The sequence below is a fragment of the Peromyscus californicus genome, unplaced genomic scaffold, assembly GCF_007827085.1.
Source record: "Peromyscus californicus insignis strain IS unplaced genomic scaffold, ASM782708v3 Scaffold_15__1_contigs__length_86483966, whole genome shotgun sequence".
In the NCBI taxonomy this organism is placed as follows: Eukaryota; Metazoa; Chordata; class Mammalia; order Rodentia; family Cricetidae; genus Peromyscus; species Peromyscus californicus.
This window is the reverse complement of record NW_026294447.1, coordinates 37,210,436-37,444,262: the sequence shown is the minus strand read 5'-3', so window position 1 is coordinate 37,444,262 and position 233,827 is coordinate 37,210,436. Positions and strand designations below refer to the sequence as shown.

At 47.7% G+C, this 233,827-nt stretch overlaps 6 protein-coding genes across 11 annotated transcripts; 3 read left to right on the top strand and 3 right to left on the bottom strand.

Annotated features, from left to right (window-relative positions):
* Nucleotides 1–7,127: 7,127 nt before the first annotated feature.
* Samd15 (sterile alpha motif domain containing 15) lies at nt 7,128–17,772 on the bottom strand. Its single transcript, XM_052738615.1, has 3 exons — nt 16,005–17,772; nt 14,941–15,039; nt 7,128–8,520 (listed from the first exon to the last, which is right to left on the bottom strand). The coding sequence occupies exons 1-3, from the start codon at nt 17,769–17,771 to the stop codon at nt 8,248–8,250; spliced, it is 2,139 nt and encodes a 712-aa protein (XP_052594575.1). The 5' UTR covers nt 17,772; the 3' UTR covers nt 7,128–8,247.
* A 111-nt stretch (nt 17,773–17,883) lies between these two features.
* Tmed8 (transmembrane p24 trafficking protein family member 8) lies at nt 17,884–49,212 on the top strand. 4 transcript variants are annotated; one of them, XM_052738617.1, is made up of 6 exons: nt 17,884–18,265; nt 37,321–37,402; nt 43,276–43,393; nt 45,784–45,910; nt 46,115–46,420; nt 48,157–49,212. In XM_052738617.1, exons 1-6 carry the CDS (start codon nt 18,148–18,150, stop codon nt 48,372–48,374), a joined length of 969 nt encoding a protein of 322 aa, XP_052594577.1. In that variant the 5' UTR covers nt 17,884–18,147; the 3' UTR covers nt 48,375–49,212. The 4 variants fall into 4 exon arrangements, with proteins under 4 accessions (XP_052594577.1, XP_052594576.1, XP_052594579.1 ...); XM_052738616.1 differs by having other exon boundaries at nt 43,276–43,405; XM_052738619.1 differs by lacking the exon at nt 17,884–18,265 and having other exon boundaries at nt 43,274–43,405.
* An 8,582-nt stretch (nt 49,213–57,794) lies between these two features.
* On the bottom strand, nt 57,795–68,440 carry Gstz1 (glutathione S-transferase zeta 1). 2 transcript variants are annotated; one of them, XM_052738620.1, is made up of 9 exons: nt 68,306–68,440; nt 64,578–64,629; nt 63,354–63,421; nt 62,634–62,714; nt 62,202–62,327; nt 60,773–60,851; nt 60,199–60,251; nt 59,204–59,253; nt 57,795–58,527 (listed from the first exon to the last, which is right to left on the bottom strand). In XM_052738620.1, the coding sequence occupies exons 1-9, from the start codon at nt 68,318–68,320 to the stop codon at nt 58,401–58,403; spliced, it is 651 nt and encodes a 216-aa protein (XP_052594580.1). In that variant the 5' UTR covers nt 68,321–68,440; the 3' UTR covers nt 57,795–58,400. The 2 variants fall into 2 exon arrangements, with proteins under 2 accessions (XP_052594580.1, XP_052594581.1); XM_052738621.1 differs by lacking the exon at nt 62,202–62,327.
* Nucleotides 68,441–68,457: 17 nt separating this feature from the next.
* Nucleotides 68,458–112,820, top strand: Pomt2 (protein O-mannosyltransferase 2). The gene is given in 22 exon segments (XM_052738622.1): nt 68,458–69,004; nt 75,407–75,491; nt 76,993–77,097; nt 79,083–79,191; nt 81,368–81,476; nt 83,099–83,258; nt 84,511–84,617; nt 85,460–85,542; nt 87,128–87,237; nt 91,457–91,523; nt 93,393–93,462; nt 96,287–96,365; nt 100,089–100,240; nt 100,683–100,774; nt 101,676–101,752; nt 107,828–107,899; nt 108,199–108,258; nt 108,346–108,451; nt 109,323–109,414; nt 109,416–109,455; nt 109,612–109,726; nt 110,419–112,820. Coding segments are annotated over 22 exon segments (2,454 nt in total). The 5' UTR covers nt 68,458–68,546; the 3' UTR covers nt 110,525–112,820.
* A 3,624-nt stretch (nt 112,821–116,444) lies between these two features.
* Nucleotides 116,445–121,538, top strand: Ngb (neuroglobin). 2 transcript variants are annotated; one of them, XM_052738192.1, is made up of 4 exons: nt 116,445–116,648; nt 117,983–118,094; nt 118,705–118,824; nt 120,489–121,538. In XM_052738192.1, exons 1-4 carry the CDS (start codon nt 116,560–116,562, stop codon nt 120,594–120,596), a joined length of 429 nt encoding a protein of 142 aa, XP_052594152.1. In that variant the 5' UTR covers nt 116,445–116,559; the 3' UTR covers nt 120,597–121,538. The 2 variants fall into 2 exon arrangements, with proteins under 2 accessions (XP_052594152.1, XP_052594151.1); XM_052738191.1 differs by having other exon boundaries at nt 116,447–116,648; nt 120,485–121,538.
* Nucleotides 121,539–126,850: 5,312 nt separating this feature from the next.
* On the bottom strand, nt 126,851–203,971 carry Tmem63c (transmembrane protein 63C). Its single transcript, XM_052738614.1, has 24 exons — nt 203,666–203,971; nt 192,062–192,210; nt 168,153–168,362; nt 167,560–167,639; nt 167,033–167,114; nt 162,824–162,861; nt 154,581–154,723; nt 153,267–153,315; nt 150,225–150,333; nt 148,063–148,136; nt 147,346–147,426; nt 147,101–147,224; nt 146,312–146,445; nt 143,892–144,014; nt 143,288–143,441; nt 141,965–142,071; nt 140,729–140,815; nt 140,082–140,147; nt 136,852–137,014; nt 136,501–136,606; nt 135,929–136,096; nt 134,216–134,322; nt 132,490–132,558; nt 126,851–129,511 (listed from the first exon to the last, which is right to left on the bottom strand). Exons 3-24 carry the CDS (start codon nt 168,294–168,296, stop codon nt 129,317–129,319), a joined length of 2,403 nt encoding a protein of 800 aa, XP_052594574.1. The 5' UTR covers nt 168,297–168,362; nt 192,062–192,210; nt 203,666–203,971; the 3' UTR covers nt 126,851–129,316.
* Nucleotides 203,972–233,827: the final 29,856 nt, after the last annotated feature.

Sequence of the window (233,827 nt, the reverse complement as noted above, 5' to 3'; positions counted from 1 at the left end):
TAGAGAAATAAATGTTGGGTGAGCAGTCTTAGTTGAATTATGATTAATTCATGCTTGTTTTAGTTATACTTGACTATTCTAGGATGGCTATTTAAAGCTGTTCTCATTTAAACCATTTAAATCCATAAAACCATAAACATATTACCGGTGAAGATGTAGCTCAGCGGGGGGGAGGGGTGCTTGCCTGGGATGCAAGAACTATGTGCTCGGTCATAAGCACCCCATAAATTGGGTGAGGTGGCACCTGCTTGCAGTCCTAGCACTTAGGAGGCGGAGGGAGGGGGATAGGACATTGGAGGTTGTTCTTGGCTACATAGTGAATTGGGTCTAGCCTAGGGTACAGGAGACCATGTCCTTAAAACACCCTACAACAAACCCAAAACAACCAACCAGCACCACCACCACTAACAATAAAAAACAAAACAAAGCCGGGTAATGGTGGTGGTAGTGGTGCACGCCTTCAGTCCTTGAACTCAGGAGGCAGAGGTGAGTTCAAGGCCAGCCTGGTTCCAAAAATATCGAGTTCCAGGACAGTTAAGGCTGTTGCACAGAGAAACCCTGCCTTGAAAAACCCAACCCAACAATGAAAGCAAAACCAAACCAAAACCAAAACCAAAACAACAAAACAAACAAGCAAAAACAAACAGAGTGATGCAGAGTGATGGCACATATCTATAATCCTGGTGTCAGGAGTCTGCAGCAGGAAGTTGGCCAGTCTTGGGCCACAGGTGAGACCCTGTCTCAAAACAGACAGATACAAACAAAAAAAGCACACTCAAACCTGGCACTTACACTGAATCCTTAGGAAAGCTTTGCAAAAGATTGATGTTATTTCTAGGATGTACATTTGCTTCATGTTTTACAAAATTTTTTTGTCAATTATAGTAGGGCTGAGAACAAAGCAGTGCCCCTCCCCCTCCTCCCAGCTAGGAAATGAAGTTCCCAGCTTCGTCACTGGATAGAGCCATGTTGGTCGAATGCTCAGGGGCTTTTGAGCAAAACCATTCGCAATACATGGAAATCACTGTGGTCTTATAGTAACCATTTACATTTTGCTGTTTTGCATAATCATTCGCTAAGTAAAGTCAATGGTTCCAGAATGTTTTCCATTTATTCATTTATTTATGACGGTTTCTGATACAACTTCCTAGTCTAATTTGGAGGGAAAGTTGGTTTGTCATCAAATACAGATATGTAGCACAAATATTAACTTGTCCCAATCAGGTGTGTAGTTAGAGAAGGTCCATCATTCTCTAGTCTCACCATAGCGGATTTTAGGATTAGGAAATGAGATCAAGGCACTGAGGAGCTACCTCAGTGGATAACGTGCTTGCTGCACAAAAAAGATGTGCAGAATGGATCCTCAGAATCCGAGTAAAGCTGAGCTAGTGGGTGTGGTGGTTGTGTATACTCCAAGAGGTGAGCTGGAGACAGGAAATCCCTCAGGGGGCAAGCTGGCTACCCAGACTAGCCAAGTCAACGCGCTCTGAGAGTCCCTGCCTCTGTAAATAATTGGACCGTGATGATGGGGAGGATACCTGACAGCAAACGTACCCACACATGTGTGCCCCCCTCATAACAGGTACAAACATACACATACACATAAAGAACACACACACACACACACACACACACACACACACACACACACGCACGCACACGCACACACGCACGCACAAAATGGCTCAGTAGGTAATGGTGATTGCTACCCCACCATACAAGCCAGACGTCCTGGGTTTGTTACCCAGAATCCATGTAAATAAAGGTGGAAGGAGAGAACCAATTCCACAAAGTCATCCTCTTACCTCCACATGTGTTTGTAGTGGGTAGGGTAGCCATTCCAGCTTTGATCTGGAAGTTCCAACCCCCATTGAGGCTTCGGTAACTGTCACGCCTACAAGGCAGAGCCGAGAGAGGACCTTGAAGACCCGAGATCCGGATGCGCTGGCTCTCTTGGTTCCTGGACCCTGGACGCTGGAGGTAGACCGAGCAGACTTCTCCAGAGAACACCGCCGGACTGCGCTACACCTTTCCCAGACCCTGTTACCCATCCTTTCACTTGTGAGTTACCCCACAAAATAAACCTCCCTTTTAACTACGTGGAGTGGCCTTAATAATTTCACCAGTATGTGTTGATGACATGTAAACCCACACAATTATATACTCAAGTTTTAAAAAATTTAAAAGCGGTGGGGCCAAGAGAGAAAGGACGCAGCTAAGCCTGTACAGCTTGAGAGGAAGCAGCCAGGTGTGGGAGGTGGAGGCAGGAGAATTCAAAGTCTTCCTTTTCTACACAGCAAGTTCCAGCCAGTCTGGGCTACATCAGACTCTGTCACAAACCAAACAAATCAAAATAAGATGGAAACGTGAGTTATTTAAGCAAAAAGAAGTACTTCACTTTTTTTTTTCTTCAAAAATTTCAAGCCTGAGTTGACTTCAGTTTAAATGTTGTAGTCTGCGAGTTTTTACATCCGAGTCCTCCCCATCTCTGCCTGTCTCTTTCTCCTCTGATGCCTAAAAGAAAACATTTCCCCTCTTTTCACTTCAAACAATTCCTTAGAAAACATCCTGGGGATATAGCTCAGCCAGTAAAGTGCCTCTATGTGACCCGCTGATCTTGTCAACTCGATGGGATTTACAGTCACCATGGAAACAAGCCTCTAGGGCAGCCTATGGGGGGGCGTTAGATTAGGTTAATGGAAGGTTGATTTGGAGTAATAGAGATCCCCCACAGGTGGGCAGCACCACGCTATGGACTGGGGTTCAGGACGGAGTAAAAAGAAAGGGATCCAGCAACAGCGTTCCTCTCTCTACCTCCTCATTGCAGCCACAATGAGACCAGCCGCCATGGCTTCTCTGCCGCGACAGACTGTACCACTGAATTATGAGCCAAAAATGAACCCTTCCTTCAAGTGGCTTTTGTCGTATTTTGCCCCAGCAACCAAAAAAGTAATTTATGGTACAATCACAGGGACCTGAGTTCAATCCCCAGAACCCATGTAAAATCCCAACCATGGTGGGGCGCACTTATCATCCCGGTGTGGGAGTTACAGAAACAGACTGATCCTTGAGAGTCTCTGACCAGCCAGCTTAAGCCTACTTGGTGAGCCCTGGTCCAGTGAGAAACCCTGTCCTCAAAAATAAGGTGCACATGAAGCTGAAGAGATGGCTCAGCAGTTAAGGACACTTGCTGCTTTTGCGGTGGACCTGGGTTTAGTTTCCAGTGCCCACACGGTGGTTTGCAGTCCTTTGTAATTCCAGTTCCAGAGAATCTGACGCCCTCTTCTGGACTTCCTGGGCACTGCACTCATGTAGAACTCAATCACACACATATGAAACACCCATATACATAAAATAACAGTATTAAAAATGAGAAACACCACCAGAGGCTGACCCCTTGCCTAAACACACACACACACACACACACACACACACACACACACACACACACACACACACACACACACACACACACACACTTTAGATCTTTAGTTTTGAAGACATATAAGTGAATCAGCCTCTTGCCAACTTAGTAACTCAGGACAGTCTTTTTCAGAGCCTTGGGGCCATCGTCTGAAGTGTGAGCAAAGAGGTGGCCAGTCACATTGCACCTGCAATGAGGAGGTGGAGAGAGGAACCCTACTGCTGGCTCCCTTATTTTTTTCATTCCGTCCTGAACCCCAGTCCATAGCTCACCTGTGCTGCTCACCTGTGGGGGACCTCCAAATCTCCCTTCCATTACCCTAATCTAGAAACCTCCCATAGGCTGTCCCAGAGGCTTGTTTCCATGGTGACTGTAAATCCCACAGAGCTGACAAGATCAGCCAGCCATAGAGGCACGTTACTTACTTTCCCTCTCTGTAGGAAGTAAGTCAAGGCAGCATTTCTCAATCTGTGGGTCACGACCCCTTGTGTGTGTGTGTGGGGGGGTCTAACAACTCTTTCATAGGGGTCGCCTATGACCATGGGAAAACACATAGCTCTACCTTATGATTCATAACAGTAGCAAAATTACAGTTCTGAAGCAGCAATGAAAATGATTTTATGGTTGGCGGTCATCACAGCATGATGACCTACCTGTATTAAAGGGCTGCAGCATTAGGAAGGGTGAGAACCACTGGCCTAGGAGCTTGGTGCCAAGTAGTAACTTACCAAGAACTTTCCCTCTATTTATAAAAAAAAAAAAAATTCCCTCCATTTGGATACAGATAATTCACCTGTATGTAAAAGATTGTACCTGCCTACTTTAAAGAGTAGGTCTCTGTCTTTGCAAGTTCTTTCGCGGCCTACCTGTGCTCTGCTGCCACAGTTTCATGCTTATTTAAGAATAAGACAGCTCGGGGTTGGGGATTTAGCTCAGTGGTAGAGCGCTTGCCTAGCAAGCACAAGGCCCTGGGTTCGGTCCTCAGCTCTGACAAAATAAAATAAAATAAAAAAAAAATGAAAGACAGCTCTTTTTTCTTTAGTGAACTAATGAAGTTTAATTAGGATTGCTTACAAAGGCATGGGCGAGGGGCTACTTACAGAACACGAGCAGCTTATTAGTGGCTGTACCACTGAAGGAAATGTCCCTCCTTCCCCAGTAAATTTTAATGCCTGTGGACCCTGGGGGTGGGAGGGATGGGGTTGTCAGGGCAGCCTCCCCAACAATCATATAGACTTATGAATCCTCAGGGAGTAATGGGGTCTTCCCCTCACCACATGATGGAAAGCTGACAGCCATCTGCTCCTCTGACTGATGGAGTTTAGTTTCTCCATGGCCAGGCTTGATGTAACACGTTACTACATTGCTATAACCTCATCTTGCTGTCCTTAATCGGTCACCTAGATGCATTTCTGACATTCTGTCACCACATGGCTATCTGGCATCTTCTAATTCAGGCTTCCCGTGTTTATAAACACTGCAAATGTCATGGGATGGTTTCTGGCACAAGGCCTGCATTGGTTTTGTTTCTTGGTAAGTGTAGAAATGTTGTCTTTTTCCTTCCAAGTGGGTAAGCCTTTTGGCTCACAAGACTTAGGTATGTCTTACACAAATTTCCATGTGGTAGCATTTTGGATCCTATTGTTTCTCTATCTATCTATCTATCTATCTATCTATCTATCTATCTATCTATCTATCATCTATCTATCTATCTATCATCTATCTATCTATCTATCTATCTATCTATCTATCTATCTATAACTATCTCATCTATCTATAACTATCTCTATCTATCTATCTACCTACCTAATTTTATGTTCATTCTTGTTTTGCTATGGGTGTCAGGTCTCCTGGGACTGGAATTACAGACAATTGTGAGCTGCCATGTGGGTGGTGGGAATTGAACCCAGGTCCTCTAGAAGAGCAGTCAGTGCTCTTAAACCGCTCAGCCATCTCCCCAGTCCCCTGTTGTTTCTCATTTACCGATCAAATGCTTGTGCATCTTTCAACTGTATCTGCTTCTAAGGTTGTTACTTTTTTTTAACTTTATTCAAGAAATTCCCTTCAAATACGTTTAAAGCATATTTGCTTTAATTGCCCACTTTCTGCTTTGTTACTTTCTAAGCCTACATTACTTTCTCTTAAACAAACCTTAGAAGGGGAACGGCACACGCCTTCCTGGAACCACAAGCTTTCCCAAAAGACGCTTTCAAAACTGGGTTCTTTTCCAGGAAAGGCCCACAGTAGCCCCGACAGGCACTGCACAGGCATCTTTCTCCTCACAACTTGTCAAATTAGGAGGCACTTAAAAAAGAGATGTGTGTGCAAGCATATGTGTGCAAGCATATGCCGCATGTGTGCAGGTGCCTGTGGAGGCCAAATGAGAGCATCAGATCCCTTGGAGACAGAGTTGGGCTCAGTGAGGCATCTCTCTAGCTCCTGAAGGTATTTTTTACATGAATCTTTTTTATATGTATGAGTGGTTTGCCTTCCTGTATGTGCGAATGTGCCTGGTGCCCAAGGCAGACAGAAGAGGGGTCGGGTTCCCTGGAATTGGAGTTAGAGGTGGTTGTGAGCCACGATGTGGGTGCTGGGAACTGAACCCAGGCCCTCTGATGAGCAGCTCTGAATCGCCAAGTCATCTCTCCAGCCCAGGAAGGTACTTGCTCTGAGTGCTCTGCCTTTGGTGTTACAGTGAGTCTTCCTTGGAACAAACAGCAGTTTGGGGTTTTTGTTTTTTTGAGAATTTTTATGAACACTCTAATTTCTGACAGGTTTGTCATATTTAACATTTCCTCAGCTTTTGCAAAAACAGATGTCCTGAATGAATGCATCTTTTCTCACAGATATTTTTAAAATTAGTGTGTGTGTGTGTGTGTGTGTGTGTATGTGTGTGTGTGTGTGTGTGTGTGTGTGTGTGTGTATGCACGTGCATGTGTGGTGATATGTATGTATGCACACAGATGTCAGTGCTAACTTTAGGGACTTGGCTCTTTCCTTCTGCCATGGGCTCTAGGGATACGACTCGGGTCATCAGGCTTACACTGCACGAGTTTTTACCCACCAGGCCTTATTGACAGGCCTGTATGTACCCCCTCTGTCACATCGCTTATTCATTGCTGGTTCTCCAGCTGTTTCTTACAGATGTGAAAATGGAGGATTGATTCCCCTAGCCCAAGTCTCAGTGGCCTTTTCTGTCAGAGCGCGTGAATAAGCCGTTTGCGCTTGTCCTCCTGTCTCTTCTAAACCTGGTTCTGCTGATTTGAATGTTGGCACGTCTTTGATTCTTGCCACCTGGTTTGGAAAGGGCTCTTTCTGCGAGCGAGCCTGCAATGAAGATGTTTCTCTGGCTCTTCTGCCACTTGTCTGTTTACTGGTACTAGTTCTTCAGGTCCGGTGTAAACAAACGGAAGACTGCAGGGACGCTCAGACAGCCAAGGTCATTCTCATCTTCTTTTCCGGCTCTGAACACGCAGGACTTTCCCAGACCCTGGCTCTCTTCTTCCTTCCTGAAGCTGCTTATTCTCACTGTCACTACGCTGTCCATTCTTTTACTGACGTCACTAGTCACCTGGTTCATGTTTCTGGCTCCACTGCTTCTTCCTTTGGGGGCAGATGGTAAACCGGGGAGACAAAAAACACCCTGGAAATTGACTGATATTTGGGGACTGTTTTAAGCTTCTTTTTTGTTTGTTTTTTGTTCTTTGGTTTTTTTTTTTTTTTTTTTTTTTTTTTTTTTTTTTTTTTTTTTTTTTGAGCTGAGGATCAAACCCAGGGCCTTGTGCTTGCTAGGCAAGCGCTCTACCACTGAGCTAAATCCCCAACCCTTTAAGCTCCTTTTTAAATAAATAAATGAATAAAAAGTCTAGCTGGGCAGTGGTGGCACACACCCTTAATCCCAGCACTCGGGAAGCAGAGGCAGGTGGATCTCTGTGAGTTCGAGGCCAGCCTGGTCTACAGAGTGAGATCCAAGGACAGCCAGAGCTACACAGAGAAACCCTGTCTCGAAAAACCAAATTTAAAAAAAGGTCTTATTTACTATGTAAGCATGCTCGCCCGCATGAGCTTGTGAGCACCACAGTTGTCAGATGCTCATGGACACCAGGAGTGCGCCTTGAATCCTCTGGTAGTGGAGTTCCAGGTGGCTGAACTGATGCTGGCAACTGAGCCAGGGTCCTTCCACAGCCACAGTCCGCACTCTGAACGGGAGAGCCGGCTCTCCAGCCCCTCTGTCTTCATTTTTATTCTCAGACTAAGACACATCACAGTTTCTATCTTAGCATCACAACTATAGTTGTTGTCATCTGATGTAGGCCAGGGATCATCAGGCCCAGACTGCTCAACATACAGGAGCGTGGGGGACCCCAAGTCATCAGCAGCACTGCAAAGCCCTACCTCAGCTTATAAGGAGCATTATAGAATCCCTGCAAGAGATCTTTAGAAACCATTTTATTTATGAGGCTGGCCCTCAGACTCATGATCCTCCTGGCTTTCATGTGCCTCGTTCTAGGATTCGAGCTATGTACTATGCCTTGATGAGACATTTTTTTTTTCAATTATAATTTCCCTATAAATCTTAGCACTAGGTGTATTTGAATTCAACACAAATTCTAAAAAGTATGTAGGAAGATAAATACTGCGAGCTTTAACAGACAGAAGAGGCTGTGACTCGGGAAGATTTAAGACTGGAGCCAGCCATCCTAACTGTCCTCAATGTAAAGGAGAAAACCGGAAAAGACCACGCTGCCTGCCCCAACTACTTTCCTTTGACCTTTCAAGCTCAGTGAAATGGTTTTCTCTCCTGCTGCTTGTCCAGCAGGGCCTCACGCTTCCCCCATGCCATTATCTTGCAGTAATGCCTCATTTTCTTCTGGGCATTGTTCTTCCGGGTTCTCCATTGCTTCTATCTGCGGACCGTACTCCTGCAATCCTGACGCCTCAACAAATTCAGAAAAGGTCAGGGAGTCAGACTTCACTCCACTGTGACCCTTTTGCTCTAAGAATAAGCCGATATTGTCCCTGTAGGGAAGGCTGATACTGCGGCTGAACAGTGGCTCTTCGATTCCTAGAAGCTCTCGAGTATGACGAGATATTGTCTGAAATGAAAGCATAATATTTTTAGTGGGACTAACTTGGAAATACAAAGCTTTATTCAGTGTTTCCATGTCTCTTGAATACTAATTATTTAAATTATTTCAGTGAGAGAACAGAGTGATGAAAAGTCAGCAGCAGGCTTACTAAACTGGCCTAATAAAACTATTTTTTTTTCAAGACAGGGTTTGCTGTGCAGCCCTGGCTGTCCTGGAACTCGATCTGTAGACCAGGCTGGTCTCAAACTCAGATCCTCCTGCCTCTGCCTGCTGTGGGCTGGGATTAAAGATGCCCAGCTAAAACTAAATTCTTAAGTGCCGAATCCTCTCAAGTGTTGGAATTGCATGTGTGAGCCACACGCAGCCTTCCATTTATGAAATGTTTTGGAAAAGACAGAATTAACAGGGACAAAGAGATGATTGTCAAGAATCAGGGTATAAAGATGTGCCGACAGTGATGGGGATCCAGAAGAAGTCTGAATTCAAGGGAACTGTTCTATATGGTTCTCTAAGCATTTGTTAACATCCACAGACTTGCACACAACAAAGAATGACCTTACTGTATCAAACTTTGAAAAGTCAAAGTGTTGGGTGAATAGGATGAAATATGGGTGAGGGCAATTACAAACTTTAGGTATAATTACTCTGAAGTGGGTAGGAAGGCAAGAGGCTAATATAAGTTATTTTAACTTTGGAGAACAGTGCTTTGTATAGATACTGTGTCTTTTTAATTATTTATTTATTTGTTTTATATATATGAGTGCTCTATCTGCATGTACAATTTTATGTGAGAAGAGGGCACCAGATCCCATTATAGATCATTGTGAGCCATCATGTGGTTGCTGGGAATTGAACTCAGGTCCTCTGGAGGAGCAGCCAGTGCTCTTAACTGCTGAGCCATATCTCCAGCCCAATACTGTAAGTCTTAAAGACAAAAATAAATGTACACAAACATTGCACTTTATTTGGTAAAGTTGTCTTTTAAAGGGACACATGCTTATACATGGAAAGAGCCAGGCTTCTCACTGTCATAAAAAGTTAAAAATAAGCAACAGGGCTTGGAGCTATGAAGGCAGGAAAGGCTAGAACAAACCTACACCATAAAGAGTCAGAGAGGTCAGTATGTGTATATTATCTCAAATATAGGTAGATATCAAAATAGACGTCTGTGTAATGGGTCTGAGGCTACTTGGGAGAATGACACTTCAGTAGCAGCATGCACAACCAGTGCCCACACTAAATATTCTCTGATAAAAATAACCAGGGCTTTGTGGAGACATGGTTAATGCTAGGGCAGCAAGAAGGGAAATGCAAAATGAGCCTGAAGCTTCCTGTAGTCCTAAAAAGTAAGGAGACACTTAATGGGGGAGGAGAGAACATGTCAAAAGAAGACAAGACTCAGTCTAAACACGCACCCAGTTATCAAAGATGGGAATTTTTTGAGCAACAAAGCAAATAACGATAGCACTGAGTTGTTATCCAAACAATAACTGACCATGAATCCAAACTGATATAGATGATGAGATGGATTTTTTAAGTGAGGGAAAAGGAACTGTAGGAGACTTTCCTATGGAAGAATTCCAACCAAACACAGAAGGAATGAAGGAAAGAAAAATCATCATTAAAATAACATGGTAATAACTGTGCAGGCAGCATCTTATGATGAGGTCTACCTACCTATTTCTATTTCTCAGAAAGTCTACAAAGTGGCAGCTCCTCCCCCGGAGCTGCTCAAGACAGCGTCTACAGGGGGTTTAAGCTCCGGTTCCCAGACCTGCCTTGAGATGTCTCCTCTTCCTCTCCCTTCTCACTTCTGGGGGGCTTGAGAGTCACCCGAGAGTGCTTGGCTCCTTAAACCTAGACTTTTGATTTGGCTTTATCTGGGTTATTGTGTTGGCAGAGAAACCCATACAAAAATACTTACCAATAACCTTCAAAAGCTTCAAGGTTATGAAAAATAGATCAGAAAAATATCTCATACTGGATGAGACCAGCTTAAGTACAACATACTAAAGCGAAAGTACATAAAGTACATCAAGATTAGATCTTAAAAGAGGAAAATTAGTGTGAACAACTGCAGAATTTGAATAAGATCAGTTATTTAATAAACACACACCATGATTGCATAAGATGTTGGCATCAGAAGCTGGTTTAGGCGTATGTGCAGCTGGAAAGATGAGTCGGCAGTTACAGAATCAGAGCTGAGTTTCCAGCAGCCACATCAGAGGCTCAGGCCGGGCCTGTAACTCTAGCTCTGGGGACCCAAAGCCTCTGGCCCCTACGGGCGCACACACTTGTGTGTGCACATACTTATAAATAAAACAAAATCCTTTCAAAAATGAGTATAAGAAGGAAAGGGCCGAGGAAATGAGGCAGCAGCCTTGCTGCTCCTCCAGCACCTATGTGGGGTGCCTCACCCCACCTGTAATTCCAGCTCCAGGAGATCTGGTGCTTCCTTCTGACCTTCACAGGCAAATCCCACACAGACACAGACACAGACACACAGACACACACAGACACACAGACACACACACACAGACACACACAGACACACACACAGACACACACACACAGACACACACAGACACACACACACAGACACACAGACACACACACACACAGACACACAGACACACACACAGACACACACACACACACACACACACACACACACACACACACGCATGATACTACCAAACTCTTTTGTAAAACCAAGTGTACAAATTAAAAATTCTTTTAAAATGAAAAAAGTGTTTGTCTAGTGACAGTTACTGGTATGTTTCTGTGAGTCTGTGCGACATAACTGGTTGGCTGCTGAGACAGTATGACGACAGCATGACGTTTATAAGGCTCTGTTTTGACTGACTGATTGTCATGACACAGGGTCTCCTTATAAGAGCCAATCTTAGTTTAAACTCTGTGCATCCCAGGGTGGCCTCGAACTCATCAACAGCCTGCCTTACTTAGACTCCCCAGTGCGGGAATTACAGGCATGAACTACCATGCCTGATTATAGCCATTTACAATTCCTGGTTCAAGGCTACACTTTAGAATCATAAATAATTCATTCTAAATAAGCAATTCACTTATATTATTCTCCAAATATTCATCACAGAGTTCATATATTTTGAGATTCTTTTTTTCTTACTGTCAATACTGGGGATTGAACCCAGGGCTCCACAGATGTTCTACTGTACACTTCCCTTTTAATTTTGTTTTGAGGCAGGGTCTCACTAAGTCACCCGGGCTGCCTTTGAGCACGAGATCCTCCTGCCTCAGCCTTCTGAGCAGCTGGGAAGGTATGTCCCACCACATCTTTCTTGGGGAATCATTTTCCAAGAGAGAGGACAGAAGCAAGTGAGCTGTTCTTTTGTCTAACCTATCCTCAGACTAAACAAGACTGACTGCTGTAAGCGCTGCGCTGAGGGAAACCGTGGATGTATTAGTTGCTGTAATCACAGTAGTGGAATTCCAAGTGCTTCATGTTAGGGCTGGAAGTGTAGCTTAGCGGTAGGTGATTGCTTAGCATGCCCAAGGCCTGGAGTCCATATTCCCAGCCCTGCAAAACCAAACCAACCAAGCAAGAAAAAGCAGGTCTGTCTGTTAGTAAGGAGGTTGGCTATAGCTGACCATTCATGCCGGCTGTGGTAGACAATGCTTAGAACCCTAACACTTGTGAAAGGAAGGCAGAGGATTACTGTGAGTTACAGGATAGCCTGGGCTACACAGTGAGTCCCAGGCCAGCCCAGACACTGTCTCAGAAAAGGAAAACTCTTCAAAAAAAATTAATGTATGGGTTCCTAGGAAGTTAATGTGTGTCTTAGTCTGAGGTTGTGGCTCCTTGGTGTATTCCCAAGTGTCAAGTAAACTTTATGCAACTACTGAATGACTTGAGTTTTATGTTACTCTAGTAACCTCAAGGAGAAGCCACCTTTTCCTGATGACTTACATAAGTATGCCAAAGGTGGCTTATTAAAACTTCTTCAGATATAAGGGTTCCCAGCAGGTTCATCATTTACTTTTGAGGATTTCATTAGATTTTTAAGACCTCTTGTTTCTTACACAGCCGAAAAACTATGATCAGGATTTTGACTATACCCCATGGTATTATTCCTTTGGAATTAGAATGTCAAGTGAGTAACCTGACTTTGGTGGACTCTTAAAAATGTTTTCTCATGATGAAGAGCTGAAATTCTTGGTACTTAATGTTGTAGGGCTTTGGTTACCAGTAAAGCCTCAGGAGTCAGATGCTGGGGTGAAAGGCTGCCAGCTCAGAGAGGCAGAGAAAGCGCCCGGCTGACCTTCCTCCTCTGCCGATGTCCCAGAAAGAGATCTTTCTTCTACACCATCTCAAACGAAACTCCTCAAACTGAATGTCCCTCCCGTCTACTTCATGTGCATCTGTTTTTCTGTCCTCCTGACTCCCTCTTACTTTCTATGTTTTTTTTTTTTTTTCCTGTCAACTGGTTGCTTGCTCTGCCTCTTAACCTCTGGTTGACTTTATTTAATCCTGTTCACAATATTCAAGCAGAAAGCTCTTGGATTAAAGGTGTGTGCTAGGGCTGAACCACACCACAACTAGAAACAGGCTTTTTCCAGTAAATAACACAATCTCGGGGTTCACAGTGTGATCAAATACCCTGCAACAGAATTCAGTACACTTTAAGTAGATGCTGGCATCTTTTACCACAAAAAGAGCAGGAGTTTGATCTTGGCAGCTATGTGCAGGCATGTGCAGGCATGGTTAGAAATGCCATATATGTTAAATGAGCTTGTCTGTGTTATGTACATGGAAGTTTGTGGCAATTAGAATACACATTCAGAGAAGCAGAAAATGAATCCCAGAAGCATTTACATTCTGATCGTAAGCTTATCTGAATGGTCTTTTGCAAGCTGCTTTACCTCTGTGGGACTCACTTTTCTCTTCTGAGGATTAGATAAATCCATGTGTATCGTGCTTACTATACAGTAAGTACTAAGTAAATCCATGTGTATAGTGCTTACTATACAGTAAGTACTAAGTAAATCCATGTGTATCGTGCTTACTATCCAGTAAGTACTAAGCAAAGTACAACAATTAGCTGAATGAATTAGTGTAATGTTCAGTTCGGATTCCATGTTTTAATTGTTCAGGCTTTCTAATTAGAAAGACTTGACTATTAACAAGTGTACTTTTCTGATTTACAGAATAATATGGTTCTAAGACTTTATAAAGAATTGTAGGGGACATATTCCAGAATCTTTCATTTTTAATTAACTAAAAAATCTGGAGAGTTGTTTTAGTCACTGTTCTATTCCTGTGAAGAGACACCAAGACCACAGCAACTCTTATAAAAGAAAACATTTAGCCGGGCGGTGATGGTGCACATCTTTAGTCCCAGCACTCAGGAGGCAGAGGTAGGCCTGAGTGTGAGGCCAGCCTGGTCTACAGAGTGAGTTCCAGGACAAGTCAGGGCTACACAGAGAAACCCTATTTCAAAAACTCAAAACAAAGCAAAACAAAAAGAAAGCATTTAATTAGGGGCTTGCTTACAGTTCAGAGGTTTAGTCTATTATGGTCATGGTGGGAAGCATGGCAGCATGCAGGGAGAGATGATGCTGGAGAGGTAGCTGAGAGTTCCACACCCAGATCTACAGGCATCAGGCAGAGAGACAGACACTGGGTTTGGCTTGAGCTTTTGAAACCTCAAAGCCCATCCCCAGTGATACACTTCCTCTTACAAGGCCACACCACCTAATCCTTCCCAAATAATACCACTCCCTAATGACTAAGTATTCAAATATATGAGCCTATAGGGGCCACTATTATTCAAGCCATACAATAGTGGAGACTAGGAACTTATCTTTAAAAAAAAAAAAAACTGAATCTGAGCTGGGTGGTGGTGTCGCACACCTTTAATCCCAGCACTTGGAAGGCAGAGGTAGATGGACCTCTGACGTTAGAGGTAGGAGATTTCTGAAGTTCAAAGCCAGTCTGATCTACAGAGCAAGTTCCAGGACAGCCAGGGCTATGTGGAGAAACCCTGTCTTGAAAAACAAAATAAACGTATGAAACCTAAGAAATTATTCTGTTCCAAATATATAGTCTTCATTTCAAAAGACCCCTTTAAAAAGTCAAATCTAATTCTGAAGACCATTTTTTGAAGCTACTGCAGAAGAACATTTACGGGCTTCCTATACCAAACAGACTCTGGAGTCTGGAGAGCGAGGATGAAGAAAACCAGACAGCGTAAACGACACAGGAGCAAGTGACAATTCTTACCTTTGTTGGGGTCAAAACAGAGGGAGGAAGCAGCCTCTGTAAGCCTGAGGGACGAGAGCATGACCACACCATGGACCAAAACGGGGTAAGGAGAATGGTCTGGGGCAGATGGTAGGTAGCACGGTCCTAGTACTCCCCAAAAGGAACCCTAATAAACAGCTCACCTTCATGTCTTCAAAATCAGTTATCCCCATCTGAGGCAGGTTGCAGCAGTTGACGTGGATGAGTTTCTGACCATTGATGAAGTTGGCAGTAAAACACTCCTGTCAATGCAAGAAGAACAGTACTTAAACATGTACTACTGCAGCTGGAGGAAAAGAGGGGCAAGACCACATCTTCAAAAAAAACCATACAAGTGTCGGGTGACATTTCATGCTGTGGCTTCAATCTGCCTTCGCATGTTGTGACTAATTTTTCTTCCTGTGACATTTTTTTTTTTTGGGGGGGGGGGCAGGGCTAAGGAAAGGTATCGCTCTCCAGCCCAGGCTGACCTGGAACTCAGTTGATAACCCAGGCTGGCCTCCAACCCATGGTGATCTGCCTGTCTCTTGTCTCCTGAGTGCTAGGATGACAGACCTGAGTCAACCATGCTCAGTCTCAAGGGCATTTTTAGGTACAAAAGGCTTCAGATCCTGTGTTTTGTGGCAACCTAATGCCATAGTTGGCATTAATAAGTTAAGAAGCATACACTATTTTTGATAAAACCAATTTGGGCTGATAGCTAACATGCATTAATACTCTTAAGCGCTCATGGTACATATGACATATTTGGGCAGATAGGATTAACAGTACAAACTTGGGGTAAGGGAGTTGCCACTGAGACATCTTGACAAAAGTGCAGAAAGGCCTGGTTTTGCCTAAATGTATTAAAAAATATAGATTTCTATGAAAAGAGGATTACACATTTTTTACCTTTATTCAAGGAATGAAGAGAATTGAGATGAATAGGAAAATCAAATATAACCTTTTCTTCAGAAATACTATATACGTATATCTATCAGTTATAGGCTAAACATGCACGTTTAATATGTGCTAATGAACTGGGTTCAGTCTTCACCACTATACAAACAAGACAGAAAAAGACACACACACATACTCCAAATTTACTTCTCCCACAGTCCAGGACATCTCTGCATTTGTAGTGAAAAAGAGGCAAGAGAACATGTCAGTATAGAGGGAAAAGATGGGACTGGAGGATGTGCCTTCAAAAAGCATTGTTTTTGTGTACCTTATATTGAGGGAAGCCTAGCTCACTAATCCACTCTGCAACCCTCTCTGGGCTCCACTTAAGGTGTTCAAATTTTAGGCTAATATTTTTGTTGATCTTGGGCTCTTTAAGTCCCATTTTCTCCAACCCCTGGGAGAATTCAACTTTCTTTTCACTAGCTGAATCTCTCAGTTCCATCCGAGACTCTGAAGCAGGAATGGTTGGAAATGGTTCACTGGTATCAGCCTGAGGCTCTTTGAGGCGTTCATGAGATTCATCATCTGTACCAGCTGATTCGACACTTTCTCTGGGAGATCCTATCATATACTCATTTTTAGCCTTGTTAGTTTCTTTTTCTGACATCTTTTTGTGATGTTCAGAGAATATTAGCTCATCCTTGCCTACAGGATACCTAAGTTTGCTTGGTTCTGGCTGTGACTTCTCTTGAACTTCTGGTTTGGTCTTCTGTGGTGGCACTTGACCTGTGTCCTCAGTTGATTTTATTAGTTTCTCCTTTGGAAATTCTGCTTCAGTCTGTTCTTGTAGTACTGGGCCCTTTTCCTTTCTTGACTCTACTGATGTTCTCTTTGATTGAGACTTCTGACTTGATTTTCTCGGCTTTTCCTTCTGACCTGTTGGTTCCCTCTCCTCTGATGGCTCTTGAATTTTCTCCTCAATTGACTTCTCTTGTGTCTCCCCTTGAACATCTGGTTTTACCTCTTCTGATGTTGCTTCATCAACTGGAGTTTCAGAAAGCTCAAGTTTGATTTCTTCCAGTAGGTCTGGAGTCTTTTCCTCAACAGATATTCTTCGTGTTTTCTTTGGAACTTCTGGCGTTGCCTTTTCTGGTCGTTCTAGACTTGCTTCATCAACTGGAGTTTCAGAAAGGCCCAGTGTGAGTTCTTCCAATGGCTCTGGAAGAACTTTCTCTTCAATTGACTGTCTTGGTTTCTCGTCTGGGGATTTTGGCTCAACTTGCTCAGGCTGCTCTGTGCCTATCTGCTCTGTGGACTTTATTGGAATCTCTTCTGGAGGCCGAATATCTGCTTCCTCAGTAGATGGTCTTAGCGTCTGGTCTGGAAACTCTGGTTTAGTCACCTCAGGTGGCTCTGACTTTTCTTGTATCTGCTCTGTAATCTCTGAGTTGGTGATCTTTGGTGGAGGAAGGTCTTCCTCTTCAACTGATTTTCTTGGTTTTTCACTTGGAAAGTCTGGTGTGTTCTGCCCGGGACCTCTTTCTTTGTCTCCCTCCCTAAGCAACTGCTCTGGAACGTTCTGCTGCCCAGTGTCTTCTGATAACTCACTGCTCGCTGCCTCTGGAACCTTGGTTTCTCCTGGTAGCTGTGTATCTGTTTCTGTAGGCGATTCTGTGGGTACATCTACTGAAACCTCTGGTGGTTGTAGGTCTGGCTCCTCGTGTTTTTCACCCATGGGAACCTCCAAATCCTCTCCTGCTCCCCACGATGTCTCTAACTTCAACACTTGAGTTGTCTCTGGTTCAGCTTGGCTAGGTAGGTCCATGTTGGTCTCCTTGGGAATTTCTTCTTCGGGCGTCCTGTCTGGCTCTAGCGGTACGTTTTCTGTATGGCCTGGCTTCCTCTCTTCAAAGTCATCTTCCTTAGTCTTTACTTCCCTTGGCTCTTGGTCTACCTCCGGGAGCAGCTCAGGGTTTACCCCTGCCGCGGTGTCCGATTTAGCATTATGTACTTCATGAGATTTAGTTCTTTTAGGCTGCAGCTTCAGACTTTCATCTGGGCCAGAATCATAATCTTCTGGGACTTCAGCCATTACGCAGTCAGTTGAAGCGCCCAAGGCCTCCTAGCAACCTCAACTTCCGACAGCGTCTCTATGGATACCACGATTTCCGGCTTTGGGTGTTCCTGAATCTTCCCGAGATTTTTGTCGAGCCTTGCAAGGACTGGCCGTGAAAAACCAGGCGATCCAAAGCACGTAGTAATCCCCCCTCCGTCCCCCCTGCGCGTCCACGTCGCCAGCTTCCACTGGCCAGAGCTCGGGCAGCTCCCCGACGCAGCCTGGCCGTTCCTTCCGGCCCCGGGCTCGGCTCGGCTCCGCTCGGCTCTCGGCTGCCGCGCTCGCTTCGCCTTCGGCTGTTTCCGGAGCCGCAAGCGGCTAGCTGCGGAGAAGCTCCCCGCGCGGGCTGCAGATGTCGGACAGGCAGGCGGCTGAAGGGCCGGCCTTCTGGAGCCCCGCGGCTCGTCGCGGGTCGGCGGGCGGCGTCGGGGACCGACGGGGAGTGGAGGGGAGCCAGGCGGCCTCTTCAGGTACGCGAAGGCCGGGGCGCTGGAAGGGTGGGTACCGCTGGGCTCGGCGGCCGCGCACCTCGGGTGACCCGTATCCCCACCGCCACGGGGATCGCGGCTGTGCTCGAGGTCATTTTCTACCCCGTTTCGCAATGTCTTGGTTCCCGTCCCGCTTCCTTTCTCAGACCAGCCGGCTTGGCAGTCCCGCTCCTTCCGCTGCATCTCCTCGTCGGCGTCAGTCGGGGTCCATGTCCCAACCTCGGTTCGCACCGCGCTCGCCTCCCGCCCCTGCCTTTGGCTCCCCTCGCGACCCCGCCTCTGTCCCCCGGCTTAGCCTCTCCGCGTGCTCCTGCCGGCGTCTTCCTGGGCGCCTGCCTTCCTCTGTCAGAGCCCCGCTTTGCCCTAGCCTCGGAGGCGCGTAGGCCCCCCCGTGCCCAGCCGCCGTCCCCTGCATCCTTCAGAGTGGGAGAGATGGAGAGCAGCCAGACTTGGGAGGCTCTGAGTTCTCGAAGGAACATCATAGTCAAAGCAAAGGCAGGAAGCAAAGGCTGCAGTAGCAATTTTGGAGATCTCTCTCATTCTCCGAGACCCGCCCTCCTGTTGGGCCAGTGTCTCCCATTTCAGGCCACACAAGTTCCTTCGTGTGAATTTAGAGTCGTCTACACGCTGTCACCTTTCAGCCTTGTGATCATCACAGGGGCGTGTAACTAAAAGGATACCCTGGAGGGAGAGAGATCTGATCTCACTAAGTAGCAAGTAACTGGTTTTCGAGATCTCAAAGTAGACATCATAAAGTACAGCAGTGACTGAGGCATCGCTTGTGGATCCTGGGTGCTTGGTTGGAGTGTGGAATCTCACTTTTAGTGACCTTGGACAAGTGGCTTAACTTCTCTAAACATGCCTAAGTTTCTTCTTTTGTACAGTGTGGGTACTCAAAGTACCTGTGTGCCACAGCGCTGGTGGGAGGAGTATATGAGCCACTGTGACTAAAGTGCTTGATGTGAAACCCAAGATGCCCGCTGTGCAAAGCAGCTGCCTAGGATGAATGAGATTAAAGTCTGGTTTTGCTCAGCTCAATTACCAGAGCTGTCGCAGAGATGTTCCTGGATGTATCTTTCAGCATAGTGGCTTTTCTACATGTATCCTAAATATCTCCTATCGCGTGGTGTTGCCACATGCGCACATTGTTATTTCATATTATGGTAATATATTTGATACTTTGATACTTCGGTAATAGAAATTCTAATCGGGGTGGGCTGTATCTCAGTGGTAGAGTTCATAAGTGAGGTCCTGGGTTAGACCCTACCACCACCAAAAGAAGGAAAGGGAAAGAAAATTCTAAGCATACTTTTCTGAAAGATTATAAAGGTTAAGCAAAAAGACCCTTATGGAGATATGAGGTATATCTCTCATAAACACCTGTCCCCTGTATATGCCAATATTTATAAATTACAAACTTCTCTTTTATTTCCTCATGGGTTTGTGGTGAACATACCCAAGTGTCTTTTTTTTTTTTTTTTAAATTAATCGGACCTGTTTTCTAACATATTCCTGGAATACTCTTAACTAACCTTGTATTTGAAATGTTGGTCGGGCTGGGAGTTCTGCAAATACTGGCTGAAATCTGTAGGTGAAGGTCTCATTACAAGGATTTGACTGAACATCCAATAATACCCAAGGTAACCAAGGATACTCCTTGGGTTAAAGTGTTGAAGCTCAACCAGGAGCAGTTTGGTACCCCAGGGGACATCTGTCAATATCTGGAAACATTTTTGGTTATCGGAATGGGAGGCAACGATTGCTGGCAGCTGCAGGCCAGACATGCTGCTGAAGTGTCCTGCAGTGCACAGGCTAGCCCTTGCCATGGAAGTCTGCTTCAGACGTCAGAAGTACTGCTTTTGAGGGAAACTCCGGCCTGGCCTTAAGCTGTGCCTCCAAAGCTCAGTGGGAATGCTGCTTGGACCAGAGTTTTATAGACCTGGGAGTAAAATCTTAAAACGGCTCAAAATTGGGAGTTTGTTCCCCCTTTCCAGTAGAAAATGAGCCAAATTAGCAGTAGAGGTTCTAAGAAAGAATATAAGGGAAATTGTGTTTTTGTCATCTCCTCTGAGAAAACAGCAGGGGAAAAGAATAGCTGTTCACTTGTTACTGAATTGAGGGTTTGAGTATTTCAGTGTACGTTAGTCCTTCAAGAGCTCATCAGCATCCAGAATAATGAGAACTTTTTTTTTTCAAACATGTAGCGTTTGTATTTTTTGCTGAGGTTTTGGTAAAAGGAAGGGTTTATGTATAAGCAAAAGTCTCTAGTGGTTGTGGTGTTCTTAGTGTCTTAGGGACTGTGATTGTTTTTAATAGTTTTTTTTTTTTTTTTTTTTTTTTTTTTAATTCGGAGGCACCTGGGTCTTTCAGTTCCCCAGAGGAGGGAGGAATCATTCCTTTTATCATGAAACTCTCTGAGGAATACATATTACATCATTTAAAGGCAGGTCATTTTTTTTTTTTTTTAAGTCTACAGAGCTCTGGGGAAAATTAAGGGCAGTGTTTATTATGAGCTCAGTAGGAACTTAGTTTGATGCATATGACCAAGTATTTGATGTTGAGGACTGGAAATGGTCAGGTGAACTTGTTTATGGTTCTACTGTGGGACTATTACGAGCAGCGCAGTAGGTCACAGTGACGGAAGTGTCCCATATCTGAGATTGTTTCACGTTAAGTTAATTAGGATTTGAAATTTGGTAACTCCCTGTTGGATGGTAGAGTGGTGGAAGTTTATACTAAAAACACTTTTTGTCTTTATTTTTTTAATTTCCTATTCTGATTTTTACATCAACATGCTGATAATTGGTTTGCCTGTGGCTTTTAAAAAAATAACTTTTGGGGCTGGAGAGATGGCTCATTGGTTAAGAACACTGACTGTTCTTCCAGAGGTCCTGAGTTCAATTCCCAGCAACCACATGGTGGCTCACAACCATCTGTAATGAGATCTGGCACCCTCTTCTGGCCTGCAGGTATACATGCAGACAGAATACTGTATACATAATAAATAGATAAATCTTTAAAAAAAAAAAAATAACTTTTGTGTTTTTACAATGTTGATAGTTGGTTATCACGCCGTACTTTAGTTCATGCAGGATAATACGCATGTGTGTTATCTGAATGATCACTGAGGAGCCGCTCAGCCCCCCCCCACTCTTCAGTGCTGAAGAGAAACTGGGCCTTACGGTCACTGGATTTGACTGAAACATAACTGAGTTAATGTGTTTTCCTTTCAGCCTCTCAAATCTTAACCACATCACCTACTTTTGGGTCCTCTACTCTAGAAAAAAAAAAAAAAGCCGAGCTAATTATATCTGCAGCAATTTAGTGAAGGGGCCGTCTTATGAGCTCTAGAGAAACCTTGACCTAATAGTCAAATACTTTGCGGAAAACCTGCTTTTTGGCTTTCCTGTAAAGAAAACACCAACATACACAGTACGCTCAGATCTTTAGCTTGATCAGGATGTCTGAGCCACACTCAGGAACCTGAAAAGAAAATCAAATTTTGAAAATGGTCAAGAGCCGTATGTGGTGGCGCACGCCTTTAATCCCAGCACTCGGGAGGCAGAGGTAGGTGGATCTCTGTGAGTTCAAGGCCAGCCTGGGCTACAGGGCTACATAGAGAAACCCTATCTAAAAACGAAAACAAAAACAAAAAACAAAATCAAACCAAAAACAAAAACAAAATCAAACCAAACCAAATCAAAACAAGAAAAACAAAGAAAGGAAATGGTCAAGTATAAATTATTTGAAGAAGGCGTCTGCTTTGTGCCTCGCTGTCGTCGAGGCCATCCGTGATAAACTGTTACCTGCAGCTTCCAGTCTCCCTCCTCCACGCGTTGTTTCCAAGACTGTGACCCGTTAGGAACCATGGCAATAATCCTGTCCCATTGAAGAATACCTAATTTCACTGTTGCTAGGTTACCCTTTTAAATTTGTATTTCGGTCCTAAAGTTATACATGATATCACTGGCTTGATAGATTACATTTTTATGGTCATACTAAGATAAGCAAATATGTATTCATTAAAATCTGTCTTGATTTCTCTAGAAACACATGGAGAATTAGCTTATATTTGACTGGCCAGTTAAAGTCTGCACTATTGAAAAATTGGCTTTTCCTTCTTCATAGTGTTTAAATTTCAGAAACCTCGAGGGATCTGTTTATACTTGTTTTTTTCCTGTCTCTCAAACAACATTCCATCTTCCCACACTATACTTCTGGAAATAAACTTGTGTTTTTCTTACCCCTTTTTACTTCCTGCCTATCTGAATCCACTTGGAAGTTGTTTTACCAAGCAGTTCTTGCATAGTTTAGGGCATTCCTTTAAAAAAAAAATCTCATTTTTTTTCCCCTGCATACATCAAGCTGCTTGAAAAAAGACGCTCTGAGAAGTGACTCTTAATATACGAGATTTGCATAGCCTGACTGATAAGGAGAAGAGGAAATGACTCACTGTGTTGGCACAGGTGCACAAAACACGTTCAAGCCCCGCTCTACAGCAGTGGTCCTCAACCTTCCTAATGCGCAGACCCTTTAAACACAGTTCCTCATGCTGTGGTGACCCCCAACCATAACATTATTCTGTTGCCACTTCATAGTTGTAATTTTGCTACTGTTACGGATCATAATGTTAACATCTGATATGCAGGATATCTGATATACATTCCTTGTGGAAAGGTCATTCACCACCCCCCCATGGGGTCATGACCCATAGGTTGAGAACCACTGCTCACCAACGTCCATCACAGTTAAGACATTTTCCATTGACCCACTTCTTTGCACAGTCTATTCTCCAGGTTTATTCCTGTTTAAGGATGTAGGCACAACCAGGCGGTGGTGGCGCACGCCTTTAATCCCAGCACTCGGGAGGCAGAGGCAGGTGGATCTCTGTGAGTTCAAGGCCAGCCTGGCTTGCAAAGTGAGTTCCAGGAGAGCCAAGACTGTTTAAAAAAAGAAAAGAAAGAACAGAAAAAAAAAAGAATGTAGACACAAGGTTATTATAGCATCTTTTAGAGTGATAAAAGATTTGGGGAAAAAAGGTGTTTATCCATGGAGAACTCCTAAATTAATGACTTGTTTTTTATCAAATGAAATATTTGCTATAGAGAAGAATTTGAAAGATTTTTGTGAACAGCTGTGGAAGATATCTGAGGTGTAACTGGAAAAAATAAAATGTGCGGTGTTGTTCTTTTGTCCTGGTTTGTGTAGGAAATGTGAAATTCATGTGTATGTGTTTGTTATATCCTTCACTATACTCACACAAACATACACATTACCTTTACATGCATAAATTCTCTGGAAGACTACAGAAAACCCAATAATGTCAATTCCCTTTGGAGAGGGAGGCTAATATAGAAGGAAGCTTTCATGGTATGCCTTTGCCAGTTTTGAATTTTGAATAACAAGAATATGTCACCTATTCAGAAAAAAATCATATACAAATGTGTGCCGGCAGGTTCTTCACTGTGGTTTTTTTCTTTCTAAAATTGGAGTCTTTCTGCATATCAGGGGCAGATCTTTTTTTAAAACTCAGATTTTTTTATGAAATAGAGGTTATCAGTATCTTTCCGTATTAACTTTATGTTATAGTTTACATTTTATTGTTTTAAACCAATTCATTGTTAATTTAAAACTATATTAGGATTTGTTTGTTTGTTTGGTTTTGGCTTTGGTTTTTTTCAAGACAGGATTTCACTATGTAGCTCTGACTGTCCTAGAACTTACTATATAGACCAGGCTGGACTTTAGCTTCACCTGCCTCTGCCTCCAGAGGGCTGGGATTAAAGGCATGTGCCACTACACCTAGCTAAGATTTCTTTTAAAAATAAAAAGACCAATTATCTACTTTCATAATGTACCATTGCCAACAAAATCATTCCATTAGTAATTATTTTGTTAGTACACTTAATGATTTCATTAATTTAATTTTATTTTGAGATAGAGTCTCACTATGTAGCCCTGGCTGGTGTGGAACTTGCTATATAGACAGGACAGGCCCCAAACTTAAAAAGATCTGACTGCCTCTGCCTCCCTAGTTCTGGGATCAAAGGTGTACACCACATGCCCAGCAAAGATTTATTTATTTATTTATTTATTTATTTATTTATTTATTTACTTACTTACTTATTTATTTATTTATATTTTGCTTTTTTGAATCAGAGTTTCTCTGTGTAGCTGTAACTGTTCCAGAACTCACTATGTAGACCAGGCTGGCCTCAAATTCATTGAGATACACCTGCCTCTGCCTCCAGAGTGCTGAGATTAAAGTTGTGTGCCACCATTGCCTGGCTTATTTTTATTTTTAATTATGTGTATGTGTGGGTGTGAATTTGTATTTGTACACGTGTATGCCTGCAGAGGTGAAGAGTGTGTGAGATGCCCTAGAACTGGAGTTATAGGCAGTTTTGAGCTCCCTACCCCAACATGGGAACTCAGGCCTTCTGTAAGAGCCATTATGCTCTTTTAACTGTTGAGCTGTCTTTCTCTAGCACCTTACGTTTCATAATTTTTATTTACTTAAAAGTGTCGTGTGAGTGCCTGCATGTATATCTGCACCACGTGTGTGCCTGGTGCCCACAGAAGCCAGAAGAGGGTGTCAGCCCCCTGGAACTGGAGTCGCAGATGGTTGTGAGCCACTGTGTGGGTGCTGGGACCCACCCTGGATCCCTAGAAGAGCAGCAAGTGCTCTTAACTGCTGAGCCATCCCTCCAGATCCACGTGTTCCATGTTAGTGATTTTTATTAATTTTAGAGTTCTTTACTCTTCATATTTGCTCTGCACTCTTCCTCACTGCTCTTCTCCCGCTCTTGCTGCTCTCTCTCCCTCCAAAATAGTCTCCGTTCTGTGCGTGTGTGTGTGTGCGCGTGTGCGTGTGCGTGTGCGTGTGTGTGTGTGTGTGTGTGTGTGTGTGTGTGTGTCTACAGATACAGATTCCATATACGAGAGAAAGTGTGATGTTTTGTCTTTCTTACCCCTCGCTCCTCTCTTTACCCCTCCCCATAGACTCCTTCCTCTTCTCACATAGTTCCTCTTTCATGACATACGTATTTTTTTTTTTTTTTTTGAGACAGGGTTTCTCTGTGTAGCTTTGCGCCGTTCCTGGATCTCACTCTGTAGACCAGGCTGGCCTCGAACTCACAAAGATCCGCCTGCCTCTGCCTCCCGAGTGCTGGGATTAAAGGCGTGCGCCACCACCGCCCGGCGACATACGTATTTGTATACCCGCACACAAACGAACATCACACACATACCAAACAACAACCACAGCCTGTCAGCTGCATGGCCGGGCTGTCTTTCAGTTGAGTGTGTAGACCTTTGTCTTTCCTACAGTGTTTGTGGTGCTGTGCCTCATGTCTGTGATATTTCACATCACTTTCTTGGGGCGCGGGGGCCTCTGTTGGTTACTTTTTAACTTTTTACCTTGTGGAACAGTCAGGTTCTGTCACCCTCCTGAGAATCCCCGCTTGATGTCCCCTGGAGTGACTAATGTTCCAGGAGGGAATTTCCTCCCGTGTGCATTAGGACTTGCGGAAGCACACACAGTATGGCGGTCTTTATAAGAGGACTGGTCTCCCTACTTCCTAAACCCACTAAGTATTCATACCACGTTGGAGGGGTGTGGTTGTCAATTTCTCATAGTCCATCGGAGCCCCAGAATTCTTATCTCTATAGCAGCGAACCTCATAGCAAATGTTTAGTGTCAGAGTTTGACATCCCCCACCCCCAAAACTCAGGCTCAAGGTTATTCAGCTCCAGTCTTTTTCAGGTGATGAGGTTAGACCCTAGCCATTGCCTTCACCACCACCACCCCAAAATACAAAATAGAGAATTTAGCTGTGTGGTTGGTCGGAGCCTCCTTCTGCTTGTTCTTGGCTTGTGAGCATCTGACCCTCATTCCTGCTCTCCAGGACGGGCTGCCTCCCTCAGCTGTCTCTTAGTCTAGAACCTTGTCTTCCTGCCTGGTTATTGTTCCCTGTACCCCTAGGGTAGCCGAGTTTTAAATAATAGGTTTCCTCTCTGATCAGACACTCAGCCATAGCACACTGAGGCACAGTAAGGGACAAAAAGGAAGTCCTTTCTACTGCTGACCCATCCCACCGGAGGACTCGCTGGGTCCCCACAACCCACGGCCAGATTTGAGGCTCATGAGGACTGTAGGCTTCTTCTGTGGGTGGGACTGCCTGCCTTCACCTGGACCGCCTCACTTATCTTTTGGCTGGGGCTCTGTTTCCCTTCCCCAGATTCTAGCTGTGCCCCTGAGCTGTGTGCACATTTCTCCTTTTGACTATTTCTCTGCCCTTTTCAGTGGTCCTGCCATTCATTCTCTTTGTGGACTAGAAGTTGCCCCTGTGTGATGTGGGGGAAAAAAAGAAAACAACAAAAACCAAAGCACATACCTCCCCAAATCTACGGCCCTCCCTCCAGGCCCCACCTCTTAAAAGTCCACTCATTTTCCAATGTCTTCACTCTGGAGCCCAGGTTCCTTATGCATGAACCTTTACACAGACATAAACCGTATTCAAACCACAGCAGTTACCATAGAGCGACTAGCTCAGACACCTATACAAAACCTCTTGTAGATCCATCATATATGTTATTGAGAGAAAATAAAGGGTGTCTAAATAAATAGAAGGCCTTGCCTGTCCAGTATGTTTGAGGCCAGCCTGGCTAGAGGAGTCAGTCTCTCTTGCTCTCTCATATGTCAGTAAGTAAATGGAAGCATCCTTTGTGTTTGTAGAGTGGAAAACCAAGATTACAAAGATGTTGTTTATTCCCAGGTTGGTTCTGTAGAAAATGCAATGTCAGGAGTAATCCCAGGAGAGTTTTGGAGTTTTCTTGGGGGGCAGTTCTAGAGTGTACATATAAATGAAAGGCTGAAGAGGCTCTAAAATACGCCAAGAGAAAGGCTTGCTTTGCAGAACAGCTGGGTCCTAAACAGTGTAAAAAAGCTTACCTTATTTTATTATGCTCCACTTTATTACACTTCATAGGTAATGGCATCTTATGAATTGAAATCTTGATCATCCTATACTGAGCAAATATCTTCAGCAAGTATGTTTTTTTAATAGTGTGTTCTCACTTCTTATCGTGGTTATAGTCTGGTAATTCTCACAATATTTCAAGCATTCGTTGTTATATATGTTAGTGGTGATCTGTGATCAGTGGTCATTGATGTTAATATGGAACTTGCTTTGGGGGCACCACAAATGACTCTCATGTCGTTTGGCAGCCTTATAAACAGAGGTCATAAATGAGGCCAGGAGTGGTTGATGTCTGCAGGTGGCTTAGAAAGCAGCAATTGTCAGGTCTTTTCTAGAACAGTAAGGATGATCAGAATGAGGACAAGATGCACTAGATGCTTTTAAGTTTAAATTCTGAATGCAGACATATCCAGTGTAGGGGTTTTTGTTAGGTTTCTTGTTGCAAGCAACAGAGGCTAATTCTAATAGCCTTAAGCAGAAAGAGGATTTATTAGAGGGATAAGGAGGACTCACCAAATCACTGTAAAGCAAGAGTGAGACTCCAGAGGCCAAACAAGAACAGTTTGAATGCTTTGGCTGCTGCTGGAATTCCGCTCATATGCCAATCCTGTTTCAGGTCCCAGGCAGGGACATTAGATCATGTGCCTGTCCCCTGACTTTCTGGGACTAGGAATTGAAGGTCTTTTATTTCATTCTTTACTGTGTATGAAACAGCAGGGAGATGGCTGGATGTTTAAAAGCCAAAAGGTTGGCAAATGACTACTGCATCTGCCGTCCTGAGGGACCTGCAGATACAATTTATATCACCACTGAGGGTTGTTAAGGGTCAGAAGTAGACATACCTACCAGTTATTCTACAATGGAGGGCAGTGGACTTCAGATCTATACCATTAAACTAGATATAAATTCTCAGCAAGGCTTTAGGATATGTCACAGGTAATATTTTAGCCCATAGGAAAGAAAATAAAAGGTGTTAGAAGCCAGCATCAGTGTACCAAAACCAAATTTGGCCACCTAGTTATTGTATAATTGTGTCCTCTCTAGTCTGTCTCAACTCTCTTTACCAGTTAGTGTTGGTGGGTGTTTTTTTCCCCACCCTCCAGTTCCCAAATAACTGACATAGAGACTTAATATTAATTACAAATGCTCGGCCAATAGCTCAGGCTTGTTACCAGCTAACTCTTACATTTTTAATGAACCCATTTCCATTCCTTTACTTGCTGTCACATGGCTCATGGCTTGTTACTCATTTTGTACATGTCCTGCTTCCTCTGTGTCTGGCTGGCGACTCCTCTAACTCTGCCCTCCTTCTTCCCAGCCTTCTCTGTGTCTGGCTGTTCCTCCTATACTTCCTGCCCAACTATAGATCAGCCAGTTCTTTAGTAACCAATGAGAGTGATACATTTTCACAGTGTACAGAAGGATTATTCCACAGCAAGTTAGATCCTCAGTCCTCTGTGGACTTTTTCAGAAGCCTTTTATCTGATCTGGTGTCTACTCCTACTGATGGCTGCCACAAAATTGTACCCAGGGCCTGATACATGCTAGACAAATGCTCTGCTGCTGAATTTTACCCCCAATCCTGTGTCTCAGTTATCTGCTTGTACCTTTGCTGTGGCTTCCAGCCATACTAAACTGCAGCAATAGTAAGTGTGTGTGTGTGTGTGTGTGTGTGTGTGTGTGTGTGTGTGTGTGTGTGCGCACGCGCGCGCGCGTGCACGCATACGCTCATGAAACACTTTTGCTTATTCAGTTTCCTTGGCCCGCAGTGTCCTTTCCATCTGACTCGGCAGGGTCCTACATACTCATTAAGACAGTGTAATTATCGTCTCTTTCAGGAAGCCTTTGATACCTGTCCACTTTGTTAATTGTTTCCGTGATAATTCAGCTAATAATTCTAGCTAAACAGTATCATGTATTTACAGTTTTAAATGTGAGTCCTGTGTGTTACACAAAATGTTTGGCAGAGTGGTATATGAAGGACAGATTCTATGCTCTGTTCTAAGTGGATGAAAGGTGAGGGCTAGGAAGATCACTTAGTAAAGTGCTTGCTGAGTTCAGGTCCCTAATGCCATGTAAAAAGCCAAGCATGACATCATGCAACTGTAATCCCAGTGCTGAGGGAGCAGAGGCAGGAGGACCCCTGGGTTTGCTGGCCAGCCAGATGAGCCAATTGGTGGACTCCAGTAAGAGCCTATCTCAAAAAGTAAGATAGAAGGCAGAGAGATGGCTCAGTGGGTAAAATCACTTGCACTGAATCCCTAGCATGTGGTGGCACACATCTGATATCCCAGCGCTTCTCTGGTGGCAGAGATGGGAGGATTGCCCGGGAGTTCAAGTACCAGTTAGCCTGAGTGCACAGTACAGCAGCAAGGAACAGCAAGGGAGACCCCACCTCAAAACAAGGTGGAGGGCAAGAGCTGACTCCCGAAAGATTTCCTCTGATCTCCACACTTAATCTGTGGCATACATATCAGTACTTAATGTCACACACACACACACACACACACACACACACACACACACACACACACACAACCACACACACACACATATAAATTAAAAATATATGGATAGAGGGCTGAGTGTGGGAGTGGACATCTTTAATCCCAGCATTCCAGAGGCAAAGCAGGCAGACCTCTGTTAATTCGAGGCCAGATTGGTCTACATAACAAGTTCCAGGCCAACCAGTAGTGCTTAATGTGACCCTATCTCAATAAAATAAAATAAAAAAGGCCTCCACTCTCACATGCACATGTATCTGTACACATCCATTTGCACACATTTGAACACCTACACATATGCTGCACATATACACAAAAGGGTCATTACTGAGTGAAAATGTAGGCTAATGGTATACATGCATGGTATGAGCTTTTTAAAGAAAGAAAGGGAAAATATTTTATATGCATTAAAGTTTTTGTTTGTTTGTTTGTTTGTTATCTTAGGGTTTCTATTCCTGTGAAGAGACCCCAGGACCACAGCAATTCTTATATAGGAAAACATTTTTTTCAAAGTTTTTTTTAAAATATATTTTATTTTATTTTTATATGCATTTGTGTTTTTGCCATGGGTGTCAGGGTTCAGACAGTTACAGTTACAGACAGTTGTGAGCTTCCATGTGGGTGCTTGGAATTGAAGTCAGGTCCTCTGGAAGAACAGTCAGTGCTCTTAACCCCTGAGCCATCTCTCCAGCCCCAGGAAAACATTTTTTAATTGGAGTGGCTTACATTTTCAGAGGTTTAGTCCATTATCATCATGACAGGACATGGTGGCATGCAAGCAGACATGGTGCTGGAGAAGGAGCTGAGAGCCCTGTATCTTAATTTGCAGTCAATAGGAAGTGAACTGAGCTAAGTGTAGCTTGAGCGTAGGAGACCTCAAAGCCTGCCCTCACAGTAACACACTTCCGCCAACAAGGCCACACCTACTTCAACAAGACCACACCTCCTAATAGTGCCACTCCCTATGAGCTTATGGGGGCCGCCAATTACATTCAGACTACCACAGTGTTTTTGGTTTTTTGAGACAGGGTTTCTCTGTGTAGCCCTGACTGTCCTGGAACTCACTCTGTAGACCAGGCTGGCCTCCATCCACCTGCCTCTGCCTCCAGAGTGCTGGAATTAAAAGCATGTGCCCCTCCCACCATCCAGCTAAGGGTTTGTTTTGATGATATAAATTATCAAAAAATGTTAAATTAAAATAGTAGTGTGTGATTATGATCTATCTGATTGGGAAAGATTATGTGTCCATTAAGATGTGGAAAATGGTCACATTTATTTACTGCTAGCAGAAGTGAAACTTGGAGAGAAATTGGATAGTGGGTATGAAAGTCTTGATGGGCAGACCCTGTGACAAGGAATTTCATTTCTGGGGATTTCTTATAAGGAAGCAAAATAAAAGATATATAGATATATGCATATATATGTGCTCTAACTTAATAAAAATAAACACAAATTAAAAGTAATATATTAATTACTTATCTTGTTGCTATGACAAAATACCCTGATAAAAGCAACTTAAGGGAGAGTTTATTTTTGCCCACAGTTCAAGAGTACACTCCATCATGGTGAGTTTCTTAGTACTTTTCTATTGCTGTGGAGAGACACCATGACCAAGGCAACCTATAAAAGGAAACATTTAATTGGGGGCTTGCTTACAGTTTTAGAGGGTGAGTCCATGACTATCATGCTGTGGAGCATGGCAACAGGCATGGCACTGGAGTAGTGGCTGAGAGTTTACACCTGACCCATAAGCAAGAGATAAAGAAAGAGAGGGGTGTGTGTAGATAACTGGGAATGGCGTACATCTTTTGAAACATAAAAGCCCACCCGCAGTGACATACTTCCTCCAACAAGGCCACACCTCCTAATCCTTCCCAAACAGTTCCACCAGCTAGGGAGGAAATATTCAAGCACATGCATCCGTGGGGCCATTCTCATTCAAATCACATGAGGAGGAAGTTGTGGTGGTAGGAGCTTAAGGTGCCAGTCAAGTGGTCAAGTTGCATCCAGAGACAGGAGATGGGATGGTGAGGGCTCAGCTAGCTTCCTCCTCTTTCTGCGGTCTGTGACTCAAGCCCAGGGGATGGTGCCGCCTATTTTCAGAGTGGATTCTCTCACTCCAGTTAACACAGCCGAGACAGTCCTTCCCAGGCAAGCCCAGAGACTAACCTATCCTAGGTAGTTCCTCATTGGCACGCACACAGCTTCTAGCTCACTTTTATCTGATACAAATATATTAACGCATCAAGTTCACAGTCGGCATTAACTATCACAGATGCCAAGTTGGGTGTGGTGCATTCAAATGCAGTCCTGGCAATTCAGGAAGCCAAGGTCAAATAAATACTTGAGCCCAGAGAAGTTCAAGACCAGCCTGGGCAACATAGTGAGACCCTGTCTCAGAGAAAGAAAACTAAAGTAACGTTCGTCACATGTTGAATTCTGTCAATTTCCTCAGTGGTTCACAAATTTTATTCCGATGTTGAATTGTGGGAAAACAGGCATTCACTTATTGCTGGTATGAAAGCAAAATGATAGATGGTCCCTGCCAAAGATGACTGTCTGGCAAAAATGTGAAATACACATAAGGCGCTATAGCACAATTTGTAATATTAATGGAATGAAAAACTGGAAATAACACCGATACCCACCATTAGGGATGAGAATGTGGTATCCATGCCCATCATCAACTATTTCATTTTAAAACACACATGAAATAATTTTAGGCTCCTGAAATTGTTACTTGTTTTGTTTTTGTGGCTTTGTGAGACCGGGTCACCCTATGAAGCTTAAACTAGCCTCAAACTCCTGATTCTCCTGCCTCAGCCTTCTGAGTTAGTATGCACTCTTGAATGATTGACCCCTTGTCAATTAAATAGTAGCCTTGGTTGTCTTTTGTGACACCTTTTGGCTTGATACATATATGCGTGTGTGTGTGTGTGTGTGTGTGTGTGTGTGTGTGTGTGTGTGTGTGTGTTTGATTGATTTTTAGTTTTATAAGGTCTTGTGGTTTTTTGAGACAAGGTCTGTCTTGTTGTTGTGACCCAGGCTGGTGCTGAATTTACAACAGTCCTCAGCCTCCCAAATGTCGGGGTTCAGGAGTGCACCACTGTGTTCAGCTTGAATCCATTTTATCTGATACAAGTATAGCCATCTGTGTTTTCTCGGTTACCATTTCTCACCCTTCAGCCTATATGGTCCATACATCTGAGGTGCAGCTCTTGTAGACAGCATGATGTGTATGTCTGCATGTGTATCTTAGTTCATTTTGTGCTGCTGTAATAAGACTGGCTGATTTATACTCTTTATTTTTTTCAGCATTCAGAATTGAATCTAGTTCAGGCATATGAGGCAAGGTCTCCACCGTCGCTCTGCATCCTCAGCCCCTCCCCGCTTGCAATGCTAGGGACCTTGTTCATGCTAGGCAAACACTCTGCCCTTCTCAGCCCAAGATTAGATACTCCATAGTGAACAAAGCTTTATTTCCCATAGTTCTGGAGGCTGGGAAATCCAAGGTCACATCCAGCAAGGGCCTTCTTGCTCATGGCCACAGACTGAAGGACAAAAGGACAGATGATAGCGAAGTTGGGGAGGGGGAACTAACCCATCCTTTGACCAGCAGTGCACTCCTGTGCTGATGCAGTCATCTCCTTCCTGAGCATCCCGTGAAAAAGTACCGGTACTCCTGAGAGCAGTAGCTGGCTCTAGGTCTGAGCAGGGCATTGGTAAGATGAGCCTGGAGCTTAAGCTAGGAAAATGGGAAACAGAAATATGTTAAAGTGTGTGCCTTAATGATACTTAATCATCATTGTTCACCTGTGTTTCTAATTATTTTGCCAGTTGGTATAGTTAACCCTTGACCTGCCTTTGATTTCTGTTCTTTTTCTCTCCCTTTGGTTATTTTTACCATTCTTTCTGTGACAAGGTCTCACTGTGTAGCTCAGGCTGGCCTTGAGTTCAAGATCCTTAGCCTACTGGATGTGTTGGTTGGCACATCTAGCTCTGCCCTCTTTTTCCAAGGCTCCTAAGGTAGCCATGTAATGCATGGGGGAATCTTTTTCTGGTAGAAGAATTAATTCCCACTAATATACATACGAAGTGCTAGAATTGGAAAAAGCATTTTCTAGTTTCTAATGGATTTAGACACTTTCAGACACTGATCATGGATACTTGCTGAAGCCATTAGATAAATGATACATACATTTAAAACAATGATATATCACCCTTCTTCTTTTCTTTTTGCTTTTTTGAGACAGGGTTTCTCTGTGTAACAGCTCTGGCTGTCCTGGAACCTGCTCTGTAGACCAGGCTGGCCTCGAACTCACAGAGATCCGCCTGGCTCTGTCTCCCGAGTGCTGGGATTAAAGGCATGCGCCCCCACCGCCCAACTATATCCCTTTTTTTAAATCAACTGCAAAACAAGTTCATGAAAATGTTGATTAACATTTCATGCATGCCTTTTAGGAATAGATACATAAATGTGCACATACAGACATATATAGCAAATACACACAAACCTGCTTATTTGTGTGAATACATTTCTGAAATGATATCCATCAAATCGTTAACAGTAGTTGTCATGGTTTAGTAGATTTATGCTTAATTTGTTGCTTTGTGATTAGTTTGCTGATGGGTTTTGACTTTTCTGAAGTATATTAAAAAGTTTTAAAGAAAATAAACTGTATAAAGGTGAATGGAATTTTTATCTTTATTTTATTTATTCTACAATAAAGAGTTCTGAGTGCAATTTTAAAAAGTTAATTTGGAATAATAATAGGAATGTGGAAAGTCTGGATTTAAGTTTAAAATTCTGTTATTTTCCAAAAGTCTGTCTCAAAAACCGAGCATAAGAGGGAGTAGGTTAGAAAAGGTTTATATTTAGAAGCTAAGGGAAGCCTGATTGATGTATTTAGACCAACACGGTAAGTTTGCAGTTAAAAAAAAAAATCTAGTGTCTGGATAGTGTTATTCTCAGAAATGTTGGGCTGTTTGTGTAGTCCACAAAGATGAGGAGACATGGTTCGGCGAGGTGTTTTAGCCCCTTCCTTTGAGTGAAGCAGTGGAAACCAGGCCCACACGATCAGAGACCACCTGAGGTAGAGCTGCCAGCCTGGGGGAGGGACGGAGGGGCAGTGCGGCCATTTGAGCAGGTTCTGGGTGACAAGAGCAGGATGCCTGAGGAAGCAGCCTCCTGAGTCAACACAGGGGAAACTTCCTAATCGTGTTCTCTCAGCGGAATGGCCTCTGCACAGAGCTGCAGATGGGAGCGTCCAATGAGGTCATGCATCAGCTCCTCTATTGGGAGCAAGGTGGGGTGACATGGTGCTACAGTCTTTCTACAGGTGAGGTTGTGAGTCGACATTCAGAATAATAGATCTGCGGGGCGTGATGCTGCTCTTGGGAAGCAGAGGCAGGCGGATCTCTGTGAGTTCGAGGCCAACCTGGTCTACAGAGTGAGTTCCAGGACAGGCAGGACTGTTATATAGAGAACCCCGGTCTTGAAAATCCAAAACAAAAAACAAACTCCACACACACGCATGTGCTCATACAAGTAAATAATACAGATACATCCATATATGAACACCACACATACATACTCATGAAAAAAGAAAAATGAATTGTATGTATATGTATGTATCATGTTTTCTTTATTTATCTTTGTTAGCATTCAGGCATTTACACTGGCCTGCTCTCAGGGACCTAGCATGACACGTCATCAGCAGCAGCCAAGATGTGACGCTGTAGCTACTCTAGCAACCAAGTAGAGCACTCTCTCTATGTGCATTCGCTGTATCCCCTTATAAAAGGCAAGCCCTTCTCTCCCCCATCTTTCTCTTTCCTTCTGCTAAGCCTCCCACGTGAGCTCTGTTGCCTGGTGTGACTTTGTGGTGCCCCTTGGCTCCAACCCGCCAAGATCGCCTTCCACCATTAAACTATTATAATCTGATTGGTATCTCGTTATATATAACTTGGCTAGTTTTGCAATGAATGTGTGTGCAGGTATCCCTAAAATGTGCTGACTTAGATTCTTGTGGGTCGGTTACCCGGTAGTGGATATATCCAGATCATCCGGTAGTTCTGTTTTTAGTTTATGTGTGTCTTTATGTGTCTGTATATGCTCTCATGCATGTGAAGGGAGGCCAGAAGAGGGCAGTAGGTGTTCTCTATTATGCTTTGCCTATTCTTTTGAGTTCGGATCTCTCCCTGAACCTGGGGCTCTCATTGTCTTGGCTAGACTGAAGGCCAGCAAGCCCCAGCAATGCTCCTGTCTCCATCCCCATCTCCAGGGTTACAGGTGGACCTAGGATGCCTGGCCTGTTGTTGGGGAGCTGAGGTCCAAACTCCAGTCCTTCTGAGTTGGCAGCAAGTGCTCTTAACCACTCCAGCCCTTCTGTTTAGTTGTTTGAAGACTCAGGCTGAGGCTCCATAGTGGCCTCACTGCTTTATAATCCCGCCAGCAATACATAAGCCTCTACCCCTCCTTGATGATAGCAATTCCCACCCGGAAGAAATCAAATCAAATCTCACTCCAGTCTTAATTTACATTTTTCTGATGGCAAAGGGTGTTGAGCATTTTTTTTTTTTTTTTTTTTGCCTACTTATTGGCCATGTGTACTGCCTGTTTTGAGAACTATCTGTTCATTTGCCCATGTACTATTTAGATTGTTTGGGCGTATGTGTTTGTATATTCTTGACATTGACCCCCTCTCGGCAGACTGTCTCTTTACTCTGAGACTGTTTCTTTTGCTGTGTCGAAGCTTTTTAATTCCTTGCAGCTCCCTTTGTTAAATCTTGCTCTTGTTTCCTTGGCTGTTGGGTCCTTTGAGAAAACGGTTGCCGTGACTATGTCTTGAGCCGTTCTCCCTGCGCTTCCTCCAGCAATTTCAAATTCTTCAGCCCCATCCTAAGATCTTTGAACTATTTCTAATTTACTTCTTCTTCTTCTTCTTTTTTTTCCCCCCCCCCCCCCGAGACAGGGTTTCTCTGTGTAGTTTTGGTGCCTGTCCTGGATCTCGCTCTGTAGACCAGGCTGGCCTCGAACTCACAGAGATCCGCCTGGCTCTCCCTCCCGAGTGCTGGGATTAAAGGCATGCGCCACCACTGCCCAGCCTCTAATTTACTTCTTAAAAAGATTTTGTTTTTGTCTTATGTGTATCAGTGCCCATGTGTGTATAAGTGCACCTCATGTGTCCCCAGAGGCAAGGAGAAGACATTGGATGTCCTGGAACTGGAGTTACAGACATTGGTGACCTGCCATTTGTGTGTTGGCAACCAAACTCAGGTGCTCTGGAAGAGCAGCAAGTGCTGTTAACCTGTGAGCTATCTCTCCAGCCCCCTGAATTGACTTTTATATAGGACAAGACATGATTTACACAATGACTTTTTTTTTTTATTTAGACAGGACCTCAGGTAACCCAGGCTGGTCTCAAACTCTTTATGTAGCTAAGGCTGGCCTTGAACTCCTGATCATCCTGCCTCAGCCTCCCAAGAACTGGATTGCAGGTGTGTGTTAGTGTTTCCCCTCAAATAACAAATTCTTTCCATGATTTTCTAGAGAAAGAAGATCTAGAAAACACTAAGGTCAACTCTCCACTGGCTTCTGCGTCTGATCCAGAGCCCCAGTCCTCACCCTACAGGTAGGGGCAAGCAACTGCTTTGGATAAATGCTTCTGGAAGTTCTGTCCTCTGAGAATAAAGGAACTGGCGAGCAAAGTAGGCAGTGACTTAAGGGGTAAGGCAGATTGCAGTTTTTATGTGATATTTCAGGTTAAACCATTATGATAACCTTTGTCATTCTTTTTTCTGTATTATCTTTTTATTTTTATTTTGTGTGTATATGTGAGTGCCTTCATGTATGTATGTGTACCATGTGCATGTTTCGTGCCTATAGGAACCAGAAGAGGGACTCACATCCCTGGAGCTAGAGTTGTAGGTAGTTGTGAGCTGCCAGACCTGGGTGCTGGCAACCAAACTGAGTTCCTATAAAAGAGCAACAAATGTCTTAACTGCTGAACCATCTCTCCAGCCCGTAGGCTGTCGTTCTTAAATTTCATCTACCCACTTTCACTAGTACATATAGAGCAGAAAGGAAGGATTATACCGAGTCTTAGCGTGAGAGGAAGCCATCAATCACTAGTGGGACACAGAAGTCTGTCCTCAGTGTCATACTCGAGTTACACCGTTCCTGTACTGTACTGTCTGGTAGAACCTGTGGTCTGCATGCCCCACGTAAACCGTGGCTGGGAATAAAAAGGGGTGTTAAGGTATTTTTAAACATCTCATACTTGTTGAGCTGTACTCAGTTCTTTCTTCTTTTGCATATGAAATAATTTATAATGTAGTTGGTGATATAATAAATAATCATGCTTTATTTGAATGTTTTTCAATAATAGACAAAATGATGTTTTATTGAATAGTTCTGTTTGCTAAATACTGTGGTTTAAAATGTATTCCCTTCAATCCTTATAACCTCAATGAAATAGGTACCCTCCCCTGCTGTTAAAATGAGGAAAGTGAAAGAGTAGAGTCTACACTCGGTGCAGATTCCCATAGCTGTAGCTTATTGTCACAACTGATAGTAGAGGGTTTAAGTTCTGTGCTTAGAAAGGCTATGTTATATACAGAAATCTTCCTCAAGGTTTTCTCCCCCTTTTTCTTTTATGTATATGAGTGTTTTGCCTGCATGTATATCTGGGCACCATAAGCATGCTTGATGCTCAAAGAGGCAAGAAGAGGGTATTGGAGTCCCTGGAACTGGAGTTACAGTTACAGGTGTGAGCCGCCATGTGAGTTCTGGAAATCAAACCTGGGTCCTCTGTAAGAGCAGCCAATGCTCTTAGCCTCTGAGCCATCTCTCCAGCCCCTCAAGGTTTTGATGACACTTAATTCATGCTCTTGACATTCCTAAGGTGAGGGACTTTTCATCTTCCTGTCACCATCTCTTTGTGCAATACTGGTCTAAAGGGTCTTTGAAGGATGAGTCTACAGCACAGAATGGTTTTATCCTCCTAAAAGTAAGTTTCTTGAGTAAGACACAGAACATTCTTAGACAAAATGATTTTTTTTTTTTTTTTTGGTTTTTTCGAGACAGGGTTTCTCTGTGTAGCTTTGCACCTTTCCTGAAACTCTCTGTAGCCCAGGCTGGCCTCGAACTCACAGAGATCCGCCTGGCTCTGCCTCCCGAGTGCTGGGATTAAAGGCGTGTGCCACCACTGCCCAGCAGACAAAATGATTTAATTACCATATTTGCATACAGTAAATATAAAGTTTTGTTTATAAATTTAGTGAGTGAAGAAGCTCCAGTGCACATGGTCCCAGAAGCCTAGCGCCTGATTTGTGTCTGTTGGAAATTGAAACAACACAGATTTCTAGCTTTTCCAGTGAGGCTGGCTGTGTGGCCAGGTCCTCCCATCCTTCAGGCTAGTCTCGCTGCTCTGGGGCAGCATAAGCCAGAAGACTTAATTGACTTAGAAGTTTATGTTTGTTTTTGACATGGCCTATCACTGGCATCAACTGATTGGCAACTTCTCTTTCCAAAAATACCTTTTGCTAATTCTCTAGAGCATAAAATGCTAATGTGAATATTAAATTCATGTGGCCAATACAAGCCTCCTTAAAAATATTTTTAATTGGTACTAGAAAGACAGCTTAGTGGTTAAGAGCACTTGCTTGCTCTATAATCAAGAGGACCAGAGTTCAGATCCCAGCACTCACATAACAGTCTGGGTGTTTCTGCAAATACCTGTAACCCTAGCTCCAGGGGAAGCCACGATAGTTCCTGCTGGGGCTTGCTGGCTTTCAGCCTAGCTGAAATGTGAGTTCCAGCTTCAGGGAGAGACTCTGCTTCAAAGGAATAGGCAGAGAGTGACGGTGGAGGTCATCTGACACTCCCTGGCCTCTGCACACACACAAGTATGTGCACATGCACAACACATGCATATGCACTTACATAGACCACACACACACACACACACACACACACACACACACACACACACACACAAACGAACACATACATACGTACAACAGAAGCTTAAAGTATTTTATAGGCAAAACCGTTTATTCCAAGTCACATACACAAAGGCAAAGAAGAGGCTTGTTAGTTTTAGATGCCACATATAGTAACATTGGGTTAGTAGTTCTGATGAACTCTGATAGTCTCAGCTTTCCCAATATTACAGCTGATAGTGTGATCCCAATGACTGTTGTTTTCAAACAGGAACTAATATGCCTTTTAATACTTCAACAAAGAATCTGGAGATGGCTACTATTTATTCATTCAGTAGACATTTGTTGAACACCTATTATACACCTGGGATACTTCTAGGTACCAAAAATACTGAAGGTGAACATAGTATTCCAGGGTACTGTGGTAATGGATCTCATACCCTGGTGAGGATGGCAGGCAGAGAACAAGTGTGTGACATGTCTCATCAGTGGCCTTCACCTGTGAAACTCGTATTATTATTAATACAGACAGAGGCTGCGGCAGCTGCAAGACTCCCAGGCAGGAGTGTGCTTGAGGGGCTGAGGTGTAGTAAAGATCCAAGCAGTCACTGCTGGCGAGAGCCTTGGGCAAAGTGGAAATCTGGGCTGTAAGGTCAGAGTTCAGAGAGCCTGAGAGTTCCATATTCAGGGTTGGTTCGAGGTGCCAGGCACACAGTCAGACTAGTTCCCAGCATACAGCTTGCCTTCTGGAGAAGGGACGACAGGAAACAAAAATGGACGGAAGTTTCTGGGTTTCTAAGAGTTAAAGTCATTCACCATTTCCCATGTACACTGGATGGCTTAAGCAAACCTGATTCTGACACATTACCTTTCTCAGTTGCTCTGAGGTGGTCTGGCATGACTTGGGTCTTTTAAAAGACAATTTTGTTTATTTGAAGAAGAGATCATCTATAAATTAACAATGAATTTTCTTTTTTATGCTGCCAAGGAAAACAGTGATAATGATAGCCTAAAAGCAGGGGCGTTCAGATATTTGCACTTTGAATAATTAGTGAAGACCTCAAGAATTTTTTATTCACTGTATTGGAGCTGAGTGTGGTGGCTCACACCTGCCGTCCTAGCATTCAGGAGGCCGAGGCAGTAGGATCACTACAAGTTTGAGGTCAGTGTGGGCTACAGAGTAGAACATTGTCTTAAAAGACCTCCAGATTTTTAAAAATCATATTAGAAATTAAGGCTGAGGCTGGGCGGTGGTGACCCATGCCTTTAATCCCAGCACTCGGGAGGCAGAGCCAAGTGGATCTCTGTGAGTTTGAGGCCAGCCTGGTCTACAGAGCGAGTACCAGGAAAGGCACCAAAACTACACAGAGAAACCCTGTCTCAGAAAAAAAAAAAAAAGAAAAGAAATTAAGGCTGAAAATGATAATGTAGTTATCTTACTCATTTGAAAACAATAGTTAACTTACTACATATTACTTTAATGAAAATCAATCACCTTGTAAAGCAAAGATAGCACAGTAAGACAGTATAAATCCCTTTAATGTCTGGTTTAATAAAAGACAATTGAATTTCTACCTCTGCTTCTTGATTCACTCTGCTGTATTGTCATGTGTCATGGAGTCTCTGGGAAATCCCACTGCCTACTTCAGAAAATGCAGAAAAGAAAATGGTATTTTAGTTTTAATGTGTCAGACTCCCCTAAAGGGTCCTAAACACTACAGGGGTCCCTAGACTGTGCTTTTATAACTCCTGCTTTAAACATAAAATTCACATCACCTTTTATTGGGAATAGATTTTCAGAAGGTCTGGGGGATTGTGCTACTGCCCTGGCTCTTTCCTCGTTTTCTAGTCTCTCTGAAGCCAGGGGAAGTGGAAGGTGGCATAACTCATCCCCTGTCCCATGAACTTTTCCTAGGGAGACATGAGCAAACGCAGCTGCTCACCCCAGGGAGGGTACCAAGGACACAGTCACTTCTACCCAAGTGTAGCTTGGTGAGCCACCGTGTTTCACTGGAACATGGACCATAGGCAACTTATGGATGGATGCATCCCTGGAGAAAAAGTCTCTCCCTCCCAGCAGTTGTTAACTATCTGCATATCCTTGTGATTAATCAGTGGATACTTTCTGTTCAGTGGTCAGTCTCTGGCTTAGGCAGCCTGTTGTCGTGTGACTTGTATAGAACCAACTGGGGGTCCAAACTGTCTATTGAAATTCTGGTTGGAACAAATAGTGAGAGAGGAATAAAACCCGACTCACAGAAGAAGAGAGCAGCCGGCCTGCAGAAGTGGCCCAGTGGTTAAGAGTGTTTGCTGCACAGTCATGGGGACTGGAGTTTGGTGCCCAGCACTGGCGTAACAAACCAGGCATCCTACAGATGCTTTAATTTCTGCTCTCAGGGATCTGATGCCCTCTTCTGGTCTCCATATGAGCACAGGTGCCCCCGTGCACACATTTCTCTCTCTCTCTCGTAGACAAAATTCTAAACGGTCTTATTAAATAAGAAACACAAAGCCAAATACAGAGTTAAAAACCCAAGAGATCAGAGCAGTAGTGAATAGCCTGTAGCTTACCACTCGCTGCCATCCTTCCCCTGAGAGAGAGACCTTCTCCTGTGTGACCTGTCTTTTTATTGCCTTTCTGTTCTACCTTCTCATTGGCTCTAAACCCAACCACATGATTTCCTCGTCACTGCCTGTCTATACAGACCTCCAGGTCTCTATGGTTCAAACTGGGATTAAAGGTTAGGGTCACTGCTTGGCTGTGTCCTTGAACACACAGAGACTCTGCCTGCCATGTGATCGAATTAAGGGCGTATGCCACCACTGTTGGACTTCTGCTAAATGGTTTGCTTTTAGCTCTGATCCCCAGGCAACTTTATTAACATACAAATAAAATTACATTTCAGCACAAATAAAGTATCACCATATTCTCTCTCTTTCTCTCTCTCTCTCTCTCTCTCTCTCTCTCTCTCTCACACACACACACACACACACACACACACACACACACATGTTTTAAAAGGAGAGTGCAGAATGATGAGTACCAGGAGTTGGCACACAGTGCAGTGGGAGATGTTGGCACAATAAGGTCTCTATTAGCATGGTAACTAGACTTAATAATAATACATTTACACCCAAAACTACAAGCAGCAAATTAAGAATGTATTTATAATACAGCAACTAAGTATATGAAGTGATGAATATGTTAATTAGCCTCATTTGATCATTTTACATATATATATATATCATACATAGCATCATACTTTATGCCAATTAGTATATAAATAAAACACAGCAACAAAGAAATCAGAGCCTGAGTCCGTCTGATGACTGAACTCTGTTTACTGTGGCCGAAAAGCCTGGGGACTGGCTTTGTCTGTTCCTGTGCCCTTACTGTGAGCCAGTCAGCTCTGGGCAGTGGTCAGCTGAAGTGACATGGACCTAAATGCAGAGATCAGGAGGGGTGGGGTGTCTTTTGAATGTTGTTTTATTTCAGAATTCCTCCGGAGTGACTATGCCTCCTCATGATCCCTTGAACTGACATGTTTTCTTCTTCTGAGAGGCCACAGATGGTATCTCCAGTGAGTAAGGATAACACGGAAGATCTACAGAAAGCAGCTGGTGCTTCAGAGGTCCAGGCTCCGGGCGAGCAGGAATTGCTGCCAGCAGGCCAGGCGCAGGTACACAGTGAGGTAGGGAGTAGTCAGGCTCTCTCTTAGGGAAAGGGGAGCTTCGGGTACCCAACTTAAGCACATAGTGGAAGGGTTGGAAATAGCAGTGCGGAGATGGTGGATCCCAGAATTCTCTGTCACTCCCAGCAGGTATGTCTAACCTTTGGACATAGTGACATGTCATCATCTCTAAAGTTCACACCTGAGAACTGCATTATTGAGTTACAGAATTTTTTTTTTTTTTTTGAAACCTCAATTTTTTTTTTTCGAGACAGGGTTTCTCTATGTAGTTTTGGTGCCTGTCCTGGATCTCACTCTGTAGATCAAGCTGGCCTTGAACTCACAGAGATCCACCTGGCTCTGCCTCCTGAGTGCTGGGACTAAAGGCGTGTGCCACCACTGCCCGGCTGAAACCTCAATGTTTTAAGCAACTTTTGGCTTCATGCATTCCAGGGGACATGGGTTGGACACTCCTGTGAGGCATCTCAATTCTAATTATTTGGAGAATTCATTATCTGTAGCTAGAGTTTTCCTGCCTGGCCCACAGTCAGGACAAATCTCTCTCACCCGCCAGTCCCACAGCCGCTCAGACCCAACCAAGTAAACACAGAGACTTATATTGCTTACAAACTGTATGGCCGTGGCAGGCTTCTTGCTAACTGTTCTTATATCTTAAACTAATCCATTTCTATAAATCTATACCTTGCCACGTGGCTCGTGGCTTACCGGCATCTTCACATGCTGCTTGTCCTGGTGGTGGCTGGCAGTGTCTCCCTCTGCCTTCCTGTTCTCTCAGTTCTCCTCTCTGTTAGTCCCGCCTATACTTCCTGCCTGGCTACTGGCCAATCAGTGTTTTATTTATTGACCAATCAGCAACACATTTGACATACAGACCATCCCACAGCAATTATCTGTCTCTCTCACACAGCCTGTCATTGCGTTAGCAGGCAAAAAAGGAAGTGTCAGAACGGATGTCTCATGTTCCCTAAAACCTTGATGCCAGCAGCCCAAAGTCCTAATTAAGTTGCCAGTTAAATCCACCGTGTCAAAGAAAGGGTTTCCTATCAACTCACTAGCCAAGGTCTGCTTCCATTTACTCAGCTGTGTGGCTGGAATGGAAGGGCTTGGTCTCTGAAACAGATCTTGTGAGAACGCAGCCTGGGAGGATTACAGGTTTGACTTACTTGCACAAGGACAGTTCCAGCCTCTTAACTGGCTTGCTGACTCACTGACGTGCTCTCCCCTGTGGGCATTAGGAATGGGTTTCTCGTTGAGTTGCCTACCAGCTGGGGAAGGAGAAGGAAGTGAAGGCCTGACAACATGAAACAGGCAACACAGGGTAGTGATGTGGAGGGAACTCCCTCTGGAGTGATTGCAGGCTTCTGTGTGGGTTAGTGAGGGCTGTTTGTATCAAATGCCATTTGTATCCTTTTATGCAAGTCGGATATCTGTTCAAATAGAAGTCCTGTGGCTGGTTTAAAATGAAATTGTAATTATTAAAAGATCATTGCAGGGCTAGAGAGATGGTTCCCTGGTTCAGCCCTTAAGAGCTCTTGCTGCTTTTCCAGAGGACCTGAGTTTGGTTCCCAGCACTCATATCAGGTGGCTCCCAACTGCCTGTGACTCTAGCTCCAAGATATCCAATGTCCTCTCTGTCCTCTGCAGATACCCATTATACAGGACAACACACACACATACACACACACACACACACACACACACACACACACACACACACACACACACTCTTAAAGAACACTGCTAGTGAAATACAGGAGAGACAACTTAGAGCTTGAGGTGTGAATAAGGGAAAGGTAGGAAAAGGATACAGAGGAACAGAATGAACGTGTAAGGAAGAGAGGAAAATTAGAAACCACGCACAAGCTGCGATGCTTTTGGTGAATTTGGTGGCTCCCAGGGATATAAAAGTGACCCTTGAGTGGGGCAGCCTTTACTATGGAAGCGATCTTTGTAGCTGGGAACGTGTTGCAGGCAGAGGGGAGTAGAGCTAACTCCAGATGGGAGTATTTGAGAGGAGCCACTGGAAGGTACAGTGAAGGCTGAGACAAGACAAGGCGTGACCCAGAAACCCTTTGATGTAGGCCCGTAGCAAGCTGTGAGGATATTTGTGGGGAAGAGTCTGCAGAGGTTCTGGAGGCGGGACAAAAACTTTTCTAAAGTTGCAAGAGAGAGGGAAGAAAAGAATCTTCAGGGGGACATTTTGGTGATGTTAAGAAGTAGAGTTTAGGGGTAACTTGTACTTGGTAGAAAGAAAGAATGTTCATTAGCACATTAACGTTTGGGTTGTGGTCTCGGGGAAGAGGGGGCATCCTGCATTTGGAAAGAGGCTGATCGCAATCCGCCACCATAAGTCCTTTAACCAGAATTCTGTTGTGCAGATGGCCAAGTACCAAGCTCCACAACGATCCGGAGACATGGTCATGATCCAGTCTGAGCACACTGGAGCTGTAGATGTCCTTTCAGCGGATTTGGAATCTACAGATCTTCTGGGGGACCACAGGAAAGGTGAGACCTTTGGAATCATAGAAGATAGTTTTTCATTTCCAATAGATGCTTGAAGGACAGAAGACAGATGGAAGGACAGACTAAGTTGTGAAAGGAAGTGATGGAAGCTGCTAGAAAGAACGTCGTCTATTAACCTTCCTAGCAAAAAACCAGGTCCAGGAGTGTTTCCCCCGCTTCTCAGTAGTAAGCTGTCTCTCCTTTCAGTCTCTCCACCTCTGATGGCCCCTCCGTGCATCTGGACCTTTGCCAAAGTAAAGGAATTCAAAAGCAAGCTGGGCAAAGAGAAGAACAGCCGTCTGGTGGTGAAGCGGGGGGAAGTAGTCACCATCCGGGTCCCTACCCATCCCGAGGGAAAGCGTGTCTGCTGGGAGTTCGCAACTGATGACTATGATATTGGCTTTGGAGTTTATTTTGACTGGACCCCAGTCACCAGCACTGATATAACTGTGCAGGTCAGTGATTCGAGCGAGGATGAGGATGAAGAAGAGGAAGAGGAGGAAGAGCTCGAAGGTAAATTTAATTTCAATTCAGTTTGCTCAACCTGATTGCTAATGGCTGCTCTGTGGATCGTAGCATTTCTCCTCCCCATCAGAACCCGGCGTTGCAGGCTGCTGGGGTTGCTGGTGATGCTTTGCTGGAAAGCCCCTCCCAGCATCTCCCCTTCCTACTCTTCCTTCCTCTCTCCCTTTTAACCAGGACCTGGTTATTTCCCCATTCTCTTTGTGTGTATGGGCATCAGGGTTTTCCAGATCATGTTGGAACCTGACATTATGTTTTTTCCTCTCTTTGTTTTGGGATATTTATTCTTGACTTCAAGCTACACTCAGTGGTTACAATAAGCTAAAAGTACCCCTCCTATCTTTCCTCCATACTGCCATTGCTGGCAGAATACAAATTCTTTGCTTCATGTTAAGAGTAGTGGTCTCTGCTCCATTCTTTTTAAAAAGTTTTGTCTTTGTTTTTCAAAACATGTTTTCTCTGTGTAGCGTTGGCTGTTCTGGAACTCACTCTGTAGACCAGGCTGGCCTTGAACTCAGATATTCACTGAGTGCTGGGATTAAAGGTGTGTATCACCAGCACCTGTAGCTAGAGTTTTCCTGCCTGGCCCACAGTCAGGACAAATCTCTGTCACTCACCAGTCCCACAGCCGCTCAGATCCAAACAAGTAAACACAGAGACTTATATTGCTTACAAACTGTATGGCCGTGGCAGGCTTCTTGTTAACTGTTCTTATATCTTAATTAATCCATTTCTATAAATCTATACCTTGCGACATGGCTCGTGGCTCACCGGCATCTTCACATGCTGCTCGTCATGGTAGCGGCTGGCAGTGTCTCTGACTCAGCCTTCCACTTCCCAGAATTCTCCTCCTTGTCCTGCCTACACTTCCTCCTTCCTGACTACTGGCCAATCAGTGTTTTATTTACTAACCAATCAGAGCAATTTGACATACAGACCATCCCACAGCAAGCACCCGGCTTTAACAATTTTTTGTTATTATTACATTTTATGTGCATATTTTGCCTGCTGTGTGTTTGTGCCTGGTGCTACGTGGAGGCCAGAAGAGAGAGTCAGATCCCCTGGAAGTGGAGTTACAGATGGTTGTGAACCCCAGTGTGGTGCTGGGGATAGAACCTGGGTCCTCTGGAAGAGCAGCCAGTGTTCTTATCCACTGAGCCATTGCTCCAGCCCCTCTCTGCTCCATTCTTGTTATTTGTCGTGTCTCTTCATGATGGGACATATAGGGAGGAATCTGGAAGTAAGTTATATAAGCGTTTGTAGTAGCCCATGGCTTTCATGTATGACTACAAATCATTCTCTTCACTTGCTTTTTCATGTCTACCAGGAAATCTGCGTGTATTTAAGAAAGAGGAAGACCTGTTTATCTTACTGCATTTTTCAGATGCCAAGTGGAAGTCACTCTGTACAATGTGTTTATCTATATTTCCTATTTCTGTTAGCTAATCCTTTCATGTACTGTAAGGATTTCCAGGCTTTGCTCTCTAAATATCTTTTCCCCACTGGAAACCAGATATGTCTAAGGTTATCAGGCTGGATCATGGGTTCTCAGAGGAAGCCTCACTGTTTACTGAGACTCTCGGACTCTGGGCTACTGAATGCCAGTTTGATTCTGCTGCCTGTGGGAGGACAGCAGAGTCGCCGTTTGAGAAGCAGTGGCTCCCCTTCAGGCAGGACGTACTCAGGCTCCAAAGTCTTGTCTAAACTCTGTCCTTTTGCTCCTGCAGAACCCGTCCCTGTGGGAGATGTGGAGAGAGGCTCCAGAAGTTCTCTACGGGTTCGCTACGGGGAGGTCATGCCTGTGTACCGGAGGGACAGCCACCGAGATGTGCAAGCCGGCAGCCATGACTACCCTGGCGAGGGCATCTACCTGCTCAAGTTCGACAACTCGTACTCGCTGCTGCGCAACAAGACTCTGTACTTCCACATCTACTACACTAGCTGAAGGACGCGAGGCTGGGGCAGGCTGTGTTTGCTGGCTGAAGCAGGCTGCCAGCTGGAGCCTCTTGTCTATAAGCAAGAGCCTCAAGTTCTGTGTGAGGCTCCTAAGCCTCGTGCCCTGCCTGGCATGCCTGACTGCTGACCCCATGTAGCTTTCCCCCTTTCTTGGCTTCTGCAGGTGGTGGTGTAGTGCTTCTGTTCTGTGGCTCCTGACTCACACTCTTGTTTCAGACTCCAGCAAAACCCCTCTCAGACGGCCCCTGCAAGGCAAAAGGCTGAAATGAAGTAGAAGGGTGTCTTTTAAAAATTGATTCACGCTGGTAAAGCTTATCATTCAGGTTGCCGCTCACTCTTCTCCAGAGCCCGCAGTGCCGATGTACTTAGCAGCGCCGACCCTCTCACATTTCGAGGTGCCAGAAGAGGGACAAGCACACTGTCTATGAAAGAGCCCAATACTTTGGATGGAGACTGCTCCCTCCGTCCAGCCCCTCAGCACTGCCATATTCCTGCCTGCTGGGTATCCTTAGTCTCTAGCTCAGGCTGGGAGCCCTCACTGCCTCAGATGGATATGATTATTCCTGATGGGTAGACCTTCCTCCTCTCTCTGTACCGCGTCTCTGTTTCTGCCGTGTAGCAAGAACTTCCGAGCAATTGTGATCAGTGTCCTAGGATCTACTGAGAAGAAAAGTGGCCTCCATCCCTTCCTGTCTCCGGCGCTATCTCCCTTACTAAGGGTGCTGGTAGTTGATGAAGAAAAGGTGGAAAGCAGGCACTGAATCAGTTCAGAAGCTGCCCTTTGGAAGTCAAGTACTAGTCGTCCCGAGTGCCCCCCCCCCCCCCCCCCCCCCCCCGCCCCCAACCTCCATCTTTAGGCTACGGTGTTATTTAGAGTTTGCTTTGGAACCAAATACAGTGAAACCCACTCAGGTTTGCAGTGATTCTGGGTTTGTGTTTTTTACAGAGGATGTAAACTTACGGTGTTCACAGTCCTTAGGGAAAGCAATCATGGAGTTTTGCTGTTGCTGCCGACTGTGTGTGCTCCTTACCGGACCAAAGCCTGCAGGGACAGCCTCTCACTCTGTTCCCCCTGAGGCTCTGGAGCCACAGAATGTAGTCGTGTTGCTGCGGGTGGCCACAGAGCACCAGGTGCTAAGGCCTCGGGGAGAAGGCAAACGATGAGGCGTGGACCTCCGAAGTGAAGTCATCTGCAACTCTTTGTTTCTTACTCTGGGTTGTCTGTCATGCTTCTGAATTTTGAATAATTAGGTTTATTTATTACTTTATTTATGCTTTTTTTTTTTTTTTTTGGTTTTTCGAGACAGGGTTTCTCTGTGTAGCTTTGCGCCTTTCCTGGGACTCACTTGGTAGCCCAGGCTGGCCTCGAACTCACAGAGATCCGCCTGGCTCTGCCTCCCGAGTGCTGGGATTAAAGGCGTGCGCCACCACCGCCCGGCCTATTTATGCTTTTTAAAGCACATTTCAGTTTGCCTTTGAAACAGTTCTCTGTTCCCCATGAGGCTTCCCATCTGCTCTGAGCCATTAGGCCACCTCTTTCATGGCGTTAAAGACGGTTTTAGGGTTTGGAAAATGATTGTGTATGTCGTTCCTACATGCCAGCCCCGTGATGCTTTGGGAAGAGTCTGCCCTTTCAGAGAAGGCTGCCTCCAGCCTCGTCCGTGTGTAGGTACATCTCAGCCCTCCCAGTGAGGAATGCGTGTGATGGACACCCCTGCACTGGAGATTGACTACCACCATTATCGGATGTCAAAGTCCTCTTCCTCCTCTGACGCTCTCTTCATGATGTTTCCTTTGGCACATTTCTCTATTGTGTGGTTGCCTCGCACCAAGCCCCTGCCCTACAGGAGGGATCACCCCAAGAGCAGGGTCTTGCCAGTAGTGTCTTGCCAGTAGGTCTGTGGTCAGGAACAAAGGGAATGCATCCTGCACCTCTGTTAACCTGAAAGCCAAGTGCAGGATGATGGACTGCCATAGCCTCTGGGTCGCCAATCAGCATCCGTACCTCCATTACTTCATCGTTGCCGATGTGTTTCCATACTGGCAAGAATCCATCTGAGAGAAATTAGCAAAGTATCTGGCCAGTGAAACAAGCTTGCTGGTCATCATGGCATCAGACAGCAGAGTTGAAGTTGAATCATGCTTTCACTGGTTGAGTGTAATCTTTGTAGAAAAAACAGCCTCTGGAGCTCTTTTCCCATCAGCGGCCCGGCTTACGTTTCCTGTTATCAACTCCTAGCCTGCTCTCAGAATGGCGCTGGCAGGCCCCGGTAGCAAGGCCCCAGGCCTTCCCACAGTACTTAGGCTTTGCTCTGTCTAGTCTTTTGTTCTTATCATGAAGCCATGGTGGCTTATTTTCTTGGAGCCCCAGTTCTCTCGTACCAGGGGAGTCCGTGGACTTCTCATCCCTCTAACGTGCCTATCACTGGCTGGCCATTCTGCAACATTTATTTCTTACTGGTTTTTCCTCAGCAGGGTTTCTTTGTCTCATGAACGTAAAATAGCTAAAAGAAGACATGTCCACTGTATGATGACTATTCTACACTAAATTTTTACAATTAAGAGAACTTGAGAGACAAAGTATTATTTCACAGAGAACACATACGTGAGAACACACATACCTCGCAGGTAGTTTCATTTCCTTGGTCCCTCCTGTTCAACTTGCAACAAGCAAACAATGAAATAACTTGTCTGCTTTTATCCTGCCCTGCTCTCCTCATAGAGCACAAGGAAGTACTATGCAGTTGAAAGAGAGGATTTTGTAAGAAGGCAGATTGAGAGTCTTTACACAGAGTGGCTGCGCTTCTTAAATTTCTTCAATGTTTCTAATTTTGCTACTTTGTTAAGAAACAGGACTTTTAAAAAAGACATACCCTAAAGTGCTATTTTTTCCAACATCTTATGAAAAATTTCAGCAAACAAAAAAGCGTACACTTACATCCCACATGTATTTTTAAATTACAAACTGCCGGTTTTTAAACAAAGATTGTACCTTTTGGTTCCCTCTGACAAGTATCCAGTTAGAGGATGTTCCCTTCACAGTGAGTCAGCTCTGGCAGAGCCTCTGCTCAGGCAGATCTCTTTCATTCAACGTGGGCTGCCACAGGAATGGCGGTTGGCCTCCGACTTTCAGAACGCTAGCTGTATGTCCCTTACTTCCGACTGTAACCTCAGTGGCTTTCCTCTCTAACTGCATGTCGCTGTGAAGGTGACTGTGTAGCTGCATCGAAGGCTTTCCTTCTCATCCCTCGCTCTCTTGACATATCCTCAGACGCTCACATGCAAATGCACTCTTCAGACACCACGTGGAAATAGGTAGCAGCTTGAAAGTAGACTATTCTTAGTTAGTTTTCTTATGGATGGATCAATGCACTTTAAAAAATATTTTATTTGCTATCTAAGAAAAATGGACTTTGAAAGAAGTGTATATTGTCTGTCCTATTATATGAATACAGACAAGTTAATCTGTAAATGTTTTATATTCATGGAATTAGATATTGTTGTGGACCTTATAATATATATATTTTGATTTTGATGAGTCCTACTCAGTTCCTTCTGTGAGAGAATTGGGCAAAACCCCAACCCTAAAGTTTATGATTGTATATTTATGGTTAAGGAGCACTCTGCAAAATGTTGCCTTTGACGTCAGAGTCTGTGGTTCTAACGTGTGGAATTGAGTGATCCTATTATTTACGTAGAAGACTTTTCTAGTAGATAAGGGTGGGGCACAAATTCAACAACTTTGTGCTGCTTCAGAACTGCCTCTTAAATGGACAGCAAAGGGTGAAAATGGGGTCGAACAGAGGAGGGGAGAGCGAACACACTGTCAGGTATGTCCCGGAATTCATTTAGTGCTTTGGTGGCGCTTTGTTCACTGGAACTGTTTTGTAAGCCAGAAGCCTTACCGGTTCTCCTTGTGCTCAGCGGAGAATCCTCCAGCCCACTTTGCCATCTGGCAGCAGAGTCGGCCAGATGCATTTTTGAGTAGGTCTCCTCTGCTAAATGTAACCATGACCTGAGGATTGATTTCCTGTCTCCATCCTTTGGGGTTTAAGAGGGACAACAGGATGAGAGAAGGCCAAGAGTCAGTTCACTTGTGGTGCTGAAGCCACACTTGTGAATGTGTCCCTGCAGGCATAATTCAGATGCATTTTGTCCACCACCACAAAACCGACAGCCATGTGAGTGCTGGGGTAGCAAGCAGGCCTCCTGTAGGCTGACAGCATCACCACCTTGAGCCACACAGAGCAAACCACACACAGTTTTCTCTATTAGAGCTTCTATTTGGAGTTTCTCCTGATGCTAAGCATCCACACTGACCCCTGTCCCTAGTTTTTTCCATATAACGCCTACACTCTGAGAACAGGGCAGCATGGGTCCCTTCAGAGTCTCACTGTTTGAAAAGGTGAGCTTCCATCTGAAGAAGGGAATTGGTGTCATTGCTGCTGTGCGGTACGTCGTTAAGGGATGTGTTCTGGAAAAAGGAAGTCACTGTATTCATTGTGTGCATGTGCTCAGGGGCCTGTCACACTCCTTCGGGGTATCAATGAGTATCAAAACCCAGTCGTAAGCTGGGTATCTGATTTCCAGTGACCTAAGCAAGCACTCTTTGTTCCTGGTGGTGTTTGCAGGGACACTCAGCCAAGAACTCCTTGGATCTGTGTGTATCTGATGCTGGTGGGTGACAGCCTTTTGCTTTGTATAACTCATGTAGCACCCGTGACATTCCCAAAGAACACCCAGTTTTCTAAGGTGAATTGTGATCCAAAGTGTAGGGAAACATTGTAAGTATTGTGTGGCCAGATTGCAGTCACTGTTCCCTCTAGATGTAGTATTGCTTTCTTGGACCAAGAAGGCTAACCAGAGCCTCTGTTTGAACCACTGTCTCAAAGCTAAGAAAATACAATCAATGATATAAAGCCTGATAGGATACTGATAATTTGGCTCCCTTACAAATAGTCATTCCTCACGAACAAAGTATAGACAGGACACTGGCTGTGAAATTGTAGGGCTGGTCCCTGGTTTGAATCCATGATGTGATTTTTAGCTTGTGGAACATAGACAGCTCTTCATTCTAAGATGCACTAAAATGGTGCCCCGGAGACCTAGAAATACATGCTGCTTTATGAAATTTCAGTTTCCTGTCATTTTAATCAGGTAGCTTTTTGATTTATCTGGAGGTAAAATTGTGTATCTGAAATGACTTATGGGAACAGAGTTTATTTTCTAAAGTTCTGACAGGATTATGAAAGATTCTGAAGTTTGGAGTTGCAATGATGTATAGTATTCCTGAAGAGCCCTTAATTCACTGTCAGTTGAAGGAGGGCCTCCTAAACTCTTCCTCACTCAGGGTTGAAATGCCTCGTCTGTAATGTCTCCTTGATATTGTCATTGTTCATTCTTAGGTTCAGGCCAGGACTCATCTAGAAAACATTATCTTAATTTCTTCTCTCATATCCTGAGAGTACATTTTATTAAGACATTTTATGTTAAAAATACATCTTGTGTCCGGTTATGAGATAATTGTCCCCTAAGTGCATTAGCTTTCATTTAATCAGTCTGACTTATTTCCACTTAGCCATGTTAAAGAACAAGCCAGTCTGGAAAAAGCAATCCCGTGATGCATGACTTTGGTATATCCATGTTCCCTTAATAATGGGAAGTGTTTTGAAACTCACAGAAGAAATGTTTGATGCTTTGTAATAAAACGTCACTTGTAAATGCTTTGTAACAAAGTGATAGATTCTAGAGAGCAGAGTGGATAAGCAAAATGGGAAGGCAGAGAGATGCCTGGAGATTTCCTAACCACGATGCCATTTGCTTATACATCCAAAGGTGGGAGCCATCATCATCATCCAGACAGGTTTGTGTTTTCTTTCCTTACTGTTGTGTATCATATGCTGCTGCCATGGTTACCAAAGGCCTGGGAGGGAAACTATATCACAGTCTTGTCTTTTTTCTTCAAAATACAAACCAATCCAAACCAATTGGCTATTAGAGTTAACTTGTTTTACAAGTCACCCTGTCATGAGAAATGCTGTCAACATGTACGGTTTTCACATTAAGAACTCTGTACCAATTGTTACTTAGTTCTTCTGTCCTCCTGAGTGGTTTTTCTTCCGTCATACTGTGTATTTGCACCTCGTGGCATTGAATGTGTTGCTGTGATACCCGGATGGATGCTGAGCCATGGTTAAACAGCTGAGTTCTGGTGTTTTTATATTATGTGACAGTTTTGTGAAATGCTTTTGTGCATTTTTTGTCTTCTTTTCCAAGTTTTAAAATCTGTCATAAATAAACTTTTTCACTGTGCACCTAAAATATTTGAGTTCTATATTAATAAGCCCGGCTGATACCCATTTGAAATTTTGTCTTTTCTCTTCAGCTTAAGAGGAAAAGTATTCAGCGGACTCGTGTGAATTCTTCTATCATCTACTAAGATTATAAAATTTAAGAAAAACTGAGACTAAGATGAATGTCTGCATGTAAATTCCTGTCAGAAGGGATGATGGAGAGATGGCTCAGACATCAAGAAAGAGCACTTGCTGCTCTTGTAGAGGACCCAGGTTCGGTTTCTAGGACCTCCTGGTAGCTCACAGCCATCTGTAACTCCAGTTCCAGAGGATATACTCTTTTCTGGCCTCCAGTGGCATTGTATGCACATGGTACACAGACATACATGCAACCAAAACACCCATGCACATAAAATAAAAATAAATTTAAAAATCTTTGGGGTTGAGAGATGTCCAAGTAGTAGCTTGGACAAGCACTAGTTGTCTCACAGAGCACCTGGGTTTGGTTTCCAGCACAGCATGGTTATTCCTGCTCTAAGGGACCCCATGTCTTCCTCTGACCTCTTCAGGCACCAGGCATGCACACGCTGCACATACATATATGCAGACAAAACACTCATAAAATTTAAAAAGTGTAAAAATAAGTCATCGGCAGCTCACAAATTGCAGCACTTGGCATTCAACAGTAATCTTAGAGTATTCACAAATCAGAATGGTGCCTGACCTCGGAACCAAGAGCTAGGTGTTATGTTGCAATATAATGAGTATCTTATGAACATGTGTATCCACCTGCTTACTCAACACATTTACCTCTTCCTATAATGGATACATAAACTTTTTTGGGGAAAAATTCTGCTTTTTTGTTTTACACTCCACGCCTAGTACTAGGTAGGGATTGAATTATTGTTCGGTTTATTCTTCAACTTTTTCCTGCCTGCTTTACTCCTTCTGAAGTATTTCCTGAGATTCATTGCTCCCATGGGATTGGGACATCTTTCTCATGTAACCCAGTGTTGGAACCACTCAGATATATTCTTCCTCTACTGTGGCCACTCTGGCCCCAGGAACTGAATCAGAGCCTTCTGTGGCCCAGGCACACCAGAACCAAGTGCTGATTTTTACAAACCCAATAAATAAGATGGAAACGAAGGACTTTGAGCACTCAGCGTTTTGAGGGAAGTCCCTATTGAGAAATGCCCCTTACAAAGGTGATGGTCATTGATGTGGTTTAATGTTTAGGACAATTCCAAAATTCACAGAGACGTAATCCCCAATGCAATAGTATTGAGAGGTGAGGCCTTTAGGAGATGATTAGGCATTAAGGCTCTGCCTTAGTAAATAGGGTTTTAGTGTTTTATTAAGCAAACAGGAAGGAACTACTTTGGATCTTTTTTGTTCCTTGCCCCTCTCTCCCTTTTACTACAGGGATACTGCATCAATGGCACTATCCAGGAATCAGCAGCCTTCATCTGGCAGAGAACCACCTTCATTTTGGACTTCCTGTCCTCCAGAATTGAGAGAAAATAAATGTCTATTCTTTATAAATTGTCCAGTCTCCGGTATGTTGTTATAGAGGTACAAACAGACAAAGACAGCGTTGGGTTGGGTGATACATCTCGCCCCTGAATATAAGAATTTATTTTATGACGTGAATTGGAAGAGTAGGTAGTTTTTAAAACTCTGTTTCGAAGCATAACTATTACTAAGCATTGTAGCCATCTGGTCTGGCTGCTGGAGAAAGTGTACACATCTAGGGGAAATATTTGCTCTTTGAGGATCTTCTAGGGCCCCCAAAGATGAATTACAGGGCAAAGGGGAAGGACATCTTCCAACTTAGCATACGCATAGGGGGCAAGGCCAGGCTCAGGGCTTGATTAAAAATGAGCAATCCACGGTTTCTGGTTCAGATTAGTGTTTGGCCATGTAAGTTTCTTATGGAGAGACCAAGTAAGTCTCATCCATCCAGATCTAGACTCATTTAGGAAAAGGTTCCACATGGTAGAAGGGCAGGCCAGGTATGCCACTGATCTCCCTTATTGCCATATCTACCTTCCTTTACTTCTCTGGCTTTGTCGAGACAAATGCTGCCTTGGGAGAAAGAGTGGCCATCCCAGAGCTCAGAGCCTAGAGCAGCTAAGAGGTGAGGCAACAAAGGGGGCCAGAAAAAAGAAGGAAGCACCCCGGGATTGAGCTGCAGAAAAGTTGAGAACAATGCTTCTACTCAAACAAGACACACAGACCTCAGTTCCCTGTTTAACCTCAGCAGCGCAGGAGAAATTAAATACCAGATTTGGATCACAAAAGGTCACTTTGTTTTCCACCGCAGACACACCACCTCAATCTTCAACACTGCCAAGTTCTGGGACTTGCCCTTCCTAGGGTAGCAAGTGATGAACTGTCACCCAGGTCATCTGAGCTGGAACTGGTCATGCACCTTCCCTTGCATGCAATCTTCCTTTGCCTTTGAGCGTCAGAAGCCAAGCTTGCCATAGGAAGAGCAAAAGGCTGTAGCCGGAAGGTTTCTCTGGTCCCGCCCGGCCCCATGATCCTGCAGCCACTTATAAAATAATCAGAGGCTTAATATTAATTATAAATTGCTCAGCCATTAGCTCAGGCTTATTACTAACTAGCTCTTACATTTAAATTAACCCATAATTCTTATCTATGTTTAGCCATGTGGCTTGGTACCTTTTCTCAGTTCTGCCTTGTCATCTTGTTTCCTCTGTTTCCTTACTCTTCCCTCTTTCCAGCATTCTCCTAGTCTGCTGGCCCTGCCTATACTTCCTGCCCAGCTAACAAGACTTACTAACTGCTGAGTCCAGACATGGTTTCCAGCTAGCGGGGAAGTTCATCATCTGGGACCCAGCTCAGTCTTACCGGAACAAGTTGGAGGCCTGCCTTCAACTAATGACTAAACTCAGTGTAAATGTTTTCTGGAGTCAAGTTCAGTAAGAGGAGATGAAGAGGAGTTCAGGCTTCCCTATGGCACTTTGGTAAACCTGCCAGGCATTTTTAACCAGCATCTTTGTGTCATCTTCATGGCTGCCCCATGACAGATGGCAGGGGTCTTGGTTTCGTCTCTGTTGCTCTGAGAGAATACCCTGACAAAGGCAACATAAAGGAAAAAAGGTTTATTTTAGCTCATGGTTTCAGGTTACAGTCCATAATGGCAGGGAAGTCAAGGCATCAGTGGGAGCAGCTGATCATACTGCATCCACAGTCAGGAGAAGACAGCAGTGAATGCATACACACTAGTGCTCAGCTCTCTCTCTCTTCTCACAGGCTCCAGGATCCTCCGCCTAGGGGGTCCTCTACCATCCATGATGGGCGAGTTTTCCCACCTCAACATTATCAATCTACCCCCCCACCCCCACAGACATTCTCCCAGGTGACTCTAGGTGTTTTTTCAAGTTGACAGCATTAGCCATTACAGCTGGTCATGTCTCTGCCCACGCCCACTCCTAACATGACAGATGAGAGGATTAAGGCAGGATCAAGTTGAAGGGGAGATATAGTCTACTAATTTCAATTCTCTAGAGAAAACTCTAATACTGGGGGCCTCAAAGAAATGTCATGGACTCCCCCAAGAGTTTCTGCTGCTTCCTGAGGAAGAGGTCAAGTTCAAGTCTTCTTCTACAACTCATTCACTTCTGAGGCTGTTTGGCTTACCCAGCATCAGAGCCCTATTCCCCTCCCTGTACCGACGAGGCATGGTTTGGGAGCTAGGCCCTCAGCTCAGCAGGCGTATCTGGCTGTCGACAGGGGTGAGACACTTGGAAAGCCTCTAAGGCCAGCAGGGCCTTGTTGATGCGACTGATGGTAGGGTAGGGGCTGAGGTCCACCTTGAACCTGTGACAGAGAAGCACTTGTAAGCCAAGGTTTTCAGGGACACTGCTGTGGGCAGTGGGCAAAGCAGAGGCAGAGCTGGGTGAGGCCCAGGGGTTGTGGTGTACGGCCGGAAAGCAGCCCTGCCACATGGGGCACCTCATTCACTGGGAAGCTCTGGGTAGCTCTGGCATCATCTGGCATCATTCACCTTCTGCTCTTCTCTAAGTAATGACTGCTTGTGAATTCCAGTGTCAGGCATTTGTGCAGACTGTCCCATCACCCACGTTACTAGCTTCTTAGGGGAGGGAACGCACCCTGCACGTCCCTATCCCAAAGGGCAAGCACAAGGGCTGCCAGCAGGCCGATGGAGGGAACTCGAAGAGCTCACGTCTAAGCAGACACTCCACATCCAGGTACAGCAAGCAGGTATTCTTGGGCGTGATTCCCTTAGACAAGCCACCTCCTCTTAGGAGCGAGGGCTGTCTATACAGGACCACCCAGGCTACAATGGGCACGGTAGGGACATTTTAATGATTTCTGCCATGTCTGTGCTAAGCCAGGGAGGGCAGTTGGTGTGGCCTTGGTGCAGGGAGTCCTTGGCAGCTAAAAAGGGTTGAATGAGCCGTTATCTCAGTAGCAGATGTGGAGGCCCTGGCTGGAGGGGAACATGAAGGAAGGTGACAGAGCTGTCGCTTACCTTTCAGCGTTTGCCACCTGGGGCGCCAGGCACACATCAGCCATGGTCACCTAAAAGAAGGCCAGGGGAGTTTGCACAATAATAACCACCCCAGACTCACGGGCAAGGCTAGCTGCGTCCACTGCTGACGGTACCAGGGCTGCCAACCCAACTTCCTGTCTGCTTCCGCTTTTCCCACCATCCCCATCACCCCCCCATGGTCCCCTGTGGAACTGCCCCCCCCCCCCAAGCTGCAGCACTTTTCCCATGCCCTGCTCTGGTTTCCCTGACAACCAGCCCTGCGGTGGCCAGAGAAGGCCTGACTGCGTTGGCTGGCGGTGGCCAATTTGCTTGCTGAAGTCACCACCACTAGGGACTTAGTGAGGACTCACAGCAGAGAAGGAACCCGGGGAACCAGATGGCCACAGGCCCAATGCCTCAGTCTGCATGCGCCAAGGGCTCCTTAATCCTACAGTCTCCAGGTTGCGAAGGAAGGGAGACATTTGGTCTAACCCTTCAGCGGATGCCCAGACCACTTCACCGTCTCAGAAGTGTGCTCTTCTGGCCTAGACACCTCATACTACATCTAGAGCAGTGGATCTCGACCTTCCCAATGCTGTGACCCTTTAATATAGTTCCTCATGTTGTGGTGACCCCCAACCATAACATTATTTCATTGCTACACCATAACTGTGATTTTGCTACTGTTCTGAATCATAATGTAAATATCTGATCTGCAGGATGTGTGATATGGGACCACTGTGAAAAGGTTGTTTGACACCCCCGCAAAGGGTCACTACCCACATATTGAGAAGCACTGCTCTTGAGGCAGCGTAGGAGTGAGCTGAGGTGTTTCCACAAACTAACTGCCCAGAGCAGAGGTTTGTATCAAGAGGCTGGTCCCAGGTCCCCCTTCAGGCATCTCCTTAGGATAAGGAGATGACTGGGTCTAAGTGGGAGAATGACAGCCTGAGGTCAGCACGAAGGTCACAGTGGGCAGGTCTGGGGACACTTACCTCATCTCCTACACAGTACTTCCCTGCCGTGCTCTGCAGAATCTGCTCCAGAGCTGTGGGGAAGCCACATGGACAATATTTACATCAGCCTCTCCAGGGCGTGGCCTCCATAGCTATGAAATAGGTGGATATTTCAGTGACAGGCTGGGGCCTGGGGCAGAGTCTGGTGTAGGGAATCCAGGACTAAGAATAATGTCTCCCACAGCTTCTCTGTCTATCTCAGAACAGACAAGACTTGCAGCTGACCAAGGCAACAGCTCTCACAGGCAGCCTAGCATTCTGAGAGCAGGAGGCACTCTTGACTGGGGTGCTCAGTGAGATAGAGGTTGGGCCATCAACAAACTCTGTGCGACCACAGGCCCCCAGGTCTGGGGTTCACAGAGTTCTGGTGCTTAAAGCCATCCTTGAGCACCTGCCCAGCCCACCAACTTCCTGTCCACAGTCCTCTCATCCATCCCACTGTCAAGATCAAAGCAGGCTGGGAAGCTGGTTCAGATGCCCGCAGCCGTGTATGTGTGTGAGGATCAGTTCTCTGAGAAGTCACTCTGGACAGCTGAGAAGAGTAAGGACTCACCATTAAAGCCAGAGGTAATAACCTTCTGGGCCCAAGGCAACTGGTTCTCCTGTCCCACTTGCTTCAGGACAGACAGGTTCTGCACAGTTCAAGAGAAAAAAAAAAGAAATCTGATTGCTCTAGGAGCCAGCTTGGGTCTGTCCCTCTGTCAGGCCTCTGCATTGAAGCTCAGTGTCCATCTGCTCCAGCTGTTAACCTGTCCCCCTCGCCTCTGGGCTACACAGGACCTTCCTTCCATCAGGTCTCTCAAGTTGGAAGTAGCCACCTTCTTGGGCTGCCCCAGGTGTCCCCACTGATTTTGGTAGCAATATGCAAGAAGAGGGACACAGGATGCTGGCAGGATTGGCAGATGCAGCCACAAGCCAAAGTCTTGTTCTCTCACACCCAACACTCTCCCCGACTTGGTCTCTTGAAAAGGGGCTGTGTGATACCAGATGAGGGATTGACAGGGGACCACTGAGGACTGGGGTGAGGCAGGTGTGTAGGTGTGCTGGGACTGGCTTCTAGTGACTGTGACTAAGGTGCGATCCCCACTGTTAAAAACAGCAAGATGTCACGTGAGTCGTGGCACAGGCGCACAAGGATCTGAGTTTGGTCCTTGCTCTGGGACTACTTAGCTGCGTCACCCTGCAAAGTTACTGCTCCTTTTTAGAGTCATTACCTTACAAAGTAGAAGTTGGCACCCATACGTGGTTTGAATACTTGCCTTTCTACTTCACAGGTAAAAGCTTATTTTAAAAACCAAACAAACACCTTGTAAGAATCCCAGTATTAGCAGCCTGTGGAGTGAGTCAGGGGTCTAGGTCCAGACTAGGGAAAACAGAAGATATGGCAACGAAGCAATTCACGTGGAGTTTCTTAGCTTCTCAGTGGTTACGAAAAGTTCTGTTTACACTATGCTGATCTACTGAGTGTAGAGAGTCACTATGTCTGAAAATGTATGTGTCTTAATTTTAAAATACTGTATTTCTGAATTACACTAATGATGAAAAATCATTAGAAAAATGACACTAATAGACCTGTTCAATAAAGGGCTGCCATAACCCTTTAGCTTGTGACAAACTAAATAAAAACCTAAAACGCCATTATCTATGAAGCACAGTAAAGAAAGTGTGGTAAAGCAAGGCACAGAGAAGATGGGCAGGAGCTGCCCAGGATGGAGCTGGAGGCTGTACCTAGGCTACCCTGCCTCTTTCCCTGCCTCAAACATGTCTATGCTCCTAAGCCTAGAAGCAGACTTGGAGCCTCATACTGATGGAGGACTTCTGGGATTCCTGCCCGCTTCTGCCATGTGGGCTAGGCCAAGGCCCCCGAGAGTTTTTCTTTGCTCCCCTCCTTCCCCCACCCACAAGCTGCCCCCACCCTCCTCACAGTGAGTGTGAAGGATGAGCGAGAGGCGTACAAGAGAGCAAATGTAAGAGTGCCTAACCTGAAGGGGCTGGATGCCACTAGCGATGAGGTCGGAAATCATGCGCACAATGGCTTTTTTCTGTGGGTCCTGAGGCAGGAGACGCGGGGTGGGCCGAGTCTCTTCCAGGTACTCAATGATGGCCAGCTGTCCAGAGGGAACATTGAGGCAGGGAGGGAGAGGGCTTGGGATCCCTGGATCAGAGGGCAGAGGCCAGCAAACTACCTCTTCCCCTTGGAACCACCACTACCTCTCCACCCTCCTCAACTGAAGCACTGTAAAGGTCCTTGGGGGACCTTGAACTTGGTTCTCCACAGTCCAGCCTCCTCTCTCTTCCCTCTGCTGTATACTCAGTGAGTACCTATTATGCTCGGTGTCTAGCCACTTGTGCGTTAGGAAGAGCTGTCAGGTCCTCTCATTCAGAACTCGGCCACTCCCAAGCCCTCTACTCACTGACTGGCCAATGACGATTCCATCAATCTTCAGGGCTGGCACTTGCTTCATGGGATTCAGGGTCTGAAATTCCTCAGAGAACTGTGGAGACAAGGCCATGGTGGACTAGGTGTCCTAGCTTGAGTTGTCTAAAGCAGAACCAAGCAAGTAGGAAAACAGTAGGCCTACCACCAATCCCTATTTCTCGTCCTCGGAGAAGGACTTGGTTCCTAAGGCCAGGCTAACCTCTGGGGATCCATGCAGTATCCTAGACCCCTAAAGTGCAAGTTTTACCCCAGTGGTCTGGCTTTATGGTTTTACCTGTTAAACTAGTTCCTCACCCCATTTCTTTTTTGAGACATGGTTTCTCTGTGTAACCCTGGCTGTCCTGGAACTCAGAGATCCAACTGCCTCAGCCTCCCAAGTGCTGGGATTAAAGGCATGTGCCACCACCGCCCGGCTTCTTCCTGTACCCGTCAATGTGGCTACCAAGTCAGCTCCTACCTCAGACATCCATTGAGCGGGTCTAGTACAGGGCAAGGTCCCATTACCACCTGCCCTCATAAAGTCAGGCACTGATCCCAGTCCCAAGGTTCCCACTGCTGCCCAGGAGAGCCAGCAGCAGCCTCCCCAGTTACAGGAACCAGGAAACGCAGGCTTCCCTCCAGGGCACAGCCATGCTCCATCTTGTACCTCTTCTAGGTCCGATTCTCATATGTGGGTCTGGGACAGCTTCCTTACCTGTTGCCCCCCATCCTTTATGAGGTTGATGGGCACCATCTCATAGTCGATGCCTTTCAGTGCCAGAACTAGGAGAGACCAGAGCGGAGTTAGGGGATGCCTTCTGGCTAGACTCTCAAAGACAGCCCTCCCAGGGCAATGCCAAGAGCCTCCTCCCTGCTGGTTAGCTCTATGCTGGAGTGAAGGTAATTTAGGCTTGAGAGAGAGGCAGAGAGGTCAAAGCATGTATGCTTTACAAAGGCAGCACTCACGCTGCTGTGGCTTCCGGCTCAGTCAAGGTAGAGCCTCTGGGGTCCAGGAAAGGACTGTGGACAGGCGAGAGCCACCAGTGAAGGCTCAGCAGGTAGGGCAAGACTGGAGATCAGCTGCTTGGGTGCGAGCCCTACCACATTCAATTGTTAGGTGTATGGCCTCGGAAATAACTTAATGAGTTTCTCTGCCTCCGTTTCCCCGGTGTGACAGGCAGCACTGTATAGTAGTTGCAAGAGTGGGATTGGCTAGGGGCTGAGCTTACTAAAAGGATATGATATGAGCTTAGCATGGTCCAATTGCTGGTGCCAAGTCGAAGCAAATGGACATGGACTTGAGCCAGACTGCATGGTTCACACTGCAGGTTTTCCTCTTAGCAGCATGATTGAGGGCAAAATGGTTAACCTTCTGTGCCTTAGTTGTCTCGTCTGTACAATGGGGACACTAAGAGTCTCTCCCTCCTATGATCACGCAGGTGGAAAGGGAGTCACGCCCACAGAAACTCCGGGCACAGAGCTCTCTGGTACACAGTGCTGTGATGGTGACCTTTGCCAACAGCTGTGCTCACTGGAGGAGGGAAGGGTCAGACCCGGCCTAAGGCAGAAGGCTCTATCTAGTTCCTGCTTTCCCCAAGTCTGTGGCCAGCTCCAAACAGTTCTGTTTGATTAGCCAGATCAAATAAAAACAGAGGGCGGCCAGCTGCTCCCCTGCCAGTTACCGGGGACCTCTGGATCTTGTGAACCTACTCTGGGCGTGGTTGCTAAGGGGCTCTGGAGTGCGGTGTGACAGAAGCAGCACTCCTGAGGGGATAGACAACCCCTCCTCCCACTGCCTCTGTCTTCGTGTTGGACTTTCTGGGTGGAAGTGCCATTCAGAGACAGAGAACAGGAATGCTGGCCGCTGGGAGGTGGAGGGGATGAAGTCTTCTGTCCCGTCCCACCCCCCATCCCACCCCTCCAGAAGCTGAGCTCTTACCGATTCGAACTCTCCATGAACAGGAGCTTCGGAAAAAGGAGTAGAGAACCGGCTGAGGAGAGAGAGGATGAGGGTGGACATTAACTTAGGCTTGGGTTTCCGGCTGCAGGGGCCTGCTGGAAGCAGGCACCAGGCCCCAGGCAAGTTTCCTGCACCGGGACTCCTTACTGGGGCATGCACCTCGGCAACTCAGGCTTGTCTTGGGTCCTAGTTATACTATGCGTTCCTGAGGTACAAGTGTCGCTCCAGAGGAAGCAGCTTTCAAGTGCTAGCCTTCCTTACCTTGCCAGTCATAGTGCGGTTGCCTCCCAAGGAATGTCTTCTCTCAGAGAGCTGTGAGGCACAGGGAGGAACCCAAAGGGGTGGGCCCCAGGAGCCAATGGGAAAGCAGGCTAAACAGGCCCCAGAGGATCCTGGACTCTGGTCAGAAAGGGCATCTTTTCATCTTGTGGGAGGTTTCTTTTGTTCTTGGTTGGGGCAAGTTTGGCAATCAGGCATACAACGTAGCCTGGCTCTGAGATAAAACGGTCTATGGTGAAATGAGCTCAAAGTGGACAGACTCAGAGTCCAGACCTGGGCCAGGAAGCAGCAGTGTGTGACTGAGACAAATCCCCGCTTTCTCTGTTCTTCAGCTCCTCTGTTTATAAAACAAAAGGCCACCCTAAAATGATGACAGAAGTTCCTTTCACCCCTGGTAGAGACCAGGCTTCTTATTTATTGATGCTCTGCTGTCTGTCACCTTGAAGCTCCATTCTCAGATGGCCTCATAAGAGTAAATGGCAGATAAACCCATTTGTCCAAAGGCGAGGCTGCAAGCTGGAGGCTCACAAGGCCCTGTCTGCTTTCACAGTACCAATGGCCCCTCCCTTATCAGTGTTCTACTTAATTTTTCGACCTTACAATGATGAGAAAGTGATACGTATTTGGTTTAGAAACTTCTCTTTAAATTGTGAGTTTTGGGCAGTGGCATTTAGCTACAGCTTGGTGATCGTGGGCTGGTTATCAGGGTTACTGTGAGACATTGACCATGAGAGAGTGGCAAATATGATCAGAATCGCTGAAGAATGCCTTCTGTAATGTGTGTTATACACTGACTGTACCAAGGGTGACCAGAGTCATGGTAACCACTACTGCTCTCCCTATGGTCCTTAAGGAGGAAACCAAGTATCTTAGGCAATTTCTGTTCTTATCTAGTGGTAACTATACACCATAGTCTTAAACTTCAGGTTATGCCTTCAAAGACTTCCAGCGGATGCCTGAAACCATGTACTACCCAAACCCCATATCTAGTATTTTTTTCTTATAAATCACCGTAGTTTCTTTTCCTGTTGCTATGATAAAATACCCCGACAAAGGTAGCCGAACGAAAAATGGTTTATTTTGGCTTATAATTCAAGATACAGTCCATGGGTGAGTGGGGCGGGTGTGTGTGTTGTGTGTGTCAGTCAAGACAGTAGCCTGAAACAGCTGGTACTACCATATCCATAGCAGAAAAACAGAACAGTGAATGTGTATTGCTGCTCAGCTAACTTCCCCCTTTTTCTGGGCCCAGACCCAACCCAGTGTGTCACCCTCCCACGTCAATTAATCTGATAAAGATAATCCTTTACAGATATGGCCGGCGGTTAGCCTAATTTAGAAACTCTCTTAAAAGTGTGTCTGCTTTGCTCTACAAAAGCTTCTCAGTTTCAAGAGGTCCCATTGATTGATTGTTTCTCTCAGTGTGTGTGCTACTGGTGAGGGAACTGGATGCAGAGATCCACAGCTAGGCCCCAGGTGAAGCTCCAGGAGTCCAATTATCGAGAAAGAGGAGGGTTTATATGAGCAAGAATTGTTGAGACCAAGGTTGGATAAAGCACAGGGACAAATAGCCAAACGAATGGAAATGCATGAACTATGGACCAATGGCTGAGGGGTCACCAACTGGATCAGGCCCTCTGAATGGGTGAGACAGTTGATTGGCTTGATCTGTTTGGGAGGCATCCAGGCAGTGGGACCGGGTCCTATGCTCACTGCATGAGTTGGCTGTTTGAAACCTGGGGCTTATGCAGGGTCGTTTGGCTCGGCCTGGGAGGAGGGGACTGGACCTGCCTGACCTGAGTCTACCAGGTTGATCTCAGTCCTCAGGGGAGGCTTTGCCCTGGAGGAGGTGGGAATGGGGGGTAGGCTGGGGGGAAGGGGAGGGGAGTGGGAGGGGGGAGAACAAGGGAATCTGTGGCTGATATGCAGAACTGAATTGTATTGTAAAATAAAATAAAATTAAATTTAAAAAAAAAGTGTGTCTGGAGGCTGGTCTCCTATGTGAGCCTAGATCCTTTCAAACTGACACCAACCATCGCATACATACAAACATACATACCTAAGGTTTAATTTATAAATTAGACATGATAAGAGATTGCCAATAATAATGATAGAGAATAGTTTTAATAATTTACTATGACTTACTATAATAAGATTGCTGAGATTACTACTTGAGTCTTGAGGCCAACAGTATGTAAGACAAGGGTTACTCACACAGGCACTGTATAATCTGGGCAGCCTAACCACTAAAGCATCTATTAAGTGGCTAATAGGTGGGTAGTGTACATAGCATGGATATACTAGACAGAGGGGCAATTCACTGCCCTCTGCTGTGTGAGATTTCACCACACCACTCAGAAAGGCTTGCCATTCAAAACTTTGTCTCTGAAAATTTCCAGGTAAACCAAGGTTGGCCACAGAAAAGGAAATCATGGGAAGAAAAATAACAGCTAAGCACCAACTGCAGACCATCCGGTGATGTTTACATTTGCACAGTTACATTTTACTATCAAGTAGAATGTCCATTTAATCAGCGCACCTGGAAGAACTGTGTTTCCAACTCAAATATGCATTTTGATTATTCTGGCAATTTTAAATTATTTGCAGTTTTGCAGTTGTGGGAGACTCAACCCATGCTAGGCGCCACTTCAGAGCTACACACACCCCTAGCTGTTTTTATACCATTTCTTGCATGATTAAAATTCCGAAAATCACATCTGTATGTGGAAAATCTACACAGTATTAACCTGATGCAGTGTCCGTTGTATCTAATGTACCACCTTCCCGCACAACGGGCCTCAAACTTTATGCATGAAACTCAACAGTCCCTTATAAAACAGATTCTCAACCCTATTCCACCAATGGCTTAAATACACTGGACTAGAGAAGTACGATTTAAACCAGGGAGGCGCCTAATGCGACTTGGAAGGCGAAGGCAGGAGAGTCAGTTCAAAGTCAGGTTGGACTACATAACAAGACCTTGTTTCTTAAAACCAAACCAACAAAACAAAGACAAAATTAAAGACCTGGGAAGCCACCCCAAGTGATAAATGTTAACGACGGAAAGTGTCACATCTAGCCTTTGGTGCATGCCTGGACCCACAGGCCGGCCGGCCGAGAGGTGCACGCAGGGCACGGCGGAACTGCAAACGTTTGAAAGTCCTACAAGAGGTCTCTACACACGAAGTAGGGAAGGGCCCTCCCTTACTGGACGCCACGCAGCTTAGCCTTCCCGACTCAAATCAGAAGGACTCCTTAGCGCTCGGCGGCCAGCGCGCAGGTGCAGAGCGGCCCGGCGCACAGCATGCCGGGAGTCGTTGTGGGGCCGTGCGGCGAGGCGCGCTCCCCGCACCCCACCCCCCCACCCCCCGCAGCTGTTCTCCGTGTTTCTAAGTAGCGATCCTTAACCCCGGAGGCGCGGCACAGACCTTCCCGGCTTGCATCTCGCACGTCGGCCAGCCAAGAAAGTCAGCTCTCGGGACTAGAAGATGACTGAGGCCTAGCGGCGTCCAGAGAGCGAGGGTCGGACTAGATGGGGTTCCCTCCGTCGTGTGGGCCCCGCCCCCGTCCCCGCCCCCGCCCCCGTCCCCGCCCCCGGCGCTGCTGGGAGTTGTAGTTCGTGAGCCGTCCCGGGTCTCTTGGTCCTTCAGCGTCCCTCCGCCTCCCGCAATGCTCTACTCCTCAGGCCGCTTCTTAGCGGTCCGGGCGGCCGCTACAATTCACGCCCCGCCCAGAGCCCGGGGCCTGGCGCTCCGCGGTAAGCGGAGGGAACTACAAATCCCAGGGCACCTCGAGCCGCCCTCCTATGACTCCTTGACGGGGCTGCGGACAAGACCCAGCGCGCCTCCGGTCCGGAGGGCAATCCTCAGAAAGGGGAGGATGCCGCCTGCCATAGGCGGCGGCCTAGCGGGTTCCGAGCTGCGTCCCCGGAGGGGCCGCTGCGCGCCGCAGGCTGTCAGGGCCGCGGGCCGGGACACGGTCCCCCCGGTTGCAGCACGGAGGCTCAAACGGCCTGCTTGGAGCTCGCGGCACGTCGAGGCGGCAGGCCGGTGGGCCACGCTGGCTGTGGTGACGCTGCTGTCCTTCGCCACCCGCTTTCACCGGCTGGACCAGCCGGCGCACATCTGGTAAGTGGCGGAAGGGACTTGGCGGGCACCATGGCAACTGAGAGGGAGGGATGCCTCCCTCTGATTGGCCTGAGGGCACGAAGGGGGCGGGATTCACTGGAGGCGAGGCGTGACAAGTCTGTGATAGTCCCTGAGGGTTTTGGTGGGGTGGGGTGGGGTGGGATGGGGGTGGAGGTGGGTTGGAGGTGAGGGGCCACTTCTCTGTAAGTCCAGTCTCTGAGAAGAATAGGTTTGCTCTGATGGGTCTCAGGGTTTGCAGAAGAGGGTCTCACGTCTTCTAGGCTACCTGGCTTTCGAATGGTGGCACCCAGAGGTGCTTTGAACTTTCCTCAGAAAATAATAAATTCATAGTACATAATTTCCCAAGGCCTGGTTTTCAAAGGAAAAAAAAAACAACAACTTAGGGTCTTTAATCCTATAAAGACAATTTGGGTATCAAGGGATGGTCGCACAGATTCCAGGCAGCAGGTCTGGTATGGTCCTGTGAGAATAGAATTAATTTCTAGAAGGCTTTATTTTGTATGATACAGATGCTGGCTTGAGGCTGAGTTAAAGCTAAGGCTAAGTCCATAGATTAACTTGATCTTTAGCTAAAAGGAATGTTCTATATTCTCTGTCTTACCAAAGAGAAACAGTGTAGAAGGTGTCACAAATGGAACTTACTGAACAAAAAGAAACCAAGCAAACACACTCTCAGGGCCACTCTTCCTGGAAATTAATAAGTTAGCTGCGAAACACTGCTGTTTCGTGGCTGCTGGGAAATGTCACTGCTGGGTTAGAAGACTCAGAAGACTATTGCAGGAAGGGAACTAGGTGTCAGCAACCTTGGAGTTAGGTTCCCTCACCCCCTGCCGAGTCCCACTGGATGACGGGCCATGCCCGAAGAGATGACTGCACCTGCAGTGGGTTGCATAAGGTCCGAGGAATGACAAGTTTGGGAAATCTGTTTGATCACAAGCAGTAAGTAGCCCTGTTCTAGCGGGAGACATCGCCATCCATCTCGGGTTTGCTTGTTGCAAGCACAGCCCTAAGAAGTGGCCCAGGTAAAATGCAGTCAGGGCCTTCTAGGCGCATTCTTGGCCCACGTGTGGATATATAAGACATTGAGGGAGGACTTTCTCTCCTAGCAGGCTTTATTACCCCTCAGTCACAAACTGCCTTGACTTCTAGCACATGTTTCATGTCAATATACAACTCTGTTAGCTACTCCAATTAGCATGGCTGACAGAGGCAGAGACCAAATCTGTTCAGTTTGTCTCATACAGTATTCAACTGTGGCTACTGTCAGTGAGACTCCAAGCAGCAGGATGATGCCAGCCTTTGGTATTCACCTCAGCTATGTCCTACAGGGTCCTGGATTCAGCCTCCTATGAGTTAGTCCTGATGAGGGATGAGTAAGTCTTATTTCAGACAGCATGAATGTGGTCTAAGGGCAATAAACTACCCATTAAGACCTGTACATAGCTGTTTAGATTGATTCTGATCTTTGGTATCATTGCCAATAATTCCAACACTTCATTAAAACGGTGCACCTCCCATGTCTAACGGAGAGACATTCAGTGGCCTCGTCCTTATATACTAACACGATACCTAAAGAGATGCAGGGCATTTAGTTTCAGTTTTATTTGGATCATCATTTAATTGGATTAGGCAGTATCATTGAGTAGTTGAAGCCCAGTGACTGTATGGGCATAACTAAGGTCCCTAGTACTTTAGAGAAGAGTGCATGTTGCACTTTATAGAGTGAGATAAACAGAAAATTGTGCCTTCTGTGCATTAGCACACATACCAGGGAGCTGCTTTTTGGGGAGTTGGTACTGATGTCATCAGCCACATGAGAGCAGCTCAAGACTGTCCATGTCCATCCAGTCCATCCACGTGAGTTTTTCTGTTTCCAGCTACAGGTTGAGTTACTGTTATCAGCAGCCACTTAATGTAAGTGGCCCATCTGAATGTTGCCAGGCTCCGGTGTTTGACTTAGGGGACAAAGAGAGAATTAATGTTTCCATTCTCTGTACATCTCCAGAACTCTAATGTCTTTCTTCCTCAGGTGTTGAGGTTGTTTCTGTTCATAACTCTGCCCATGATGGTAGTGTGTCCAATGCCAGTTTCTATTTGCCTTGTAATCTGTTTATATCTAGACCTTATTACCACAGGCATTGTTAGAAAATTCACCAAGACCTATTGTGTCTTCTCTCTGACACAGGTAGGCATTGTGGGGAGACTTGTACTCAACTAAGTGTCATTGTGTTTATGTTCTAGGCCATTTAGCTCCAGTTAGACAATCCAGGAAACGAAACTAGAATTAAATTTGAGTATTGTCACCTTTCCTTACCCTTCTCTGCTGATCTAGAGTGTCTGTAAGAAGAAAGACATACCGTGGTACGGAAACCCCAGTTTTCCTAAGCAGCTTTGTATAGCTCCACTCCTTTTTTTCTGATAGTTGATAGTTAAGAGGAGATGAATTTTTGTGGGGATGAGTGCATAAGGACCAGACTGTTGTCTAAAGTGTGTAGGCCAGGAGGAGGTGATGGGGGTCGAGTCAAACCTTTTTAGTTGGCTTCTGAGGAAACTGTCCAATACTTGACAGCATCAGTTGTTTGTGGATGATGGGAGCATGGGTGGTCTGTTATTACCTTGACTGTTGGCCCATTGTTAGATGACCATGTGACAAAAAGGTGTAGCACCGTCGGACTAGATGGTTTGGAAAGCTGGTAAAATGACATTGATTGTAAGGACCACAGTGGTTTATCCAGAGTCCCTGAGCCAGAGCTGCAGCTGTTCTGTAACTTGAGAAGGTGACAGCAGCAATAAGTACCGATGAGGACAGCAGTGGACTCTTGACACAGTGTCTTAGGAGCAGGCAGTCATTGCCCAGTGGAGGATTCCTTACTACTCAAAGCAAGTAGGCCAGCTTTTGGCAGGAACCTGGTGCAGCAAGCTTTCTTGTCAGACTATCTTTGGACCGCCAACCCACAAATAATGACCTGGAGACTTACTGTTAATTATGAAAGCTTAGCCTTAGCTTAGGCTTTTTCCCAACTAGCTCTTTCTTATAACTTAACTAACACTTATTTTTTTAATTTATGTTGCGCCATATGGCATGGTTACCTCTTAGTGTGGTACATCCAACTTGTTCTGAGTCTGCTGGTGAAATCGCATGCCTAGATTCCTCCTCCCAATTTCTCTCTCTTTGCTTGGAAGTCCTGCCTATTCTCTCCTGACTAGCTATTAAATATTAATTTAACTATTAAACCAGTCAGAAAATGCCTTAGGCAGATACACATCTTTACAGTGTAGACAAATATTCCACAACAGCCTGGGATACCGTGGTGGCTTCTGCTTCAGAGACCTGTGGTCCTTTAAAACTTGGTGCTCCTGGCTGTTCTTCCAAAGGTCCTGAGTTCAGTTCCTAGCAACCACATGGTGGTTGAAAACCATCTGTAGTGAGATCTGGTGCCCTCTTTGGGCCTGCAGGGATACATGCAGACAGAACACTGTCTACATAATAAATAAATAAATCTTAAAAACAAACAGTGCTCAATCAGTTCATGATACCACACGTGTTTTCACGCCCTGTGCAATACAGGCAGGGCTGGATGGTGTAGACTTGATGAGGAGCTTGAGTGTAGCTATTCATATCAGACTACATCCTGTATGATGGGTGTGTCATAAGTAAGCAGGACGATTCTATCAGTAGGCCGACAGTTTCCAGCTTCTTGGAGAGTGTCTTGAGTCTCTCAGTACATAATCTCCCAAGTGGTATGTCAGACCTTTCAACTTTGACTGTAGTCAGGCAGCCAGAGTTATTGTCTTAGGGTTACTATTGCTGTGATAAACACCATGACCACACTAACTTGAGGAGGAGAGGGTTTATTTGGCTTACCTGTCCACATCACTGTTCATCATCAAAGGAAGTCAGGACAGGAACTCAAGCAGGGCAGAAACCTGGAGGTAGGAGCTGGTGCAGAGGCCATGGAGGGGTGCTGCTTACTGGCTTGCTCCCAATGGCTTGCTTAGCAGCTTTCTTATAGAACCCAGGACTACCAAGCCCAGGGATGGCACCACTCACAATGGGCTTGGCCCTTCCCCATCAATCATTAGTTAAGAAATATCCTACAGGCTTGCCTAGAGCCTGATTTTATGGAGGCATTTTCTTAATTGACGTTCCCTCCTCTCGGATGATTTTAGTTTGTGTCAAGTTGAAATGAAACTATTGAGCACAGTTGTCTTTAGGGCAAGATGGCTGCCACCCAGTGGGTATCATCAGCTTTTTACTTAGCCTAACCCTCAGAGAACCAGGTATGGGCACTGTAAAGAAGCTCAGTGAGTCATGGGCCCCACTGAACTAGTGGCTGTGCTTCAGAGTGGAATAGGAAGTCATTTCTCCCAAAGGGGGCACCTGCTGCTTTATGTAGAACTGAGCATCCTCCTGGGCCAGGTTGACTGTCTCCTTGACTACACCCACTTGTTGAGTCCTCCTTTTGTTAGTTGTAAACTCCAAGATAACCTATTCCAAAGTGGAAATGGAGGGCCAGAGAGCCCTCTGAGGCTTTTGTGGCTAAGGCAGCCTTTCAGTAAGAGGTTAGTAATTGGCCTTTTAGTACCTGTGTTCAGCAGGTGGCACTGTTACGATGGTGACTAGTTTCATAGTATTCTAGCAGTCCTTAATGGGTGTGTGTGCATCTATGGGCTTGTGTGTGTGCATGTGTATGCCTGGGGGGGTGGGGACTGTACACTTGCATGTATGTGGGGGGCTATGCACTTGCATTTGTGTATGTGCAGTACATATAGAAGTTGATATTGAATGTCTTCCTTTGTCTACACCTTATTTTTTAGAGAGGGGCTGGCTCTCTCTGCACTTGGAGCTGGCTGGCCTACTCAGTTCTCGGATAATGGGCACTCTACCACACCTATTTTTTACACGGTTGCTGGGAACCCATGCTCAGGTCCTCCTGTTCACAAAACTCCTTGCTATCTCCCTAGCTCTGTCTTTAAAGCTGAATTCTCTTTCCTTTTCAGGGATTTATTTCTCCTGGACCACTAGGAGGGAACAGGGCTACCTCTCTGTACACAATAATCCTTGAATGAGATAATCTCCTTTGATACTTTTTGAGGTCAATACAAGCTGTACATTTAGCAGTGGGTACCCACAACAACCCATGACTCCTACCTGCAAGGTACTTTAAGTACAATGAACTTGGCTCAGACAAATTAGTTAAACTTGGCCTCTTTCCCGCCTTGAACTAATGAGTTTAATATATCCAGTACCACCCAGAGAACATGCCATTTCATGGGCTGTGGGAATACTGACCAGAGAGGTAGAAAACTTTTCTCACTTACCTCCTCACTGACTTGGCCACTCCTTCCCCAGTGTTCTTCCATCTGTCCAGGGAGCCCCTGGACTTAGAGGTGCTTTGTCTTTTAGCTCTGTACACACTGCAGTCCTTAGTGCCTTTGGTAATCCCGGTATCCCCCTCTGTGCGGCCCCCATGGGTCTGGGCAGGAGGAGATAGGGGCCTTTATGCAGGAGAGCTCTGAGTTTAGGTCCCATTCCTCCCTGGAGTTCTCTAGCATACTAAGATGAATGTGTGTGGTCTTCAGTCTGCTTGGGGACATGTGACCTTCCTCTTTAAAGTGGCTGAAGATAATAGCAGAGAGGGAGGGGTCAAGGAATTTAGGGCTCTGAGCCAGCGCACCAGGTACATGTACTTTTTGCCTTGAGCACATAGCTTACCCAAGGATCTTTCAGTGGTTTTTATTTGTTTGATTTTGTTTTGCTTTTTGAGATAAGGTCTTGCTGTATAGACCAGATTGGCCTCAAAGTTTTAGCCATCCTCTTGTCTTAGCCTCCTGAGTGCGGATCGTAACAATGTATTAATTAATTTCTTCGGTGCTGTGACCAGATGCCTGACAGGAGCATTTTCTGTTAAGACTAACAGAAACTGTTGGGACAGTTTAGCAGGTTGGTGGATAGCATCTGGCTCTTCTGTGATAGTCTTGTGTTAAAAGCTCTAGAACCAGTAGCCTGACAGTGTAGCAACGTGCATTCGAAGACCAAATGGCATCAGAGTGAGAAGTTACCAGGCTGGGAAGAAACTCCTTTACAAAACCCTTTCCATGTTACAGGAAACACTGCTGCTTTAGAATAAATTGATAGGAACTCAAAATATAGAAGAAGACTATATTTAATTTAAATGTATGGTAACTGCTAGGTAAATGTTAACTTTTCTTATTATCAAGATCTAGGTTGATAGCCAGCTTAAAAGTTTTCCTCAAATCACTATGTCAAAAGTTTTTTTTTTAAAGCCAACCTGCATATTATATGCTTGAAACTCATGACCCTTGGTTTTAATTGTAACTTTAACTATGGTTTATTAAATTTTTATGTTTTTCCTTTAGTTGGGATGAGACTCATTTTGGAAAAATGGGAAGTTACTATATTAACCGCACCTTTTTCTTTGATGTACACCCACCTCTGGGAAAGGTAAGCAGTGTGGTAATTAACCATCTTTTATCTGGGCAGATGGCATCTAAGAACTGGAGCCAAGTGTTAGGTTTGGACTTAATTCTTAGAGTTCAGAATTCCATGACCAGGTACTTTGATAGAAAATCTTTGGTGTTTTTAGGGATTCTCTGGACTCAGAAATGGAGAAGAGCATCCATCAACTGATGGATGGATAAACAAATGTGGTATATTCTTACAGCGGAATATTATTCACCCATATAAAAGAATAATGTTCTGATACAAGGAGATTTCTTCTCAGGATGATGAAATGTCCTAGAATAACATAGTAGTAATGATTATACAACCTTGTAGCTACATTTAAAACTACTTTTAAATTCATTTTATAGAAGTATAATATACTACATAAAGGAAATATAACTTAGAGGAGCTTAATCTATAAAAAAATTAAACTTTTTCCTTCTCTTGATTCCCATATTGACCTGTTCCCTAATGTTTACAGTTAAAAATTCTACCAATTAAATTTTGTTTTACTCTTTTAAAAACAACTTCCTCTGAGAAGACAAATGGATTAGAAAAAGCCTCTCTTCCTAACTGTAGACTCAGATCTTTAGATCCCGGGGTAATGGTCTGTCAGGTTGAACCAAAGAAGCCTGAGCACCTAGGCTAGGTTGGGGACAAAACTCCTCCAGGGAAGGATGTGTAGAGAGGTAGGTCTTGTAGCCCAATGTAGAGTTAGTTCTGAGCCGAGAAAAGCCTTGCCTCTTCCTGTCTGCTTTTAACAACAGAGACAAGCAGTTGTGCCTGGACCTGGACCTGGGAAGCTCAGAGCAGCTGGGTAGAGCAGTTACTATGGGACCTCTGTGTTGCAGAAGGGGAATTAATCAATCTCAATCTCTCTCTCTCTCTCTCTCTCTCTCTCTCTCTCTCTCTCTCTCTCTCTCTCTCTCTCACTCTCTCTCACTTTCTCTCTCACTCTCACTCAATCGCCCTCCCTCCCTCCCTCCCTGTCTGGGGAAATGCCTCTGTTTTGCATTCTCTTTCTCACTCCTGCCCCTTACTCGTCCTGTGCAGCTCCTTGGCCACTGTCCTCCCTCTCCATTGTGACTGGAACCTCTTCTCTTTCCGTGGAAGGCCAGTCTCCCAGGAGTGAGAATGCCCAGGACCTTCCTTCCCCGAGAGCTGTCATGTTTCATCTCACAGCAAATGAAAGAAAGAAAGCTGCATGTGTGGCCCTCACTGACCCTGCCCTTCAAGTTAGGGCGTGCTTTCCTCCCTCAAGTCTCAGTCTGCACTAGTCCCAGGAACTGAGCTGTGGCACAAGGGAGGGTTTGTTTCCAGCAGCAAGCTCTTTAGACAAGAGATTTTTTACTCTGCAGCAGCTGCAAGACAAAAGGTCACACTGGCACTTCTCTGGCCTGTTGTCAAGGGAAACTGCAGGCTATGCATGCAGCTGGAGAGAGCGGGACAGAGGAGTCTTTTTCTAAACATTTCATCTTTTTGTTCATTCCTCTCTCCTCAGATGCTGATCGGTCTTGCCGGCTACCTGAGTGGATACGATGGTACTTTTTTGTTCGAGAAGCCTGGGGACAGCTACAAGCACCACAGCTACATGGGAATGAGAGGAGTAAGGCTTCCTGCTTTATGTAGACTGGGGCCACACCCACCCTGGGGCCACACCCACCCTGGGGCCACACCCACTCAGAAATGGCATAGTTGGAAGCGGCAGGTGTAGATGAAGGGACTTCTGGGGAGTGGGGAGAGGAATATGATTGAGCCCTCCCCTAAAGTAGAAATCTGGAAGTGAGTTTGGAAGGAAGGAAGAAAGGGAGGCCACAGATAGCACCAAGGTTGCTTAGGAGCCATGAACGCTACAGCCTGTCAGCCCATGCTTGGGTTGCATGCCTCTGCCAGCCTCCCCTTCACATTATGGCATCTTCACACTGTCTCCAAAGGAAGTCAGGCACTTAGAAGTCTCACTCTCAGGGAGGCTGCATGCCCATTCCAGTCCCTCTACTCCCTGATTCTCAGCATCAGCTTAATGGAACATGGCAGAGCCTAAACCCTCAACTCCCTGGGAGCAACCTAATGAGAACCTGAGGAAGCTGGCCTCCAGCCTGGAGTTCTCAGAGCACTTTGCTTTCACAAATTAGATGAGGTGACTGTGTGCTTCCTGGGGCTAGTCACTGGATGGTCTGTGTAGTCCTGCATGCCATGTTAAACAGGGAATGCCCTGCCCCTCAAGTGATACTTTTGTTTCTTTTTATTTTTGTTTGTTTCTTGAGACAGGGACTCACTATGCAGCCCTGGCTATCCTAGAACTCACTATGTAGTCTAGTCTGGCTTGGAACTCACAGAGATCTGCCTGCTTCTGCCACTGAAGTGTTGGAATTAAAGGCATGCACCACCACACCCAGATCTGTTGAGAAATTCTTTTCTTCCTAATGACCCTTGAACACCACAGAGTATACACAATATTCACCATGGACTTGTGGAAATTGGGAAGGACAAATAGCTTCATCCATTCTCTTCTGTTTACAAAAGTGATGGCCCAAAGGGAAGAGTTTCTCATTACCCTGGCCTTGTCTGTTTACTACTGATGGGCAGACTAAGGAGATGGAAGAGGACTGTTTATTAATAAAAAGAACCAAAGCCCCAAATTCTTCAGCTTTTGAAGTGTCAAGTAGTCATTTTTCCCAAATCAAAATGCACCCTGTAGATTAAGAGCAATTTCTGGTATCCTCAGAGCAAAGCACCAGGGGAAATATTACAGGAATATCAGTAGAAGTCTCAAAAATATTAAGATGCTTCAAATAAGTCTGCTTCAACTTACACCATAGCTTTGTGCTAGACACTAATGTTGGTGAAGTACTTTCTGTGTTAGTAAGCCTTGCCCTCAGTACTCCTCAGCCTGAGCCTGTGAGGTCAGAGCCCTGGCTTTCCTATTGAAATGATAGGAGGCTAAGATAGGAGACAGGGGCTGTGATGGGCAGCCCTGCTTCTTCCTGTAAATGCTCACTGATTTCATGTCAGTACATGTGCCAAGGTTCTGAGGGGCATACCCACTGCCTCATGTGGTTCTTTGATATGACACTACTGGTATTATTCCTAGCCACTTCTGGAGTCACATGACTGCGCATACGCGGTCAGTAGTCAGGCAAAATGCTTAGTCACTCCAGGGCCTTCCATCCTATGTAATCTGTGTGCAGCGTGGTCACGTAATGTATGCGCATTCGTGGCGTAGCTACGTAAGCCCATATACTCATGTGCAAGGTGACCTATAAAAACAGGCTCTACCTGCTCCTGGCTGTCTCTCCCTCTTGCCAGAGGTAGCTTACACACCCCCATCCCACCCCCCCAAACCTTTCTTTTCGGTAGGCCTACCCACCTCCACCTCTTCCCTTCCCTAATAAAAACTCGTGTAGTGGGTTCCATTGTACCTTGTGTTTTCTCACTCCTGGTAAATAATGCTGACAAATAAATGACAGCTACTCTTGCACACCCCATGTGATTTGAGATCATCTCGACCATGCTTTTGTCAGGGTCCTCCATCTTAGACATTAATGTACCAGGTCAGCTGGTTATTTGACAGCTTCTGTCTTCCTTCCGTAGTTCTGTGCTTTCCTGGGTTCCTGGCTGATCCCCTTTGCCTACCTCACTGTCCTGGATCTGTCCAAGTCCTTTCCAGCAGCACTGCTCACTGCTGCCCTTCTCACCTTCGGTAAGTTGTCTGGACCTGTGTGTTTGGGGATGGACTGTCACACCATGTGGGTGGGAGGAAATCAGTACATTCAGGGGTCACATCTCTGCATCCATTTCTGTTTGTTTGTTTGTTTGTTTGTTTGTTTGTTTGAGAGAGGGTTTCTCCATGTTGCCGTGGATGTTCTGGTACTCATTCTGTGGACCAGGCTGGCCTAGAACTCTCAGAGCTCCGCCTGCCTCTGCCTCCTGAGTGATGGGATTAAAGGCGTGCGCCACCACCGACCGACCCAGTTCTTAATAATTTAAGGATTGGGTAAAATATAGTGTTACTAGTAACACTTAAGTATATAATTACATCTGTGAGGTGCGTATGTGTGTGTGTGTGTGTGTGTGTGTGTGTGTGTGTGTGTGGTGTTCATGAGTGTGTGTATTTGCATGGGTGGGTGTCTATGTGGGTGTTTGTTTGAAGCATGAAGTTGACAGTTGTCTTCCTAAGTTGCTCTCTACTGAAGCAGAACCAGAGCTCACCATTTCCAATGAGTCCTGTTAACCACCTTTCCCTGAGGCTCCCATTCTATCTCCTGTGTGCTGGGATTACATGTGGCCACCATGCCTGCCCAGCTTTCATGTGGGTTCTGGGGATCCGACCTCCAGTCTTCATGTTTCACGACAAGTGTTTTTCCAGTAAGCTATCTCCCCAGTCCCTAAAAGGCAGATGCCCAGAAGTAGCAGTGAAGCAGAAAATAACAGTAGAACTTAGGTGTTTTCTCTGGATTTCATCTGGATAAACAAGGGCTAACTGCAGGAGTCAGTCCTGATGCTAGCTGTATTCTTCTTAAAGTAAATTCATGACCTTGTGGTGCTTTACATGTAGAGAAGTCCAGACCACTTTAGGTGGGTGTTGTGGGACTTGTTCAGAGAGATGTGCTGCTGTTTTTGTGGATATAGGGCAAAGTTATAGGAGTCCCTGTAGTGAACTAGTGGCTTTTCCCTTGTGTGTATTTTTCCTTTAGTTATTCATAATCATTTTTTTCATTTTCCATTTGATACCTGTTTTCTAGGCACCCTGTCCTGGCCACCTTTTAAGGCCATAGAAAATACACTAAGGAGAGGCTGTTCTCATGGAACATACCCTGTAAACGGGCAGACAAATAAGCCAGTACATTATTAAGTCTGTGATAAAGCCTGGTACTTTTAACATTTGAAGTATTTACTCTGTGTGTGATGGGGGAGGCGTATGCACACTTGCCATGGCATACCTATGCGAGTCAGAGGACAACTTACGGGACTTGATCCTCTCCTTCTGTCATGTGGGTCCCAGGGACCACACTCAGGTCAGTAGGTATGGTGGCAAGCACCCCATCCTGCTGAGCCATCTCACTGGCCTTGTAGTGGAGCATCTTAAGCAATTTGTGCCAGGTTAGACATGAAGCAGAGTGAGGATAGATTAATGGGGATTGATACTATTTGAGATAGGATAAGCAGTAAAGAACTCCCCAAGAAGGTAGTGTCTAGCAGAGGCCTGAGTGAAACAGGGTCAGCCTTCAGAGTTCTGAGAGAAGAATATTAAGGCCGGGAGAACAGTCTGTGTAGTAGTCCTGATACAGTGCTTAATAGAGTTGAGTAACAACAGGAGATTGGCACAGTGAGAGTGCAGTGAGTTTAGATAGATATGGAGACCATACAGGGTTTGGGGACTGTCCTGAGAAATGTTTAGCCTGAGTGAGGTAAGAAGACATTGGAGGGTTTAAGCAGGAATATGATATAACTTAAGCTTTTTTAAATTTTTTAAATCAGTCTGTACATATGTAGGGAGTCAACCTTCAATAAAGATGTCATATAAAATAAACTCTCCTATACAGTTGTAGTTTTCACCTGTATCAGCTTGTGGATTGTTTTTATGGTAGAAATGAGGAAGTGGCCTCAGGGCTGCTCTGAGTGAATCACATGCACCTCTGAGATAGAAGGCCTACAGGTAGCATTGGTCCTGCTTCTTATCACTGGACTCTGCTGGGCCCCAAGCTGAGTCCTCCTTTTTGCTGATAATCCAGTGGTGATCAGTGGCCACCTAGTCATTGACTGCCGGATGCTTACTTGCCGGGCAGAGAGAGAGACCTTTTCCTGCTGTTAGAGTGTTTGGTTTTCAGAGATCGCTCATCACTCTGTGTTTTGACCAACAAACTCCTGTTTTTCAGACACAGGGTGCCTCACTCTGTCCCAGTACATCCTCCTGGACCCTATTCTGATGTTCTTCATCATGGCTGCCATGCTGAGCATGGTCAAGTACAACTCCTGTGCGGACAGGTCAGAAATACCATCTCAAGTGGGGGTGGGGGTGGGGTCAGAAGCCATGGCAGCCCACAAGTTTGATTGTGGCAGGGCTGGGTGGATACTTACAGGACTAGCATTAAAGCTTAGTTTAAAAGGAGCATACTTTAGACAATGAAAAATAAGTTTTAAAGTGTTTCCTCTGATAGATGCTTTTAGTTTTGCTTTTCACAAGATGAGAAATTGTCAATTGTCAAGAGGTGTTTGGATGTTTAAAGTTGGTATACAGTTGGGGAGGAGCTTATGGGTATTATGGAGGAGTGCTGATGTTGCCTCTTCACTATGCCTTATAAGCTGTCCCTCGGCACCAGTGTTGGTTTGAGGAGCTCTGGGACATCTTATCCTTCACGTTCTCCATCCTGGAGGGGAGGACACCAGTGTGGATGCTGCCTCAGAGGTGCTTGTCTCCCTACCTCAAGGCTTGCATCCAATGCTGACCTCATGATGAATTTTCCACACAAGCCAAGAGGATCTTTCTAGGCCCTGGTCAGTTCTAAAGCTAATCTGGATTTTGGCCTACTTCCAGAACTCTCCTATTTCTCTGGATCCTTTTCCTGCCTCCAAGGGAATAGAGTGGGTCATTCCATGTGTTCAAAATACTGTGTTCAAAGTTCAAAAGAGCTGGTATATCCTAGGCTGTCCTAGAAAGCAATATGTTTTTACCCATATGCTAGTCCACTCTCCCTCCCCAGCCAGTGAGTACCAGCCAGCCTACTCTGGTTTTGGGTTATCTTCTGCTTTTTATACATCCATTTCCGTCTACCTTTTTTTTTTTTTTTAAGGAAAAAAAAAAGTGGTATCAAAGTTTGAGCCTTGGGCCTCATATGTTTGGCAAGCCTCCACCACTGGAGCTTTATCTCCAGACCACCTCCCATGTTTTGAATACATAGCGTGTGCCAGGTACCATACCAGGAGAGAGAGGCAGAGGAACAAAGATGTTGCCTTTAAGAAGTATTCATTCTGGTAGGGGAAGTGCCGATCCTCAGGAAATCGGCTGTGGTGTACTGGGTGTTGTTAGGAACATCAACGTTATAGCTGATTACCTGGCTTGAACTGCCCTCTATCACTTGCTCGCTACATTGCGTGGCCTATCTGTGCCTCAGTTTCCTTATGTGTAAACAGAGGATAATGAGCTCTAGCTTAAGGGCTGTGATGAAGATGAGAACGATAGGATACAATATTTGGAATGCTGTCTGACTGGGTAATGGACAGTTAATAACTGCCGGCTTTGGCAGGCCCAGAGGTGACATGAAGGATAAGTCTGACTTGAGTCCAGAGAACTTTTCTGGGTTTTTCCTTTTATGTCTTCCTGACTTGTCGATAGTGAAGAGTAAGTCTCTATGTAAGAGGCCCCATACCTAGCCAGGAACAGCATGGAGCCTTCCCAAAACAACACGCTACTTTCTTTCACACTGACTCGCCTGTAGTTTGAGGCCTTCACAGAGCGCAGCCTCCTTGGAGCCATGCCATGGTTCCCCGGGGTTAAGAACCCTCCAGCTTAGGGTCCAGCATAGACCTCTGGGGACTGTCCTGCTGCTGCTCTTGATTTCCGATGTAGTTCTCGCTACCAAACTGAACTGTATGTTATTGGTTTCCAGGCCTTTCTCTGCCCCCTGGTGGTTCTGGCTCAGCCTGACTGGCATTAGTCTGGCTGGTGCTTTAGGGGTCAAGTTTGTTGGCCTCTTTATCATCCTGCAAGTGGGACTGAACACCATTTCCGACCTTTGGCACCTGTTTGGAGACCTCAGTCTTTCACTGGTGAGAACTCAAGTGCTGTGGATGGCTTTGTTCCACAGTGCTCTCCCTATCGGCCTTTCTCTGCTTCTGCTGGGGGTGGAGGGAGCGGCTGGGCCCTGTGCTCTGTGTTGTGGGCCACGGCCAGACTAGACAGGCCCAGCTTTCCTCTGTAGACAGCAGGATACCAGGCAGTGGGCCTGGCTGAGGGGCTGGAGTGGTGTAAAGAGAGTACATGGAGTAACCACCTTGCAATTCTCTTATTGTTGCCCCTTCCCACCTCCCTTAATTTCAGCTATCAAGTCCACCAAGGGTATAAGAGCTTAGGTCAAATGAGTGGGACGAGGCTGAACTTCTGAATTCACAATTTCTTTTCCTGACCCAGGGTTTCCATATTTGGAAGCCCGTTAAACGCTGTTAGGATATGACATTAGTAATCAAGGGCTGATTCAGTGCCAGGCACTGTACAAAAATGGTTTGCTTTCATTAGCTCATCACTAAAGTCCTAGGTGGTGGGTGGTCATTACCACTCACTGATTTTACAAATGAAGAATTTGAAACCTAGAGAGGGAACTTTCCCGAGGTCCTACAGGTATTAGGGGTAGTAAGAGGGCAGTCTGTGACTCAAGCTTGGGTTAGGCAAGCTCCAGGGCTCAACTACCAAATTTCCAACATGTTTATTCATTCAGAAAATAGATAGAGACCATTTACTAAATACAGAATGTTGGGAATGTGCTGGTGACTACAACATGATCCCTGCCCTCTGGAACCTATGGGGGGTGTTGGGGGAGAGGAGGAGAGGGCCTATTACAGTTCTCCTTTGACAGCAGAGGGGAGGCCTCAAAGCTTGGGTGCTCCAGGGAGGCCTGTGAGGAAGTTGAGGCCTAAGGTTAAGACCAGCAACAGTTGGCCAAGTGGTAAGGGGCTGGCATAGTCAGTACAAGGAGCCTTGGGAAACTTCAGGGAGTTCAGTGGGCTGGAGGTGACTGTTGAACAACAGTCTCACCTTGTCATGGTCATGGGTGTAGTGCCTGGAAGGGCATCAGAGAGCTGGCCCATGTTATCCTCCTGCAGTGTGTGTGTGTGTGTGTGTGTGTGTGTGTGTGTGTGTGTGTGTGTGTGTGTGTGTGTGTGTGTGCGCGCGCGCGCATGTGCATGGTGTAGGGTAATATAGAAAGGCCTAGGGTTTCCACCCATTATTCTTTCCAGTGTGACTCTTAGTATACGTACAATGAAGTTTCTTATGCCCACCACCTGTGGTGGCTTCTGTTTACAGGTGACTGTGGGGAAGCACCTGACTGCTCGAATCCTGTGCCTCATAGTGCTGCCTTTGGTGCTCTATGTGACCATTTTTGCTGTTCATGTCATGGTGCTGAATAAAAGGTACAGCCAGAGCCTTTCCAGCCTCTTGTTTCTGGTCTTTCTCTGGCACCTAAGCCCATGTGTGGGCTGTGTGAGGTTAGGATGAGGGGAGGAACTTTTTCCTGCCCCTTGTGTTCTCTCTTCTGCATATCCCAAGGCTCAGAAAACCCAGCACCCAGCCTTGAAAGAGGCGGAGAGTTCCCCGATAGCCTAAATGCCCCATCTCTGTCAGAGGCCTTTCACTTTAGTGAGGATGGATACCAGGGTTGCAGTGGGACTAGAGGTACTGATAACCAAGACACGAACAACAGTGTCTCATTTAACAAGTAGCTTCTAAGTGCCGAGAACTGGGTTTAGCATTATGCATAATCTCATCTAGCTATCATTATTGGTGAGTTCTTTTTTAAAAAATTTATTTATTATTCTTTTATATACATCAGTGTTTTGCCTGCATGTATGTCTGTGTGAGGGTGTCAGATCTTGGAGTTACAGACAGTTGTTAGCTGCCAGGTGGGTACTGGGAATTGAACTCAGGACCTCTGGAAGAGCAATTGGTGCTCTTAACTGCTGAGCCATCTCTCCAGCCCCCTGGTGAGTTCTTTTGGCTTTTTAAAAACCTCCTATTTATAAATGAAGAACTAAGGCTAAATAAGGTTAGAGACATTGCCCATGTTAACCAGGTAGTAAGTGTCAGAAGTGAAATTTGGATTGTCTTCTCTCCAACTCCATCATCCATGTTTGTCTCATGAGACCAGCCTGCCGTCCAGATTCTCAAATCTCCTTTTAATTTACTAAGGGCTTTTGGGAAATGGCAGCTTTTATTCTCTCAGCTTGACTCTCTTCTGCTTCTCCTTTGCCCACAGTGGTCCTGGTGATGGCTTCTTCAGTTCTGCCTTTCAAGCCCGGCTTTCAGGGAACAGCCTTCACAATGCTTCTATCCCCGAACGTGAGTGTGCTAGGCAGAAGCGTTTCCTGGGAGTTGAATTGGAAAAAGCAAGTCTGAAGCTTGGGGTTTTTTAGCCTATGTATAGCAGACTGGGAGAAAGCCCAGCATTACAGTATCAGTACTCAAGAGTCAGTTACTATAGTACTCAAAATAACATCTCCTTTGTAGCTATCAAAGCTAGCTCCGTAAGAAGGCCATTTCAAGAGAATCTGGTCACAGAGAAAGTCCTCTAAGGGTAGTTATAGGCTGTCACAGTGTTCTGTACTTATTCACAGGTAGTAATTAGCAGGTATTCACCCTCCAGAGATAGTCTGACGTGAAGGACCTCCATGTGTTAAGTACATAAAAGGGAAATACAGAACCTGGCATAGTGGCACATACCTTTGATTGCAGCAGAGGCAAGCATTGCTTCATGAGTTTGAGGCCAGGCTGGTCTATATAGCGAGTTCCAGGACAGCTAGAGCTACATAGACCCTATCTCTAATAATAAAATAAAATGAAAAAAAGAGATAAATATGAGGGGTGGAATACAGTCCTGGGAGTGAAGCACATGCTGAGTCAGCGCTGGGAAGCCATTCAAGGGGATCCCATATACATGCACACAAAGGTCTGCCTTGGAGTTGGCCCTGGCAGGACGAGGAGACTTCAGTAGGCACTGAAGAGCAAGAGGTCATTTTAGGCAAGAAGGGATGGCAGGATCAAAGCCAAGGGCAGGGTAAAACGTAAGGCACAGGTTATATATATTCAGAGTCTGGAATCTTAAGTTAGAAAAGAGAGTTGGGACCTAGCTGATGAGGGGTTGAGATGGGTAAGTAAGCTATCAGAGACCACATGGAGGTTTCTGAGCAGGCAGGCAGCTAGGAATGCTGTGTGGTGTGGAGTTAGCATGGCTGGAAGAAAGAATAAGATGTCTAGGAGGTTAGGGGCATCCACTGGGAAGTCATTGCAGACCTGTACCCAAGGATCCCTAAGGAGCAGGGACAGCCAAGAGCATACCCAAGGGGGACCAGGCAAGGGAAAAAAAGGTGTCACTGAGGCCCTGAGTGCAGGAAGGCCATTTGCTCTTTTAGTGTATCTAGTGCCAGGAACACAGTGGGCTCCACAGACTGTGAAAGGAATGAGAACTAGGAAAGCAAGAGAAGGCACTGGTTCAGAGGGCAGTCATGTGGAGGTAGTCCTTAGAGAGGGGCTTTGGCCTGAGATCTGTGCAGTGGAGCTTAGGAGCTTACACTTCAGAGGTAAGATGACTGATGCTGTGCTAGTGACTGCATGAGAACTGGAAAGGGGCAGAACAGGTTACTGGAGACTGCAAGAGAAAGGAATGAGAAGAGCTGAGGAGGAGCAGCAGTCTGAGGGGTGTGGAGTCTGAAGCGAAGAAGTCAGTGGTGGGAATGTAGGGAGCGCCCTCTTGAGGTGCTTCCATTGGCACGAGAAGGCAACAGGACTCCAGCTGTAGGCAGGCCTGGGCCCCATGATCTCTAGGAGGATTTGTGAGGCTTGTGGCTTGCAGCCACCCCCCCCCCCCCCACACACACACCCAAGGCAGGGGCAGCCTGTCATCTGTCCAATGCCTCTTTTCCTCCAGACCTGGCTTATGGCTCTGTAATCACTGTGAAGAATCTCCGGATGGCCATTGGCTACCTGCACTCCCATAGGCACCTCTACCCCGAGGGCATTGGTGCTCGCCAGCAGCAGGTGGGTAAGCTTTGTACTTGGTTGCAGCCACACTGAACTGTTCTCTTGTGACGGAACCTGACATTCACTTTCTTGCTTGTCATCCTGATTCACCTGTTTTCTCTTGATTGAAACATCCTCCTTGCTCCTCTTCCATTCCTTCCTTTGGCTAACCTTAGCTTCTTTAGGTTTCAGCTCAGGGGTTCCTCTCTGTCCATCTCATGATCCCCCGAAAAATTGATGCCCTCCCTCCTTTCCCAGAGGCTTTCCTGGCATTCTGCCTGCCTCTGGGGAACCCATTTTATAAAGAATTGTGGAGTGTGCTTCTCCTGTCCTTTTGCCTGATCCTGGAAGTCTCGCATGCTTAGCACAGTTCATCACCCTGGGAAATGAGAAAAGATAATAGTTATGATGACAGACCTGGGAACTAGACTAGATTCCTTGGGTTTGACTTTGTACAAATGTCTTAATCATTCTGTGGCTTAATCTCCTGATCATAGGGGAAATAAATAATGTTCCTGTCCACTAGAGGTTGTTAAGAAGATAGAATGAGATAACATATGTAAAGGCACATTTGGAGGGTGTCCATGTTAGGGAGTAACTGTGAGGAAGATGCCTGAGAGGGAGAACAGGCTAGTGGAGAGGTTTGGTGGGGCCAGACTGAACTTGGTGAGAGTGCATTTGACTCTGTTCTTGGGAGGCAGGAAAGTGATTAAGTGATGAAGTATGCTTAGTGTAAGTTTAAAAAGTGACACTAGCAGGAATGGGATGGATTACAAAGAACCAGTTACAAGGCAGGGACAATTTGGAACTGAGTCAGGCAACACTTCCCAGGTGTCGTAGGAGAGCCTGGTACTGGATGGGAGGTCCGGAAGAGCTGTGTGTGGCTCTGTAGTCAAGATGTCAACGCATATGTGTGATAATGTTATTTAATCATGATCCAATGGGGAGGAATGGCTTTGGAGGTGGGAGGAGACTTTTTCTTGTGTGTTAGGTTTAGGGCTTGTCTCAGGAGAGAGACCTGAGAGTAACATGGAAGTGTTAGCACAAAGTGGGTGCTGATATTGCCCAAGAAGACTGCAGGGAGAAAGGGCCAGCGAGGGAACCCTACATTTAAGGGAGTGTCAGGGCTGCTCAGGTGGAAGTAAAGAGACTGAGAATGATGGAGTGACTGGGCGCGGGGGTGGGGTAGGGTGGGGATAGGGATTGGAGGAGACATGGAGGAGTGGGGAGTGAGGTCTCTGAAAGGAGGAGGAAGGCAGCAGTTCAGTAGGCCTGTGACTGACACTCTGGTTTTGATGGAGAGGGAAGGTCAGCAGTCTCAGATGCAGCCATGTGAAGGTGAATGGAGCAGTAAGGAGGTGGAAGCTGTGGGCCAGGCTTCCCCCTTGGAAGAAGGTTCGTTTAAGATGCTCCCAAGTGAGGTTTCTCTTACAGAAGGTTTCTCTCTGGCTGAGAGCTTCATTTTGCCAAATTTCACTTCTTCAAATGCTTTAGCATCATTTCCTTGTTGTTACACTGGAAAGTTGGCCTGGGTACTGGATTGGCAGCACCGCTTTCTCACGTTGGGTTTTCACGTATCTCTGGCCCAGTATTTCTCAGTCCTGGCTGCACTTTAGAATTAAGTGACCTGTAGACTCTTCTTCAGAGATTCTGATTTAATCTATAGAGGGTGGGTCCCAAGGACTGTCCCCTTTTGCTTTGGTTTAAATTCTTTAGATCGTGCTAATATATAGCCAGGACAGAAAAGCACAAGTGCCCGTTCCATGAGGATGTCTTGCTGCAGGTGTCATGTGGAGGATAGTAAAGTGACAGATCTGTGGCTGCACTGTGCAAAAGGAGAGGAAGGTGAAGTTCTGGAAGACGCTGTTCAGCTGGCACTGTGTGCCTGGAGCCCATGGGTGCAGGTGTGAGGCTGATGGTGGGCCTGTGTGGACAGCACGCTGGGTCAAGGGGCAGAGTGTCAGGCTCCGACTCTCAGGCTGTCTCCTCAGCTGTAAACTGAAGTGATTGCACTAAATGTTTTCTGGTCATCCTCTGCCCTGCAGCTTAGTGCCTTAGAGTCCCTAGGTCTCAGTTTTAACATCTATAAAATAAAATTGAGAAGTTTAGAAAAGTATAAAAAAAGGAAACCAAAGCTACCTGTAATCTCCAAAGATCTGCATTTATCAGATATTTTGAAAAGTAGCATTCTACTATAATTAGGTACTTGAGTTCCTAGGAGACCGGTATAAAAACTCCACCTTGGAAACCAGTGTTTCTGTGGGAATGGGCCAGAGGCTACACATGATAAAGAAACAATTTTCCTGGGAGACTGTTGATAATGGCTCTTCTAAAAACAGAAGCCATTCCCTCCATATATGCACAGGACCCCAACATCTGTGAACAAGTCCCAGGTAGATAGATAGACTGGATCTAGCTTTGTTTCATGAGTATGAACCAAAATGTTTTAGTCTTTTGTGTATTCTTAATATCATTTTTTTTTCCTGAGAAACGAAGAAAAACCACTCAAATAACTCAAATATAGCCATAGTACTTGCAGAGTGATTTTCCCCCATAAATGGTAATTCCAACTTTTTTTTTTCAAGTAAATTAGTCATGTTGTGTCCAATTGAAGTTATGAGAACTCAGAAGAAAAGTATGTATTTCTGTTGTTTTGATACGTGTTTACATGTCTGGCAAAGGTGTATGTTTTATTTTTAGTCTTTCCTCCGATTGCTTCCCAAACCATTAGTTGTGTCTTCTTGAGCAAATGATCCAGCCTGTTTCTTTGTACTATTGGGGGGAACAGCACCTACAGCACAGAGCTGTGCGAGCGACTGAGCAGGGTGAGACTTGCCCAGTGCTCAGAATAGTGCCTGCTAGTCACTGTGAATGGGAGCATTTCCTGAGCCTTTTTGCATGCTGCTTTAAAAAAAAATGCTCCCCAACATTTTTACTGGTGTACAATATTCTATTCCATGTGTACAGTATCAAGACACTGTTTCTCTCAGTAGTCCTGACCGTCCTGAAACTCACTTTCTAGACCAGGCTGGCCTCAAACTTGGAGCTCCTCCTGCCTCAGCCTCCTGAGTGCTGGGATTAAAGGTGTGCACCACCACTGCCGGGCTTTAACTGGTCCTCTTTTTTTTTTTCCAGAGCTGAGGACCGAACCCAGGGTCTTGCACTTGCTAGGCAAGTGCTCTACCACTGAGCCAAGTCCCCAACCCCTTAACTAGATGTTCATACTGTGTCTAGGTTTTTACTGTTAGAGCAATCACTGCATTTTAGACATTCACATGAATGTACACATAATTTTTTAAAAAAATCAGTTTATGACTATGGGTTGAAACCCTAAGATAAGATATTTATGGAGCATTTTAGTGTCACTTACCCACATATTAAGAACAGATAATAGCTTTTTTGTAAGTGTGCATGGATATGGGTACACAGGTGTGCGTGTGTATGTGGCGGCCAGAGATCAGTGTCAGGTGCCTTCCATAACCACTTCCCACCTTATTTTTTGAGAAAATCTCTCTCACTGGACCTGGGCTCACTGGGTTAGTTATACCGGCTGGCCAGCAAGGTGCAAGTATTGTCCTGTCTCCTCTTCCCCAGTGATAGGATTCTGAGCACACCTGCTTTTTCTTACTTGTTTTGGGGATCAAACTCAGGTCTTCAGGACTGTGCAGCAAGCACCTTACCGACTGAGGCGTCTCCCCAGCCCAGCCCATTGCTTTTTTTTTTTAATGATTTGTTTTTATTTTATGTGCATTGGTGTTTTGTCTGCATGTGTGTCTGTGTAAGGGTGTTGGATCCCCTGGAGCTGGAGTTACAGATAATTGTGAACTGCCATGTGGGTGCTGGGAATTGAACCGGGGTCCTCTGGAAGAGCAGCCAGTGCTCTTAACTGCTGAGCCATCTCTCCAGCCCCCAGGCATTGTCTTAATCACTTTTAAAATATGCTAAATCTACTGCTTCTGTGTCTGAGTCTGTTAAGACACACAGTATAATGGTCCTCCCTCAAGACAGCTGAAATTTTATTGACAAGATGCAGAAAGAAAGAGATAAATGAAAAAGTTCTTGAGGGGTAGGCCCTCCAAATTCTGAAAAATGGAGAGCTGCTTCTAAGCTTCCTTGGGAAATGTGGCCTCCTGAGTTGGTGGCTGGGGATCCTGAAAGCGGTGTCAGTTTGCCGGGGATGGTGCCTGGACAGCTGTGCTAATAATCATAATGGTTCCCCCTTCTGCCCTCTGCTTAGGTTACCACCTATTTGCATAAGGACTACAACAACCTGTGGATTATCAAGAAACATAATACAAACACAGGTAATGTGGCAGAGACTGAGAGCCCTTCACTTTTCTCCTGACACTGGGCTTCTGAACACCTTTGACATCTTTACTCATCGCAGGGATCCTTTTGAACACTGTTGAGCTGCTGTTGTGTTCCAAGCACAGTTGAAAGCATAGAGGAAGAGCAGTGAGTGAAACAGCTGGGCCAGGGCTCAGATTTCATCCAGGAAGAGGTCATGTAAGCTCATCCCAGGGGCTGCTAGGTAGACCTAACCGAGGGTACCTGGGAGTCGCTTTCATTTCCAAACCCTCCATACCCCACCTGTAGTCCTGACATGATAGAGTGCTGTCCTTTTCTGTCCCTGAGCTGGCTGAGTTACTTGATAATCCAAGTGTCTGCCAGCCCTGTGCCCGGGTTTAGGCTGTAACAAACATGAGCGTGCATGAGTGCGCACACACACACACACACACACACACACACACACACATATACACACACGCTAACTAGCTGGGATCTCTGGTTTTAGGACTAAGCAAGAGATACTTTAGGATCTTCCTTTCTTTGGAAGGCAACTAGCTACCTGTGGACAGCTTTCTGTTAGCGGTAAGAGAGCAGTTATCACCTGAGCCCATCCTCACTGGTGATATCCTGAACCCCAGGCATTTCCTGTGACTGTTCAGCAAATAGCACCTGCCTGAGCTGACAGCAGCCAGCTGCTCCACATCTGGAGAAGCGGACAGCTGTTCATCTAGACCCCCTTATTTCCCCTGGCATCTCCTCCCGTTGTTGCTTTAGGCTGGAACCATACACCTGGCAGCTGTCTCCCCTGCTGCCTTGTTTGCCTGCTCAGTACTGTAAATTAGCCCCTTGCGTGAGTCTGTGTTGCTACTGTTGACTGTGCTTTTGATACAACAGGCCAGACTAAGTGGTCTGTCATAATGAAGTTTGAGGGAGACTGGGGGTACTTCTAAGTCATTTGAACTTGCCTGGTTTCCACTGTGGCTTCTAAGCTGAGATGGTTGCATTTCACCTAAGCAGCTGAGGGTTTTCTGGGAACTTTGAAATCTAAGATCTTAGTGTTCTTGTTGGCTGTAAAGGCCCCTCACCCTAATCCATACCAAATAAAACTTCCTTCTCTGCTTATAAGGCAGGATAGCAACGGGTGTCTGCAGGTGAATCTCATGGCCAGTCATTTGTGTTAGCAAATTTAGCTTCCTGACCTTGACTGTTTACAGAGTCTTGGCATCTCACTGCTGGTGACAGACTTTTACAAGGATGCCTTCTGCCTTCTGTGATGGCTGTCAGCTACTTTTCTATGCAGCAGCCTTTCCAGATCATGACCAGCTTTAACTTCTAGATGCCCAGAAAGTCCTTTTCTTTCAGTATTTCATTGTTTCATCTCATGCTTAGGAAGTCTACTTACAGATCAAATTTGATTTTGAAAAGCACTGGACAGTTGGGTGGACTTAATTTTGTAAAGACTGTATCACTCACTAAGGAAAGTTTCATTGTTACGTCCCCCAGCCGAGGCTCCAGCAGAGCTTCAGTACTTGTCAAAGGTCATATTGCCAGCCTTGCACAGTGGCCAGTCTCGCTCCACTTGTTCACACGGTCGTTTGTTCCCACATCTTTATGTACACAGACTCTTTGCTGCGTGGATTACTCTTTGTATGTGTTCCTTTATCTTGCTTGTTCACTTGACAGAATTCCCTGCTCCTTGAGAGTCTTCGAGCATTATTTCTGGGATGCTCTTTCCGATCCTCTGAGGTGACTGGAGAACCTAACCCTTTAGGACTGTCAGCACATATCACACAACACTGTAACTGTTTCCAACAGGCCTTCGTTGTCTCTGGTTTAGTATGTGAGTGACTCACTCGCTATCCACACTTGTTTCTTTTTGGCAGATCCCCTAGATCCTTCCTTCCCAGTGGAGTTTGTCAGACATGGCGACATCATCCGACTGGAACACAAAGAGTAAGTGACCCTGCTGTCACTGGAACCGAGTGGTAGCACAGGGGGCTGAGGCCCAGGCAGTGGACCTCTGTGCGGAGTAAGGAATCCGTGCATGGTATAAGGGTGAGCAGTGAGCTAGCCTTGGCCTGCTGATTTTGGCTTTGAGGACATGACCTTTAAGGATACCTTTCAGTGTCCCTTCTCCTGTTAACTCCCTTGGGTGAGAATAAGGTCACTCCCACAATTTTTGAGCCAAATTTGAAGCAAACTTTATTAAATATTGGCCAAGACGATAGACAGTGAGTGGCCAGGTCCATACCTGGGATTCCCAGAGAATGGCCGCAAAGTATGTTAGTCTGGTGCCTATAAAGGCAAAATCCATAAGGCTATGTACTTCATGCCTTCGTCCAATCCAGGGCAAGCATACATCCAGATGTACTTCCTGCCTATGTACCTCCCTCATATGTGTGATCAAACACATTCTGTGCAGTTGGGGCAACCAAGCTTGTTTGCAGAAGTGAAACATGTGGCTTGTTATCTTTACATGAACAACAGCCCCCAGCATTCCAGGAAGTTTATCTTTCCTTTGGCAAGTGGGGCTGACAGGGTAGAGACGTTTTTGTTTTAGAGATCTCTTTAAAACGCAGTAATTTAAACTTAAAATATAACTTTAGCTCTTTCCCCTCCTCCTCAAAAGAAAGGATAGTTTGATAGCCCAAAGCTGCGTTTCGGGTAGATACTTTTAGGACATGTAAGTGTCTGTTTCTGAGACTGACACACTAGTCTGTCTCACTGTTTGTTCATTGGAATGAATGGAAACACCAATATGATACAAAAACTGCTTAAAAGTATGAAGAAGCTGACAAGATATTAGAACTACTAGACCAAAATCCAAGTGAAAGAATTCAGAGAAAAGTGAAGCCTTGAGGCCACGTTTCCCCTCCTCCTGTTATAGAAATACTATGTTTTGCCAGTGAGAAATCACTCCACACATCTGGAGATTAATGAAGGAAAAGCTCTTTAATAGCATTTGTCCGGCTCTGGCTCATCCTCAAAGAGGAGGCAGCCTTGAATAGAAGATTTTACTTACTTTGTACACCCTAGGCTTATGCATTCCAAATACACTGTCATCCTTAAATCTGTTAGGTCTTAACCCCAGGTTACTCTTTGAACAATTTAAACAGAGATGAAAGTCAGTTTTACTGCTTCAAGTTTCTTCTTTCTTCTTTTGTTTGTTTGTTTGGGTTTTGTTGTTGTTGTTTTGGTTTTGGTTTTTTGAGACAGGGTTTCTCTGTGTAGCCCTGACTGTCCTGAACTCATCTGTAGACCAGGTTGGCCTTGAACTCAGAGATCTGCCTGCCTTGGCTTCCCAAGTTCTGGGATTACAGGTGTGTGCCACTACCATCAGGCCTTGAGGTTTGATGTTTTGTTCTGACTACCTCATTAGAGAAGGTTCTTTTAAAAAAATTACATTTATTTATTTTTGTTTTGTGTGTGTGTGTACATGAGCCACAGTGTGTGGGGAGGTCAGAGGACAGCTTGCAGGAGTCACGTCTCTCTTTCAACCATGTAAGTGGGCCCAGGCATCAAGCTTAAGTTCTGGGGCTTGGCAGCAGGCACCTTTACTGAGTGAGGCACCTCACTTGCCCAAGAGCAGTTTTTAAGTCAAAGTTTTAGGTTCCTCCAAAGTGGCAAGTTTGTATTAAGAGATCCTTCTCCAAGACTTGGAACCCAGGAGATTGTAGGTTACGTGTGTGTCTGCTCCCCCCACTCTACCACAGGAACGTGACTTTGTAGGAGTAGATTGTTGGTGGTTGTGCAGGGAACCCCAGTTCCCAAGAAGTAACTTCCAACTGATCCTCACCTGGGTCTGCGGCTCACATCCATGTCACCTTGGTGGGCTTTGCATCTTTAAGCCATGACTTAAATAAACCTGAGCATAGACTGATAACATCTCCTCTGTACCTGGCTAAAAGCAAGAGTTAATCCTACTTTTGGAAAGACATTGGAATCCATTCCTATAAATAGTTTTTCAACAACAGTAAACAATGCACAAAGATGTATTACTCAAGGAAAAGGCACAATGACCAAAACCAGACAAAAGCAGTCATTAGCAGAAATATCCTCCAAAGGTTTATATACTGGAATTACCAAATAAGAGATTTTGAAATACTAAGAAAAACAGAGGGGGGGGGGCTGGTATGTTTTTCTAATTAGTTGGATTTTAGATACTTTAGATTCCTAATATTAAATAAATCTGATTTTGTCCCTAATAAATAAATAGAATCATATTTAATTTTTTGCAAATCCCCCATAATTGTGTCATGAACATTTATTACTTATGAATAAAACCAAGAGTTGTTATAAAAAAGCTAAGTACATCAAAACTAAATTACCCCCCTCCCCGCCCCATTCCTTGCAAATCCCCACTTTTAAAAAAAAGTTGGTGAGAATAGAAAGTAAATGTTAAATGGGGAAGTTTACCTGACTTAATTATATCCACTTCAATTGCTCGTTTCTTCTCCCCCAACCTGCCTCCTTAGTCAGCCAGGAAAAGCTACTAAAGGTGTGAAGGTTGCCTGATGCTCCACCCTGGCCTCCATGACACATAGTACTCTGCACACCATCCCTCCCTCTGTCTTTCTCACTGTGATTTCCTCTCTTCTCCAGTCCTCAGAATACTTCTTACAAGTGGATAGACACCGCGTTTCCTGCTATGTGGGGATTAATAGTTCAGATTCTAATTTTTTCTAATTCTAGCAGATGACTGCATATTCTTAATAGAAGAAGCAGCACACACATCTCTTTTCTTCAGATAATGGCTTTTCTCTTCTCCAACTTCTAGAACAACTCGGAACCTGCACAGTCACTATCATGAGGCCCCCCTGACCCGGAAGCACTATCAGGTCACTGGCTATGGCATAGTAAGTAAGAAACTGGGGTGTGAGCAGGGTGCATATAAAAAGTTGTGGGGCTTGGTCCAGGGCCGTGGAGTAGCACACATCCTCCCCAGAATTCTAGAATGTTCTGAGAATTTGGAGACTGCATATAGATGAGTCTCTTTTTTTTTGTTGTTGTTTTGTTTTTTGAGACATTGTCTCACTATATAGCCTTGGCTGGCCTGTAAATTGCTGTGTAGACCAGGCTGGCTTCAAACTCACAGAGATCCATCTGCCTCTGCCTTCTGAGTGCTGGGATTAAGGCTGTATGCTATCATGGCTGGCCAGCACAGACTGCTTTAACATGCTATAACTGTTCAGCTCAGTTTGCTATGAGAAAAGCAGCCTATGAATTCTATTTTGTCTCTATCCCTCTTCTTGCAAAGTGATTATGAACTTTATATAGTCTATACCTAATAGATGTCAGATAGGAATACCATGTGATCTCTTAAATATCACGCTGGAAGACTGGAAGGCTGGCAGTGTGGCCCAATGGGTAAAGGCACTTGCCATGCAAGCTTGTTGACCTGAGTTCAGTCTCTGGAACCCACGTAAAGGTGGGAGAGAGAACTGACTCCACAAAATTGCCCTTTGGTGTCCACATGTGTACCATGGCATACTCCTCCCCTTCCTGGTCACGCACATATATACACAACGATAGTACACTAAAAAAGAAAAAAGAAGCCAAAAACCCGGGAGAACTTTTGTTTTGTTTTGGTTTTTGGTTTTTTCGAGACAGGGTTTCTCCGTGTAGTTTTGGAGCCTTTCCTGGATCTTGCTCTGTAGACCAGGCTGGCCTTGAACTCACAGAGATCGGCCTGGCTCTGCCTCCCAAGTGCTGTCCAAAATAATGGACACAAATGGCCCATATCTTCTTGTTGGCTTTGAGTGAGGTTTTGATTATGATTTATGGGCAAAATCAGCTGTCTAGAACTTAACACTCTGGTCCTATAAAGTTAGCATTTAGACTTCTCACTTCTAGATTCATCCCCTGTGTGTGTGTATATATATTTGTGTGTGTGTGTGTGTGTGTGTGTGTGTGTGTGTGTGTGAACTTTATGTACAAAATCATTTGATTTCAAATAAACATTTAATGTAAAAACGAATTTTTTAAACTAAATTTTTTTTACATCTATTGTACCATTCAAATGTTTTCATCATCTTACATGATTTCTTCAAAATCGATTATCAAGGGTACATATAGAAAAGCTTTTTTTTTTCAATAAATAGAAACACAGGGATTTTTCAGCTTTATTATAAGATAAAAAGTTTACTTAGCAGAAGTAATTTCATTACTGTTCAGGGGAGGGAGATCAATTTTTTTGTACAATTAATACTAGTTTTTTAGCATACGAGCATACCTGCCTAAGAAATGACATGAGCAGTGCTTCTCCATCTTCCCTAAAATAGTCTTTGTTTACATATGTGCACAGCTTTAGCCAATCAAAGCCCAGGAGAAGTGCTCAGAACCCAGAGGCCGGACGAGAGCTCAGTGAAGGCAGGAGGAGAGCTTCCCAGACAGGGCGTCTCCAGCGAACACTGCAGTTCCCCTCTTCCCTATATTTTAAACACAGAAACTAGTAACTAAGAACTTAATACTGGCCGGGCGGTGGTGGCGCACGCCTTTAATCCCAGCACTCGGGAGGCAGAGCCAGGCGGATCTCTGTGAGTTCGAGGCCAGCCTGGGCTACCAAGTGAGTCCCAGGAAAGGCGCAAAGCTACACAGAGAAACCCTGTCTCGAAAAACCAAAAAAAAAAAAAAAAAAAAAAGAACTTAATACTGGATGACAAACCACATCCACACTATTTAAATAGCCTCACAGCTAAACACATCATAAAGACCAGCCAATCAGTATTCACATTTATAAGTCTCTGAAGACACCATGAGAAAGCTTGTGTCCCTTCACTAAACAAAACAGGGAACTGCATCTGATAGTGGTGGCATGAGATTCCAGCATTAAAAATACCAGTATTTACAGCAGCATTGATCCCTTATAAATAAAGAATATGAAAATGCAGTATCTTTAAAGGATAATAAAAAATTGAGGTGATGTTATTCAACCACAGTGCTTGGAATTAGAATAAAAACCTATTGGTGCTTATTTATACACCAGTAGTGAAACCGCTTTCTGTTGGAGAAAATCTAACCCAAATATGTATATAAAACACATGTGTGTAAAACACATAACACGGGAAATCGGTCAAAATAATTCAAGTCTGCTTGTCTGCATTGGATAGTCTAATCATAAAGTGCATCACAAGGAAACAAGATGCAGCATCTTCTGGTTCATTCTCAGGGACAACTCCTCACCTCCCCGCAAAGTGGCATCTTATAAAATCTCCAACTATTTCTCTTGCTTTACAATCCTAATGTAAAGATGTGCACAGGAGAACTTTCATTGGGATTACCTAACTGAAAAAGAAAAACTAAAAACATGTTCAAGTCAAAAAATATATTGGGTAAGCGAGCACTAAAATTACCCACTTGAAAACAGATGGTAACTTTGTCAATGCACTTGACACCGCCTGGTCTACCTGGACAGTTAACATCTCCAACAGGCAGATCAGTAGGCACTACTTTAAAATTACGGCATGACCTGATGCAGAACTTGCATTGTAACTTTCCATTCCAAATGTAAGTGATTTCAGAATCAAGAGTCAGTGTTTAGGGGAAGGTGACAGTGTAACAATTTCACAAAATCCTCCATCTCTAAGAGGGAATGACATCCTAACCTTCCCTCCTCAGAAAATGTCTCATAATTACAAAGCAGAAAAAGAGCCAGTCACAAATGTAAAAGACATTATAATTTAGGTGTGAAATTTCTAGATTAACCCAATGTATTTCATAAGATGACTGTTGCAGTTAAAAGAAATCCTTGAAGTACTGCATTTCAGGCTTAAACCAGATTGTAATGCCATCGCTAAAGCTGAGGAGCACGTGAGGAGATGAGCTGAAGCTAACCCCAGAACTCTGTGCTCAAATCACTGACTTCATCTAACACAGCCTGTTCCAAATCCATTATTAAAAACCAAAAACCTAAAACCACACCTCTTTCTAGAGGCTGAAGTCCCTAGGAGCAGTTTCACTGTTTGTCCACAACACGGGGTTCGAGCTCAGAGTTTTTGTTTCTTGCTCTGTTTTGGAACCCCTGAGACTCATGTGCTTCCAAAGTCTCTTGTCTTGAGTGAGTTTCATTGACTCCATTGCTGTCCCATTTTGTTCCTCAGTAATTTCTTCATTTGCAGGGCTGCACATTCTCCTTTGCTAGTTTTTGCTGCATTTCCCATTGTTTGCTAACAGCTTTATCCACTGACATTACACTAATAAGATCAAAGTCACGCTTGGTGACTAGATGAAGCGCGAAAGTTTCGACACAAATTCTTCTTAATTATTTTCTGTCCATAATGTTCCGCAAACAGCATACAGGATGACTCATTTGATTGTCAGCAGTAAACCCATGCTTTGTGACATGGAGATTCCACAGTTTCATTACTTCTTTCTCTCCTGACTTTTGTAATAGGGAGTTCCCGGGGAATGTTACTCTTGGGATACTTCTTGGCCTCCTCATTCCCTTTCCTACATTGGTCATTGAGGTCAATTTAACCTTTGAAACACAGTGGCCTTTGAAAGGGTGACCATTTTCCTTTTTAACACTGTCTCTAACATCATCTGACTTTTGTAAAGTTTTTTCTTGGTTTATGTGGCAGAATGGGACAGGGGACTCAAATGATTTCTGGCGGATTGAAGTTGTGAACAGAAAATTTGGGAACCGGATCAAGGTACTGAGAAGTCGCATTCGCCTCATCCATTTAGTCACAGGTTGCGTCCTGGGATCTTCAGGAAAGATCCTGCCCAAGTGGTAAGTCTCTGGGATCCTGATATTCTAATCTAGCTTACCCTGTTCACACTACAAGGGGTACACCAGAAGCTTCGATCACCCTATGGTTGGTGCTCACTTCACTTTTGCTTTTTCTTGGTAGTAGATGGAAGAAGAAAAGGCATCAGGGATGCTGTGGTGCAGAGAACTTCAGTATAGCTTTGTATTTTATGTGCTTTGATAGTTGGACATTTGTATGCCTGCCTTCAGGTTAGAACTCCAGGGCTCTGTCTCTTTGTAAAGTGGAAATAATGTGTGCCAAGCTACTGTTAGGATAGTTGTGGTAATAAAAAGTGTGAGGTTGAAAGAATCATGGCCATTGACTTGTAAACAGAGAGGTTCCACAGATGTAAGAGCATTGGACATTGCTACACTTGGGGGCATTCCAAGTCTTCTGGGACATTTGTGACTATTTTTCTGGCAGGGGCTGGGAGCAGTTGGAAGTTACTTGCACTCCGTACCTGAAAGAAACGGCTAACTCCATCTGGAACATAGAAGACCATATCAATCCCAAATGTGAGTCAAGACCCTGGCTGACTCTGAAGGAGGAAATACGCTAAACTCTTTGCTTAGGAGCACAAACCATCATAGACTCTGACTTTATTTTATTGTCACTTTTCCTTTCTTCCCCCCATTCCTGTCTTTGTAAGTGTTGTCTCTGGACACATAGTTCCTTTTTCTTCTTGTCTATTTCCTCTTTAAATTCCTTCGTCTCAAGTGACCTCCTCCAAGGCCATTTCAGCCCCCCAGCTTCTGTTTCTGCACCGTGGGAGACTCCAGGCCTCCGATGCTTATTACAGATTGGTCCAGTTGCCTTGTGCCAAGCACTTCCTCTCCCTACAACCAACCAGGCCCTTCACAGAAGGCGATAGCCATAGTGATCCCAAATTTCTGCTTCCAGGCACCTTTGACATCCCCACTTCAATGTCAGCTTCATCTGAAAAGTCTTTGGATTCAGCTTCCTCACCCCGCTCCAGACTGTGCTTGATCTCTCCATACTTGCTATTCCATTCTTCTTAGTACCTGATCTAGACAAACAGTGGGTTAACTGGTTGGATAATTCCTTATTAAGTATGTCAGGAATCACATGGGTCTCATGGATGTATTAGTGAATGAGACAGATTTGGGTCCTAGTCTCATCCTAACAGGAGGCCAGCTTCTGGGTCAGTGCCACAGTGATGGGTGCTGGGGTCAAGAGCTGTCAGAACACCAAGAAGGAGGTCTTGTCTCTTTCCTCCCAAGTCCTGAGATTAGCTAGTGCATGCTTAACATAAGCTCAGTAAGTGACCCTCTGCCCTGCTCCCTGTCTCAGCTTCCTAGGAAGACTACACGTAGGCTCTGGCAAGGGTGTGGGTACTGAGGACAGACTGTGAGGACAGTGTGTGACAAAGCCTTTCTCTTGTCATTTCCCCCATAGTGCCAAACATCAGCTTGGACGTGCTGCAGCCCAGTTTTTCTGAGATCTTGCTGGAGTCCCACATGGTTATGATCCGGGTACTGTGAGCCCTTCTCCTTCCTTCTAGATCTCTTAGAGAAGCTCTTGGGCACCCACAGATTTAGAACACAGAGCAATAGCCGTGCTATAGCTCCCTGAGCCCTTGTGGAAGATGTTGGAAGCGTTTGACCCACTGGTTTGCTAGACCTTCATGGGCATTTCTGGTATCGGGCTGAGGTGGTGACTTGATGAGGATGATGACAGCCATTCCTGTTGTTGTGGTTTCATTTCTATTCTGTGACGAACACCCTGGTAAAACCTCTGTCTTAGTTAGGTTTTATTGCTGTGAAGAGACACCATGACCATGGCAGCTCTTATGAAGAAAACATTTGTTTTCCTGGCTTACAGGTTCATAGGTTTAGTCCATTATCATTATGGCAGCATGCAGGCAGACATGGTGCTGAAGAAGGAGCCAAGAGTTCTGTATCTAGATTGGCAGACAGCAGGAAGAACGAGAGACACTGGGCCTGGCTTGAGCATCTGAAACCTCAAAGCCCACCCCCAGTGACACACTTCATCCAACAAGGCCACACCTACTCCAAATAGGCCGGCCACACCTCCTAATACCGCCACTCCCTATGAGCCTAAGGGGGCCATTTTCTCTTCTTCCTTTCCTTTTTTTTGTTTTTGTTTTTGTTTTTGTTTTGTTTTTTCGAGACAGGGTTTCTCTGTGTAGTTTTGGTGCCTTTCCTGGATCTCGCTCTGTAGACCAGGCTGGCCTTGAGCTCACAGAAATCTGCCTGGTTCTGCCTCCCAAGTGCTGGGATTAAAGGCATGCACCACCACCGCCTGGCTAAGGGGGCTATTTTCATTCAAACCACCACAAGCAACTTAGGGGAGGGGAGGATTTATTTGGCTTACAGTTCTCTAGGTTACAGTGCATCATTGAGAGAAGTCAAGGGGCAGAAACTTGAAAGGCAGACCTACTTGCTATTTCACACAGCATTACTTCTGACCATGGAGTGCATTTCACAGCCAGAGTACAGGAGGAACCATAGAGCCTAGCTGGTTCACAGGCCAGTGTATACTCAGCTTTCTTAGATAGTTGAGGACCACTTGCCTAGGAATGGCACCACCCATGGTAAACTGATCCTTCTTACATCAATTAATAATCAAAATAATTTCCTACAGATATGCCCACAGACCAACAAGAGCTAGATTATTGGATTGAGGCTCTCTTCCAAGGTGATTATGGGATGTAGGGAGTTGACAGCTAAAGCTAGCCAGCATACCAGTGAACATCTATACAGCTCCCACTACTGTGAGCACTGTATGTATATAACTGTCTAATATTATTACAACCCTGTGAAGATTATTGTCATTCCAGTTTAGAGGAAAGGAACTGAAGCACAGAGATATTCAGGAACCTTTTCAGGGGCACACAGCTCTATGTAAAGCAGATCCAGGCTTCAAAGGTAGGCGAATAGGCTTTCAGGGTCAGTGTCAGTTACCATGACACTCCTACCTCTGAGTGGCCGTGCTCCTGAAAGCCACACATTACATTTCATGAACTTAGAGCCAGTTGGAATGAGAAGCTGCTTTGGTTAAGTTTATATGCATCATACAACCCTAACCATGAGCCCTTAACCATTCCTCTTCCTGGGCTGAAGCTGCTTAGCATGGCTGATTCTTGTTTAAGGATTCCTGAGACTCACTGTTTGCCCTGTTGTTAGTAGCTGGCAGCAGTCATAGCATCAAAAGTCTAAAGTAAATGGAGAGAGCAAATCTTCAAATGGAGAAGATTTTTGTCCATGGATGAAATTTGCCTGTGTAAGTGGGAGAGACATTGCTACAGTTGATGTCTGGTGGAAGACCCCCTTGCTCTTGAGATGGGAACGTGAGTCCTACAGGAACAATGTTCAGAACCACGGTGTCTCAGCCACCCACAGAGCTGCAAGGAGCTGTGGCAGTTGTTACTGTTCCTCTCTGAGCCCCTGTCAAGTAGACTTACCTGGAAGTGATTATATAAGCAGTCCTTAGAAAACATAGTTGACTATTTCATCAGATTAAACTTTTAAAATCCAGATTTTTGTCAGTTTTCCACATTGGAAGGTGATAAGTTGACAGTAAACAATCTCTGGGTCACTTCTTCTCTGACTCTGTGCTGTAGCTGTCACTGTGGCCTGATGACATAGCTCTTTTGAATATGTGTCTGTCTCTCAGAGTGTCAGTCTGGGTCTAAGTAGAATTTTAAGACTGCAGTGAGGGAGTGTAGAATTTCATTCCTTGTTTCACTAAGAGGTAGAGACAAAGAAAAGGGTGTGTAAGAGCTCTCAGTCTACCAGAATTAGAGAAGCGAGAGACAGTGAATCCAGACTGTAGACATGCACATATTGGTGTGTATGTTGTGTCTGTCTGTCTGTGAGTTGAGACCTGAGTGGAGAAAGCTCATGGCCTGGCAAAATGAGGTAGAACAAACCGTCTAGATTTAGTTTACACACACATATCCTGTTGGGTAAGGATCTGCCTCCTTTCATCTCTTGCATTGTAGAGATGCTGGATTTGTCTGAGTTGGATGTAATGAATAAGATTTCTATGACCTGCTAAGGCCTCATTTTGGGCTAAATTGGACTGGTTTTAAGGGATTAGTTTCCCTCATCAATTACTCCTAGGACTCTTTGGATAGCAAAGTGATTGTAGTGGTTTGAATAAGAATGGCCCCCACAAACTCATATATTTGAATGCTTAGTCACCAGAGAGTGGCACTAGTTGAAAGGATTAGAAGGATTAGGAGGATTAGAAGGCCATGTTGGAAGAAGTATGTTACTGGAGGTAGATTTGAGGCTTTATTTATTTTCAAGGCAGGGTTTCTCTGCATAGCCCTGGCTGTCCTCAAACTCACTCTATAGACCAAGCTGGCCCTGAACTCAGAGATTCAACTGCCTCTGCCTCCCAAATGCTTGGATTAAAGGCATGCACCACAACCACCCTGCTTGAGAGATTTGAGATTTTAAAAGCCCATGCAGGCCCAAGTGTGCTCCTTCCCTCCTCTTTCTGTCCGTCTCTCTGTCTGACTTGTCTCTGTCTCTGCCTGTGGATCAAGATGTAGCTCTCTGCTACTGCTCCAGCACCATGCATGCTGCCATGCTTCCCGCCATGATGATAATGGACTAAATCCCTGAAACTGTAAGCAAGCCCAATTAAATGCTTTCTTTTGTAAGAGTTGCCTTGGTCATAGTGTCTCTTCACAGCAACAGAACTGTGACTGAGCTATACAAGTCAGTACCAGGGAGTGGGTGTTGCTGTAACAAGCCTGACCATGCTGCTTGTTGGTGGAATGTGAGCTTTAGGACTTTGCATTAGGAAAGCAGTTGAACCCTTCAAGTGGGACTTCATGTGCCATACTAGTAGGAGAATGGAAGACAGCTGAGAGCAATGTATAAAGTATAACAGCCCAACTCAGTTAATTTCAGAGGGGAAAATTATTAGTAAGTGGCCTAGAGACCTTTCTTGAGATATTTTAGTGAGGAATGTGTCTGCTTTTTGCCTTTGTCCTAAAAATCTGCCTGAGGATAAATTGAAGAGTTTTGGATTGGCTTTGGAAGAGATTTCAAGATAGCTTAGTATTGACTCTGTTGTGTAGTTATTAGTAATCACTATTATGCAGATCTATAATAAAAGGAAGGAGCAAACTGGACAAAGAGAAACACACAAGGTAAGTTTGAGGAGAAAAGGAGCACCAGGAAGTGTAATGGAGCTAAGTTCAGTGTTCAAGGAGATAAAAGTTTAAAGAAAAGCCTATTGCTAAATAAAAGGAAGGGGGTGGTAACTTCAGAGCAGAATCCCACCCAGCTAAGCCTTCTACTTGTGAAAAGGAGTTAAAGGAAAGCTTAAGCCATGAAGGAAATGTCAACAACAGAAAGCTGATGTAAATGTAGTTAAACAAGGGGCCAGCTTCCAGTCCCAGCAAACAGAACTTGGCAGCTTCAGCTATGTGGTTCTGGCTTTAGAGTCAAGGACACAAGAAAGGAGATGTAGACTATCCCTTCACGGCTAAGGAAAGCCACCAAAGCCAGGCATGTGTTAGGGGTGTGCCAGCATAGAAGTACAGAAAGGCCATTGTGTGAAGATGAAGCCTAGATTGACTTGGAGACCCCAAGATGTTAGACCCATGATGCCAGAGTCATGGGATACCTGCCAAGCAAAGCTGCAGATCAGGCCTGGAACCAGCCCAAGAAAGAGAAGTGTGTTGCAGTCAACAAAGCTGAAAGGTGTTGAAGATCTGGAGAGTGCTTTAACATTAGACATGTAGTTGCAGATTTTGAAGTTTGCCATGTCGGTTTAGGTCTTGCTTTGGTCTGGTATTTCCTCACTATGCCATTTCCTCCCCATTGGAATGGTACTGTTTATTCTGTGACATCGTATGTTGGAAGTATGTGATCTGCTGTTTGATTTTGATTTTATAGAGGATTACAGTTAAGAGATTGCCAGATTGCGATGAGTCTCAGAAGAGACTTTGAACTTTGGACTTCTAAAGTGTTGAGACTGTGATAGACTATGGGGACTTTTGAAGTTGGACTGAATGCATTTTTGTATTATGATATGGCTACAAGCCTCTGGGGGCCAGAGAATCGAATGTGGTAGTTTGAATAAGAATGGTCCCCATAGGCTCATATATTTGAATGCTTAGTCACTAGGGAATGGCACTATTTAAAAGGATTAGGGGGTATGGCCTTGTTTGAGGAAGTGTGTCACTGAGGGTGGGCTTTGAGGTTTCAAAAGTGTATGCCAGGCCCAGGTGGGCTCCAGCTCCACACCCCCCCCCCCCAAACACACCTAAAGATCAGGCCATACTCCCTGCCATGATGATAATGGACTGAGTCCCTGAAACGGTCAGCAAGCCCCCAGTTAAATGTTTTCTTTTATAAGAGTTACTGTGGTCATAGTGTCTTTTCACGAACAGTGACTAGGACAGTGATTCAGGGGATAAGCAGCTGATCCTTTTGGGACACACACACACACACATACACACACACACACACACACACACACACACACACACACACACACACACACACACACCTACCTCTTAATAGCACTTTTTAAGACCAACTCATTGCCATACTGAGACTTACAAACTAAACTATACTCAAGCCCTCACATTGTTGAATTAGTCAGGCTTCTTGGTAGCAGGTCACTAAATATGACCTTCTAGATCTTTCTTGGATAAACAAGTAGCTCTCAGTTGAGGGTAGTTTTGCCTCTCTGGTGATCTAGTGATCTCTGAAGACATTTTTGGGTAGCAGAGCTGAAGAATGGGGCATGGGGACTCTTTTGGCCTTCCAGTGAGTAGATGCCAGGTGCTAAACACAGGACAGCCCCACAACAAAGTTGATGAGCCCAAAATGTCAGTCGTGGCAAGGCTGTGAAAGCTTGCCTACTCAGCAGCTGACTCCTCTCCCTAGTTTGTGTTGGTGACAGGGATGGCTCAGGCCTGGGAGCTAGTGTCTGGGATCCTAGCTCTGTTCCTTCCTGTTTTAGCTAAGGCCTGGTTTTGCCATGTGAGACAAGTCACTGGGTAGTCTTGGCTTTGTTCAAGTTCTTCAGACTAAACTGAGTACTGGAAATGATTTCTCTCCCCAAAGAGAATATTCTTGGAGGGAAAAAAAAGTCTTACCTCTCACAGGTATTCATATAGTCCATAAACAGCTATATAATGTGGCTATCCTATTAAAATATTACAGAGGGCATTTAGAAAAATAATAACCTGAAAGGCTCCTGGTGAAGGGCAGTAAAGAAAAGCCACTGAGACACTAAGCTAAAACAATCTTTTCTGAGTCTCCGTTGTGTTGGAATCCAGTACTGATTTTATTCTCCTCCGCACACCCTCTGGGCACTGCTCTTACCCATGTGGGCTGTCGTTGGTGGGATGGGGGCTTGTTTGAAGAGTTAAGCAGTTACTCCAAGCAGTGGACAATGGCTGCCAGTGGGATCCTGGTTGCTCTGTGCCGGGGAGGGGGCATCACTGGAGCTTCTCTTGTCACTTGGCTGGATATCAGATCACTGTGCCTCATGCCTGTGTCCACTAGTTAGATCTCTTTCTTGACTAGCTTTTCTTTGCTGCCTTCTTACAGGGAAACAACGGCCTCAAACCCAAGGACCATGAGTTCACATCCAAACCCTGGCACTGGCCTATCAATTATCAGGTAGGGCCCAAGACTGGAGCTCCTACAGGAAACAGAACCAAGGAAGAGACCATTGCATCTGTGGAGCTGGAGTATTGGTGGCAAGGGGAAGCCTCAGCTGGGGGACTGGCCAGGAAAGGGGCTCTGTTTGCTGCTTGACTCCGACTCCCACTTCCCAGAGAGGTCATGTAGAGTGCATCTGAGCCTCCTGTTTGCTTGTCTGTGAAAGATGTGTCGTCTGTATAACCTTCTTCCCCTTGGGTGAGGGTGGCTGGGGATGAGCGAAGCCTTGGATCAGCTGGGTGTCCTTTGCTCCACAGGGCCTGCGCTTCTCAGGGGCCAATGACACAGACTTCCGAGTCTATCTGCTTGGCAACCCTGTGAGTATTCCAGTTCTGAATGCTTAGGCCCACGGATCTGCCTGTAGAAGCTGGTGCCCTTTCATCCCCAGCTCTTCTTCTGTACAGGTGGTCTGGTGGCTGAATCTGGTGAGCATTGTCCTCTACCTCCTCTCGGGGAGCACCGTTGTCATCGCTATGCAGAGAGGGGTACAGCTGCCTGCAGAGTTGGAAGGTCAGGGCCCCAGCTTTCCCTGCTCTGTCTTTCAGCTGGCTTGGGCTTGCACTCTGGGGAGGGTCTGCCTGCTGTGGGGCTCCCCTCTCCTCCCCACTGCACACACTTCCTCTCCTTTGCTTTGAAAGCCCCCCAGTCGAGTGGTACCTTACACTGGGCTCAGCATTTTGCATCTTCCCAGAGGCCTGTAGCAGAGTGCCATCACCCTCTCCGTGTGTTAGGAAACTAGGCCCAGTGAGACCGAGAGCTTGTCATAGGACGTGGAGCCAGTGGAGGTGGCAGTGAGGCTCAGACCCCCAGCAGTTGGCCTTCAGAACTTCACTTTCGTACTGGAGCCAGACAAGCCCCCTCTTTCCTCGTCTGCCCCTTTGGTCCATGGCCCTGTCCTCTAGTGGGGAGAGAGAGGTAGCTCCAGGCCACTGCAATGGCTGCCCTCTTGGTTACTTTACTGCTGGGCACGGGTGACATCTAGACACCCCACAGACCAGTCTGTCCTTGCCAGCTCCATGTCTGGACAGTCCCAGCCCCAGACACTCCCCCCACCCAGCCTCCTTTCTGCCCTCGCTGCTGGGGGAATGTCTCTGACAACCAAGAGGTGGGGAGTAGAGACAGGGAAGGCAGCTGTCTGGGGGCGTGTGTCTCCTGCCAGATGCCCCACATCCGGCCCTGTGGGCACCCCCTGCCAAGCTGGGTACTGACCAGGGACTCTTTGTAGTTGCCGTGGGATTGGGGTAGTCCATGTGAGGAAAGGAAGGCCTAGTGAGATGATGTGACCTGTTCAGGGACACACACCAAGACAGGGGGAAAGCTGGGCTGAGCCCAGGCTCTGCCTCCTCATCGTGCTGATTGGGGCTGCACAGGGGCTGACCAGAGTGCTGCTTGCGCGGAGGTGGCCAGCTGCTGCTGGGCTGGATGCTCCATTACTTCCCTTTCTTCCTGATGGGCCGGATCCTCTACTTCCACCCACTACTTCCCAGCCATGCTCTTTTCTAGCATGTTGACAGGTCAGCACTGCCCTGGGGAGAGAAGGCAGTGGGAGGCCAGAAAGGAGGGTGCGGCCACCCTGAGAAACTGAGAGGAGACCTAGTGTGGTGCCTCCTTCCTGTGGGATTCCCAGGGCTTGTCCTGATGGGCTGGTACAGGTCTCCTGCTCTCCACAGGTATCCTGTGGGATACCCTGCTGCGGCTCTGTGCCTGGGCCTTGGCCTCTTCCCCCATGGGTAGCAGAATACATGCGATGGGAATCCTAAGCCTGCTTCTGGCAACTGCCTACAGGTATGTGTCCCCTTATATTACCCTTCAGCCTGAGCTCTAGGTCCATTTGAGAATCCCTGGGGTGCTTTTAAGGTCTTCCCATGGCTGGGTCATGTCCCTAGGGGTTCTGAATCTGTTGGACCCAAGTGATCCTAATGTGTAGTTGGGTAGGAACAACAAGGGCCTTACTCCACCTTCTCCTTGCTAGTGGTTCTTAGTTTTGACAGCACCCTAGGATACCCCTTTCTAGTCCCAGTAGCTCCTTGCTAAAACATCAGATAGTGGGATGAGAGGGAGGATGGGACGCAGAGGCTGGGGGTATAGGAGTGTGACTCAGAAGCCCTGTAAAGAGACCATATTTGTAAAGGCCTCCTTTCTCTGCCTTCTTGGAAGTCTCAGAGCCCCTGTCAAGAGTCCTGGGCCATTGTAGTGTGGCCTGCGGAAGAGTAATTTACACATTGGCAAGCACTCTGAGTCACGCATTCCATGGCCAGACCCTAAAAGGTTACCTCTGTTAGGCCTGCTGGGGAAAGCCCTTTCCTTCCTGGTCATTCAGCTGTTATTGTCACAGTGGACTTGGATGGAGAGAGATGGACGGATGGAAGGATGGACTGGGTTATTTATGCTGTGTGATGGGCCCCAGCAGCGGGGTTGCAGTTAGAGCTTCTTGGTGAAGTTATGGGATGCTGACCACCTTTCTCTCACTCTCACAGCTTCTACCTCTTCCACCCCCTGGCTTATGGGATGGTTGGTCCCCTGGCCCAGGAACCCGAGAGTCCAATGGCAGGACTAAGGTGGCTGGAATCATGGGAATTTTGAGGCCACTGCCAGGACCCCAGCCTGATCCAGGTATTATCCAGGGACACTCAGCTGTGAAGCCAGATCCTGGACCTTTCCAGCTTCAGGGGAGCTGCCTGATGAGCCTAAAGCATTCTGCTACCCCCAGGACCAAACTGGGAAAGAGACCTGGATTTAACTCAGCACTATCTGGAGCCGCAGCCCTGTCTGCAGGCCCCCACACAGGACACTTGACCTCCAGCACCCTTGGTACCAGTTCCCTCTCCTGTGCAACACAAGGAGAGCAGGTGGGAGCATGGGAGGGTCCGTGTGTCCAGTCCCCTTGGAGTGTAGACCACGGAACTGGAGTCAAGTGTCATAAATTCCAAGAAGTGCTCCAAGGTTAACAGGATATTCTCTGGTATCTTTTCACATTGGATTTGGTTCATTTAGGTTTCTAAGGTCCATAAGAAATTCCTTGGTCTCCAGGAGGACTGAGAGTGCTGCCCCGCCCCTCATGGTGTTATACCGGCACAGCAGGTGGGGGCATCCAGAGTCTCCTACCCTTCTTCCCACATGCTTCCAGTGAGGCTAGCAGAGCACCCCCACACTGCAGGGCCCGGCTGCTGCCCGCAGTGTCTTCTGTGGTTACCGTCCTGCCTCTAGTGTGTACAGAGCTCTGGGTTTCAGGGCACAAGCTGGCAGAGAAGTTGCCAGTCTATGATTGGCCTTCCTTAGATGTTTGGTTCCCTGTTCTCTGAACTGGGTGGGTGGAACCCACATCTTGGCTGCTGTGTGCCCAGAGTCTGTTTCTCACTGACCATCCCTTTTGCTCTGCATCTGCCTGGCTCTGAGGACCAAGCCCTGCTGACTGATGGAGCCAGAAACTGAGTCAGAGCAGAGATCTGGGGGCTGAGCATTTACTGGGGTGTGGGAATAAGGGACACTCAGCCGATGTTTCTGTTCCTGCATGGCATTCCTGTTTTCACACTCCCAGCCCTCCCCGATAAGACCGTCTTTTGCTTCCTTGTCATTTCCTTCCTTTCTGACACTGCCTTGTCTTTCCCAAAAGACCCAGAGCACCTGCAAACACATGACAGCTTCTCCTGTCACCACCTGAAGCTCAGAGCTGGCCCTCCGTTTCCTTGCTCAAAGGGAGTGAGAAAATTGGTCAGAACTAAACCAACTCCAGAGCAGCCCTTCAGTCTGCCTTCTTCCTTTCAGTTCAGAACAGACTAATTATTTGATCCCAGAAGATTTTGATATTTCAAGTTTAATAATGAATTTGCCACACTCCATCTTCCCTCCACTGTAGCTTCCAACGACTCTGACAGGGTCAGAGCTCTTTAAAGCATCTTCAGGAGGTGGTTGCCATGGAGACTGGGAATTGGTCTCAGGGACAGGCTGTGCTACCTAGAGTGGTAGAGAGGGAAGCTTCTGGGCCTTGCTTGGACATTCAGCTAGAGCATCATTAAGGTTAATAGAGGAAATGCAGCCCTGTCAAGAGCAAGGCAAGGTAGCTAATTAGACCATCCTCTCTCTTGGCTGCAGCCCTTTTTGACTCCCCTCTTCCCCTCAAGCAGAAGTGTGGCTTATGTGTGGAGGCTGAACTGCCTGCTTAATTGTATTTCTGGCAGGGACTGGGGAGCTCCGCTCCCATTGCCCTCCCCAACCTTTGCCTGCAGGCTCAGGCAGGGCTGGTTTCTTCGAGCCCAGTGGGGGTAACGTTTGGGTAGATTCTCCTGAGAGGGGATGCAGGAATTTGCTTGGTTCAAAACAAGGTGACCCATGGGGCATCTAACAGGTGGCTGATTTTTCTTGTGCCTTATATCTGGAGGCACTTGTTAGAGGGAAGGAACCCTGAAATAACCAGGGGGTAGGTAGCCTTTGAGAGCCAGAGTAGATGGGAGAGTCAGTGGGCTCCGACACGCCCCTCCCCCTAATGTCCCACTGAGGACAGAAGGGGTCTCTTGTTTCCAATATGGGAAGAAGGGTGCTCCCCACCTACTCCCTCTTCTTCCATACCCAAACTGGCAGGTACGTCTACGAGGAAAAGGCCACTTAGTGACATCACTAAATGTTTGGGTTCTGTTTGGAAGACGGAGGGCAGTGGGCTCTAGGATGCTGCTTTGCATGTGGGCTGCAGCCCTCAGGAATGGACAGAGGTGTGGTATGTCTCAGACTGCTGGCAAGGAGGAGGATGTACCAAGCAGCCCACCCCAGCCAGTGTCTTGACTCGCCACGTTTTGTTTTCTTTCTTTTTTTCTTTTTTTTTAAGTTTCCAGAGATAACCTGAGACCATTACTTTTGTAATAAATAGCTCTTGTTTTCGACACTACATTGTTCTTGTGCTTAATTGGATCTGACTTGCCCTTGAGAAAAATGTTTAGATGGCAAGAACCAACATGGTACCTCATGGCTGGGGCCATTCTCATTCCAGCTGAGATGCTGGCTTAATACCAGGGGATTGTGGGCCTTCCTGAGTACTTGCTTACATGAGAGATAGTGACTGTTTCCATTCCTTAAGCTAAAACCAGTAAGAAGCTGAGCCTACTTTTTTCTTGTTTAACTTTCCCAGATAGTATAGAAAGAAACAAGGGAACCATTTTCCCCCTAATTCTGAGATAGCTGTGAGGCCCAGTGTGATAGCAAATTCCTATCCTATCAGCAGAGGGCCCCATCCTGACATGGTCTTCTGTCCAGAGTGCCAGCTGTAAAGGATCCACCCTGTTCTGCAGGGCATGGTACTGAACACCTGACTGGGATGATGCAGAAAGGAGGAAGTAACAGATACACATGCAGAAAAGCTGGGACATGTGAGTTATGATGGAGATGCACCAGCTACGTGCCTGGAGCCTCAGTGTGTTTATTATACACAGCATGGGGAGGGGTTAGCTAGTCTCAGTCGGAGGTCTCCTAAGGGGCAGTCTCTGCCTGCTGGAGAGACATCCTGAAGGAAGAAGCTGGGGTCCATCCCTTCTGTACACTTTATCAACATTCCCACAGGCACCAGAGGAAAGCTTTGCCAATCCCCATGGGTCTGAGGCATTGAGGACCTTTTCAATAATACGCATTCTCTCGGGACTTCGTCTGCTCCTTACTTTCATTCAGGGCTTCCTCTACTCCCCGTAGAATACACAGAAGGTGACAGCTGACAGCATTGGATTGAAGGTCAAGGTCGAAGGGATTAGTGCCTCTGTGAAACTGGGAGTCTTCTGGACTACCTCTTAGCCTCCCTAGGGACCATATGGCAGGAGGCAGCCTGGGGAGGAAGATAGGTCATTCCTACCACTCTGGAGGTGGCATCAGGAAGATGCCAGGCACAGGCAAATCAGAAAGGGACCAAACGGTCTGTGAATGGCAATAGCTTAGAACACATCTGGTTTTTTGTTTTGTTTTGTTTTCTGAGACAGGGTTTCTCTGTGTAACCCTGGTTGTCTTGGAACTCATTCTGTAGACAAGGCTGACCTCAGATTTAGAGATCAGCCTGCCTCAGCCTCCCGAGTACTGGGATTAAAGACGTGTGCCACCCTGCCAGCCAGTTAACATCATTTTAATACACGTAACATTGAGTCCTAAGGCCCAGGGAAGCCACTGCTCTTGTCTCCATTGTACCCATGAGAGATTATATTACTTACCTAATGATCCACAATTAGAAAATCATGAGGCGGGACTTGGTGCAAAAGGAGTCTTTGGAGCTTCTCCAGCCCCGCCCAGTTCTGGACTGGAAGCACCTGCCTGGGGTACCCTTGAAGCCCTGGACACTGAGAGAGGCTAGGCACAGCTGGGGTGTAGTTCAGCCTGATGCTTTGTATAAAGTTCTGCATAATGTACAGCTAAGACCCAGGCTTTCCGGGCTCCCCCAAGGGTACTCAGACCAGTGGAGGTAAATATTTTATAACAGATTTCCTATGGGGGCAAAACTATGCCCTGGTTTATAGCATTTGCCATTTTCCATGGTGCAGACACTTCCTCTGTGGCCATTTCAAGGCACTGACTTGATGTCCATGAATGAGAAGTTGGGAAGAGTGCACAGTCAGCTGTAAGGCTGTATGAACTAGCCAGCACACTCTCACTCAGACCCAGTAACCTTGGCTCAGTCTGAGTTATGGGCGTGGCTTTTGGTTGTGGTCTATTAATTTGAGGGAGGCAGTGGAGAGAATAAGTCAGATGATCAGAACTGAGGTTAAGCTCTGGCCCCTCCATTTTGTTAACTGTGCGACTGGGCCAGCTAGCCTCCTTGCCTCCCATTTCCTTAACTGTAAGGTCAGAGTATAATAAATAACATCTCCTTCACAGGGCTGTTGGGACACAGCTAATGGGCAGAGTGTCTGGACACATGCCCAATCTGCTGACTCTTTAAAGACATCAAGGACACATTGACAGCCCTGACTAGAGAACACTTCAACTGTCCTAGATTGTGACCTCCTGTGTGAATATCCCACAGGAAGTAGAGATCCCCTCTAGCCCCTCAAAGCAGAATTCAGACCATCTGTGGTGGGGATACTTCTCCCTGACTGCTTAGGCTACACCAGATCCTGGGGCCTCTCCCCAAGGGGAGCAGAGATTAGAGCACACTTAGTTTTTCTGTCACCCCCAAGGGGAGCAGAGATTGGAACACACAGTCCTGTCACTCCTGACTTCGGGAAGACAGGAGCTGCGGATTTGGGTGCTGGTTCCTCCGTGGAAGGCATGAGTCCATTGCTCTCATGAACTCCTCAGACCTCTGATGGAGAGAAGAGGCAACAAGGGTCTTGAGTGAGGACTTCCAGGAAGTAAAAACTGGGTGGAGTGGAAGATGCAGACCGGCCAGATGGATTGCAGAAAGTTCCCTCCCTTTGTGTCCTTGCCTGGGGTCTCCCGAAGTTGTTAGGATGTGGGCTTTTTGCCAGGCTGCCCTTGGCTCTCCTGCTCCAGTCGAGGGATCCAAAGATAAACAGAGAGATGGAGAAGAGTGGAATAGGTTGTTCCGGAACATCAATCTTAGGAGCTTGGTTGGAACAGGATAGAAAGGCGCCCCTAGAAAGTTCTAGAAGGCATGGGACTGAGCACATCCAGCACCGGGCTGCCCATGGAACTACAGGCTCTTCATAACTAAAGACCAAGGACACTGATTTGCATCCATGCAACAAAAGACTCTAGAGACCTTACCACTCACACCCTTACATCTGAGGCTGCAGAAGAGAGGAGAGAGGTTAGAGCGTCCACAGTGAAAGATGAATAGCGTGCTCTCCAATGCCTGAGCCGATGGAACTGCGCTGGGACCAAAGAACTTGGATGCTTGAAAGAGAACAACAGTGCTAAGTGACAGGCTGCAGACGCGGAATGGCAAGCACAGGACTTACCTGAGCCACTTTTAGAAAATAGTATTAATTTATGTGTCTTTCTCAGGCACTCCAACTAATTGAGATAATCTCTCACTGAACCTGGAACTCGCTGAACTAGCTAGCTAGGCCCAGAAAACCTACAGCCCTTTTATTTTGAGACAGTGTCTCTCCACAAAGCTCTGACGGCCCTAAAACTCACGATGTAGACCAGGCTGGTCTCGAACTCACAGAGATCCACCTGCCTCTGCCTCCCCAGTGGTGGGATTAAAGGCATGCGCCACCACTCACGGTCTTTTGTTTGTTTGTTTTTGAGTGCATTGCTAGTTTTCGAGAGTGAAGCAAACCCGGAGGCTCAGCGATTTCTGTTAGGCTCTGAAGCCTGGACATTTCCCAGGCCTCGGGTCGTCCCTGCTTGAGGCGGGTGCCGAGGGAGCACACAAGCCTCCCTAGGCCGGAGGGGGTGGGAACCTCCGTAGCTTTAAAGGGCGGTTCTCTGGGAGCTTCGGGGCACAGGGCGCCGCTGCCCGAGCGGGGTCCCCGGAAGCGCAAGCGGGTACGCATCCTCTCCGCTGGACCAGCGAAGGCGCAGTTGCTGGGCCCCGCCCAACTAAGGCGCTGGGCCTGGACCCCCCCCTCCCCACCCCACCCCATCCCCCCCACGTCGCCGCGGACATGGCGCTGCACGTGCAGTGACTGCACCCAAGCCCCGAGGGGTCCCATCCCTGCCTCCCGCATCTCTCCGGGGAGAGCATGGAGCGCCCAGAGTCGGAGCTGATCCGGCAGAGCTGGCGGACGGTGAGCCGCAGCCCTCTGGAACATGGCACTGTCCTGTTCTCCAGGTGAGCGCTGCCGGGCCCCGGGATGCAAGTGGAGGGGTGCCCAGCAGCAGTGGGTTTCAGATTGCTGGGCTTGTCACCAGAGGAGGAGAAACGGGCTCCCTCCGCTTGCAGTGGTGCTCCGGAGAGAGGGGTGTGCGCGCAGCGACAGGTGGTGTTGTCCCGTCTGCTCTTCCCAGATAGCGACTCCCACCTGAACTGACGGGGGGGGGGGGGGGGGGGGGGGGCGCTGGGTTCCCTTACCCGCACCACCCCACCCACCCCCGAGCAGGCAGGTGGATGCAGTGCCCTCTGCCCTACCCTGTGATGTCTCAATGGGTAGTGACTGCAGGGCCGCCCACAGGGGCCGGGCTGGGAGGAGGAGATGAGTGACCCGAAGGCCCGCTGGGGCGTGGGACGGGCTCCTGCTCCCCCCCACCCACCCTGGAGTGGAAAGAGGCCACGTCGTCGCGGCTGGGGAGAGCTCACACCCAGTCCCCAGCCAGATGAACTCATCCGAGGAAAACACGGGCTTAAGACCAGAGAAGCTCCAGGAGAGGGGCGACAGGCGTCCAGTCTCACCACCGGGAAGAGAGAGAGAAGGAGCAAGCAGGCCCCACGGGAGAAGGTCGGCCGGTTTACAGCCTCACCTCAGGCTCTGCCATCACCAAAAGCCCACACTCCTCTCTCACTGCAGATCCCTAGGCCAATCCAAAACTTCGGAAAAGGACTTTGCAAAACCGCTCCCAGATGGAAAGGGAATACATTTAGTTACACAAAAGAGTGACACACAAGGGCAAGCTCTCCCCAGCGAGGCTGACATTTTCTGTTTGTGCCAACTGTATTTTTTTTTTCAAACTCCTCCCCCTCTACTCTGGCGCCCACTGTGACTTTACTGTGTTACTTAAAGCAGCTTGCTTAGTCTTTGGGCTTCCGTTGCCTCCTCTGAACTCACAGCTTAAAAGTATGAGGGGTACACAACTATAGTTAATGGATAAAAATTGCTGAGTGCTCAGTAGTACAAGGCGTGTGTTCCTGATGTCATCACCCAGCCTCCTCAGATATGAGAACATTGGCAAGTTTGGATCCCAAAAGGAAATTTCCCCTAGATTTTGGGTTGAAATTCCTGCTTGTCTCAAACTCAAGTCACCTCAGTTATTTGAGGAGGAGCTACGGTCTGCCAGGTAATGTCAGAGGCTGGGGACTCAGTGTCCTCTGGAGGGTGCCCAAAGAAGGGATGAGGGCACGTTGACTAAGCTGGCAGTACCCCGTTAGGAAGGTCCTGTGGCTTTCTTCTGAGCAGCCAGGGTCTGCTGGGTTGCCGCTCACTGCTGATGATCGCTGCTCCCAACCCACAGGCTCTTTACCCTGGAACCCAGCCTGCTGCCTCTCTTCCAGTACAACGGCCGCCAGTTCTCCAGCCCTGAGGATTGTCTCTCCTCCCCAGAATTCCTGGACCACATTAGGAAGGTGAGGGAGGCAGAGCCATGAGGTCTCAGACCTGCAGAACATTGTCTTGGTAGGGAAGAAGGGACTTGGGATATGGAAGACAGCACACGTGCGCGCACGCACACACATGCACACACACACACACACACACACACACACACACACACACACACACGCACACGCACACACACCCTTCCCATCGCTCTGGATTGGACCCAGCCTCCTCCCCCACCCTGTCCTCAAGCCAGCTGGACCCAGCCTGGTACGGTGTTCTCAGTCTTGTCCTCTGGCTCCCATGGATTGTATCGGTGGATCTTGGCCACTTGGAGCTACCTGCTTATGAAAACTAGGCTGGGCTCACGCTCTTTACAACACCTCAGTTTACCCTTGTCCCATGCGGGCAGTATTGTTCTACAGGTACGTCACAGGTTTTGAAATCCTCAAAAGAGAAGGGCTTGCTTCATGGGTGGAAATTTGGTAGCTGAGCACCTACTGTATACAGACACTGGCTGCCTGCCACCACTGACCCTGGACAACGGCATTCTAAAAGCCTCGTTGGTTGAGAAGTTTGGGTGTTAGGTTGTGGTGGTAAGCAGCTAGGATTGGCCTGGACCCTCTGTGTCCTTGACAGGTGATGCTGGTAATTGAAACTGCAGCGACCCATGCGGAGGACCTTTCTTCACTGGAGGAGTACCTGGCCGGCTTGGGCAGGAAGCACCGGGCTGTGGGAGTGAGGCTCAGCTCCTTCTCGGTGGGTAGTGGGGTACTTTCTTACTCCAGAGCTGCAGCCGCCACTCTTTCCCAGCACCGCCCCCCCCCCCCCCACAAAGTCCATTGGCCTTCCTCCACATTCCCAGTTTCTCGATGACCAGAGATAAAGACCTACTCTAGTTACTTGCCTGCATGTGCCCGATACTGACCGGACCTCTCAGAGCCTCAGAGTTCTCTTTAATGAGGCTTCTTTAAGAACCGTTGCCGGGCGGTGGTGGCACACACCTTTAATCCCAGCACTCGGGAGGCAGAGCCAGGCGGATCTCTGTGAGTTCGAGGCCAGCCTGGACTACCAAGTGAGTTCCAGGAAAGGCGCAAAGCTACACAGAGAAACCCTGTCTCGAAAAACCAAAAAAAAAAAAAAAAAAAAAACCGTGAAGGCTGGCCGGGCGGTGGTGGCGCATGTCTTTAATCTCAGCACTCGGGATGCAGGGTCAGGTGGATCTCTGTGAATTCGAGGCCAGCCTGGTCTACAGAGCGAGATCCAGGACAGGCACCAAAACTACACAGAGAAACCCTGTCTCGAAACAAACAGACAAACAAAAAGAACCATGAAGGCTTAGTGACCCTGGCATCAGTTGATTTGAACACCTTTCTGTAGGTGTCAGACCACCTCAAAAGTCCTCCCTTAGAGCAATTTCTGAGTTCTTGTGGCTAGACTTAATTCTTTCCCCGGAGTCTGATTGGAGTCATCTATATATTGAGTGTACCTCCACTGGGGCTAGGATGTCTAAGGCGACCCGTGAGCTTTTAAACCTTCCTCAGGCTAGCTAAGTCTCAGCAAGGAAGGACTGCTACAAGCCCCAGTGGGCAAGAGCTTATACTAATGTCCTGCTGGCCAGAACCAGTCACAAGGGATGGCCTTGACTGCCGTCTCCATCTGGGCATTTTCACAGCACCTGGTCCTTTGGGGATATTCAGTAATACATGTGGGATAAATAAACCTACTTTTACTTGATGAATGATAAGGTATCCTGTGTGCAGCTGCTGTGCCAAGGGCTTTTTACAGAACCTGGGTTTTTGTTCTCCGTCTTACTCATGAAGCAGCTGAGGCTTGGAGGGTAGGGCAAACTGCGCCAGGTCATCTAGGCTGTGAGTGTTGGTCGGAATCTGAACTCATGCCTCCCTGGCTGCACGAGATAGGCTTTTTAATCTCACTGCTACCTTGCAGGTGGCAAAAGTGCAATCCGCAGGCACTTGACGTGGTTGGTCTGAGCGGACAGTCCCCAGGCAATGCATAGGCCCCTCTCATGAGGTGGTTGTAAAGATAGAAGAGGAAATGCTCTGTGTTGTTTTGGAGCCTGTCCTGGATCTCTCTCTGTAGCCCAGGCTGGCCTCGAACTCACAGAGATCCGCCTGTTTCTGCCTCCCGAGTGCTGGGATCAAAGGCGTGCACAGCCATCACCGCCCGGCGAGATGAAATGCTCTTTATCCACTGTAATCCTCACATCTAGAGGGAAAGGTGGGCACAGGGTGACGCTCCAGGTTACACTCAGGGCCTGCTTAAGAAGCATGAGCCTGTGAGGGAGAGAGGAAAAGCCTATGTACCCTTACTGGCCCAGGGCCTCAGCTTTCTCACCTGTAAATGGAGTGATGCCTTCCTGCCTTCAGATGACTAAGTACCGCTTGCCTCTCTGCAGACAGTGGGTGAGTCCCTGCTCTACATGCTGGAGAGGTGCCTCGGTCCTGACTTCACACCAGCCACAAGGGACGCCTGGAGCCAACTCTACGGAGCTGTGGTGCAAGCCATGAGCCGAGGCTGGGATGAGGAGTAAGAGAAGAGCCAGTGCCCTCACCTGTCTCGGTCTGTCCATCTGTCTATAGTAGCCTCAGCCCCTCCCCCAGGGCTCCTCTGCACCTTGGCCCTCATCCCCTTGGCCATCCCAGAGAGGTGGTGGAAGAGGGCTCTGTCTCAGCTCCTGGTCAGCTGCAGAGGGGTGGTTTTTCCTTCCAGAGGAGCCTTTGGGCTCCTCTCATCCCCACAGATGATGCACCCCTGCATGCCTGGTTAGCTCTCCCCATGAGGCAAAATAGAGTTTGGTCAGCGAGGTGGCGTGGGGGCTCTTCTCAGAGAAGCCTCAGCCAAGGTGAGGGTAAAGTGACTAGGTTTCTAGAACCTTCCATCTCGTCTGCTCAGTGTCTGATGCTTTCCTGCCAGGCTGCTTACCTTCCAAAAATGAAGAGAAGGAGCATCTTTAGTGTTTCTGGGGAGCTCAGAGAAGGGGAACAGGGAGAATGGTGTTCTTCAGTGGCAGTGAGCACCCAAGGTCTCAAAGCTCAGATGCCCTATACAAAATTTCCTATGTTCTTGGTTCAGCATTTCTGGTAGAAGTTCCCCAGGATTCTTTTTGGGGTGGGGAACCAAGCTGGCCAGCTGGAACAGAGAGGCTACTAAGGGCGAGGAGGAGTGACCTCATCCCACATGGCCCTGGATTCCAAGGCTCTTCCTGCTGCTCTAGTCTAGCAGGGCTGAATCTTGTCTCCCCACCCTCTTCTGCTCACTGGCCACCCTCCAGCTGCGGGCTCCTAACTCTGTGTTTAACCCTTGAGGGGGAACTGTGCCTGGGCAGATGAGCGGGAAAGAATACAGTGGGAAAGGCCCTTGTCCCCACCCCCAGCCACCCACACGTTCTTGCTCTGTGTTGTGAATCTATACGCTCACTCACAAGAAATAAACATGTTCTGTGTGCTGAACCTCCATGGCTGGTCTTTTTGTGGGCCTTGACCTGTGCCAGATAAAGCTACAGAGTACCGAGGCTCAGAGCAGGATCGGGGGGGGGGGGGGGGGATAGGATCAGCAGGCCCAAGGCCTGAGTGGGTGGAAAGGAAGAGGTCCAGAAGGGAAGGCCCGAGGCAAAGGTGGTGGAGGAGTTGTAGGTCTTGAGTTAAGACTGGCTGTGAGGCCACCAAATCCAGTTCTTTTCTCGCGGCACACGTGGATCAACCAGTTTCCAGGCGGGACAGGGGACAGTTCTAACAGTAGTCTGTGTGGATATGGGGAGCACTTCCACACACGCCATGCCCAGCTCCAACGTCCACACGTCCCTCATGCTCGGTCATTCTCTAGTTTAAAGCAGAGTTCATGGTGACCTTGGAGGTCATGTACTGGACACAGGAGTGAAAGAGCCCTGTCCCTACGTTGCTGCGTAGAGAAGGCACCCTGTCCCCAGCATTGCCCATTTAGAACTTAGTTTGAAAGTGATAGAACCTTCTCTTGTATTTGTGCTTGGGGATGGTCAGTGCCATGGTCTGAATCTGAGTGGGATAGTTTTGACTGCTTGTGGCCTAGTTTGTGGCAACTATCTTGAGGGCCGTGGGACCTTTAGAAGGTGAGATCTGGTTGATCAAAGTGGGTACTAAGGAAGCTTTGAAGGTGGGCGCCTGATCCCTGGTTCTGGTCCCACCCTTCTTGGTCCACCAGGATATGAAGATGCACCATCATCATCATCCATACCTACTGCCGTGAACTCTGCCATGTCCTCCTGCTGGGGTGGTCTGAGATCCTCTGGAGTCATGAGATGGAATAAATATTTCCTCCTATGTTGTGTCTGTCAAGCACACAATGATACCTAGTAGTCACATATGACACGCAGCACACTTATTCCCCAAGGGAAGTAGTCCATGGGTCTAGGGTGTGGGACCCCACAGGCAAGTGGCCATAAAGACAGCTTGGAACATGATGGAAGAGCACAGCATGAAAAGTGACCATCACGTGAGCAGGTGGATTAGTTCCCCCATAGGCTCCAGGGCTCCGGGAATGGGCCTGCAGTTGCCTGGGAACAGACTGTCTTGAGGCAGCTGCCCTGTCTTGGGGCTGCTTCTTCACAGTACAGATAGGGGGCAGCCGGTGCCAGCTGGATTTTCATGCTGTCAGCTGGGCAGTTTTTTTCTGTTCAGCTCCGATGGCAGGGCTTGGTGGGGAGGGGGGCTGCAGACGTTGATCAGTAGCCTTCCGGAAATGCTGTTCCCGCTGTTGCTCAGAAAGCATTTTCTCCAGTCCAGCAAGGCTGCAGTGGAACAGGATCTTGTCCCCTCCCAACCTGCCCTCCCTCGTGTGACCTAATGACAGTTATAACTCAGTTATCCAAACTTTATGAGAATGGGAACCTACCACTGCCAGATTTTGTCTCCACTCTCTGATCGAAGGCACCAGTGACTTCCATCTTGCCCAATTCAGGGGTCCTTTCTCAGCCTTTCGCTGGCTGTTCTGCTCAGCAGCACTTAGAGTTGATCACACTTTATGGAAAAACGCTACCCGCTGCAAAAATCCAGGGAGTACGGAGTCCACATGGACCCCATCTAGCATCACCTTAAGGCTGGCCCTTCCCTGTTCTCTCTGTGCTAGAGAGTTTCTCAGCCAGGCTCCGTGTTCTTTGCCTTTTCATCTTCCTTATGTGTCCATAGATATTCTCTTCACATTTGAGCTCATGAATCCCACAGCATCACTTCATCCCTGTCCGGATTCCAGCTCCCCTAATATCTCAGAACCCTCTTTCTGCATCTGGTCCGTGCTTTGCATTTGGTGAAGTCTTTCAAGTCTTTCCATCTACACCAGCTCCTCCCCCTCCCCCTTTTCCTTTTCCATTGTCTCATGGGAGAAACCAGGTTGATGGTTGACAGTATGACCAGCATCCTCTACTTGGCTGATGTTTCCTGGTTCTCTGGCATAGTTCTGTCATGAGCGGTGAGCCCTGAGGCTCCCCGCTTCCTCCCTGAGCCCCTCCTGGTTCCTCGGATCCTCCTTATAGATCCTTCTAATTGCCTTGCGGAGTCTCTTCTCCTTCTGTGTTGGCTCAGCCTCCGGGCTTCCTCCTCACCCATGCTTGCTCCCTTTACAGTCTTGGCCAGTGCCTTGCTTAAACCTCATCCTCACTGACCCTGGGTTTAAAGCACACCACACACACACACACACACACACACACACACACACACACACCCGCCTCAAGCCTAACTTCCTTATCCAGCCAGTAGTGTCTCTAATGTAGCGTGACCAGATGCAACATGCCCCAGGCCTTCCCTTCCCATCCTTCTTTGCCTCCTGTATTACTACCGTTATCCTGGCTTCTGGACTTCTCTCTGGCCCACCTCTCTCCACACGGGACTCCTGGCCCTTGTGACGACATATCACGCCACTGCTGTCTTCTTCATTTTCTGCTCCATCCTAATTAACCTATCCCCTCTCACAGAGTCCCAGTTGGAATGTCTGCTCCCCGCTGGCCACAGCGTTCGCCTCACTATACGAGGGTGTCCTTGGTTCCTGGGGCTGAGGGCGAGGAAAGAAGGTCTATTCTGTGGGTACAGAGGCCCCGACTTGTGAGATGAAAAGTTGCCAAGGTGGCTGGGAGTGATGACTGTACTTTATAACAAATATTTACCAGTGCTTAACTGTATACTTAAAAGTGATTGAGATAGCAGGGTATGGTGGCACACACCTGTAATCCTAGAGCTCAGAAGACTGAAGAGTTGGTGAAACCACCTGGGCTATAAAAGCCAGACTCAATTTAAAAAAAAAAAAGTGTTCACTTTATAATCTGAAAAAATAAATGAAGATTACATCAAACAATCATGTCACCCTCCTGCTAGGAATGCCCTGGTAGCTCCCCACATCACCAGAGGAAAGTCTGGAGTCCTGACGGAGTCCCACAAGGCCCTGCTGCTGTCTCAGAACTTGCCTTGGCCCTTTCCTGGCTCGCTCTGCTTCGGACCTTCTAGCTTCCTTGCTACTGAGTCCTGTACTTACTCTTATAGACCCTCCACTCTTCCCACACCCCATCGCCAGGAGCTCGTCCTGAGTCGTGGAGGACAGAAATGCCCTCCCGCCTACAGCCATTCCCTTCCCTCCTCTTGTTCTGTTCTTTCTTCAAAGCACTTATCCCTGCCTGACATCCCATTATGTAACGGGCTTGTTTATTGCGCTTGGAACCTTCTCTTGCCTAGGAATGGGCAGGCTGTCATGAAAACCACTCTGGGCTATGTTTAGAGAAGAGAGAAGAGGCGATTCCTTAAACAGTTGCTGAAGTTGACAAAGTAGAAGGGGCCCCGAGGCCCAGGATGTGGCTCTCAGGACCAAATAATGGTCATATTTATTGGAGAGTAAGATCCGTATGACGGGATTTGTGCCCATCGCTCATTCTAGCCTGGGCTGATGACAGCGAGGTCTGCAAGAGTGTGTGGTGCCTGAGGAGGGATTGTTCTCCTCTGTGTCTGCTATACTCAGCTGGGCATTTCTGTAACAGAGGTCACCAGGTACCACCTCGGAAACTTTGGTCTATCTAGGATACTCCCACTTGGCCCTAGAACAGAGGCTTGGGTGGTGCTGAACTGCAGCTTGTCAAGGCCAAGGGCCTGGCAGATGTTCAGAATCAGTTTCTGCTGGGCAGAGCTGGGAGCCTGTCTTCTTGGAACCTCAGCTCCCTCATGTCCCAGGGCCTCCCACAGAGCGACCTAGAAGCCTGCAGCTGGGCCAGCAAGGATAGTCCTCAGGACAGACCTTCTGAGAGACAGCAGTGGTAGGGTGGCCAAGAGCTTCCTCCACCTGTTCTGTGTTTGAAGGTCTCCAGGCAGAGTTGCAAGGAGCCTCAGGCCTTCCTGCTCTGCCTAGGCTTGTGGTACCCAGTATGGCACTTGGTTGGGTGGTACACTGCCCTGTGGACACAGCCCAGTGGCTGGCATTCTAGGCCTTCCTGGCACCAAGCCTCACTCTTGCCTTGTTCCTAGTCCCACCCCCAGTCCTCCTTGCCTGCTAAGTAAGGGGATCCACTCCCTCACCCTCTACGTACTCCCCCACCTTGGGCTACAGAGCATCCTCTTCCAGGCTTTCTTCTGGTCTTTTTGTGTCCATCCGAGCAATATCCCCTGAAAGGGTGGTAGAATCAAGGAATGGCCCAATGTCTGCAAGCTGGAGGCTTGTAGTCTCCAAGAAGAGACCCCTGAGAGATGGCTGGCCTAACAGGGTTCCTGGGTTGTGGACCCCCCTCTCTTGCAGTAGCTCAAGGCTGCTAAGCTGACAGCCACCGTAGGCCCTGCCCCTTCTGCCCTTCTCAAGACCCCTGTCTCCTGACGCAGTTTTGTCAATCACGGAAGCACCTGTTTCAAGGGGAGAGGGGACAGGACGAGGGGGCCTGGTCTCATTTCCTGACTCACACTGCAGTGGGCCTCGAACCCATGCCCACGGACAGATCAAGAGCTTAAGGAGATGGCTCTGTAAGGGTGGTGACAGTAAACAGCTGTCCAACCCAAGATGATTATCTGTCTCCACAGGGAGCTGCAGGAATAAGGCTTTCTCTCCCCAACCTAGCCTGTCCTCCACCACAGTTGATTCTGCCCTCTACAGCATGTGGAACTCAGGTCATCCCCCTCTTACTCTGGGGACAAAGTGACAGCCTAGTGTCAGCCACATGGGCGAAGAAGACCAGAACTCGGGCCTCTTAGCCCAGAGGCATGTCATCTGGTCGGGAACAAGTGCAAGAACTTCACCTGGGCCACTTCTTGTCCTGCCCAGGTCTACCTGACTGTCCCCGACTCTCCCTGAAACTCGCTGTCTCTGTGGCCTGCCTCTTTTCCGTATCCCCGGGTACAGGCCGGAGCCCTGTCTATGGTTCTGCCTGGGGGTGTCCACCTGAAATCTAGCCTATCTGCTGACCTGGGTCAGTCACCCACTCAAAGACTCAGCACTCAGCCAGGGTTGCTACTGTGTCATTGGTCCATGGGGTGGCACTCTCTTGCTGCACAGGAAGGAGGCAGAATTGCTTCCTGCCTCTCCAAACCAACTAGCAACAGTTAACAGGCCTTCCCTTCCTTCTACCCATTCCCCCCTAGAATTGGGGCCAGGGAAGGACTTGGGGAGTAAGGAGATCCCAGAAGAGGGAGCAATGGACCCAGGGTAAGAGTCATACAGTGAGGGATGGTGCCCCAGCCTAGTGATTCTGGTGTCATCCCTTAACAACTCTGGCTCCTTCCAGGTGGAGGAGGCCCTGTCGGCCCAGAGGCAGAGGCACAGGCCAGCAGAGATTAGGAGGACTTGTTTATTCAAGGCACAGTCATACATTAATAACAAGAAGGTTCAGCATTCGGCACATTCCTTTAGTGGTAGTGGCCATGGTTAGTCCACACCCCTCCCGGGCCCCCAGAGGATGCAATGCTGCTGATAGGCACTTTGCTTCCAGATGCAGCTTAGGGACAGGCAGGCAGGGGTGAGGCTGCTCCAAGCCCAGGAAGGGTCGCCTCTGAGAGGTGATATCTGGGTTTCCTGGGAGGCATCTCTCTCCAGAAGGGATCAGAGTGGATGGACTAAGAGTGGGTTAGGGTAGGATGATGACCAGTGGGCTGGGACAGCAGGTGCTGAGGAGGGCCTGAAAGCCATCGGCATGTGTAAGATGAAGGAGCCTGGGCTCTGGTGACCTTACAAAGTCAAGGTCCAGCCAGGTGGACAGCCCCTGGAAGAGCAGAGTGGACTCTACCACTTGCCCAACACTCGTATCAGAACCAGGCTACATTTGACCCAAATTCAGAGGACGGAGCCCTCCAGCTCTCCTGCCCTGTTGTCTATAGGACCCCTTGTACCTGAAGCATCCATCGGTTGCAGTGGGTGGGGGGTAGGTGGGAGGGCCAGCAGCAGCAGACAGAGCTGCAGAGATCTGGGGCAGGCGCCAGCAAGCAGTGCCCAGAGAAAAGGCCCTGGTCTCGGTTCTGGTTGCACTCCAAATCACTACATACCAAATACACATTGTGGGGGTTGGACTGTCACTCCCCACTTTGGGGAGAGCTGGAGGTTGGACCTGACATCATCCTGCTATGAAAAAAGTTCTTTCCCTGGTTGATGAGATCCCAGGGGTGAGGAGCCTGGGGTGCTGGAGTATGTAAGGGCCTGGCTGTATGTAATTTCCCCCTTATCCCAAGCTCAACAAGGAATGGAGGTAGCCTGTCCCCGCGGACTCAAGCCCTCAGCAAAGATCACCGTGCTAATGTTTGGGACCAAGTCCTGGAGTGTGACTCTACTTGCCCCGTGAGCAACCGTTTCTGCCCTGGAGTGAAGTTTGGAACTGTGGGGCTGGGGGGGGTGGGACAGAGGTGGAGCAGAGGCAGGTGGATCTGTCTGAGTTCAGGGCAGCCATGTACCTGGGTGGAGACACTGAGGTGGAATGAGAGTGGACCCACCTGTAGTGAACGGGCAGCAAAGAGGGACCCAGATATCTGGGGAGGAGCTTCAGAGGCTCTATGGCCTACGGACCCCTTGGTTCAGGTGGCTCAGGCCTCATGGCAGGCCTGACAATGCCCTGTCTTCAGAGGCAGAAGTGGGAACACCTCAGAAAGAGGCAGAGGTGCTGAGTCTCCAGCATTGCAGAGGTTTGCTGCTCCGGTTGGAGGCAGATCTGGGGAAGCAGCTGGCCCACCAGAAGGGTCTTCTCCATGGGGGGATGCACCCATCACTCCTCCTCCACCTAACCCCGCCAGGACTAGGGTGACAGCACTTTGTGGAGCATCTGAAACGTTTAGCCAGTACCACACTGGAGGCCAGGCAGGGCAGCTTCTGAGGGCAGGGGTAGCCAGTGCCTTCAGTTTGCAGCCTGGGCTGTCTCCAGTCTTGGTCATGCTGGGGCACAGCGTTCAAATACATGTGGCAGAGGATGCTCTTGGTGGCCGCCTCGAGGCTTTGGGGGACCTTTTCCTTTTTCCTTGGGGCTTAGAGAGGTGTGTCTCACTTCCATGGCCCACATTTGGAAAGAAGACCTTTTTTTCCTGAACTCTATGCCCTCCTACACACCACACACACACACACACACACACACACACACACCCTTAAATCAACCAGCAAGGATTAGCCATGGTTTCCTTCACCACATGCATGAAGGTCTCCTTTAATGAACTTGAGTCACTGCCCCAGTAACTACCCTTAGGAGTAGATAGCAGGGCAGAGAAACAGGGAAGGGTCAGTCTCTTCCCAGGGTTGTCCCAGCTGCCCCTTGCTCAGGGGGTGAGGTACAGAGTTTCTAGATGCTCTGCAGGGAAACCTGTCACGAGACAGCCACCTGGGTCTCCTCCACAAGGCCCAGTACACATACCTTTGTCTGTTCAGACTGCAGTGGAGGACTGGGGTCAGGAGCGACCACCTTTGATGGGCAGCTGGAGTAGGGGTGATGAAGCCCTCAGAAAGCCTTCGGTGGGCCTACCTCTTCCCTTATGCATACTTTCACCAGCTGGACCCCAGCAAGACACACAGCATTCAGTCTCTTGTGTCCTGGACTTTCAGCCACTGCTCCCAGAAACATGGTGGAATGCTTCCTCCACCGCATCCCTGGGTCCTCAGGATTACCCAGCCTCCCACCCTTTCCAGCCGGTCAGCAGGCCCGGCTCTTCACGTGACCACAGGATGGCAGATGTCTCCATCAGGAGCTTCTCAAAGTCTACGGAAGGGAGCTCCTTCCTGTCTCCCTCCACCAGGCTCTCCCCTGGTCCCCTGACTGGAGTCCTAATCAGTGGCTCTGGCCCTCCAATTCCAGCCCTTCCTGGAACTGAGCTGAGTCCAGCTCCCTCGCAAAGCCCCTCAGACCGCTCTCCTCTTCTCCCTCTTCGGGCTGGCTGTTCATGGTGCCATACGTGTGCCGGGCTGGGGAGGAGGCAGGGGTCAGGTTCAGCTCCGGCTCCTGTAGCACGGTGGCCACGTACAGCTGCTCGGGACAGAGAGGGGAAGATGAGGCAAGGTCATATTGGGAGCAAGGTCTAGAGTACACCCTCTGTCCTCATACCCCACCCAGTCACCTCTGCCCCTCCAAGTCCCGGGCCCTCTCTGCCCCACTCCCCAGCAGCCTTGCCCATCCTCCGCCTTGCTCCTTATCATTCAGTGAGCTCCTAGAGATGAAGCCTGTTCACTACCTTGGAGTTGCCAGGGTTACTTTAGTGGCGGGCTTCCTAACGCCTCATCTACAGGATGTGTTCCACACATTATCTGCTCCCACTCAGGCTGAATCTAGGGGGCGATGGCCTAGGGTCCGCCTGGAGAGACCTTCATTCATCAGCTGGAATGCTTTGCTGCAATGTGTCACAGATTCAAAACTGAGAGTGTTAGCTGGCTCTTGTCACACTGAGGGCTGGTTTCAGGAATGCCCAGGAAGGGGGCAGATTAGAGACACAGGAAGTACCACCAGATGGGGCAAACTATCGCCTCTTGAAGTGGCTTTCAATCTACTTTCTTTGGAAGTAGGTAATTATGGAATAGAAAGGAAACTGTTCATCTTCCAATATAAACAAACAGCCCTAGTCGATGAAGGAACAGTCCTGTGAAATATCTAGACACATGCATACCGGCAAAGCACACACCACAGACATTTTGACCATGAAAAAGGAAATGGTAGCTGAGCAGTGGAAAAACCTGGCATCATATGCAGCAGTCCCATTAACACCACTAACAGGAATGAATGGGGTGTTACAGGTCTCCAAGGTGAAGCACTGTACTTCCAGGAATACAGTCTAGCCCCTGCACTGGACGTGAGCCTCCCCAGGCTCCAGCTTTCAGGGACTAGGGAAGGGAGGGGAACCTGCTGGAGGATATCAGGAAGATGAGACAGAGGAATCTAGAAGGTGGAGGCATTCTGCAGGAGTGGCTTAATCTTTTCAAGTCCCAGTCTAGCATGGATACTCAACTGGTTCTGGGTTGGGGCCCGTATAAAAGTTGGGTAATGTGGGCCATTTGAATACGGATAGGCAAAGGGATCAAAATTCATCTATGTAGCAACACACTGACAGTTACCCAGGTTATAAAATTGTCTGTACGGTAGGATTTCATTTGAGCAGAAACCACACCTATACATCTAGGAGTCCACATGTACATATAAGCATAAGATACTTGGAAGAGAGGCACACATCCGTAGATACCCTGAAGAATGTATACCAGTGTCTCAGGGAACATCCCTGGGTGGTGGGAATATGAACTTTTTATTTCCTTTGTCTTGCTCCTCTGTTTTCCATCCCCACAGTTGCCTACCATGTTCATATACCACTGTCGGAAACATAAAGGGTTTTTAAGAGCTTAAGTCAGGCGGCAGCATGCGCCTGTGCAGTCCCTGCTACTCTGGAAGCTGAAGAGAATCACTTGAGCCTGAAGGTCGAGGCCAGCCTGCCCACATGGAAACCCTGTCTCAAAAAATAAATACATGCATAAATAATGAGTTCTATCCATTTTTTTTTTTTACAGCACAGATGTTATAGTCATATGGACTTGGTTCAAACTCTGTTTGGCCACATCCTTGCCCAGTCCACTGGGGTCTAAATTAGTGGATCTTAGGGGGTGGGAGTGTGGCTGAGCAGGGTGCCTACCTAACGTGCTTTTAGGCCACGTGCTCAGTCTCCCACACACAGCAAACATGGTAATAATTAAGTTTTGAGGATTAAAATTCCTGACCGTGGGAGTTTATTAATCCAGAGAGAAAACAGCAAGGCTTCGAGCTCTTTCTATTTCCCCTGCTACCAGCGAGAGTGCTCCTGTCGGCCAGAGAACGTCATCCCTGGCCGGTTCTCGGTCTCTTCACCGCCTCCTCTCAGAGAGTTTGGCGGCACGGTTTAGTTTGGCTTTTTCCTTTCAAGTGAGGCCCACTAGGGTTCTGACACATCTTGTGTCTGTGCACACAGCCAGGCGGGTCTGCCTATGCTGATGGACTTTGACCCAACTCTGCCACCACTAAAAAAAAAAAAAAAAAAAAAAAAAAAAGTCTCCAGGCTCTGTGGGCCGAGCCCACAGGCACGCTCTATACATTCATGCTGAACACTGTCTTCTGTTTGCCCCACAGGCTCCAGATCGTCTCTTCTGGCTTTTGCCCGGGCTCTTCCTCTTCCTCCAAAGCTCTTCCCACACCCTGCTTCACCTGGCAACCTTTCCTCCCCTTCCTCCAGCTGCATGGCATGGCCCCTTCTCGGGGAAGCTTCCCCCAAGTGCCAGACCTGCTGGCGCTCTTCTTCCATGCTTGTCAGAAGTGCCTAACACTGAGGTATGAAGGACCCTGTGCCCAGCTCTGTACGTGCATAGATGACTGCCTAAACGCATGCGGTAGGGATGAGGGCGAGGGCTCCTGCCATCCAGGCAAGCCAAAGGGCACGGGTGCCTCTGCCCAGTCCACTGGTCACAGACTCTGGGTCCAGCCTTGGCTCTTGGCAGGCTGGCGGGCTCATCAGTCGGGCGCTGCCCCTGCCTTACCATTCACTGGGTCCGTCAACAGTTCCCTGCAGCTCTGTCTGCACCGCTCTGGCCAACGCCTGTGCCCTGGAGGCAGCCTTGGGTCCTGAGGCCGAGCCCCAGCATGCCCCTGCGTCTACACGGTTGAGGACTCTGAGAGATGGACCTCCCTGATCGAGTACTTCCGCTCTGGCTTTCTCCTCTCTGGCTCTCTCCTCTCTGGGTGACTTCTATTGACTGTCAAGCCAGAGTTGGATCTTCTCACCCCATGCTTCAGCCAGGGCCACGGAAACACTTGGACCTGGGCCAAGTCCTGCTGCGTCAGAAGAGGGAGCCCAGGGGTCCCGTCTCCTCCCCAGTACCCAGGGCCAGGCACTAAACACTGGTGTCCCCCCCCTCCCCGCCCACGTCGTTGGAGTGAGCCGCCCTTGCAAGCCCCCACCCTCCTGACTTGTCCCCAGGGTGGAGGCAGAAACTCACAAGGGAGGTGGGTGTGGAGGTCGTGCTGCTTGGCTCCACATCAAAGACAGTCTCGGCTTCTTCCTCAGGCTGCAGTGGACAGGAGCGTGGTGCATCACAGGATGGAGGCTGCTGCCCCTGGCCCCTCCCACCCTCTATCAACACCCCGGCCTCTGGCTTGCCACCTTGTCCCTCAACTTTTCCTCTTCCTTTCTTCCTTTCTCTTTTCCTTCCTTCCTTCCTCCCTCCCTTCCTTCCTTCCTTTTCCTTTCTTTCTTTCTTTCTTTCTTTCTTTCTTTCTTTCTTTCTTTCTTTCTTTCTTTCTTTCTTTCTTCCTTCCTTCCTTCCTTCTTTCTTTCTTTCTTCTTTCTTTCTTCTCTATTTCTTCCTTTTCTCTGTCTCTGTCTTTCTATATCTTTCTTTTCTTCTCTCTCTCTCACTCTGCTTCCTTCCTTTCTTCCTTTTCTTCTTTTCTTTCTTTCTGTTTGGTTTTTCAAGACAGGGTTTCTCTGTGTAGCCCTGGCTGTCCTGGAACTCGCTCTGTAGACCAGGCTGGCCTCTGCCTCCACAGTGCTGAGATTAAAGGTGTGCCACCACCTCCCAGCTAACTCTTTTTCTTTCTAGACCCTCAGACAAGCAGGCCTAGAAGAAACAGGGAAATGACTGGGATGCCAAGAATCCCTTTTGGAATGTTCTGTTCCCAAAACCATAAAGGGGGAAATAATCGTAGTTGGAATGGGGCTTCTGCTCTGGCTGTTCTTTGTCTAGGGATCCTCAATCAACTTTACCAGGTTCCCTACCACTCTTCTTCTCTAGGGTGGCACAAGGGCAAACAGGTCTGGTGACATCATAGTATAAGAGCCTGTGGTGTGTGTGTGTGTGTGTGTGTGTGTGTGTGTGCGTGCGTGCGTGCGTGCGTGTGTGTGTGTGTGTGTGTGTGTGTGTGTGTGTGTGTTGAAGGAAAGTCAAGCCTGGTACTCTCGTCAGTGCTTGTGCTCCGACCGAGTCCCAGATACAGAGAGAGCAAGAAGAAATGTTTTCAGAAGGCTCCCTCTGCAGGGTGCTGTGCTTCAAACCCGTTTTCTTTTCTTTATATACATTGTTCAGGAAGGAAACTTTTCACTGTTATAAACAAGCAGTTATTGTCAGCAGAAAGTCAGTTGGAAAGACAAGTATGTAATCATGAAGAGCAAGAATTATGTTTCATCTGTTGGGAATCATTCCAGTGTCCCAGTATTGATGCTCACTCTGGGAAATGCTGACGCAGATACTCAGCATTGCTGGCAGGGCTCTGAGATGGTGTGGAGGTAGTTTTGTCTCCAGGGCCTAATGATTAGACTTGGTACCTTTGTCAAAGTGCCAGAGGACTCACTAGAGACCCCTCAAAACAGACAGCCTCCAGTGCCTCATAGCCTGGGTTCCATTCACCACCATCCCCTGTCTCTTTCTATTTCTCCTTCCTTCCCGCTCTCTGAGCCCTTGCCATGATGCTCACAGTAGCTGGATCAGACTCCTGTGGTGGGACAGACAGGCCAGCAGCAGCCTGTTATTTGGAAGAGGTGTTGGGGCGGCGGGGGGGTGTCTTTGGATGGCCACCCTGAGTTAGTGCATGTGAGCCCAGAAACCTTGGTCTAAAAGAAATACCCACCCCTCTTGTCCTGTTGTGTTCTGGGGACCAGGGTATCTCAGAGCTATGTCTTTGGGACCCAAAAAAATCAGTGATGTGAAGGGCAAACTGGCAACTTACCTCATACTTACGGACAACCCGGAGCTTCCCCAGAAAAATTCCAGAAAAGGCAATCATCACGGAGAATATGAGGGAGGACAAGGAGAAGAAAGTGATGGTGTGGGTACCTGCCAGGGAGAAGAAAGACCGTGGGGGTGGAGCTTAGCGCTGGAATCAGGGTAGAAGGCAGGGCCACAGGAGTGCTTTGCAGATGCCTGGGACCACCTGCTTCAGAACCTCCACAGGACCACTGAGCTGGGGCAGAGAAACCCCTGCACAATGCTCCCTCCAAGAACGGGCATCAGTGAGCACGACATGGTAAGGGCATCTTTCTGTTCTACTTGGCCAGTTTAGAATGTGGCTTATTGTGGATTCTATGGAAAATAGAATTTGGATGGACTTAAATTACCCACACCAATGTCCATTAAACAAGTCCATCTTGATCTGCCAACTACTTGTTCCCAGGGTTCCTCAAAAGAATCTGAGTTACCAGTTTTGCTACTGCCCCCAGTCTCTGAGGCTTCCTTGTCCCCACAGGCCTGGTGCTAACCAGAGTTCAAAAGCTTTCATGTATGAATATTTGATCTCCTCAATGGCAACAGATTTTTAACAAGGTCAGTACGGAAAGTCAACTCTCCAGTCTCGGGTGACTGCCAAATGAAGCTCACCAGCGCGTGGCTATGCAAAAGCAGGAACTGGTAAACAACCTCACCATCCAGCCACAGAGGGCTAACAAAAGCTGTAGCCTTGAACGCAAACGCGAATGCCGCTGGTGAAAGGCTGGGTTCAGACTCTTAACATATGAAGCCGTGTGGAATGTAATATGCGGATGAAAACTTAAGATTACAAGTTACAATGTGGTTGGTCACGATTTTATAAATAACAGTAAACTAACACACACATTTGCTCTCTCCCCTGAGCAAATGCCTAGCCAGAGTCTGGGGATAAAACCACACTCTGGACGGGATTATGGGGAACAGACTTTGGTCTTTGTATTTTTTTTTTCTGTTTTGATACTTAGAAAAAGGCATTAATGGGGGGGGGGGAATGCCTTCCCAGTGGCAGGGCAAACCACACCGGTCAGGAAATGGATGTTACCAAATAAACATGCCGTGAGTGTAATCCAGGGTGTCATTCTGACGGAGGAGTGTGAGAAAAATACACCACAGTAAGTTGTCATGGGAAGGAAAGTCAGTGGAATTGGGGACAGCCTAGTGACATGGGTGACCCAGCTGGGAGGAAGCTGAGAAGCTCCCAGTCTAGGGCCCCTGAGAATTTCTGTGAAGGTGCCTCTGGGCTCCCCAAGGTAGGAGTGGCATCTTTGTGTAGCCAAAGGGCGAGGAAAGGCTAGCCACCATTGCAGAATCTGATTCCCTTCCAGGTTCTGGCAAGTCCATGAAAGCAAGTATCTTATAGGCTCCCAGAGGAAATATCATGGGAATGGAGTCCCCAAAGCTGCTATTCTATTTTCTGTCCATCTACATTTAAAATGAAGGAATTTGACATTTCTTACTCAAAGCCAAATCTGCATCATTTGGACTTTTGCCTTTGTCTCAAAGTTCTGCCAAGACTAATGCATGCACTGTGGCCCAGAGCACTCGCTGGACTTGGCCAAGTCCTACGAGCAATGTTCTGCTCACCCTGAGCTCTCTTCTTCGACCAGAGATGGTCTCAAGGGACTCACAGGGCAAAGGTCAGGCAGAGATGGGACCACAGAGCAGGCTGCTCACCCACCTACTCGCAGGATGGAGAAGAAGAGCATCCAGAAGAGCCCCAAGAGTGGTGCGAAAATGGCCTGGTAGACGGCAGCCATGTGGATCTGCTCATTCAGTTTGGTGGGTGCGTAGGAGTAGTACATGTTATAACGGTCTGTGAGATGCTTCATGCACAAATAGAGCAGCCCTGGGGGACCAGAAAACAGAGACACATTCACTGGATGCTCTAACTAACAGGGTAGATCTGTGCTGCCCTCAGACACCCGTGGATCTGAACGGCCAGACTCAGGGCTGTCAGGGTAGCAGGAGTCAGGGGTGGGCTGTGGGAGACCTACAGCGATGACTTCTGCAGCCTTCTAGAACTGATTCTGCCAGCTTGGTGATGTCATTCATTCATGCATGCAGTCAACCAACACCCCTTGTTAGCTGCCATCCAATCAGTTCCATGGCCTAGCCCTGTCCCTGCCACCTCCCTGCCACAGGCTGTCCCAGATCGCCTCATGCTCCAGGAGGTAGCCTGATGCTGTGGAGCTTGGTTCCTCCTCCCATTTCAGAAAGTGTAGCCCTGAGGGTACCTCACAGATAACTCACCAAAAGGGACAATTATAGGGCACGTGATGCTATATGCCATCACCACGCTGAAGACGTTCAGCATCCACGCATATTCTCGCCCAAACTGGAAGTCCATGGCCTGGTTCTAAGGCAGAAGGCAGGGGTCACGCTGAAGTTACCCAGCTCCCTTGTATTGGATGCTTCTGGGAGCTCTAGGGAGCTGGCTGGCAGCTCAGTCCTAGAGGCAATGTTTCCTCCCTTGTTGGAGTCCAAGAAACAGCTACCCATGGTCACAAGCCTTTCATCGTGGGTCCCAGTTTGCTCCTGGCAGACTTCTTTTCCCTCCCACCAGGAGCTGAGGGTTGTGCTCAGAGAAGGGCTGGCCCTCACCTTTCTGATGTGGACTCTCTCTGGCTCTGATCTGGAAAAGAAGAGGCGGGTACAGTACGTGCAGAGTGACCCCAGACGCATCAGCTCCATGCCGGTGCCGAGCAGAGCAGCTGTGATCACGTAGTTGACGAAGAATGCACCATTGTCTGGAAGGAATACGCACCTGGGAAGTAGGGGAAGGTGGGAGGCAGTGGAAGAACAGGATAAGGGAAGAGATGTTGGGGGAGGAAGAGGGAAACGGTGGAGAGAGTGGAGAGTGGGGAAGAATAAGGATCCGTAAACAGCCACTCTGAATAACGGCATTTTTCTCAATGATAGGCCACTTCTAGGATGGCAGCCTGTAAGGCTGCATGCCCCAGTGAGGTGGTAGGCATATTCTTCCGTGAAGGTGCAGTTCTCCTGCACACACATGAATGTAAACACATAGATACCAGGAACCCTTTTGAGCAGACATATGGATGGACTACATAAAATATGATTTAGAATAGACCTGTTAGGTGTCTGACCTTTTAACAGACTCTGAATTCTGAAGATATACAGCCTTGGAGAAGAAAATATGACATCTTTTGAATTTTTTTTTCTCCCAAGACAGGTTTTCTCTGTGTTAACAGCCCCGCTGTCCTGGAACTCACAGAAATCCACCTGCCTCTGCCTCCCAAGTTATAGGATTCAAGGCATGTACCACCATGCCTGGCTTAAAATTCTTTTTAAAGATCTATTTTTATTATTTTTAATTATGTGTATGTGTCTGTGTATGGATATGTGCACGTGAGTGCAGGTGCCCACAGAAGCCAGAGGCATTGGATCCCCCGGAGCTGGCGTTACAGGAGCTTGTGAGTCACCTGGATGGACGCTAAGAACCAAACTCAGGTCCTCTGCAAGAGTAGTCCATGATCTTAACAGCTGAGCCATCTCTTTAGCTCCCAAGACGACATCTTTAGTTTCACTGATCTCTAGTTGAAATTAACCATTTCTTTCCATGAAGAACATTCGCAACACACCACAGGGACATTAGCTGCTGTGACTTTGAAACCAACTGAAATCCCATTGCCATCGTTGCCGATATCTTTTTATATCACTTATGCAAAATGACAGTAGGTGCTAGATAAGCTAAAAGGTACAGTGAGTAAGATTCAGTTGTCCATTGACATGGACTTGAGCCAGGCGGTGGTGGCGCACACCTTTAGTCCCAGAACTCAGGAGGCAGAGGCAGGCAGATCTCTGAGATTGAGGCCGGCCTGGTCTACAGAGTGAGTTCCAGGACAGCCAGGGCTACACAGAGAAACCCTGTCTCGGAGAACAAAACAAAAACAAACAAAAAACCTGAAAGCCTGAAGGGGATGGCATGGCTAGCCAGCTTCCAATGGCGGTCACTCAGCTGCTGCTTCTCTGAATGCCTTTAGTGCACAAAACATGAGCGTTGCAAAGAACACAATTACATTGAAATAGAGAATAGGGAAGATGGCCAATCAACAGAGTGTTTTCTGGGCAAACACAACCATCCGATTTGATGTCTAGCACTGACCAAACAAATGGACAGGTGTGGGACATGCCTTGCAATCCCAGCTCCCTAGCCAGTCGACCCAATCAGTGACCTCCAGGTCCCAGGGAGAGACCCTGACATGAAAAAAAAAAAAAGTTGACAGCTCCAGGGGAGGGAGTGACATCCAAGGTTGACTCTGGCCTTTACACGCGTGCACGAGTGTGCACATGCGCGCACACACACACACACACACACACACACACCCTGACACACACACACACACACACACACACACACACACACACACCCACACACACACACACACACACACACACACACACACACACACACACACACACACTTTTTTAAAAGGGAGACCTAAGCATGTCTGACATTTCTCAGTGTCCCCATCTCCACAACCATGTTAATGCTCTTGAACAGAGAACGGTGAACCTCTGGCCACATTTCAGAACTCCTTCCAAAGCTTTCTTAAGGGCTGAAGCGAGCTTAGTGGTAGAACACCTGCCTAGCAAGTTCAAGACCCTGGATGTGATTCCCACAGGAAGCTGAGGCAGGAGAATTTTGAGCTGAGTAGAATCCAACACTGTTGAGTGAGTAGAAAACACTAATCATATCCACGCTTCACAACGTTGTAGTCAACTCACACGAGCTTTGCTTTATCGTAAGCGAAGTGTATTGAAGATATACTCCTAGCCAAAGATTAACCCATTCACCTTAAAAAAGATGACTTTCTATGATTAACAGTGTCAGTTCAACTGTGAAAAACTTAGAGGATTCTGGTCCTTGCCTCAACGAGCAAGCTGTGGAAGGTGAAGGTCATTTGCATTGTGTCTTTGAAAACTGGGGTTTTCAAATACTGTAACCGTGGAAAAAAAAATCCACAATAGACCAGATTTTCAACATAATGCACATGTTATCATAGATCCTGCCTCCCCAGTTTTAATTTTCTTATTCCAGGAATTAATCAGCCCTCACACTGATGTCTGTAAATAAACAAAAAAAATGTAACTTTACATTGCTTTTATTTTAAATGTAGTATCTTATTGACAGGTTAATGAAGACAGCCACAAAACTGTAACAACATTTTGATAACTATATTTATTTTATCTTATATTGAAATGGTGGGTATATGCGTGTGCCTGAGTGTGGGTTTGTGCAGGAAAGGACAGTGCTCAAGGAGGTCAGAAAGGGGCACTGGACTCCCTGGAGTTGGGATTACAAGCAATTTTGAGTCACCTCGAGGGTTCTGGGAATCGAACTCTTGTCTCTGCCAAAACAGTATACACTCTTAACCATTGAGCAATCTCCCTTGCCTCTGATAACAGTGCAATCCATGTATTTTACACACTTACACACACTGCCCAAAGTGGGTGAAAACTGGAGACAACTTGATCAGCTTTGTGGACTGTACCAATAGGAGGTTCCTGGGTCTTACAGTACACTATATTCATGCAAAATGTTATCAGTGAGGAAAACTATATGGAGACCTATATAGCACACTTTTGTGTTAGCTTCTTGTGAAACTCCAATGATTTCAAGGAGAGGTCCCTAGGCTTTACCAGATTGCCAGAGGGGACCACAGCACAGGCCAGGCTTCTGGAGATGGTTCCACCTGCATCTATCTACTCCTGGGTACCAGTGATGCAGGGATGGACGAGGGAAGGGTACACATATCCACCTCAGTGCAGACACACAGAAAACGCCGTGTACACCCAAGGATACTCACTGGAACCTGATGGTCGCATGTTCAAGATAGTAGATGTCAAAGAGCCAGCGCAAAAACACATTCAAACTAGAGCAAAAAACGAAACCAGATCTTCAGTGACAGTGTTCATGTGCTACAGCCTAGGGCTCGATTCCTCTGCCCGACTTTCTGCTTTCCATTCTCCCGCGCCAATGCCCTGAGTCCCTGGCTTGGTGCTCGCTGGCCAATCATCCTGCCTTCTTCCTTTTTAACACCGGGTCATCTGTGTCGCTTGCTGTGGGCCTTCCAGCTCAAGGACACCTTCTGCAATAGATCTTTGCCAACTCTCCAAGCGCTCGCTCTCTCTCTCTCTCTCTCTCTCTCTCTCTCTCTCTCTCTCTCTCTCTCTCTTTCTCTTCAACTTCCCATTTTTGTTGGCTACATTCTCCCCCCTCTGGCTGTCACCCCCCAGGCAGGGACGCCTTGTCTTCTGAACTGAGGCAGAGTTCAGGGCTGGCACTTCACAGTTTGCATGATACCTGCCTCAAGCTGTCTATGCCTGTGACGGGCGTGGGACTGTCATTGGAGGAGACTTGCAGCAACCAGGGGAGGCCTACAGTATCTGAAAGGACGTTTCAACTCTAGGCTGAGCCTGGCTGAGACAGGGGGGATAATTGAGAGCGAGGTACCTGGTCAGCCCCATGGAGGGCAGAATGACCACCATAAACACCAGAAAGATGTAGCATTTGTGCACTATGATGATATTCTGACTTGACCTACAAGGAAATAAAGAGAAACATTTATCAGTGTGAGAGACAGAATAATAACCAAAGATCTGAGCCAGGCATGGTGGCGCACGTCTTTAATCCTAGCACTGGGAAGCAGAGACAGATGGATCTCTCAGAGTTCAAGGCCAGCCTGGTCTACATACAGAGCAAGTTCCAGGACAGCCTGGTCTATCTATGTAGACAGACCGCACTCTCAACAAAACCACACAAAGCAGACAAACAAAAGAATCCAAGATCTAACTACATAAGACAGTGAGTCGGAGAGGGAGAGGAAAGGCAACTGACTGGACAGCCCAACGCGCTTTTCACAGAGCACTGTGAGCTGTACTGTATCTGGAAACAGCAAGAATGGACAGTATGATCAACCAGTCATGTCTGTCCTGGGCACAGGAAGGAGACAAAGGGCATGCCATATATTTGACATCTCTGTACCAAAGACACATGACCAATGATACACAAATCTTTGGAGAATTTTAGCAATTTATGTGAGCCTTGTCCTTGACTATAGGACAGACTAGTAAGGATTTCTATTAGGTAACCCCATGTTTTACCACCTGGTAGAGTGGCAGGAATTTTGCATGTAGAAAATCACTTTTGAGATCCATTGCAGACATTAGGCCAAAGGTAGGTCCTTTACTCAGCATACGGCTAATATAATCTACCCAGTTACCTACCACCATGGAAGTATTAGCATTAATAAGTAGAAAAATCTCTTGAATTTGGAAACATTGGTTCTGTCTGAGCCAACTGTGCCCGATGTCATTTAGTGCCTGGACTCCTTGGCTGCTTGCCTGAGGCTCTGCATGTGAACCCTCTGAATCGCCAGCATTGGCCTAACAACAGTGCCTAACAGCTCTGTCCCCTCCGGGTAGGTTGGGGGCAGAGAGGGCCGCCTCAGCCGGGCTTGGTTTAGGCCTCCCTCGCCTTAGATAGCAATCCTTAATCAATACATCCAAGGCCAGAGGCCAGGAGACAGCCAGGACCTCTGGTCATTCGAGATGGTTTTAAACACCAAAGCCATCACTCATCAGTTTTCATCCTTTAGGATAGATGGAAGGCCCCAGTGCCAGGCAGACAGGAAAGAGGAAAAGGCCGGGGGCATGAGCCATGTAGGAAGGGAAGGAGCCCCCAGCTCACCTGGTCCAGTGGGCCTCTAGGAAGGCAGAGAAGTAGACCACCAGAGGCAGTATCACCGTGAAGGCCCAGAGCAGTACAGAGGGGAAGAACTGGGTCACAACTGGGCTCTGCAGGGGAAGCAGGGGCGGGCAAGAGAGGCATCAGTACAAGAAGCCCTCCCCCTGGCAGGCTGCCCTGGTTCTCCCTTAACCATGCCCCTGCACCTTCAGTCCCATCAAGAAAAAGCTCGTTTTACCTGAGGCTACAGAATAAGTCTGACCTTCCTTAAGTGTCTTCCTGGCCAGAAGTTCACCTAGCTGGAGGAGGCAGAGGCTCACACCTCAAGGTCAAGTGGATCCACAAGGGGCTTCGACGCTCGGGTCATGGGAAAGGCAGCCTGAGGTTTCTTTAGTGGCTTTACCCTACAGCCAGGGCCAGCTGCTGTGACTCATGTGACTCAGGGATAGCACTGCATGAACTATGACGTGTGAGTGTGGGGACAGCATGGGAAGGGTCAGGAAGGAGGAATGTCCAGGAGAGCAGAGAGGTATCCAGCATGCATACGGCCTGGGCCTCTTACAGATTTGAGACAGACGCAAAAGTGGTATGGCCATACATGTGTGCGGATATGAGTGTGTGTGTCTATGTTCCTGTATATGTCTGTGTATTTGTGCGCATGTGAGTGTCTGTACATGTGTCTCTGTGTGTTTGTGTGCATATGTGCGTCTGTGTGTGTGTGTGTGTGTGTGTGTGTGTGTGTGTGTGTGTGTGTGTGTGTACGTGTACACAGGGTGGGGGTGGTGTCAGGGGGTGAGTGGGGGTGTGTTTCACTGGGAATAGAGAAGGGATGCTATGGGTGCAGAAGTTTTCTGGCTCATTCGAACAGCATGAAGGGCACAGGATTTGAAGAACTAGGCCAGTGTTCTAAGTGGAAGGCATCCTCTAACCTAAGGAAGCGCTTTGACAGGGCCAAGGCTACAGGCACCGGGAAGGAAGGAAGCAGACGCAATGCTTTCTTACCCTCTACTCTTACCAGGAGCCAAGGAAGCCCAGTGAGAACAGAGATGCTAATGCCTGCTGTACCGTCCAGACCCCCACGTGGCTTAGAGTGGCCTGATCTATCAGTACCCTCTATGCTCGCATTCACTGGACCACCCATCCTCTGACTCACCCCAGGACCTACCTACAGCTCCTCTAACCTCCCGAGAGGGGCAACGGCCCACATCCATCCTATTTAGAACTCAGGGCCTATGCCACCACTTGACCTCCACCATGCCGTTGCTGGAAAAGTTTGGGAACCCTGTCCCAGGGAGCCCCCAGGCCTGGCCTGAGCAGAGAAGGCACCTGCAAGTTCTCGATGGGGCGGGTGACGTTGTACATGTCGATGGTGTTGATGATGATGGCGGGCGTGGTGAGGAAGAAGAAGAGGAAGAACAGGAAGGTGTTGATTGAGATAAAACGAGCCCACCAACTGAACCGGCGGATGGACAGGTGTTTCCTGGGAAGGGGGCAAGGAGAAGAGCACAGTTAGGCCAAGGTCTCAGTCCACAGTGAGAGAGAGAGAGAGAAAGAGAGAGAGAGAGAGCAATACTTTTTTCTGCATGCCAGCTGTGGGCCTGGTCCTAGGAGCAGTGGTCACTGGGATTTCTCCTTAGGGACACCATTTGGAAAGACCCAGACTATGTCTCAAAGGGTTAATGAGAGGCTACAGCGAAAACTTTCCCCAAAGTTGGCCCCTTCCATGCATATGGTAAAGGTGGGCATGTGCTAGGCAGGGGCTGTGATACTCAAGAAAGCACATGGCGGAGTCCAGCAGGAACTGGGTTTGGATAGTTCTGAGTCTAGTCCCCATGGACTCTCCGTTGGACAATAAAGTAGAGAGAATAGGCCCTGTCCTGTAGCCTTCTTCAATCTCAGAGACAGAGAAAGAGACGCAGAGAAGACTTACCAGATGATGTCTTTGGGGTGAGGGGCATGAGCGACCCTCCAGTGGTAGTTTTTGACGATGGTCGTTACTGAGGACTGCTTGGGGTTCATGCCACACTGGATGTACTTGTAATCCTCACAGATGCTGCAGAGATGGAACCAAGAGGAGACATAGGTCTAGGCTAAGGGAAGGAATGCTTCAGAGAATCGTATACCGGGGTCCTAGAGTCGGCATGACAGTCCCACCAGTGGGGTTACCCCACCGCTTGGGGATTCTCAAAGCCTTCATTGAGTCTCCCAGGACCTTAGAAATGGACAGCTCCTAAAGCACAGTAGTTAGGGGGGAGAAGGGTATTGGAGGCGTCCAGACTGGCCAGGACAAGGAGCAGGCTTCAGGGTCCTCAGCTGCTGCCCTCCATTAGCAGCAGTAACCGTATACAGATGAGCTTCAGCTCAGGTCAGCATCAGTAACCCTAGGTTCCAGAGTTCTTCCTGTGGCCCCGGATCTATGCTTGCCAGTGAGGAACAGAATCTTAGTTGCACAGATTCCTAAATTGAGATGTAACTGGAGAGGGTACATGCTGGTGCTAGAGCCCAGTCTCGGACCTTCTGACACATCCTGCTGTAATGAAGGCTGAGATCTCTGCCAGTGGGTGATGCTTTAAGAAATGAACACTCTTGTCTTGCCTAGGGGTATTGCTTTATACAAAACACAAACACAGATACCCACAAATAATAATAATAATAATAATAATATAGAATCTATATGTCTCTTGCCAACTCATTGAGGAGTGAATAGAGCAGAAATCAGTGACCAAACTGGACATAGAAGAAGTTTGAGGAGCCGGGCGTGGTGGTACTTTTAATCCTAGCACTCAGGAGGCAGAGACAAGGAGATTCCCTGAGTTTGAGGCCAGCCTCATCTACAGAGGGAGTTTTGGGCTACACAGAGAAACTTTGTCTCAAAGAACCAAAACAACAAAAAAGAAAAGGAAAAAGAAAGGCAGGAGGGAAGGGAAACAGAGGGGGAGGGGAGGGAGGAGGGGGAGGAGGGGGAGGAGGGGGAGGAGGGGGAGGAGGGGGAGGGGGAGGAGGGAGGGAGAAGGAGGGGAAGGAGAGGGAGGAGGGGGAGGAGGGGGAGGAGGGGGAGGAGGGGGAGGAGGGGGAGGAGGGGGAGGAGGGGGGGAGGAGAGGGAGGAGGGGGAGGAGGGGGAGGAGAGGGAGGAGAGGGAGGAGGGGGAGGGGGAGGAGAGGGAGGAGGGAGGATGGAGGAGGGAGGAGGAGGGAGAGGAGAGGGAGGAGAAGGGAGGAGGAGGGGTAGGAGAGGGAGGAGGAGGGGGAGGAAGGACAGGAGAGAGAAGGAAAAGGAGGAAGGAGATGAAGAAGAAGAAGAGGAGGAGGAGGAGGAGGAAGAGGAAGAGAAAGAGGAAGAAAAAAGAAGAAACTGTTGTTGTTGTTGTTGTTTGAGGGGACAGAGAGATGGCCCAATGATTAAGAGCACTGGCTGCTCTTCCAGAAGACCCAGGTTCAATTCCCAGCACCCACATGGCAGCTCACAACCCTCAGCAACTCCAGGCTCAGAAGATCCGACGCCCTCTGCTGGTCTCCTCGAGCCCAGGCATGCAACTGGTGCACAGACGTGCACGTAAGGCTGAACAACCATATCCACACAATATAAAATGAAATCTTTTAGAAAAGAAGTCTGAGGGTTTAAGTGACTTAGAAAATCATGCACCATTGTTTGTGACTAAAATCTAGGCTGTCTACTCCTTTGCAGGGTTGAGTGGAAGAATTCACTCTACATAGTACCCATGCATTATAAGGTTCCCACGGGAGAGAAGAGGGCCCCACAATCCTTTTGAGACCAGTTCTAGAGTCCCCATACATTTGGTTTGGTACTCAAAATCCTTCTAGAACATTCTAAATTGACTGGGATTAGTTCCTTGTTGAGATGAGATTATTAAAGCCTGGGACAGAAGGAAGAGGGGGGGCCTCTGGGTGAGCCTACAGCGGAAAGGAAGGAAGGCCAAAATGGTCTTCTCTCTCTTGACTTTCTTACTTGTAGTAGGAGATGGTGATGCACATGGGATGGGGAGAAATGGCCATCATTCTTGGCAAGAGATCACAGTCTATGCTGATGGTGGGGAGCATCCCTGGAGAGCAGTTGAGGCCCACCAGAGAAATGGTACGGCCATGCTAGGGACAGCAACACAGCAGCTCCCAGCAAGGAGCAGAGAGAGGAGCCAGAGGCGGACACAGCAGTCGAGGGGAGGCTCGATCTCCTGTCCCTTAAGCTGGGTGGGGATAAGAGAGTGGGGTCTGAGAAGTAGAGCCCACAGGGTTGGGAGGCTCCAAGCTGCCTGGGATCCCTGCCTCTTGTGTCATCCACACTATCCGAGTTTGAACTCTGTTCAACAGAGACTCATGACATCCAGCACCCACCGTCTGACTGTCCTGGCATCCTGGAAGGTGACGAAGATCAGGTCAAGCCGCTTCAGCCGGACACGATTGAGTTCCGCATTGAACTCGTCGGTCAGCTGCTCCTCCAGCTCACTGTAATACTGCTCCGCATCTACCTGGGGCAAGAGGAGGCCCTCAGAGCTGGAGAAGCCAGGACCGAGGAGGCCCGGCTCAGCCCCAGGGCTCTCCCATGCAGCAGCCCTTCACCCATGGAACAGCTACATGCTGACTCTTCAGTTCCCCCCTTGCCCTTAGATCTGGGGACACGGGGGCACAGTGTGTTAGTGGATGCTTCAGACCCGGATGAACTTCAGAAAGACAAAAGAACACGCGGTTGTATCAGGGGTTGGACTTTCTCCTTTTGGCCTGACTGAAACAGGAATCCAAGTGCCCGAGACCCCTCTAGCCATAGTAGTCAGGGGACAAAGTGGATTCTGTTTCTTCAACTGTTTCTTCCCTTCTGGCTTTGGAAGCCTAAGGCCTGGTCACTTATTACAGGCTGCCATGTTCCCGCTGGTCTATCTGTCTAGGACCAACAGAAGGCAGGCAAGAATAAGCCTCCATGGTTGTCCTGGAAGGGAACCCAAGAAAGGCTTTAGCTCCTCTTTACATCTGCAAGGATAAAGAGTTTAGGTGAGAGGGAGCCAGGTTCTGGACCACTAACTAGGCTAGACCTGAATGGGCTCTGGACAGGAGGACTTAGGCAAGAGACCAGCCTGGAGCCCAGCTCCCCACCCTCTCCGTGATGTTCCCAACACCCCGGTCAGTTACCTCCTTGAAGCAGGTCCAGCACTTGCAGAAACACAGACGGGAGCAGGGATGAATCTTGATCATCACCTTCCCGGTCTTCTTAGCCTTGGCCGTGTAGTACAGCCTGCCCCGCATGGCGTGGCGTCTGGCAGTGGTGGGCAATGGAGGGAAAGTTCTCTGGTCAGCGACCAACAGAGGAAGCGCCATCCTTACCTCGCACCCCACCCCAGATGTCAGCAGGCCCCTCTGTGGGCTTGCGATCTTACCTTTGATCATCCAAGTCAATCAAGTTCCTGACATCATAGCAGAAATGGACTCTGGTCACCATACACCCAGGATAGGCCTCACTGCAGTCACAAACATGGATGCTGAATCAGCCTGGGGGAGCTGGGTTGAGTAACCTCACTCCCTACTTAGTGTCACCGTCCACAGGGGTGGGAGGCTCTCCTGCCTGGGGTTCCTGCCTCTCGGAATGACATCCAACCTTGCCCCTAAGGCTGAGCTATCTTTGGGGTTTAGACCCTAGTCATCTGAGACTCATAGCATCCCTTATCGATGATTCAGAACAGGGCATGGGCATGCTCCAAACACCAGGTGGGGTCGGGGGGGGGGCTAGTTTTAACAGATAAGGAGCAGCATCTCTGGGTCCAGGGCCCTGGGGACACCAAAGAGGTCTGGAGACACCGTGCCTAAGATGGTTGAGAAGCAGGGTCTCCCTGGACTGAGAAGCTGAAGCCACAAGAAACAGTCAAGCGGCCCTTTGGCTTCTCGCCTAAGCCATCCAAGAGCCTCCGGAACTCTGCTGCAGCCTTGGTGGTCCTCTCCAGTCCGGAAAGACGATCCTGAGCTGAGTCCAGAGAAGACCACCACCAGGAATGTCTCTAGCCCTAGCATTTTGCACCACCTCACATTCATATGAGAACCCAGAGGGAGGTACTAGGAGGAGACGATGTCCGTTCGACACAGCCCGCCTTCCCACTTACTGGAAGTGCTTGCTGATGATCTCTGGATCCTGGATATCCGTGGGCACATAGGTGATCATCAGTGTCCTCGTGATCTGGGGTTGGGGGAGAGGAGGCTGTGTTTCTGCAGAAATGCTAGGTATACGGGTCCTTCGGGGCCAAGAGCCCCAGGAGAGCCAGCCTTCTGCTCCCACCAGGCTGCCTGCTTCTTAGAGCCTCCCTGCTAAGCAAGCTGCTGGCCAGCATCCGTGGTCCCAAAATCACACACCAGGCCTTGGTTAGGCTCTGTGTTCCAGCTGGGAGCCCTTCCCAGACAGCCAAGGTCAAGAAAGGAGAACCAGGGCCAAGGTGAAGGACCACATCTCCCCGACTAAAAAAGGTCATTTGTGCCCGCTTGCAGCTGGGGGAAACCGCACGGTGAACTTTCGGTCTCACTGAATTGCCTGTATTTCTAGTGTAAACCCTCACGTTGCTGGAGAAATCCCTAGGACTCTAGGGGCCTGGAGCTGGGAGCAAGCACGATGGTCTCAGTCTGGGATGCTTCCTAAAGGCCCAAGTGTTGAACACCTAGAGCCACGGAAAAACGATGAAGACTGAGAGAAGAGTGAGCAGTCTTAGACAGCGCGTGGTGTGTCCTCACAGGGTGCTGTGGGGTGTCAACCCCTCCTCTCTCTCTCTCTCTCTCTCTCTCTCTCTCTCTCTCTCTCTCTCTCTCTCTCTCTCTCTCTCTCTCTGTTTCCCTGACACCATGAGGTGAGTAACCTTCTTCCACCTGCCCCTACCATGACACACACACTGTCTCACCGCACACCCCAAAGCAACGGAGCCTACTGAGTATGGAATAAAACCAAAACTGTGAGGCAAAGCCAACCTTCCCTCTTTGTAGGCTGATTCCCTCAGGAACATTGTTACAGTAACGGAACGTTGGCTAACACAGCAAGATCAAGGAGGAACTGGGGTGTCCTGCCCAGACTTCCTATTTTACTCCACGGGTGGATAACGTCTTCCCGATCCATCCCTTTGCAGATGGCAGTCTGACGGTGACTACCACAAGGGGTGAGTACCTCAGCCTCAGCATCTGCTAACCACGAGCAAAGCTAAAGCAGCTGGGTGTCCCAGCCCCTGTTCCTGGCTGGCTGAGGTGCTTGGGGTGGCTTTGGGTGTGTGGATCTACACTCTGGGGTAGGCTAAGGTGAATCTGTCCTAGAACAGGTAGGCTCAAAGGAGTAGATCCTGCTCTACTGAACGATGACAGGCTAACGATGAAGCCATGGATGCTCATTCCCATGGTGCTTTTCCCCACAGAGCACAGATAACCCAAAGGCCAGACCCTTTTCTAGGTCCTGGCTGAAGTAGCTGCCCACCTGTGGCCTGCACAGCAGAGTCTGTGGCCTATTTCAACACTGAGATGGCCTGAGTCATCTTTCTTGACCTTGAAGGTATGTGTAGGTCAAGAGATGAAGCCTTGGGCTGGGGAGACAGGCTCAGCGGGCTATGAACACATGCTGCCCGAGCCTGAGGGCCTGAGTTCGAGTTCCTAGCATCCACGTAAAAAGCCAGAGGTGGCCAAGCCTGCCCGGAACCTCAGCACTGGGGGAGTCAGAGACAGGAGGATCATTGGGGCTTGCTGGCAGCTAATCTCGATCTAGGTTCAAGGAGAGACCTTGTCCCTAGAGAAAAAGGTGGAGAGTGACAGAGTAGGACACCCGATGTTCTGTTCTGGACTCCATGTGAATGAGTATACATACACATGAGCATGCACACACACACACACACACACACACACACACACACACACACACACACACACAACACACACACACTTAAAGAATACTAAAATAAAAAAAAGAGAGATGAAGTCCCGAAGGGCAGCCCTCAGCCAGGGAGTTGGACAAGGGTGGGAAAATTCTAGAACATACATTCTAACCCAGCTCCCAGAGTTCCTAGGGCAGCAGGGGCAGAAGACAGGAGGCAACCTTGAGCAGTTACTTGCCATCCTGTGTGAGGGGCTTTCATGGCTTAGCAACTGGGATGAACTAGGGCAGGGGGAGTGGAGGGAAGGGCATGCAGGGGTAGGGCAAACAAGGGCTTGCTCCTGCTGGAGGGAGACTACCCCCAACCCCTCAGGGAGAGCCAAGACGCCACTTTTGTGAAGCTGGGGAGAGGATCCTTCACACACTCACCTTGAGGTTCTTCTTGGGCACAAATCCCAAACAGTGATGGCCCATGAGGGCGAAGTTGATGAGGAAGTACATGAGAGCGAAGAGACCATGCAGCCACAGCAGCTTACTCCTGCCGGGGCGGGGGTGGGGTGGAGGAGGAGTGGAGCACAAGACTCAGGTGTGCTGCAGGCCTCTGGAGCCCCACAGAGTTGTTATACCCCCACCACACCATCAGTATCCCCAGACATCCCCACCACCACTACAGTGTCCCCGAACATCCCTCCCTCCACTACAGTGTCCCCAGACATCCCCCCCTCCACAACAGTGTCCTCAGACATCCCTCCCTCCACTACAGTGTCCCCAGACATCCCTCCCTCCACTACAGTGTCCCCAGACATCCCTCCTACCACTATAGGGTCCCCAGACATCCCTCCCTCCACTATAGTGTCCCCAGACATCCCTCCCTCCACTATAGGGTCCCCAGACATCCCCCCACCACTGTAGGGTCCCCAGACATCCCTCCCTCCACTACAGTGTCCCCAGACATCCCTCCCTCCACTACAGTGTCCCCAGACATCCCTCCCTCCACTACAGTGTCCCCAGACATCCCCCCCACCACTACAGTGTCCCCAGACATCCCTCCCTCCACTACAGTGTCCCCAGACATCCCTCCCTCCACTATAGGGTCCCCAGACATCCCCACCACCACTACAGTGTCCCCAGACATCCCTCCCTCCACTACAGTGTCCCCAGACATCCCTCCCTCCACTACAGTGTCCCCAGACATCCCTCCCTCCACTACAGTGTCCCCAGACTCACTCCCATCACAACAGGACTTCCAGTGAACCAGATCCAGCCCTTTATTTGCATCTTCTCACCAGACCCTCAGGGTGGCTCCCTGACCATCCCTCCCATTTCACCCCTAGGGAAAGGAGGGCTAGAGCTGTGGCTAACCTGCCTGAGAGAGTAGCCCTAGCAGCCCATGTACGTGGACACCCAACCCTCGCCTCACAGATGCCCAGTAGGCTGAGGGAGGAGGTACTGGGTCATATGCAGGGAGAGGAAGGCTAAGCGATCCCATTTCCCTGGAGTGGAGGGCTGGTGGCCACGGGGCTCTGCTCTTCCTCCCCCTGCCCCCCTGATCAGAGGCATCTGCTCAGAGTTACTGTTTGGAAGCCTGAGTGGCATGGCTCAAGGAGAGCAAGCCGGGTCTACTCCTTCTGGCTCAGCGCCTGACCTGCCACAGGCCTCTGCCTACCTGAATACATGCCTAGTCACTCAGATTCTACATTGGGGCAAGGGCGTGTTCTTTAAAGAACTGTGCGGTGTGGAGTCTTACACACCAAAGGCCCCCTGCTGCTCTGTGGGATTCCACTTCTTGGGGCGGGACATGAGGCACCTCAGAATGACTGGCTTGGGAAGTGCTGGTGGTTCTGCTCCAGCAGGCGACCCTGGGGTGGGCAAAGCTGGCTGGTGGAGGAGAGGAGAGGATGCCACAGCTGTATTCTGCAGATCAGAGAGCTCCAGCAATGCTAGTCTGCTCTGAGGCCCATGGCAGGGGGGTAGAGGTGTGAAGCAGGTAGGGATGGGGTGGGATGGGAACTGCTTCTGCAGTTTAGTCAGGAAGTTGGCCAAGCCATCTAGTGAGCCTTAGCATAGGCAAGCAGGGCCGCATCCGGCTCAGTTCAGGTTTGATGTGGCTACCCATCAGGTTGGCTGGTTCCTGGCCTAAGAATAGGAAGGAACTCAGAGGAAAGCATCACATCCTCTAAGATATTTCCCATGCTTAAGGACTGAATCTGGAGCAAGAGTTTCCCAGACACAGAGCCAGTAGGTGGCAGCAGCGACGCCTGAACCCATCATCTGATTCTCCTGTTGTGGACATCAGAAGGGCAGACTGGTGGGCCAGTGAGTCACTCAATTATCTGAGGGCTGACTTGAACCTGGGGTTGTCAAGGATACTGTATCTTATACCCTACTCCCGCCCTGCTACAGGGTCTTCTCAGGGGCAGATACACTAAGTGTGCTGGATAATGTTATGTCAACTTGACACAAGGTAGAGCCATCAGAGAGGAGGGAGCATCAATTGAGAAAATGGCTCCATAAGTTCCAGTTGTAGGGCATTTTCTTAATTAATGATTAATGGGAGGGCCTTTAGGGAGGGCCTATCTCACTGTGGGTGGTGCCATCCCTGGGCTTGTGGTCCTGGGTTCTATAAGAAAGCAGGCTGGGCAGGCCATGATGAGCAAGCCAGTAGGCAGTACCCCTCCATGGCCTCTGCATCAGCTCCTCCACCCAGGTTCCTGCCCTGCTTGAGTTCCTGCCCTGACTTCCTTCAGCGATAAGACTGCAATGTGGAAGTGTAAGCCAAATAAACCCTCCCCAGCTTGCTTTTTTGGTCATGGTGTTTCCTCACAGCAATAGTAACCCTAACTAACACACTCCACAATAGGACCATTCCTCAGTGTGGGTAGTTCTGTCCCAGAGCACCTGTGTGGCCTGGGCAAGCGTCTCCATGACCAGTAAGGTGACCTGCTGACGTCCCATGCAACCTAAGTCAGAAGCTCGTTTTCTAGTAAAAGGGGGACCTGTAGGGTCCTGGCCCCCGTTTTGGGTAACTGTTGCCTTGCTTGCTGACCTTGATCTTGATATCCTCCCTATGCTAATTCCCTGCCGAGTTCCACCCTCCTGAATGCTTAAGGGAAGTTCCTTGTCTGTGTATCCTGCATAATGGGTGTTAACAGCTTAGATGCAAGATTGTAAGACATCCGTAGCGAACTTCTGCCCTCTGGGGTTCTCCCATTGTGCTGTAAACCTGTATTTAAGACCTCCTCCCCCCTTCAATAAATGGCATTTGGCAAAAAAAAAAAAAAAAAAAAAAAAAAAAAATTCTGTCCCACCAGAAAAATGCAACATCTGGCACCCCACTCGGGACCTAGATTCCAAACCAAAGAAACCAGGCCTGCCTCGTCAGCACAGAGCTGCCCATGTTGGGTACCAACACACTAGCCTGTCTTTCCCCACCAGCAATCAGTAGAACGGGAGTGAAGATGAGGTACCTACTCTGTGGAGACATTAACAATGGTGGTCCGGCCAAAGTGACTATTCCATTCTGAAAGAGAGAAGAAAGGGCCAACCTCAATCCTGGCCTCCACACTGCTGGGGGCAATGGTGGGGATAGAATTCAAGGTTCCCGAACAAATGCCAAGGATCTAGAGATCCTCGACTACATCTGCTTTTCCTTCTGATCCCCAGGTCTGTCCCCAACTTCTGGTTGGTGCTGACCTGGGCTCTAATCTGTGAGACCAAGTGTCTCTGGGGAATTCCCAGAGCATGACTGGCATGTAACAGATGCCCTGCAAACTAGCTTTGAGGGAACCAGATGGCTGTCTAGCCTTCATCAGACCGATGACATTTGCAGTGCTGGCCACAATCCTAAAAAAACCCTAAACTCCATAAAATGGGACACTGTCTTATTGGAACCAAGTAGCTCCTTCTGGCCACGTGAATTAATCTGTCTGTTCAGGCAGCTCCAGGCTTCATAGAACCTCTAAGACCCCTGCATTATCATCACCACATGCTAGCGCTCGGGATGAAAATCTGGAATGTCAGGCACACTCCCTCTGGTGCATGCTCAATATGCTACCTCGGATTCATTCGGGCCTACGTCTGGCTGAGAGTAACAGGGAAAACCCAAGGAGTGAGGTAAAACTGGCTGCTAACTGGACATCGAAGGAACCACTGGATACCAGTCTTCCCACAGCTCCGTCCCTTCCACAGTCCTAAGGAAGACACAGTTACTGTTCCCTGAGTTCCTACAGAGAACCAGGTACTTGACCTATGTCTCTCCCTGTGTCTAAACAGTAGAGGGGACAGATTCAGATCGTAAAACACTTGGTTAGCTTGAGAGAAGGCATTTAAGTCAATGTGGACAAAGGCTGTAGAGCCAGGATCTTTCTGTCTTAGGAGCCAAGCTCTCACTCACAACACTGTCCTGTTACAATGAGTGTGGGCAGAAGTCCTACCGGAAAAATTCTGCATGAACAGAGCTGTGTCCATCAGGGCACATGTCAGGAGAAGTAGGGGCCAGAAGCCTCTCCAGTAAGCCACACAACCTCCAACTGCACAGGGACATTGATAGACAGTTCCGGAATGAACTATGAGCTTGTCCTGTTCCAGGCCCTGGATCAATCAAGGCTGTATAATCTCCAGTCCGTACATGAGGGAAGTGCAATACAGTGTGCCTAAGGACACATGACAACTGCCTTCCAGAGAAAGGACTAAAAGCCAGATTTCTAGACCCCCAAGGCCCAAGGCTTATCCAACCTATTAAGCTGCCAATGGCTCAGGGCCAACAGCCCACTGAGCGCTGCCTACCCAGAACAGTTCCAATGTAGTTAACAGGCAAAATGATGCCCAGGGAGGGGATGCAGAGGATGAGCACATAAATGATGAGGTGATACTGGAACATGATGTAGATGCGTGCATCATCCCCGCACTTGCTGATCAGGTCCCGGTCCCTGCAAGAGACATAAACAAGAGCATTCCTCGGGTACCAGGGTGACCGAGGCTTGTGTGGGGGTAGGTAGAGGAAACAGTAGGAAGAGGATCACCTTATTCCCAAGGTTTTTTTTTTTTTGGTTTTTCGAGGGGAAAATATTGCCCTTCTTCTCAATGCCTCTAGTGTGCCTGGAGAGCATGTCAGTGAACACAGGTGCATCAGAGAGGCTATGCTTTAGGCATACAAGGGTACCCAGAGCCCTGCGAACTTGTCAGCCAGCCTTTTAGCCTTCTGCAAACATTCTGGGCTTATGCTGGTGGCAATGGACAAATCACTACTGATAACTCAGATGGATCCCTTCGAGAAAGCTCTTTATTTTTCAGTTTCTGCAACTCAAAGGCAATACTCCACACTGGTCAAAGGGGGAGAGTATGGACCGGCCAAGTGTAGATGAGGGTAGGGGTGTTGGGAGCTTTCCTCCACAGAAACTGAGTATATGCCCTGGCCAGACACACTGGAGAAGAGCTGGCCTCAGCTACTGAAAATGAATGCATGTATACTCGATGACCTAGCAATTTCACTCCTCGGTGATATCCAACAGGATATGACACACTTATCAAGAGATATGGGTAAGAATCTATAAGTGCATGATGTATAACTACCCTGCCTGTCTGGATATGATGCCAGTGCCCATCGAAGTCTGCCACAGGGAGAGGTGTTTTCTTGTCATCTTAGTAGTTAGCAGGTAGAGGCAGGAGGATTAGGGGTTCAAGGTTATCCTCAGCTACATAGTGAGTTAGAGGCCAGCCTAGGCTCTGTCTCAAAAATAAGCATTGAGGGCTAGAGAGATGGCTTAGGGGTTAAGAGCACTGGCTGCTCTTCCAGAGGACCTGGGTTCAATTCCCAGGACCCACATGGCAGCTCACAACTGTCTGTAACTCCAGTTCTAGGGGATCTGGCACCCTCACACAGACATGCATGGAGGTAAAGCACCACATAAAAATAAATATTCTTTTAAAAGCAAAAGGATAAAAGGACACATCCTTGTAGAAAAGTTGGAAAATAAAAAGGGAAATAATTCTATGATCTCATCAAACCCAAGATGATTTTTAAAGATTTACTTACTTTTATTTATGTGTGTGTGCATGCCTACATGAGTTTACGCATATGATGTGTGTGCAGGTGTCTTTGGAGGCCAGAGAGTGTTGGATCCCCTAAGACTAGAGTTTGACGTGGGTGCTGGGAACCAAACCTGGGTCCTCTATGAGAACGGTTGGTGCTCTGATGTTTAATTTACTTTGAGTAATTTCCTTTTGCTCCTTGTGCAGGTTTTTCTTAGTGATGGTGAAGGTTTGAAGATGGTTTGTCCTCTCAAAAGCCATTACGGAGATTGGTGCCCACCATGAGGTATGAAGAGGGTGGAAACTTGATAATACGTTACAAGTGGGGCCTTCAGAGCAGGTAAGGGTTTCAGGATATAGAACCCATAGTAGCCGGGCAGTGGTGGCGCACGCCTTTAATCCCAGCACTCGGGAGGCAGAGGCAGGAGGATCTCTGTGAGTTTGAGGCCAGCCTGGTCTACAGAGTGAGTTCCAGGAAAGGCGCAAAGCTACACAGAGAGACTATGTCTCAAAAAACCAAAAAAATAAAATAAAATAAAACCCATAGTAAAAGAGATCACAAGACACACACGTGTGGGTAGATGTGGGCATGAACACATGCACACATGCTCACAATCATGTGGTCTCCTCATTCATGTTTTTTTCCACACCTATCCTTCTAGATAGGCTCATTGGTTACATTCAGCTTCAAATATCTAGGGCAGGATTCAGATTTTTCAAACATTATGACAAAAAGCACGTCTTGGAGGTTTTTAATAACTCAATTTAGAGACTTCTTCGGAGCTCCTCATTTTCCGCCTGTGAGTAGTTACAGCATGTCCTTGGCCTAGCCTTGAGAATTAAGTCCCAAGAATGGAGTCTTTGAGAACTGATGGGAAAGTGTCTATGGGATCTGACCCTGTGAAAGAAAAGCTTGGCTGAAATATGTATACTGAGGTGGAGGGTACATCTCCAGAGATCCTCCAGACAGACAGACAGACAGAGTGGAGAGCTGGACTGGGCGGGGCTAACAAGATTTTCCTTCCTGGGTGAGGAATCCTGCCTCCAGCTCAGGACCCCTCTTTCCACCATTCTTCCTGTCTCCCCCCAGGATGAGCTCCATCTCTCCCGTGCACAGTTCACTCTGTTTTCGCTCCCTCCCTCCCTCCCTCCCTCCCTCCCATTTCTCCCGAAGACTTGCTGTTTTGACCGTCCTCCTCTTTCTAACATTCTCCTCTCTCTACACCCACCCACACCTTCCCCTTTAAACTCCAACCAGGTCCAAGTGTGTGGGGGTTTCTGTAAAACAAACCACGCAGCTCCTCAAGCCGCACCCCTCCCCCCATCCAGTTTTCCCTCCAGGTCTCTCTAATGTCTTACTTCCTGCCTCCTACACATCCCTTGGAAAGTAAGCTCTGTTCTGTCTCCACACCTTGAGCCTCTGCTTACCCTAGAAAGACCCAGATGGCGAAGGTGGACATCCTCCAGCCACGCCGTCACGGACTTGCGTGATCTCACAGCCTAGAAGAAGACGCCTTCCTTGTCCTCTCTTAGTGAGGCCTCCCTGGGCCTCTGCTGATCCTGTCCCCTTAGGTGACCCGTCTGTCCCTGTCACTTCAACTTCAGTCTCCCAGCACCCATCTGTCAAGTCTAAATCCTCTGCTCCGACCCGTCTCCTAGGCTTTAATGCAGTTGTTACCACAGCTGGCCGGTTACCTCGCATGCTTGCCTTTTGTGTTTCCTCTCCCACCCTCTGCCTTTATTATTCTCCACAGAAACAAGACCTCAGCATCGCCCTTTAAAACCAGGCCACGGGGGCCTGGAGAGGTGGCTCAGTGGTTAAGAGCACTGACTGCTCTTCCAGAGGACCCAGGTTTGATTCCCAGTACCCACATGGCAGCTCACAACTGCCTGTAACTCATGCACGTGATGCACAGATATATGCCAGCAAAACTGCAATACAATAAATAAGTTTTTTTTAAAAAAAAAAAAACTGGCATTTTAAGCTGGGTGTGGTGGTTTATGCCTTTAATCCCAGCACTTGGGAGGTAGAGACAGGAAAATCTCTGTGAATTCGAGGCCAGCTTGGTCTACAGAGTGAGTTCTCTACAGCTATGTAGAGAGACCCTACCTCAGACAAATAGATAGATAGATAGATAGATAGATAGATAGATAGATAGATAGATAGATGATAGATAGATAGGTAGATAATAGATAGATAGATAGATAGATAGATAGATAGATAGATAATAGATAGATGATAGATAGACAGATGATAGATAGATGAATAGATAGATAATAGATGATAGATAGATAGATAGATAGATATAGAGAGATAGGTAGGTAGATGAATAGATAGAGGATAGATAGATATAGATAGATAGATAGATAGATAGATAGATAGATAGATAGACAGATAGATAGACAGAGATAGAGAGATAGGTAGGTAGACGAATAGATAGATGATAGATAGAGGATAGATAGATGAATAGATAGATGCCTACATACATACATACATACATTCATACATACATACATACATACATACATACATACATACATACATTCATACATTCATACATTCATACATAGACAGGTAGATAAAACTGAACCAGGCCATGGCCTATGGACTGGTGTCCCATGATTGCCCCCACTGTTGCCCCGGCCATTCTTTCATTTGGGTCACAGCCACTCATCCCTGGACCACTAGAATAGCCTCACCTTCCTGCCTGTGGATCAAATCCCCGAAGTCTCCAGAGGCAGGCACAGTCCCAACGGATCCTTTGGCACTGTTTTCTACCTCCTGACTCTACCGTGTAGCTCTGCATCTAGCTAGTCACCACTTCTGGACACTCTCTACTCATCTCCGCCCCCAGCCTTGCTCACATAGTCCTCTCCTCCTTCCGGGTCCTCCACATTGACTTCTTTGGAGATTCTTCTAGCCTTCAAGTCCCTGCTCACAAAACACACTCTTCTTGAACCTCCTGGTGGGAATTCCTTCTCTTTCTCCCAGATGCCCCTTTGCATGGCAGATTGCAACCCACCCATTATGAAGGATACCTAGACTCCTTCTGGCTGTTGTTTCTCTGAGTGGACTGCACAGGGGTTTGCACACGGGGACTCTGGCTGAGCTGACTCTGCTCAGTAAAATATTTAGCTGTCATCATCTATGACACGGCTCCCACAGGGTGCTAGATGTAACACAAAACCCCACTTTTCTGCCTTCCTTGATGGTGTGATCCCCATAAGAACCCTCTTGATGAACATGGGTACCCACAAAGCTCGTACACCGACCTTCTCACTGACCTGCAGGTTTAGGCATCCACACACCAAGAGCTGCACACACAGGTGTGCAACCACACAGTGACCTCAATCTTCTGCACTCACTGACCCCACAGAGACGCCGGCCACGTGAAGTCCTGTTGTTTCTCACCGGCACTCCATTGATACCGTGTGATGGTCAGTTTTAATTGTCAATTTGACATAATTCTAGATTCACCAGGGGAAGGCAGTCCCAAGGAGGGACTGACTAGATCAGGTTTGCCCATGAGCATGTCTGAAGGAGATTATCTTGGCTACATTGATTAATGGGGGGGAAGACGTGCCTACTTTGGGTGGCACCATTCCCGGGGCGGGGGATAAAGCAAGCTGAGTATTAGCATGCAGCATTAATTCACTGCTTTCTGCTCTCGACTGTGGATGTAATATGACTAGTTGCTTCGAGTCCCTGCTACCTTGACTTCCCTGAAAGGACCAGCTGTGACCTGGAACTGTCCTCCCTCAAGTGGCTTTTGTCAGGGTATTTCAGCACAGCAGTGGGAAACAAACCTAAAATTACCTGCCAGCGGTGGAGAAAATGCAGAAAGTCGGCTTCAAACTCCCTCCACACTTAAGGATGTGGTCAGTCAAGTGAACTTATTTATCCCAACTCTCTTTCCCTTGTTCCCATACGAAGGAATGAAAAACGCCCCACCCTGCTTCTAGAAGCCGTGAATTTGCCAAATGCTCGAACCTATTGTGGCTGGTGTGCACTGCATCCCCGGGAACAGATGTTCAGACATGAGCTATGGTTTGGATGTGTCTTGCCCTCCTGAGGGTTCCTGCATTACATGCCTGGTCTGCATTATCATTAAGAAGTGGTAGAACTGTTCAACGAAATCTGGGGAGCATTGCCTCCAGAAAGTAACTCTCATGGGAACCCATAAATTATTTCTCGCAAGGATGAGTTATAAAAACTCCTCTCTGGGATCAGTGGGGCTCAGGGACAGAGTGCATGCTGCACAAGGCTCTGGGCTGGATCCCCAGAACTATAAAAAAAGAAAAGAAAAGAAAAGAAAAAGAAAGAAAAGAAATTAAACTGGAGAGCTGGCTCAGAGGTTAAGGGCACTGGCTGCTCTTCCAGAGAACGTAAATTCAATTCCCAGCACCCACATAATGGCTCACAACCATCTATACTGAGGTCTGATGCCCTCTTCTGTCATGCAGGCATACATGCAGATAGAGCACTATATACATAAAATAAATAAACAAATCTTTGGGGCTGGAGACATGGCTCAGTGGTTAAGAGCATTGGCTGCTCTTCCAGAGGTCCTGAGTTTTATTCCCAGCAACCACATGGTGGCTCACAACCATCTGTAAATAGGATCTGATGCCCTCCTCTGGCCTGCAAGTAGACATGTTGAGCCCTCATACATAAAATATAAATAAAAAAAAATTAAAAAAAGAAATTAAAGTTGCACCTGACTCCTGACTTAAGGTCTGACTTCCTGCCTTAGGACATGATCTTGCCTGTATATGTAACACCATCTGCCTGGGGGCCACACCAGAGTTGAGCTGATGCCCGCACCCTGCCTTTGAATCTTTAGAATTTCTAACTTAATAGGTTTCTTCATTTTTTTTTTATAAAGTTACCTGGCCTTAAGTATTTCATTATAGTAACAAGAAACATAGTGATAAACACTATGGATTAAAATACTAAAGTAAGCTAGGCCTGATGGTACAAACCTGTAATCCTAGCATTTAGGAGACTGAGACAGGAGATCACAAGTTGAAGGCCATCCTGGGCTACATAGTGAGGCCTGATCTCAAGAAAATAAGATAAACATAATAAAATAGTGGGCTTGTGCCTGTATAAGAATGACGGTGGACTTTTAATCTTTCTAGTAATGAAAACAGGTGTGCTCTGGCTTATGTGTGTTTAATAAATTAACAAAGCAAGCGAAACCAGAGGAGTGAAGAGATCTAAAACACTGCCCTTGACTGGCCCACATATGACACTTGACCCATACAGAATAACAGCTGCTTCATTTTCTGGGGACTGTGGTGAGGGAAGGATGGGGGAGCAGTGGAGGCCAAGGTCATGCTGAACCCCCAGTGGAAGGCACAGTCCTAGGCACAGTTCAGCGTGTCCATGGCCCAGCTTGAGTTCCCTGGGACCCTGTGGGATCCCCAGATGGGAAAGAGACATGCCCTGATGGCCCCTGGAGGTGGGCCTCAGCAAGGCCTAGCTAGGAATGGTGAATGTGGAGAAACATGGAGTCCAGCAGCCTTCGCAGAGGGAAGCAGAGTAGCAGGGCCACCCAGGACAGTATATGGTCTCTGTGACAGCTGCTCTTGGTGGTTAACTTGACTACATCTGGAATTAACTAAGGCCCAAATGACTGGGCATGATGGTGAGGGGTTTTTTTTTCTTAATTAAATTATTTAAATAGGAAGATCCACTTCTAGTCCAGGTCTTTGGGGTGGGAAGATCCACCTTTAGTCTGGGCCACACCTTCTGTTGCCAGTCTGTATAGAGGACGTGGGAGAAGGAAGCTTGCTCTCTCTTTGCCTGCTTGCTCTCACTATTGCTGGCAAGTACATTCCTTCACTGGCATTAGAACCTATTTCTTCGGGATACCAGTGTATACTGAAGACCAGCTGAGACATCCAGCCTGGTAGACTGAACAACTACTGGATTATTGAACTGTTCATAGCCAGCCGTTGTTGGATTAGCTGGACCATAGCCTGTAAGTCACTCTAAAAAATCCCCTTTCTCTATTTAGAGATCCACTCTATAAGTTCTGATCCTTTACAGAACTCTGACTAATACAGTTCCTAAGGAGTAGTGAGGCTGTGCCCTGTAGAGCAGGAGTCACCAGGAAAGAAAAGACCCTGGAGAAGGGACAGGAGATTGGCAAAATTTAGAGAGAGTCCAGAATTATATGTGACTCTGAGCACAGCCAAGGAAAAACTATGCATGTGCGTGTATGCGTGAGTGTACATGCCTGTGTGCATGTGTATATATGCCTGTGTGCCCATGTGTACATGCTGCCTGTATGTATGAGTGTATGTCTGTAGATATGAGAGGTCATGAGTGTACATGCCTCTGTGCAAGATTGTACATGCCTGTACACATGAGTAGGCATGAATATGCGTGTGTGTGTGTGTGTGTGTGTGTGTGTGTGTGTGTGTGTATCTCTGCACCAAGGGTGTAGCCAAAACTCACTCAAATATATGTTCAACTGAAGTATCAGGCTGGTAGTGGGGAAATGACAGAGAGCAAGTGTCTTGGGGTCTGGCTCTACAGAAATCCAGAAGGTGGGGTGGGCAAGAACCACAAGGCTGTGCCTTTGCCATCCAAGCTCAGAGAGGAGACACTGGTCCTTCTGCTCCAGATAATTGATTCTCCTTGACCAATGTGAACACAGAAACCAAGCGATCGGCATGCAAAGAAGGATCACTTTTCCTAGGGCAGAAGGCTTGCTTTCGTACTCATGGGAGTAATGATTCCACTTTTACACGGGGGTCCCTCCCTGAGGGTTAAGGCAGAGGTGGCATGGGCCGAGTGCTGTGCTCAGTGCCCATTCACCAGCTACAACCTGGGGAAGGGCTCTCTGCCTACACTAGGTGAGGCAGAGATAGAGTAGGGTACAGGACTCCGGCCTGTCATCCTGGGAGGGTCTGCTGATCTCTGCAGCCCTTTCTATCTCACCTCGGCCCCGACCAGCACTAACAGAATCCCCAAGAATGGCACTTACTTCATGGTTAGGCTGTTGAAGAACCAGGAACAGAAGCCCTGGAGGAGGAAAGGAGATAAACTGTGAGAAAAGTCAGCCTGGCTGATTTTGCCTGACTATGGGGACCCAGACAGCAAAGGGTTCTGTTGGGAGTCTCCTTCCATAGATGGAGTTTTCTAGAACAGGGTAAGTGCTGAGGGAAATGTCTCCCTGGAAGTGAGTGGACAACCTTGCCATCCTGATACAGGGAATGGGGCTCGGAAGGAGGGTCAGAGGGACTCCTGGGTGGGTGGATGCTGTTCCTGCCTCTTGTTGCTTCCTTCTGAGAAATCACCATCCCCTACATACATGTGGTCTAGTGCTGTCCATCACATGTGAGTTTACCTTCAGTGATTGGCTGGCCAATGGGAAAATGACCCAACAGGAGAAGCTAATTAAAATTCTCTGAAGAGGACGGGTATGGGTGTTGGGAGTCTCTCTCTCTCTCTCTCCTTCTGTATGCCTAAGTGCCACAAACTCTGCAGTGTCTTGATGCCATCGCTGATGCCACATGCAGACAGCTTGAGAACAAAGCCAGCTCAAAGGAGGAGACCCCAGAGGGGCCCTGTGGGCAGTGCTGGACTTCCGGTATCTAGCTGTGCCTGAAGCCGCTGTTTGTCTTGAATTTCCCCAAAACCTGAGCCTTAAACGACCTTTTTGTGGTGAAAACCAGTTTGAGCGAGCCTTGGCTCTTGCATCTCAGTGTCTTGTTCCGTTGAAGACGCCTTTCTCTTGGATCTTGCTGTCTAGAGTTTCCAGGTAGCAGGGAAAGGCAGCCTCAACCATGGGAAGGTTGCGGGGAGCCCCAAGAGAGAGTCCGCTTGTGAAGGCTCCCTATGAGGGTGAACTGGGGCCTGTGGCTCTCAGATGCCAGAGCTGGTAGTCAGTTAAGTGCCCTTATGTGTTTAATTCCCTCCAAGGTCAAAGATGGGTAGCAAGAGCTTGGACAAGGCTGCATCTCCGGATTGGGCCCATCTTGTGTGTATCTTTTCTATGAACTAAGAGGGCCCAGGAGACTGACAGACCTCTAGAGCCAAGGGGATTGGAGAAAGGTCTTCCCTAAAAGGAAGCAGCAAGAAAATCAATTGTTCCCTTGGCACAAGGCCCATCTTCTGAGTTTGGGTACAAAGTGACACCTCCTCCCTCTTAAAGGCTCCCGTATTAAAGGTGTGGTCCCAGCTGGTGCCACCACAAAGATGTGAGTGTGCTAACATCATTCATGGGTCAGTCCACTGATGGTCATAGGTGAATGGGCTCTTAGGAGGTGGGGGGAATGGAGGCCAGTGGGGCGCACTTCTGAAGAGTGTATCTTGTTCCTCATCTCCCCGTCTCCCTCTCTCCATCAGTAGAGGAGTCAGCGGAGCGTAGATTGAGTCCTCCGAATCGGACTGGGCCTAAACAGACCTTCCCACCACTGGTTGTTTAGCTGTGACTAACACAATGTCCTTGAAGCCAGAGCTCCTCAGCCAAGCCAGGAACTGAAAGGCAGCCGGGGAGGCAGACACTCCCTTTCTTCTTAGCCCACCCCACAGGGAAGGGCCACCGGCTGCCAGGAGCTGGCTCAGCTGATGAGAACGAGTGCTGGCATGGCACAGGGAGTGTTTCTCTGTCTCCGTCCTCCACACCCTTACTACACAGGGGTAACAACAAATGCCTGACTTACCAGAGCACTCTGGTGGGACCCACTTGGCTGAGAGCTGCTCTGTAATAAAGACTACCTCCCTGAGCTTGCCCTCCTCCTTTGCCTTCTCAGTCTTTCTTTCTTTTTCTTTCTTTCTTTCTTTCTTTCTTTCTTTCTTTCTTTCTTTCTTTCTTTCTTTCTTCCTTCCTTCCTTCCTTCCTTTCTCTTTCTTTCTTTCTTTCTTTCTTTCTTTTTTCCTTTTTTCTTTCTTTCTTTCTTTCTTTCTTTCTTTCTTTCTTTCTTTCTTTCTTTCTCTCTCTTGTTTGGCTTTTAAAACAAAGTCCTACTACATCCCAGGCTTGCTTAGAACTTACTACGGAGTCTAGGCTGATGACAGGCTTCTTAAAATTTAAGAAAGAAAATAATCTCTTTATCATTGCAATGTGGTACACAGGCTTATTTTTCAGACACAGAGGCACAGGGCAGTGTGTCTGAAAATAAGCCTGTGTACCATAATGCAAGGCCAGTGCCACTGCCTTCCTTTGACCTTGAGTCTCCAAGAGCCAGAATGACCCCCTGAGCCTTCGTATACTGGATGAAGCCCAGCCTGACAAGAGGTCTTTCGAAGACAGGCTGGTCTCTCGAAGGGGTGGCCACAGAAGGAACGTGCTTCTGCTAACTGCACACAAGAGATCTGTATTCTGTTCATTACAGCATGGGCTGGGTATTCAGATGCGGGGGTCACTGGGGGAAGCAGACACAGGAAGCTAGTCATGCAGATAAGGGGTCATTTCAGCAGGGCCAGGGATGCTAAAGAAAAGGAACGCTTTCTCCACGAGCCAAAAACAGAAGTCCTGGATCCAAACGGGTTGGTTAGGGTCCCAGAGTGAGGAGACTCAAAAAAAGGGGGGTCTCTGGGGAATGAGGAGGAACAGGTGGAAGGCTCTGAGATGGGAAAGAGGCAACAGCCACTGTTGACACACAGATTGGGTCTGGGGCAAGGGAGCAAACTGACAGGCCGTGGAAGACATCTGCAATGGACTGGAAAAGCATTAGGAAGATATTGAAAGGAAGCATTAGAGAACCAGTGTCTTGGTTCACAGGGATGGCTCTGGATGCAGACGGAAGATGGATGGGATGGGAACAAGAGAGGACCTCAGGAGATCACTTAGAGCTGCTGAGGCCATCCAGGCAAGACACGGGTGGAGGCCTGAGCAGGGCTGACTGGGGAGGAACAAGACCGCGAAGGTAAACGCATCACAGCTTGGGAAAGGAACGGGCCGTGCCCGGGTACCTGGCTAAGACTGAGACAGGCACAAGAAAGGGCTGAGATCGGACATTAGAAGTGGTTGGAGGGTGTCATGGGGGGTTTTAGACATACTGAATCCCTTTCTGGTATCGTGTGGAGCTATTTTGAAGGTCACTGGATAAGAGAGGTTGGAGGCCTTCAGGACTAGCAGGAAGGACATGTTCGGAGGTGGAACTATAATGATGACAGCTGAGGTTGTGAGAATGGATGTCATGACTCAGAGACAGAGAGTGTGGAGGCAGAGGGAGGGGGCTTGGGATAGTAAGGGAACTCTAACAGTGGAGGACTCTGCAGAGGGGACAGAGGTTTAGGGTGGGAAATCCCACAGAACATGCCATAGACCCAACTGCGTGTACCTGTTGAAGGCAGAAAGATGCCAGCAAGTGTACCCAAACTTTGTGACACTGTGATATAACATTGTCATCTGCAAATGAGTCGGTCCATATCCATAGCTATCCTGGGACACATGTGGCCCTCAGTCATCAGTTTGGATATGCCTCTCTTTCTGAGGGACAGGCTAAGATGAGGACTGAGGCGAGACCACTGGACTTAGAGGTAGTGACATAGAGGGCCACTGATGGCCTTGGGGAGTCAGGGGGTGATGACACACTTGAGGAGGTTGGGGAAGGGTGGGACGTGAGGACAATGACCACGGTCTAGTCAGCTGAGGCGGCGGGTGGGAACAGCAGTGTGGCGCTCACGAGGAGCACAGACGGGCACTCTGCTTCTTCCCTTCTCCAGTCGGGTCTCCGCTCAGCCATCATTTCAATGCTCAGATGATCACGACCCACAATGCCGCTCCCACCCTCCACTGTCATAAGCCTTTCTCGTCCCCCTTTCCCATCATGCACTCATCATTGTCCTGAATGCATTTATCTGCTTGTCTCCCAGCCCTGGAAGAAAGTATCAAGAGGCAGGACGTGGTCCGTGGTATGCATTGTCCATCCCCCTGCCCCGGAGAAGCAGTGAACACACCACAGGTCCCCATGGAAACTGGCCAAGCAAATGGCAAAGGTAGAATTCCACGGGAAAGAGAGAGCAGGACACGGGGTTGTGCGGGGCAGGGCTGGACAAAGTTGAGAAGCCCTCCCTGCCTGATAAAAGGAAGGCACACTAGGATCCAGGGATGGTTAGTACTCCCATCTTCCTGGTGGGAAAACTACATCTGGGGAGGCTGAAGAAGCAGCTGCTATTCTGTGCGCCACGCCTGCCCGCCCAGGGCTGGGGTCCCTTGGGGGCCCAGACCACTCCCAGCACTCACCTTGTCCCTGCGTTCCGCCTCCAAGGAAGCATCTGAGGGAGATGACTTCTCACTTTGCTCCCCATAGATCAGCGAGGTCAGGCTGCCCAGCAGGAAGGGTAGCAGGGAGGTGGAGGAGAGACAGGGTCTCAGACACCTGCCTTGCTCCCTCTCTGCTCCCCATCTGGGGGACACCGGCTACTCTTTCTCAGAGCTCTGAGCCTCAGCTTCCAAGCTGGACACACAGCTCCGGGGGCGAGGGGGTATAGACAGAACTACCCCTGTTGCCAGGTGCAGAATGCGCTTTGGGAGTCCAGCCGCGGGTTCCAGAAAAGCTAGTCACAAACATGGCTTTCTGCCCTTCATGTTCCTGTCCCTTCAGCAAGGTCAATGCAGGGGCAAAGGCGAGGGAGAGGGGGCCACTCGCTGATGAGACACTTCCTGCAGCTTTGGCACTAGGCAGTATCTCCCCAGGGAGTAGGGTGCTCGCCGCCGGGGGGGGGGGGGGGGGGGGGGGGGGGGGGGGGGCGGGGGGGGGCGGGCCTTACCTGTCATTGTGGATCAGCAGAGCCAGGCGCCCGTAGTCCCATGCAGCTTTCCGGAGGAAGGAATAGAGCACCACAACGAACTGAAGACCCAGAAAAGCATTGTGGAGCAGGAGACTTCTCACACACAGGCCTCCTTCTGCACCGGTTCCCTGCATTCCCACGAGGGACACCCTATCCCTGACGTCTATAGAGTGCCCCCGCCCCCATCAGATGATAAGTTCTGCCTCGGGAGGACCCGTCCCTTTGAACTGGGCATTTCCTGACCTAGAGCGGATGGTCAGCTTGTTGAATGGAGGAGCTGAGGGTGGGTTTAGAGCAATTAAACAAGAATACCCCATGGCAAACATCAGCAAGGGGGCAGAGAAGGATGGGCCAAAGGTACGGACAGACGGACTTTGCCTTGGTGATGTAGAGAGAACCTCAGAAGTACTGCCTCTTCCTCCAACCCCAAAGCCCTCCCACCTGAGCCCCCTAGGTTGGACCATCACTGTGTGGTTGGTGTCCTTTGGACAACTGGGATCCCCACTATATTCTTGGTCATCCTACCCTGGCTAAGACCTCCCTGTGTCTCTCCCAAAGCACCCAAGACTTACCACCCATAAGATGAGGTTGAGGACAAGCACAGTGGGGATCCCCCCAAAGGGCTGCCCCTGAAGGACAGTGCTCCGGGACTGAAAACACTCATTTGCCGTCATGTTGCGAAGCGTTGGGGTCATGTCCTCTGGAGTGGAAGACATCCTGGGCACACTCAGGCTCCCAGCCTGGTGGAAGGTCTCCGTCAGACTCAGGGAATTCTCCCCACTCTGCAAAACACAGAAAGATGCTGGGGAGCATGGGGACGTGGTACTGAGGACACCAGTCAGCTAGGCTGGGGGACACATGAGACCCAGGGACCAGTGATGGGTTTGGAATTATGACATCAAGGAAGAAGAGCTGGCCCATTTGGGCTACGAGGTTACAATTGTCTACAAGGTTACAAGCCCGTAACTATGCAGACAGAGCAGCTCCGACTCCCTGAGCAATCCCTTATTTTATACTGCTTTACCCTTTTCTCAAAGTTGCAAAGACTAGACAGTGGTGGCACTAAGCAGTGGTGCCTCACACCATTAATCCCAGCACTCAGGAGGCAGAGACAGGCAGGATCTCTGTGAGTTCAAGGCCGGTCTGGTCTACAGTGTGAGTTCCAGGACAGCCAGGGTTACACAGAGAAACTCTGTTTGGAAAAACATTTTTTTTTTAAATTGCAAAATGCAAGTGTACATGTGTCTTCCCATCGCTCTCTTGTGGAGCTTCTCGTATATAGAAATTGGCATATCTCACAAAGGGAAGCTAGACCTCAGAGTAGGAAAGCTCAAGTTGGCAGACAGAGTCACTGTGTTCATGAGACCCCCCACGTGGATGGGGTTCACAGCTGTTCCTCTCTAGGAAAGACAAGACCCCTAAGGATGCAGGATGCCGAGTGCAGAGGAGTAACCCAATAAACTCCTTGTCAATGTAATTTATGGTGTGTGTGTGTGTGGGTGTGTGTGTGTGTGTGTGTGTGTGTGTGTGTATGCACACACTTGTATGCAAGTGCCCAGAGGACAACCTTAGGTGCCGTTCTCAAGAATGCTTTGCATCTCTTTTAAGACAGAGCCTCTCATTGGCTTAGAGCTCACCAATTAGACTAGCCTGGCTATTCAACACACCCCAGGGATTTCTGGTTCACAACCACACCTGACACTTTCTGAGGACTAAACTTGGGTCTCCATGCTTTGGAAGCAAGCACTTCACAAACTGAGTTTATCTCCCTGGCTGGTAAACTCCCTGCTTTACCTAAGGGCCAAGTAGACCAGCACCTACCCTGGCTGTGCTTACTCAGTGGAGCTGGGCATTCTGGTAAGCCCCAGATGCCAAACCACAGTCACAAGCATTAGAACTTTTCAGTGCTTAATGACTAAGTGTGGCAGTGCTCAAACTGACCTACTGGCCTGCAAGCCTGTTTGAACTCCCAAAGACTTTCATCTGGGCTCTAGACCTCACCCTACCTACCCTGAGTCTCTTTGCTCTCATTCAAGAGAAGTCTTATTCATTCATTCACTTATCATTCATTCATTCATTCATTCAAATATTTTGTGATCCACTGCTTTGTGCCATACATGTGCTGGTGGTACCTCAATAACGTGACCAATAAAAAGCCTTCCTTCATGGTACCCTAGTGGGGAGGAGCATACAGGAAGAGCATCAGTGACCACTTGAGGTGCAAGCCACCCTTTTGCTGGTATGCGGAAGCATCCTTCTAAGCAGAGACAAAGGTCTCCCAGTGTGTTGAGGGGGACAAACAGACTCTGGCTGGACAAGGGATGTCGAGGACAGGCATGAGTGGCATAAAGTCACCGAAGTTTTAAAGGATCCTTGGATTGAGGATACAGGGAGAAGGAAGGGACACATGAGGAAAGAGAGGACCCTCAGCATCCAGGCCGTGGTGATCTGGGCAGGGCTGGCCATATGCAGGTGGTGGAAAGCAGCTGGCCACTTGGAACATGGAGTCAGCAGGAGTTCCTAGCAGACTGGATGGGGAAGACGACAGAAGGACAGAAGTTGGGATGACTCTGAGGTTTTTAGCCCAAGAAAGTGAAGAAATAAAATAGAGCTTCTGTCACCGGCTGGAAAGGTGGGGAAAGAGGAGAATGGAGGACAATGGTGTGGCTAGATACGTGGAGGAGCTGTGGGTGTCGACCCAGAAGACAGCCTGGAGACATCAGCATGAGACAAAAGCCACCAGGATAAGCAGCTCTCAGAGGCAAAGGACCAGATGGCAAAGAACAGAGGGGGTCAGAGTAGAAGCCAGTGACTGGGGAACAGCTGATAACTGCCCAAAGGAGAGGTACCACTGTTGTGGAATAATCTTTTTGTACACTGCCAATATGTATGACTCTCATTGGCTAATAAAAAGCTGACAGGCTGATAGCCAGGCAGGAAGTAGTAGTAGGCGGGACAGCCAGACACAGAGGACTCTGGGAGGAGGAAGGGCAGAGTCAGAGGAGATGGCAGCCAGCTGCCGGGGAAGCAAGGTATATAGAAATGAGGTAACAAGCCATGAGCCATGTGGTGAAGCTTAGATAAGAAATATGGGTTAAGCCAGGTGGTGGTGGTGCACACCTTTAATCCCAGCACTCGGGAAGCAGAGCCAGGTGGATCTCTGTGAGTTCAAGGCCAGCCTGGTCTATAGAGCAAGATCCAGGACAGGCACCAAAACTATACAGAGAAACCCTGTTTTGAAAAGCCAAAATAAATAGATAGATAGATAATAGATAGATAGATAGATAGATAGATAGATAGATAGATAGATAGATAGATAGATAGATAAGGGTTAATTTAAGTATAAGAGTTAGCTAGTAACAAGCCTGAGCTATTGGCTGAGCTTTTATAATTAATATTAAGCCTCTGAATGGTTATTTGGGAACTGATAGGTGGGAGAGAAACACTGGACAACATATGGTGCCCAACATGGGGCTGGAATTTCCACGTAAAACCTGACAAAAGCTTAAAAGGGATTCTAGGCACACAAGAACTGAGTCAAGCATGGCTTCTTGGTAGCCACAATTTCTCAGGTGAGCTCTGTTTGCTGGCATCAAGCAGAGGTGTGGTTCCTTTAAGAGACAGCTTCCTGGCTCGGTGCTAGTGGCAAAAACAGGCGGCTCTTGCCTGCTACCAAACACTTACATGGTGTTTATGAACAGTGGGAGGCATGCTACTCGGTGGTGGCATGGGCCCAGAAACTTCCCAAAGTTGGGGCTGTCAACATGGCTCCCAGAGTTGGAGGTAAATACACCTCTACCATAAGACTATCCTCTTAGGGAACCAAGGGGGAGGAGCTAGCAGCCAACACACCATTATTTAACTTACACAGCAGGTTTTCTTTCTTTTTTTCTTTTTTCCTTTTTTTTTTTCTCATGCAGACAGAAAAAGTTACAGATGTGCAGTAAGGACAGATTCAGACAAAAAGAGCCTCTAAAAAGGTCACAGTGTGTTTAAAAAAATATGTGTAGGCTTGGGAGAGAGAGAGAAAAAAAGAATATATACAGTCTTAGATTTAAAAAATATAGTTTTAAAATAATAAGGTCCTTAAAAATAGAGTAGTGAAAATATAATAAGCCATGTAAAGATGAAAAATACACAGAGTCTGAATCCTGTATGTTATTATGTTGTCTTTAATTTTTTTTGGTTGCTAAAAGACATTGGATTATGGAGGTTGTTGGATTAAACCAATCTATATATTTTAAAAACATCTTGACTTCAAAATTTAAGTCAAAAGATATGTTACTTTGGGGGAGAGGTTATGATTTTCTTTCCATAGGAAATGAGAGGCTCTGGATTCATTCTGGGTTAAGGAAAATCAGGTTTGATTGAGGAAGACCCCCTGAAAATCTTGGCTACAAACATAAAAAAAATAAACCCAAAAGAACCTCAAGACATGTGGTGTATATTTTACCTGCTCAAACACATCACCAAAAAAAAGCATCTTTTTTTTTTTCAAGACAGGGTTTCTCTGTGTACACAAGTCAGTTAAAGCATCTTTAACTGACTTGTGTACAATACACAATCTACACTTGTACTAATACAGCTATGTTTGTTACCTTTAAAAGATTATGTATTTTCAGCCAGACGGTGGTGGCTCACACCTTTAATCCCAGAACTCGGGAGGCAGAGGCAGGTGGATCTCTGTGAGTTTGAGACCAGCCTGGTCTACAGAGTGAGTTCCAGGACAGGCACCAAAACTACACAGAGAAACCTTTCCTTGAAAAAAACCAAACCAAACTAAACCAAAACAAAAAAAAAAAGAGTTCATTATTTTCAGAGCAAGGAGACCTCACACAGATGAAAATGATAGCCCATGTGATCCAGCATCCAGGACAGCTTCTAGGCTGCTGACTGAGATGATCCAGCCTCACAAAATACTGTACCCAAGACTTAACAATTATCCTGATTTTCTCAAAGTTCCCTCAAAGATTACCAGCACCCCCAATCAATAAGAAGTAGTCTAGAGAACTATGCCCACATTCTCAAAAAATGGGTAATGGATATTTATTATCATTTAAGGGGAGTTGGTTACAAGTTGTTATTGGTAATGGTCAGGAAAAAAAGCTGAACAAAGGAGATTAGATTCAGGGAGTTTATTCTAAAAAGAAAAGGGGGATTATAGAAATAATAGGATAAAAGTGAATCTACTTTAATCCAAACAACAATTACTAATCTTAAATATTTTACATTGATATGGATTCTGGTTTATTGATACAAATTTAAAGTTAATTTTGTTATACTATATGTATATTTTTACTCTTATTTGGGGTATTGTGCTTATGCAGCTCATTTAAAAATGTAATGTATAATTTAAAAAATACAGATTCGTAGTTAGTCATCTATAATAGTCAAACTTATAGACATTACGTATGTTTTTAAGGTCATATACAGATATGTTTAGAAAGACAGATGGTCTTCAAACACTTCAAAGACCTACAGAATATGACATTTAATATGTTTAATAACCTAAGGCTTTTCATGACAATGAGACATGACTGTTCCTGGCAGCACCAATCTACCTCAGAGAAGATGATGGACATCAAAAAAACTCCATGTGGAATTTGTTTTCTTTATAGTAAAAGCCAGTCATGTGGACAAAAAAACTGCCCTTGCCTCAATTGCTAACAATACACTGTCCAAACTGGACCAGCAGGATGCAAGAAAGGTGACTGTCAAACTTTGCCAAGACAAGGTAAGACAGTCCTTCAAAATTCCCTGCTTCACAAAAAAGTCTGTCAGATATGCTGGGCCTATAGGCCAGAGGTGGATGCCCCAATGTTGCATAGGAACTTAGATGACTGTCCAGGCAGACTGATGTCCCTGTCATTAGATAACATTTTACCCTTCTGGGGTTTTTGATGGAATTGAAGACTAGATAGTTATAATTTTCCTTAGTTATGATAAAAGGTAAAATTAAGTACAAAACTTTGGACTCACATGGTTAAAATAGATAACAGAGTATTTTCTTTAATTTTGTCAAATATAAATGGACTGGATATTGTAAATGTAATTCTTACTTAGTAATTGTCCTGGTATATATATATATATATATATATACTATGTTAAAAAAAACCCTTCCTTTTTAATTAGACAAAAAGGGGGAAATGCTGTGGAATAATCCTTCTGTACACTGTGAATATGTATTACTCTCATTGGTTAATAAAAATCTGACAGGCTGGTAGCCAGGCAGGAAGTATAGGCAGGACAGCCAGACACAGAGGACTCTGGGAGGAGGAAGGGTGGAGTCAGAGGAGACACCAGCCAGCCACCGAGGAAGCAGGATGTATAGAAAATGAGGTAACATGTCATGAGCCATGTGACAAAACTTAGATAAGAAATAGGGATTAATTTAAGTGTATGAGTTAGCTAGTAACAAGCCTGAGCTATTGGCCAAGCTTTTATAATTAATATTAAGCCTCTGAGTGGTTATTTGGGAATTGGTGAGCAGGAGAAAAATGCCTCACAACATTCCGCAACCCCAGACAAGGCTTCAGTGGAGAACAAAGAAGAGCTTGGGAGTTGTAGGGGAGAGTGAAGAAGACAGCTCTCCACCACCACAGGCCAGCACTGCAGAGAAACAGCTGCTCTGAGGGGATGCTCCAGGGCCTCCAGCACCCGAGGAGGCTGAGGAGTCGGTGTGTTTATGCTCTGTGGGTTCTGTGGCACCAGAGCTCAGCTCTGACAATTACTCCATGCCCAGCGACCTTGAATAAGGTACTAGAGGTCACCAGGCCTTGGTTTCCTCATCTGTCAAATGAGGATGGTGACAGCAACTGACACATTTTGCAGGGTTGTTGGGTGCTGTGGGATGTTCTGTATGGCAAATGTGTTGCTAATTAGTCAATAAATAAAACACTGATTGGCCATTGGCTAGGCAGGAAGTGTAGGCGGGACAAGGAGGAGAATAAAGCTGGGAAGTGGAAGGCTGAGTCAGAGAGACACTGCCAGCCGCCATGATGACAAACAGCATGTGAAGATGCCGGTAAGCCATGAGCCATGTGGCAAGGTATAGATTTATAGAAATGGATTCATTTAAGCTGTAAGAACAGTTAGCAAGAAGCCTGCCACGGCCATACAGTTTGTAACCAATATAAGTCTCTGTGTTTACTTGGTCGGGTTTGAGCAGCTGTGAGGCTGGCAGGTGAGAGAGATTTGTCCTGACTGTGGGCCAGGCAGGAAAACTCAAGCTACAGTTGGGAGTTGGGAGAGTTGAGATTTGTGGGTCCTGTGAAGCAATGCCTGGAAGTTGGAAGCATCACATAAAGTCTGTAATAGGAGAAGTGGATGTGAAGTCCCAGGAGGCACAGGGCTGTCACCTCAGGAGCTGGAAGGATGGGAGGTGGGGATGGAGGGGAAGGAGAGCAGGAGATAAGGTGGTCCAGGAACTGGGCTAACTGGACAAAGTAGCAGTAGACCATGGACTAATGCTGCTCTCAGCCTTAGTTGGAGAGGCTCTTTTTTGCTGTGGGCAGCAGGCAGTAAGTGCAGCCTCTTACAGCTGGCCAGAGTGTTGGGAATCAGTGACTGCTGACCACTGAGCCCTAGATGGGACATTTATATCAAACCCCACCCCTCAAGGTTCAGGGAATGTTGTAGAAGATGGGATGGAAAAAATAAGAACCAGAGGATGGGAAGGGGTGCTGTAAAATGCTGTCTTCTAGACACAACATGACCAAAGTACTCATCAACACACAGCAGCTATGGTGACTTGTATAACACCCAAATAAAATCAAGCCAATCAACATTCCTGTATGGCTGCGCTCACCTCTAGCTAAGGAGCTATTGGCAATTGATGGCTGTTGGAAGAGGGGACATCATTTTTCCTCAGGGGTGTGGCCACTTGTAGGCTGCCCATGCTCTGCCCCACATCCATGCATATGCAGGAAGCAGTGATCAGACTCAGTTTAAAAAAAAAAAAAAAGAGGATATGAAGGCAAAGAAGGAAGGTTTTAAGGGTCCCCGGGAGGGGGGCCAGGGAGAGGGACTTGGGATGTAAATGATCAAGATACAGTGTATACAAAATTTTCAAAAATGAATAAAAAAATCCCTTTAAAATGTCCTTTTAGTAGGGGCTGAGGATCCAATGAGATTCACCTTGAGAAAGAAAGGAAAACATAAAAATTCACATTCTAGCCTCTGAGTTAACGTCTAGCAAGAGCCCACACTGTCCTCCTCTCATTCGACTGAGCTGTCCTGGGTTTTCTTGTCTACTCAGGGTCACCACCTGACCTACCATAGTTGACCCTGAACACAGTGCAGTTTTGTCACAAGCCTGAACACCAGAGTGACTGCAATGGCATCCCCAGGGTAAGGAGGAGCAGCCCTGTGAACCCTCCCGAGCTGGAGGGCCACTTCGGCAGGAAGCTACAGTTCTGATGATGGCCACTTGGGGGAGCCCATGCCAAAGCAGAAGATACTGGAAGGTGACCACCCCACCCACCTACACACACATCTCCTCCACTCCATGACCACACACACGCCTAAGTCTGAAGAGATACTTCCCACCTGAGGCTGTTTTCCCAGGAAAATCCACATCAGACCAGAAGCCTCCACTTAACTACAGGTTTGCAGTGGAAGAACAGATGTGGTGGAGAGATCATCGTGGGGCCATCTGCTCAAACAGCCTTTATCTGGGATGTTTTGTACCACTCTGTTGCTTGTCTTTTCATCTCTCAGTACCTTTTATTTAATCGTTTTTAAAGATTTCTTTTTTAGTTACCGGAGGCATTAATTACGGAGGGTGTAATGTGCACATGAGTGTAAGTGCCCCCTAGAGAGCATCAGACCCCCTGAAGCGAGAGTTATGGGCGGTGAGAACCACCCACTGAGACATCGCTCAAGATCCTTGCTGGTGTCTTTTAAAGCGAAAATGTTTTGACTTTTGACAAGGTGACCTCCGAGCTGAGGTGTGAGGGTGTAGGAGTTGGTAGCACCCTGCAGTGAGGAAGGGTGGACCGAGGGAATCATATTCACAAAGACCCATGGAGGAGAGTGAATATAGCATTTTGAAGGAGTTCAAATAAACAGTGGTAGCTAGAGAGTGGGAGGGATCACTGGTTTGCCCATCAGCCCATCCAACAAGATGGATCTGGGACTGGAGAGATGGTTCATGAGTTGAGAGCACTTGCCATTCTCCCAGAGGACCCACAAAGAAGCTCACAACCATCTGTTACTCCAGTTCCAGGGGTTTGGACAGCCTCTTCTGGCCTCCATGAGCACTAGGCACACGTGTTACCCAGATATACAATACAGACATAGCACTCATACACAGAAAATCAAAATAAGAAAACACAAGATGAATTTACTTCATCAAGTATCTACTCCTTCCAGGCCCCATGCAGACCCTGGAAGTACAAACATGCCATCCTCCTCAGGGAATTCAAAGCCTTTAGGAACTGCAGAGAGGATTACTGTTGGCTTAGGGATGGGAAGACCCTCAGGTATGAGGTCCCAGCGTAAGCTTGGAGCTGGGTATGGGGATTTCTACCCAACAGTACAGTCAGTTCAGGATTTCAGCTCCATCTGGCTGGCCTGCAGGGCAGGTGCGGGAAGGAAAGAGAGGTTAGTTTACCTCTCCCAACTTGCAACCCAAGCTCTCAGGCAGCAGGCAGAGGCAGTGAGGAGGCTGTTGTCATGGAAACCTAAGGCAGCACCCAGCCTTTCTCCATGCACTGCTCCATCCTAGACTTGTGTTTTTACCTCATCTTTATAATAACCCTGAAAGACAACATCCCATTATCCCCTTATCCAGAAGTGGTTCTAAGCTAGCTCTTGGCTGTAAAGGAGGCGTGCAGAAAGTTGAAGGGTTAGCTCTTTGGAGATCCAAGCATGAACCCTTCATTAAGAATGAAGCTTGAAACCTGAGGATTCTAGAGGTACAGATGGGACACTAATCTGGTGCATGCCTAGAGTAGCAGGCATTGGGGAACAAGACTTCCATAGGAGAAGACAAAGTTCAGGGGAGTGGAGAGAGTTTGGCTACCTGAAGCCAGGACATCTGATTTAAACTCTGGATCTGTCTTAGTGACCATCCCTTACCTCTCTGAGCCTCAGATTCAGCACCTGGAAGACGGGCACAATGGCAGCACCACCTCGCAGGGTTATTGTGACGATGAGGAAGACAGTTCATACATCCCCTTGTACAATGCTGAGAACCACATCAGCCCTCAGGATTACCCAGTGCCACCTTCATGTCATCAGCTTACTGAGAGGGTGCTGAGGGGCCCTCTCTACTGGACCATCCATAGGCTCCTTCCTGCCAATCATTATACTTAGGGACAGGAACGAGGAGAGATGTGGGGAGGAGAGTCCACTAACCCTTAGACTGCAGTCTTTGGGCAGCCATCGTCTCTGCTCTTTCCATGAGCAAAAATCAAATTACACTCTTGATTTGGGCAAGGAGGGGCAAGAGAGGTGATGAGAACGCTGGTCTGTGAGGCAGGTCCCCTCCGCGGTCCCACACCTTGTCTGAACGGAGAGGGACTGGCTCCCTCCTGCCCATGCTCCCCATCTTCCCTTCCGTTGTCAAAAGCAGGATGGTCTGTTGTTCCAGGTCCCCTCATCCTGAGCCATCCTCAGCAACTCAGGGACAGTGTCCAAAAAACTAGTTTTGCCTTTGATTCCGCCCTCTATTCCTCTCTCCCTCCCAGGCATCCAGACCTACTGCTGAACTAACAAGCCACACCAGCTCTCTGCTCTCTGCTTCCAGATGATCCAGACATTGGAAGGCCAAGTCTCGGTGATCCCAGAATTAAGATGGTCTGGGGGTAGGAAGGGAGGCTGGAGAGGTGGCTCAGGGGTTCAGAGCACTGGTTGCCCTTCCGGAGAACTAGGGTTCAGATCCCAGCATCCATGTTGGGCACCTCACAACTGTCCATAACTCCAGAGGATCCATTGCCCTCTTCTGGCCTCCATGGGCCCTTAAACTCATGTGCACATACCCATACATAAGTACATATAATTAGAAATAAAATCAATCTTTAAAAAAAAAAAAGATGGTCTAAGGCATTCTGCGGAGGGGCCAATTTATTGATTGCTAACATTTACTGAGCATTAGCTCTGGGTCAATCATTTCCATATAAGCAATACTTCATTTCACACTCACAAGGACCCTGGGGCACCAGAACCAGCCATCCAAGGAAGAGAAGTATCAAAGCCCAGTGAACTTAAACAAGTCAGCTAAGGTCATGGTAAGAGGCGGAGCTGGTCCTCAAGCCCAGGTGTCTCGTTACCCTCCACTGCACTGGCAGTACTACTGACCGAGATGGAAGAAGGCGATGACCTTGCCCAAGTCCTAGACCAGAGATAGAACCTCCCCCGACTTTAAAGGTGATGCAGTGTGAGCATGGTGGACAGAACCAGGGTCTAAGCTGCACCCTGCAGCCATCCAGCTGTGCTTCCCAGCACTGCTCAGGGCTCAGTCACTGTTAACCTCTCCATCCCCAATGAATCAGCAGGAACTGGCCCATTAGGGAAGTATTTAGGTTTAGATGAGAATCAGTGTAGTCACAAGTCAGGAAACATGGGCAGCCAACATATACACACACACACACACCACCACCACCACCACCACCACCACCACCACCACCACCACCACCACCACCACCACCACCAGGGTGCACAAAGCCATAGTTCATGCCTGCCCCCACCACGACCTGGCCTTCTCCATCTTTTTAATAATGGTCATTCCCCTCCTTTTTTCTCTAACAGCAGGAAAGCTCATCTCCCCTGGTCCAGGATGTAAACAGATAAACGAGTTGCTGGCCACGTGAGCTCCTCCCACCTCCTCTGGCCTTTGGATCTCCTCTGCTCTCCCATCACCCCTTTCCCGGCAGCCAGTTTGGTGACTTCGGCTTATTCTCATTGCCGGCAGGAACAGAGCAGACAGGTGAGTTACCGGAACTAGGGGCTCTGCTCCCTAGCCCTCCATACCTGCTGTGACAGCTGGCCATGACTCTTACCCTGACGTGAGCCTGCCACCGCTCCAAACTGTCTTCCATCTTCTAGGACGTTATGGCCAAGGAGAGTGTGTTCAGTGTACAGTGGGATGAAGGTGAGTCTCCTGCAGATTCAGACACTTGCCTAAGCCTGGGAATGGGTGAGAACTTGGTCTTCTGGCACCCCATTTAGGACTCTCAGTGACCTCACAGCCTTGTGGGACAGGCAGGGGGCTTTGAACCATCTGGAAGGTGTTTGGAGAACACAAGCACTGCTGACCTTACCAATGAGCTGGTTTTTGTGTACTGAACAGATGTAGGGCCACTCTCTAAGATTCCAAGAATTGTCTGCATATAGCTAAGTGGTTGTGGATACCCAAACATTTCCTGACCCTCCTTAAATGAGAGTCTGAGATTCATACGTAAATGATGGTAATCCTGTGACCTTTAAATCTTGTATGTGTGTGTGGGGGGGGGGTTTGTATCTCAGGATACAGGTCTTTTATATTCCCATGTTTCCTCTCTGCTCCCTCCCCCCTGGCTCTGACAGCTGATAGTGTAGAGGTTTGAATTTCTTCCTGGGATCTCCAAGCTCTAACATTTTCCCATAATCCCACCCACCTGGAGACTTCCTCACGGGGTACCACACTTGCCTTCTGCTCTTCCCCCCCACCACATGTCCAAGAGCCGTCTGTGACACCCTACCAACCATCTACTTCCGGTCTGAGCCAGGGACTTCGTCTCGTGGTAACGTAGCCAAGGTCTAGCTCCCATCCTGCTCTCCCGAGCCTTCCTTCAGATGCCAGCCCTGGTCTGCACCCTCTCCACAGATGGATTTTGCTGCCCCATGTTGGCCTGTCATTTTTCCATGCACACAAGCAGCCAGCTTTTTCAGAAACGTCTGTGGGATGTTCAAATAGCAGGAGCCATTTTTTTTCTTGGGCTTTCCCTAGGGCTCCTACAATGACCAACGTGTAGTAGACTCAATGAAAGATGGCCTTTCATTCTAAACCATACTCAGAGGTAGAAAAAAAAATTATGGAGTAGAGGGAGAACATAGTTCTGAGTCAAGAGGTCGGATGTGACTCTGACTCCATTACTTACTAGTTGCCATCTAATTTTTGTTGTTGTTGTTGTGGGTTTTTCAAGACAGGGTTTCTCTGTGTACCTCTGAGGACCAGGCTGGTCTCGAACTCACAAAGATCCTCCTTGCCTCTCTGCCTCCTGAATGCTGAGATTAAAGGTGTGCGCCACCACCGCCTGACACCATCTAACCTCTTTTTTTTTTTTTGGTTTTTCAAGACAGGGTTTCTCTGTGTAGCTTTGCGCCTTTCCTGGAACTCACTTGGTAGTCCAGGCTGGCCTCGAACTCACAGAGATCCACCTACCTCTGCCTCCCAAGTGCTGGGATTAAAGGCGTGCGCCACCACCGCCCGGCACCATCTAACCTCTTAATAGTCAGTATTCTCTCCTATGAAGTGGAGTTCACTGTCTGCCCTGACAGGTCCAAGGTGATTGATTATGAAGGCTCGTTAAGAAGACAGCGCAGTTTTTATAAACTGTGGGAGCCACAGATGTTAGTTATTGCTGTTCCAAAGATGAGGCCAGCCTTCTCCCAGAGGCTCCTAAGTATAAGGTGAGTGGACCTGGTGGTACCAGTTTGCCAAGCCAGGGACCTGCTGTCTGAGCAGCCTCTGGGGAGTCCATCAGTAGATCTCAGAACCATGGACAGCACCAGGCAGCCGGGCAGGTTCTGCAGCCGCTTCTCTAAGCTGGAGCTTATGAGAGGGTCATGTTCGTTCACTGGCGTCCCTCATATCATAATAAGAATGGCAGTTGGTATTCAGTGAGGAAGTTCTGCCTGCTACACATGGTGCCGGGCCTTTTAATGAATCATCTAGGTTAACACACCTCTTAGATTGAGTGTTGGATGCTGTAGGTGGCCCTCGGCCTCCATACATGGCTCCTTCCTGTGTGCCTTTCTATGTTGAAGAAGCTGGAGAGCTAAAGACTACAATTTCCGGGGCTGGAGAGACGGCTCAGAGGTGAAGAGCACTGACTGCTCTTCCAGAGGTCCTGAGTTCCATTCCCAGCAACCACATGGTGGCTCACAACCATCTGTAATGAGATCTGGTGCCCTCTTCTGGCCTGCAGGCATTCATGCTGTATACATAATAAATAAATAAATCTTTAAAAAAAAAAAAAAGACTACAATTTCCACAGTCTGTGGCAGCTGGGGCTCTAGCTACAGACTGGTTCAGAGATGCACTAAAGGAGACTGAGAAGGTGGAAGGGAAGAGGAGCTTGTCTTCCTTAGGCTGTGCTGTGCTCCTTGGCGAAGAGGGAAGGGATGTTTTACAGCAGATTCAATGCCAGACTCTGCCTCCTGGGGAGATGGGGTGTAGAGAAAGGCAAGTGTCACAAATGCATAAGGAGCTTCCTGGTCCTAGGTTGCCGCGGAGCAGAGGGGAGCCCGTGGCTGCAGGAGTAGCCCCCCTGACTGTGACACAGACTCTGTCTGTCTGTCCTGCTCTTCCGAGCACCCAGAATCTACCATCTCAGTCATTTTGAAAGCATGGAATGCCTAGCATTAAATCCTCATTTGGATGTAACACACATACACATTAAATAAATCGATCCTGAAAATGCTCAGAGTGTTTTTGTGTCCTGCGCAAAGACCAGCTAGATCCTGCCATCTTGTAAAGAGGAATCTTAAGCCTGTAGAGCCTGAGAGACTGGCTAGGCCAGGGAGCTAATGGCCGAGGAGTGGGAAATGAGCCCCAGGGGAAGGCTTCACCAGCCCCCTCTGAATCATGGGAAAACAAAACAAAACAAAAAACCCTAAAAAACAAAAAACAGGTGTGGTGGTATTGTGTTCCCCAAAATATTGTGCACCCTAATAAACTTATCTGGGGTCAGAGACAGAACAGCCACTAGATACAGAGGCTAGAAAATGGTGGCACACACACCTTCAATCCTAGCATTCCAGAGGCAGAAATCCATGTGTTCAAGGATACAGCCAAGCACGGTGACTCATGTTATGACTAACCACACCATTAATCCCAGAAAGCGAGCCTTTAATCCCAGGGAGTGATGGTAGAAAGCAGAAAGGTATATAAGGTGTGAGGACCAGAAACTAGAAGCATTTGGCTGGTTAAGCATTTGGCTGGTTAGGCATTTGGCCTGGTTAAGCATTTGTCTGGTTAAGCTTTCAGGTTTTGAGCAGCACAGTTCAGCTGAGAGCCATTCAGATATGAGGACACAGAGGCTTCCAGTCTGAGGAAAGAAGATCAGCTGAGAAGTTGGCCAGGTGAGGTTAGCTGTGGCTTGTTCTGCTTCTCTGATCTTCCAGCATTCACCCCAATACCTGGCTCAGGTTTGATTTTATTAATAAGAACTTTTTAAGATTCCTGCTACAAACAGGCTCAAGACAAAAGTTAATGGAGAAACGCCATGCTGGAATGAAGCTCCAGGCTTGAGTGGGTGTGGCCTCAGACAGAGAGGGAAGGAGAGTCAGGGACTCGGGTGACAAGCCAGGCGTGGTCTTTTGTCTAACCATCATTTATTCCCCACAAGTGCCTAAGAGCAACAGCCTGAGCTGCATGAGTCAGTGCTCCATTTGACGGGTTGATAAACTGAGGCTAAGTACTAGCCCACAGTCACTAAGCTGGAGGGAATGCAAAGGCCTGTGGCAGAAGGAGGGAGGCAGTAGCCATTCAAGTCAAGGCTGGAGGCTTTGTGAACTGACTCCCCCACCCACCTCACTCTAGGGCCCTACAGGGGTCCCTCTCCCTGCCAGGAAGGTTTTCTCCCTTGTCCACAGACTCTTGTCACACCAACCCAGGGGCCAAAGCCTCTCTCTCTGTCACAGTCAGCCACCATGGCCAGGCCCAATTTGGAGAGGGCGAGGGTGAAGCAGGTGTGGGGCTATCAGACACCAGACCTCCAGGGGCCGGGCAGCAGCTGGGGAAGCCTAGGATGAGGAGGGCGGCATCCTGCTTCTGTGTGTACATGATACATATGTTAAGAACAGCAGGATGTACTGATGTTCTAAGACTAGCGGGTCCTGATTTTTGTTTTTTAATCTAAGGAATAAAGAACAATAACAACAAAGCCCTTAAAAGTATACCATGTTCTTTCAGAGGCCTTTAACTTTTTTTCTGGTTAAAAAACAAAAACTAAATGAGCATGTCCTACTGTGTGTAGTATTTTGAAGGGAAGCCTTGCCTTTTCTAGGCACAGGCATTGTAGACTTTTCTTCATCAAAACCCTTGCTGTCTCTCAGGTATTCTGACTCTGCCAGTTGTAACTGTAACTTGTCAGTGGGGAAGGGGTCCCTGTGAAGGCCCCTGGTGGCTCTGGGAAGCTGTCCACTCAAAAAGATCAAGTCTTCTCTTTCCACCAGGAGCCCCTCTTAACACGCCTCGGCTCTCACAGACGGATGGGCCCCTGCTCTCCAAGGCCTTGGCATTCTCTGGCTCTTTGGTACCCCAGGCCCATTAGAATGCCATGTTGGGAGTCAGCACAGCTCTACACCCTCAGGCAGCCCTCCCAGAGGCTCCTATGTCCCCTCTACCCCTACGACAATCATTCTGTCCTGAGTTCTCCCCCATGTCGTGCTAAGAAGAATCAGGCGTGTTCTTTCCCTCCCCAAGCTCATTCCAGGAGAGGCTGGAGACAGATCTCACTAAGAGGCAGTTCCAGCGTGGGAGAAGTCTGCCACAGTGCATAGCTCACAGATGAGGGCCAGTGAGCCCCAATCTGGAGTGTTTAAGAGGTTTCCTGAATAAGGTGGTGAGAGGATCCTGCAGAAGGGCTTTCGGTGGCTTTCCTTATTCTGGTCAACAAGTGTCTGCTGTGGATGGTTCTGCCTGACACTCAGACTTCATTTAGTTGAACTCCTCTTATTTTTCATCCATTGTCACCCAGATTCTCCCTTCAACTGCATAACTGTGGAATCCCCTGCGCACCCCCCCACCCCCACACACACACAGCCCCAGAGCCTTGACATACCTTAGTCTCTCTGCCCAGATGTTCCCCCCTCCCACTACTAACACATTTTGCCACTAACCTCAGTTTAATATTTACTTCTTTGGGGGGGGGGGGATCAGGTGATGCACCATGCCCATGCCCCTACCTCAGGGAACCCTGCAAGGCAGACACAGAACAGCATGGAATTATAGGTCCCTAGACCTGGCTTCCTTGGGTCCAACCGTAGCCTCTGCTATGTAGTAGCCCCATGACTTTAAGTAGGTTTATTAACTGCACTGTGCCTCAGTTTCCTTACCTATAAAATGGACGCATTAATATCATCTTCCCCATTGGGTAGCTGTGAGGGCTAAGGGAACCAATTGAACCACTTACACACAGCACATTCGGTGATGTGTGATTTGCTGTGTTAGGACCGAGTACACTGCGTGATTACTTACAAGTTGCCCTTTCCCATGGCCTGCTACCGCACGGGACAGCAGATTCCTTAACGACACAGCCCGAGCCTTTGTTGCTCATTACTGTCTCTACTGTCCGGGTAGGGCTGGGTGCTTTGCAAATATTTGTGGAAGATGGGAAAGTCAGGAAGCATGGCAGAGGGACTTGTTTGGCCTTGTGATGTCAAACCCAGAGGATATGGCCTAGAAGGGACCTTACAAACACTGTCATCTAAGCTGCTTCTCCGACAGCTGCTGGCCCATGTTGACATAGACGTCCCATCTCAGGCCAGGCAGCCCCTGCCTACCCTTGGGGCTTGGCTGGAACCTGTTCATGGAGGTTTCCGCCCTGATTTAGAGAAAGAGAAATGTGGCACACCTCCCATCTGAGGGCGGTAGAGCAAATGCATTCACAACTGGGCGAAGCTGAGCCTCCAGCCCGACCCTGAGTTATCCCTATAATTCTTGTCTCCATAGCAACAAGTCTGGACTACACTTTCAGCCAGCAAGACTGGGCAGCTGCTCCATTCCTCATCAACAGGGGAGTAGAGCCTCCAGAGTATGATTCTCTCCTCCGCCTCTAACTCATTAATTCTTCAGCATGAGTCCAGGGAGGGGGTGGGAGGTGGTTGGGAGGGAGGCTGGGACTGGGAGAGAATCACAAAAATGCAGTGGAGTAGGGCCTGATCCCAGAGTCAGCCCCTGCTACAGAAGGATGAACATTGTCCACAGAGAGGCGCCCGGGCAACCAAGTAAGCAACCCGATAAGATGCTGTTGCTGACACCCCACTCCATCTCCTTCTGCAACCGAGATGAGCCCTGACCGTCCAAGGCTCTATCGCCAAAGGCTGTACCCGAGTCCCACTCAGACTCAGCCAGCTGTTTACAGCTCACCGCAGTCCACACAGAGCGTGCTTTATCAAACACCTGATCTGTGCCACACTGAGCACTGCATTGAGAGGCAGAGGCCAGCCACATGTGCCAGGGCCATTAGTAAGCATGCCAAGTCAGGTTAGGGGAGACTGAACCCCATAAGTAGGCTTTGGGGTTTGAGAGCAGCAGCTGTATGGTCTAGGGGGCAAAGCACAGGAGAGCCAGCATATAGAGAGTGTTGTACCCTATATGGACCTGCCAAGGGTACACTCCCCATTTTCTCTTGGAGAGTGCACAAGAAACTGTTGGCAATTTGCCTTCAGGGAGGGGAGTGGTCACAAAAGCAGCAGAAGGGACTCACTGGTCAGTTTCTCTCCTTGTCACTGTTTGTATATATGACAAGGTACACACTGAACCGCTACAGGTTCTGGGATGGCAGGTCTGGAAGGCATTATCTCTAACAAGCCCCTGGATGATGCCAATATCACTGGGTCATGCTTTAAAACTTGCCCTGTGGAAGCAAAGTCTATGGGAGAAGCAGGAAGGTCCCCCTGCAGCGCGCCCCTCCATCTAAGCATAGACATTGGAGCAGGCAGTCTGGCCATCAGTCTGGTTCTCTTAGCCATGGTATCTCTCTCCCACTGCACAGTTTCCACTCAGAATCGCCAGTTCAGCCCCAACCTGGCTCCTGAACTTAAGAGCCTATAGTCCAGACATGCAGTTCTTTAAAAGGGCACAGGGTAAGGGGGCTGCAGGTGTGGGAGTCACAGAGAGGAGCATCTAATTCTCCTTGGTGTCCATAAAGGATGCACAGAGGTTGAGCTGGCCAAAGGTGACCTCTCAAAGATAAGACAGTTCAGTTCTCATGAGTTGAGAGCTTGCTAGCTGGTGGGCACTCTGCTCAGGCACTCTACAAGCACAGGCATTGTAAACCACCCCCAACAACTCCAGACAGGACCCTCTGCTACCATATGAGCTCTGAATCCATAGGGCAGCCACATGCCCTTAAGGGCATCAAGGCATCCAACCATGGCATGACATTCCAAGAGCAGACCACTGAATGCACAAAAGCTGAGGGAGGCAGGGGAGGGAGGCAGTTGTGGGTCCAGATTGTGTTTGGGCTCCCCGGGGAGCTCAGGTCCCTAGATGGAAATACGCCACCCTCCAATGAGATGAAGGCCAGGGTGAAGTCCATCCCTGCCTGGCTCTGGCTCCATCTGTCTAAATAGGCCAGAAGCCGTGCTGACTGCCTCAGGGGTGCTCTGAGAGCAGCTGCCTGCTAAAAGCAAGCTGCTCCAGTGTTGGGTGGTGGAAGCCAGATGGTTGAAGATGCTAGTCTGGTTTATTCGACCTCCCAGGGCTCACGGGGAACTCATGAGGGTACTGGGACCTCTCTGTCTACAGACCCAGTGATAACGGTCAGCCCTGGAGAGGAGCAGAACCAAACGGTTGAGGGGCTACAGCTCTTAGAGCCTCCAGGAATTGTGGGAGCACCCACACCTTAGTCCTCCTGTTCCCATATGGCTCTGGGGGCGGGGGTCACTGACCTCACCTAGAGGCAAGCCCCAGGTCAGGGGCCAGACTCTTTCTTGACTTTGCTTTTCCTTGGCTAAAGGTTCAGCAAAACTGCTGAGAGCCAAAGATGGAACCGGAGAAAACGTGCGCTGCCTAAAGCTAAAGGCATTCTAATTAAACTCAAAGAAATACTATCCTGGGTTGCTGGAGGGAGTAGTAGCTATTTCTGGAGAAGAGAGGCCAATCCTTCTGCGTGCAACAGTCTAAGTAAAATAGGGTGAGTTCTTCCTCTCTTCCTTGTGAATTTCCCTTCATTTTTTTTTCTGTTCCCATTTCTCTCCCGCCTCTGGCATTCAAGTGGGCCAAAGGCTCACCCTGCTTGTCCCGCTGTCCTGGGGACCTTTAAAGCATGGACACAGTTCAGCCCATGTTTACTGAGCCAACACCTGCTGGAGGTGGAAGAATCCAGGCCGAGGCTTCGGCATGTACCCAGGTAGCAGACCAGACACCAGCTCTAAGCCAAACCCAGGACAAAGCAAGGTGTATGCTGAAGCTCCAGTCTCAGGGACCATCGGGGCAGAAGGGACTTCTGGAGGTGTGTGTTAAAGCAGAGGTTGTACCCTGGCAGAAACCAGTAGAGAGAGGAAAAATGGGGGGGAGGAGGGAAGTGGAGAATGCGATACTCACAAAATGACAAGCTTGGCTACAGAGGCAGAGAGAAAAGGATCTGCCGAGCTAAAGGTAAACTGGACAGACCATGTCGTCCAAAGACAGCCTGGCTGACTTGTGCTTCTCGGTGTAGGTCATGGGGAGCCATGGAAATACTAGAGGGAGGCATAGCATTGTCTGGGCTGGGATTAGAAGGGTTTCTAGATCTTGCCTCTGTCCTAAGTGCTCATGAAATCGTTAGACCTTGATTCTGAGTCCTAAGACCTACCAGGGTGAGCAGTTTGGGTCTCAAGTGTTAAATTTTTGGTAAGATCTGCCTTGGTGATCCCATTTCTTAAATTATCTAATAATTTTAATTATCTATTATAATTTAAAATTTTTATTTATGTTTTAAAAATTATGTATAGGTGTGTGTGTGTGTCCACATGTGAGTGTGTGCATGTGAGTACAGGTGTCTGTGGAGGCCAGAGGCATCAGACCCCCTGAAGCTGGAGCTACACATGACCATAAGCCACCTTGCCTGAGTTCTGGAAGCCAAACTCAGGTCCTCTCCAGCCCCCTGGAGGCCCTATTTAATGACACAGCTCTGTGACATTCCTGAGACTCCTTTCTCTCTCTGGGTTTTTGTTTGTTGTTTCCATATTACATTTTTCTTCCCCTAACATATTTTATCTAGAATTTATACTGCTTTGGCAGGCCTCGTGGTATACTCCTATAATCCTAGCGTTTGGGAAGCTGAGGCAGGAACATTGACACAAGTTTGAGGCTAGCCTGGGTTACTTAGGGAAACTCTGTCTCTGGAAGAATAAGAATTAGCCAGGCAGTGATGGTGCACGCCTTTAATCCCAGCACTCAGGAGGCAGAGACAGGCAGATCTCTGTGAATTTGAGGCCAGTCTGGTCTACAGACCGAGATCTAGGACAGGTTCCAAAACTACACAGAGAAACCCTGTCTCGGAAAAAAAAACCCACAGAAAAAAAAGTAAGAATTAATAATGCAAAAATCAATAAAGTTGAGCTGCTTGCCGAATGTCCTGCCCTTCTCCAGCAGAGGTAAGGCCTGGGAAGACAGAATTGTGTCTTCTGTGACATGCTTCTGATCTCAGGGCCCAGCCTAAAAGCCAATACCCAAGCACAAGCACAGTGCTGTTGAGTTTGTTGGGAGGAAAGCCTGCCCTGTGGGAACCAGCTCCCTCTCTGGCACCACACCCTCACTTCCTGGGGCTTGGCAGTGCCTGAGCCTCCTGGTGGAAAAATCTCAGAGAAAATCAGACAGAACTGTGTCGCTTCCCTCCCTGCCTCTCACCCTGCCGGGAATCTTGGAAGCTTTGCACTGATCCTCCTTCGCCCCCATCTACATCACCACTGCCGTCGTCTGTCATCTTGGAAGGGAGCCCGCAGCCTGCCAGGCACATTGCACCTAGGGAAAGTGAGCAGGCTGCAGGATGTGGCACTGAGAACAGCTTTGTCGGTGGGTCTGAGTGAAACGAAGCTGGCCCTTGCGCAAGGGTGCTGGCTGGCGGCCCCACTGTGGCCTCTACCCTCTGCAGGGGGGCTAATTCTCTCCATTTTACAGGTGGACAAACAGGGACATAGAGAAGTTCATGGTCATGGTTAACCAATGCCTCTGCACTCTGGTCATGGCTAACCAATGCCTCTGCACTCTGGTCATGGTTAATCAATGCCTCTGCACTGTGGTCATGGCTAACCAATGCCTCTGCACTATGGTCATGGTTAAACAACGCCTCTGCACTGTGGTCATGACTAACCAACGCCTCTGCACTCTGGTCATGGCTAACCAATGCCTCTGCATTCTGATTATGGATAACCAATGCCTCTGCATTCTGGTCATGGTTAACCAACGCCTGTGCACTCTGGTCATGGATAACCAATGCTTCTGCACTCTGGTCATGGATAACCAATGCTTCTGCACTATGGTCATGGTTAACCAACGCCTCTGCACTTGAAAAGGAACTGGGTTTTAAACGCAGGCCTGCCGGACTCCACCAAGCATCATGTCTCCCTGGTGTGCAGCTTCTCCTCCATGGGGATGCAGGGTTATTGGCGCAGTGTGCTCTGTCCAGGGTGCTGATCCTGTGTACTTTCGGCCCACCTCCAGCAGCCTAGAGCTAGGAGAGCCAAGGAAAATGACTTCATGTCTGCTGCCTGACCTGAACTTGAAAGTGTTGCAGTCCCCGTCTGCTTTGGGCAGTGGCCAGCTGACCTCTCCTCACTCTGGTGTGGACAGGGCTGGAGTCTAGAATAGGGCTATTGCACTTGCAGTCTCACGGACCCAGATGAAACCAGAGCCGCCCTTATCCAGTGGAGCCTGCAGCCCGTATCCAGCTGTGCTCACATCAGGGCTCTGGTTAAGAGGCAGAGCTTGAATTAAACCCTCAAGCTGGGTGGGGGGCTGCATGTGGCTACACCTCTACTCCTTGGGAATTCAGTATACCTCCCCCAAAGGTGAAAATGCTATCTCAATAAGCATTATTATTATTATTATTATTATTATTACTACTACTATTATTTCCTCATAATGTACAACGTAAATACAATACATCCAGTCTCTGCTTTCAAGACCCTTAAAGGGCAGGTTAGGGCACAGGCCACAGGGAGCCATGGATGATTGTATGCCCTGGGAGTGAGATGGCTACTCAGTGCTTTAGGGAAGTTAGCCAAGCATCTGGGTATGGCTGGGAGAGAACAGGCTTTAGTAATTAGCAAAGCTAATATGATAACCACGTACTGAATGCTAGATGCTGTTCCGAGCACTTTACAGGTTTTAATCTATTTAATCCTTGGTTTTCACTTGCTATTGTTCCCCCTTTTTACGATTAGAGACTGGTACACAAAGATGGTGAGGTTGGCAGGTGGCTGCAGAGCCCTGAGCTTTCCACAGCCATCTAGATGGGAGAAAGCAGGGTTGTCCAGGGAGACCTGAAGGGGGACAGAAGTAAGGGCTGCCTGCGGCCAAGGCCGCCTGGCCTGGAGGGTTCTCCTGGGGAAGGAGGAGGAAGTCGTGAGGGCTACAGAGCACCTGAGCACTTCACACTAAAAAGAACTCGATCCAAGATGACCTTAATGGATAGCAACAACAATCGCAATATTCTTGGCCAAAAGCCCATCCAAGACAGCTTTTTCCTTCATGAAAGAGAGGCCTTAGACACTCTCAGGGGGGAAGAGCTCACCCTATTACAGTTTCCCTGCCCAGTGCCCAGGGCTGCATCATCCTTTCTCCAAGACACAATCTGTGTTTCCACTTCTAAAACAGGAAAGAAAGATTTCTCTAGATGCTCAGCTCCTTCATAACACGGTCTACCTCTGGATGCCGGACAAAGGAGTATGAGTTGGTTGAGATGGCCATAGGGTAGAGGAGAGGGAAGGTACTCGGGGCAGAGGCTGGGCTGAGGCCAGCAGGAAGGAGGCAGCTGAAACCGAAAGCTTCCTGTGCAGTTTTGATGCGATTACACCTGATTCCTCTGAGATGCTCAATGCCAACATCTGGATTCACCCTTGCTATTAAGTGATACTCAAGAAGTAAAAGAGGGATTGACTTGGATTAACTCAGTGAGATCCCTCCCAGCTCCAGCCGTCTGAAGATATTATCTGTCTTAATTCTTTCCAGAGGAAGAGAGTTCTCAAGAGTCAGGGAGTGCTCAGAATAGCGTTGCCTGGACCTAATCGTGAGCCTGCACCCCACACCAAAGCAGCTGGGCAGGACCCTCCACACAGAGGTCCCAGCTAGGAGCTCAGCCTGGGGCATGGCCAATGATCAGAGAACAAGCTGCCCACAGCTCTCACCTGAGCCACCTGAGATGGTGCCCTGTGCAGAGGGGTCAGGTCCCTGCTGCCCCTTCCAGGCGGGCTGTGGTTAGAGACATCTATGGAAGACCCTTCCCAAGTGCTGGCTGGCACACCACCACAGGCTAGGAGACAACCACAGGGCCGCATTTCCCAAGGTTGGGGGGTGGGGTGGGAACCAGTGCTAGGGCTGCCGGATGATGGCAGGGGTACCTACCTGGGGCAGCAGGTGTTGGTGAGAGCTCAGGCTGAAAGGCTATGTTCCCAGGTCTTCCCGTTCTCGACCAGTCCCTGGGAAGAGGTGTTTCCAGGTGACCCTGCAGTGTCTCGCCAGTTCCTGACCACAAAAGTGGTTCCTTCAAAGCTCTGTGGCAAAGGGACAACAGAACCCTCTCAGGATAGGCAGGCAGGGATCCCAGTCCTCTGTAAACAGCTCCTCCCCAAGCCCTAGCTGGCCAGGTCTCTCCTAGACCCAATGTGCTGGTCAGCATCATGCCACTGGGCCAGCCTGGGGAGAGCTCTGGTAGGGCGAAGGGCACCTCGGAGGCCAACGAGCGCTCAGTGTGTGGCCTGAGTGAGCCGTCCAAGCCGAGCAGAGGTAGACGGCAGGAAGGAGGATAGAGATGGAGCACTATACTAGAGTGTCAAGCCATTCTGGTTCTGTCACTTGTCCCCTGGTGAGCTGAAGCACTCCTTTCCCTCACTGTGATAGGCGCTTCAGCCTAGATATAGAGTAAAGTCAGCAGTGTTGAGGTGAAGGGAGGTCACACAGAGCCACAGCCATCTCTTCCTTCCGAGCCATCTGAGGAGACCTTACCGAAATGCCTACTGGAAGAACCCTCTGCCAGTCCACAGAGAGCAAATGTCCAGGAAGGGACCTAGGGATCTGCATGTCCACATCTTGACCACAAAGGTACGGGAAGTCATAATCAATGCACACACTGGGAGACGGTGGACACTCCCGGGGATGAGGCTTTTGTAATCTGTACAGCATCCTCACACCCTTTCCTGAAAGCAACATCAGAGGAGCCCCCCAAAGTCTGCTGAGACTAGCCAGGGACCCTGGACAGTTTGTGTGGCACATCTCTAGGTTTTATCCTCAAACAATGAAGTGAAAGGAGGGATAATCTCTTACGAGCCCTTCCAGGTCTGACATCGCGAATGAAAGACAAGACGAACCTACAGGAAAGGGAACTTAAAATGGAAATTCGGGGCCAGGATGTCATTCAGTGGCAGAGAACTTGCCCAGAATGCATGAGGTCCTGGATCTGGTCTCCAGCACTTCCAAAAAAAAAAAAAAGAAGGAGCCAGGTGGTGGTGCACTTTTAATTCCAGTGCTTGGGAGGCAGAGACAGGAGGATCTCTGTGAGTTCGAGGCCAGCCTGGTCTATAGAGTGAGTTCCAGGACAGCCCAGGGCTGTTATAAAAACAAAAAAAAAAAAAAAAACAAAAAAAACAAACAAACAAAAAAAAACCCTGTCTTGAAAAAGAAAAAGAAGGAAGCTCAGGGTAAGACATTTTAAATAGCTCTCTCCCTTCACAAATGATTTCTTCTAAAATATTCTGAAAACTGCACACTGTGGAGAGTCCACTCAAGGAAACCACACAACGGAAATAGCATGGGGAACACTGCCCTTGCCTTCCCCAGGGCTCTGCTGCACTTCTGAAGATAAAGATCGTTAATGTCCTTGCTGTAATTTTCTCTAAGCTTCCCCAAACATGGATGCATGGGCACATATCCCTACACCTTCATGTTCCTGTCACTCTCGCTTTGTTCATTCATATACGCCACACATCTCTACAGCCAACATCTTCAGGTTTCAATCGTTAGTATTTCACTGACTCAAGCCCTACACGTCGCGTGATTCTAACCTTGCTGCTGGATACTTAGATGGTCCCTCCGTCCCTTTCTGTGACTGGGCCTGGCCTTGAACTTGCTGGGTGGGCCAGACTGGCCTGGAAGTGGCCATCTTCTTATTTCAGCCCCTGAAGTGCTAGGATTACAGGCGCTGCATGCATCCATGCCTGGTTTATTTTCCTATGTTTGAGACAAGAAGCTGCAATAAACACTTCCGGGGTTAGCCCTAGAAAACCCTGGGTTGAGGGTTATGCAGCTCTTAGGGACTAATATACACGGCCAAGGTGTCCTGCAGAAGTGAAGCAGTTTGCCGTCCCCCAGAAATACAGGCAGTTCCCGCTTTCTCTGCATCTTCAACAGCGTGGCACGTATCCACCTTTTTAAACAATGTTTCTCAGCATACCTTATTAATTATTTCAACTAGCATACTCCAGAATGGGTTTCGTGATGACAGTTTTAGACACACCATTGTGTCTAGCTCATTTCTGTCCCCCGTCCATTATTAAACTCTTTGGCTTTGGCAATGTGAGTTGAAAACTGATCACTTCTCAATTCCGAACTCTTCATTGCCATCAGGTCAGATATTTCTTTCTCTCTCTCCTCCCCTCTTTCCTCCCTCCCATATTCTCATTCTCCTCCCGCCCCTACCCAGCAGCTCCCAAACACACACTTCTCCAGCACAGATTAAATCATATTTCAGGTAAAGGGTATAGAACAATGTTGGATATATAATGTACACCACACACATATGCACAAATACTTATGTACACACACACACATGAATTAAAAATCAAAGACACCTACCAATATTTATCAAATGCCCTTTAGGCCCTGTGCTGGGTGTGGTGGTGAGTACTGATAATCCCAGCACAAAGGAGAGAGAGGCAGGAAGATCTGAGGTTCAAGGTCAACATGGGATATGTAGTGAGTCAGCCTGGGCTACATGAAATCCTGTCTTAAAAGATCGATAATAGGGGCCAGAGCGACAGCTCTGGAGTTAAGAGTTCTTGCTCTTGTAGAGGACCCTGATTTAGTTTCCAGCACCCACTTGGTGATTCACAACCATCTGTACCTCAAGTTCCAGGCACGCCCTCTTCTGATCTCCATAGATACCAGGTATGCGGATGATGCATACACAGACAAGTCGGCAAAACACTCAGATGCATAAAATGAATCTTAAAAAATTAGTCAAGAGGGGGCTGTAGAGATGGCTCAGTGGTGAAGAGAACTAGCTGCTCTTCCAAAGGTCCTAAGTTCAATTCTTAGCACCGACATGGTGGCTCACAACCATCTATAATGGGATCTGATGCCCTCTTCTGGCCTGCAGGTGTACCTGCAGAGCACTCATATATAAAATATAAATAAAATTTTAAAAATTTAATCCAGAATAAGTAAATAAAATACAATATTTCACGATTCTATTTATTATTTAGCTTACATGTTCTATACCAGTATTCACAGATGAGCATTCATTCTGCTATTTAACTGATGAATTATGAATGTGTGCCACACACCAGCTGTCCTGTGCTTTGTTATCAGTGTGGCACTAGTTTCACAGAATGGCCTGGAATCTTTCCTTCCCTAAGACCTGGTATGGTTGGTGGTACCTAAATAACATTCCCACTATGCAGTCCGGGAAGGTTCAACGAACACTGCTACACTTGGCTGTTTAGGGTTTTTTGAGGACTTGGATCCTTCCATAATTGTTGGTCTGTTTGGGTTTTCCAGCTATTCTGAGTCAAACCGATTATTTACATTTTTTTCCAGGAAACTCTTGTTTCAGCTCGCTTTCGAATGGATTTGCACATGGCTGACCCTGGTATTCTCCAAGAATTCTACCTTCTCTGTATAAATGGCTATTTCCTCATTTTAATGTGGGACTTCCTCCATTTGCCTCGTGGTTTCCCCAACCCTTACCAGGTTAGCTAGTCTTTAAAGGGTATCAAATCAGGGATGGAGAGATCGACTGCTCGGCGACTAAGAGCGTGCATTGCTCTCCCGTAGGATCTGAGTTCAGCTCCCAGCACCCAGATCAGGTGGCTCACAACTCCCTATAACTCTAGTTCCAGAGGGATCTGATGTTTCTGGACTTCACAGACACTACATGCATGTATATATACGCCCCACCCACCCCCAACCAGACAACACACATAATTAAAAATAAATCTTCAAAATAAACGAATAAAAGTCACAAAATTATACAACACAGTTTTTCCCAGGATCCTGTTTACACACAGCCCAAATACAGAAGTGCTGAAATCGTAGAGAATGGGGAAGGTGGTGGAGAAAGGGTTGCTTGATAAACAAAAGTCATTCATCAGACATTTCCAGCTGCCTGCATTTCTTTATCACCAGGCCTGGGACACTCCATATTTCCTTTCCCCAGCTCCCTGCACTGATTAAACCTGCCACCACCCACTCTTCCTTCAGCATTCTGTGGTCACCTCCTCCAGGACCCTACCCTGCCTCCCAGGGAGGAGTTGGTGCCTTTCCTTTGGTGGGGGGGGGGGGGGGGAGACAATTTAAACACTGAACAGATAAACGAATAAAACCAATGTAATTAACAAATATTAACATCCTATAATTTTCCCTTCAGATGTTGCGTGAGTGCGTGTATGCCTGTGTGCATACTGTGTGTGTGTGTGTGTGTGCATGTGTGAGAGACGGAGTGTTCCTGATGAACCAGAAGTCTTTACCAGAAGTCTCTGCTCCATTCCCCGAAGATCACCACAGGGCTGTGCTCTTCAGGAGCTGTAACTTGTTCATCTCTATTAATCACACAATCTTGTTTTATAATTTTATTGACCTTATATTGTCACTGGTGGTATTGCTCTGCGATCTCCTTTTGCTACCGTTTTTTAGATTTATTCGTGGCGATACAGAATATCCATATACTGTACATATGTGTAGGCATATCAGTCTTATCAAGGTATAATTTACAGAAAATAAAACTCCGTGCTGGTTGTGGGGCACATGCCTGTAATCTTGGCATTTGGGAGATGGAGGCAGAAGGATCAGGTATTCAAAGTCATCTGCTTCTGCCTAGTGAGCTTGAGACAAGCCTATATGAAACCCTGCCCCCCCCCCAAAAAAAATCAAAACAAAAACTTCAGACGGGAGTGAGTGATGTATGTTTGTAATCCCAGCACTCAAAAGGCTGAGGCAGGAGGATTGCTGCAGACCAACCAGAGTGACGTAGCAAGATCTTGTCTCAAAAAGTCAAACCAGCATAAAACAGTAAGATAAACGGCCCCACTCTGCGTGTGCTAATTTCCAGGTGTCTCAGCTTTGGTTGTCCCCTCCACTGCTGTCGGTGACAAAGCTACAGTGGCTAAGACCTATTTTTTGCATTTCAGGTGTCGCTGCCCTAGATATCTCAGAGACTGTCACCTACTGCACAGGCATGAGTGTCTCTAGGTCACTGCACACCCAGATGTGAAACCATCAGTCATAAAGCACAGGCAACTGCATCTCCACCTGTCCTTGTCAGACTATCCCATCCCCGGCATTCTGCATTGCCATCATCACAGAATGTGATTAGTATTTGTCATTTCTGTGCTCTCTCCACGGGTGGCCAGTGGACAGACGTGTGTAGAGGACTCGGGAACACTAGGCGAGTAAAGGGATGAGCACACTGTCTAGCAAAAGAAACAGGTTCCACGTGCAAGGCTTTCCAGACCTCTTCTAGCTGAGGTCCATGGAGGGCTTCATGGAGGACATGGCAGGTGCTTGCATTTTAAAAGGACAGGAAAATAAACAGATGGGAATGGAGACCGATCTGGGGTAGTCTGGGACATGGGTCAGAAAGTCATCTCTTCTTTCAGGACCCCACTTGGCCAAAGTTATACTAGGAGTTGGGGCAAGAAGATCTGGGGGTGTTGGCCATTGTGGCACACACAACCTTAATCCCAGTCCTTGGGAGGCAGAGTCAGGCCAGATCACTGTGAGTTCTGAGACAGCCAGTTCTACATAGTGAGATCTTGCCTCAAAAAAAAGAGGAAGAAAAGGAGGAAAGGGGGGAGATGAGGAAGAAAAACTGGGGTGAGGGGCAGAAACTTCAAGGTGATCAGTCATCTCTTCTCATACATGGCGGCGGCGGCAGGGCAGGCGGGAGGGGGAGGCCCTCTGTGCCTGAGTGAGGGCACAGTGCATAAGGAGTGGTTCTGACTCCCCATAAGTGCTCAGTGGGAGGCTCTGGGGCCAGTGAGGAAGGCCCAGCACAAAGATAGGTTCAAAAATGACTCATGCATAAGCAGGCAGAGTCCCTGGGGCGCGTTATCTTACCAAGCCTGGCCTAGAAGTCTGCTTTCCCCAACATGGCAAAGACCAGGGCTGCTCGGGCCTAGCTTCCTTTCCCAGACTCAGTGGAGGGCTCTGGGATAGGGTTCCTCCTGACCTGCCCCTCTCACACCAGGACAGCTATCTACAGGGTCTTGAGGAGCTGTTGCAGGTAGGAGCATAGTCTAGGTCTGCACCTCTCTGCACACATGGGGGTGAGGAGGGAATCCTATCCTTCCGTTTCACTTGCTCTTGTGACAGGAACTGTCCTTCAGCTGCCCCGGCTCTGGGCACCCTGCCCAGAATGGAGGGGAAGGGGACAAACCATCAACCTTCACTTCCAAGTGCTTGGGTCTTAAGCAACTTCAGCAAAATCAACAACAGCACAACAGAAGTAAGTGCTTGATGTAACTGCATGCTGGAGACAGATCCCTGTATGCTGGAGACAGACCCATGTATGCTGGAGACAGACCCCTGTATGCTGGAGACAGACCCCTGTATGCTGGAGTCAGACCTCTATATGCTGGAGACAGACCCCTGAATGCTGGAGTCAGACCCCTGTATGCTGGAGACAGACCCCTGAATGCTGGAGTCAGACCCCTGTATGCTGGAGACAGACCTCTGTATGCTGGAGTCAGACCCTTGTATGCTGGAGACAGATCCCTGTATGCTGGAGACAGACCCCTGTATACTGGAGACAGACCCTGTATGCTGGAGACAGACCCCTGTATGCTGGAGTCAGACCCCTGTATGCTGGAGTCAGACCCCTGTATGCTGGAGACAGACCCCTGTATGCTGGAGTCAGACCCCTGTATGCTGGAGTCAGACCCCTGCATGCTGGAGACAGACCCCTGTATGCTGGAGACAGACCCCTGTATGCTGGAGACAGACCCCTGCATGCTGGAGACAGACCTCTGTATGCTGGAGACAGACCCCTGTATGCTGGAGTCAGACCCCTGTATGCTGGAGTCAGACCCCTGTATGCTGGAGTCAGACCCCTGTATGCTGGAGTCAGACCCCTGTATGCTGGAGTCAGACCCCTGTATGCTGGAGTCAGACCCCTGTATGCTGGAGTCAGACCCTGTGGCCACATACGCAAGGCTGTGGCTCACACCGCCTCCCAGTTTCTGTTTTCTCCTCTATCTAGTGAAAGTTCACTGGGTCCACTTCTTCCCTGGAGCCTAGGGAGATTTCAGAAGTAATAACCAGGCACATGAAACCATGGAGCACCAAGACCTCAGGAGATGATCCCTGACCTGATGTCTGCGGTCTTCCCAGGCCTGGTCTAGTTCACACCTGGACACACGTCACCCTGGCCAGGAGGGGGTCCCTGACCTAGTAACACTATGTAGTATCCCCTCCCCACCTCCTCCTGCCCTGCCACCCACATGCCTTCTGGTTCCGGGATGACTCCCTTCTCCCAGACCTTCAGGAACCTGAGGCTCTTCCAAAGGGAACAGTTCAATTCTAATGGAGCCTTGAGTAATTTACATGGCTGGCCTGTCATCCCAAAGGTCCCTAGAGAGTTGGTTGGTGACTCAGAAATAAAAAGCAAATGGAAAGGGGACTTAGTGACCAAGCATCGCTGCCCTGCCCCCCCCCCCCGCCATCTTCCTGAGGACTCTGTACAGGGTGGGGAGTTTCCCAGCACCGCAAAGGAAGACTCATCTCATGAAAACGGAGTGAGCAGGTAACCATGCGGGTGGAAACCATATCAACCTCTGAACACTGTCTCACACACGGCAGTTCGTCCATGCTCAGGTCCTACCACACATAGCTGGCCACCCCACAGGGCTTTGATTACATGTCCAGTACGCTTTGGGGCATTTTGATGCTCTGGCCAACTGTCATTTGGACATCCGAGGTGATAACGGCCCCACGATCGTTCTCAAACCATCTTCTTGATTGACCACTGGACTGGACTGCTCCCCTGAATCTCCAAAGACCTTAGGAGTCTCTTGCTCTTGAGGCAGGGGCATGGCCTGAGGCCAGTGTTCATCCGTCTGGGTACAATCCTGAGAAGACTCAACCACAGTGTGAAGGCTTCTCTCTCCAGGGCCACCTCCCTCGGCTGGGCTACTCGGGGATGAGAAGGGGACAGCTCGGCTTCCCACTAGAAGCTGGCATGGTCTTTCTGCCTCTGACCCTCTAAGGACACCAAAGGCCCTGACTCAGCAGGAAATGAAGGCACAGAGACAGGCCATCACTCATCCACTGGGTCCAGTAGCTCACTTCCTGAAAGGATTGGTGTAAGGTAGCAGATGGAAGGGTGGGGAAAAATGTAAGCCAGGATCCTAGGACACCTGGGTGCAAGTCCCAGTTTTCTAGATGGGCCTGCCCTTCTGTTTCCCTGAGAGAACCCCTGATGACCAGAAGGAAGCAGGAGGTGATAATGGGGAGCCCCTACCCTCTTGCCTGGCTCAGCATGTCTCACAGTCCCAGCCTTAGGAACACTGGCAAGGAACAAAGGAGCTTGGATGCATAACCCGATCCAGAAACGCAGCCCAAGTTCTAGCCGCAGGATGTTCCTAAGAGCTACTCTCCGTGAGCCCTGGGCAATCCAGACAGCTCTAGAACAAGAACCCATCTTCCACGCAATGCTCACACGTCCATCTCAGTGGCCCCAGGTTCTCATCTCAGCGCTCACTGCGGCCCCGCCAACTCATGGGTGAGAAAGCGGAGTCCTGGCGACACACCTGTGCTGGTGGGTAAGTAAGCTGTTCAAACCCGAGCTCTCTCAAGAGAGGGAGAGGAGAGAGTACTGGGCCCCAGTCAGGCAAGACGGGGGCACTAAAAGCTGTTGATCTTACACAGTTGCCTAGCACTTCCCCTGAGCACTTTCATTACAGCCCTTCTCAGTGAAAGCCTGCCCACAGCCTGAATGCCACATGGATTCCCGTAGCCTGGACATCGCAAAGAGTTCCCGGAACTTTTCAATCATTATCTCCATGACTCTTCAACCAGCCGCCTCCCAGAAAGGGCCATAGTAGAAAGTCTGTGGGTTTTGTGTGTTGGTAGGAAGGTACAGGCTTGTGAGGATGTCCAGCGTGCCTTTAGACATCAGCATCTCTGGGTGGCAACCCTGTTAAATGTTCATATTAGTCAACTGAGGAGGAAGGCCAGAGTATAACTGGAAGAGGGCTGGGAGGTCTAGTCTAAGACTGAAGAGACCCTAGACTGGCCACAGAGAAAGGGGACATCCTACATAGAGGGAATGGCCATAGTTCCTCGCTCAAGGAAAGAAACAGATGGCTTCCATGTAGGCCAGAGTATCCTAGAATAACACTTCCTTTCTGTAATAAATACTTGACTCATTTTCAAAGCCCTCCCACCCATCTGGAGAAGGTGTGTTCATGCCTAGATGTCAGGTAGGGTAATTCAGGGCAGAGTGCCAGCAAATAGTTCTTGGTCCAGAACAGGCCCTCAGTTCTATGGGCCTGATTCTCCTTCCGTGGGAGTGAGATGGCCTGAGGGTAGGATGGGGACTTTTTGGGGCCTGACCTTTCATGGCTAGGCTGAGAGAAACATACCACCAGTTTCCTGAACTGTGAACAATGGCCTTCCTCCTGGGGAAGGGCCCCAGTGGAGGTGGTAGGTGGATGGGTCCTCTTCTCTGGCACTATATGGCCACCCCAGAAGCAGCCAGCTCCAATATACTTTTCTAGAGAGTCCCTTCTTTCCCACAGATCACCCCCAGAGAATCCCAGTGACCACCTAGCAGCCCAAGGCATGTGCCACTCTCTGGAGCCCAGCTTCAGGGACTCGACTCAGAGGGTATCTCTGGAAAGCAGCCAGGTACATAGCAACACCTTTCACCTGGCATATGGGCTGGTCAGAACCTCTTGTCCTGTTGGGCTCTCAGAGAGACAGCAGGTCCCCTTGTCTACGGTTCATAGCTGTGTTCACGCTCACAGCTACTGCTACAGCCAACCAGATAGGAGAGACACCTGACTTTGGCTCCGGTGGCTCTATAGGACAGTGTAGCCCTGTGGGGACGTGCAGGCGAGCGAGGTAACCAAGTGATTTTTATCTCTCTTCTTCAGGCTGTTTCCTTACCAAGTAACTAGCAAACATTCCTGGAAGGAGGAGACCATGTTGGGTCTGCTCATATCAGGCCCCACCTGCCAGAGAACATTCACACCCTCACCTCCCAGGGCTGGGGCAGTGGGGGAGGAGGAGAGGCAAGAATAATAAGAAGAAGGCCTTCGGTCTGCCCTGAGCTGTCCAGGGGAGAGGTGCAGAGCAGCCCACAGTACCCCCTGTGCCTCTGAGCACAGGGACAAACAACCACTGATTCTGGTTCTAAAACGCCACTGCTTGCGCCCTGACTCAGTTGCCTTCCAAGAAAAGACATTTGCTCCAGGGAGAAGGAGGTCGGGATAACTTGAGAAGTTCAGCTGGGATGGCCACAGATTCAGTGGAGTCCGCTTTGTCTGGGGACCCCGATCAGAGAGCACAAGAACAGGAAGGGAAGGAAGCGAAGGAAAGGCATCCCCCCCAAAGCCTCCATCACCCTTCTGGAACAGGCTCCAGAGCCTCTGGAAGAAAAAGTCCATCTCCTTGTTCCCCTCAGCCCCATCTCACTCCCTAGGAACTTTCCACGGGCCCCCATCAAGGGTGGCACAATGGGAAACACTGGGGGCTTCCTCTGCCATTAAAAGCCACCTCTTACTGTTTTCCTGAACCCACAGGTACGCATCACCCCTTCTACAGTCTAGTGAGCAGTTTTTAGCAGTTTCTTCCTGTCCAATTCCAACCCCTGCGGGTGTCCACACCTCTGTCTCCCCAAGTCTGCTGAAACTGTAACTCCCTGCATCCTTAGGGATGAGGAGAGAGGGACACCGGGTGGGATCCAGCTCAGAGGGGATCGGGGTCTAGAGAGCAAGACTGGCCGCCATTCCTCCAGCGGGGGTAGATTATACCTGGAAGACCAGGTCTGAGGACCTGCCAGTGACTTCGGTCAGGTCAAAGCACCCCTGGACCTCAGTTTCCCCAGGATCTTCATCCAAACCCAAAGTTTTCTTCTTTCAAGTTGAGATTGGAGGCAGATCCTGTCTTTGAAAACATGTACAGTAAGGTGACATCCTTCGCCCCCAGGACCCTGGCCACCTTGAAACTCAGGCTGCCCAGCCTAGAAACAGACCCCCCACGCAGCCCATCAGTGATGCGGTGGTTACGGAAACCCTGGAGTAGACCGCTTCCTTCCAGCCCAGCCCAGTGCGTGGGCAGCAGAGCCCTGGGGAGTCCCTGGATGGATGGGGTGGGGTGTCCTGAGAGAAACTCCCACCTACTCCGACAAGAGGCAGGGACACCCCCCCCCCAAGCAAGTCTCCCGCCCACCTCCATCCCGGCATCCCATGAAGACAGGTCTCCTAAGTCCAGGCCCTTCCTAGTGGGCAGCTTAGCCCAACCCCGCCTGAGATACATGCCGAGGAAGAGCCAATGTGCTCCACATGTGGCGCAGTCTCCCCTACTCCCATCCCTCCAGTCCAGTCCCAGGTCGCCGCCGAAAGCTCTCAGCAAGCTATCCCTCCCCGCCCCCTCCCTGGCCCGAGGACCCGGATTCTCATCCCTTCTCCCAGAAGCGACGGTCCCCAAGCTCACGGTATCTGAGCCCTCAACAGCCACCGCCAGCCCCAGGCGAGGAGCTCGGGCTGCTAGGATCAGTGACAGTCAACACTCTACCTGAGAGGAGACTGCCGGCGGGTCCTCCTCCTCCTCCTCCTTTTTCGAGGCCTTGTGAAGCCTGCTCCACCTGGCAAGGGACTGTCAGCAAATTCCCCTCTGCATCACCGCGCGCGAGCGGCATCCCGGCTCCTCCCAGTAGGAGTCAACCTCGGCCCCGCCCCACGCTTCTCTGACCTGTCGGGGAACCCGGGCTAGATGATCGTAAGCAGAGACCAAGGCTCTGCCCTGGAAATCCTGTAGCTATCAGAAACGATGGCCATCGCCAATGCACAAGGCTGCCGCTCGCTCCCTGGCTGCGGTTTGCAGCAACTGAGGCTCTGGGCCTCGGCAGCTGCCTTGCCCACCCACCCTCTCCCACGCCTCAAACTCTCCTCCGAGGCCTCCTAGCCATAGCCCAGCTATCCAGAAGCAAGGAAAGACATTCAACCTCGCTATAAGGTAGCGCTCTGCCACACCCTAGGGCCACATCCGGGCAAGGCTCAGTTCCGACTCCTTCAGCAGAAGAAAGATCTATAAATTGATCACAACCCCATCCAGGAGTGGGATGAGTCCGGTCCATTTTGTCAGGACCACACTCCTCAAGTGGGTCTCAAGTTTCACCCAAGACCTGCCTGCCCTGCTGGAGAGACCGGTTTTGAATTGGGGGCTGATGCCATGTGTTTGCCCCTGTTGCCCCAAGTAAGGGCAAAGTAAGGACTGTAGGCAACTCTCTCTCTCTCTCCTCTCTCTCTCTCTCTCTCTCTCTCTCTCTCTCTCTCTCTCTCTCTCTCTCTCTCTCTCTCTCTGTTTCTGGGTCACGGCCTGGGTTCACTTATTTAATAGACATTTTATTACGGAGGTTCTCAGTACAGTAGCTAATGAGACAGGAGCCACTCCTGGGTGATGTTTTATAATAGTGAGATGTTGTCAGAGCTGTTAGCAATATAAAAAGGCCGAGGAGGGAGCAGTGTGAGACAGGGTCAGGGAACACTGGAGGAGGGGGCAGAAGTTAGTAACTCTGTCTTCCTGGGTTTTTATAGCCAGCAACACTAGCGCCCTTGCCAACCTGTGCTAGGTCTCCCCACGCCATGCACCTGTCCCCCCACGCCATGCACCTGCCCCCCCCATCACCCTCCACCCTCTGGCTGTTCCGACCTAGCTACCCCATGAGAATTCAAGGTGGAATCACTAGACAGGCTCTCCCAAGGTGTGTCTCTGTGAGCTTTCACTTGCTCACTCATTCGTTTATTTATTCCATGGCACAGGAAGGCTTTTGACCATCCGTGATTCTATCACTACTGAGTTCTGAGTTCTAACCCTGACGCTGCCGTCATCCTGCTCTGCTGTCCTCAGTGACCCACTCCATCTTTGTTTTTCCCTCTGCTCTCCCACTCACGGGGCTGCTCAGTGAGGGCTAGAGGGTATGGAGACAAACCAGTTAAGTGTAAGAGTCTTGTATGAGGATTCTTGGGCTGTGTGCGGTGGCTCACACCTTTGATCCCAGCACTCGGGAGGCAGAGGCAGGTGGATCTCTGTGTGAGGCCAGCCTGGTCTACAGAGTAAGTTCCAGGGCAGCAAGGGCTATATAGAGAGACACTGTCACAAAAACAAACAAAAATCCTCAGTGTCTGTATGCAGGTCCCAGCTCAGCAGGGGGCTTGATCTTTCTGAGATGCATTGTTTGTTGTGGACTATTATTTCAAGATGTGGTACATTCGCTTATGCTGTGGAACATTTGTTTAATGATGCAAAGATGTGTTGCAATCTTTTCTGTTGTCTTTGTTTAACTCTTGAAGCTGTGTTACTGTGCCTGTCTAAAACACCTGATGGTCTAATAAAGAGCTGAATTTCCAATAGCTCGGCAGGAGAAAGGGTAGGTGGGGCTTCCAGGCAGAGAGAATAAATAGGAGAAAGGGGAGGAGTGAGAAAAGGAGGAGAAAGGACACCAGGGGCCAGCCACCGAGCCACACGACCAGCCACAGAGTAAGTAGGAAAAAAGGAATAGAGAATAGAGAAAGGTAAAAGCCCAGAGGCAAAAGGTAGACGGGATAATTTTAAGTTAAGAAAAGCTGTCTAGGGGGCTGAAGAGATGGCTCAGGGGTTAAGAGCACTGACTGCTCTTCCAGAGGTCCTGAGTTCAATTCCCAGCAACCACATGGTGGCTCACAACCATCTGTAATGAGATCTGGTGCCCTCTTCTGGCCTGCAGGCATACATGCTGTATACATAATAAATAAATAAATCTTTGAAAAGAGAAAAGAAAAGAAAAGCTGTCTAAGGCAGTGGTGGCGCACGCCTTTAATCCCAGCACTTGGGAGGCAGAGCTAGGCAGATCTCTATGAGTTCGAGGCCAGCCTGGTCTACAGAGTGAGATCCAGGACAGACATCAAAAACTACACAGAGAAACCCTGTCTCAAAAAAAACAAATAAAATAAAGAAAAGCCATCTAAAAATAAGCCAAGCTAAGTCTGGGCATTCACAAGTAAGAATAAGACTCCGTGCATTTATTTGGGAGGTGGGTGGTAGGTTCCCAAAAGAGAAAGAGAAAAAAAATATATAATTATTTGCACATGTAAAATGGAGTAAATAATCGTAACCTCAAGGGCTGGTCATGAGAATTAACTGTGCGCCCTGAGAATGGTATCTGTTACTGTTGTTAAGTTGGGAAACAGCAGAAAGCTGACAAGAACAGTCTCTCTCTTCTCTGCTCCCTCATCCTAGAACCTGCTCCTGCAGGGCCACACCCAAACCCCAAAGCCCGTGATGGAGATACCTGCTAAATGTGAGGTGCACGGCATAGGGGATTATACAGTGGTGCAGAAAAAACTAAAGGAGACCCACATAAATGCCAGGCAGACATAGTGGCGGGAGAGGTGACTGGTGTATCCCAGCCACACACGTACCAGCCGTTCAGGTGGGGGCCAGGCTTGTAGAAGGTTCTCAGTGAAACTGGGCGGAAATGACTAAGGGGGACTGGGCATTTGTGTTCAGTGCCTGTGTACCGAAGACACACATGCTCTCACTCATGGGGATCAGGGTGTGCTTTTGACCTGTCGTCTCTGAACCACACTACTCATGCTATTGTCTTCAAGTCCTGTTGTTTAAATCCAGTGTTTTGCAGGGAGCGTAATCAAGAACGATAGTAAGAAGCAAAAGGGTTCCGGGTAGCACAAACGGAGCTGCCTGGCCAAGGCACCAGCTCCTCCTGCACAAAAGCTCCTCCTGTCTTCTAACGGAGCCCGCCATGATTTCTTCCCTGTCATTGGTTGTAATGTTCTTGAATACTTGCTCTGCAACTGGTGGCACTGTGTGGGGACACTGTGGAACCTCTGGAACAGTGCCTTGTTAACGGAAGTGGTTTGGGTGGGGGGAGAGGTTAGAGGGGGGTAGGCCTGGAAAGTGGTTGCTGTTTCTGCTTTGACCTGAGGTCTCTCCTCCCGGATCCACCAAGTCGTGAACAAACCGTGTGGCAAGCTCCCACCTCATCCCCCCACACCCGGACACAGATATGCCTTCCCTGCCATGATAGACTGGCCGTCCTCAGCAACCATGAGCAAAATGAATCTTTCCTAAGTTGTTTGTGTCCGGTATTCTGTCACAGCCATGAGAGAAGTAAGCAAACATGTGGTCATGTTCTTTCAGCAGGTGCAGGAGGAGTGGCTGCTGGAAACTGGAGCGAATCCTTCCTTTCCCTCTCCCCTGTGAAAGGAGATCTCGGAAGTTTGCAACCTGTCCTCACAGCAACTGTGCCAGAGACTCCACATCCCAGTGTTCCCACCACACACACACCACACACACACACACACACACACACACACACCACCTACACCACCATCACCACCACACATACACATACACACATATCACCACCACTACAACCACCACACATACACACACCACATACACCACACACACACACACACACACACACACACACACCACCTACACCACTACCACTACCACACACATACCACCATCACCACCACACACACACATACACACATATCACCACCACTACGACCACCACACACATACACACCACATACACCACACACACCACACACACCACCACACACACACACACACACACACACCACCTCCACCACCACCACACACACACACACACATACACACACACACACACACACACACACACACACGCACACACACACGACACACACACACAGAGTCAGCTGCAGCTACAGACAGCCTTTGGCTAGGGGAATGAAGGCGAAAATGCTCCTTTAACATGGAGCAGCCTGCTCTCACTTCCCTCTTCTTCCTTTTGAAGACTGAAACAGAGAGGGGTGACGCTGGGGAAAAAACACATCGTTGGCTCTCCAGGAGCTGATCGGGTAGTCTAATGAGCAGGGCTGGCCTTCACACCTGAGGTGGATAAGCAGGTGGATAGAGGAAAGAGAACAGCTGAATGAAAAGCAAGAATGGGGTCAGCAGGATGGCTCAGTGGGTAAAGACGACTGCTATGTGAGCCTGGAGACCTGCGTTCCACCCCCAGAACCCACGCACAACTTCACAGAGTCATCCGCTGGCCTCTACATGTGCAGAGCGCATGCCTCTCAGTAATAAATAGGTTTTGCAAAAGAGGGAGAAAGAGAGAGAGAGAGAGAGAGAGAGAGAGAGAGAGAGAGAGAGAACTTCAGACTCCAGAAAAACTCAGTCCCCCAAAGCCACAACTTTGAGGGTCACAGAACAGGTTTTGATTCCTCGCCATTTACAATAACCTTCACAAGATGAGAAGTCTTTTTTGTTTGTTTTTGCTTTTTGAGACAGGGTTTCTCTGCATAGCCCTGGCTGTCCTGGAACTCGCTCTGGAGACCAGGCTGGCCTTGAACTCACAAAGATTCGCCTGCCTCCGCCTCCCACCACCCGGCAAGAAGTCTTTTTATGTCTAGTGTCTAGAACAGCGCCTTGCTTACTAACTCCTTTCCCTGGCTGGGGCGGGGGAGGGGTGAAGCCCACATTCTCTTTTAAGATCTCCCAGTCGATTTGGAACACTGAGCAGTGAAACTGAAGCTCCCAGGCCAGCTGAAGAAGGACTTCAGGAGCTAGGCTGCACAACCAGAGTGTCCAGCGACCCTTGTTAGCCCTGGCAAATGACATCTAGATATCTAGAAACCATTGCATCCGCAACATGCACCTGGGCTCTCAACGACCTACCTAACCAAAGACCTTCCTTGTAGGAGTGCCTGTAATTGCCAGAATTAGGCACAACCATACAGGACCAAAGTGAATGCTCGGTGACACTCGAAATGAGAAGTGTGAGAGACCCACAGAAGCAGGCTATGCACACTAACTGCATGTTTTTCATAGTGTCAGACCAATGGTTTTAGGTTCAGAGGTGGGGGATCCATATAAGGATGTTCCCAATGCCTTGTGGACTGGAGCTTGGGAAGACTGTTAGGCAGGGGCCTAGGTGATGGGGGTCAGGCCGCAGATCCTACAGGACCCAGAATATGAACTCATGCTGCTGACAGGGGCAATATTTTCAAATTGGAGCCAAGACATTATTTATATCCCAAGTGACAGTCCAGTTATCCAGGGTACCCTGTCCCCAAGAGCGAGCCAAATGAAGATTCATTAAAAGAGTAGGTTCTTGTCAACAGCTCAGACTTTTTTCTCATGTTCTAACTCATCTTGCCGGGGGAAGAGAATTTGGTTTTCTGAGTAGGTTAGAGCAATATACTGCCTTCTGTCTAATTAGACATGGTGTTGTAGAGCTCTATAACTGACAGTCTGGGGCCTACGTCTACACTGTGGACTTATGCCTTAATGGGAAATTCATGTCCCATGCTGGGGACCGAAGTGAAAGACCCTGAGAATCACTTGGCTCTCTCTCAGTGGGGAGCCCAGGCCTCTCTTTTCCTGAGGCAGTCCTGAACTCCATCCCTCACTAATTTCCCATGATCCCCACTCACCAAGGCCGCATCGAGTGAGTGCTCTTAGCCAACAGCTGCCTCTTTGACCAGTACATCTGTCTGGGAAGAAGGGAAATTGAAGACGACCACCCACAGCCACTACCAATGATCAATATTAGAAACTCCTGGTGGGTGAGGTCAGAGGCAGGGGCTGATGACATCACAAAGGACATACAGTTTTCCTGGAACTCTGGAGAGTCTAGACAGAAAGGGCTCTCCACCTACCACTGGGCAGGTCTAGGGGTGAGTGCTCAGCCTCCTCCCAACTCCACTTTGACCCTAGCCAATAGTTGGATCATGCCACTAAAGAATATTTGGGTTCATGTGCTGATGGTTTATTGGCTAAAGAACCCCCTTCACCACAAGCCAATTCTCCATGAAGCAGAAATACAGCTTTTCCCTGGGCTACCAAGTGAGGATCCCCTCTCCATGACTCAGGCTCATACTCTTGAGACCCGCTCTCTGTCACGTTTGTTCATTGAGGGATGGATACCTGGTGGGGGCCATTCAAGGGGACCAACAGGCAGCACTGAAACTCATGGAACACAGCTGGGCAGTCGGCAAAGCCATGCCTGCGTGAGCCTTGGAGAGGCAAAGCCCGAACTATGTGTCCTGAGGACCTCATGCTGTTATTGAGCACAGCTCTGTGGCCTTCATGGTCACCACATCCCTCATAAGCTATGAGTTGTATGCAAACTCCCAGGGGGTTTCTAGCTCCTCACTGGGCAGTGTTACTGGTACTTAACAATAATAGTGATGGACTTTTTCCAAGCATTGCAGCTGGAGCAGATTAATGATTCAACCACCACCCTTAGAAAGAATTTAGACATATAGAATTGTTAGTAATGTTAGGTTAAGGTGTTTTTGTTAATGGCTTTGAGGGAAAAAAATCTTGAGGGAACAATTTAAAATTTAGAAAGGTACACTTTTAATAGTTTAACAGGGAACTGGTTGAGGTCAAGAAACAGGAACAATGGCAGCCTGGCTATTGTGGGCTGATGTACCTTTCTTGCTAGGATAGGTTGATAATCAAGGGTGATGTTTAATTCCTTGTACCCATTTCTGCCCTCAGCTTCCTGATATAAAAATCTGTTGATGACTGGGTATGCACCCTGAGGATTGAAAGAAGAGCCAACTGTTTTTCATATATAAAAGTTTAGATTCATGATTCTTTTAAGATTTTTCTATAAGATTACCATTTAAGATAAATAATAAAGTGATTGATCCTTCTTTGTAACCACAAAATGCAGCCTGCCAGTAAAAGAACTGACTGAGAAAAAATACCTTGCTTGCTTACACTCTGTTAATCTATAACAAGTTGCTTGAACATGAATGTATGTGAGTTCTTAGAGAAAGTTTGTTTTTCTTCTGTAATACATAAAATGTTTAATCATGTAAGGGATATGGAAAACATGTTGTTTTTTACTTGTATTCATTGTAATCATTCACTTAAAAAGTAGAATGTAACCACATAATTTTTATACTGCTTGAGAGATTTTGCTGTGATATTTAAGCTGAAGGGGAAAATTAAGAATAGACAGAAGGGATATGTCTGGATAGAGGTAAGAAAAGAAATAAAGGAGATGAGAGAGAGACAATAGATAGACCCTAGAGGGGTGTGTGTGTGTGTGTGTGTGTGTGTGTGTGTGTGTGTGTGTGTGTATGCCTGTATTTCTCCTTTCCTCTAGCCCCAGAGAATTAAGTTTTACTCCCTCAGAGAGAAAAGTCAGTTGAATGATTAGTGACTCCCCCTCAATTTGAGGCTAGTCCTCAAACATCGGATACCTGCTTAGTACTAGACCTTTTCTTTGTTTTATAGCCTTGTGATATAAAATACAGACAGAAAATTATATCCGAAACCCAGATAATATTCACAAAGTGAACACTGATAATCAGCACCCGGATCAGGAAATAGAACCTTTACCACCAGAAGTCTCCTGTTGCTGCAGGCCTCAAAAAATGTATGAAGTAGGATTTCAGCTGATTATGACAAGCTAATACCAACCTAATACCTGGAAGAAGCCAAGGGCCTTCCAGAGGTCAAGCCCAGGCTCACGGAGTCTTGGTGATATTAGCTCTTGAATATTAGCCGTTTTCCTACAATGAAATTTCTTGCATGCTATCGTAGCTTTTTCCTTCAATTCCTTTTCTAAGAACAGTGTGTTGATCATTTATTGGGCACCATTTCCCCTTTACTAATGGAATATTTAGATAACCTTCTGTGCTGACAGCTATACACAGCCCGAACCCCAGTTCAAGCCTCCCTGTAATTATCATCATTAGCAGCATCCAGCCAGGACCATCCCTGGACAGACAGAAGTATCTTAACAGAGATACCTCTGTATTCTTTAAGAACAGACTATCTGTCTGAGAAGGCCGGGTGGATGTGCTAATTAAGCTTAACTTTCTCCCTTTCCAGAGTTTTATCTCTAGTTTTAGGTCTACCTTTAACTATTAACTCAGAACCAAAGGGTTTCTACGTACAGGTCCATCAAGCTGACTCAGGCTGCCCAGCCACCAAGAGCACTCCCCCACCCTGCCAGAAAACCGCAGTAGCCAAGATAGCATGGACAGATAAGGGGCCAAAGGAAAATAAGCCAGTTTTATTTTCACTCATCACTGGTGGATTCCTAACACTTTAACAACTTCTAAGGATATAGTTGAGTACATAAAATCCACCTTGCTCAGATATTGACCGAATTTAGCCCTCAGTTGATTCTATTCCTCATTAGTCACTTCCCTTTTGGGTTGCAGATGATGGCTGACAATTACTGCTCTTTTGTGTGGATCTTATTGCCCCTCCTTTTGACCCTGAGGGAATTCAAGCCTGGTGACCTTGCCATAGCCAGAGCATTGTTATAGCATGGGTATATAACTGTAAACCTCAGAGACTTGGGGGACTAGACAGAGAAGAAATAAGAGAATGGAAGAACTAGATGGGTAGGAACTGGAGAGGAATGAACTGAGATGGGGAAGAACTAGATTGGAGGAACAGAAGAGAGGACTAGAGGAACGAGATGGAAGATGAGGAAGAGCCAGGTGGGGAAGAACAAGATCAGGAAGAACAGGATGAGAAAGAAGGAGATGGGAGAGGAGCTAAGATGGAAAAACTAGATGGATGAGAACCTAGATGGGGCAGAATTAGAGGAAGGAATTAAGATAACTCTTAGAGGAAACAGCATATAAATGTAGAGAGAAATCAGGCAAGAGAGGAGCTAAGTGAGAGCAGAATAGAAGCTGTGTAGAGAGAACTGACTCAGAAGAATAAAGTGTATGGACTAAAGAGTTTTGTGTATGTAGATTAATTTGATATTGTCAAAGGTTAGATTACAGCAGGTTGTAGGTTCTTCCATGGACCCTGGGAGAGGACTATCAAGGGGCTGGACCCCAGTAGTTCCATTATCCTGTGGGGTCTCCCAGCCTCAGTCCTTCATCTCCAGGCCTTCTCCTCCCAGACACAGCTCTAGATGGACTTTCCTGGAGGTCTCTCCTTGCTTTGCTTTATTGTTAGACCACATAATTTTTCACCCCTAATTTGTATGGTTTGCCTTGTGGTGTTGTGGAATATTTAGCTATGTAAAGATGTGTTACATTTGTTTATGCTGCATTTGTTTAACTATGTAAAGATGTGTTGCATTTGTTTCACCTTGCCTGACTAAGGGCATCTGATTGGTCTAATAAAGAGCTGAATGGCCAATAGCTGGGCAGAGAGAATAAATAGGAGGAGAAATCTATGATGGGAGACGAGAACAAAGGGGGAAAGAGAGGAACACACCTGGGGCAAGAAGCCAGGCATCTGCCAGACAGACAGACACAAGAAGCAGTGAAAGTAAGCTATACAGAAGGAAAGAAAAGTAAAAAGCCCCAAGGCAAAAGATAGATAAAGAGAAACAGGTTAATTTAAAAGAGCTAGCCAGAAACAAGCCTAAGCTAGGCTGAGCATTCATAACTAATAAGACGTCTCCGTGTCATGATTGGGAGCTGGTTGGTGGCCCCCCGCCAAAAAAAGGCTGGTACATTGTGGTCTGGTTTTAAAGTATGCATTAATGCAGTCAGAACACCACACACATACACACACACACACACACACACACACACACACACACACCTTTTAGGTAACGTTGTACTTTTCAGACAACTATAAGGGCTGGGGATACAGCTCCATCAGTAAAGTGCTTGACTTTGATCTCCAGAACCTACAGTGATATGTACTTGTAATCCCAGAGCTAGGAAGACAGAGACTGGTGGGTCCCTGGGGCTTACTTGCCAGCCAGCCTAACCTACTTGGCAAGCTCCAGGCCAGTGAGAGAACTTGTCTCAAAAAACAAGTTGGATAGTGACTAAGGAATGTCATCCAAGGTTGTCCCCTAACCTCCACATAAGAGTCATCTATGATAGGGTACATGGTTGTAGTTTGTCCAATGTCACTGCTCTGTGGTACTCTAATTACCCTGTAAATCCCTTGACCATGGCTGATGTACGTTCAGTTATTTCCAATTTTTTTTCTTTTTCTTTCTTTTTTTTTTTTTTTGGTATATTGATCTTTGGCTAAACAATGTGCGTTCTCACCAGCAAAAGATGAGAGTTCCCATTGCTCCACACCCTCACTAGCATTTGGTGATGTCAGTGCTGGTCTAGATTTCGGAGATGCCAATAGGTGTGTCTTCCAGGTAAGAAGCAGCAGCTTATTGTTGCTTTCATTTGTAACCACCTAACGCTGGAGGACTTCCCACGTTCTTATTTGGCATTTGTGTTGTGTTGATGTGTCTATTATTTGTATTTTGTTAATGTGTCTTTTGCTCATTCTACTTGGTTTCTTGATTTTTTTTTCTTTTTATTGCTGGGTTTTAAGGATTCTCTCTATATATTTTGGATAACAGTACTTTATCAGATGTGGCTTTTACAAATATTTTCTCTCATTCTGTGGCTTGCCTTACCCTTTTGACATTGTCTTATAGAGCAGAAGTTTTAAATTTTAATGAAGTCCAGCTGGCCGATCAATTATTTCTTCCATGGATGATGTCTTTGGTGTTGAACCTAAAATGTCATCACCATACCCAAGGCCGTCTTAGCTTCCCCTGTGCCGCCTTCTGGAGGGTTTATAAGTTTGCATTTTACACTTAGGCTTAGAATGTATTTTGAGTTACTTTTTGAGGAAAGGGTAAAGTCTATACTTTGATTCATTTTCTTTCCCTAGTTGTTCCAGCATGGTGTATTAAGGACTTGTTTTTGCTCCATTATGCTGCTTTTGTTTCTTTGGTCATGTGTGTTGTGGGGGCTTGAATGACAATGATCCCCACAGGTTCAGGTGTTTGGATCCTTGACCCTCAGTGAGTGGAACTGTTTGGGAAGGATTAGTGGGTGTGGCCTGATTGGAGGAGGCATGCCACAGGGATAAGCTTTGAGGCTTTGAAAGCCTCCCACCATCCCCAGTGTACTTCCTGTTTCCTGTTTGTGTACCAAGCAGCTCTCAGCTGCTGCTCCAACTGTTGCCGTGTCTCCACTCGGCCATTCCTCCACTCCTTCATTCCTCCACTCCACCATTCCTCCATGCCTCCACTCGGCCATTCCTCCACTCCTCCATTCCTCCACTCCTCCATGTCTCCCCTCCTCCATGTCTCCACTCGGCCATTCCTCCACTCCTCCATTCCTCCACTCCGCCATGCCTCCATGCCTCCATTCCTCCACTCCGCCATGCCTCCACTCTGCCATTCTTCCACTCCGCCAGGCATCCACTCTGCCACCCTAGACTCTAACCCTGGACTCTGGAACCAGAGAACCAATTAAACTTTCTTTTATAAGTTGCCTTCTCAGGGTGTCTTATCACAGAAAGAAAAAAAGTAATACATGTATAGAAGTGTGTCTGAATTCACCCTTTAATTCATGTAGTAAATTTTCTACATAGACAATTACGTCATCTAGGGACAGAGACAGTTCTGTCTCTCCCTTTCCCTTGTGTGATGTCATTTCCTTTTCCTACACTGCACTAACTAGGATTTCCAGTGTGGTGTCAAAAAGCTGTGGTCGGGGAGGGAGCTGATTTTTCTTGATCTCATGAGAAAGCTTCAAATACCTTACTACTGAGTTTGATATTAGCTGCACATTTATTTGGAGATATTATTTACAAGTAAAGGATGTCTCCTCTGTTCCTAGTTTGGCCAGGAGTCTTCATTTTTACATTTTAAAATGTTTCTATTAATATTCTCTCTCTCTCTCTCTCTCTCTCTCTCTCTCTCTCTCTCTCTCTCTCTCTTCCCCCCCCCCCGGTGTGTGTGTGTGTGTGTGTGTGTGTGTGTGTGTGTGAAAGAGAGAGAGAGAGACCGAGACAGACAGAGAGACAGAGAGAGAGAGAGAGAGAGAGAGAGAGAGAGAGAGAGAGAGAGAGAGAGAGAGAGGACAACTTCTGGGAGTCAATCCTCTCCTTCCATCATGTACATTCTGGGGATCAAATTTAGGTCATCAAGCTTCCTACGCCGCCTGCTCAGCCATCTCACAGGCACATGCCAGAGTTTCTAATCATGTGTGAACACTGGATTTTTGCTAACTGCTTCGTCAGTACTGCTACAGTTTGGATCTTGAATGCCCCTAAATATCCACATGTCTGCGTGTGGCTCCCAGGCTGGCGCTATTGGGAAATGGCAGGACTTTTGGTGGGCGAAGGCTAGTGGAGGGGAGTCAGGCCCTCGGCTGAGGGGGGAGTTAGAAGCCGAGCCCTGGCTCTTCTTTCACACCTGCCATGAGGTGAGCACCTCACTCCACAACGTGCCCCTCCCATGTGCTGCCTCACCACGGGCCCAGAAGCAGTGGGACTAACCAACCATGGACTGAAAACTCTACGACTCTGAGCCAAAATGATCCCGTTTTCTTTACTAGCTGATTGTGCTAAGGATTGGTTCCTATAGTGGAAAGCTAACATACTTGTACTGACATGATGATATTTATTGTGTTCTTCTGCCTGTTGATCTGACAGATTACATGAACTGATTTTTATTTTTGATCTTTATTGTCATAATCATGAGTGTTCTGACTGTATATATGACTGTACACCACATGCGTTTAATATCCACAAAGGCCAAAAGACTGCTGGATCCCCTAGGACTGAAGTTACAGATGGTTTTGGACTGCGGTGTGGATGCCGAGAGTCCAACTCGGGTCCTCTGGAAGAGCAGCCAGTGCTCTCAACCACTGAGTCATCTCTCCAGCCCCTTAACTGTTTGGTTTTAGCACCCTGGCAAACCCGGGAAAGGTTTCCTTTGATGTGTGTATGATTTTTTTTTAATAAAGTGTTGTATTTGAATTGCAACATATTGAGGATTTTTTTGTATCAATGCCCTTAAGTTTTATTAATATCTTTGTCTGGGTTTAGCATCAGTGAAATGGTAGTTTTACAGAATAAGTTAGAAAGTATTCTTATGCTCCTATATCCTGGAATAAATAATACAATAAATAAATAAATAAATAAATAAATAAATAAATAAATAAATAAATAAATAAATAAATAAAGTGCCTGAGGAGGCCAGAAGATGGCGTCAGATGCCCTGGGACTGGAGTTACTAAAGGTTGTGAGCGGCCATGTAGGTGTTAGGAATTGAATCTGGGTCCTCTGCAAGAACAACCAATGCTCTTAACCTCTGAGACATCTCTCCAGCCCCTAGACTAACTTCTTCACCTGCGTAGATTCAAATGGTGTTTTTTACTGTCTCAACTGGCTTAATACACTTAACACAATGACCTAAATATGCTGCTCCAGCACCGTTCCCACGGGAGTTTCTACTGTGGTTTTTACCGTCCTTGTGAACTGCGATTCTCTGTATCTACCTCCCTGTCTCTCTGTCTGGGGCAGGGAGGCAGTGGCTTGCCCTGTGACCTCACTCCTTTCTCAGAAGGGTCACTGCTTTGTCAGCTAATCTGGTTTTTGCTTGCTAGGACAGAGTGGCCAATTCTACGCTCCTCACTTGCCAGCCCAGGAGCTGGGAGTCCTGATATCTTCGGGGAAAGGATTTGTTGAGGTCTTCCATCCATTTTCTGTTGAGCTGTCTGTCTTTTCCTCACGGATTTGAAGCGTGTTACTTCCTCAGGTGCGGACGTCGCGGTTATCGGCCCCTGAGCTGTGACTGGCCCTTCCATTGTCTTTGCAGCTGTCTTGGATGAACCAGTTCTTGGATGTTTCATGTAGTAAGATGTGTTCACTCCTTTTTTGAAGTTATCCTTCGCATCACGATTAAGAAATATTTCCAAACCAGACATGGTGGTACATGCTTTTAATCCTGGTACTTGGGAAGCAGAGGCAGGAGGATCACTGTGAGTTTGAGGTCAGTCTGGTCTACAGAGTGAGTTCCAGGACAGCCAGAGCTACACTGTGAGACTTGTCTTAATACTCTGTCTCAAGATAGATAGATAGATAGATAGATAGATAGATAGATAGATAGATACAGACAGACAGACAGACAGACAGACAGACAGACAGATAGATAGATAGATAGATAGATAGATAGATAGATAGATAGATAGATAGATAGATTCAAGTCCTGGGGAGATAACTCAGTCATGGCTACCAAGGTTGATGACCTGATTTTGATCCCTGGAACCCACAGAGTGGAGAGAGAACTGACCCCCATAAATTGCCTTCTGACCTCCATATGTATGCAATAGCACAGGTTCCCACCCCCTCCAACACTCACACAACATACACATCTTTTTAAAAATTAAAAAGAAAGAAATATTTTGCTTTTGGGGGTTCTTAAAGATACTCTCCCTTGTCAGGTGGTGGTGGCACACACCTTTAATCCCAGCACTCAGGAGGCAGAGCCAGGAGGATCTCTGTGAGTTCAAGGCCAGTCTGGTCTATAGAGGGAGATCCAGGACAGGCTCTAAAACTACACAGAGAAACCCTGTCTCAAAAACAAAAACAGAAACAAAAACAAAACAACAACAACAAAAAAGATACTCTCCTTCATGCTCTCCCCAAAAATTATGAGTTTTTTGTTGCTGTTATTGTTGATTTTTGTTTTACTTTTTATTGGTGGTGGTGATGGTATTTGGGGGGTTTGGGGTTTGGTTATTTAGTTGGTTTTGTTAAGTCAAAAATCCACCTGGCAAGATGTCTGTGAGAATGATGTAAGAGGTACCCCAAAAGTCTATTCCTAGCTGGTTGTGGTAACAAATACCAGTAGGATATGCTGAAGAGGCAGAGGCGGAGGCTGGAGGATCGAAAAAGCCTACCCTTTTACAAGAATATCAAGGAAACTGGCAAAGCCAACCTTTGTGGAACCGCAGAAACTCCAAATGCTGGCATCAGCCCGGGAAATGCTTACTCAAACAAAACAAGCCACATCAGAGAACACCAGCCGTGTCCCAGCAAGCCAGTGCTGTGGCTTCCCTGCTCTCAATCTCTGCCCGACCAGACAGTAGTTTTGATAACAACATCCCTTATATCCTGTGTCAGCCCTGAAAAGATCAGAAATAACCCACTTTTTTTTAATGTGATTGTTTGGCCTCTTTGGTCCAGGAAGACTTTTTTCCTTGTTGTGCTGGCTCAGGGCTGGGGGCAGTAAACACACGTGTGTCAGTGGGGGGTGGGGTGGGCAGAGACCAACATGGACGTCTTTCTTGATCACTCTCCACCTTATTTTTGAAAGAATCTTTCACTGAACCTGCTGTTGAGTGTTTGATAAGCCTGGCTAACAGAGCTCTGGGGTCTGCCTGTCTCTGTTCCCCTGGTGCTGGAGTTAGGGTCCACACCAACACATCCCACTTTTTTTTTTTTTTTAAATATGTGGATGCTGAAGATTGATCTTGGGATGTCATACTTGACAGCATCCGCTTTGTTCGCTAATTACCTTTCCCAACTCTTCCTCCTCATGCTCCTTTTTTTCAGGTAGTATCTGACTTCGCAGCCAGGCTGGTCTTGAACTTATCACCCATCACTCATCCTGCCAAGTGCTGGGTGTGCTTCTTCTTCTCACTTGCCTGGGAACTGTCTCAGGACAGGGGCTTACGAGAGGCTGAGGCAGGAAGATGTATATTCTGAGCCCAACCTGGACTACATCGCATGTACCTATCTCAAAGCTAGCAAATGAGATGCTTTGAGAAATAGAAATTCTGTATTACTAGAAATTTTATATTACTTAGTATAGTATGACAGTAATTTTTTTCTGTTTTTTTTTTCTTTTTCTTTCTTTTTTTTGTTTTGTTTTGTTTTGTTTTTCAAGACAGGGTTTCTCTGTGTAGCTTTGGGCCTGTCCTGGATCTCGATCTGTAGACTAGGCTGGCCTCGAACACACAGAAATCCGCCTGGCTCTGCCTCCCGAGTGCTGGGATTAAAGGCTTGCACCACACTGCCTGGCTAGTAATAGTTTTTCTTGTGTGAAATCTTCAGACCATTCAAGGCTGTATTGTAAATAAAAATTCTCCTTGCCCCAGTACAGAGAGCATTTTCAACAGTTGCATAATGTTATTGTATAGCGATGTCATAACATGAAAACAGCACCATTTCTCCCTTTCTTTGTTTCCGTTATAAATAATGCAATATTGAAATTTCTTCCATAGTAACACTTTCTGTTATTCCTTCAACATAATGATATTTTAATAACCTTATGACTATCAGGGTAATAGATGTATTTTTTTAACTTCAGAAATCATAAAAATTCTTTATATCCAAGACCACTGGGACTAGTAGATGGCTGATTAATTGTTAAAATATAGTAAAACAAAGACTCATTAGAGAAGAATTTTAGGTAGCATTGTTTGCTACCTAAACTGCTCTGGAGAATGAGAGAGAGGAATAAAATGTCTGTGTTCTTTTTTTTTTCCGTGTGTGTGTGTGTGTGTGTGTGTGTGTGTGTGTGTGTGTGTGTGTGCTGTGAACGCACAGGTACCCAGAGAGCACAGAACAGGGCTTCAGATCTCCCTGAACTGCAGTCCTAGGCAGTTGTGAGCCACCAGGCATGGTGCTGGGAACCAAACACAGGACCCCTGCAGGAGCAGTACAAGCTCTTAACTGCTGAGCCGTCTCTCCTGACCCATGTCGGCACTGTTTTGTCTGATGCTCACAAAACACTGAATACAATATGCAACAATCATTTCATGTATGAAAAACAACCCACCATTGACAAGCTTTTTTCCACATAATGACTACTGCCTGAGAATCTGTGCTCCAGACAAGGGACAGGGTGCCTACAGACAGTTTTGGTGTACCTCATTGGGCATACCAGCCCCCACAGAAAACACAGTTTGGAAGCAATACCAAGAAAACTTTTCTCTTCTTTTTCCGGCTTTTATACATTGTCCCAAAAGTTTAACAAAATCTGTGTAGTCTCTAGGTAACCATTAAACCAGCAGGACAGAGATTTCAGTGTCCATAAACAACCATACAATATGTAGTTTAAAAACTGTTCCAGAAAAGACATTAAGCAAACCTACACCAAAAATTATACAAAGTAATAGACTCTGGAGTGGGGAAGAGTTGCTAGATTACAATATCGAAATGTCTAGCTTACAATAAAAAAAGAGATATGAAAGGAAATAAGAAAATATGACTCATAATAAAGATGGTAATGAATAGAAACTGTCTTTGATGTTCTCATATTCCCAGGTCTGCTGGCAAGCAAGTCTCTGAAGTAGAATCTCATTCTAGAGTTTGTCCACTTGGATTGTGTCAAAGGCGTTGGCTTCTGTTGTCGCCCATGAGAAGTCAGAAGTTGGTTATCAGGGCTGGAGAGATGGCTCAGTGGGTTTTGCAGAAGACCTGGGTTCTATTCCCAGCCCTTCCGTGGTGGCTTCCAGCCATGTGTAACTCCAATCACAGGGAATCTGATGCCCTCTTCTGACCTCAGTGGGCACCATGTATACACATGGTGCATAGACACACATGCAGGCAAAATACTCATGCACGTAAAATAATAAGTCCAAAAACTGTTTAAGAAATGCAATTATTAAGCCGGGTGGCGGTGGCACACACTTTTAATCCCAGCACTCAGGAGGCAGAGCTAGGCGGATCTCTGTGAGTTCGAGGCCAGCCTGGTCTACAGAATGAGATCCAGGACAGGCACCAAAACTACACAGATAACCCTGTCTCGAAAAAACCAAAACAGATAGAAAGGAAGAAAGGAAGAAAGAAAGAAAGAAAGAAAGAGAGAGAGAGAGAGAGAGAGAGAGAGAGAGAGAGAGAGAGGAAGGAAGGAAGGAAGGGAGGGAGGGAGGGAGGGAGGGAGGGAGGGAGGGAGGGAGGGAGGGAGAAATGAGATTATCTTTCCCCTCATGTGTCTTTCTCCAAGTCACACCATCTTTTTCTTTTTACCGTTGTTCTTTAGCCATTTGAATATTATAGGCTTTGTGTCTTTTCTTTGGGCTTCACGTTCATTCGCATTTTTGGATCTGTGAATTTATGTTCTTTCATCAAACTTGGGGAAAGAAAAGTCAACCATTATTTTCCCAATACATCCCTCTTTCTCCAAGAGTTTGATGACACATAGATTATTCCAGGTGACACCGGCTGCGGGAACTCTTGTTTTTCAGGCTGTCTGTCTCTTTAGGAGTCATCTACATCCTCTGGGGAACACTAAAGCCTGTCCCTGAGGAGTCAAATCTCGATAGAACAACCTTTTTTTTTTTTTTACTTAATCTATACATTTGAGAGAATGTATACACCACAGAGCCAGAGAAGGGGATGTGGTTTAGTAATAGATACTTGCACAGTGCATTTGAAGCATAGTCCCAATACACACACACACACACACACACACACACACACACACACCGGGGTTTAGGGGAACAGTTATCTCTTGTGGGCAGATGGAAGAAGACAATGAGAAGTCCACCAATAATTTAACTGTACTGGGAATATTTTATTTCTTAAACTGGTGTCACAATCACAGGCAAGGTATTTTGTATGGGTTTGGTTTTAATTATCACATATTTTTGAAGTAGACAAAGACCCGTATCTCCAATGTTAGCATCTCTGAAAGCAAAAATTGAAGAACTGACATAAGATATTTGGGCTCAGGAAAGTTTGGCATGTGGATGTGAACCCCTGACACTTCCAGAGATGTCCTCTTGGTTCCACAAGCAGCTGAAGGGCTCCTATGCCAGAATGAGCAGGGTGCAGGTTGTGGATACCTACAGGCCATTGTTTGGTCCAGCTCCTCTGACTGAGGCTGGCATGACCTGCTTATCACACATCACCCGGGAGGTTATCAGTGTGCAGGGAAGTGTGGCTGATGACCAAATGCCTTTATGCTGCAGTGAGATTATTCTTGCTTTATTTCCCCTTTGGCACAGCAATACTTAATATTCTCAGCTCAGCTCCTTCTGTCTTTCCGTTCCCAAAAGAAACCCCTCCTTGCCTCCAGGGCCTCAGTGTGAAAAGCTGCAGAGTAGGATGCTCTGGCCTCATCCTTGAGCAAGGCATTTGCAAATTACAACAGCAGCAGCACAAGTCACCTCTACTAGTAACTCTTCATCGGCATTGGCCCTTTCTATCCAATAGGGAGATACCACTACTTTGTTGGCTTGTGTTTTTTTTTGTTTGTTTGTTTGTTTGTTTTTCGAGACAGGGTTTCTCTGTGTAGCTTTGCGCCTTTCCTGGAACTCACTTGGTAGCCCAGGCTGGCCTCGAATTCACAGAGATCTGCCTGGCTCTGCCTCCCGAGTGCTGGGATTAAAGGTGTGCACCACCACCGCCCGGCTGGCTTGTGTTTTTGAGACAGGGTCTTACTCTACTATCCCAGGCTGACTTAGAACTCACTATAGAGCCCAGGCTGACCACCAACTTCTGACTCAGTTTCCCTGTGCTAGGATCATAGATAGGTGTGAACCACAGTGCCAGGCTTAGGAGATACATTATTATAGTTGTACTTTGATCTTCTGTATGCCTCCAGCAAGGGACACGTGGCTACTGTTCCCACAGATGAGGAGATTAGGCTGTTCAGTAATTAGGCTGGGGTCACACCACTATGAAGTAACCCAGCTAAGCCTGCTTCCCAGATTTCTCTCTTTACATGAAAGAGGAATGGATGTCTGAAGGAGAACCAGGACACAAGAAACAATAAATCATTATTGCTTTAACCCTCTGGATTTGGGGAAGTTTGTTACACGTTAGTATGCACCTGAAACATATGTTGGAAAATTAGATTACAGGTGAATGTTTTGACGTGACAATCTTCAGTGTAGTAAATAAAAATAGAGGCTATAAAACAGCATGTGCCTTAAGATGTTATTACTGTTGAAACAAAGCGCACACGGTGCTAGAGACTTGGCTTGGCAGTTAAGAGTATGTACTGCTCTTGCAGAGGATCAACGTTCCATTCCCAGCACCCATCTGGAGTAGCTCACAGCCACCTGTAATTCCAGCTCCAAGGGATTCCGTGCCCACTTCTGGACACCATGAGGAACCTGCACATGTGTGCACATACCCACACACAGAAACACACACATACACATACATTCTAAAAGAGTAAAAATAAATCTTTTTTAAAAAACACATTATTGACTGGGTGGTGGTGGTGAACACCTTTAATCCCAGCACTTAGGAGGCAGAGGCAGGCAGATCTCTGTGAGTTTGAGGCCAGCCTGGTCTGCAGAGCAAGTTCCAGGACAGCCAGGACTGTTACACAGAGAAACCCTGTCTCAAAAAAACAAAAGCGCCAGGCGGTGGTGGCGCACGCCTTTAATCCCAGCACTCGGGAGGCAGAGCCAGGCGGATCTCTGTGAGTTCGAGGCCAGCCTGGGCTACCAAGTGAGTTCCAGGAGAGGCGCAAAGCTACACAGAGAAACCCTGTCTCGAAAAACCAAAAAAAAAACAAAAAAAAAAAAAAACAAAAGCAACAACAACAGAATCTTTTTTTTTTTTTTTTTTTTTTTTTTTTGGTTTTTCGAGACAGGGTTTCTCTGTGTAGCTTTGCGCCTCTCCTGGAACTCACTTGGTAGCCCAGGCTGGCCTCGAACTCACAGAGATCCGCCTGGCTCTGCCTCCCGAGTGCTGGGATTAAAGGCGTGCGCCACCACCGCCCAGCAGAATCTTTTTAAAAAACACATTATTGGAATCTGTCCCATTCTACTGAGGAGAGTGAGGGTTTGGGTAGTGGATGGCATTGCCTGGGAGTTGATAACTCGAGTCTACAATGGATGGCAGAGTGTCAAACGTCACTCACTCTAAAGAGAGGTGGGAATCTCTGGGCTGTGGTGGTGCATGCCTTTAATCCCAGCACTCGGGAGACAGAGTCAGTCAGATCTCTGTGAGTTTGAGGCCATTCTGGTCTACAGAGTGAGATCCAGAACAGGCACCAAAAATACACAGAGAAACCCTGTCTTGAAACCTCCCCCCCAAAAAAAATAAGAGAGAGGTGGGAATCTCTATGGACTGCAGCACCCTGTGGGACACCAATGGGCCAGAACCAGCTCTGCTGCTGTCCCCAGAACCTTCCTCTCCTGCCCACAGCAGATCAGAACCCACAGAACCGGTACTCACAGACAAGGCCAGGTATATGATATGGTGTAAGGACCCACTATAAAGACAAGTGAATGTCCCATTATTCAAAAATTATGGATTTTAAGACAGCAGATTAATATAACAAACAGAAGACCGTTCTGGGCATTGGGGCCCTATGGATCTTCATAGGCCACACTGCCCTGCCAATGGAACCATCTTTATTCCAGGCCCCTCTGACCCCTTTTGGAAGGAGGAGTTGGCTGCTCAAAGAGAGGGACTGCCCAGCAGGGAAGAGCAGCATCCCTGTGGCCCAGGGAAATGGGAAAAGACAAGAATGGAGAGAGGTAGCTGGGCAGGGGCAACAACGGATGGGGCCCTGTGCTGTCCTTTGGCCGGGCTAGAGCACAGGCATTTCCCGTGGGGTCCAGTAAAGGTCACTGGGGAGGAGTGTCAGTGGGCGCTGAGAACTGAGAGGGTATTGGGAAAAGTATAGCCAGAGTCTCCCTCGCCGCGTTTCCTCATGAAAAACGCAGCCACAGACCCCACCCAGGGGACTTTCCCACGGAGCTGCTGGTCACCATGGGGTGCTGGCCCAGGGATCAAAACCAGCCCTGCACCCACCCAGGCTCACCCTACCCCAGCCACTAACGCTGGAGATGAAAGGCTGAAGATGGAGGAAGAAAGAGCGACCCTGACTCCCTTCCTAGCCTTGCCTGATCGTCACGCGTCAGGGCGGGAGCCTATAATTACTTGTGATATTTGGCATTCTAATTGGACTAGGCTAATCTGGATTTTTAATAACTGATGGTGACCAGAAAGCTTGTCAGTCTTTCAGAAATATCGCTCAGGGACAGAGAGAGGATTTAAGAAAATGTAGCTGAGGGCTATGGTTACAGACAAAGGGGTTCCTGCTTACATTTACCATAAGGCTTTTCTATAATCAGGCCCTGTGAATGGAAACACCCCTAAGAGGATGTGTGCAGGTACGGAACAGCGGCTGGGTGTTGAGATTTTGTACTGACAAAAAGCGGCTTTGATGAGAGGAAACATGGTAGAGTCCACGGAGTCCGGCTCACTGTGCCACGTGCTGGCAGCTCCTGTCTGTGGACCACCAGCCTGGCTCATCCCCCACCCCCACCCCAGCACAAGGCCCAGTCTCCTGAGCACCTCCTGCCTTTTGATGCCACTTCAGGACTGGGCAAATGGGAGGGGGTGACATTGTGCTCAGCTCTACCTAGTGTCCTGGGGACCTCTTGGCCCTGTGTCATCCTGGGATAATCTCAGGGGCGGGACTGGAGACAGAGAAGGGCTGTGGGGAGTGGGGCCAGCAGCGGTTTGCCTCTGCCTGCATCTGTGGGACAAAACTGCTGTCCATTGAGAGGGGCTCCTTTGCCGTGAGCTGGAGTTGAGGCGGTGTGTGTGTGTGTGTGTGTGTGTGTGTGTGTGTGTGTGTGTGTAGCACGCACTCATTCACTCTCCCTTTCAAAGCAGGCCTGGCTCTTTTCCTTGAACGCTCAGTGGGAATGACTCAGCTAGAAAGCCAGCCTGCTTCCCACCCACCCCAGGCCCCTCATCTCCTCCCTGGTACACCCACACTGCCTGGCACAGGGGCCGGAATCTCTCACCCTATTCACTAGGGCCAAGACCCTAGAGGCTGTGCCTCCTGCCACCTCCCCCTGGCAGCCTTGAGGAGGGGCTGGTCCTCCCGGACAGCGTGAAGCCTCCCCTAGTCCCTTCCAGCCGCCTCTTACAGGATTCCCAAGTTCCTGGTTCACACTGGACTTATATTCACCTTCACCTTGGCGGGTGGTGTGCTCATGGCCCTCACCTACAGATTTAGCAAGGGAGGGAGCCCTGGTCCGGCACCCAGTCCTACCCCGTCGTGACAGATATGCACACCCACGTGGGTCACAAGGGTCAGCGCAGCGATGCTGTCTAAAGGAAGCAGTAATAAAGAGAAGCAAGCAGCAGCTGAAAGCAACCTGTGCTCAGCTGGGAGAACACATTACATTATATAAACGACGGGGCCGTCATATGGTGGGGCACTGTGCAGGCGTTCAACACGCAGGAGCTCCAGTGCATGCAAAGAGGGAGCAGTCACGGAAGACAGCAGCATGCAAGAAAGCCGGGTGCCGATGCTGGTTGTGAGGGTTGGGGCATGCATGTGCTTGCTTACAGCCCTAGAGGCTTTTGTCTGCAGACCGGGTCCTCGGGAGGTAGGAGAAATTGGTGGCGATAGCTGTCCCCCGGCCTTCGAGAGGAATAAGAGACTAGGGATGGAGATGGAAGAAGACCTGTGCTGTGAAAGAGAAGCCATTGCTGTTATTGAAAAACCACAATTCAGTCTGTGAAAAAAATTGCCACGGCTGTCTGACCTGAGAGCTCAGATGCCTAGTCTAGCCATAAAAGGGTACTTCCTCTCTGAGTTCTGTGCTCCCCTGTGCTGGGATCCCCCCCACACTCAGAGCTTGACAAGGCCCAGGCAAGTGCTCTGCCAGTGACCTATATCCTCAGTTGCCTCCAGCACTTTGAGACTAGTTCTCACTAAGTTGTATCACTCTACCCCAGGCAGGCTTTGAACTCTTAGCCTCAGCCTCTTGAGTCGCTGTGGGATTTCAGGCTTGCATCACAAGGCCTGGCTTCTCACAGAATTTGAACTAAGGTGTGCACCTATATGTAGGGATGTGTGTCTGTGGATGTGAGTGGGAATGCGTTTGTGGATGAAATCCCATTGTTACAGTCTCACCATCATGGATAAAACATGAAGGCATCATGAGCCTGAGGGTCAGAGATCATTCCCAGAGCTGCCGGACAGACACACAGGCCCTAGGATACCAGAGGTGTGGGGCTGGCCTCTGGGTATATGGAAAACCCATCTGTGAGAATCAGTCACTACTGGGGTCATCTTTTTGCACCCTAAGTGGCCAACAGATTCCAAGTCACCCTCACTGGAATAGGCCACCAGCAGGGACCTCAGTATTCTGAAGAAATGAGCAAAGGACCAGGTGGGACTGGAGTCTCTCCACCAAGAACTGTCCTAAGTGAGAAGGTGGGTGGGCAGCAGGTCAGGACGTTACGACTAACAGCAGCATAGAAAAACACTTTGCCCAGCTCACCAAGGCAACCGTCATCTCCTGTCCCTGCTGTGCAGTCACGGCATCCCCAACCCCTAGTGGTGGGGGACTGGAGCTGGATTTCACTTCAGACAGAGAGAGGCAGTGATGAGATTGGTGTCCACACTGGGACGGAGATGCCCACTCAGGGACTGGTAGGCACTGGACCACACATCCTTTATATGCAGAGTGGAAATGACCCAGGGTTGTATGGGAATAATTCTTGCTCTCTACTGCTTTGATTACCGGGTTCTTGTTTTGTTCATTTAGACCAAGGAATCCTCGGGCAGAAGAAAGTGGCCCGTCATCGGCAAGATGTGGCTCATCCGTAGCCACTGTCCTGTTCCCCCAGAAGTCAGACTTAGAGGAGTTTTAGTTAGACTTAGGAGTAAAGACTCAACCCCTCAGGGCTGGAGAGATGGCTCAGAGGTTAAGAGCACTGGCTGTTCTTCCAGAGGTCATGAGTTCAATTCCCAGCAGCCACATGGTGGCTCACAAACCATCCATAAAGAGATCTGGTGCCCTTTTCTGACCTGCAGGTGTATATGCAGACAGAACACTGTATACATAGTAAATAAATAAATCTTAAAAAAAAAAAAAAAAAGACTCAACCCTCTCAACCATGGCTGCGGCTAGATTTGGTCATGTGACTAAATCCCAACCGGTAGCAGCTGCACAGAAATGTCATGAACTAGTGACGAGTACCCTTCCAGAGAGGAGCCAGCCCTTACCCCTCCTTCTTGTGAGCAGCCGTGTGGACCGTGAGTTAGTTGGAAAGGATGGCAGTCTCTGCATAAATATTTGCAGGCTAATGACCTGATGCAAGGAACTGGGGGAGCTTGGATTAAGGATAGGGGGAGCCAGGGTATGCCCTAGGTCTAGAGCAGTTGGGCAGAGGCCCAAGAGAGAGGTACCTGATGACTAAGGAGAACGCTGATGCCTCCCAGCCAAACAGCACGTCCCCCCCAGGGGCAGCAGAGTGATCGGAGGACACTTTTCTTGGTGTGTGTGGGGGGGGGGGGGGGTGCTGCGTAGCTACTGATAGCTGGGATAGCCTTTGCTTCTCACAGCCCAAATTCAGGGAGTACGCTGCTCAGAGGACGAAAGCCAGGGTCAAGAACTCAGAAGGTCCCTTGCCCAGGGTCACCTCACTGGGAAATGCAGGAGCCCAGCCTTGAACTGGGGTCTTCTGTCCTTCTTGGGATCGAAAGGCTGCAATTGAGACAATGTGGCTTTCAGTGCACTCCTCTTCTGAACTCTCAGGCAAGCACTGAGGCCCTGGGGATGGGGGTGGCGAAGCTGGGGGGAAGTGGGTGGGGCAAGGGATGGGAAGGCTGTCAGACAATCTCTCACTAGCGGGGAGGATTGGTAAACAGATTGCCCCAGTTCTGCCCACAACCCAGACAGCACATTGTACACACACCACACACACACACACACACACACACACACACACACACACACACACACACACACACACACACACGAGAGAGAGAGAGAGAGAGAGAGAGAGAGAGAGAGAGAGAGAGAGAGAGAGAGAGAGAGAGAGAGAGAGAGAGGGGAGGGGGGTAGGCTTTAACTCAAGACGCTTTACCGCCATCTACTGGGAGTTTGGCACAGTAACTCCCCTAGAATCATAAAGCTGGACAGCTGTGGGCCCTAAAGGGACCTTTTCTTGCCCGAGAGACTGAAAAAGGCCACTGCCACTAGGGTATCAGCACCTTTCTTTCCTGTGTGTCCTTGGCTCACAGAAAGTGTTTATAGCGGTCTGCCCCTCCGCCCGCCCCATTTTTTTCTCCTTGATTTCTGTGGCCCTGGAGGGACCTTCCATCCTTCCAGCACCAGCAGGCGCTGACCCAGCTCTGTCACTGCGGATCTCGTGGGGTTTCCTTACACCCCTGGCTTGCTCCTTTGTTGGGTAGGTTATTTTTGTTGTCAACTTGAGACTTAGGTGAAGCAACATAAAATCCTTGGCTTAGCCGGCGCAATGGTGGCGCACACCTTTAATCCCAGCAGTCGGGAGGCAGAGGCAGGCGGATCTCTGAATTTAAGGCCAGCCTGATCTACAGAGTTCCAGGACAGCCCCTTGGAGACACGGAGAAACCCTGTCTCGAGAAACCACAAGAGAAAAAGAGAAAGAAAGAAGAAAAGAAAGATCCCCTGGCATATAAGCAATAATTTCCCCTTGCACCCAAGGGTGGGACTGTTAATTCTCAGGGCTGTGAGAGTCGACAGTCAGTGCTTGACCTGCCCCTGGCACTGTCTGATCTGAGTCACACAGGTATGCCCCAGGAGGTTCCTCACGGGAGACAAGTTGCAGTGTGTTTCCCTTCACAAACAACCGCAGAGCTCTAGACACTGGGTGAGTAGCAACGCAGGCTCCGTTATAGACTCAGTGGGCTCTGGCCTTCCTCTTCCTGTTTAGCCCTGGCTGGAAACCTGAAGCAGACTGTGAGGGACTGAGGGTCCTTGTGTCCTCCGGGAAGGCTCCAGAGTGGGAGTCTCGGAAAACCAGGCATGGCAGCTTTCACTTACCAAGCAAGGGGCAGGGCTGCTGACAGGTCACTTGGCCAGGTCTCTGGAAATTCTCCGTTAGGGCTCAAACAGGCCCACCCAACCCTCTGAGATTCTGGTCACCTTGTGAAATGAGGCCATCATATTTATCCTGTGCCATTGCCCAAGGATGAGGAGGCAGCAAACGGGTCTGCACACTGCATACAAACACTTGGAAATACGGTAAACACCAAATATGCACAGCTGCAGTGCCTGCTGTGGGGCCCTAGGAGGTGCGTAGGGCAGCCGGCTGAAACATTGTCTTCAGCGTTCAATAGTCTATTCAAGCTGTGGGGAGGCGGGTGGACACACAGGTCTTACGAGCCAAGCCGCTCTCCTGTCCCTACTCACTCTCTATGGAGGGGAAGGGAGGCTAGGACACACTCTCCCGGAGGGTGGTTGGACATCAGGGTTCCTTCTGACCCAGCCACTTCATGTCTAGTTTGTCAGCCCAAGTCATAAGCCTCAGGGTGTTGTTTATCATCTCAATGCTACTAATAAAATGGAGACGTTAGGAATAATCTAAAGTTAGACATGGACACATTCTCAGTGAGGGCCAGATGGTCAAGTGCGAAGAACCAGTGTTCATCTGAAGCCCGGAGGACATGCTTACTGGTGTGGTGATCCGTGCTTCACAGCTTAACACTACAGTGGAAGAGCCCAGGCTTCCAGCCTGAGCTCTAGACACGTGGCTCTGGCGCTGTGGGGTCATGCACATGTGTTATAACATACTTACACTGATTGCCCGCTGGGGAAGCATGACACCTCACTTTTTCTGATCATTTTTTTTTCTTCAAGTTCTGTATATTCTGTGTAACTCAATACAAGGCCCCATAGTGGGTTAAAATATGATTTGTCGTAGACATCATCTGTTTTAAGGGTTTAAGGATTTTCCTCTTTATGAAATCATGAAGCTGGCTTGGCTGACATTCTGTTTAACTTTTATGTTTACAAGATGTCAAGAATTATAAACAAGGGGGGCTGAGGAGATGGCTCAGTGGTTAAGAGCACTGGCTGCCTCTTCCCAGAGAGGATCTGGGTTTGATTCCCCCAGCACCCACGGTGCCAGCTCACACCTATCTGTAACTCTAGTTCCAGGGGATCCAACGCTCTCTTCTGGCCTCCATGGAAACTGCCAGCAAGTGATACACAGACATACATGCAGCCAAACACCCATACACATTAGATAAAATTAATCTTAAAAAATTTAAACTTGCCGGGCGGTGGTGGCGCACGGCCTTTTAATCCCAGCACTCGGGAGGCAGAGCCAGGCGGATCTCTGTGAGTTCGAGGCCAGCCTGGTCTCCAAAGCGAGTTCCAGGAAAGGCGCAAAGCTACACAGAGAAACCCTGTCTCGAAAAACCAAAAAAAAAAAAAAAAAAAAAAAAAAAAAAAAAAAAAAAAAAAAAAAAAAAAATTTAAACTTTAAATAAAGAAGAATTATAAATGAGAGCTTTAAAAGAAAGCCTTGTGGCCCTAAATAGAATAAAGCAATTAAAATTTGAATCTTTTTTCAAAGGTGTTTTGTTTCGTGTCGTGAAACAGTTCTACAAGGCTGGAACCACTGATAGAAATCTAATGTCTGCTTTATAATGTTAGTTTTTCATCATTGCCCCATAACACTTCTTTTAGAAGCATCTAGTCACAGGTTTCCTCAGTCTTCACTGTCGCTGTCAGTACCTTTCCTTCTGTATTTAAGCACTCAAAAGCTTTTCATTATTTCTGCATGTAAAAAGAGTCACGAGACGCCATACACGGTGAACACGCTGTGATAGTCTACCAATAGAAGAGATATATTCACACCTTCCGTGACTGATGGAATTGCAACAGATTGGAAGGAGACATTATTACAAGCCGATCTAGGTTACCTAATATTTGAACGGGGCTATTTTTGGTATTTATTTTTAATTATTGGTGGGTTTGTATGTATGTAAGGGTGCCTGCAGGAGCCAGAGACATTGGATCTCCCTGGAGTTGGAGGTACGGGTGTTTGTGGTTGCTGGGAACTGAACTTAGGTCCTCTGCAAGAGCAATCAGTGCTCTTGACTGCTGAGTCCCTCTCCAGCCCCTTGGACATTTTTTAACAGGAAGCATGAATGGCATGCCATCTGTGTATGGTGGTTGTCAACAAGCAGTCATTGTACATGAAGGCGTGGGACACAGTCACAGGATCATTGACTTGCCAGGTCCAGTACACTGAAATCTGTGGAAGCTTTGGAAGCCCAGGCCTAGCAGGAGGAAGTGGGTCACTTAGGCATAGATCTTAGGGGGACATACCTCTGTTTGCTTCCAGCCTGCTGATAGTCTCTCTCTCTCTCTCCTCTCTCTCTCTCTCTCTCTCTCTCTTCTCTCTCTCTCTCTCCCTCTCTCTCTCTCTCTCTCTCTCTCTCTCTCTCTCTCTCTCTCTCTCTCTCTCCTCTCTCCTCCCCACCTTCTTCCTCTCTCTCCTCTCCCCCTCTCCTCCCTCAACTTTTCCTTCCTCCTCTCTCTCTCTCCCCCCCTCTTTCCCCCTCCTCTCTCCCCTCTCCCCCCACCTCTCCCCCTCTCCCTCTCTACTTTCCGATCATCATCAACAAACCCCTCACATTCTTGCCACCCACGGGCTGGGGACTGCTCTCACCACCATGCCTTTCTCTCCAGGATACACTATACTGTCAAACTGGGAGTCAAAACAAGCACCACTTCTGTAAGTTGCTTCTTGTCAAGTACTCTGTGTGACAGTGACAAGAAAAGCTACTATAGACCTGTCTGCCCCTCCCTTCCAGAAGGGAATATGAGCAAGATGAAAAAGACAGGCTTAACCTTTCTGGATCAATGAGACATCAGAAGGGGAGGAGCAACAAGATGGAAAGAGCCTGGGTCTCACCTCCTCATAGAGTCAGCACCATCTTAGACTGACTCATTAAACCTCCACATTAATGTAATCACCGTTTCTATGCTCTGGAACCCAGCGATAATTAATTACAGTAGTGACCAGCTAACACTGACCATGCAGCCCCTCTTCCACATGCTCTGCACAGGTTTTAATCTATGTGACAACCCCATGGTATCGGAGTTTGTACAAAGCCCTGTCTTACAGATCGGGAAACTGAGATGCAGAGAGTGTAACAGACGCTGTGGTTTTAAACACGGCTCCCAAATTTTGTGTGCT

Coding starts and splice junctions, on each gene's coding strand:
- Gstz1 (XM_052738620.1), bottom strand. Junction 62,328..62,633: donor GAATCGTCATTGGCCAGTCA/GTGAGTAGAGGG, acceptor CCCTCTGGACAG/CTGGCCATCATTGAGTACCT. Junction 60,252..60,772: donor TATTACCTCTGGCTTTAATG/GTGAGTCCTTAC, acceptor GCTTCCCCACAG/CTCTGGAGCAGATTCTGCAG.
- Tmem63c (XM_052738614.1), bottom strand. CDS start 168,296: ATGTCTTCCACTCCAGAGGACATGACCCCAACGCTTCGCAACATGACG. Junction 150,334..153,266: donor ATTGTTAATGTCTCCACAGA/GTAGGTACCTCA, acceptor CCGCCCCGGCAG/GAGTAAGCTGCTGTGGCTGC. Junction 146,446..147,100: donor GCTGGACCTGCTTCAAGGAG/GTAACTGACCGG, acceptor CTCTTGCCCCAG/GTAGATGCGGAGCAGTATTA.
- Ngb (XM_052738191.1), top strand. CDS start 116,560: ATGGAGCGCCCAGAGTCGGAGCTGATCCGGCAGAGCTGGCGGACGGTG. Junction 116,649..117,982: donor GGCACTGTCCTGTTCTCCAG/GTGAGCGCTGCC, acceptor CCCAACCCACAG/GCTCTTTACCCTGGAACCCA. Junction 118,825..120,484: donor TGAGGCTCAGCTCCTTCTCG/GTGGGTAGTGGG, acceptor GCCTCTCTGCAG/ACAGTGGGTGAGTCCCTGCT.
- Tmed8 (XM_052738616.1), top strand. CDS start 18,148: ATGTCGGACAGGCAGGCGGCTGAAGGGCCGGCCTTCTGGAGCCCCGCG. Junction 18,266..37,320: donor GAGCCAGGCGGCCTCTTCAG/GTACGCGAAGGC, acceptor ATGATTTTCTAG/AGAAAGAAGATCTAGAAAAC. Junction 43,406..45,783: donor AGGCGCAGGTACACAGTGAG/GTAGGGAGTAGT, acceptor TCTGTTGTGCAG/ATGGCCAAGTACCAAGCTCC.
- Samd15 (XM_052738615.1), bottom strand. CDS start 17,771: ATGGCTGAAGTCCCAGAAGATTATGATTCTGGCCCAGATGAAAGTCTG. Junction 15,040..16,004: donor TAGGCTTCCCTCAATATAAG/GTACACAAAAAC, acceptor TTGCATTGACAG/GAGTGTTTTACTGCCAACTT. Junction 8,521..14,940: donor CTGATTTTGAAGACATGAAG/GTGAGCTGTTTA, acceptor CTTTCATTTCAG/ACAATATCTCGTCATACTCG.